The sequence below is a fragment of the Carassius carassius genome, chromosome 24 (genome assembly GCF_963082965.1).
Source record: "Carassius carassius chromosome 24, fCarCar2.1, whole genome shotgun sequence".
NCBI classification, from domain to species: Eukaryota; Metazoa; Chordata; class Actinopteri; order Cypriniformes; family Cyprinidae; genus Carassius; species Carassius carassius.
Window position 1 is genome coordinate 25,589,897 of NC_081778.1, and position 288,358 is coordinate 25,878,254.

A 288,358-nucleotide genomic window follows, 5' to 3' on the forward strand; every position below is an offset into this window, starting at 1 on the left:
GAGTGAAAAACAATGATAATTTCCAGTGCATCTCGACGACCAGCAGACCTTAGCAACTGCATAGCAACACCCTGACAGCCATCAAAGTCTCCAAACTTGAGTAACCGCTGAGCAACACAAACACAAAAAATTTGTGTTTGTGTTGAACTTGCAAGGCCAGCACATGAGGAATTAAAACTAAAATATAAACCAGAACTCTCCAAACCTGCTTTTATGAGTCTTTCTTGAACAGGCGCAACCACCGCAGTCTAGACTGTATGTAACATAACAGCTACACAGGCAGATGTGAATTCCTTTTACACGGAAAGGTAGTAAAATGAACAAGAAGATTGTTTGAGAGAGAGAAAGTGTGCAAAACCAAGAAATGGGAAGTCTGAAATCCTTTTTCCAACCAGAGAGCTAACCTCTGACCTTTAAATTTGAAGTCACAAAGCTGAGGAGAGACTAAATCTCCAGCTTAATTTAGGACGACAAATCTGCTTTAATTAGTGTCAGTTCCTAATGATCAGGTGACTCCTGCAGATGTCCTGGAGACTCAGTCTGCTAATTGAGTTTTTTTTTCCTGTTGGAAAACATCACTCTCAGTTGGGGCGGAGAGATAGTGACAAAATCAGGTTTGGCAGGCCGGGACCATTGAGAGTGTTATGTGCACACAGCTAAGTGAATACATGCTGGAGAGAACCTGAGGCCTGAAACAACCTCTGCATGCATAGATGGTTCTATGTGAGCAAGATTATAGATTTAAGATCAAATTTTGCACTTCCATAGAGTACTACAGTATATAAAATAATGGTATGTGATCCTAAATTTCTCAGTGCTAGATATAAAGTGCATTTACGCCCTGATTAATGTAATATCTTATAGTAACAAATATTTCTGAAAGCAAAAAGAGTAAGTGAAGATATGATTGGCTGATGCACTTCACTTTTGTGTGTATAAAAGCGCCTGCTACATGACTACCTATATACTAACTAACTGTAGTGAATCATACAGATTAATAACAGGACATTCTATGAAAAAGGTTTCATTGCTTAGTTAAAAAACATTTAATGTTGTGTAACAGAAGTTAGGAGTCACACTTACTTTTCATGTTGTTTATCTCATTACATTTTGAAAACTCAACCTAGTTAATAAGTTAATAACTGCTATGTGCTTTAATGTTGGAGGTGGGGATGTTGGAGTTGCTGGAGCTCAGAGCCAAATGAGGTAGAGACAATGATATGATGGTCCATGTGACATTATTGGCCTAATTGGGTCCAGATGTTCATGGCTTCCAGTACAACTAAAACACAGTCAGAGAACAGGGCCCCTCAGACGTCCCAACACTGCAATCCTAAAGGACAGAGTAAAAGCAGGGATGACAATGGCAACATTACCAATGTAGTTTGTATGGATTAAATTCATACTATATAGACGTATTTTTAACATTTATCAAAAAATGAATACTGATAAACTTGAATAAACTCTGGAAATGTTGTATTGTACTGTGTGTGAGACACATGGCCCTGATCTAACAGGCCAGTGTCCACAATGAGTCTGGGTTATTACATACCACAGAAGATGGAAGTGGTCAGCAGACTTTAGCCAATATTCAACATGTCAGTGGACTCGATTTAACATTACATGCATTAGTCAGCTTATTAGCAAGCTTGACAAACCCTGTGGACCATTACATCTTTGAAGAGATAATCCATAACATGCTGAATGCCGATGGAATGCCCTAACAGCACACATGTGCTCATACCAGCGCTCACACACACACACACACACACACACACACACACACACACACACACACACACACACACACACACACACACACACACACACACACACAGAGCGCAGCAGTGACCCATGTACAGTTAAAACACAAGGATGATGTAATGCCCCATCCTGCTCCACAGGAAAACAAACAGGGCTTTGAAAGAAGCTATAATTCACCCATTCTTTACCATCACCCATATGTCTCTGATTCACTATCCACCCACCGCTGACCTAACCTACATGGAAAATAGAAATTCCTCTCTCAGGAAGTCCTGGATCTCAGTGGTAACTACTGATCTCAGATCAGCAGAAAAATATTTGTTGTCTAAAGATATGTACAGTGCAATCTTTGCCAATATTTTGTGTGATTTATTTTTGTTAAAAGGGCAAAACTGGTCTTGACATCCTTTCAGTCTTTTCTGACTTGTTTGCAAGTAAATACCTATTAATCATAAAAACATGATTAATTTGCTAGAAAAGCAACACTGCACATTGCATTAAAACTTATTTTGCATCTTGATTATGATTGTCTTTTGTATTACTTGGCAGGAAGTTGTTTATACTTCAGACAAATAAATTTGTCAGTGCAGACAAATCTTATGCAGTACTTCTTAAGTAAATTGATCTTGTTTTAAAGAGATTCAAATTTTCTATTGCGTTTTTATGTTTTTCCTCTGATATTTTTATTTTTATTTCAGCTTTATTTCAAATAACCATTTTTAGTTTTTGACAGTAACAACACTGATAATGGGCCTGTCCCAATAACCACACATGCAGTCTTTGCACTTGACCACTTGTCTACTTAAATGATGCATTTCCTGTATTTGGTCAAATTGTTCGAGTAGGTGTGGACACCACAAGAGTGTGCAGAACTTTTGATTACTCGATGGGACACACATAGTGTGGTACAAATGCAATTAAAGTTTTACAGAGCTTTTCAATAAAAGAATTTCCTCGAAATCTTGTGGTTTTGGAGCACATGAGTTCCTGATTATGATCGTATGATGAGCTCAGCCTTGAATATCGCTTTGATTCTGTCTTTTAAGATGGTGTGGATATAGTGTGTCTTAACAGCGCTGAGCTTTGGCATTATTCATATGCAGAACTATATGCACAGTTACTTCCTGTCGCACGCACATGCTCTCAAGTGACCAAGACTGCAAGTGTGGTTACTGGGACAGGCCCAGAGTCTTGTTATTTCATATTTCAGTTGCAAGATCAGATATTAACTGTTGACTTAAAATGCTCTGATAACACGGCCAATCTTAAATAAAGCCTTAGCTAAGAAGTAGAGCATGTTGTCTGATGTAAATGGCAATTAACATCAGACTACATTCTGCCTTGGCTTTTACCCAAGATCTCACTGGGGTCACATCATACAGTTTTATGAGTAGCAAACGTAAGGAGCAAAAAAGAAAAAAAAAAAAAAAAAAAAAAAACCTCACACAGTGTGCACTTATTGTAGCTTCTCCAGCAGTCGGTGCAGTGCCCAGCTGAGCTGGCCTGGGATCTTCAGCACATTACACTGTTACTGTTTGAGGCTGTTGTCGGCACTGACGCCATGGCAACCTCTCTGCCGTGGAGTTCGTCATATCTTGAAAGGGGGGATGGAAACAAGAGGAAAAGAAAACTGTCTGTGTGATATTCCCACTAAAGCTCCTGGAAAACTTTGGTGTAAAATGACTGACAGAAGAGTGAAGAGGATATCAGCTTAGATCATAAGAGACAAAAAAATGAATGAGAAGTATTGTGAACTTATATAACTCTAAGATTACCTAAGATGTCACAAATTGAATTGCAAGCCTTTATATACACATTTTAAACGAACAAATAAACCGAACAAATAATAATTAAACAAATAGTATGCAATATTATAATTATAAAATAAGATTTATATTTGGGCTATATTTAAAAATGAAAATGAATAATTATTAGATATTTGGGGGGTAAATAAATAAATATATATATATATATTTTTTTTTTACTGATTTGAATGAAAGTGTCATTCCATTTTATATTGAATTATTATATTTTTATTACATATTCTTCAATTCACTTTCAAAATATGACACATATTACTTTTAAGTTAACTAAACCACAATATTTTCATCTGGGCTAAATAAATAAATAAGTAAACATAAAAACAAACAAGCAAATAAATAAATAAATATTATTAATTAAATATTTATTGAGCTACAACTTTTTGAAATGTGTTTTTCAAACTCAAAGGAGAAGATTACTGTTCAATGAAAGTGTCATTATATTATTATTATATATTCTTGCATTCATTTTTATTTATTTTTTCATTTATTTTTGTTTCAAGTTATGTAGGCTACATTTGGAACTACACGTGGGCGAATAAAGGACAGAATTATCTGTCCTTCAGAAGGACAGTCCTGCGCTTTCTAATGAGGGATGAGATCCTTCGTAACGGTTTCCATAGCTCTGAGGTAATCGATCTGGTGCTCAGGAATTGAGATGAAGCCTTGGCTTTTACTGCAAAGTCTGAGAAGACTGTTGTGTCATCTGTTGTCTTTGAGAGGAATGTGATTGTCAGTTTGCATTAGAGGGAGAGAGAGGCTGAGGTTGTTATAATAAAATGAAACTTGACACCATCCCATCTGTCTCAGTTAATAACAAAAACGCAGAGACCCTTGAATCTTGTCTCTCAGCATGAAACCGTATACAGAATTCCTAAAAGAATTTCCTCTCAGACCTTCTGTTTACAGTTGATAAAGCGCTAATCATGGGAGATTTTAATATTCACATTGATAATACAAATGATGCATTAGGACTTGCGTTTACTGACCCTTTTTTGCTTGACTCTTTTGGAGTCACCGGGCCCACTCATCGTTTTAATCATACACTAGATTCAATTATATCTCATGGAATCGATCTTACTGCTATAGATATTGTACCTCAAAATGATGATATTACAGACCGTTTCCTTGTATCGAGCATGCTGCATATCACTGATATTATTACTGCAATACTGCAATATCCAAAATACAGTTTTTGTTCTATGATTTCAGCTACAAAAACAGTCGATGATATCACTGACCAAGATTCTTGAATGGAAAGTTCAGATGAAAACCATTAAAAAAATAAAATAAAATACAAATTTGTTTGTAACATTAGAAATTCAATTTATTTATTGAAACTCAAACTTTTGAATATTATATAGATTTTGTTTTATTATATATTCTTGAATTAATTTTTATTATAGTGTTATATGCAATAGTTCTATTATTTATGTATTTATAGGGTTTCAATTTAATACAATTTATATGTATATATTTTAAACAAATAATACAAAATATCTTTAGAATTTATACAATAATATATATTTTAAAATGACTTAAATTATTAGTTTTTATTAGATTGTTATTAGTTTATTATTTTTCTAGAATGTATTGCATGATTTCTGTTAGAGTTAGGATAATAAAAAAATATTCAAAACATCTGCCATAAAGAGACATTGTTATTGGTCTGCAGGTAACAGCTCAACCAGCTGGATAAAGCTCAGGTCATCTAAAACTCTCCAGATGTGATGCTCGACTTTCAGAAGTATCCGTGACTTCCAGAAGCATTTGCTCAGATACTAAACAGTCTACGCTGTCAGCTCCCATCTGAGGCACATACACATTTATTTTATTAGACTAAATTGCAGGTGCAAGGTGCTGATGAATATGAAGTAGAAAAATGTGTACCCTCACCAAAATGAAGACTGCAGAGTCTTTTCACATTTTCTGTTCTGTTTGTGTGATAATTTATATAACAGTATTGTTAGCATAAGCCAGCACCCTTAAAGGTATAGTTCACCCAAAAATTTTAATTCCGTCATCATTTACTCATCCTCATATTGATGTGTTCTGAAGATGAACGAAAGTCTTATGGGTTTGGAATGAGTACATTTTCTTTTTAATTAACTGAAATATTTAATAAACATAAGGCAAGAAGGATGTGTAAAAGATGTTGCTTTGTAAGTGCAGCCACAGAAAACAACTACAGTTGCCATGACATAACTCCCTTCTGTCAGAGACAAAAGTTGTTACAAGATATAATACGTCAATAACCAGCTGCTACAAAACACAGTAACTCAACTCCAGAGGAATGCAGGATTGCTTCATGTCCCAGTTGAAATCCGGTTCTGATTTAAAGCAAAAGCATGTTTTGGCTGGAAACGAGCAGTGGGAATATGATTACAGCAAAACGTGTTTCTCTTGATCATTTCAGCCAAGAAGCCAGTGAAAGTCTTTTGATTTTTGAAAGTGTATGAGCAAATCCTTCAAACTAGTTGTGTCCTTTGACCCTGGAGCTGCTATTATTTGCAGTGTTTTCCCCATTATGTCTTGAGGAGGGGGAGACAGAGAGAAAGAAACAGGCTGAACACCTTTTGGCAGCAGTTGCAGCTTCATATTATGCAAGCTCTGAGTGTTTGGAGGCAGTGCAAGCACAGCATGAGACAACATATGAAACATTGAGAACAAGACAATAGAGGGGAAAAAGATGCAGTGGCAGTGAGGAAGGAACGGATGAGGGGTGTGGAACAGGGAAGGATGGGATGAAAAGAAAGAAGAGACAATGGAAAGTGTGTTAATGGCACAAGTCATGAGCAGTCATTCCATGGGAAAGGGGAAACTAGGTAGGTTACAGGGTTAAAAGTGCCTTTTAGGCAAAAGTGTCAGTCTTGGTAATGCAGCCAGACAGCAGTTTTCTAGTTTTGCAAGAACAGGCCCGAGCTGACAGAACAAGACAGCAATCTGATTACAGATATGTATATGAATGCAATAGAATTTTTGTTTAAATGTTATGACTAAAAAAATGCACTATATGTTGGTCTCTAAAGACCTTAACAATGGTATTTTTATTAAAAAAAAATCAAAGGTTAATTATCACTCCCAAAAGTGTAGCTTTTAGAACTAAATTTGACAGAAATACATTTACTACCATTTATATCTCCTAATAGATTGTCATAAAGAAAAATATTAGTATTAATATTACTATTGTTGTATTCAAATAATAATTTCAATGTTGTGTGAAAAATAATAATATAAAAATCAGACTTCATATAATTATTACAAAAATAATGTGCATTCAAACTAAAATAATTTTTAGCATATGTCAAGATAATCTTTGGTTGGTCTTTAAAGGTGACTTATTTGTTTAAATATAACTCATTGCTCTAAAAAAGCTTGTTAAAGTATAACTTTTAGAAATATATTTGATAAAAATCTCATAATTAATCTCATAATTTTGCATAAACGACAGTAGTAATACTAAAAATGGTTAATAAAAATACACAATATGAATGGCCTATAACTTTTTCTGATTAATAAAACGTATTGCTATTTATGATTACTAATGTTGTAAGCTAATGATCATTAGGATTCTGTTATGAAAAATTACCTCAAAATAATAATTCACTAATAAAACTGGACAAATATGCTATCATATATTTGATCTAAAATAAAATATAAAAAATATTATTTTACTGGAAGCAGCTGTGAGCACTACATGCAAAAGAACAGATTCATGTTTCAAACAGCTTAATGCATCTACAGCGAATTAAACAAGAAAACACAGCACGTGTCAGATGAGGCAGGAAATCGATCCAGCTCAGAAAAAAAAAAAAGATTAAAGCTGAAGTAGGTAACTTTTGTAAAAAATGTATTTGTGAAACCTGTCATTATGTCCTGACAGTAGAATATGAGACAGATAATCTGTGAAAAAATCAAACTCCTCTGGCTCCTCCCAGTGGTCCTATTGCCATTTGCAGAAATTAATCTGCTCCCGGTAAGAAACAACCAATCAGAGCTGCGGTCCGTAACTTTTTTTGTGTTCAAGATTTACAAATTGTATATAATAAGCGAGTACACAATGAATCCATTTTCCAAACCGTGTTTTTAGCCTGTCCTGAATCACTAGGGTACATCTATAATAAGTGTTTATATTCGGACTATTTTAGATTGCTTCGGGGGTACCGCGGCGGAGTAACCCGGTACCTTTGTGATTCTTCATAGACATAAACAGAGAGAAGTAGCTCCGGCTACAATGTTCTTCCGCAAGACGCAAGCAGTTCTGTTTATTAACCGCTAGAGCGTCAAAAGTTACGGATTGCAGCTTTAAATCCCAAAGTGTACATGCATGAGAGTCTCCACCCCCTTCTACTGAAGCTAGACATCAGATATGAAAATGAGTATGCAGTAGAGGAGGATGGCTAGGGGTGTGAGGTGTGGGGTGGGCCTGGTTGAGAGGTCAACACAAGACTGAAACAGTCACTTGTGTGTCTGAACAATCCCTCTGTCGATCAGTGTTGAAGGAATGGGCAGAGGACAGTCCCAAATGTTACAGGCCCTATAGAGAAGGGCAGAGTCCACCGAGCTCTTGTTTTTTCCAGTGGAGTGTCTGTGATCTGTCTGCTTCTTCTGTTCTGCAGAGCAAGACACTGTATGGCCACTGTACTGTTTTCAACTGCACAATGAACTCATACACATTTGGATTTCGCTGTGTACGTTTGTATATTTAAAGACCACGTCTTTTTCATAAAGAGTTACATAAAACCATGTTAAACATTTACCTTAATTTGTGTTTTCTAGTTGTATTTAGTATATATCAGTGGTTCCCAATCCTGCTCCTAGAGAATTCCCAACACTGCATGTTTTTGGTGTCTCTGTTATCTGATGCACACATCTGAGGTCTTGGAGCAGTGATTTTCAAATTGACTTTAATGAAAGTTAGTTTTGGACTGTAAGTCTGTATAAACACAACATTTAAATATTCTGAACACATGCCTAAAAATTCAATCATAGTCATGGTATAGAGCAGTCATCCTCAAATCTGGCTCGCGAGATCCACTTTTTCTGCAGAGTTCAGCTCAAACCCTAATCAAGCACACCTGAATTTGCTAATCAATGTCTTCAGGATCATTAGAAAATCACAGGTAGGTATGTTTGATTAGGGTTAGAGCTAAACTCTGCAGGAAAGTGGATCTCGCGAGCCAGATTTGATGATCACTGCTCTAAAACATGATTTAATTCTTAGGCATGCGTTTAGAATATTCAAATGTTGAAGTTCAAATGTTGTGTTTATACAGACTTACAGTCCCAAACTAACTTTCTCTTACAGTCGATTTACCCTTCAAGACTGCATATGTGAAACTATAACCAATCATATTTTTTATATTATCTATATATTCAAAAATATGTTGTGAAGAATACGTATCATTTAATTATAGATAGATAGATAAATAGATTCAAATTTACTTTGTCAGTATGCAGAGTACATATACAAATCTAATGAACTGCAGTAATTACTTTGTCATATTAAGAACCAGTCAGTAAATACTAATTTTAGAATCCCAAATTGTACATTACAGCTTCAATTTGAATTGGACCAGTGTTATTCATTCATTCGATTTATTTAATTATCATTGATATTATATTGCAGGTTTTGTTAATGTTTTGACATTTTTTATAAACATAAACAAACATTTATATATTTAAAAAATATATAGTTTTGAGTCAGTTGTAAACTCACTCAGTAATGGCTTCAAACGATTCACAGAGTGAGATCTTATTCAAACTGCTTATCCATGAGTGAGATTGGGGCTGTTTTATGAATCTGTCTCATCTGACTCAACTAGTTCAAAATTATTACTATAGTGTTATAACATCGATTGGCTCTTTCAACAAAAGACTCAAAAAGAAAAGTTCGACCAGAATCAAAAAGTGGCATGATTTTGTAGATTTTTTTTATTGAAAGCTTCATCAAAAGAAAACAAAAATAAACAGAAGTTTAAACCTAACATCCACTGGTCTACAGACACTCTCAGGATCACAGCTCGAGCACATGGGAGGCAAGAAAGTGAAGCAACAATTTAAGAAATCACTGTAGCATTGTAAATCTGTTCCGCTTTCATATTTCAACAACACCTGTACAAAAAAACAATTCCATAAATATTTCTCTATTTTATCTGCCAGTACGTTAGTCTCTAATTGAGGTTTTGCAGTTTGTGTTGAATTTGGTTGAACGTATGCTGTTTCCTGACAGTACAACGGACGAATGGACGAACATTCGTCATTCAATGACCTCAACTGTGACACCCAATCAGATGTACCTACAGAAAAAAAAAGCATGGCTTGGACCTCACATCCAATGAATGTGAGCAGAGTTTCTAGCCAGCGAAAACCTTCGTGGATGAAAGGTGTTTAGCTTACTAAATTACAGTTGGGATGAGAACTCCATCCTACAGTTAGCAGAACCTTCAGCTTAATCGGACACATTTATTCACTCTTTAATGAAAAGCATGAAGGCCGCAGAGTGTATAACGCGATGAAATCTTCACACACCTCTCATATGAGATACAAGCTTGAATTGTCTCTTCTTTCCCAAGGCCCTGACCACTTAAATACTGAATGCTTGTTAGCAGCGAGCACATGATAAAAATAACTCTCCAAAAAGACAGTGGATGACAGAGACAAAACAGTGACTTTTTCATTTTATAATTTGTTTTACTTTTTTTTTTAAACAGGTGAAAAATTAAAAGCTAGCTTGTCCTTATTACACAGTATCTTCCACAGTATCTCACTGCTATGGTCATCACCAGAGGATAAAGTACACCAACTTTGCTTTAATACTGTCCCCTAGTGGCTAATTGAGATCATTACTTAGCTGTATAGAGGTCATGAAAACAGGAAAAAGACCAAAGTGTCCATGATGACGTTCAAAAGGAATAAAGTGATCTTGATGTCTCTCGCCGGCCCTTTAAGACAGATAATTTATTCCCAGAGCACCTCGACAACTCTAGTTACCCGACTGTAAAACTAGGAGGAGTATTTATGAGCCGTGTGACCATGAAGGTAGCATAGACAGTCCATAATTCACCATGTGTATTAGAACTCTTTGCTGAGGCTTTAATTATAGTGCTTCCTATCTGACTGCATCAAAATAACATCAACTGCATGGTAAATAAAGGACAGCAGCCTGGTTTGTATATTAAAGGGATAGTCTGTCCAAAAATGTAAATTTACTCATGTTGTTCCAAACATGGCCTACTTTCTTCTACGCAATATAAAAGAGAACCTTTTAAAGAATATTGGCAACTAAAAAGTTTCAGGTCCCATTGACTGTTATTGTATCTTTTGTCCATACAGTGCAAGTAAATGGGAACCGAAATTGTTTGGTTTACATTGTTCTTCATTTTTGACAGATTTTTTATTTTTGGATGGACTATCCCTTTAATTTATGAAATGTTCCCTCTTTCTACTCTTCTGTTTGCTAGTGTCCCCCCTCTGGAATAGGCAGACCGAAAAAAGAAAGCTAATTTCAGATACGAAAGGTTAAAATGTCACATGCGTGATATATCTAACCTTAATTCCGAGCTGTCTTGATCAAGGCACCTGAGCAACCACCGAATCCCATAATGATGGGAACCTTAGGCTCTGTCCCAAATTGCGTAGTTGGTGTGTATCCGCCGTCTTGCAATGGTCAGTGTGCATCCATGTGACCATAATGTGTCACGATTTAAGATTTCAGGATAACTACGGATTACTAACTATTATTATGCCACCAAAATGTGGCCATGACCAGCAAGGGCTTTGGGACAGAGCCTTTGTTTTTCAAGTAAAGACCGCCATTTTCATGAGAGATTTCCTATGGCATCTGGTTGATTGAGGAAACCTTGCATATAATATGAGGCATTTCGATCAATGCGACTGCAAATACAGATGGGAGTGCTCAGAACAAAATGTTATGCTAATGCTGCTAATTGCAAATGTTTCTCAGTGCCCCTGAAGCAAAGCTTGTGTTTCATGACCTGTAACACATTCTCCTGTGTTTCCTCATGGTAAAATTGCTTTCGATGAGGTAGTGATCTGTACACAGAGTTTAAATACACACTAGTGAGTGCTGCGTTTCATTCCTGTTGAGCTGAAATTACGAAAACGGCCTTCTTTGTGGGAAAGCTCGAACTGAACGGATGTGCGACGTGTTTAATAGTGACCGACCATCAGTCGGCGACTGAGAAGGTGCAGCGATAGAGGTATAGTTCTTTCAGCCGGGCAGGCGGGACGGGAGATGATTGATGGTTGAGCCGCTCTCTGTCGCCCTCTGGTGGAGAGGTCACACTCATGAGCATCAGTGATGGTGGATTTCTGCCTCTCAACTGAACGACTGACATAGATTCTACAACAGTGGAAGGAAGTTTAAACCCTAAAGTATCAATTTGGCCGTCAAGGTCAAATGGATAACTCTGAAACCAAATGATTACACCAAAAAATCTCAAATAGAAAAAAAGAAATGAAAAAAATGTATCCACTCCACTGTCTTGAGGGGGGTTTCTTCATCTTTGGTATAAAATATGCCATCCACGGCTGCATTTGATCCACAGCTAAGAAAGACTAAAGAAATTGTCAACAATTTCCTATTACTATTGCTTTTTGCACACATTTGCTTTTTTTCGTTTTGATTTAATCCATAAGCTCTTATCTATTTAGATTTGCACTGCCATTTTTTTGGACTGTTTTAGTTTTCTTTTTTTCCGCAATGAAACAAGCAAAGCAGGCTAAAACCACCTTAAAGCTCATAAAAAATATTGCAGATAAAAACAATAATGCCATTAAAAATGATCTGCACTACACAATAAACTGCATTTCCCATGATGCAGTGGATTAACATTTTTTTCATCTGTTCCTAAAAAATGCAACTCTCTTTAATCATCATCATGACCACAATATTTTTTTTTTGTCTGTCCTCTCTTTTAAACAAAGTCACCACTGATAATTTAAAACGTCTCAAGGAGACCTCTCTCTTTCTTTCTATTCTTTATACAGGTAATCTCCTTTCTTTGACAGATCATTTTCACTGCATTCGTTAGTCTCAAACAGGAAAAAGTCTTAGACGTTTCTTGAAATTAAGGCAACAAAGATGAAAAAACATTTATATTCTCTAGAAAACTAAAATCTAACTCATAAAAAAAGAAAAGTAATAGTAGCTTAGAATCCGAGGAAGACTTCTTTCGCTCCATCTCTCATTGTTTTACAAGAACGTGCTTCCTCATCTAATAGAAAACCCCACTGTTTCTGAAAACCTACCTGCACATTCAAAAAAAAAAAGAATAGGAAAACTTGTACTTGTTTGAATTCGTTCACTTCATGAAGGTAAGGTTTTTCGGATAGCCGATTAACAGTAGGCTCGACCTCCCAGACTGCATTTCTCTTGTTTCTGGTCTGTTTGTGAGTTCTCCAAAGGTCCTCCGGTGTGGGCCAGGTGTTAAATAAATTGTTTGTTGTAGATGTTTTTATTTTAGATGCTTGTGCAAAAGTAGACACAAACGTGTGTTCCTGTCTCTTGCGCTCTGTTTTCAATGTTCCCTCATTGCAGTCCCCCAGTCTCAAGGCAACGCAGTCACCTTAACGCCCCCCTCCTCCTCTGGTTATCTGAACCAATGAGAAAGTCAGAGTTTGAAAAGCATACTGTATACAATTCACTGATGGATTATCACTTTTTCCTGATGGCCCAATAACAACATAATTTAATGAGCTAAATATAAGGCCATATCATGAATTCAGCTTGGCCACAGTTAACAGCTATACATTTAAGTTGTGAAAAAGTTACTATACATACTTATTCAAAAATTTTTGCATTTTTTCAATGTTGCAAAATACTGTTAGGAAGTTGCTAATACTGAAATATATTAGGAACCTCACGGCTGTGGCCTGATTGTTTTCTGGTGTTTTCACTTCATTTTTGAAACACCAGATTTTTCAAAAAACTGAAATTGGTTATTTTTGGCCTTTTTTTATTTATTGATTTTATTTATTATTTATTGCAGTGTTGTAAAATGTTGCAAAAACGTTGTGTGCTTGCCGAGTCATGCATATATATACAGTATATATATATATATATATATATATACTCACTTAGCGGGTTGAAAAGTGTAGGTGGGAGCGTGATCGCTGGTGTTGTCCACACCCAGAGGCTGTTGCTGACCGCTGGCATCTTGTGATGAGGGCGGAACGCTCTGAGGAGAAGCCTCCGTCACCACTCCCTGGAAGGATATGATGTCATAATTACAGGATGTCCCCTCGCAAGAAACAGAAGTACCTTTTAACCTACTCCAAAAAGAGGCATTATGGCTGTGTTTGGTACTCAGACCAGAATGAATTTAAAGTTCCACACTGAAATCAGGCCTTGTAAAGCTGAAATAAAAGGCACTAAGGAAGTTGTGGGCGGATTTTGGCCCGAGGTGACCGATCTTCAGGTTTTCAATTAGCAGTGCTCATCTAATCAGTTGGACCGGCGAATGGATTTGCAGTCGCCCGAAACTCACCTCTACAGAGACAGCTGAGGCAGGCATCGCAGTGTACTGGGGAATGTAGGTCCCCTGCATAGGAGCAGCAGCCGCAGTCATGTACTGCAACAAATAAATACAGAGAGACAGTTCATTCACACATACAAAACTATGCATGGTATGGACCTATTACATCAAAGGCACTAATACATCAAAAGCTATTTTAACAAGTGACCGCCAGAGAAATACAGAGCCCCTATAGGGACATGATAGAAAAAAATATGACATGGGAGAAAAAGATTTTATTTTTCCATGCATTTTCACATTTGCACAGAGAAACTATTTTGTGAGAAAACTTTTGTTGACTGATGATGGAAAGAATATGAGATGGAAGAAACAACTATATTTCAATGCTTTAAGAGGGAGGAGTGTAAAATTTATTTAATTGAATGCAAAGCATTGAAGTATAATTATTCCTCCAATGTCATATTTTTTACCCATCATCATGTCCCTGGCTTCATACAGAATGAAGAATCATGCTGAGATGAACACTAAATGATAACAAACATATTTTCAATCCTTCTATTAGTCGAATCCTTTTTGCTTTTTCCTTCAATTTAGGTGCTACTAGAAATGAATAATTTTATTTTTACTCATCACATTTCGAATGATTCACAATTTCATTTAGACCTTCAAAATATAAGGTACATATTTCACTGCTCATAATGATACAAATCTATCTTCTTATTAAACATTGATGTATATCTTTCTTGCCGAGTTGTATCTTCACTCAATGAAATCAATTTTGGTACATTTCCCATAAATTACCATGAAATAGTGTCAAAACCTACACTACTATACAATAGTGACTAAACCTTAAATGATGTTATTAATGAATAAATGCTTGAGTGCAAACAGGTTTAGTGATCAGTCTGTAAACTAGAGGCATTTTATTATTTATATTAGTGCTGTCAAATGATTAAGCACGATTAATCACATCCAAAATTAAAGTTTTTATTTACAAAATGTGTGTGTGTGTACAGAGTATATTCATTATGTATATATAAATACACAAAAATGTGTATATATATATATATATATATATATATATATATATATATATATATATATATATATATATATATATATATATATATATATATATATAAATTAAAAAAGATTAGATGTGTGTATATTCCACTAAAATTTATATTATATATAAATATTAATATTTTATATATATATATATAAAATTTTTTATTAAATATATACATGCATGTGTTTATTTATATAGACATACTATATTTATATATAGATTTGGCAGAGTTAAACATTTAACAATGTCAGGTAAAAGGTTTCAGGATATTGGTCAACTAAGTTCAAAAGCTAAGAATAAAGTTTTCCTTTTGTAAATACCTTTTGATTTTTAAAAACTTTATCTACTTTCTCTCAGGTATGTTTGGCTGGATACTTTTAATTGATTTCAATACTGACAAGAGTATTCATAACTTATTTCCCAGTACTTTTTACATCCCTGGGTAGAGTTGAACTTCCTTGTTATTTTTTTTTCATAATAGTTTGCCAAATTTTAATTAGCATTTAACTTTGTTCCTCAGCTCCTTCGCGATTCAGACCAGCAGAAGGTGAAGAGGCCTTACGATGAAGGCAGCGGACACACTCACAGTGCCAGTGGTGCCCATGGACAGGTGGTTCATCTGCTGGGTGAGGGGTCCCATCATGTTAGCTGGCTGCATGGAGATGGTGTGGTCCATGGCTGGCGTTATCACAGCACCCTACACACATGTACAAACACAAACACACATTATAACATGTCAAACTGCGTGAAGCATGGGAGAGGAAATGAGCTACCATCCAACAATTCAACTGGACGACTTCATTAGAGTCAATGGGCTGATCATGCATTCAAAACTCTCTCCTTCTTTCACTCATCCATTGGCCCGTACAGCCGCAGCTGGGCCCTATTATGAGGGCCAGACATGAGCTGTTCCACTTCAACAAGTGAAATAATGCGATCCAAATGCAAGCCATGCATAGTTCTGCAGACATGATGCATTGCTCACTTAACAGCAGAGCTGCTCCATACCACGGGTGTGTTTAGGTTTCAGGCATGCTGGGATGAGAGTGCTAACACATGTGAGGAACAGACTAAATAGAGAGAGACGTCTGCAATTTGCAACCGCTGACCTGAGCTATCATCTGATGCCGTCACATGACCGCTTTCACAGAACTAGGCCAGAGATGTAAGCACACGCTCGTTAGAAATGTAAGAAATGTTTCTTAAGCAGCAAATTGGTATTTTAAATGATTGGTAAAGGAGCATGTGATGCTGCAGACTGGAGTGATGTTGAACTGTGCAATCACAGGACCATATGAAAATACATTCAAATAGAAAACAGTTATTTCAAATTGTAATAATATTTCACAGTATTACTGCTTTTACGGTATTTTTGAACATATAGATGCAGCCTCGATGAACATAAGAGACTTATGAATGGAGTATACAGCAATAACTTTCACTACTTAAGCCAAGTGGACAGTTTAAGAATGTAAACCAGCAGCCAAATGTTTTTAAGTATGGTTTTAACAAACACTAAGGCTTTATTCTGGGACAGTATGTAACACCACCTTTTCACCATCGGTCAATAATATAATCAGGTTCCACCCTATATTATTCCCCATTCAATATACTGTTTAACCTGGAAACATGCCACATTGTGCAAGTAAAATGGGTTGCAAATGGCCAGTTACAGTTGCTTTTCAAACTTTCAAGCTATCTATGGTCATTATCTGATTTAGATTTTGTTCTATCAATACGTGAATAAAATTCATGATGTTCTATTTATTCTTTTCTAGGCAGAAGTATATACTGTATTTATGACTAAATGTCTGATTACTCTCTTAAAACACTTAAATCTTGAAATTCTATTCGTCTTCCAATTGGCACTTCAGTGTCTCACACCTCTATACAGCCCTTCTTCTCCCTCTGCGTCTCATCGTTGTCATGACAATCAGAATATGTCTTCAGATTTTTTTTCAGCTGGAGAAGAGCATCAGCTTTCAAGCATGTGACACTTGTGTTGTGACTCCTGACTAAGTGCATTTATTCTGACACTCAAAATCCAATTAAACATTGGAAATAAGTAGTTTAATGAAGTGACATTGATGCCACATAAATAAGTAATTTATAATAGGTTTCTGCATTATTTCCCAGCAAGAATATCCGACCAGCTTGTACAAAGGAGTTCACATGATCAGTGTCACAAATTGGCTTATTTGATTAGTGGCCAATCAAATAATCAATTTGTGACACTGATCATGTGATCGCCTTTGTACACTGGTCAGATATTCTTGCTTCTTACTGAAGAAAATATGCTCTTTGGATCATCATAAATCATGCTGGAGAACATGATCATTGGGTTTTATTCAAACACAAATGTACGATACGATGATATGCAAGTATTGCATGGGAACTCTGGATATTTTGTCCTTCCTAGCACAAAACGGCTCCAGGGAAAATGTACCAGTTTCTGAAGAGCTCTGAAAGAGATATTCTCTTTCTGTGCACCAACAGTAAAAAAAAAGCCTTCACACACACTCACAAACATGCGAGCTTCAGTCTTTCTCTCAGCTAGCACATCTTGGTGCTTGCATGCGCTTGAAGAATAAACTGTACAGGCACTTGGTGTCAGATGCGCTCTGTCTCTATTCATGCTTTCAGAGGTAAACCGTTGAGCCGCCACGCTCAGCTTTCAGACGCGAGAGCCTTGAGCTAACAGTTCCCCCGCCCCACAACAAGCTTTCATAATGAGCGAAGGAAAAAAGAAATCCATGCTGAATAATTCTCCACTCTAATTTACAGCCGTATCAGTGTGAGACTTAGACAGATGATTAAAGCCGCGCTTGTGCGTACGTGTGTGTTTTTCCTTCATTTCCCTGAGGGGAAGTATTCGGAAAGTGAGTGACATTCTGAGAGGGATTTCTGAGACAGCCAATGAGATTTCCCTCTTCAGACAACAGCCTGTAAACTCAATTCCAACCTCAGACCAAATACACATTCATCTAAGCTGATGGTTTCGAATTCTGGCAGCCAAAACGTTTGTGGCTGCCGTTTAAAGCCAGAGATTTCCGATGTAAACTAGATGAGCAGAAATCTCCCATGACATCAGAGGAAGGAGTGTTTTTTTATCCAAGACGTCTAAAATAGAGAAAGGAAAAGGAAGTCAATCTTTTTGTCTCTCCCAGGTACTGGTGCTTTATAAAAAGCAGGCTGCCAGGGAGGATGTTTGATATTAATCTTAAACAAAATGTGCCAAGGCATAACCACTAATTCCCACCATTTAAACACACTTAAGAAAAACATATACCATGCATTTTTGTCTTTCTCACGCACACACACAACACCCCGCCAATCCCAACAGAGCATTCTTGGGCTGTGATAAACTCAAATCTTTACTCAAACATGGGCTTCTTTGTTTCTGCAAATGGCCGTGACTAGTAGGGGCTTAGAGAAGCGTTTCATTTCTTTTCTCTCCTCTGGCATGGCGGTTCCACTTTAAGCGGCTTTGCTGTAATGCACTGTGGCCTTGATTCATTAATGTTCATTTCCAGGATGTGATTTGGTTAGGGTGGCTGGGGATTCTTCTCTGCGTTAAGATGGAAAGGAACAGGTACAGTTGAGTGATGGCCCTCTGGGTGGTGCATTGTGGGTAAGTGTGTGCTTGTTGGTTGGTGTCTGTGTGCCCTGCTGACAACATCTGTGAAGCTACCCTGCTGAAAAAACTAGCTTACACATTCAAGAATTTCAATATTGGTTAATTAGTTAATACTGGTTGACCCGCATGTTGTAAAGCTGATTGGTCAAGATACTGTTGATAATTTTGCAATACTGCAAAAATAGAAATAAATAGCAAAGAATCAGTATTTTTTTGTCATGTTATCCAGTACAACATAAAATAAATGCAGATAAAAAACAAACACAAATCAACCAACATCTCAGAATGTAAAATGCATTTGAAAACTAAATTACTGGCTGCAGAAGGAAGATTTTAGAGTTACAGTATTAAACCGAATGTTTTCACAAAAATAATATAATATAATATAATATAATATAATATAATATAATATAATATATATATATATATATATATATATATATATATATATATATATATATACACACACTATATTATCTAATAGCCGATAATAAAATGGGAAATTAACTTACTTTAGTATTTATTAATTTCCCTGAAGTCTGAGCAAAACTACATGAAGCAGGCTGAAAAGTGATCTGTTCTTGGCCATTTTGTTGCCAAGCTGAACTAATGAAACTCTTTTGTTACGTGACTTTGTTGAACTTCTTTTGAATTGCATACCAGTAAATTCCTCTTGTCATTCCAATTTAAATTCCAATTCTGCATCCTCGGGTTCATGGTCAATTCAATTCAAATTTACATTTGTGTTTTAAAAGGAGACCAATTCCTAATTTCAGAATTTTACTCAACCCTTATAAGGACACAAATGAGCCAACACACACACACACACACACGCACGCACACACGCACACACACAAACACACACACACACACGCACGCACACGCGCACACACACACACACACAGCAATCATCTGGCTAGGATAGTAATGCAGAACTCAGCTATATGGCCAAAATAATCAGCAGGTCACAACAGCAGGTGCACTTAAGAGACACTAAAACACATACACACACACACACACACACACACACACTGCACTGCGGAGTAGGAGCTCAGAGCACTTCCATTGTCTGCTGATCTGCTTAAACCCTCATCACCGGCTCCGATCGCTATGGTCACGTGTCTCCACGGTAAAAAGGTGCCAAATTCAGTGGTGTTCTCCAATAACAATGCTTCCCTTTCTCAGCCACTTTTAATTGCTTGCCTTCTCTCTTCACAGGACCCACAAAAAGAAAGAAAAGAACATGATTTCTCCCGCCTTTGTTTTCTTTCCAGGATTTTCTAATTAGGCAGAGATCAGCTCACAGACTCCCACTGCATCTCTCTCTCTCTCTCTCTCTATGGCAGCTGAGGTCTTTTTTGATGGGTTGCCAGATCATTAGATATGAGGGTTTGGTTACAAACACATTTACACAATCATGATCATCAAACCTCCCATCCGACTACACATGCACACATAGACATACACACACACACACTCACACTCACATAAGAAGTCGGAAATATTACTATCTAGTCAGACAGACATCTGCCTCCTTTTCTATAACCCTGTTTCACTTCTCGAATTGCTCAGGATCACATAAAGCCCTGCGTCTGCCTGGTGCGGATCTGGAAACAGCTGACTGAAGACTTTTTTCAGGCCCTGCCAAAGAAAAAGCCCTGATCCCAGACTACCTTTGGCCATTTTCACAGTGGAATGCAGACCTCTGGCTCACACTAAATCCAAGTTCAGGTGGGAGCCAAAGAGACGGTGGGCAGACCTCAGCCAAGGGGTTGCCTTCTTATACAAGAGTTAAGGGAAAGAACACAAGAGAGGTAGTTTGTACCTGTGTATTTGTGCAGTAAGACAGAGAACAAGAAAAAAAAATTGTCTCCAGGTTGACAAAGTTATGTTGATGGAGCTCAGACAAGGGACTATTTATCTGATCCAGAATGCAGACTGACTGGAGGAATAGATCCTTGAGTTGCTTGCCCTAAAAGGGCCAGTTCACCCAAAAATGACAATTCTGTCATCATTTGCTCATCCACATGTGTTTCCAAATCCCTATAAATTCTTTTCTGCCATAAAACAATGTGAGCGAACGAGCTACAAAGAGTACCATAACAGTTTCATAAAAGTGGTCAGAGGCTTTAAAAGAATATGCTAGGAGGTGTGTAGAAAAGTTTGAAGAAAAAATTATAATAATAACAGAAAAAAATATGTGCGTGTGTATATATGAAGATATAAAATAGAAAATATTTTCCATATGATATTTGTATTTTTAACAGTGTAAATGCTGAAAATATATAGATGCCTTTATATTTTAGGGATATAAAGGGGTCCCTCGAAAGGGGATCAGCATAATTGGGGTTTCTGTGGCATAAAAAAATTTGAAAACCCCTGGTTCATATTAATAATGCTCTATATCGTCTTCTGAAGTCATACAAGGTTCCTTTTATTTGAGGAAAAGACCAAATTGTAACGCGTTATTCACTTTAAGCACATCTTCAAACTAATTTGTCTCATGGACATCACTACATGAGGCAGAAAACAGACATTTTCAGTGAATAACAAATTAAAGTATGCCTGTTAGTGTAAAAAACACTTGCAAAATAGTGCATGAGTTGGGTGAAACACTTTTATTATGCTGTTTTGTCGTTTTGGATCCTGACATGCCCATCCTCATTCATTCTTACATACTGTATATTCTTACATTTCACCTTTTAGGTTCCACATACTATAAGCAAGAGACTTGATTTGAATTAAAATCAAGGCGAGTAAATGATCAAAAATGTTAAATATTTGGGTGAACTATATAAACACATACAGTATAAACACCCCTTTCACCACCCCCGCGCTTACTTGCTGGGCCACAAGAGGGCAATGGGGCTAAATATCCCCAGCATTTTTATTTTTTTATTATATATAGCTCACAGAACATCCTCTCTTTCACACAGATAAAGAAAATCACTCTCACCCTTTCCTCATTCCTCTCTATCTGTCAGTTTCCTCATGTCCCTAACACACGCATGCGCACCAGTGGTGGACAGTTACGAAGTAGCTTTACTTCGTTACTGTACTTAAGTAAATTTTTCAAGTATCTGTACTTTACTGGAGTAGTTTTATTTTGAGTAACTTTTACTTTTACTTCACTACATTCCAAAGCATAAAATCGTACTTTTAACTTCACTACATTTCATAAAACATATCGTTACTCCCTATAATATATCACGTGCTCCGACACGCAGAAGTGGTGTTTGATTCATCATGAACGAACTGAGTCTTTTCAAAATAATCTTAAATCGGATCGCAAATCGCACCAAACGATTCGTTTGCGAATTAGAATGATCCGATTGCAGCGTACTGTCTATGGATTGCAGCTGTTCTGGAGTCGACCACTCACTGATTCAAATGAACCGTTTAGTGCGAGTCTACAGAAGTAAGAACCGGGAGATCTTGTGAGCGCGCGTGCGTCTGATGTTGCTAAAAGTAAGTTACTAATGTCGAAATTTTGGATTAATTATTGTAACTGAAAATCATATTAAGGTCAAAATTGTCAGTTGTTTGGGAACTAAATCCGCTGTAAAGAGTGATCTATTTAAGCCCACTGATGCCCAATGCTCGAGTGCAAACGATGCAGACACATCAATTTTAGGAAGAAAAAACAACAACAAAATAAATAAAAAAACAAACATTAAAATTGCACAGATTAAATACAATAATTCATGCACGTTCAAATTCCCCGCTGCCGTAATGTTAACAGTTTTATTAAAATGCTACCATCCCTATGTGACGTCTGTTTTTATATTGTTTATCAACAGTAACGTTTGGTTTAACTAGACGAGTAGATAGACATAAATGTTTATTCATAACCGTACTGAAAATAAGTAAATATTGTTAGCTGATGCTAACTGTCTAGCTAGCAAGCTTGCTGGTGCTAAGTTGAGGTAATTTTTATAAATAATGTCCAAATATTTTTATTCAACCACCTATATATATATATAGATTACATCTGGGTAGAAAAGAAAGGATGTGATGTTCAGAACATGGTAACTACAGTAATTATCAAAGTGGTAAGAGATGCACCGTTTGGCCAGGGGTGTTTTTACACCACAGACAAGGTTTGAGCAGGAAAAAATCCAGGGGCGTAGCCATCTTTTCAGAAGTGAGGGGGACAGAAATTATATATATATAGGCTATATATGTAGGCTATATAACATTTCTTTAATCTATATAGCTTACCAATCAACAGTTTTTGAACAGTAATATGTTTTATGTTTTTAAAGAAATATCTTCTGCTCACCAAGCCTGCATTTATTTGATCCAAAGTACAGCAAAAAACAGTAATATTGTGAAATATTTGTATATTTAAAATAACTTTTTTTCCCTATTTGAATGTATTTTAAAATGTAATTTATTCCTGTGATCAAAGCTGTATTTTCAGCATCATTACTCCAGTCTTTAGTGTCTCATCCTTCAGAAATCATTCTAATATACTGATTTGCTGATTATCAATATTTAAAACATGAGTATTTTTTTTCAGTATTCTTTGATGAATATAAGGATCCAAAAATTAGCATTTATGTGAAATAAAAAGCTTTTGCAACATTGTACACTATATATCATTCAAAAGCTTACAGTCAATATAGTTTTTGTTTTTTGGAAAATAAATTATAGAAATGAGCACTTCTACTTAGCAAGGACTCTTTTGTGGGTTTGAGTCTCAGGCCGGCAACACCATGACTAAGGTTCTCTTGAGCAAGACACCGAACCCCCAACTGCTCCCCCCAACTGCTCCACAGCATAAATGATGCCCACTGCTCCGGGTGTTTGTTCTCGGTGTGTGTGTGTGTGTGTGTGTGCACTTTGGATGGGTTAAATACAGAGTGCGAATTCTGAGTATGGGTCACCATACTTGGCTGTATGTCACGTCACTTCACTTTAAATTGATCAAAAGTGATGATAAAGACATAATTTTCTATTTCAGATTATTCCAGATTTCTATTTCAAAATAAATGCTGTTCTTCTGAACTTTCTATTCACCAAAGAAACCTTATTTTTTATTATTTCTGAAGGATTGTCTGACTGGAGTTATGATGCTTAAAATTCAGCTTTGAAATTTCAACAAATTACATTTTGAAATATATCCAAATAAAAAACAGTTAATATAAATAGGTTAGTAAAAATATTTCAAAATTTTTCTGTTTTGCTGTACTTTGGATCAAATAAATGCAGACTTAGTGAACAGAAGAGACTTCTTTAAAAAATATTAACAAGCTTACTGTTCAAAAACTGTTGACTGGTAGTGGATACAAAAGGCAACTTAAATTTTTCTCAAATTTCTAACTTTTAATTGGCTTAGAAATCTATAACTGCTGGACAATAACAAATAATAATGATTTGTTTATATACTACAAAATATTTTTGTCAATTAGCACTGCATTGTTCATACTTTATTTATCACCTGCTGAAGATGACTTGAAAAACCATATATTGTTGCAATCGTATGTTTAAAGTCTTCGTGTTTCCAAAAGTTTCTGGCCATTTTTTTTTTCTGTGTAAAAACTGCTTTCATACAGCGATAGCTGGATGCTTTTGCCCATATTAGGAATTTCCTGATATGACTTTCTGCACGAGAAAATATGGAAATATAATTATATTTTCCTTTAAAATGTTCTTCCTAACTTCAGGCCTTATTATCATGTCATATATATAGTCCTAACTGTGATGTTCTGTAAAACAACAAACTTTAAAATACTTTGTTCTTACTGGTGAAAATCAGATGGTCATCTCTGTTTTCTATCAGGTACATCACAGTGTAAGCCTACAGTTAACATCACTCTCATCAGCGTAGTCCATATCAACAACAAAAATATATCTTGACTCCATATAGTGGTTATTTTGGAAAAAGTCCCAGGTATTTTGAGCAGTAGGATTATTAAAAATATGTGCGAATATAAAATTTAATTAAGTAGCCTATTTATAAAATTTCAGTACTTTTTTACTTAAGTACATAAAAAATCGAGTACTTTTGTACTTTCACTTGAGTAAAATTGAAAAAGGAGTACTTTTACTTTTACTGGAGTAATATTTTACTATATGTATCTGTACTTTTACTCAAGTACTTGATTTGTGTACTTCGTCCACCACTGATGCGCACGCACACACACACACACACACACACACACACACACACACACACACACACACACACACACACACACACACACACACACACACACACACACGCACACCAAAATAAATGAACACCTCCTCAGCAGCACTTACCGTAGGTTGCATAACGTACTGTTGGTGAGGCATCCACGATGTACTCTGGACCTGTAGAAGGAAACCAGCATTTCTTAATTTCACTCCTCACCCCCCTCCTACGCCTCCTCCTGCTGCCTCGAAGCCCTGATTCCCACAGAACAGCTAAGGCAGGAGCAAGTAATACAAGTGCGATAATTACACAGGGATCTGAATTCTACACACAGCGATATTGCCTCCTAATTACGGTACTGCGGCAGCAATTTCATCATCTAAGGCCGACTTTGACCCCGAAAAATCTCTCCTTTCATCTCGCTGCCAGAGTAATTCTCACAGCAACATTTACTACATTTAGGACAGGGTTACTATAATTAACTAAAACTATAAAAATAATAGTTGTTACCTGCAATAAAAATAAACATTTACTAAAAATAAAATACAACTTTTATTTCGGCTGGCAAGGCAACATTTCTCTCTCTCTCTCTGTTTTTTTTTTTATTTACTTGATGTACTAAAATAAATAAAACTAAAACTGATATAAAACATAATAACAACTAGAGACATTAAAATGACTAAATGCTAATAAAAATGTCAAACCACAACAAAATTACAAAAACCTAATAAAATAAAAAATAAAGAAATAAAATAAAACAAATGATAAAAATAATAATACAAAGATACAAAAAAATGCAACTAAAATAAGACTGATATGCTTGAGTATTATTTTTATACCACACACTAAAGGGACTAAAATAAATAAAACAAAAACTGTAATAAAAATGAATAAAAACTATATTAAAAAATGTAAAACATATATATAAAAAAAAAAAAACTGGTAAAATGCCAAACCCATACAACCAAGTAACTAAAATCAAAATAAAAACTGAAAATATATATCTATAAAAAAGACTAAAAATAATGCTAAATTAATTATGATATTTTTGAGCATTATTTTATACACAAAACAGATGTGAATAACTAATACTGAAATGAATACAAATGATAATAAAAATGAAAAACATGCACAACAAAATTACTAAAACTTTAACAAAAAAACACTAAAATAACACTGTAACCCTTTTTATTTTTATGCCACACGGACTGAGAATAACTGGCCACTTCCTGTCTGAGAGGATGGAAGTATGCATTTATTTTCGTGAATGTGTGTTTGAACGGTTGTAGGTGTCTAAATTTATATGCGGTGTCCTTTTATGTTGTTCTAGGAAGAAAAGCCTTTGGGATTTGTTCATCACTGTGATCCACCTCGTGCTTCTCTCTCTCTCTCTCTCTCTCTCTCTCTCTCTAAACACACTAAGTCCACTAAGATGTGTAAGCACACACCTTCTCTCTCTCTCGCCGACTGTTAAAAGATTCATGCTCTCACTCTGCTCTCCCTCTTTCTCTCCTTCTCTCTGTCCTTTCACTGGAGAGGAAAACAGTTGTCTCTTTTTCCATTCTCGAAGTTCCAGGGGAGACTAGGGGAGAAATAAAGGTAGCAGTGCATTGATTTCTTGTGCAGTGCTTGGCTTTGAACTCGTTTTGGTGGGTTCAGCACAGTTTGTAATTTAAAATTAATTTGCTGGCCAGCGAGGCACTTTAACACATGATATCACGAAATCTGATTAAGAGATAAACTTGGTAGCGTGCAGAATGTATCATAACAAACGTGCGGCTGGGAGTGTAAACTAAGACTTGGTTTGTATATGTGCACTTGTGATCGCATATGTGTGTGTAAGGCATGTTTGAGGACGAGAGGTACATGATCTAAAGGGCTTAGCAATTCTCTACGCTCAGCAATGTTTTGTTTAGTTTAGCCTAAGCCAAATCAATTAAGGATGCTCAAAATCACTGTTTGCTCACTCCGTGTGACTGCAGAGCTGGAGAACAGCTTTAATAAGCATTGCTAACGTGAGAGCAAACACAGAGAGAGGCAGAAAACATGCTATACCTCCACGTGCTCTCCTCATACAGTATGTACGTGACCCAGATTGCATTGTGTTTGTATAGAGTGGCTCCAAAACATTTAGACACTCAAATTTCTCTTAAAAATGCCTGAATGTCATTGCATTAGATATAAAATATCTGCAAAGAATTGGTGCTAAACCTCTTCTCAGAATGAATTACACTCTTCTTAGATATATTGTTATTATTTTTAACAAGAAAGTGTAAAATTTATTTAACACACCATTTTTTTTGTGAAATGTTTTGCTTGAAGAACTGTGCTATCGTTCTTTAGAACAAATGCATATTTTAAGTATGACATCTTAAGTGTCCAAATGTTTCTAAGGGCTAGTGTGTAGATGTAAATGTGTGAGTTTGTTTGCCTGCAGCGTGTGTTTGTTCTGACTGCTGTGTATATGCTGTGATCATACCTGATATGTGGAGACAGGAGAGGCTGCGATGAATGGAGTGATTGACGTTTGAGCGATCATGCGGTTTGTGGAGATGCTGTATGGTGAGGAGTAGAACCTGTAAGATACACGAAAACACTGTTAGTTCTGTTCGTATAAAACAAGAGTGTTACAACATTGAGAGCGGAAAATTACAGTAGCTACAGAGGGAAAAAAACAAACATGTAACAACAGCACATTTTCGTGAAATGTGCTACACAAACAATTTAAACTGAATATGAAGTTTGTACATGTCACATTAACAGTACACTTAATACTTTAAAGTTTATAAAAATATACCATAATTCAATCATTTCTTTTAAAATGTAATTTATTTCTGTGATGGCAAAGCTGAATTTCCTGCATCATTACTCCAGTCTTCAGTGTCACACGATCCTTCAGAAATCATTCTATGCTGATTTGCTGCTCATTAAACATTTCTTGTCATCATCATTGCTGAAAACATTTGTGCTGCTGAATATTTGTTGTGGAAAGCATGATTTTATTTTCCAGGATTTCTTGCTTCATAGAACAGCATTTATTTGAAATCGAAATCTTTTATATGTTTGTGTGTTTATCTTCACAGGCTCGTGTCACAACAGTTGATTTGTTGACTTCTCAGTGTTACCCGAGCAACAGCATTTTCCAATAGCTACAGTTCTCGGGCAGGACTTTATTTATCATTGTGTACCTACTGCGGACATGTTTCATCTGCAAGCTCTGTTGCTAGGCTTTATTGATCGGCCTGTCTGGCAGCTGAGAAATAGAGCATGGGGAGAGAAAAGCTGGCTGCCCCAGAGATCTCATGCTCCCTTATGTCCCAGTCACACAAGACGACCTGAGTGAGAGCATGTACAGGAAGAAGGAAACACGATCTTTGAAGCAGGGTTAAAACATTAGTGTGCAGTCCTTTTTTAGCCTTGCACTATGCTGTTATTTATGCCGGGCCAGCTATTAGCTTCAGCCTGTTGACACTGAGACAGCATACACCATTAAACAGTTAAGAAGACTATATGAACTCACTATATATATATATATATATATATATATATATATATATATATATATATATATATATATATATATATATATATATACTAATGTGATAGGAGTGATGGAAAGGAGAATGGAAACAAATAAAGCATCTGGCTCTTTTTCCCTTATTTCATTCCCTTTCCCACAGACAGCAAGTGCTGAGTCAGGGCTGCAAAAGGAGCCAGAGCTGGTAACTAAGGTACGATGATGACTGTTTCCCCAGAGTGCCGGATCAGAGACAGAGCCCTAGGCCTTCCGTTCACCGGAGCGGACAGATAGAAAGGGTCTTATTTACCCTAGTCCAGTACCCATCTTCCTGGCCTGAAACCAGCACCTGATGAAACACTTACACTCTTCGGTGCAACAATGGCACAATTTGATTATGGCAGACTGATTATGACAGTATTTGTGTGTGTATGTGTGTGACAGTGTGCAAGACAGCTCTGAAGAGTTCAGTATAACTCACTGCACCTCAGATGTTGTTAACCCTGCTGAATAGACCAGATTAAACCTGCATGAACCTGCTGGGTAGTCAAGGATGTCTTGGTGGCTAAACTAATTGACCCTTTAAAGCCATATGTCTCATTAACACAATCAGTAACTTCCTGAGAAAAAAAAAAAAGCCATTGTATATGATGTACCACATGTATTCTGCCCTCTGGTGGATAATTCATATACTTCAGGAAGTAGAAGGACTTTTTTTAAAGTTACAGTTCCCAAAATGTCCACCTTTTTTATTTATTTATTTATTTTTTTGCTGTGAAATGTTTGCTTATGCTAATAAATGAACAAAAATAAACCCTCAAGTCATTCCAAACCCGTAAGACCTCTGTTCATCTTCGGAACACAAATTAAGATATTTTTGATGAAATCAGAGAGCTATTTGACCCTCCATAGACAGCAACGCAACTGAAACGTGCGCATGAAGGTAATCAGCGTTGTTTACGATTCGGGCAATGCGTGTGTATGCATTGTAATACTCTCTAAAATGGTTGAAGACTTAACTTGGGGGAGGAAAATGGTTGAGTAAATTATGTTAATTTTTATTTTCTTTGCGCAAAAAAAGTATTCTCGTAGCATTGCAAGTTTAGCCACTGATGTCACGTGGACTGTTTTACCGATCTGGGGTACCGCGATACTGTTTTACCGATGTCTGTGGAGGGTCAGATAGCTCTCTGATTTCATCAAAAATATCTTAATTTGTGTTCTGAAGATGAACGAAGGTCTTACGTCTTTGGAACGACATAAGGGTGAGTAATTAATGACATAATTTTCATTTTGGGGTGAACTAACCCTTTAAATAAATTTCAAATTGAAATAATTTTACTAAGATATACTTGGAGTGGGAAGTGATATATTGTATGTATTTTTATATATGCATCTCTACACACTTCCAATAGAATTTAAGTTTTACATTAAAAGTGAAAAGTGAGATTTTTGACTACACTGACACTCACATTGACATTACAGATTTTGATGACAATGATGATCTTTTGAACTTTCAATTCAAACAATCGTGTATCCTAGAATTATTTAACTGTTTGTTGTGCACCAAATCAGCATATTAGATAAAGTATATCAAAATAGAAAACTGTTTTAAATGGTAATATTTTACAATATTACTGTATTTCAGAAAATAAAAATTATAACAAACTTTCTAAAACACTTAACCATCTCTCAAATAGACCACTGACACTATCTACAATCTCAATTAGTACAATCTAAAAAATAGTTTGGACATTGTGGTGAGATAAAAAAACGATATAAATACTGTTCAGTTTCTTGCACAGATGGATTGTTTTGTGTCTTTACACATCAGTGTATCGTCACGAGCCGCAGAGTATAATTTGGTTTTGTTTGTGTATGTTTTGACTCTCAAAGCCGTGATTTCCATTCACTTCCATTATATGACTGACAGACTGCAATGGTTTGAGTTAAAAATATTCATTTGTGTTCTACTGAAGAAACAAAGTCACCTACATCTTGGATGCCCTGGGGGTAAGCTGATAAACATCACATTTTCATTTTTGGGTGAACTATCCTTTAAACAAGCATTGAAAACTCAAAACAACAAATTAATCTCTCTTACCCATTCTGCATTGCAGTGGGATCATAGGTCAGCGCCATGCCACTCTGAAACAAGACAGACAGGACAAAGAGTGAAAAATTGTTCAGGTGAAGCAAGTATCCTATAAAGTCTGTTGAGTTATGCTGGCAATAGAACAGGGTCATCTAATAGGGGCCGGCCAAGTGCTCTTTATATCTTTAAAAGAACATGGCCAAGACTAGTAGCTGTGGATCTATTACCTCAGAATGCTGGGCTGTAATACCAGACAGGCTCGGATTCGATACTGCACAAAGTTATTTGGTATTTACAAGGCTGCAGAAAGCATAGCTCATGTTGACAGAGCCACACTAAGTGAATAAGGGGGGAATGCTGGCCGCTTAGACCCGTATTGGACTGGAGCAGATAAACAACGCTCATATACTGCAGGTTTCTCAAGTGCCAAGCTTTACTCAGTGGGGAAGAAAACCTGGAGACTGGTGGGAAAACCATTGACCTAACCTACATGTGACTGGACACTCTATCTAGTTAATGTGGACCCCTGAGGTTGCATATTGAAATACGCCTTCATGAGAGAGTGCAGCCAAAGTAATGCCGGCTGCCAGCTCCCCATAACGGGCGATCACGTTCTGGTCGGTAACTGGGCACGCTTCCCGAAACCGCCGCATCATGCCAGCAGCTGGGGCTGCCCAGAAAATGCCAGCTGTACACCCTGTCTACATTTTCCCACAAGCCAACCCAGACGGCGCGACATGCTTCGTGAGAATAAAGACCAGGAGAGGAGAGATTAAAGGACCTGAGTGAAAGACTGGGAACTCAAACATGGCCAGATGACTCCATCAATCAAATGTTTTCTCATGCCTCCTTTCTTCCATCCTACGTATGAAACAAAGGGTTTGTTTCCAACATACTCCCTTCTTCGAGGCTGGCTATTCTGGTAATGGGAATGCACGGGAAAAATAGGGCAGAAGTTGGCATGGAAATGGTAAGTACATAGGATCCGGTTGTGTGTCATTTGGAACTGAACTGAGGCTGAATTCCAATGGCTGCATTTGGATTGAATTTGAACAGATGCAAACAGGAAGTAGGAAGTAGAATGAAACATATATAAAATTAATATAAATGCAGTTTTTATTAAAAAGCCAAGTTATGAACTGTCTTATGAACAGATCAATAGTCAGATTGATAGATAGACCGATATTAGAAGGTCTTAAGGTCGCCAGTGCTCACCTCTCCTTCCCGAGGCCACGGTCGGCCATTTTGAGGGTACTTGTTCTGACTCTGCCTCTTCTTCTGTCCTCCGTCTGCAAACTTGCACAGCAGTGGCTCCGTCGGGGCTGTGGAGGAGAGGGAACAAACACAGAAGAATATAAAAGATCAGTCAGCTAGTCAGCAGGGCGTGAGAGGGAGGAGTGAACAGATATCTTCATAGGTCAACTTCAATACGATTGATGGAAAGGTCATGACCTCTGCAAAGAAAGTGGAATACATTTTGAACAGAGAGGGAAATGTTACACTATAGGTATCCCACCCACACCAAACCCACAAAGTGGTGGAGGAATATCCAATGACCTTTTGAAGTTCAACACTCCTCGACTATCTACCCTTGAATTCCTGCACCCCCCCCCCCACCCACTTTCCATTATGTCTTTGACACTCAGACCATCGACTCCACTTTTGGCACGGGCATGCTTTCAAATCCCCACCATCAAAACAACTTCCCTGGCAGGTCTTCAAAGCGCCTTGTTTAATATTTGCAAAATAATAAATGACCTGATTGATAACTCAAATTGGTGCTGACTGCGCCAGCCGATTTGTTTCAAAACATAATTCTTTTGTTTTTGGTGCTCACTGAAGTGTGTGTCTCGCTTACTATCTCTTACCACACAGAAAACACTTGGAAAGCAAAGCGAGAAGGCTCCTCTATGACCCCGAGGGGCCGGTTCATGCAAAAGGGGAGCGGAGAGTTCAAAATAGTTCTCTTCCAAAAGTGCAAAGCAGGATGGCAGGCACTGAAGCGAAACACTTCAATGTTCTCACTCAGTCATGACGGCAATATGAATTGCAGGGTGTGGAACACCTCTCTGAAGTCTCCGAACACACTTGAAGAGCAGGAAATTTTGCTCTCCAGTTGAACAAATTCCTGTATGCCACAGCTAAGCTAAACTTAATTTGGTTTCCTCGGCAACCAGAAAAACTCATTTAAAGCAAGCACACACTTCTTGGATGATGGGATCTGGCAGAGTGCGATGATAGATGCAGGAGGAGGAGTTTTTGCTTTGTGGAGTCCAGACAACTATTCTGAGTAATCCTGCCCTCCGGCGATATGACTCTACAGTCACCTCAGAAAGTATGTTAGTTTGGCAGAGAAAAATGAACACTTTCTCTTCTGCGTGCTCTCACCTGCACTGTGATATTTCAGCTGCTCTGTGGAACAATAGAAAGCTGTTGTATCACAGACCACAGAGGATGCTTTGTGCGTAAATAAGCACATATATTGCATAGAACCAGATAAACAAATACCAAACCAAGCAGCTGAAATGCATTAACAGCATTACATATTCTGTAGCCGGATAGAATAATTAATAGCTGTTGTTTGTTCTTATTTGTCTGTTGTTTAGAATGAGAAATCAAACAAGGGATCAGGTCTTCAAAACAAAGATTTGAGAATAAAATTGCCATTTCGAGACTGTAATTGTTCAGTAAAACACTAACGGGGTATGATGCCAAAGAGAAAAGATTAGATGAAAGAAGATGACAGAAACAAGAAAACAACAGATGAAAAGAGATCAGAAGAGAAGAGACATATACATATACACACACACACACACACACATATATATATATATATATATATATATATAGTAGTCAACATTTGAGGTGGATCAGAAAACTTATTCAAAGTTGTCCTAAGATAAGAACGGGTATTCTTTTAATTGTTTTAGGTCAACTTTGATGAAAAGTTTTGATCCACTTCAAATGTACACACTCACAGCCACTTTATCATGTACACCAGTTTAATTGCTTGGTAACACAGATTGCTAATCAGCCAATCACATTGCAGCTCAATGCCTTTAGGAATCTAGAAGTGGTGAAGATGACTTGCTGAATTTCAAACTGATCATCAGAATAGGGAAGAAAGGGGATTTAAGTGACTTTGAACATGGAATGGTTGTTGGTGCCAGAAAGGTCTGAGTATTTAAAAAACTGCTGATCTACTGGGATTTTCATGCACACCCATCTCTAGGGTTTACAGAGAATGGTTTGAAAAAGAGAAAATATCCAGTGAGTGGCAGTTGTGTGGACAAAAATGCCTTGTTGATATCAGAGGTCAAAGGAGAATGGGCAGACTCAAATAACCACTCGTTGCAACCAAAGTATGCAGAATACCATCTCTGAACGCACACCACGTCGACCAATTGAGCATTGTTTAAATGCCACAGCCTACCTGAGTATTGTTGCTTAACATGTCCATCCTTTCATGACTACAGTGTACCCATCTTCTGATGACTACTTCCAGCGGGATAATGCACCATGTCACAAATCTCAAATCGTCTCAGACTGGTTTCTTGAACATGACAATGAGTTCACTTTACTCAAATGGCCTCCACAGTCACCAGATCTCAATCCAATAGAGCAGCTTTGGGATGTGGTGGAACAGGAGATTCACATCATGGATGTGCTGCCAACAAATCTGTAGCAAATGCGTGATGCTATCATGTCAGTATGTGTGTGTGTGTGTGTGTGTGTGTGTGTGTGTGTTTGTGCAATTTCTTTAGAATACATTACATCTCTAACCAAATCAGAAATTGTTCATTGTTTAAAGAAGAGGAAAGATAAGACATGAAAAGAAGAGAAAAAAGAGATCAAAAGGAAAGAAAAGAGATTTGAATGAGATATTTAAGTATTTAAAAATAAGATACAAATGAAAAAAATAAATAAAATACCAATTAGAATGAAAAAAGAAAATGAAAAATGTGCGTGCGTTTTTCCAAAAACAAAATTTTGTACAATTTTAAAACAAGCTGATTTCCATATATACAAGCTGTTCTAATAAACAACAATTTTCTCTATATGAAATCTCTTGGCAAATCATAAATGATTCATAAAAGATTACATGAGAAACAAATTAAGGAGAAGATTAATGGAGAAGAGAAGAGAAGAGTTTTTGGCCCCTGTGATCTCATTGTGCTTTGAGCTGTAGTGAGGTGAGGTAAAAGTGTCTCTCCTCCACCTGCAGAGAAGGCAGGATCTACACCTGCAGCCTTGTCATCACCTTCCTATTATACACACACGCACACGCTGACCAGCACTGATAACAGCAGCACACCACAAGCAGCTCTATTGTGAAGGACGGACCAAAATCGAGGAAGCAGAAAAGATCACAGCTTTTGCAGCAGACTTGAAATGTTTCAGCAAGCAGCCCAACCCTGCCCTATCTCAAAAACAATGAGTCTGTATGTGTGTGTGTGTTTCAGCTGAGACAGTGGGAAACGGCCTGCATTACACCCCCTCACAGTTTAGATCGAACTCTAAAATAACAACAAGCGCCATCATAAAACAGCGAAGCCAAATAACGTTGGGAGTTTTTGTGCTGCTTTTGGAGTGTGGTGGAATATCCATGCTGATTTTATGAGCAGACTCTGCTTGGCATTAGCTCTGTTTGGTTTGCTAGTCAGGTTGCCCTGAACTCAAAGTCCTGAATCTCACTCATGTGAGGAAAGTTTTGAGCCTTTGTTAAGAATGGGAGATTTTTGATTCAGAACTGAAATTCATCCAGGGAATTCATACCGCACACACACAAAAACAAACTATTACTATTGCTTTGACTCTTAAAACTGTAATTAATACCATTTGTGCTATGAACATAAATGATACCTGAAATCCAATCATCATCATTTTTCATAGAATTTTCACCAGGTAAAACAGAAAAAAAGCAAAAAACCTTACACTGCTCTTCTGACTTGAGACAGTACATAATGGCCCAGAATACCTTAGCAACTTCCCAGCTACAAACTAACATCCACAACATGCTAAAACCACTGCGTAGCAACACAAAACCCACTCTAGCAAAAGTACAGCAACATCTTGGTAACACTAGCAAAAGATGCTAGTTCCTACTAAACTGACATTTTTCTTACTTTATTTTTCATGACTGTGGCATCTAATATCAAATTCTACACAGGTTTATTGTAGACACAGCTGTAGTATTTTGGTGGAAACTATGGTTACTGTGATACATTTTGGCAAGGGAGGTTCACAGGCCATGCTAGACGGCTTCAAACCTATAAACACAAACAGAAACATATGTACAAGAACACACACACACACACACACACACACTTCATCACACTTAATGAACTAAAGCATGACGCTATTCCACAAACCATCACAGGGCAAACCACTTACATGCAATCACTCAGACATCTGCAGTGCTGCACGCATGTCAATTCGCCAATATTTTAATCAGAGTCTCCTTGGAGCTCTACACACCATTGCAGAAAGTGGCCCAACATGATGATGTGTTTTAAATGTAACATGAACTATTTATATTAATTTATTGACTCATTTTTGCATTTTTTCTTTCTCATGGGGTATATATGAATTATTGTTAGGCCACTTTTCATTGCTTTAGGAGTTTTCCCAATAAAAACTAATTCTCGTTCTATTAAATCCTGTAGAGACAAACACAAAAATGAAAGCATAATTTAACAAAACATTATTTTTTTTGTATTGAAAGTGTGCTTGATTGTGTGTCCATAAGTGCTTCCATAACATTTACGCAAGCAGACAGCTCTAACCACATGTATTTCCAAGCTGTTTATTAACTCTGGGTCATGGCACTGCAGATATTCAGTTGTGGAGGGAATGTGAAAGGGGTGGGGGTGGGGGGTCCGTCAATAAGATAGACATGTGTTTCTAATCTATGGCTGTAGTCCTGTGTGCCAACTCCAGCTGGGCTCCCACAGACCTCCGGTTCTCATTGTGGGCGGCATGGATTCCTGGAGCCACACCCAAGTTTCCCACCCTCGGTGGCCCTCAAGTTCCCAGATTTCTCTGTTATTGCACTCATACCTGGCGTTCTTTCCTTCCCGATGACCTCAAACAAGCTGTAGGGCCCTATGACTTCCATTATATCACCCAAACCCCCAAACAAATGAGTGATGTACACGCGCGAGAGATCGCTTCCGGCGCTTTCCGCGCTTGCGCAGACTAAAGCCAGAGCGCGCGCCCACGTCACATCGGGAAGCACTCGCGAACTCAGATGAGTTGGACGTGGTTGTGTACAAGAGGTAAAAACGATATAAATACTGTTCGTTTTCTTACACAATCCGCTCGTTTCGTGTCTTAGGTCATCAATGTCTACTTACGATGGGGAATTGTTTAATTTTGACTCCTCTGTGCATGCTCTTTGAGGTGGTGACCATAGACATCCATTATGTGAGTCACAGACAAGAACGGTTGGACCTAAAAATATCAAAATGGGAAATACTGAGGAAACAGAGAAACCTACATCTTGGATGTCCTTGAGGTAAGCTAAAACATACCAAAATTTAATTTGAAAATGAACTATCCCTTTAACTGGAAGATTGGTTTGACACAGAAAGCCTTGAAAACAAATTGAGTACATGTGCATCACATGGAACTCGCTGTTCTAGAACACACAGAGTAGAAAGACAGAATGGTGTTTACCAAAAGGAAGAAAGCTGTTTGACCTGGAACCGTGTGCACTGAGTGGGTAGGAGGAGCATGTGACCCTGACAAAGATGGTGTCTACACATCGCCCACGCTCTAATAGCAGCCTACCGCACAGATTCATTACGCTGCCAGCTTGGCACAGTGGCTTTCAGGTCCAGGAACAATGATGTACTATGGTTTCACATTCAGCCACCGCTGTATGATACATATAGAGAGAAAACAGAGAAAAACACAGCCCAGAGTTGAGCGGTGCTGTGAGGTGAGCCCACACATGCTTGGTGAGACATGAGACTTGACTGAACGCAACAACAACACAACCCTGGTATTATACGTGTGTGGCGTTTGTTTGCCCATGAAGCCATGGGCACGGAGCCTTATCCTAGAGTTTTACACACAGACAGTCTTCTGCATTATACAATACAATGCTCCTACTTTAAGAAGCCTCCCAAATACGTCTTTTTAATTCCCCGAAGAAACCTTGTTCGCTGTGCAGAGACACACATTCATGGTAGAAGAAGGTTTGAGCATGAAAGAAATTCTGGCTCCTCATTGCCCACCCACCTACCAACGTTAACTCTAATAATGTTTCAAACAGACAAAACAGACATGCTGGAAATAAACAGTTGATTCAGGTTTAAGATTTAAACACATGCTACACTGTATAAAAGGTTTATAATTTTAAAGCTAATATAATGTAAAAATACTACAGTAAAAACGTGATTTGGTCAACTGTAGGGGAAAAGCTGAGATGCAACAAAACTGCTAGTTTTTTTTCAATATACACTATTATTCAAAACTTTGGGTTAATTTTTTTTTTTATCGTTTTTTTAAACACAAGCTTCTATTCTCACCAAAACTGTATGTATTGGGTCAAAAATACCGCAAAAACATTAATATTGAGTTTTTCTCCCTATGAAGGCAAAGCTGGATTTTCATTATACTCCAGTCTTTAGTGTCAAATGATCCTTCAGAAATCATTTTAATATGCTGAGTTTGTGCTCCGGAAACATTTCTTATTATCAATGTTTAAAATCGAAGTATTTTTGCGAAAACCATGATCCTAGATTCTAAGATGAACAGAAAGTTCAAAAGAAATGCATTTATTTAAGACAAGTATTTTGTAACATAAGAAATATCTTTAATATGTGTGTCCCATTACATAAAAAAATAGGATAGGATACTTGAGGAATAATGACGACCCACAGCATTTTCTAAGGTTACAAATATAATGCATGCATTTTTTATAACCCTCATTCTAATTCTATAGTAATGACAACAAATAAAACGTGAAAACAACCGCTTCCCAGTGTGATGCCCTGATCTTGGATCAGTGCTGGGAGAGTTTACTCTGAGCACTGGTTTGTTTATTTGGGATAAAGCGGGTAAATATCACTGGCCGGTTTGACATCTCCCCTCAGTGGACATAGAGAACATGAGGAAAGAGACAATTCAGGGAGAGAGACAGAAAGACAGACAGCGAAAGCGAGATGCACACTGAGTAGAATACAAACATTGCATAATCAGCTTATCCTCCCCACTTTGCCTTTTAATGGGCCTGTCTGACTTTGGTTTGGTGGATGCTGTTCTGCACAGCCCGTCCTGAGAGCAGGTCACCAGAGAAAGAGAGAGAGAGAGAGACAGACTATTGTCTCGGTTCTCTAATAAAACACTGAAGAATGCAAGGTCAGGAGCCAGTTCACTGCATGCTCGTTTAAAGGTTGTAGTTCATGTTTCATTTAGAAGGAATGTTCTTGCCGCATAAAAACAGAAAATAACATTAAGTTGTCTCTCTGTGAGGTGAATTCACTGAACAGTTGCACCACTTTTGTGTGCAGTATTTCAGCAAAAAATAAAACAAAATAAAATACTTACAATTCAGTTTAAGCATACAGTCTGCACCATGCATATTTAAATTAAATAATTGTCTTTTTTCCAGCACAAACACTTTCTATGCGAATGCATGCATTTATAAATTGCAATAAATAATGTTTTTAATGTTTTTTTCAATAAGTCTCTTATATTCATCAAGGCTGCATTTATTTGATCAAAAATACAGTAATATTACGAAATATCATAACAATTTAAATGAACTGTTTTCTGTTTGTATATATTTGAAAATGCAATTTATTCCTGTGATGGCAAAGCTGACTCTTCAGGAGCCCTTTTTCCGATCTTTAGTGTCACATGTTCCTTCAGAAATTATTTCAACTTTCCAAATTGGTTCTATAAAGAAACCTTTCATATTATCATCAGTGTTCAAAATAGCTCTGTTGCTTAGTATTTTTGTTGAAACTACATTTTCTTTCCAGAATTCTTTGATGAATAAACAGTTCAAAAGAACATCATTTATTAGAAATAGAAATCTTTTGCAACATAACAAATGTCTTATTGTCACTTTTTATTAATTATGCATCCTTACTGAAGAAGGCAAAAAAAAAAAAAAAAGGCTAAAAGAGACCTGACATGAAAACTCGTTTTCGAAAAAGAAAATTGTTTTCGAAAAACACGTTATCATTTTCGGGTTTATTTATATCAAGTTTTTCTGTGCTCACGCAAAACTGTCTCATGCGTATGTTAAATTGTTCTATAAACATCTCAAGGGTTTTTTAGACTTCCGACGCACTGTAAAATTAGACTGGTAATAGATTTATTCACAAAAGTAAGCACTATTTGCCAGCTGCAATTAACTATTAGCACTCGTGGAAAACAGGTGGTACACAGAACTTTGTTGAAAAAGATGCTTATTTAGCAGTAATTCATTGGCTGATATATACAAACAGCGCATGCAAAAAAAAAAAAAAAAAAAACTTTTTGGTGATTAAAAATGCAGAAAAATGCTTCCACCATTTCATGTGTTTCTGCCCATTTGTGTATGAAATCAAATCTGTCTGATTTGGATATGCATGATTCATCCCAGCAGCCCTAATGAACACTTGATAAAAAAGAAGAAGAAAAAAATACATGCAATATTGCTTCCTAATGGGCTCTCCGCTGAAATCACTGGCCCACCGTGGGGCTGACTGCTGTCCTCTCTCGGGTCAGAGGCAGACAGAGCTATTAGTGAACGCCCCAGATCAGATAGATTTCACTGAAAGATCACTTCTCCCGCTCATTAGAATTCTATCTTGCGTAAACCCGATTATCTGGGCCCAGCTTTGTTTGTGTCAGAACAGCACTAAATCAATCACAACACCGTTGAGGACGCACAAAGCATAAATCAAAATATAATGCGGTTTAGAAAATTTGGTTTGGGGAAATCTCCAGTTAGCCCTGGTGTGAAATGACAGAGACTCCACACACTTGCCACAGTTTGAAGACCCGCTGGGCATGTCACTTTATTTTACTGATGATATTAGCTTCAGATTTATTGATTTGTTAAGAACTGGGCATCTGATTTGGTTTGCACATTGGCACACAGCACTTTGACTGATGGTCAAGCTGTTCACATGTTGATACGATGCTTAAAAACCTAATTCAAACTGGAAGCATAGAAGCCAAATGCAGATAATCTGATGTTAATTTAACTGTCACTTTGTATTGTGGTGAAAGTCAATTGTTTATTCAGTCAGTGCCTAACTTGTATTAACCAAGACTTTCCATTTTTTTTTTTGACTAAACGTATGTGCATCTTTTCATGCAATTCTTATGCAATGCATGAAAATACAAACGTGAATAATCTTTGCGTTTGGTTTTTTTCATACAAGTGTAGAAAATATGAATACATTTTACTCTGTTAAGCCATAAGCAACACAACATGACCTTTATAGCAGCTCCAATGAAAATATTTTCACAACTCAACTACTAACACATATTCAAGCTGTTTTCCAAAACCCCTGATCCCTTTACCACACCTGCGCTTCCAGGTGCATACGCCGCGTGCATTTATCTAATGTCAGCCACATAACCATGATTGATTGTGTGTCGTGTTAGGGCTGCACGATTATGACAAAAATCATAATTGTCGATACTCCCTTGAAATTGTAATTGCGATGATTAATTACAATTATTACAATTTACACTGAATGATGTTTATATCATTGTTTGATGCACATGCATAGTGTTTTTATATATGAAAATAAAAAAGCTGAAAACACTCTAACTTAATTTTTTTTTTTTTTGCTTTTCTATAGTATTAAGCCTCACAAGTCAACTATACATCGGATTGGTTTCTTTTTTAAATTATAAAAAAGTAAAAATATGAATGATGTTATAATGTTATACTAAAACTAAAATTAAAATAATGGGAAAAACACTTAAGATAACGTAGAAAGAAAAAAAAACGCATATTAAGCACGAAGAATAACATAAGTGGACGATTAATTGCCACTTTGAACGATAACATAATTGTGGCATCCATGATTGTAATCATAATTTAGAAATGTGATTAATTGTGCAGCCCTAAGGTGTGGTTCAAAGGGCAAAACCGGGCATTTAGGCATAAACGTGTTTTATGATTTTGAAAAATTTTAACATTTTTGACACTGACCATGTGCATTCTTTTGTACAGATTCTTAGTTTCAGTAACATTATGCTGATAACGTAATTTGTAATAAAAAAAAGAAAAATAAAATAAAAATATTTTCACTAATATTCTTAAACTTTTAGTCCCATGCACTTTAAATACGGCTGCAGGATTATGAAATACATAAATAAAACTAATTTCTTTCTCTTGATAATGTAATGATGATTCAATTTTAATTTTGATTAATAGAATTTACATTTTATATTTAGACTAATCAAGGCTGTTCTTGAATGAATGTTTTAATGTTTTATACATCAATAAATCCAGACAATGTCTAAAGAGTCATCTTATCACTGGCCCTCTTAGCAGAATAATAATAGTAGTAAAAAAAAAACCCTGTTATCAGATTTTGAATAAATTATACACCGAAAGCGAGCAAAGTGTCAATAATAGAATGATCCCATCTTGTTATGATCAATAAAGCCGTCAATGCAAGTTTACACAGTATCATGAGACCTGCAGTTCAGCGCGAGCTCACTGAATATTAAAGTATGGCAGCCAATTTTTTACTCTATTAATTGTGCAGCTCATATATATGGAGAAACATGAATTATTTAATATGTCAGTTCATGTTTAGGACCCAGTGTTCTTTCCTCTCACTCAAAAACATGGCAAAGATTTAAACGCACATGCTGGCATGATGGGACACTGGAGGAATCCTGAGAGCCTGCAGCATTTCCTGTATCCGAGGTCATGGGCATCATGTTTACATGTTTACGAGCATTGTAAAGCCATCCATCTGACTTATTGTACAGCTCTGCAGAGCAGATCTCACCACAGAGAGTGTGTGCCCTCCACCACATTAACCACTGCCATTCTCTCTAAAGACTACAGCCAAATCTAAACACCTTTTATTCCTGCCTCCTGTGCGCTAAGGACACTTGTCACATCCCTGCAGAGAGAGAGAGAGAGAGAGAGAGAGAAAGAGAGAGAGAGAGATCATGCTTATTCAAAGGTTATGGGAAATGTGAGTTTTGAGGAAGTGAACAGCAAAGAACTGGAAATGCATCAGTTTTAGAAAATGACGTGTGTAGATGCTCTCAGAAATTTTGTACCGAAAAAAAAGAAAAGAAAATTGCACCACTCACCACTTGTGATGATTGGATTTTGCTATGCAGTTGCAAATAAATAATTTAAGTCTATGGGATTTTTACCTCCAATTTTATCGTCAAAATGATCTCAAAATATGGTGACAAAAATGTCCCTTGATGTTTTAGTCATTAATAAATTAAATATTCAAGAAACCCCATATAAAGGGAGAATTTTAGACTTTTATTATACTCTACATTAAATGGTTTGGAAAAACATTGTTCTGTACATTTTACAGTTAGTTACACTGTTGTTCAAATTTTTTATATTTCAAATAAATGCTGTTTTTTCTGAACTGTCTATTAATCAAAGAATCCTGAAAAAAAGGCAAACAATTTTCAGCATTGATAATAAAAATAAATGTTTCTGAAAGAACATGTGACACTGGAGACTGGAGTAATGGCTGCTGAAAATTCAGCTATGTTATCACAGGAATAAATTACATTAAATTGTCATGAGATTTCACGATATTACTTTTTTTTTATATATTTTATTTTTGATCAAACAAATGCAGCCTTGGTTAGCATAATAGATTTGTTTTAAAAATATAGCAAAATTCTTAACGACTCCAAACATTTTAATTTGTAATGTCTTTATTAATTATAAATAATTAAATAATTATTTACTTGAAATAAAAGTTAAATAAAAAGCAAAATATATAAGATTTGATCAAATTAATTAAAGAAATAATACAAAAAATGTCATATTTTATTTAAAACCTTAACTATTAGTACTTAGGTCAAAATAAAGTAATTGAAAATATCATTTTGTGATAGAGTGGTGAAATATTTTGAAAATTATCCAACACAAAGTATGAGCAACAATAAAAGCAATGCATGCCTTAGCAAGCGCCATTAAATAAAGAGAGTTAGAGAACAAATACAGTAAAAGGGAAGAAAGAAAGAAAGAAAGAAACAGACAGAAAGAGGCACACAAAGAATGTGAGAGAACGATATGCGCCAGCGCCCATTATGTTCCCCAGTAAGTCCAGGGAAAATAAACAATTTCATTAGCACGTCCTTTATAGAATTTCTCTCTTTCTCTCTCTCCCACACATAGTGTGTGAGCGCCTTGTCTGAAGCTCATACTATCCAAACATAAGACATCAGTAAGAAGCCAGCTCAGTGCTCATAAACACATCAGAATGTTCCAGATACCTCCTCGCCTCAGCTCCGGGCCGCCAAACCCTTACCTGAGACCCCTCCAGTATGACCTCACCAGTGGAACACAAACACTACAAGAACTGAACCCAAAAACAGTCCAAATATAACATGTCACTAGATCATCAGATTACTCGCAGATTTATCTTGGATATTTTACATTTCATTTTGATGGTGTGGTATGTAAACAGACAGAGGGCTTTGTAATAGATTAAAGAGATGTTCAAACAGTGAAACAATATAGTTGTCCAATGGTTTGGACCCTGCTAGTAGATGCTTTAACTACACCATCTGGATGCAAAAGAGCATCTTCAAAAAAAGAGAAAAGAAATTAATTTATTTTAAAATAAATCTATTTTAAAATATTTATTTATTCAGAATTTTCAACTAGGTTTCTCCCCTGATTTCTGGCCTCACCACTGACACGCATGCCCCATTGAACTGCAAGCAAACAAATTCTCAGAGAGAGTATCGCTCCGTGGCAGCTTGATTTCCCAGTCTCGAGTCGAGTGGAACCAAATTTGATGGGTCACCCCATTGTCGCACACACACACAAAGATACACTCAGCCTGGCCTCTCACACACTGACAGGGCCTATAATTTAGCCTCTCCTTCCATCAACACAGACAGTGGGGTGTAAGTACTCTCTCTCACAGTCTCACTGTCAGTGGGCTTGTAAGCACTTTAGTAGAGGCCTACATTTTCCCTCAGTCACACAGCTAACAAACACACACACACACACACAAACACAGCAATTTAACAAGTCAAGTCACTTTACTGATCAGCCCGTGGGAAAAAACATACACCAAAACATAACCCTGTCCAACAAGCTGTCTGTCTATCCCAGGATCTTAAATTTAAAGTTATTTTTTGGCATGACTGTTGGTGTATAAAATGAAAAAATAAATAAAATTATAATAATATATATATATATATATATATATATATATATGTATATATATATATATATATATATATATATATATATTATATATGCTATAGTCCTCATTTGTAAGTCACGCTAAATGAATAAATGTAAATTAAAAAAATTATAATAAAATATATTTTTAAAAATAAACTGAAATGTGTTTACATAAAATATTTTTTTTAAATAAATACATTAAAAATAATAACAACACATGAAATAAATAATATATGAAAATAAAATGATGGCAACACAAACACATTCCAAGCCCTTCACTAGCTAATAATCCTGAGTTGTGATGTCAAAGGCAGCAAACAGGAAACAAATAAGACCATATCATGGTTTCAAAAACCTTTTGAAACAAATACAGCAATGGTAAAACATTCACTATGCTATACTGAAATATTAGTGATTTACTGTACAAGTTGCTTCTATATTTATGTTGTCATAAATCACAGCTGCTTTTGAACAGCCATCAATGGAAAAAAAGTAAATGCTTTTTGGAGCATGATTGTGTAGTTTGGCATCTACCAGCAGGGGCTCACAGGGCGGAACCAACCTGCCAGACCTTGACTCCTCGCTACACATACCCATTGCCCTTTCAATTTGTTATTTTTCAGTTTCGTGTAGAGTACTACTTCTTTCTTGTGTCACAGTAAATAAGAAACTGTGCCTGCATCTAAATTTTACCTTTAATTACCATCAGCTAAATCATTCCAGAATGAATGCATATGTTTGTATATAGTGTTATGGCAGCATATCCATGCAGTGATCTCCAAACCCCACACCATTAAGACTTCCCCCGGGTCACTTTGCTCATGAATAGGGTGAGACGGAGAGAAGAAGGCCAAATTGCCTGAAACCCTCTCCAAGACCAGACAAAACCAACAGGCTTGACCTGGGCATGTAGAAAAGATCAGCAGAACGGAAAGAGCACTGGACGTCCCATGACAAGGAGCTCGTGCATGATGGAGGGGTCACGGCATTACACGATCGTCATCATTATCTACCCCAGCATCAGCACGTTGCCTAAGAGCCTGTGTAATTATGAGAGCATGCAGGCTTGATTTTTCATGTAAGTCGCTTTGGATAAAAGCGTCAGCTACATGAATAAATGTAAATGTCCCGTCGTGGCCTGTTAGAAAAGCCTGAGTAAGCTGGATCAGGAGAACATATGAGCAAACACACACCTACAGCAGATGGAGACTAGAGAGACGAGGAGAACGACAGAGCAAGTGATAGCAAGTGCTTCATGAAAGTCATACGGGTTTGAAACAACATAAGGGTGAGTAAATGAAGAAAGAGTTGTTGTGTTTTTTTTTAAGGTGAACTATCCCTTTAAGAGACAAACGAGGTTCTTTTTATCCTCCCTTAAATAAATTTTTTTTTTAATAAAATCTGTATAAGAAGAAGCATAGGTGGATGCAGGTGTGTAACGCTTTTCTGTTAAAGAATACTGCAGATTTGATTTATTTTATGTCTGATGTTTTAATAACGCTACACCTGTTTGAGAGAATCTTCAGCTCACATCAAGTTAAAGAGGAACCACTTGTGCAAAACATGCTCGTGTGATCCACTCACTAGATAGTACAGAGAGAGAGATATAAAGATGGAAAAGAGAAGGGGAGGGAAAGAAAATCGATGAGGTGAGCTTTAAACCTGGATATCAATACATGCATGGTTCCTTTTCAAGGCTGAATACATTATCAGAAGGCTGGCTATGGCTTTAGCAATATTCCTGACTTTAGAGTGCACAATATCACCTCATTCTCACTCTCTGCCTTTCATTTATCAGAAAAAGCCATTTCTTTTTCAGGTGAAGGGATGAAAAAAAAATCTGTCATTATTTATGCTCTCTTGTGTTGCTCTAAACCTGTATGACTTTCATGGAGAAAAAGAGATGGTTTAAAGAATGTTCACACTGCTTTTTTTCTCTACAGTCGATTGGGAGCAAAAGCATCATAAAAAGGGTCCACATGGCCTGTACACTATATTTTAAGTTGTCTAGAGCCATAGGATTGATTTACGTCAGGAAAATTGTTAGATTTAAGTCTTTTCTCTCCTTGGTGTGTTAGTATGAGTCATAGTGATACTTATTTTGCGACTGAGTCATTCTAAATATTTTTGAAGCATTGTTTGATTGTCTAAATGAGTCGTTCTTGAGTTCAACTCAAATTATTGAGTACAGCCTTCTGAATATCTGCTTTTGCATTTCAAGAAAGAAACAAAGTCTAGTTTCATTAGTATGAGCAATCGCAGAATATTCATTTCAGAGTAAAATGTTCCCTCAAGCATCAATCTAATTTGTTTGGTAACACTTTACAGTCCGTAAACTGTATTAGTTAACATGAACAAAACATGAACAATACTTCTACAACATTTATTGACCTTAGCTAATGTTAATTTCAACATTAGCAATAGATTATTAAAATCAAAAGTTGTATTAGTTAACATTAGTTAACGCACTGTGGACAAACATGAACAAACTCTGAATAACTGTATTTTCATTAACTAACGTACAAAGAGTAGTAAATACAGTAACAAATGTATTCCTCATTGTTAATTCATGTTAACTAATACCTTAACTGATGTTAACAAATGAAACAAAATGTTTACCATTTGTTTATTCATACTGATAGCAAAACTGCCACATCATTTTTTACTTTCAATATGCATACACTATTGTTTAAACGTTTGGGTTCAGTAAGATTTTTTCAAATTTCCTTTTGAAATAATTTTTTTTTTTAATTCCTAAAATACATGATGGGAAAAGTCACAGTTAAGGCATTTGTAATTTGACAAATATTTCCATACAAAATATTTCTATAAATCTTTTTTTAATAAATCCTGAAAACAGTATCACATTTTCCACCAAAATATTAAACAGCACAACTGTTTTCAACATTGATAATAAGTGAATCAACATTTTATTTCTGAAGGATCATGTGACACTTACTGTACGACAAGAGTTATGCTGAAAATTCAGCTTTACATTACATGCACACATTTGCATCTATTCAAATAGAAAACAGCTAGTTTAAATTGTAATAATATGTCACAATATTAATGCTTTGATCAAATAGATGCAGTCTTGGTGAGCCAAAAAAAGACTTCTTTCAAAAACAAATAAAAATCTTACTGACCCCAGTCTTTTGAATGGTAGACTATATTAATATACATTATTATTCAGACCAGTCAGATTTCAGTGTGGACGAGGCCAGGACAAAGCTACAGACAAAGAAACCAAGTGACCGAAAAATGCTCATAACTTGTTGACTCAGATTTACATGGAAGACATTTTTATCGGTTGTTGCTTTATCATGTCGCACCAGGTTAAGACACAGTGTAAAGGTAAAGACAAGACTGAGTTGGCTAGGAGTCTTTTAGTACTGAGAATAGAGAGAGAGAGAGAGGTGTATAGATGAAGTCATCCATCATCCCTCTGTCTTTGGGTTTGACACCGAGCTGCACGCTACACCCCACAAATCACACAGCAACTGCCAGAGTTGCAGGCTGCCCTCTCCAATCTCTTTCTTCCTATTCTCTCTCTCTGTCCTGTCAGTTGCTTTTACACCCCCCCCCCCCCCAAGCCCTCTGCCTATACCTATGCCTCTTTCAAACAGAAGACACACACACACACACACACACACACCTACTGCATCCAACAGGAATCGCAGATTCTCTCTCTCATCCACCCTAACCTCTCCAGCTGTTTCTATTGCCTTTGCTCACATTTTCTCTCTCTAAGGGAAACAAGAAAGCTCCGCAACAGCAGGGGAACAAACACCAAGCACATCACTGAGGAAAATACCCTGAGCTTTGCAAAACTACACCATCAAACAACATTGTTTACACATTTGGGTGTGTGCCTGTGATATAAAGTTTGTGTGGTTGTTAAAGGCGACAGAATTCACTTAACAAATGTCTCTGTTCTTTTTGAGCTATTGAGTGTTTGCTTATTTAAAGGAATAAACCTGAGTTCAATACAGGTTCAATCAGCATAATGTTGATGACCATGGAAAGTAATTTTGAATTATTTCCCATCGTTTTCTTTAAAAATTACCAAAATAATTTGCACCGCATTGGCCCTCCAGGGCAAGACTTCAATAACCGTGGTTTATGTCTTGTGACTATACTTTGAAACTTTGAAAGTATTTTAAAGGGGTCATATGATGCAATTTAAACTTTTCCTTACTATTTGGAGTGTTACAAGCTCTTGGTGCATAAAGAAGATCTGTAAAGTTGCAAAGATTAAAGTCTCAAATCCAAAGAGATATTCTTTATCAAAGTTAAGACTCTGCCATGCCCTCCTAAAACAGCTCGTTCAAACACGCCCCCACATGTCTACGTCACTTTGTTGAAATATTTGAGTAATGCTGCCCAAATGTTCACACAAAGAAAGAAGGCTGGTTTCAGTAACCGCAGTTAGTGTTGAAGCAGCCGTTTCAGGAAAATGCTGTGTGTATCTAGGTGAAAGCAAAAGCACTTTATTTGGCCTTCTGAAAGTAGATACATTTAGGAATCTTTAAGATTACTTATAACAGAACAGCAACGCATTTTATGGACGACTGTTTTATGAACCTAGGAGAGGAGGTAATTCTGACTTGCTACTACAATCTGGCGCTTCTAAATGTGCTACTGTTAAGTATGTTTTGTTATTAGTTTAAGTATTTGCTATTGAATGTTCAAATGCGGAGTTTTGCACGTTGTGTGTGTGTGTGTGTGTGTGTGTGTGTGTGTGTGTGTGTGAGAGAGAGACAGACAAGATCAAACACAGTGGAGTCAGCTGTCTTAACCGTCTGTGGCTTATGTACTGCAGACACATACAAGCTTCATCACTGTGTCTTTCACGCAACTCTGTTCCTCTTTCGGGCTTAAACTGATGGTAAAACTATAAGGACATTATTAACTGTCTTTACATTTATTTTGAAAGATGAAGCTCGCGATTAAGGAAAGGGGCATTACATTTCTAGAGAGTGCTTGCGGTGTTCGGCCAATCACAATGCACTGGGTCAGCTGGCCAATCAGAGAAGACTGTGCCTGTCGGAAGGAGGGACTTTGTAGAAAACTACACGTTTGAGAGAGGCGGGCCATAGAGGACATAATGTACAGTATTTGAAAAATAATGTGTTTTTTGTACATTAAAGCATGTCAACATATTCTGTAACTAACACCAAATACACAAAATAATGATCTTTAAAAAAGCATCATATGACCCCTTTAATGTTTACAGATTGGCCCTGTTCACTTTTGTCCTCCTAGGAAAAGGAGGGACAAGTGGAAATAAATATTTGTTGCAATCAGCATTATGTCACAAATGCTGTCAATTAAGACTGTAATCAGAATTTTCCTGCAAAGAAAAATCAGCAAAATCTAATAACACATTTGTGACCCTGGACCACAAAAGCAGTCATAAGGGTCAATTTCTTGATATATCCAGTACATCAATAACAATTAATTAATAAGTTTTCTTTTGATTTATGGTATGTTAGCATAGGACAATATTTGGCTGAGATACAACTATTTCAAAATCTGGAATCTAATTATAATGCATATTACTAATAAAAAATTTGGTTTTGATATATTTGGTAGGAAATGTACAAAATAATTTCATGGAACATGATCTTTAGTTAATATCCTAATGATGTTTTTGTGCATAAAAGAAAAATTGATCATTTTGACCCAAACACTTTTTTTTTGGCTATTGCAAAAAATATACCCCAGCGACTTAACACATTTGGCATTTGAAATTATTTTGGAATAAAGCCAAAACATAATGCCAACCAATAACATCACAGCCCAGTTTTTACAACCCAATTTAATGTGGCTAGATAAAATCAAGTCCCATCCTACATCACATCTCACTTATATACTGTATCGCTCTGATATACGTCAGGTAATGTAAGTTAAATGTGTTCTAAATGCTGTCTTCAGTATAAATGTTTGTCTCTAGTAGGCTATATGCAGTATATTCTGATGCCCTCTGTGCACTGTTTTCTTCAGGCACACCAGGCTTAAATTAAACCTTAATCAACCTATAAATCAGATCCTGTCATATGAAGCTGATGAGCAGAGTGACTCAAAGTGGGGGGACGTGTGCGTCCTCACACGAGAGCTTAGGATCCAACTGAGCTTATGGGTTTAGTATATATCTAAAGCTTGACATGTTGAGTTTTGATGAATTTAGATGAATCAAAAATCAGAACGTATTTAATATTCAAAAGGACAGTTAATAAAAAAAGAGATTTCTGTTATCATTTACTCACAAAAACATATGGGTTTGGAACAACATGAGGGAGCGTGAGGGATGACAGATTGTCATTTTTGGCTGAACTATTCCTTTAATATACAGCTATGGAGAGGGACTTCAGAACTTCAGAGCAATGAGATTTTAGTGTGGACAGAACTGTGAAAATAGACAACAAGTGGGCAACAAAATGTCTTGGTGATTGTCACTTTATCGTTTTGCACCGGCTTAGGACACAATATTGTTAGAACACACTGGGTTGTTAACACTTGCCTGGCACTCCTGGTGGGGTTTTAAGGAACTTTCCATTGAAATGTTGAATCACCACGTCACATTTCTCGGTGGACTCCATTCTGTGACAGAAAGAGAAGCGAAGTGAAACACACAGCATGAGGCAAATCAGAATTAAAGTCATAAAGTTTATAAAGACCGCAGTGAAATCCCATTGAAAACCGAACAGATTTAGCTTCTTAAAAATCTGCTTTATGGCGTTTCTTCAGCTATGGACATGTTTGGCCCTGTGGACTAGAAAATGAACTCTATTAAAACACACTTTCACTAATTGGTCTACTTACAATTTCCAACAGTGGATATACATTCATCACAGGAAATGTTCTGCCTTTTTCTTTCTTTCATTTTTTTTTTTCAGAATCAACAAATGCAATTTCCTCCACATTTAAAATAATGTATTTTAATTTGGTTTGATAACATTATGCAGTTGAAAGGAAATGGTTGACTCCATTATGAGGCTAATCTCACAGCAAACATTTTATGAATACTTAATACACAGATTAATAATATTTTCACACTTTTGAATAAACTGACAAATGTACAGCAACAACATGATTAGAAATTATGCAAAACAACAACGTTCTGCTCACAAGTGACATTTAACTTGATTTTTCTTTGTTTTCTCCATATTACATGTCTCATATTTCACATCAACCTGTTCTCCACTGACATGTCTAGTCTCTATGATAAACAAATACAATAACTTTTGACAAATTATAAAAAAAATTATGATGGACAACAAATAAATAAATAAACAAACAGAAATTACTTATGCTTATGTTTTTAAGCAATATAAAACATTGTTTTAAATCAAAAATTCATAATGTTATACTAATATTTTTTCTATTAGGACTGAAAGTCTGTGTCTAGGTTCAAAGGTACACCAATTAAAACTGAATACACTGAGACATAATCAAATTTTAAAAAAGTGCTCAAATTAACGATGAAGGCTTGACAAACTGTTCCCTGTTTGAATGTGATCTTCATATACCAAAAAATAGGTTGAAATCTCTTCGTTTTAACCTTCTGGATGTTAAAGTTCCTTGAATTATGAAAACATACTTATATGTTAATTTAGAGAATGAGAGGAGAGTGGTAGAGCGAGCGTACAGTAAGAGGGAAAATAAAGAACGGTAGGGGTATTCTGCCGTTCTGATTTAGTCTGTGCTCTCTGGAGTGCCTCCTCTCCTCTGTTCAGCCCCATTCAGATCTGCTCACCGAATCATGGCTGAACGGCTAATTGCCTGGCTGGCACACACACACACACACACACACACATCCTCTGCTGGGATCTCTTACATAGCCATTGACCCTGAAAACCAGCCAACCCACCCCACACGCGCCATACAAAGAAAGGGAGAAAAGCTGGAAAAGAAAGAAACTGAGGGATGCTTTTATATGTATCCTCTTGAACAAACTCTCTGGCTAGTCTTGCATGTGCCAAAGAGAGTGTCGGTTGTCAAGGTTACCTGGCAAAGCCGACCCCTCGGCTGACCCCGTTGGCATCTCGGAGTATCCGTGTGGAGATGACATGTCCAAAGGGCTTCAGCATGTTCTCCAGCTCTTGTTCATCCATTGAAACCGGGAGGTTAGAGATGTACAAGTTAGTGGGGTCCTGCTCCTGTTGCTGTGAAGAGAACACACGCAGTCAAACATTAGAAATGTCAATTGTCATGGAGTCACACATATTCAGACTTAAAATTATCTGTATAAACTCTGGTTGCAAAAGAGATGGGACGTGGCCTTCTGAGTGATATATAAATTGTCCAGGAACGCGCTAGACGCAACGAAACACAGTACAGTTGAGGATTCCTTGTTTACAAAGTGTCTCAGAAAAAAACAACCATCCTATGGGTGCTTTGGTCTGATCCTCCATGCTGTTTTTGGTGACATGAGAAACCCAGGATAGAGAGGAGACTGAAAGAGTGAGTTATTAAAGCTGAAAGCTGTGTAAATAGAGAACTACAAAATCCTGGAGGGCCTTAGATGGGTACATCTCTACCTGTCTCTCACTCACGCACTGGTGGAATCCATTTTTGTGTTGATGGCCTCTTCTAGAGACACTGAGGCTAGCTAATGGGGGTCTGAGAGGACAGCGCACACGAAACAGACACTGTATGCCTGTTGTTGAAGTGGTTTTGATGTGCGTGTGTGCAAAGACCAAAATGAGCAGCATTAAAGCACTTGCAAACTAAGAGAACATACTGTCTCTTTGAAGCCCAGGCTAAAATGTGCAGAAGAAAATCACACACTGTAAAGAAAAAATTTTATTTACATAAAATCTCAAATTAATTTGATAACATTCTATAGCGGAAATTACATTTAAAACATTTCTGGAATAAAACGGGCAACTCTTGCAAAGGCTTATTTCATAGCATTATATGTTTCCAGAAAACACACACACTTTTAGTATTTTTTTCAAATATTTTTTGGGGAACCAAATCCGCATATTAAAGTAGCATGATTTCTGAAGGATCATGTGACACTGAAGACTGGAGCAATGACTGCTGAAAATTCAGCTTTGACATCACAGCCAAAATTGCTTTTTGAAATAGATGAAAACAGAATTCTGTTCGACCCTGCAGGAGACCATCACTCTTTCATTAAGTGAAAGTGATTAAAAGAGCAACTGTAGTTTGCTTTATGATATCTCCTCACACACCAGATGTTCTCTACGCTCTCATTCACTGACTGAGATCCAAACGGGTTATTGAACACCCCACGCAGAGCATTTCAAGTGAGAAATCAAACGCTGTTTGTAAGGAGGACCGCTATGGTTTTAAACTAAACAATGTAAAAAATGCTAATAAGAGATAATAAAAACTTCTTAAAATATTTAATCATGGAAAGTGCAAACAAACAACAGCATATAAAGCACTATTCGGAAGGCAATTGTTTGTCAGGGTGACATCCATAAAAGAACAATTTGTATGGGTCCTCTGTGATAAAACTCATGCATCTGGATGATCATCGTTATAGAAGCACCAATGCAATCTCATTAACATTCACAGGTAGTTGTATGAAAGCGTACACTTATGTTTTTAACATTTCGATAGACTTGAGAGCAGTAACCTGTAATGCAAACACTCTGTTTGCGTATGATTTTTCTTCCTTTTTGAAGAAAAGGAAACAAACACTTCTAAATAGCAAAGATCAACCAATCCTGCAAAAGAAGAAAAATAAGCAACTGTTTTCAATAATAATAATAATAATACATGTTTTTTTGTTTGTTTGTTTTTTAGCAGCAAATCAGCATGAATGATTTCTGAAGGATCATGTGACACTGAAAACTGGAATAATGATGCTGAAAATTCAGCTTTGCCATCACAAAGACAAATTTAAAAGAAAACAGTTATTTGAAACAGTAATAGTATTTCACAATAATATTGTTTTTACTGTATTATAAATAAATAAATGCAGCCTTAAATTAGTCCTTGTTTAAAATGACAAAACTTCAGAAGCATAGCCTATAATTTTCTCCTGGGGGAAAAAAAATATTGACATTTCCATTTAGAATTGGCAATAAAATCACAGATTAAACCTGGTACATATTGAAATGACCTCATATCTCTATGTAAAACACTTACAGTCTAATTAAGTTTCAAAACTGAATGTAAGCTGAATCCTAAAACAAGTTTCATCTGGAAATACCTTCAGTGCCACCACTTTAAAAGGGGCTACCTGCTTCCCAGGGGGCCAAGGGTTAACGTTTCAAATTGGACTCTCATTCTCAGTCTGAAAAATCGATTTAATTGCATTAGAGAGCCAAAGCCTCAGATATACAGAAGAATAAGAGCTCAGTGAAAATATCTCATAAATGTGTCACTCTCGTCAAAGCTGAGAGTCGGGAAAGAGTGACAGGCGGCTGGATTACATCTGTGATGTGGATGGGAAAATATACGATATTTGGAATCTCAATATAAAGACAAAGGGCTGATTTTCTAAAGGACTGATGTGGTGAGATGTATGAATGATTTATGAATATGAAATGAAAACACTGGCCCTTCCTTCAGGCCCCCGAACAAGAATGAAAACAGAGCTGGGTGTGTGTGTGTGAATGTGATATATACATCCAAGGATCAGTATGCTTCCAAAATGATTCAGTGTGGAGGACAAGGCCGTGTTTTGTTCCTCGGGCTCTGTTTTGAAACCTTAGATGAGCATATGTATGTGGGTCTTCGTCATAACCTGAGGACACAATGTCTCCAATGTAAGCTCTAATGCCTTTCACCTTACAGAATATGAAAAGTGGTTTGGTCATGGTAAACAGAGCATCTGAACTGATCAAATATACTGTACACTTCAGAGTCTACCTTTGACCATTTACTATGAAAAATGGGCAAAAATAAATTAGATAAAAGGAAAAGAATAGCCTACTATATTCTAGTTACTTATACAGTCATGAGTAACTCATCAGTGGAGCTGAGTATATATGAGCAACTGTTCTCTCTCTCTCTCTCTCTCTCTCACACACACACACACACACACACACACACACTGATACTCACATGTCCACAGCTTCCTAAATGAATGGGTTTTGCATTGTCTGATATAATTAGATAAAGTTACACCACTTTGTGAAAAATATTTCTCAGTGTTACCATTTTTAGTTTATAAAACAGTATAAAGTCACAAATTAACTTTTTGAGCTAGGTTCAATTTATCTTTAAAAAAAGAGGCATTTAAAAGGAACATAAAAAACAACAGAATAGAAAAAATATTTACTTTATTTGAATAGAATTAAATGTAAATTTTAAATAAAGTTTAAATAAAAATAATTCTAATAGTACAGAAGAAAATAAAGTGTAGTTAAATTAAAAAATATTTAAAAAGTTACATAAATTCATATTCTTTAATAGTATGGATGAGAATACGTTAATAAAATTTACAGAATAAACTAAAACATTTAGAGAATAAATAAAATACAAGCATTCTAAATAAATAGTATTGTTATAGAAGACCATTTAAATAATAATCTAAATATCTTAATTAGAACTGAAATAGGTTAATTAATTGTATGTATTAATCACATGATTTATATATTTACAGATTATCAAAGATTAAAACAAAACAAAAATTGAAGAAAAAAATTACATAAAATGTTTGTTCCTGGCCTGCAGTGTTCAAAAAAAAAATAAAAAAAATAAAAAAGGTTTATTGTCACCACAGGGACTAAGTAAAAAGCAGTTTCCCTATGACACAGTGCAACAAACATCCAGAGTTTGTTCTTTCCTCGCTGCTGCCTTTCCCAGAACTGAGCGATGGGGATTTCAGCAAGCATCTGTGAATGTCATACCAATCCAGATCTCACCTAGACCTCTGTGTCTCCTGTCGGACAGCTCTGGCACTGCTCACAACATCACTAAACAGTCAGCACGCTTTCTTTTACTCTCTCTAACAGGAGCTCAGCAAAAAAAAGACCACGGTACATTCTCACAACTACTGTAAGAGGAACATGCTACTCTTGCTGATGGCTCTATAAATAGTTTTTAAATGCTTAATGAATGTAATGTAAATATTTAATAATATCTAAACCGTTTGGAGCCCAGGATTCTTGTTACAGACTTCATCTGCAGGAGAAGCCAAGTCAAGGGCAGAGCATTTCATGCAAACTAATGCATTTGCATGGACTGTCTGTCTATGGTACATCTGAGAATCTGCCATTGCAAGTTTGATACAGGTGTCCAGGTGCTATCGAAGCTCTACACACAATATTTCTATCGCAGCTGTACTCGCAATGGTTTACAATGCTGAAGCAGCACTTAAGAGTTTCAGCATTCCAGAGAGAGGACATATTAAACAGGGCTAGGAAGCTCACACACATTCCCACCGCCTGCATTACAACCAGAACTAACAGCCCAGCCAACGGGCTTGTGCTCAGCTGATTAGCCCACAGGGACAGAGTGCTCTAGTTGGAGCTCTGCCAGTGAAGGCCAAAGGGAGGGTTGGGAAAGAATAGAAGGCCTACAAGAACCATTAGGATGTTACAATGACGGCTGTTATAAAACGAATGATAAAATCGATAGCATCTTTCGATTAACACCGTGGGACCATATAAAGAGTCGTTTGTCACTAAACCAGCCGGGTGATCAATTTCCATCTTATTCCCTCTCTTGAAATGATGTCGTTGCATGATGCCTAAACATAGCCAGAAGGAGGTGCTGGAAACTGAGAACTGGGTCTTATTCAGAACAGATATTATATATATATATATATATATATATATATATATATATATATATATATATATATATATAATATCGATGCAACTGCATAGACTCTATATATGCAACTGCAAGTGGAAATAATGAGCTAAATGCATAAATTAAATTAAAATTTTTAATTTATATATATATATATATTATGATTTATATGTTGCAAAATGAAAGTCTTTGTTGAAACCTCAAAAACTTTAATGACCCCTATGCCGTTACTTTGGTGCTTTTGTGTGTTTGTGTGTTCCTTCTACTTCTTTCTCCACAACTGATTTCCCATCTCTTCACTACTTTCACTGTCAATAATAAATCGATCACAAAAAAACCTTAAACTCAACAGCATGATGTTTTGTTTCACAAATCATGACCTTAGGTTAAATGTATTGCTCAGGATGCAATAGTGATAGCACATCTTTCACTATTAGGCTGGACTACCCCATATACGCTATAGAAAAGCCACCTAAAAGCAATAGACACTCTATTCTCCGACAAATCCGAGTAATTTGCAGGCCTGAGTGACAGGCTTCTTTCACCATTGGGTGGCTAACAGGGCTGGTAAAAGATGATACCTCTCTAATGCTATAGATTGCCACTAAATTGATGCCTGCAGACTTAATTGAAGTTGCCATCAACAGCTGTTGCAATTTAGAGTTAATCACCACATCAGGGCTGCTGCTCATTTTAAGAGGATGGAGGGGGTAAAAATGGGCAGCGATAATTGCAACTGCAAGTGGAAATAATGAGTTTTTATCAGAAAAAGAGACAAGAGTGGATTTTAAGTGGGCACGTCCTTCAACATTTACAGATACGGATGAAAAAAAGCACGTGTTTGTGCCAGGCTGAAGGTGTAAAGGTGCTGAGACTGTCAGTGTCTTCGGTGCAAACGCAGCTGAATCCCAAAATGGAAAATGCAAGTCTCCTGTAGCAGCATGGTCGCTGCAGTGGGATATCACACTTTACAGCCTGGTTATTCTCGCTCTCCTGCTGTTTTTCAGGCAGGTTTTTTCCCCTTTATTCCCTCTCTCTCAAAGGTCTCTTCACAGTTAAATGAATGACCACCATAAAGATTAGCAGCCCATGAACTGAAAACATGTCTGTACAATCACCCACAATCATATATTATATAGTACCTGACACGCTCCATTCCAAAACCTCCCAACATGGACAGCTGCCTTATAGGGCAGCATTCTAAATGAAACAGAACCCTTATAAGTGAGTGATTTGGAACACTCTACATGCGCAGCTTCTGTTTGAAAATAGCACTTCACTTCATACTGCTGAATGCACAGAAAACTTAGCTCGATGCAGTAAGAGATATGATGCAATAATCTGAAAAGCATAATCAAATTAATAAATATATATATATATATTAGTATGGATACATTTCTGTATTAAATGAGTAAAAGTAATACATTTCTCTTGCTTTGTCTGCCATCTTGGAATTATTATTTTTTTTCTGGGCTTATTGCAATGCATTCTGTGATGTATTTCATCACATGCTGACTTAGAATTTGGTGAAAACAAAAAATTATTATTGTTAAACTAAAACTATTAAACACATTTGTTATTTGAAACAAAGTTGAAATAATATGAATATTATATAAAAATCTTCAACTAAACAAAAATTTGAATCAGAATTAGTGCAGATGTTGCCTTGACAACCACCTGAAATAAGTTAAAATAAAGTTCATACACTAGATGGGCTAGTGCACAGTACTTCGTTACAGACTCAGTAAAGATGCCTTTTAAGGCAGAATAATTAAGTTCCCTACCTACCAGAACAACCTTAGTGTCAGTAACGCGCCTACAATGCCCTAAAAAGCTTGCTAGTTTTATGAACAGAGCGGCAGTCTGTCTTTCACACACACTTGGTCTCAGGAGCTTGTGGCTCTCCTCCCCATGGCACCCATCCATCACTCTCATTTTCCAACAATGTTTACTCTGAGCCAAATGAATTTATGATGCATTACCTTGTTAAAGAGGCCTAACCAGAGGGGGCCACATTTGTTGTTTGTGTGACTCACCGTGTATTTGTGTGATGAATATGTGTATGTAATTTGGTATATAATGTTTATAAAAGATTAGGTGTGTTGTGCTCCATGCATTTTTGTGTGTTTAACCTGCTTCACAAAAATTGGTTAACAATTCAAAAAGGTTGTGTGTGTGCATCTTTAGCGATGCATTTAGTCTGGAGTAATCCATCACAAAGCCATAGCGGCCGATCCAGAGCAGTGCTGTCTGTCATGAGGTAGAGCAGTGAATTATGGGTAGCAACAAACACAGGCTGCCAGCAAAGCTTGAATCAATCTCAAAGAACTCAATCTTGAAAAAACAAAGCAAAACAAAAACTAAATGAGCAAAACAAAGAGAAGGAACAGTCAAACCGGCAAGATACAACATCAGATATTTTGTGCATTTGTAACAATACGGTTAGAGTCTGACTGGACGGCAATGTTAAACGTGCTGTTCCAAAAAAAAAAAAAATACTATATATATATATATATATATAGTGAGCTGCTTTTGTAAGCAGCATTTTAAGGCATCACAGGCGCACTCCTGATGTGAAAGACATTTCAAAACGTAAGCAACTTTTACTTGGCTTTTGTCCTGTCTCTTGTTTTTGCCAAAATCAGCATCTCAGGGATCCTTTGCAGGGAATGCAATCAGAATGCACTCCAGTGTGCAACAATATGGCTAATAAAACAGGAGAATTTGCCTAAAATATACTTGATAATAATAATAATAATAATAAAATATGTATATATATATATTATTCAACACAGAAAAGTATCTAAAAAATCTGACTATTTAAGTAAAAAAACAAAACAAATAAAATTATTTAAAACTGAGTCAATAACCAGCAACTCTTTGTTTACCAACATTCTTGAAAATATCTTCTTTTGTCTTCAACAGAAGCAAATAAATCCATACAGGTTTGGAACAACGTGAGGGTGAGTGAATGAAGACAACGGTTTCATTTTTGGGTAAACTATCCCTTTAATAATTGAAGTAATTTTAACAAGATTAATTACATTTCCATTATATACATTCACATGTAATATATTCATATATTAAATTGCCATCATATTTTTTTTTCACACATACACACTTTTTTTGCACACACAACATATTTAATTATTAAACAACTTAAAATTTATTAATAACAAACATGCTATTTAAATTTTTTTATATAACTTATTTTATCTAATGACATGATTAGTGTAAATGTACCATTTTATTATTTTATATAAAATCTATTATTATTCTTTCAGGATTTCTAATTAAATCATGTAGTTTCATGTCAGTTAGGATGCTGCTGCCTGTAGATGCAGTAGAGGCTCACTAGGTTTTGGGAAAGAGTTCAAGTCTGAAATCCCTGATATAAAATGGTAAGAAAGAACAGATTTGAATGTGGGGTGGTTATTTTATGAGCTACCCGCAAGAAGTGGTTCTATGTAATGCGCATATGACTATGTTTGACCCTATACTGAACCACAGTCATGGATGAGGCTCAGCATTAAAAATATGCCCTAAATGTTCCCATATAAATAAATAAAAAGAGTAGGTGAGATAGAGGGGAGAGTGAGAACAGGCAGAAATCATTCTGACAGCTCCGGGTGAGGGACTGCATCAGAAAGCGGCTTTAGCAATGGCATTCTGGGCGAACAGATGTGGGAACATTTAAAAAACGAGACCCTGGGAGGCCGTTTATTTGATGTATTACTGGGACACTGGCAAAAAAGCAATGCTTATACAGGAGAACTAAATGAAATTATTTCCTAAAGCGAATAATAGGTTCTTTTTTTTGGGCGGGGGGGGGATTATGCTATTGAGATTTTTCTAGTTTATTATTTTCTAACTGTGAAAGTGTGCAGCACCTCTATGGCTGAACCATGTGGGATTGTGTGTGTGTTTGTGTGTGAGACAAATGTCCCCACAAGGACAGTAAAACCTGAAAATCACCTACAGCAGCCAAGGGCCCCCATGATGACAGAAGCTTAATAAACATACCAAATAATGTCTTAATGAGAATCTAAAAATGCAGAAAGATACAGTACGGGGTGCAGGTAGATTCTATCCTGTAAAAAGTAGAATTATCTCTGAATAAAAATGTTCAATAACAATAGAAGACAGACCTTTGGGGAAGTCGTGCCCTAGTGGTTAGAGAGTTTGACTCCTAACCCTAAGGTTGTGGGTTCGAATCTCGAGCCGGCAATACCACGACTGAGGTGCCCTTGAGCAAGGCATCGAACCCCCAACTGCTCCCCAGGCGCCGCAGCATAAATGGCTGCCCACTGCTCCGGGTGTGTGTTCACAGTGTGTGTGTGTGTTCACTGCTCTGTGTGTGTGTGTGCACAGAGCACAAATTCTGAGTATGGGTCACCATACTTGTCTGAATGTCACGTCACTTTTTCACTTTCACAAAAGTCCCACTTTGTGCATGTGTGTTGTTGATGACTTATGTTTACATGAATTCATGAACCAAATGCAATGAAATCTAAATGTTGGTCACTGAGGATGATCATCTAGGGGGTGTAGATGTGAATGAGAGTGCCGTATTTTATTTGACACTAATGAAAGTGATGCTGTGAGGGATAAAAGTACAGTTTGCTGAATTTATCATAATCATTTAATAATCAAATAGACAGAAGATTCTTGAAATGAGGCTTTGACCATACCAACTTCCAACAGTTACGATAATGCAATTGTCATTGATATCAGACTGAGATATATTTAGATATTTATAATATCTACATTATATTAAACATTAATAATAATAATTAACAATTATTTAACTGATATTAATTATACTTAAATAAAATGATACTACTGAACTACTGTATGGTTTATTTTGTAGCTCACCCTCACTTCTCTCATGTGTGGTGCCGGGTTCCACTCTGATCTCATACTGTCTCATGTGGCTATGAAGTTACTACACATGACAACACAAGCCAATAATACGATATTGTTTCCCATCACAGCGTCCCAAAAAGCTGCCGAAAAGTGAAACTGTGTCTTTAATGGTTTTGTTATGGTTGTTGTGAGATCATATACGCTAGTGAACCTTTCACCACTGCTCTGACTCATAACTTCTACTACACATACTCACAGCCTCCAAAACACCCCCTTCCTTCTTGTCTCGGGGCTGTGATCAAGTCTAATGGAAGTCAGCTGGGGCTGGATGTAATTGGGCAGGAATGCAGACTAGGCCGCAAGGCGTCAGGACCTTTCCACACCACATCAGCTGGTGGGAGGAGTGGTAGAGGTGGCCTGGACCAGACCTGGATGAGGAGGGCGTCTGCCGGGAAACCGTGCTCTCTGCGGACCCTTCTTATCCGCTCCGTGACTGAAACAACATGAGAGAAGCATCTGGCCGGACACCCTGTTCCAAGCGTGCCTTGTGAATAACGTAAAGCCTTGGTGAAATGCAGTCATGTTATAGATAGTGTAACAGGGACTGAATTGCCTTTGGCACATCCAAAAAAGGTCAGCAGCCTCTGAAGAGCTATTCAGATCAGAGAACCATAAAAAGTGAGCAAGTATGAGAACAGTTCTCACATATTCAGAGAAAGCTACATTGTAAAAACACTATTTCAACTATAGTCTTGGCTGCTATAGTTGCCATGCTTGTATTGTTTTTATAGTAGCACAATATATTCCAATTAACTGACAACGGAACATATATGATTGATTTTGGCTGCAAAGAATTTAAATGCAACTGGTCTCAGTCTTAGAGAACTATAATTACACAGAGTTTGGCTCAAGTTAATTTCCCAGTTTTCTCCCAGTGATCGACAGAGTAACAGAGCACCAAATCCCTTGAGCTTGACACCTTTAGAGGCTTAGTAGTAAATGAGCAGCTGATTTTATCTGTAAATGTAATACAGCAGGAAGCAAAGACTCTTAGAGTGAAAGAGAATGGCTAAGCTAAACAGTAAAGTACAACTGAGGATGCGTTAGTATCGGATGCAATGTGATGTAAAGAACAGGCCGACGGGCATCTCTGTGCTATCACTTTGTTATAGATATTTTAAACTATATTGTATGCTAGGTAGTGCTGCAAAGATCATGGCTCCGCTCTTAAAAATATAGGTTTGAAAAGGTTTTTTTGCAGCAATTTCCATAAAAGAAACATTATGGTTGCCCAAAGAACCTTTAAGTGAACAGTTTTTGGAAAATTTAAAATATCAAAATTTCCATGAATGTTAAAACTTCATAGAGTCCAATAAAGAACCTTTATTTTTAAGAGTGTTGCTGCCGGTAACACTTTAGAATACTGTTTCTTACTTACTACATTACTAATAAGGAATTATTGAAGAACTAACAAGTGATTATTCATTAACACTTAACTCACTACTGTTAACTACTAAGAAAAATGTGTTAATTAATCAGTATGTAATATAATTTTATGATTGTGTTAAGTAACAGTTAGCCAATCAGTAACTAATATATTCTGTCATACCTCCTGAAGAACTACTATTAATTATCTACTAGTTAAGGTCCAAGAAAAATAACTATGAAATAACTACTTCTGAACAGTTATACGCAAAAAAACACTATAATAATCAGGCTGTGTCCCACAAATCAAGTACTTGAGTAAAAGTACAGATACCCCAATAATATATTACTCCAGTAAAATTATAAGTAGGTCTATTCATTTTCAAAATTACTTGAGTAAAAGGACAAGTACAAAGTACTACTACAGTAGCAACTTTGTTACAGCCAACTTATTAGCCTATAATGGAAATGAAATATGGATTTTGTTTGCTTCTAAATGTTTAACTTTTGATTATGAAATGTTTGTTAAATTAGTTAAAATGTGGGCAGTATACATGTTAAAATGGAATCAAATATGCTGTATTAAGAAATTTTCACATCTGAAATAAACAGATGAGAGTATTTTACAAAGTTTATGATTACTTTTATAGGTTGTTCTTAGTCAAAATTATGTAGTTTATTATTATTTACTAGGTTCACTTTAGAATTCTGTAAGTCCTGCAAAATTATCTGATAATTCTTTATTAATTACTAATGGGTTCCCTATGTTTTCACTTTAGAATACTGTTTCAGATTCTAAGTAATTCTTCAGGAATTATTTGATACTTCTTTATTAATTACTACTGGTTCTCTATGTTTTCACTTTAGAATACTGTTTCAGATTCTAAATAATTCTTGAGGAATTATCTAATAATTCAGCCTGATCTCACAATCAAAACGTACATATTTAGATGTAAATTACAACTGTCCAATACGTATATGCCTTTACGTATTTACAGTGTCGTTTATGTATTATCTGGACGTAATTACAGGTTCGATACGTAACTAAATTTACGTAAAAACAACCTCAAATACGTAAAGATAGAACGTTTTCTCTGACCATTCAGTTATCCATAGAAGCTCATGAAGCTGCTTTTCAATGCGTATCGGATTATTATTATTATTATTATTATTATTATTATTTTTTATATATTTTCCCTTTTTATAATTTTTTTTGATAAATGTAAGATCCCTAAACCCCACCTGAACCTAAACCTACCCATTTAATACAGAATGTTAAAAGAATAAAACATAATAAAACACAATTTTAGTAAAAATATAACATTAAAACGTTATTTTGAGCCACTAACGTAAATCCTACACCTACCCCTAAACCTACCCATAACCATTTCTTAAAACTACATAACATTACTGTTATAAATAAACAAATAACAGACAAACAAACGTAACATTAATCATTTATTCTTTGCGAAAATATCAAAAGTGGTACCAAAAGTAGTTCAAATGATAATGATTTCCAGTCGCAGTCCTCTCTGGAGGTAATAGTTTTTATAAGGTACAGAGCAGAATTTAATTTATTAATCCGTGAAATTATGAATCTTCTCTCCGTGAAGGCGCACTGGCGCAGTACTGATTTCAAATGTCTATCAACTGAAACACGGCATGTCGCAATCTGTGACGAATAAGGTGAGAACCAATGAGAGTTCGATATCAGTGCCGTAAACCATGTCGTAACGTTTCTCGAGGGTGGCACACTGGCGCTATTTTCAAATTCGAATCATATCATAACGAGCGCGGGCTTTGACTGTGATGGCCGCTTTTGCTGAGAATGAAGATGAAGATCGATTGATAAAGGGCTGAATTTGGATATGTTCCTTGCAAACATCTGGATTCTAAAGATATGGAGTACAGCAAACAAATAAAATGGATGTGATTTGTAATTTTATGCTGTGCTTTTGTGTATCTATGGTTGTAATGCCAGTCATTGGATAGGTGAAAATCGCACAGCAAAATATTACAAAATGGTTAAACAATTACATAAATTGTATCATTTTAAGGTTTCAAAGTGTAGTCTCGTTTAACATTATGTAATCCCCGAAACGAGTTTGCAGCATGCACAGAAATGTTATTTCCTATTAAGAAGATGAGTAAACTGCTTTCAATAAATTCACTAAAAACATGTATTGATATGACAAATACAACAGAATTAAATCATTAAAGCCACGATTTTAATATTAATACATGGGAATTCATGTACATTCACACTTAACGTTAGATTATTTAAATTTTTTTAGCTGCTAACACGCAAGTATTTTTACGTTTTACTGCTATAAATACGTCAAGGTTGTAAGTTTTTATGGGCATGAAAACGTAAGTAAATGTACGTGTGGTAGAGCCACATTTAACATAAAAATACACACGTATTCTAATGAGATCACGTTGCAGCTGAATAATTCTTTATTAATTATTAATGGATTCTCAACAATTTCACTTTAGGATAGGCCTAATGTTTCAGGTTCAAAATAAGTCCTTCAGAATTATTTAATCATTAATTATTAATTACTAATGGGTTCCCTATGTTTTCACTTTAGAATACTGTTTCAGATTCTAAGTAATTCTTGAGGAATTATCTAATAATTTTTTATTAATTACTAATGGGTTCCCAACATTTTCACTTTAGAATAGGCCTAATGTTTCAGGTTCAAAATAAGTCCTTCAGAATTATTTGATCATTAATTATTAATTACTAATGGGTTCCCTATGTTTTCACTTTAGAATACTGTTTCAGATTCTAAGTAATTCTTCAGGAATTATCTGATAATTCTTTATTAATTACTAATGGGTTCCCTATGTTTTCACTTTAGAATACTGTTTCAGATTCTAAGTAATTCTTCAGGAATTATCTGACAATTCTTTATTAATTACTAATGGGTTCCCAATATTTTCACTTTAGAATAGGCCTAATGTTTCAGGTTCAAAATAAGTCCTGCATAATTATTTTATAATTCTTTATTAATTACAAATTGGATACCTGTCTTTTCCTCAGGCTTTGCCTTACATACAAAAATCTAATTAATGATAATGTGGTATATGCTGAGGAGGCACACATACAGTACTGCATATAAAATATAAAAACTAAGGTAAGTTATCACAAGGCACTGGAGTCATGGTGGGGTTCCTATTGGAAGCTGATTTCTTACAAAACACACTCACAAAACAATTTACTACATAGGCAAAACCTCTATAAAATGTACTTGTCACAGTGTCTGGGTTGTGTTCCCTGGGTTCCCACTAGGTGTCCTCAGTTCCCACGGTGTTTATCATATTATCACTTCCTGTCTCCTTATTTGCTCACCTTCCTCCTTGTTTAGTTAATTGATTGTTCCCCACCTGTCTCCTGTTTCCCCATCATCCTTTTGTGTATTTATACCTGGTCTGTCTGAGTCTTAGTGACGGAGTCCTTGTTTAATGTTGAACATTAATTCATGTCTGTCAGTTCTTGCCCTTGCCTTGTCTTCGTTTGGTTTATGTTTGGATGGATGTTTTTGGTGACGACTCATGCCTGGACTGTGTATTCTCTTTGGATTACCCCTTATTAAAGACATACTCGCAATTGGTTCTCTCTCCTGTGTTTTCCGTAACACCGATCGTGACAGAAGGACTCCGTCACAGTAAGAACCAGCGGTATGTCTGCCTATGTCTCATCCCCAGCCATAGAGCGGGAGAGAGACGGTTTTGAGGGAACTCGCCTGGTGGTTTTACGGGGGACCAGGGGAGGTCGCCGAGGAGGGAGTGGTCGAGAGGAGACCCAGCATCACTCTCAACCATGGCCTCCCTTCGACCCGGGTCTCATGTGGGATGGATCAGAGCCACCATCTCACCATGGCGGACGGAGAGGGGAGAGGAAGCGCACGTCCGCCACGGTGGCGCCACTGCCTATGATTGCCGCGAGTCCAGTGCCACGGTGCAAGATGGCCGCCAGCTCAGCGCCAACGCCCAAGAAGGCCGCTCACTCATTCTTGGATTATTTCGCTACGCTGTCCAAGATTCTAGAGATTCCCAAGACGGTCAACGTCAGGGCTGCTGAGCCAGCGCCTCAGCACAAGATGGCCGCCAGCCCAGCGCCACAGCACAAGATGGCCGCCAGCCCAGCGCCACAGCACAAGATGGCTGCCAGCCCAGCACCACAGCACAAGATGGCTGCCAGCCCAGCACCACAGCACAAGATGGCTGCCAGCCCAGCGCCACAGCACAAGATGGCTGCCAGCCCAGCGCCACAGCACAAGATGGCTGCCAGCCCAGAGCCACAGCACAGGATGGCTGCCAGTCCAGAGCCACAGCACAAGATGGCTGCCAGTCCAGAGCCACAGCACAAGATGGCTGCCAGTCCAGAGCCACAGCACAAGATAGCTGCCAGTCCAGAGCCACAGCACAAGATGGCTGCCAGTCCAGAGCCACAGCACAAGATGGCCGCCAGCCCAGAGCCACAGCACAAGATGGCCGCCAGCCCAGAGCCACAGCACAAGATGGCCGCCAGCCCAGCGCCACAGTACAAGATGGCCGCCAGCTTGGAGCCACATCACAACATGGCCGACTCAACGCCTGAGTCTCCAGACAAGGTGTCACCGACTCGCCATCATAGAGGGCGGAGGAGGAGGAGACAGGCGTCTACCGTTCCTCAAAGCCCAGAGGACGTTCCCGAGGCGGTGCCCGATGCTGTTCCGGAGGCCGAGGCGGTGCCCGATGCTGTTTCCCGGAGGCCGAGGCGGTGCCCGATGCCGTTCCGGAGGCCGAGGCGGTGCCCGATGCCGTTCCGGAGGCCGATGCTGTTCCGGAGGCCGAGGCGGTGCCGATGCTGTTCCGGAGGCCGAGGCGGTGCCCGATGCCGTTCCGGAGGCCGATGCTGTTCCGGAGACTGAGGTGGTGCCCGATGCTGTTCCGGAGGCCGAGGCGGTGCCCGATGCTGTTCCGGAGGCCGATGCTGTTCCGGAGGCCGAGGCGGTGCCCGATGCTGTTCCGGAGGCCGAGGCGGTGCCCGATGCCGTTCCGGAGGCCGATGCTGTTCCGGAGGCCGAGGTGGTGCCCGATGCTGTTCCGGAGGCCGAGGCGGTGCCCGATGCCGTTCCGGAGGCCGAGGCGGTGCCCGATGCCGAAGCGGGGCCCGATGCCGTTCCGGAGACCGAGGCGGTGCCCGATGCCGTTCCGGAGACCGAGGCGGTGCCCGATGCTGTTCTGGAGGCCGAGGCGGTGCCCGATGCTGTTCCGGAGGCCGAGGCGGTGCCGGATGCCGAGGCGGTGCCGGATGCCGAGGCGGTGCCGGATGCCGAGGCGGTGCCGGATGCCGAGGCGGTGCCCGATGCCGAGGCGGTGCCCGATGCCGAAGCGGTGCCAGATGCCGAGGCGGTGCCCGATGCCGAAGCGGTGGCCGATGCTGTTCCAGAGGCTGAGGCGGTGCCCGTTCCCGATGCGGTGCCCGAGGCCACTCCCGATGCGGTGCCCGAGACCGGTCTAGAGTCAGGGCTAGTTCCAGTTGACCCTCCAGAGTCGAGTCAGATCCTCGTGGACCTTTCAGAGTCAGGTCAAGTCACTGGGTGGCCTTCTGCTCCGCCCTGTTGGACTCCGGCATCGACCACAGGGGCGTGGTGGTCATCTGCTCCGCCCTGGGGGGCTTCTGCTCTGACCACACGGACATGGTGGTTTTCTGCTCCGCCCTGGGGGGCGCTTGCCCTGACTACATGGTTGTGGTGGTCTTCCGCTCCGCCCTGGGGGACTATGGCGTCGACCACGAGGACGTGGTGGTCCTCTGCTCCGCCCTGGGGGGCTTCTGCTCTGACCACACGGACATGGTGGTCTTCTGCTCCGCCCTGGGGGGCGCTTGCCCTGACTACACGGTTGTGGTGGTCTTCCGCTCCGCCCTGGAGGGCTCTGGCCTTGACCACAGGGGTGTGGTGGTCTTCTGCTCCGCCCTGGGGGGCTTCATGTTGTTTTTTTCCTTTGGTTTTTGTGTTAATGTCTGTCCCTGTTCCTTTCTGTTAGTCTGGCCCTCCGTCCCTCCCCCTGAACCTCCTCCTGTCCTCCTCCCTCCTGGTCTTTCTGTGTTGTGTTTACATTCTAGTGCCTGTTCCCCATGTTTTTCTTTTCTGGCCCTCCGTCCCTCCCCCTGAGCCTCCACCTGTCCGCCTCCCTCCTGGTCTCTGTTTTGTGTCTGTCTTGGAGCGTCTGGGAGCCACTCCGTAGAAGGGGGGTACTGTCACAGTGTCTGGGTTGTGTTCCCTGGGTTCCCACTAGGTGTCCTCAGTTCCCACGGTGTTTATCATATTATCACTTCCTGTCTCCTTATTTGGTCACCTTCCTCCTTGTTTAGTTAATTGATTGTTCCCCACCTGTCTCCTGTTTCCCCATCATCCTTTTGTGTATTTATACCTGGTCTGTCTGAGTCTTAGTGACGGAGTCCTTGTTTAATGTTGAACATTAATTCATGTCTGTCAGTTCTTGCCCTTGCCTTGTCTTCGTTTGGTTTATGTTTGGATGGATGTTTTTGGTGACGACTCATGCCTGGACTGTGTATTCTCTTTGGATTACCCCTTATTAAAGACGTACTCGCAATTGGTTCTCTCTCCTGTGTTTTCCGTAACACCGATCGTGACAGTACTGCATTTATTAATATTGCATTTTCATACTACTACTACTATTGCGTTCATTAGTAGTTACTTTATAGTTATTTTTCTTGAACCTTAACTAGTAGATAATTAATAGTAGTTCTTCAGGAGGAATGACAGAATATATTAGTTACTGATTAGCTAACTGTTACTTAACATAATCATAAAATTATATTACATACTGATTAATTAACACATCTTTCTTAGTAGTTAACAGTAGTGAGTTAAGTGTTAATGAATAATCACTTGTTAGTTCTTCAATAATTCCTTATTAGTAATGTAGTAAGTAAGAAACAGTATTCTAAAGTGTTACAACTTTATTTTAAGGTGTCCTTGTTACAGTGTAATTATATATTTAAGTACTGAGTAAAATTACTTAACTACATGGGGTGGTGTTAGCACAGGGGATAAGACACATGCCTTTGATGTGAGAGACCTGGGTTCGAATCCACTGTGAGACACCAGGGTGTCCCTGAGCAAGACACTTAACCCCTAGTTGTTCCAGAGGCGTGCGACCTCTGACATATATAGCAATTGTAATTCACTTTGGATAAAAGCGTCAGATAAATGTACATGTACTTACTATATGGTTAGGATTAGGGTTTGACTTAGGGCCTCTTGCATGTAATTATGCATATTTAGTTGTTATTATAATAATAAGTACATGTAACATGTGTAACAAAGACACCATAAAATAAAGTGTTACCAAAATTAGATATGTTCTTATGTGCATGCTTATTTAATGTTAATGAAGAATAAAAAGGGGCTCATATAATACTTAACTTGACCTCCCAAGGTAAAGCACCTTCATTGATTGACCATTTGTAAAAAAAAAAAGGAAAGTTTTATATGTTGCCACATATTCCAGCAGGACGAAGGACAAAATGCCCCATCAACACCGAATAATTATAATAAAATAAAGTTTTGGAAAAACATCAATGCTTGAAAAAGAATTTTCTGTTTGTTCTTCATTTCTAAGCTCAAATGTACACAAATCCACTTAGAAGTTGCAGATTTACAGTTCTGCAGTTGAAAAGAAAGTTATTTTTCTTAAATCCCAGTTAAAGTTTGTAAATTGCCGCTAACTCGCCAACAGCGCTAGGGGCTTCCAGAGATAGAAAAGGGCCACTTGAGCGGCTAGCGCGACACATGGCCACAAACCAAGACTGTGGGCCCGGGACGTTAAATGATTCATGCTGTCTAAGTAAAAGAGGAAAGCTGTCTCTATCTCGGGGTCTCTGGCACTGCCAGCATCTGCAGGTAGCCTTGTTATGCTAATGTCTTGGGATTCTCTTTGAAGCCTCAATCATCTCCAAGATGGCTGATGAGAGAGCCTTTTATGCCCGTCCAGAGGGACTCATTAGCCGAGAGATGGGAGGGGGGTGGATGGCACCCAGAAAGGGAGGGAGGGAGGAAGCGAGTGAACGAGCAAGGACTCAGGAAGAGCAGTGGAGCTAGCTCCACACGGACAGATTGCTATCATACGACACACTGGCACGTTTACAAACTGAGTTGAAGATGTCTGTTCTCAGCAGCCGATGCTCTCGTGATGTGGGGCCAAGAATAAGATGAAATGAGATTCTCAGAGATCTCTCCCAAAAACAGCACCATTAGCACACGCTAGCGGACTAAATGTTGCCAGCCATTGACTGCATTGTTTGTTCTAGTATTCAATTAGGTCACTTCAGGTGAAGGATTTTTGTAGTCAAACTCAAAAACCCTTGGATCATGCTGGAGCATAGAGGATATATTTTCTTTCATTCGCAGGAAGCAAAGTTTTCTGATTGGTCTGCGATTCGGGATTTTGCGAGGGAGGATACTGGAGGAGAAAAAAAGAATGTGAAAGAGAAAGATCTGTGTGAAATCACCTCAATCTCTGCTGCTTTAATAAGAAGCCCAGAGCCAAAGGAACACAGCCTCAAGTTCCACTCCATCGCTACACTTAATAACTTCGGCCTCCACTGTGGACAGAGAAAAAAAAATCACTATCCTCCTTATTCCTGTCTCTTTCTGTCTCTCTCTCTCTTATATAACCACACACACATGAGCACACACTTGGTAACTCTGTGTCTTCCAGGGCGCCTGGATTTTTTCATTAAATAAATGTAATAACCAAAGAGTCTGGTGGATTATGACTGAAAAGCACTCTTGATGTGAGGGTGAGATATGAGGGTAAAAATTAATAATGAAAGTTTTTTTTGAGAAGGAAAGATTGAGGGAATAACATGAGAAAGTGCATGAGAGAGTGAGGTGTAGAGAAAAAGACAATCACAGTCAATGTACTTCCAGCTAATGGCGTCTCGAGTCTGCTATGACATCTCTAAAGGGTTTGAAGTTAGCCGTGAAAAACTAAATGAAAGAGGTTTGAAGCTTGCATCAGACTACAGACTATCCCATAAGACCTATTTATTCCAAAACTCTTGCATGTCTAACACACACACACACACACACACACACACACACACACACACACACACACACACACACACACACACACACACACCTATTTGTATTTATTTAAAATACATATAGATAGATTGAATGTATTTATTCAAAAACTCTTGCTTGGTCATGCACAAAAATTTATATAAAATCAAAATTGAATATAACATGCAATATTATATGGATGATATATATATATATATATATATATATATATAATTTATAAATATATGCACTTATTTGTATATATATATATATATATATATATATATATAATGTATAAATATATGCACTTATTTGTATTTAATAAAAATACATATAATTATACATTTAAATTAATTTAATTTGTCAAATTTGAAAGCCCTAAATTTTGTGATAAATAACTTTTATAATATTTAATATGAAAATAAATATAATTTTGGTTAATTAATGATACTCCAGTGTCTTCTTAACTATTATGTAACTTCACACTTTCTATATTAACTATCAACAACAACCTAAAAATCACACCTGAGGTAAATTTGCCACAAATTTAATTCTAAAACGTCATGTAGTATACAGGTCGAGTGCAGTGACTGGTGGGTAAATCTTCTTATCCACTTCCTAAGCTGTCTGCACTCTCCTTCAGACTGAACATTTCCGCCCCCTATGACCTGAAATCTCACTACAGATGGCAGGATACCCAGTGAAATCCAGATACAGCTATAGAGAAGAGTGAAGAGCAATGTGCTATGGGATAGCTCACACAAACATATATATATATATATATATATATATATATATACTTTCCGAATGTAAGCATCAAAACAATGCCCTACCGTATTCCAATGTATCAATGCAGTCAATACAACAAGTCAAGAATAACTTAAAGAGGTTGCCACTGTTAAGTAAACTGTGGACTAGCTTTGACTCTTGCTGCTGACTTGAATGGCGATGCTTCCCTTTGGTAATTGATGGCCTAAAATTGATTTTTAACCAGAAATGTGCACCTTGCTTTTCTGATGTTCACTGTTTTCTGTGTCATTTTCCTGTGTCACTTGAAATGTGTCTGTTTTGAATTGTGGTAATTGACACACGCTGTCTGTGGAGGTTTGGCCAGGACCGGTTCTATTAAATTTGGAATTAAATGTTCAGTGCCAATCGATTCTATTTCGAAAGTGAATCCCGCATAAATATCTGGATAACATTGCCTAAACATTGCAGGGTGTATGTGTCTGAAAAACGAAAGTTTCATACAAATTCTGAATGGATTATACCCAAGAAAGTGCACAAATCTGTGCTCCCTTTATCACTAAAAAGCATCACTAATCTTCGTTCATCACGATCTCACAAATTTCCGTTATAATCAATGAAGCTCTCTAAACTGCACAATGAATATCTTAATTACATCGCATCTGCACTTGGTCATGAGATGATTCGAGAGCGTGCAAAACTGCACTTAAACACTTTGGTGCTCGCCGCTTTCAGCAGTGAGTGAATTCTGACAAAAAGTGAATTCTGTAAAATAAAATACCTCCCTTTGAATTGAACTTTGAGCATCATAACATGCAGATGTTGTTTATGCTCCTACAGCAACATTACACACTAACTAAAGTAAAAAAAAGTGGAATAAAAAGCATTTCCACTGTAAATCATGCTCAAAGCTCACATGACATACACAAGCTCATATGGCCATATGGATAATGGCATCATCAAGATTGTTCATGCAATGTCAACTGTTGTTGGCTACATAAGAGCGGTCATTTGCCTAGAGGCAAATTCATAAAGTTCATGGCACTTGTGTGAGCTGTTACGCTAGCATATGCAGAACACATCCGGACTCTGAAAGCCTAGTGATCAGGGCAGGGAGAAGGGTTACTGACCATTGGAGACATTGTTCTGTAGTGTGTCCTGTGGGACGTGAGGGGTTTTCACAAACACAGGGGTGTCCTACCTCTTCTTTGTATTCACTACATGTTGCCTTTCATGGGTTCCTGTTAAAATGCCAAGGTCAAGGGTGTTAGGTGTGCATTTGTGTGTGTGTGTGTGTGTGTGTGTGTCGTGTCTCATTAATGACCAGAGAGGTTAAAGAAGAAGAGAATACCGGCCTCCACTTTAGTCTGATCAATTATACGTTGGGTGATGCTCCACAAAAAGATAACCTGTTGCCATGGTAATTTCTGTGTGCAAACCGGAAGGATTAACCTCAGCAGAGAGAAAGGGCTCTTACTCTCTCTGTGGCAAGGTGATCAAAGCAGGGGGGAAAGAGAGAGCGTGAGAGAGGAACAGTGAGAAAGAAAGAGAGAGGCCAGTGCAATGTCCTCTCCTTCCATCTAAACTCAACTCTTGCTTGTATGTGTTCTTCACATGTTTCTAGAAAATTCAATGCACATTTAATTGTTAGCTGTTCAGCTAACACTTCATAATAAGTAGTAATAATTGATGATGGACTGTTAATTTACTGAAAATGACTGCACCCTAAGGTGGTAATATGATCACAAAACTATGCCCGGTGTGCATTAATTTCCAATATTTCAACATTTCCTGACTTGAGGCAATATTTTTGTTTTTGATTTACTGAGTTAAACTGTAAAGGTGAGGTCACATTTAATGTTGTTTGGCAAATTTTCAAAGATAAAATCCAGTCTTTTCATTAAGAATCTATAGGAATTTTGTGTGAGAGCAAAAGATTTCCTCATGCAGATTTCGTAACAGGTTACTACTACTACTAATACTATTATAAAGCAGAGGAGAATGCAGACTGTAAATAGCACCAGCTCACAGTGCATTCAAACTATAATTAATTAATGCAGTAATAATTACATATATACAGTATATATAGAAATGAAACAAGAACAGTTAGGCCTAATTCTCATACAATCAATGATGGATTACTCTGTCAGAAATGAAAAGGTATTTACTGAGAACACTTGCTACATGTGTAGACATAGATTGCTATCTATGTATGTACAGGAATGTAGTATGTACCTGTCTCTTCTTGTACATGCACAATGTGTGTTTTTGTCCCTGTGTGTATTTTCCTGACTGTGTTTGCAGTTTCTCTCTCTCTGGTCTTGTCTGTGTTTCTCAGTAAGGCTGGTATGGGTTCAGCAGTACAAGGTTATTTAGAAGTTCTTTTGAGAGGTGAGGCTGAGCGAGTCAGTGGAAAGCTTACGGCGCCGCTGCAAAATGGACTGGGATCACCACAGAGCCCAATGAATTCAGCCTCATTACCATCCACCCCACACCCTGTTCAACACCCTGACCAAGGACAACGCATGCTAATACATCTCCCCTAACACATACAATAAAAACGCCCAACAAACTCAGGCAAGCACACACACATACACATGCAAACACCTCAACCGCCCCAGATATGCTCAAGTGCACACATTCATACTCATAAACTCACCCAGCATCCTTCAGTGTCACTTGAATATGACAATGTATGTAAATACATACACAAAAACACTTTACTATGAAGACTTGCCATGCTTTTCAAGGCGAGTCAAATTAGTCCCTTTTTACTTCATTAATAAATGGTCTTACTTTTATTGTGCATGATGCATTACTGCAGGTTAATCTGAAGAAAAATGTTTTCATAATCTTTCATTAAAATGTCAAAGCTTTCCCTGCCTCTGAAACAACATTTTTGCTGACGCAACCAAGGCTGCATGGGCAGGAAGAAATAATTTTATCCAGTAATATCAATGCATAGCCTTTCAAGTCCTGCCCTATTCTTTGATAAATATTGCAATGTACAAGTCTCACATTAGGGAAATTCACTGGGCTGCTGCTGAATAAAGAAAATTATAATCACTAGGTTAACCCAGTCCCTAAAGAACTTGTAGAATCTTTAGACAAACAAAATAAAATAAAATAAAAAAATTTGTCCTTAACATATGACTCATTTATTACATATAGTAGAACTGAAATGTAAGAATATGTGAGGTAGAATTCTCTTTCACAGCCTCTTACATTTTAGCTCTTCTGATATACTGTATATGGCTTTGACAATTCTCCTTGTTTTTTAATGTCATTTTTGGCCATCCATCTACTCTTTATGTATATTAACTTGCCACTGCAAACATAAAATTATTACTTAAAAAAAACCTTTATTATTATTATATTAAATATACATTTTTAAAAACATAAGCCCTAGTGTGTCCAAGAAATGTTGGATGCTTCCAGGGTCATGAGCCAGCATCTTAAGGATGAGTTTAGCTGGTCCTCTGTGGGCAGTTTCAGGTGTGTCAGGTTAAAGCTGGGGTGTGAGCGTTCATCTCCTTCAGCTTTGTATGAAGCACATTTATTCTGATCAGCCACTGGCAGCTGAAGCATATCCATTAACACACATTTATTCTAATGGATGCAGAGGAGCGGTTAGCCCCCATGCTAATGGGGGTGTGTGTGTGACAGCGCAGTGTGCCGAGAGGCCAGCGGGGATTAGTGTGTGTGTCAGCTCTGTCTCACTATCAAGGCCACCATCACAAGTTATAAATGTTAATGCATTCTTCCTCAGATTGACACAAATGGGCGCAGATGCACGCTCACGCATACACACACACATTGATCTTAGCTTAACAGGCCAGTTTTATCTCAGCAGCGGTGGGGTGGGGGGGATGAGAGAAGGAAAGCTGTGAGAGTGTGTGAATTCAATGATCCTCGGCTTGTCTTGAAAAACATGTAAAATGACTGAAAGACCGAAACAACCCCCACCATCTCCCACCCACCCAGTGCACAGTACACCACAAGACACCTTCGCTGGCAGACATGATGTCCGCATGCCTCCGCTCTGTCTCCAACTTCGCTTGCAGCTCAAGGACAAATGGAGGTCTGCTTTAAAGACCAAATCAAAAACTTGCCAAAAGCATTCTGTCTTTCAACCCAAAATAGCGTTGAGGGTAGCGTTGAGAGTGATCACAGAGGTGTCACGGGACCTCACAAACACAGAAGTGGGAATCTTTCAGTTTCCTTTTTTCACTTCAACAGCATAGGGGTGCAAGAGATTATTAAGATATTAATACTTTTTATTCAGCAATGATGCATTAAATTGATCAAAAGTGACAATAAAGATTGTTAAGATATATATATATATATATATATATTGTCTTATACATATACTGCCTTGGTGAGCTACAGTACATTTTACTAACCCCAAACTGAACGGTAGTACATATATAACATTTTTTTAATTAATTATGAACATTTTAATCATTGATATGACAACTAGTACATACAAAAAAAGAAAAAAAATATCTACTTAGTAGCTTTTGGAACTGACCAATAGAGATTTACCAATAATTTAATGTAAATTCTGTAAATTATGTGTGGACATTTTTGTGGAGAAAGCATTTAAAAAGCATACCTCCAAGAGACAGCGGAAGAGTCACCAGGGGTCTGATAGCACCCACTCCAGCACTGACCACTGAACCACAACATGTTGCAGCAAAACCTAATCACAAAACCTAACAGCAACTGCCGAGTCTCAGGGGAACGCCGGCCCTGTTACCACAGAGAGGCTGTAAGAAATTACAGATGAACAGAGCAGAATCTTTATTTATAGCCACTAAACCAAGACTGATTTAATACCATGACTTTCCCCACAATGTCAACACAGAAGGGACAATACAGAGACAATTGCTCTGGAAGAGAGGTTGAAACAAGAGCTAATGTGGCTCAGAGGAATGTTTCATGCCTTAAAGGGTTAGTTCACCCAAAAATGAAAATATATCTATAATCACTCACTCACTGTAATCATGCTGTTCCAAATTTAAGGACAGTCTCAAGTCACTGCTTGCTTATATTATATGGAAGTGAATGAAATAAAATGAAAGTGAATGGTAACTAAGGGTGGTCTCAGTTGGCCTTATTCCTATAAGGATTGAACTATCCACCTTCCAGATCCCAGGACTGAGTGGATGACACCACCCTTTCACATTGATTTGAGCATGCTGATCACTTTTTTCTTCTTCCTCTCTCCCTCGGTGTCAGTTTGTCCAGTTCAGCCCTCACTCTTTGATCAACAGCTCTAGCTTCTTCCCGTAAATCCTCCCACCGTCAACCAATCAGCACAGCCGGGCCTTAGGCCTCCACAAAACACCTCTTCCTCAACACTCCACAGATGATCCCAATCAAATGAAAGAGAAGAACACTCCTATGGCCGATCTGTGGAGTTACACTAATCTGTCCGCTTTCAGTCAGGGACTCTGTGTTTGATGACTAAACACAAGCGGACGCTTGTTGCCATTTCACTCTTGATGAAAGCCTGTTATTACCAGAGTCATTATAGAGCCGGTGGTGTTGAAGCGTCTCTGCTTTCATCTTCACTCGCCATGGCTTCTTCATCTTGATTGGGATAAAGGGTAGACTATTGAGCTCTGGAGAAATGAACCTCCTTTTCTTTATCACAATTACACACACACACACATACTTGAAAACAAATAGACACTTGCAATCTTGCAAGAGATGTTTTCTCTAAATTTTGACAAGAGTGCTCTGATATTTCTCAATTATTGTAGGACTGATAGAGTGGGTTCTTTTTTTTTTGGATAAGCTACACATACACAAACCTACCTAAACACACATTGTGTACCACCACCTGGAGGCTTATCTGTCATGACCTCGGATTTAGTGGCAATAGAAAATGATAAAGGATAGGACAGGCACTCTGAGAGGCAGTGAGGGATCACACTGATGCTGCTGAACCATGTCACCAGCGGCGACACACACACACTGGCGAGTGATCAAATAGGCAGTGCTAAAAAATGTTGACACTTACATCTCTTACTGTGAAGACTGAGGGTGAAAATGGCACGGAGAGAAGAGATTACATGGAAAAAAAACGAGAGAGTGACGGCCTGTATCTTATCTTGAACGTAGGGCTATTGGTCTCAAGCAGCTATTTTTCACAATACATTTAAAGCTTAACCCAGGCATTAGATTTTATGCTCAACTGACAATAAAAATGATTTATAAAATAATTGAAAATAAAATAATTTTGAGTTGCCCTTTAATAAACAATAATTTTTGTTTAAGCCAAATCAATTTTACATGTGTGTTGTCATGACATATTAATGGCTAAAACCTTAAAACGGCTATAAAAATGATGATAAACTGCTTTGCAGCTCAAATAATTGGCAATGCTTTACAATAAGGCCCCATTAGTTAACATTAACAATGAGTAATGTATTTTGTTACAGTATTTATTAATCTTTGTTAATGTTAGTTATTGTGATTTTAGTAATGTATTTGTATTTGTAATTGTAAAAATTAACATTAACTAAGATTCATATATGCTTTAGAAATATTTTTCATTGTTAATGTTAACTAATTTTGTTAAAGTTAACAAATGGAACCTTATTGTAAAGTGCAAGTGCTTTTATAAAATGATAAGCTTTACATTTCTGGTTTTAATTCCTACAAAAATCCATTCCATTCTAAGTGGCTCACCATAACCTTAAGTTTTGCTCTTTTGTGATAATCAACATTATGCCACAAATGGTGCTGATTTAGCTTAACTTCAAACATACTGAACATAGAATTTTTCTTTACGTGACACTAGTGTAATAGAATCACTTACTCACCTTGTCTGTATAAAAGTTATTTTCAACTTTGTCATGACAATCTCATTTGGTAAAGCTCGTAAACCCGATAACTTTTACACATTGTCTGCACAAGGATACCCAGAAGGCAAGTGACATAACTTCCTTGTTTACAGCAAGCGGTTTGCCAGACTGTTGTCTCGAAACAGCAGAAGAGCATAAACATCTCCTTCCTGTTGTCTGCATACGTTCCAAATATCTGATGTTGAAATCCAGCCAGAAACAGTATAAACAAAAATCTGTCTGCTACATCTTCACCTGAGACCAGCTGTATTACAACACCACTAACTTATTTTTTTTTTTCGTAAAATGTTAAAGAAATAAAATGTTAAATCATATTATTTTTAAGGAATGTAACAATCTTTCATATTTAAAAGCCAGGTCAAACCACCACATCATTTTAGAAAATAATATATAGCAAGGCCAATGTGGCCATTATTCACAGATGACGGGTATAAAAAGATCTGTGCCTTGCTTGATCTGAACAGTTTATTCTAGTAAGGCATGGGAAAGTGCTTAACTGCTACAGCTCATTTAACACACTGCCTAAACTTAATTAAAAAGCAACAAAAAAAAAGAGAGATATTCTAATGGGGAATTTAGTCATAATACAAGACGCAAACAAATAATGTCTCATAATGGAACAAATCAGATGGCCATAACATTATAGTCTCATTTTCACATACAAGGGTATTTAAGAGCCTTAATGTGCTGAATTTATTTGTTAATACAATGAGACTTACTCCAGTAGGGCCATTTCACTACAGACATAATGACCATCACAGGGCCGAACGATCTAATGTTTGCTCTGTCATAAACACACTGACTCTCAACAAATATACACTGAGCTCATGTGAACCAAAGACTGTAATATTGCCCAACAAAGCCTATCACACCTTAAGACCTGCCAAGACCGTGAAACAGTGAGTTCTCTATACTGTCCAAGAGCACCATTTGCCCTGTGGTAATGTCTACAACTAGTGTGTGTAAAGGAACCAATATATAACAAGCCCTTTGTGTATCATGCATATGTTTGTGTGATAATTTGTGTTTTTGGTCAATCAATCATGAAAGAATCTTCATCTTAATGATTAGTTTAAAAATGATAAGTTGTTCCCCCTCATGTCATTCCAAACCTGTATGACTTTCTTTTTCACATGGAACACAAAAGAAGATATAAGGCCAAGTGTTGTTGCACCATTCAGAACTGAAAATTTAAGATATTTTGGATGAAAACTGCGAGGCTTGTGACTGTCCCATAGAGTGCCAAGTAAATTACACTGTCAAGGTCCAGAAAAGTATGAAAGACGTCATCGGAATAGTCCATCTGCCATCAGTATTTCAACCGTAACGTTATGAAGCGACGAGAATACTGTTTGTAAGCGAAGAAAACAAAAATAACGTCAAAATAACATTCCTTTGTCTACAGTCTCCTCTGTCTCTCCACATCACTCAAACTGCCTATGCTCTTCCGTGTCAGCCGCACCACAAGAATGGGCTGTTTCTAAGGGCATTTATGCTTTGATTTGAAAGAAAACAGCGAATCCTTGTGGCGCGGCTGACACAGAAGAGCGTAGGCAGTTTGAGTGATGTGGAGCTAGACAGTTTAACTTACTTGGCAGTTAATGGGACAGTCACAAGCCTCCCAGTTTTCAGCCATAATATCTTAAATTGTGTTCTGAAGACGAATGAAGCTTTTATGGGTTTGGAACGAGATTAGAGTAAGTAATTAATGAAGAGAGTAAGTAAGTAATTAATGACAAAATTTTCATTTTGGGGTGGAGTATCCCTTTAAATCGTTATGCTGTTTTTCTGAGAGTTTCTTTCAGCTATTAGCATGTTGTAATTAGCATGGAGTGCAGTATATCTGTAGGATAGTACAATGGACTGGAGGCAGCACAGTTCTGTGTATTACATTATCAAACTGTTTTTGATGGATCAGTTGTACTTACAGTTCTATGATGCATCACAAATGGTTCTCCAGCGTTCTGTCAGTCCGTAACTATAGTTAACTGGCGAGCGCTTCAGTGAGCTCATATCTGCCTGACATTACAACAGCAGCTGCAGTTTAAGTCTCTGTGATGAGGTCGTCTTTACTTGACATCTGGGTCCAAGACAGCTGTGTTTTGGCACATATAGAGCCCATTCTGACGTAGCTGCCCATACCGAGCCCATGACGGCTGGGTCAGTGCCACGTTGGTGTATGTTCTCGGCCGAGATTTTTCAGAGCATATACTCTCAGACTTCATAATTCCCACTATCCATCAATCATTTACTCATATCAAAATGATCAGCAATGTCTGCGCCTCAGGTTTGTAAACCCCTGTGTTATTTTTGCATTTATGAGAGCTGGATCAAATGTAAAGAGAGGCATTAATCTCTCAGTACTGGCCTTCTTGCAGCTGGCCTGCTCATCCAGCGGGAGATTTTTATGAATTATATAACTTTGATTTATTGCATGTCAAGAAATCAGGTCTATTGTTTGTATGTTTTAAATCCTTTTACAGCTCAATAACAGGTCAATATAAGTTCCTCTTGTGGTGTACATCCCAAAGGGCGAACATTGCAGGCAGCAAGATTTTTTTGAGAGGTGGAGTAAGAGGAAGTGAGGATCATTCATTTGTCTTTGTTTAGAGTGAGCTGCTCTTTGGAGCCAATCGATTTTGATTCTAGGCTAAGATTCTGCTCGAGCGCTGGCATAGACTGAGGAAAAGCTTGCACGCACCAACAAGGGTAAGAAACTTGTGACGCACACACAGATGCTGACCGTCTTTCTGAGTTAGCTCATCAAAGCAGACATTTACATGAGATGTCCAGTGCTCTCACTGTCTGAGCAACAGACAGGCCCAGTCTGGTTATGTGACATAGTTAAATCTTCCAGACTACTCAGGAACTCCCTTCTCTTGCATTCTCTTTTACTCAGTCGGTTTCTTTCTCTAACTCTGTCTTTTCAGCCCAAGGAACATGCTGTTCTGCCAGTAGCAGCTGTATGCACAACTCAATCCCATACGGAATGATAACCACTCATGGTCCTCCAACGCCTTTGCCTTCCTTTAGTCCCTTCAAACAAAATCCAAAAAATCAGGGTGTGTTTTAGAAGACACGTGCAATGATGATGAAAAGTGCACCAATCACAAGGTCATTTTGACACTGTATCATGTAGTGTGCCAAAATAAAAACATATCTCCACTTTATAGTTTAAAAGTCTTGTCTATTAAATATAAATCAGTCTTATTTACAGCATATTCTCTATACAAATTAAAATATAAATAACAATAAATAATAAAAGATTAACATTCATGTTAATATGCAATTTAAATATTAATTAAGAATAAAATATATGATAGAACTAAAAATAATTTGAAAACTGAACAAAGATACTTTGACTTTGGTGCAAAATATATAAATAATTTAAATAACTTTTTATATGAAAAAGGGAAAAACGTTATGCTTAAAAATGTAAATGTGTTACACATCATATATATTACATATTACATATGTCATATATTATATCATAAATATTTTTATAAAAAACAGATAACTATAATTTAAAATAAACTTTTTATAAAAAATTAATAAGGATTACATTTGTAATGCTTCATAATATACAGTATATAACAAATAAAGTATATTACATATTATGTTACATCATAAACATCATAAATATATTTATTAACATGAAACTTATACATATATTAAACAAATTAATATTTCAAATACAAATTTTAATGATTTTGTATATTGCCTAAATGCACTTTGACTATGCCATTAAAAATTTAACTAAGCCACCAAAAAAATATGAAAACAAAAAAAAAAAACAAAGTCAGTCTCAAAAGAACTTTTGCAATCCTTTTCAAACTAAGGGAAAACATATCTGTGTGACACATTTATGATAATTCTCACATCCCAAGCAGCGCTTGAGAATCGACTATTAAGCAGATGGAGTAATTATAAGAGTGTTGAAGGAAGTGGAAGATTGATTTGCTGTGGAAATGACAGTCAGATCGAGTTCCCATGAGAACGACACGTCTCCGTAATGGACGAGAACATCAGCGGCCATATCAGCTGTTAGTACAACTCACTGCACGAGATGGCGGAGATATGTAGACAGATCTCAGGCACTAGTGAGGAATAACAACAGCACTGGAGTGAAACGGGGCTGCATGTGTATGACAAGGGCATCCGGATGTGTCTGTCTGTTTGCTTTCCACTCACTCTCTCTCTCTCAAGTCCTTTCATTTGTGATGGTGTTTCAAGTGCTAATATTTGTGATGGTGTTTCTAGTACAAAATGCTGGAGGGATGTGTTTCTTGTTTGATCAGTGGTATGGATGGAGCACAGCCGTCTGAGTTCTGGCGAATGATTTGAAGCATGTGTACTACACCTTTCCTCTGGTCTTTGTGTGCCCTAGAGAATAGAGCTTGCATGCACATGCATCTTGAAAATGCACATTAGCATCATTATAAACAACAACAACTGCAACTCCTTGAGCGCTCAGCTTTCTTTTCACTTTCTGTCTGTAGCCCAGCCCTCCAGCTCCTGAGCGCTCCCACTAAAAGCCCCTTTCCTTCCTCACACAGCTGCTAATGCACGGATAATGAGATTGGTGAGAGGCTGATAGAGGCTCAGAGATACTAACATTCTGACTACATCACCCATAATTCAATTGGGCCAGCTTGGCCGTCTTCCTTTTGTTTGCGTGCAGACATTTTTTAAGGCCACACCACTCCCACATCCTCCTTCTCATTTCTGGCTGTATTTGGACTGGACTACTACCATACATGGATGTCATGCAGCTGTTTTTTTTTTTTTAAGGGGAACCAGTCTCAGTTCTGGCCAAATTTGTGTTTTAAATGAAAAGAAAAACATTTTAAAAACTTACAGCATTGTATTCTTCACTTGTCTTGAAAATCTGAGAAAGCGATCATTATGGTTTGATAAAAAAAAAGGTTACAAATAAAAACTAATGAAACGGAGAGTTTCTATGAAACAAAGAGTCGAAATCCCAGATAACCTGTTATAAGTGAGTAAAGCTTTGAACTACATAACCCCAAGAACAAGACATTGGCAACAGGCCTTCATAGCTCAATTTCATTTTGGACTCTACTGGCATGCCTGATTATTTTTTTTTTTATTCTTCTTTTTCTCAATGCAGTATCTGCAAAAGGAAGGTGCATTATGTTATACAAATCATCTGTGAGTGGAAAGGAGTGAGAAGCCACCATTTTATATTACCAGAATGCGCCTGGTGCTTATTGCTTCCCGAGCCCATTTCATTGTGTCGCAATAGATCTCGTTTTATGCTTTCGCTGTCCTGTGTTCTGCTTTGTCCATTACTTTCCCGGGCGAGACAACTACACAAAAACAAGGCATCTGTTTTCAATCACTGTGGGCCCACACCAAAACCGAACGGCAACAACACAACACACACCACACACACAAATACGGTGAGCCCATGGAGAGGGAAACACAATTCACAGAACATTTAGGGAATGGGAATTTGATGTCAATAGTGGAAGACAAAGAGCAATCACATCTTTCCTTTCTCTTTCTTTCCCCACTCTTTCCAGCTCCAAAACGAGAAAAATAATCTTGAGGCAATGGTGGTTGGATTTTTTTTAACACGACATGGTGTTGGATTTCAGTGGTTTGCCTTTATTATACATAAAGTATGTACACTTTGGGAGACAAGGAACATTATATTTCTCTTCTCGTCAGTTTTTGCCCTGGCTGAGTGACTTGAACTTAGAGCAATTAGGAACAGTTAGGAAGTTCTGTGCTATGCTTTGTTAAGCAACTACAAAAGGTATTTCGCTTGTATAAAGACTTCTTCTTTGTCTTTGGCTTAGCGTTCTACATCCCCTGAGAATGGTAAATGCTAACAAATAAAAAAAGTGTTCCCATAGCAAACTACATAGACAGTAATGACTTAGAATTGGAGCAATTTTATGGTGGATGGACAAAGTTGATTTTGATTCAATATCTGGACCACTACCCACTGCCATTATAAAGCTTGGAAGAGCCAGGGTATTTTCTAATATAACTCAGATTGCATTCGTCTGAAAGAATAAAGTCATACACACCTTGAATATCTTAAGGGATGAGTAAATCATGAGGTAATTTAAATTTTTGTGTGAACTCTCCCTTCAAGTAGTTATGAAAAAATAAATGCATTAAAATTATTAATGCAATCAACGCCTCTGCCCACATACCTACTTACATTTCATAATGTGAATGTGTTCCATTTGAAGCGGTGCTGTGCAGAACAATTAGTGTATGACATCAAAGCACCGCGAGAGACAGGGCCGCCTGCTCTAGCAATTTCTATTTTTATTTTCCATACTTTTAATATAATGCTGCTGTGCTTAAATTCACTTCATTTTAATGTTTGTGTTTTTATTTCATAATTTATCAGTTATTAAAAAAATCATGATGAAAATGATGATGATGATTATTATTATTATCATTAAGACAGAACAAACTATTAACCCCCAAAATACCTAACCTGGCATCATGGCGGTATTTTTTTTTCCTGGGTAAGCACCACTTTTTTTCTTTTTCTTTTTCAAAAAAGAATAAAAATCTAGTTTAAAATAGTCGCTGGGTTAAAAAGAAAACTTTGGAAAAAGCTGGATTCAGGCAATTCAGCTAAACTAGTGGGATCCAAGGTTTTCTAACACTCAGGTTAGACATGAATTTGTTTCTCTCTCTCTCTCTCTCTGTGTGTGTGTGTGTGTGTGTGTGCGTGTGTGTGTGGAAGACCTGCCAGTCACCCAGCAGTAGGAATCTTTGCGACAGGTGCAGCTCAGACTCCCACAGCGTAATTCATGTCTGGGCTTAAGGTGTGATGGGGACTGGCAAACAAGCACACACACACACACACACACACACACACACACACACACACACACACACATACACTCTAATTACCAACATGACCTTGGTTAGGTTATTACGAGTACTTTCTACTGCAGGGAACGCTTTTCCGTCCAACTTTTCAGAACGAATGAAAAGGATGGAAAGGCCCTCTTCTATAAGAAGCAATTATTCACCCTCATTTAGTGCTACCCGAATGCCGTGACATGCGCAAAATTGAGAACGGAGAAGAATGAGAGCATTTTCCACACTTCCCCTTGAATGTTACCCTGAGGGAATTTTTGTACCTCCTGCTATACAGCTATATTAAAAATAAAACCATTTTTAAACACGAGAATATGGTTCAAGAAACCAATGCTACTAAGTCATGAAGGTAATACAATTACAGTTCGCAAAGACATGTAAATACACACTTGTGCACACAATGCAAATCTCAATGCAGACGTAAAAGGAAAAGACCTTCACTTGCGCACACACTCACAACCTCACAATATTATCTGAGTGTTCACACACACTTATTCAGACGGCCGGGGGAAAGAATTCATAATGGAAGCCAAAGGTGTAGCAAAACCTGTAATATTACCACTTTGCTGCTGCTCATAAAAAGCCAAGGACCAACTGGACACACACACACACACACACACACACACACACACACTAACACACACGTTCAGACAGACTAGTTTAATCCAACATTTACATAATGTAATGCTAATGAGAACATTTAAACATGTCTGGCCATCTAAAGCTGTTAAATTACAGAAAGATGAGCATGGTATCAATAAAATATTACTAACATTACATTTCAAAATGCTAATGGCTAACGTTTTCAAGTATTGATATGACTCAAGAGTGAATTTTCGTTTTCATTTTTATAGCCTCATCACAGAACACCTCAAGTCTAGTCTTGAATTTACATATTCAAAGCTTTGACGCTGGCCCTCCGGATAACGGCTGAAACAGCACTCCTATGTTCTTTCCCTTCCACGGCGGTCAATTCCATCACAACAAGGTACAAATCTGCTTTCCAGAACCTTCACTATCTACATTTTTCTATGGAAAAAAGAGCTGCCAAACATGATCCACTGGGTCCATTACAATCTTTAAAAATGGCAAAAAATTGACTAGGTCATTTCCTTAAACTAATTTAACCCATCCAATTGCACACACACTGCAGTGAGTAGTGAACAAACACACACACACACACACACACACACACACACACACACCGTGAACACTCACCCGAAGCAGTGGGAAGCCAATGCTAATCTTTTTGTTCTCCCTTTCCTTTGTATGATAAATTAATAATCAAGTCCCTTATTGCTTTTATAAAAGTATCTGTTAAATGCTAAAATGTAAATGTGGACATTCTGGAATGTACAGATTGTTTTGGAGCAGCTTTGGCAAAAACTGATGGTATGGCAGCAAACAGTAAACACAAAAACGCCCTTTTCAAACAGGACTTTTTTATTTCCATAAGAAAAGTCAGGTAAGTTTGTATTCCATAGAGAAGCCTTTTGTGATTTTAATCCTGTCCTATTTGAGTAAATCTGTGTTTTCCTCTCTCTCTCTCTCTCTCTCTCTCTCTCACACACACACACACACACACACACACACACACACACACACACACACACACACACACACACACACAAAATAAAAAGGAAATTACCTGCAATTTTTAGGCTAAATCCTCTAGGAGAAATCTAATCCCATCCAGACAGGAATGTCTGTGATTATGGTACAGTATATTATTTTCACAATGATTATTTATTTTCACAATGAACACATTTGAATTTCTTGTTGGATCTTCATTACGGATTTTTGCTAACTTTCTCACTCAAATTGGTGTTTCAAGAACTGCTGTCAACCCATCTGATGTAAATAAGAAAATGTAATCAACAAGCAAAGTCAGATCACCAGAACTTGTCAGAACGGGCACAGCAGTTGCATGAATAACATTTTCTTGTTCATTATATAAACTTAATTAAATGGGTTTTTATGATGTGATCCCAATTCTGGATCATGAAACCTAAAATCTGAATATGAAATCACAGACATTCTCTGTTTTAAGAGAATTTAATCCTTTCCAAATTGTGCTATACACATACAAAAATAACAAAAACAACACAGATTTCTGGTATCCAGGTGCAATCTGTCTAAATGACAAAGTAGGCTGCACAATGTCTTTGATCTTTTCTTTGAATTTATTTTCTTTCATTTATCTATCACGGAAAGAAGAAATTTCAGAAAACAATACGACACACCAATAGCATTCAAACAAAGAGCCCTCAAACTAAGACTCTGAGAACATTTGACATTTTACATGATGATTCTATTATATTCGCCAACGTAGAAAGATTCTGGCAAAAATGAGTTTACACATGGTGGAAACTCAAAACCAAAGTCCTCTCTTTGGAAACACACACACACACATGAATGCACACACAAACAAGCATCGCCAGCAGGCATGTGGATACACAAAGAGTGTGTGGAGATGTTCAGATGTGAAGGACATGTCTGCAGGCAACTAATTCACACACGCACACATTTTCTCTACTTCTCCCTTGTTCCGATTATACAGTTAACGTATGTGTGACAGTTGACATAAATACCGCCTCATAAATAATTAATCTCCTCACAATTACAGTATTCCATACTAGCACCTCATTAAAGCATCATGATTATAACGCATTCCTGCCAAACAAATTCCCTGCTTGATGCAAACTAGTTTTGTTTGTATAAACCTGAGAATAAAAGACTTACTTTTCAGGAAAGACTTTATTATCTGGTAACATTAAAGTGGTAACATGTTGTTTGCTAATTAAGATAAAATCTGAAAAAATAAGATTGTCAGAGCAGGAACAGGACAACAAACAAGAGCACAAAGGTCTGGAAGTTTGAAAACCATCCACATAATAAGGTTAAGAAATCCAAAATAAATTATTTCTTAAAACCCACAATAACTCGACAGCAAACGTTCACTGAACTGAGTTCTGACATTACACCCACACACACATATTTATACTGTATATGGAGCCTGTTTCTTACATTAGCATATACAATTTCAATTCACATCACTCTATGGCATTCATGTGTATGTTTCTGTCCAATAAATATTTCAACATTACTCTGAGGTACATTTCATCGTGAAATATTACATTTGCAATTCTCTCTGAATATCTAAAGGTGAACATGAACCCTAGATGGATTTGTTTGCATCTTTGCATCTTGTATTCTCATAACTATGTCCTTTCATATCCTCTACAACAAACGGTTCATATTTTGACCCACAATCTAAACTGAATGTCTACCATGTAGACATTCTTCACAATAAGCAGCAACCACCACAGAAGAAGCTTGATACACTGGTGAAATAAGTTTAAGAGGTTAGCCTTGTAACTCACAGGCACTGTTGAAGTCAGAGAATTCTTAATGAAAATGGGTTTAATAGGGCAGAGGGAAACTCTTCGATTGCACTCCTGTTTAATTTAATGAGCCTTAAGTCAGGCAATTTAGTTATTTTAATTGCCTTTCTCTCTTTGTTAAAAAGATGTATGTGGCTGTCATAGCGTAAATTCTTCTAAATAACAGTTTATGTTTCTTCCACCCAGGAAGGACTCTGTTCTCTGTTCCTCTTGAATTCCACTAAAAACATCACAGAACAATGAAAATGTTATTTGAAATATCTTTGGATGATTCAATTACACAGCTATTTCAGGAACATAGTAACTAAGTATTTTTAGATATGTTTGACTGGACTTAACTCATTGATGTCAATAGTTTGGCACTAGCATACTTTTTTTGTATTTTAACAACGAAACACTCTCAAAAGCACATAAATACAATACTATTTGGCATCGGTAAAACATTTTTTTTTATGTTTATAAAAGAAGTCATTTATACTCACAAAAGCTGCATTTATTTGTTATTATTATAATATATTATTATATTATTTACAAAAATCCAGAAAAACGTAATTATTATTTCAGTTTCAAATGTTTTCTATTTTAATATATTGTTTAATGTAATTTATTCCTGTGATGTCAATTTTAATCAGCTATTACTCCAGTCTTCGGTGTCACATAAATCCTTCAGAAATCATTCTAATATCATTCTAATATGCTGATTCGGTGCTCAAGAATCATTTCTTACTGTTATCAATGTTGAAAATGTTGCTTATTTTTTTTTTCTTTATTCATTTTATTGTGGTGTTTTTTTCTCTCCGATGAATAGAATTCCAAAAGAACAGAATTCATTTGAAATAAAAATCATATAATTTTATGTGTCTCTTCTGAGAAATAAGACACATTTCTTTCTTTCTTTCTTTCTTTCTTTCTAAATAAATAAATAAATAAATAAATAAATAAATAAATAAATAAATCTTACCGTCATACACCACACGTCTGAATGGTAGTGTAAATTAAATACCTAAAATACAATATTGGGTAAAATATTCAGTTTCTAATTAGGAAAACAGAGGGTTCAATGCAATTTAAGCTCAGTCAACATAAATGTGTTGAACCAACTTAGAATTTTGCCTTTATTACAAAAACTAAGGTCAAATTAATTTTCTGTGGTGATCAACATTATGCAACAAAGGCTGTCAATTGAGCTTCATTAAAATGGTCAATTCTATAACCCGGACCACAGAAAACATGCAAGGATGAGTGAAATAACAGTCTTTCTCTCTCTCACTCCCCGCCTCCCTCTCCTCCTCTCTGTAAGATGACCTGTCTGTTTCATACGAGGCCTGCTGAGTTGCAGAGAGCTCTGACAGGCATGCATTTAAATGGGATTTCAAATACACAAACCATCTGCATCCTGACAGCCTGCAAGCTTATGAATATTAGAGGATAGATGCCTTAAACAACTGTGTGAATGCACACACTGGACATCGAGCTACATGAGTCCATTTCTATCACTTCCAGATAATCATACATATTTACCCTCCACAGATGTTTACCACTACAGCCGCCATCATCAACATCTTCCCTATAATCACTGCCACCAGCAGGAAGACCATAATTAGAAATAGCAGCAACATTCCCAGTATCCTCATTCATTTCTGAAATAAACAAACAAACAAAAAAAGCCTAGGTTACCTTTGCCATCTGTGCCTGCACGCCACTGGCCTTCAGGGATGCTACAGCTTTCTGTGCCGCCGCCGGACTGTCGAAATCCACAAAGCCATATCCTACACACACATGTACAGAGTGAGATAAAGGTTATTTATACACATTATAACACACATATCTTAGTGTTTTTTGCCAAAAACTGAAGAATTCTTTATCGGACATTAATCAGACATTATCAGACACATTTATCAGATTTAAAATTCAAGGGTCAAAACAAGACCGCTCCGTTGTTTGTCTTATCATGCTGATCATGGCGACACCCGAGTCTGCATGTTTGAGCACAGCCGCTTGTGTCTTCGTGTGGGTTTGTGTGTGCGCCTGGGGAGACAGGAAACGGCCATTTTGTTCAAGGCTCATGCTTGTCAACTATTTCCTCAGGAACAGGACAGAGAAGGATTCAGCCTGACCTCACCCCTGCTGGGAAATCCAGCTTAAAATTCAGCCAAGAATGAACATTCTGTTATTATTTACCATGTTTCATTCCAGTGGAACTCTTTCCTGGAATACAAAAAGAGCATTTTTGACAGAAAATTCAAGCTCTATATTTCAAGTCTTCAAAGTCATACGACAGCTTGGTGTGATAAACATCAAAAACTGCGCATTAATATAGAAAGGTTATTAAACGGTTTTAATGCACACCAGTATTCAGACAGACCATGTGTTTTTTATTTATTTATTTATTTGTATTAATGTAGAATGTGTGGAAGTATGTATGGAACTCTGTGCGTGGTACTTCATTATTTAAAAAAAAAAAAAAAAAAAAAAAAAAAAAAAATATATATATATATATATATATATATATATATATATATATATATATATATATATATATATATATATATATATATATATATATATATATGTATATTCATAATCTAAGACAAAAATATATTATAAACTAGAATGATGGATAATTCTGCAGCAAAAATTCGGCAGAGATATTGATGCATTGTGTATTATATCTGTGCATAATTGTGCATAAAATTTTTGTTCCACAGAAGTTATACACAGTTATATTATTTTTGAAAATATTGTTTATAAGTTTTTTTATTTTTTTGTGCTAATCCTTTTGGCAGGTTCCAGAGATTTCAGTTTTGTTTTGATTGAAACAAAGAGAAAACATGACCTTAAAATAAAAATTGTACGGCTGTCAAAAGATTTATAAATGAATTATACGTTTTTAAATTAATAAATTATTATTAAGCTAAAAATACTTTGTGGTTAATATATAAAATGTTTGTTTGTATGTATATGGGGCCTGGTCAACCAGTTAAGAGGCAGTTTAGACTAGTTAGAAAGCAGTTACTATGTTTCGAAACACAGATACTATTCCAGCAGGATCCATTTCACCAACCAGCTCTTTAACCAAACAATTCTTTGGCAGCAAGCAAGAGAGAAGATCCATGACTTCCTTTACAGCGTATCGTAATAAAAACTGCAGTGGCGTAAGCAGGGCTGGACTGGGACACAATTTCAGGCTGGGAAATCTCACACTCATCCAGGCCACCCTAAACACCCACAACAAATTCCAAAAACCACAGACAAAATTCACCATACTTGGCTGAATGTCACGTCACACAAACCTATTATTTATTTGGCCATCTCATAAAAAGTTCTAAATCTTTAGTCTGGGGCCATGGAAAAAAATTAAAGACTGCACCTTCGCTTCCCATTGCCTCTTCTTCATTTTCCCCAATATCTCTGTCTACTGTGTCCTAGTTGAAAACAACCACCTCTTTGCAATATTTGTTAGCACAGAATATTGTCATTTATCTTAAAATGACTTAAATACCCTAGATTTAACAAACCTATATTTCATACAAATATATTAAAACACATTTTCTAAAGTGCCTTAAAAAATAATAATACTGAACACACTACATTGCATTATTAGGCTGTAACTCATGTTATTTGTGTTGCTGACTGCTTTAGCTCCCTCCCTACTTATAATTTATTAATGCAACTTTAAAAAAAATAATGATGTCCTTTAGCACAGTATTCTGACTGATGATAATTGTGGGGTGCTCCTAACAAGTGCTATCAGTTTAATAGCAACTCAACTAGGTTAATAAAGACAAAACTACAGAAGCGTAGGCTATTTACAGATGAAACTGTCCTGCACTTGAAGTCCTGAACAGTTTAGTAATTAAGTTAAATTTCACTGCTGCTTCTGGCCGCTTCCTCTCCTTCCTCGAGTCCCGCGCATTGATTACTCTGTTTGAAACCGTTTGATGAGAGTGTGGAACAGGCGAAATGATTATACGGCAGCGGGCCAAATCAACTGCAGGTGCTCCAAACGGCCAATCCGTGCCTGGGTGGAAGTTCTTAAAGACCCTTGGTACATCTGAGGCACATTTGAGGCAGTGTGTCTTAATTTTGCAGAGGCATTCTCACCATAAACCTCTCTAAACTCTAAACACACACACTTCTCAAAGCCTGACTGACATTAGAAACCACAGATGGCAGAATGCAGAGTTTTGGAGAGGCCACGAATAGTTAAAGCTAACAGCTCTATATGCCAGACATATGTGTTCATTTACACACCACACAATATAGAACATCCACTTGTAAGCCTCCTTGTAAAGATGGAAGTGAGAAAAAGAGGGACAAAGATCTCTACAGTGGAGAAATAAGCCGTCCAGATGTTCCAAAGACTGCAGAAATGTCATAAGCCTAAGAAAACAGAGCATGTGTGTGAAAAAGGATTTCTAGTAGACTGTTCTTGATCCAGAGAGAGGAACACTTCTAGTTTGAGAGATCGCTGCGAGCATTCCTGAGGTCACTGACCAAAAGAGCTAAACAGCAGACATCAGGAAGTGGGCTGAGAAAGAGGTTTCAAGTTAAAGAATGCAGGGATCAATTCCTGTTAACAATGTGACACCCAGAACCGGAACAGGCCTGATAAGGAGCTCCACAAAGAGTTAAAAAGGATAAAAAGCGCATGTTTGTGTGTAGACATCAAGCATATGAGGTTTTGGCTGGAAGTGTTTTGGAAGCTTCACGTAATTAAATCCATAAATACAAATACGCCTCAAATGGGTGCGCATATTCTCTCCATTTCTTTTCTCTCTCTCCATCTTTTTTCTTGGATGTCAAAACTGTGGGAAAAAAGGGTGTGTGTATTATCTCCTTCCTCTGCACATAATTCCAATTAAAAAAGGAAAGCGAGGTAGTGATGGAGAGAGCTTGTTGGTGTGCACGTGTGTTGTACGACACAAATATTTACGTTCATTCCGTTTAATGAGAGGTTCATGATTGAGTCAAGGAGAAAATCAAACACACCCTCTACGTTGCCCACAACCCCCACCACTGTCACCCTCTCCATCTGTCATTGCGGACAAGGGGAAAAAACAGCTGTCTGAAACTGAAAATATGTCTTTATTTTGCACAAACAAGTTTGCAATTACCGAGTCTAGCTACCTAATGCAAAACACACAAAGTAAACATGCATTTAACCATGTGTGTTTAACAAACGGCCAACAATCCATGTAAGGATTTCCAAAAGTAAGTGTGATTATAAACACTGCAGAGCTTGATAACTTACAACTGATCTTCAGAAGTAAATGGACTGAACAAACTTGATTGTAAACAAGCCTTCATGGCTTATTCTATCATACAAATTAATCTACAGCAGACAGGCCTGTAATTTTGATCAGTCGACATATCTTGAAATTAATAGTGCATATCCTGTGTAAAAATGGATACATGGAAGCAAGCAGGACAAACATATTTAGATTCAGTGAAGCCATGAATGAAGTGATTCCATCTTTTTGTCCGTTTCCTGTCTGATATCTTTGGCTCCCATAAGTCCTGGCTGGAAGCCCATCAGGGTGGAGAAGCCTGGCAGAGTAGGAGGGCTGTTAACTTCAGGAGGTGGAAGTCCTCTAAAGCCTGGAGTGATTTCCTCTGCTTCCCAAAAACACCCTCTCTCCACCTTTCTCATGTGGGCATTGATACTCATTTTTGGACATATTAGATGTGCCTTCAGAGAGAAAGCATTACAAAGAGAAAGACACACACATGCATACACACAAAAAACTTGCGGGACCCAGTTTGGCAGATTGTGTAGGAAGCTAGGCTGTTTATTTACAGCATTGGCTGATTGTTTCCTGAAAATAGGCTGTCTGCTAAATCATCAATTTCAGCCGGACGCTTCCCTCACCCCATGGCTATTTTTAAACCACCACGACTAGGTCCGGACTTTTCAAATCAACACAGGAGGAACCCTGTGCTTTTCCTCACCACGGCTAACCCTGCTCCGGTTGTAAAGACTTCACCCACAATCACGCTAACACATTTCCGCCTCTAAAGATCATCCAGACAATATCCAGACAAATCGGAGTCTTTCAAAAGCTCTCATTTTAGGAGGATTATTGATTATTTTAAGTGAGACTGTGAATGCTCTGTGAGCTTGTTTTTAATGCAAGCTGATATTGACTGCGGTACTCACCTTTGCACTGGTTGGTGTTTTTGTCCAGGATTGCCTTTGTTGACACTATTTTTCCATACCTACAAAGGACAAAGAGAACAACAGGGTCAGCTCAAATGAAAGCCAACTAGATGAAGTACATTTCTAACTATTGCATGAAACTTTTTGGTCTGCTAACAGTGTCTAATCTTTTTTTTTTTTTTAGTTTTCATCACAATAAAATTTTTACCATTTCTCAAAATACGTATTGTTTCATTACATTATGTGGTGGAAATGAACATGATTGAAACAATATTTTTAACACTTTGCTAATTTCACAAATAACATTTTAGGCATCCTAATTTTTTTTTACACTTTTTGCATAATTTGACAATAAGACAGTAGAAGTATTCAGTATTCATTTAAACACAAAATTCATTCATTTACACATTCACACACACACACACACACACACACACACACACACATATATATATATATATATATGTTTAAAGCAGTAAAACTGTAAAAATGTGTAAAATTTTCATATTTTAAAGGTGCAAAAAATGGAAGTAATGACAAATATTTTATTCAGTATTTTGAGGTACATTCAAGTAAGAATAAAAAAAAAACCTAAAAATTTACTGTCAAAAATGACATGTTAAATCCTAAAATGACACGTTTTAATGTGACCTTCATATGAGAAAAAGAAAGAAGTTAAAATGAGTTTAATAAAAGTCAACCCCTGGGACATACAAGTGCCCGAACTTGAAGAAAAACCCAAGTGCAATCTTTGCCCCAAACTTTGTTAATTAAAAAGTTTGAACCTAACTCACAGAGTATGTTTAATAAAGAAATAGTTTAGCTTCATTAAAACCTTGATGAAAGGATGTTTATCGATACATCAATACCTTCCTTAACAGGACACAGTAAACGGGGGGTAGTGGGGGGTGGGGGTTTGAGTGCAGGATATGAGTCTCATACACTAGTGATTTAATTAAATGCTGGAAGCATCACAGAGCCCCAATCTGCACCACAAAATCCCCTGACCTCTTTTCACTTTTTCAAAATAAATAGTACTCCTGTATTCTTGCAATAATCATTCTCTTTTTTCTCTCTCTACCCCACAAAACCCCTATTCACATAGCAAAATCAGTCTTGTTACAGTATCACAAAAGTGTCTGCACAGCAGATTAATCTCTTTCCTCTCTGCAGTCCCTCTTTTGCCTTATTCTTCCCCTATCGCCTTCCTTCAATCCACGATGGAGGTAATAAAGTTACTTATTGCTTCCGTCTCCGACTGAAGACCGGGAAGACTGATATAAGCGTGGCACTCCTGATCTGACTTTTAATTAATATTTAATGTGGCTCCCACCTCCAGGTAAGAGTGGGAGACTATATTACCCACCTTTATAATGATGGAGGGGTTTAATAAGGAAAAGATCAATGTCACTGTGAGAAGTGGCATCCCATCGAGGCATTGTACAGCTGATGTCTGGAAAATGGCAGCTAATTCATTTCATATCCCTTATAAGCCTGCAAACGGCAAAGCTTACAGAAGAAATATAAATATCATAAGCTGCTATAGAGTGCTGTGAGGTTCACTTTTTTCAACCGTTGTACAAGATTTCATGTGAATTTATCAACAAAGTCTTCTGCGATTCACACCATCACTGTGGCGAGTGGGGCGGGGCCGGGAGCCATGGGAAAGGAGCGAGGCCGGTGGAATGATTGGAAATGAGCGACACCTGTGCCACTCACCGGTCTCGAGTCCCACGCAGGAGATCCGGAAGGATAAAAAAAGAGTAGCAACGACAGTGAAGGATGAGAGAGGACCAGGCCTGGATTTTATTTTGTGTTTGTGTAATATAGATAACATTAGAAATACAATAGCGAATGTAGATTCTACAGCGTCTAACACTCCAGTTTCATCCATCTCACCCAAAGATAAACTGCAGTGCTTTACAACTATAGGACAGGAAGAGCTAAATAAACTTATCACTGTATCAAAACCAACAACATGTTTATTACATCCTGTACCCACTAAATTACTGAAAGAGTTGTTACCTGTAGCCGAAGAACCACTTATCAATATTAATAACTCATCGTTCTCTTTAGGTCACATCCCAAAACCATTTAAGCTGGTGGTTATTAAGCCTCCTATTAAGAAACCAAAACTTGATCCTAGTAAGTGGTAAATTATAGGCCTATTTCAAATCTTCCATTTATGTCTAAAATTTTTGAAAAAGTTGTGTCTGCTCAATTGAGCTCCTTCCTGCAAAAAAATGATCTGTATGAAGAATTTTAGTCAGGTTTCAGGCCCCACTATAGCACAAAAACTGCACTTGTTAAAATTACAAATTACCTGCTTCTTGCGTCAGATAAAGGCTGCATTTCATTGCTAGTTTTACTTTATCTTAGTGCTGCGTTAGACACCATACTCATCACAACATACTCATAGATAGATTACAAAACTATACAGGTATTCAAGGGCAGGCTCTAAGATGGTTTAGATCCTACCTGTCCGATCGCTACCATTTTGTTTATTTTAAATGGGGAGTCATCTCATTTATCAACCAGTAAAATATGGAGTGCCACAAGGATCCGTCCTAGGTCCCCTTCTATTTTCAATATACATGTTGCCCCTTGGTAATTTTATTAGAAAATACGGGATTAGTTTCCACTGTTATGCTGATGATACTCAGCTATATATCTCAATGAGACCAGATGAAACTTCTAAATTATCTAAGCTAACAGAGTGTGTTAAAAATGTAAAAGATTGGATGACCAATAATTTTCTCCTATTAAATTTGGATAAGACAGAGATATTAATTATTGGACCAAAAAACAGTACACAGAATCTTGTAGATTACAATTTGCAACTAGGTGGATGTACTGTTATTTTCTTTACAGTCAAAAATCTGGGTGTTATATTAGACAGCAACTTGTCTTTTGAAAACCATATTTCCCATGTTACAAAAACTGCATTCTTCTATCTTAGAAACATTGCCAAGCTACGAAACATGTTACCTGTTTCTGATGCAGAAAAGCTAGTTCATGCATTCATGACCTCTAGACTGGACTATTGTAACGCAATTCTAGGTGGTTGTCCTGCATCTTCAATAAACAAGCTACAGGTAGTCCAAAATGCAGCAGCTAGAGTCCTTACCAGGTCAAGAAAATATGATCATATTACCCCAATTTTACAGTCTCTGCACTGGCTACCTATTAAGTTCCGTATCAGTTACAAATGATCATTACCTATACGGCCCTAAATGGTTTAGCTCCTGCATACCTTATACCACGTTACAATCCATCACGCTCCCTAAGGTCACAAAACGCTGGACTTTTGGTAGTTCCTAGGATAGCAAAGTCCACTAAAGGAGGTAGAGCTTTTTCACATTTGGCTGCCAATCTCTAGAATAGCCTTCCTGATAATGTTTGGGGTTCAGACACACTCTCTCTGTTTAAATCTAGATTAAAAACGCATCTCTTTCACCAAGCATTCGAATAATGCATCTCTTAAATTGTGACTGCAGTTGCATCTGATCAAATTCTTATTCTTTAGCTTGGGTTAAACAAATTAATTTTACTTTGTTGGAACAGCAGCTATGCTAATGATGTCTCTATTTGTTTCTCTGTTTTGCCACGGAATTTACATCCCGTGGTAACTAGGATATAAACAAGCTCCAGTCTGGATCCAGAACACCTGAGAAGATGATGCTGACCCCTCAGAGGACCTCAGATGATGCTAACCCTGAATCAACAAACAGAACTTCAAATATTAAGTTGTTTCTAAGATGGAAGAATGCAGTTTTTGTAACATGGGAAATATGGTAACAAATATAAAAAATATTGCTACAAGTGTGACTGCATCATATAATAATTGCTGTTAATAATGTTCATCGTCTGGCTGACTACGTCTTGTATTAATCTTTCAAAAAAATCCTGTCATATGCCCACAAACTGACAGTCACCACTTATAAGCTTCTACTAAATATTGTAGAAACGTAATTTTCTGTAAAGCTGTTTTGTAATGATTTGTATCATAAAAAGCGCTATACAAATAAACTTGAAAAAAAAAGTGTTTTTTGTTTGTGAGCGGCAGGGGTCCATGAGGGGCTGTTGTGATGTTTTGTGTTTATTTTATTATTAAAGTTTCATTGGAATGTTCGCCGGTTCCCCCCTCCTTCTTCCCGTGATTATGAAGTTTTATTGTGTTACAATCACATAGCGAGTAAACGTGGGCGGACGTTTTTTGCGAAAAAGGATAATCACAACTCTGGGATTGCAGAGACTCATTATAGAAACAATACTGGTTTTGATTTTAAAAAAAAAACATTACGCCATCAATATGGATTGTCAGTAAACAAAGTAGAAGACTGGGGGATGAGAGCAACCACATAAGTGGAGAGTGGAAGACATGAATATGAGGAGGTCTGTTGGAGAAAGCATGTAGTGGACCAAAGTGAAGGAAACACATGAGAACCATTTGACTCAAATGCTTGACTTACTGCCATTTCATCTTGCAAAACAAGTGGCTGGACAAATACAGGCGTCTCAGATGAGTGGGTGGGTGGAGGTGGAGGGAGGAATGTAGTCAACATAACTGGCAACGTTTCCACAAGCCAGTGCCACGCCGCGGTCATCCACACGGATGTCAAACTAACCCAAAACTCATGAACAGAAAGGTTTCCTCACAAACACAGGCATAGATTAATTCTCTTGCAGCTAAACAGGGGGTGCTCGGAGCAAAATGTCCCTCTAATCATGTGCCTGTCTTGTTTTGTTTGTTTAGATGCTGATAAATGAAGCATTGCGAACTACCGAGGTGGGGTAATATTTAATAGACAGAGTCTGTGGTTATGATTTATATGTTACAAAATGAAAGTCTTTGTTGAAACCTCAAAAAATGTAATGACCCCTATGCCGTTACTTTCTGGTTAATGTAATACTCTTTAGGATCATTTGTCAGGATGATATGGCTAACTTTATAACCAAAGGTGAAGGAGCTCACTGTGAGAACATCTGGCAAAGCGTCCTGATCACGCTCACAATATAACAATGAACATCAGGGTAGTTTTAAGTTGATGGAGAGCAGTAATGCCAGAATATGACATTATTCTACCCAGGTTAAAGGTTTATTTTGGAATTTTGGCCTCTCTTTCGCCGGCTGTGGTTAAAAAACAAAACTGTCAAAATCACTTAATTTATAGAGAATTGGGGTAAGGCAGGAACATAGTTTTGAACACTGATTGAACTTGCTCAACAATGTACATTTTTAACTATAACTGGATTTAAAATTAGGGTGAGTAAATTATGAAAGAAGTCTTATTTTTTTGGGTGAACCATTCCTTTAATGTGGTCTTAATGTTATTAGCACCCAAGTTTTGTGATACACTAACTTTACTAATTAGCATTCCGTGCATTTCATTACAGTGTGCACGTGTCAAATTCATGCAAATCTCAAGAGTTACAAGTAACACTAATGAAGGGTTGAACCCTTTTTATTGAATAGAAGCAGGAGTATTTTTATGGATTGTATATAAAAAGAACTGTTTCTACTGATGCTAATTTTTGATTAAGAACAAGATTCAAGATTGTGTTTACTAGTTGAAAACGTACAGAACCTCAAGCATGGAGTTCCCCTCATGGATGGCGGAGTGCCAAGAATACGACCTTAAATAACATCAAGCCAGAGGAGCCAAATGGTTTACAATGAGAGAAGTTGCATGTTACAATATTAGTAAACCATTTACTCATTATTAGTAAACCATTTGATTTATGATGATTATCATATACAGCAAAATATTATAAACACAAGAACAAAAATAGCATATTAAATTGTCACAGCTTTTCCAAACACAACAGAGCTGCAAATGAAAAATCACTTAAATCTAATTCAAATTAATTTGACTTAATCAGTTTAATCACTTGGCCACATCAGCCATGACTACAGATAGCAGTGCATGACAAGGAACTTGGTTGTTTGGTTTCCATTTTCAATAGTTTGAAATTGTTTGGCCTGCCCATGGTGAAATTTTGGCCCATGGTGAAAATCCAAAATCTTGCTCTAAACACATAAAAAATGAAGTGAAGTGACATACAGCCAAGTATGGTAACCCATACTCAGAATTCGTGCTCTGTATTTAACCCATCCAAAGTGCACACACACAGCAGTGAACACACACACACCCGGAGCAGTGGGCAGCCATTTATTCTGCGGCACCCGGGGAGCAGTTGGTGGTCCTGTGCCTTGCTTAAGGTCACCTCAGTCATGGTATTGCCAGCCCGAGACTCAAACCCACAACCTTAAAGTTAGGAATCAAACTCTCTAACCATTAGGCCACGACTTCCCCACGGCTTGTGTATTAAAGAAATATCTGTTTACTGGTTTAATTGTGTGTATTTATTTAGCAGAGCACATCATTACAAAAAAAAAGTTGTCTTCAAAATCAAAATGTTTTAAATAGCAAATGCGGGGCCCTGGTGTAGGTTGTACAAGAGGGCCCTATTTGAAATTTTTTAATTTCTATGTTCGTTCTATTTATTTATTTGAGCTATTTACTCAATTATTATTATTTTTTTTTCAAGTTTGTAGGTGTCCAGGTACAGGAACCAAATAATCAAATGTAAAATAGTACGGCATAGTCTTCATTGTAAAAATGAATAGAGTCAAACCGAAATTTATTCAGACTCCTTCAACATTTGTCACATTAACACAGTTTATTTGCTATAGTTTAGAAAATGGTAATAAAATATGACAAGAACTCAGAGTTAAACTGTGTCAGGACAAATTCATCTTGATTGTGTCTAACTTTGATAGAAAGGTATGTTATGGATTACGATCAACCAAAAATTCACTGTATGTCAATATTTACACAACTATCAATACTTTGTTGAACAATTATCAAGCAATGCTTAGTTTTTCTCAGTCTGTGGTGTAAAAAGGTTGCATGAGCAATTAAAGAAAAAAACACTTAAGCAAAACATGGTCAGTTCAAAGTGTCTGAATAATTTTTGGGTATAATATGTCACAGTTTACATTATTTTGCTATACTCACTAACATAAATTAACTATAGTATCCTGCACCCACTATTAAAAAAATATATATCAAAATGTATATCTGGTGACTGAATAATTTTTGGTTTGACTGTGGATTAATTCTAAAGTATTTCAGTCAAGACCAGAGAGTGACTTTCATTTTCTTGGATTAACATTAAGCACACCGACAGCATGGTCACTTTAAGAGACAAAGCATCCAATGTAATGATACATATCCAATTTTTTTCTCCACTGATTACTTTCACTTTAGACATAACAAACAGTTTTTATGAGGATACTCTCCAAGATGGGTATTTTGACATAATTTTGTATGCATTTGCGGTACAAGAGCAAATTTAGTGTTAAAGCGCTTTGAGACGTGTCTCTCTGCGTGCACCCTGTGCACACAGAACACAGCGTGCGGCTGCTGAATTAGGCTCTTTCACATCTTTTTCTGTTTGCATGTTTAAACTGTGATTTGTATTTGTTCATTCAGGTGCAGAAGGATAAAAAATGTTGCTCTGCTGCAAATAATAAGCTTTCGTGATGATGCGCAGCAGTGGCCCATCAACTATCCTGAGCGTCTATTTGGGCTAGCCTCAGCCAGTCAGTTGAGATCGCCGGGGTATACGTCATCACCTTTCATACAAATATACATTTCTTATTGTTATTACAGTTGTTGTGCTGTTTATTTTTTTTCAATTATAAAACATCTATTTAATCTTAAACATCTAATAACTCTTTTATAAACTGATTTACTTGAGCCTTTATAAGGGTCAATAAAATGGAAATGTCAGAGTAGATTTATGGAGATATGTTAAATACATTTATGCACCTCAATCCTTGGTGAAGAAAGTCACAGCTATTAATATCACCTAAAGGCAGGCCAGACAGACAGAACCAAAGTAAGAAAGAAAGGAGGCAACAATGCCCTTACAATAACAGATACTTAGAAAGCTTTAATTAGACTGCTGACACTACATTCACCAAAACCTCCAGTCAAATACCACAGTTCAGCCAGTACATGGGATCACAGCGTTCTAACTCTGGTCATCTGAATGAAGAAACCTTTCTCTTCACACTGACCAGAGCAGATCAGGTTCAAAAGAATGCTTTAGTTAAGCCACAAGCACACAAAATCAAATAAACATGAACATAAAAAAAACTGTAAACACCACATGAGGTTAACCAAAATGCCTAAAACGACTTTCAGTAAAGATTAATATATTTTCGATCAACACACGCACTTTTGAAAGATTGCGACACGGCTCGACGTGCTGTGACAGCCCAAGCTGGGAGCAGATCCCAACTGATTTGATCACCGCCAAGACAACCTGTCCTGTGTACGAGGCTTTCAGCAGCAGTGTGTGAAGTGCTAATGACAGTTCTCAAAGGGCCGTCACACCGCTCTGATCTGTGTTTTTATTTTCCCCTGAGCGCCAGCAGCCACGGATGCCGGACCGTTTGATGTCTCGTGCCGAGAGATGTGAACCAGCATTCTTTCAACTTCTATCTAGGTGGGTGTGTAGGATCTATTAATTGGTTACCAATGCAGCTGTCTCGTCTGACATGCCGCTCGACACTTCTGTGCCATGAGTTACAAGCATCTGATGTTTGATTGTACTGTATGCTCGCTTGCACCGCTGGTTTTTAGTAAAGAGGCCCAGTTACTTTCCAAAAGGAGGATTTTATTTCCTAAAATGCAATGGCCTTGATTTACTGAATGTTTGCATATGAAGCCTCGTCCAAACTTGATAGAAATTACAAAGGTTGTATAAGCTGAGATATGACTCAACATACAAGCAAAAACTCATGAAAAACGTTCATAATACAGTATTTCTGCTCACCGCAGAATGTGAAATTTATAGGATAACACGGCAGCTGTGGTTGCTGAAACTTTTCCATAAGAAATACAGTAGAAACAGGAATTCATTTTTTTTTAAAGTACAGTATATTTAATTAACTGATTTAAAGTTTTATATATACAAAAACAAAAACAGGATGAACATAATTATATAGACAGTTATATAAGTATAGTAATAATTATATAGAAACATAATTCTATAAATAATAGTGGGAATGTCAGTTGATGGTTTTTCATTTTAAATGTATTTTAAATGTAATTAACTGTAAAATGTTCTGGCAAACTTATTACAGATTTCATCATATTAAGGGAAATTAATCTTAACCAATTAACAGTGTTTCTAACCATTAAATTTACAAACATTTTTTAGAACATATGATTATATCACATACCATATATCACATACAAATAAATGACATATGATTAAGTGTTTATAATGAATATTTAGGGGGAAAATGCAGTGGCAGTAAAATTTCTACATTTTGCCTAAATTGTCTAAAATATAAAATAATAATAATAACAATTAAAATAAAATAAATGAAATTTGTGCAGAGCTGTTGGAGTCACATCAATATCTGTCATCCCCTGAAAAACAGATTCAGTCAGATTTGAACACAAGTCACCTCGCACAGCAAACCAAAAATGTAGTGTTAGACTAACACTTAAACAAGGGAATTTTCTCTTTCTCTTACCGAGGCCACAACAGGTATCCTATTCAGCGAAAGCCAATAGAGAGCAACATGACTAACAGTTATCAAGGCAAAATACTTTCTTTAAATACAGGTGTGACCTATTTATTTGCAAATGTGGATGTACATATTTAAAGGGATTGTTCACCCAAAAATCAAAATTAGCCTAGGATTTACATAGGCCTATGTCCTACATCATCCAGCTGGATCCAGCTTTATTTATTATTTATAGTAAATCTAGGTCTGTGTGTCCAAAACGCAACAGGAGCTGTGCTAACAGGACAAGGCTTGCGTTACTTTTTTTTATCCTTGGTACTAAGGATTGGCAAGCGAGTGTGTCTGTGGTTTGAACTGTTGAGAAGAATTTGAAAAGATGACTGACACCTTCTTGCTGCCTCAGAAGTCAGGGAGGCACTAGACAGTGCTGATGTCAATAAAACAGTCGAATCCAGCCTAAAAGACCTTTATCCCAAGTGTTTAGGCTGTTTTTGACTAAACTTCCTCTTCCTCTCCCACCTCACACATATTGACAAGAGCTGTGATACTGAGGGAGACAGAAAGACTTCAAGATGACTCTTGATGGCTAGCAGATTTTTGGCCCTCGTACGCTCTTCTGAACATAACCAGGGCAGCTGAGCTTCAAGAGGAGTCGGCCACTCATCTGACCTCAGGTTAGATGTGAATGCTGGAGACATGTTGCTGCTTTCATGTTTTAAAAATAACAGCAGTGAGAAATAACCACAGAAAGTATCATAAGGGAAAAGTCACTTTAGAGACTTTACCCTGCACCTATTTAAAAAAATAATAATCATAAAACCATTGAAGTGGAACAAACTGCAGTACATTTTTTCTTCATGAAACAAATTTAACATTGGCCGTCAAGTGATGACTAAACACAACACTAATATTTACAAAAGTAAACAAAAAAAAAAAACTCCTTAAATTCAAACATTTATATTAATAATGTATCATGTGAAACTCACAATTAGAGTAATCTCAGGTTTTCTGAAGCCATTTGATATGTGCTGAGTGAAGAACAGACTATGAATATAATACATCCTATAGATTTAAATAGTTGTTTTGGTGATACTGGATAAAAGTCACTGGAGAGACGTTTACTTTTAAGAGTGTACCGAATACACATTTGATTCTGGCACACTCCCTGAACGGTTTTTGAACCAAACCAGCGACCTGAATAATACTCGAGTTAAAGAATATGAATTATGAATCAGTCTTCAAATCATTAGAAATTCTAGCCTGATTTTCTCCTTGTGATTAGACGTTTCTACAGTGGTGAGAAGGAGACATAAATCATAAGTGCAGAAAAAGAAGACGACAAATGTACTGTAAGAAAGCAACACTTTGAAATAAAAACCATGACCTGTTACTAGCCTTGTCACTGGCTCAGAAATGGTTTGCATGCTCTGGATGCCTGAGTTATTCGAGCCCAAGGGGGGTTCTGCCGACTGAAAATGAGATCCTACCCCAGAGGCCCCCCTAGATATGGCAGGCCAGTACACAAGGGCAATTCCTCCACTGCCTCAGTTAGTCAATCAGGCTGATAGACAGAGAGCAAGGAAGGGGGTGCATTCTGGGCAGCAAGCCTTGGCTGCTTTTCAGTGATAAATATATATAAGATATTTTATATATACTATATAGGCGAGGAATATGGTATAAAACCAGGAAAATGAAAACTGCTTAATGCCAAGATACCACTGGAAGCAATATAATAACTTTCTGATCTTACTCACAAAGGAAAGAAAAACACAAATGAGATCAATTTTATATCTCAGTTGTTTCTCCTAGACAGCAATGAGATTAAATGGAAAGCAAATGAAATCTCCTGCTCCCTAGATTTTGCTCTTAAAAAAAGCGATCTTCATAATCTTGCATCTGTTTCTTCTAGGGTTTCAAATTTAGAATGAAATGTCAAAAGTTTTCAACATGACCCAAAACATTTCTTGTCAAATAAAAGACGAGATAAAACAAAATTAAATAAAAAATAGAAAAGCTGTGCTAACCACATTCATTTTATACTGTATACTGTATGTCAGTTGTTTCATTTGTTTGTAGTTTTATTTCTCCTCAAGTTTTGTTTTTGCATTTTTCTCTACTGATCTAGGAAAATCTGTGGAAAATGAACTTAAAAATTACAATAAGAGTGCTACTAATCTAAACAAAATATTACTAAGAAAAAGATAATGTACAGAACATTTTTGTGTGCACAGGTTTCATATGCAATAAAACTTTTTAATTGTGCACATATATAGTAAGATACAAATTGGCTAAAAACATACAGAACTTTGTTGTAATGAAATTCCTAATTCATCCCATAAAACCTTGCTCCAAGTGTGAGCAGAATTGAGTTGTATTGAATTCACTTTCTCTCTGTAGCATTAGATTATAATCAGAGACATAATGAGGGGCTCTGAAATGCAATTATTTTAAATGGTATTATAAAATGCTGTGTCCTGAGGGTTAATACTCCATGATATCGAATCATGGAAAGGAAAAGTAATAAACTGTCTCACAGACATGACTCTCTGCCCTCTGATTTCCACCAACACACACACACACACAAGATGCATAATGAAAGCACATAAACATGATGATGACATGTTCACCTAAGGCCTTCATTAATAATTCATGATTCATATTCAGGCTTTTTATGAAACCGCCACGGTACGTTTTCAGCGTTTTTTTTTTTTTTTTTGTCTCAGTAAATGCAACACTCTTTCAATCTGACCTTTTTACCTCTTCTAATGCAAAATAACTGAGACATTACAATCTGGATGTTTGTTTCAAAGTCACGATTCGGCAAACATTCTGCATCTGCAACTTGACACCATGCCATTCCTCAATTATAAGATAATCTAATTAAAAAACTATGAGCACAGCAAGCAGAAATCTAAGGGCTCATTTTCATGGCTGAGGTTTGAGAATCTGCTGAGACGACACTTTCTCCTTCAGAGTCTAACCCCATTGTACCTTGAGCCTCAAAACCCTGCCAATCTTCTGCGGGGAATCACACAAGAAGATCTCCGAAATGTCAGCCTGACAGAAGTACTTTTCACTGCCCTTCCTGCCAATGCAGCAGAGCCACTGGAGGATGCAAAAGGGTCACTAACTGTGTGTGCATGTGCACAAAAAGTGTGCGTACGCATGCACGCAGCTGTAAGATTTAGATTGCAACACTAGGGTGCCAGACATGCATGCATGCCATCTAAATCACTGTGGAGTTATGTAAAAAAAAAAATGCAAGAAGTGTTTGTGGACAGTCTTTTTTCTGCTGAGCCCCAAGGCAACCCCTTTGACCTTTCCAAAATGTTTCTGCCCATTTGGCACAGCAGCCACAGCTAATAAAACTTTTATAATCATGATTATTTTTTCAGTCCCACTCCAGGCCTTGGGCTAACTGGACCATGGTAGCCCAAGACCCTGAGAGAGACTGAAAGATGTGATGGGAGTCTGAGTTTTGACGTGTTAACATTTTGAGTGGCATGTATTTCAAATTTTTTTTAATGAAAATAATGCTTATTTTTCTGCCTCTTCCCTCTCTCTCTCTCTCGCTCTCTCTCTCTCTCTCAAAAAACAAACAAAAAAAAAAAACAATCAGAATGAATTCTGGGCACTAGCTGCAGCCCGGTAATTGCACTCTTCTGTGTAGGGTCCACAAGACAAAGCAGTCCTTGGTTTAAACGTTGCTTAGAAACCGCTGACCCCAGATCCATGTTCTCATGGTCAAATTTGCATGGGTGTAATTAGGAAATTCTTAAATATTCACAGAAGGTCGTGGTGCTGGAGTAAATGTCTTAAGGCAGAAAGCCCCCACACAAGATTTACATCTACATGAGTCATCAGAGAAGAAGAATATATAAGCTGCCCCCTGGTTCTTGTACAGCATTTTATAATGACCTCCCTACATTCTAATGATGCTTACTTGCCATCACCATTTATGGGGCTATATTCTTCTCCACAACCACACAGTGTTTATATATATATATATATATATATATATATATATATATATATATATATATATATATATATATATATATATATATATATATATATTCCTGTGACCTCCTGTGCTTGGATTTACATGATTGCATGAGTCCTTGCATTGGGTACCTGTGTCTTTGCAACTATAAATAGGTAGCCTATAGAGCGGCTGCTGATATAGGTGTATAGAACAACACACCTGTTAAGACAGAGAGAAAGAGGAAAGCAGGCAGTGACAGATAGGGGACATCTGGGAAAAGATACTTACGGTTGGCAGAGTTTGATGAGGTCCTGGTCAGTGGTGCCAGGTGGAAGGCCCCGAATGTACAGGTTGGTTTTACTGAGCTGCTCCGCTGCACTATGGCTGCTGCTATTGGTGCTGGGGCTGGGCGGAGCCATGGGAGGAGGGGGCGGGGCATATGACTGCTGCAAGACAAAGGTATTTGTTGTTATTAAAAATGTATATGATTTATATTAGATTACTGTAATATTCACTTTTGAATAGCAAGATCTCATGACTTAGAAAGAAGATAAAAATTAATCTCTAATGTGCATCTCTAGCCACTGTGAGCTTAAACATGCCTTTAGGTGAAGAATTTATGAGCCTTATTGAGAGTCGACACTATATTTACTATAAAACAAGGCTGTCAGGGAGAGATCTACAGTCCATTCAACAATTTCTAACACCTTATGAACAATGCATTTGTCTTGTAATTTGTTTTGCAACCACACATATGCATTTAGTAATACTAATATAACGGAGAGTTCTAGTCCTGGCCTCTGAATGGTGAGTTATACTCAGCATCACAAAAAATTAATAAATGTTTTTTTTTTGGTCGTTATTTAGTTAAGAGAAATTACCCTGTCAAGCTCTGGCAAACTCTGCTCTCTTCTTGAATATGCAAAGCTCATGACTGTTTGTATTAGGATCGATATATGTTTATGTGAAGACTGATACTATCCATACCAAGAGTATTGAAATGTAAATTTTTAATCCACCCATCACTACTGAAGTCTGGCCTCGTGCTGATTGATTGGTCCATTTAATGCGCTGTGCACCTGGAGCATCGACGCCTCCAGTTTGGATGTTGGAATATTTTAGATGCTTTGCCAGCTAAATCTTCATCAGCCGGTTCTTTACAATTTTACTTATATCCCTCACAGTTTGTTTTAATTTGCATCAGTTTAAATCAGGCACGGCATTTCCATATGGCCACACCCTAGCCTGTAGCCTCCACCGCCATACTGAGTTTTTTCAATGCCATACCCTATCGTTTCCCCAACCCCAGAACACGATATTAACAGAGTGACCTTCCCCCAGAGCCTCAGGGTGGTGCAACCTGTGCGGGGCAAACGGACAGCACTCGAGGTCGAGGTCCCCAGGCAATCTCTGCAATGCCCTGAGGTGTCCTAAAACACAGCCACTGGTTAAAATATGATATCTTCCCTGAAGAAGATTTGGTGAGGATTTTAAACCGCATAAACACTGTGCGTTCAGTATTTTCTGATAGACATGGCAGTCAGATATAGAAACACCACTGTGACAGTTAGAATGCGGTATGAGAGCTATTATTTATGTGTTTGCATGCGCGGTTTCCTAGTGATGTCTATGTAATGGACTGTGTGTGTGTGTGTGTATGTGTGTGTGTGTCTGGTCTGCACTTTCTCTGTTTTTGCAATAATCATTGGCTGTCAGTTGTGCTGTATACTGGCAAGTCTCCCCTGGCATTAATCTATTACCTGCACTTCCCCACAGCCTGGAGTTTCCTCCAGACAAACGTTCAGACAGACAGACAGACAGACAGACAAACAGACAGACAGACGGGCCTATCGAGGCTAGAATAGATTCTGCCTTATATAATTCACACACCCTGCCTCAGGCTACAGTTATGAATGAACCCATTGAATACTCAGGAATAGGCCTACAACACACAGACAGGGAATAGAAGATGACGAATTGCCATAAAAACACACTGTGTGCATGTGCTTTGAGGGAAATATAAACCTCATGTTCCAACTAAAAAAGTTGGGGGATATATATGATTATGAGAAGGTTGAGCATAAGCACACTGAATGAACAATTACATACATATATCATTGTTGTTAGTAAGTAACTAAAAGTACTTCTTATTCAAAAGCCACTACTTACTCAATTCTTCTCCCGCGAGTTACCATCTACCACCATTATAGAGAGTACCGCAATGTGTGCGCATGTTTTCCTCTAAACAAGGCGCAGTGCATATGTGTTCTATGTCAGCAGCATCACGCGTATGCGTTGTGTTAATCTCCATAATGGCAGTAGATGGTAACTCACCGGAGAAAAATGGTTAAATAAAGATGTTTTCTTTGCGCACAAAAAGTATTCTCGTAGCTTTGTAAAATTATGGTTGAACCACAGATGTCACATGGACCATTTTAACGATGTTCTTACTACCTTTCTGGGCCTTGAATGTGGAAGTTACCTTCCTGTATATGGAGGGTCAGAAAGCTCTCAGATCTCATCAAAAATATCTTAATTTGTGTTCCAGAGATGAACAAAGATCTTACAGGTTTGGAATAACATGAGGGTGAGTGATTAAAGACATAATTTTTGGGTGAACTATCCCTTTAAAAGGCTTTGTGTATGTGTAGGATAGGCCTGGAAAGTCATTCTAGTTAATCGGTTCATTGTAAACCTTCCCCCCACTCTTCCCCCATATATGTTGTGGAAAGTCTAAATCGTTCTAGTGAATCGGTTCATCTTGAACAGCCCACTTTTTTATGTAGTTCATTCGAGAATCCGTTATAGTAAGCAGATTTTTTTCTATACAGTCTCTATGTATCGATAGAAGTCCTATTATTTTTAATTAATTGATTCGTTTGGACTGTTTATGTAAATTAACCTATTCAAATAATGATTCACTGATTTGAGTAAGAGTACAGTAATCCTTAAAAAAATTATGTGTATTCTAGTGTTTAATTAGTTTGTTGCAATTCATAAGAACAAGAATTGTTAAAAAGAATGCTGTGACGCAACATGATTATTTTTTAAAAATATGTAATAAGTGTTGTATAGCATTACTTTTTAACCTAATGTTCCCCAGCACTTATGCACACAAAGCTCTGTCCTAAAAGCTGTCTTACTTTGCCAGAACCCAACATGATATCTGGATATAATAAATACACCTGATTCCTGAAACTATATACACCATATGCATTTCTGACGCACACACACACGCATGGTTTGTCTGCACAAAATCTTCCTGTGTGAATGGAAGCTTATCAGACCCACCCGGCCCGGTTCTCCTCAGCAGATCGGGGGCCTGGCCTCTGCAGCATGACTCCAGGATGGAGACAGACCGTGCGCAAGAGAGCAAAAGCTTGGCTGATCAAAGTGCTCGCCACAGACACCTCTTTCAGCCAATTTGTGCAGCTGTCAGGGGCAGGGTGATAGCGTGTCAGGGTTTGTAGTGTGTCAGGAGTCATGATGGGGGAAGCCTTTGAAACGTCAAAGGCGTTCACTTCGCCATCAGACAGACTGGGATTAGAGGGAAAGAAAGAGATGATGTTGCTTTTAAAACAGACTCCAGCAGCAATCACACATACACATATTTTAGGCGTCTCTATAGCCACACATGCTCACAAATCCATTTCAGTCCTTAAGGGAGGAGACCCTGGGACACCAATTGTCTGATGACAGATTTGCTATTATGCTACACATATGCTGTCTGAAACAAATTAGCACATGTAACGTTTACTTTTGAGATATGTCATCAGGTGACAACTGTTTGTCTTGGGGTTTTGCTTTGGTAAGAAGTATTTTTACAGTATAATTTGTTGTTATGGCCAAGTGATGTGTGTGTGTATGTGTATATATATATATATATATATATATATATATATATATATATATATATACAGTACAGACCAAAAGTTTGGACACACCTTCCCATTCAAAGAGCTTTCTTTATTTTCATGACTATGAAAATTGTAGAGTCACACTGAAGGCATCAAGGGCTATTTGACCAAAAGGAGAGTGATGGGGTGCTGCGCCAGATGACCTGGCCTCCACAGTCACCGGACCTGAACCCAATTGAGATGGTTTAGGGGAAAGCTGGACCGCAGACAGAAGGCAAAAGGGCCAACAAGTGCTAAGCATCTCTCTGGGAACTCCTTCAAGACTGTTGGAAGACCATTTCAGGTGACTACCTCTTGAAGCTAAAGACTTAACACTTTTTTGTTATGTATATAATTCCATATATAATTCCACATGTGTTAATTCATAGTTTTGATGCCTTCAGTGTGAATCTACAAATTTTATAGTCATGAAAATAAAGAAAACTCTTTGAATGAGAAGGTGTGTCCAAACTTTTGGTCTGTAGTGTATACATATACATATATACACACACACATATCAGCCTACCTATAGCTAGTAATTAGTGGATGCTGTTTATAGTGGTGGAAATTATGATTCTTTCAAAAGATTTGTTCATTTTCAGTTCGTTCACCAAAATGATTCGTTCAGAATCGTTCACTGATTCGTTCAGTGATCATTTCTTCGTATTACACAAAATATGCCAGCAGGTGGCAAAAAAGAGTGTATTATGTGTCATGTCTCAAATCAACGAACGTATTCACTTGTTACAAAAACTGATCTGGCTTTATTAAAATGTGTGCATAATCACATTCAATATATAAAGTCTAATTAAGTTGTTCAGATGAACAAAGCACAAGGTTTTCTTGCCTAATTAGCATTTTAATTGTTTGGTCAGACAGTTTATATATTATATTCACATTCATAAATCGTTGATTAAACGTGGAGTTCTGTATGCTAAATATCAAACCAAGTGTATGTGCACAGTACCTATAACTGCGCTTTGCATTTTAAGAGATTGACATGCTAAATGGCAGACTAACCTAGTTTACTCTCATTCGTTTCGTTCACGAACGAGATAAGCTATGTACCAGTTCATTTCATTCACGAACAACATGTATCCGTTCATTCATCTCGTTCACGAATGACATGTGTGCCAGTTCAGTCATTTCATTCACGAACGAGATGTACTAAATCATTCAACTCGTTCACGACCGACATGTGTACCAGTCAGTCTTTCATTCACGAACAATTAGATCTCTAGATCTCGTTCAGACTCATATGAAACTAGTTCAGTAAAGGGCGTATTCGCTCACTACATTCAACAAATCACATGCTCTGTCATATCTCATACTAGAAGGCTATTGGCTCGAGGTTGAGTAATTCTTTGACAGTATGAAATGGTTGTTACCCGGTTCACTGAGCTGCGCATGCGCAGCTTATAGCACCGCGCTGCTGTGGAGGGAGGAACTTCAGTGAACGAGAAATATGAGTGAACGAGAAAGGATTGCGTGAACGAGAACGATTCGTTCAGCTAAAAGATTCGTTCAAAAAGAACGATTCGTTCACGAACGACACATCACTAGCTGTTTAGCTTTGGTGCTCATTCAGTCTGCATGAGTTTGAGTCTCGCTTGCATCATGTGTTCTATTACTCTCCCATCATTTCTAGCCATCTCTATTCTGAAGCTTTCAATCAAAAGTGGCAAAAAGGCAGAAGCCTTCCAGAGAAAAGGAAATCAGTTATTGTCTGCTAATTAAACAATTCCTGCCTTTCTTCTTTTTGTCTTTTGCTCTCTCTCAACCCTGCCTTCTATCAGTCTTATGACTGTAATCTGTCCATTCAGCCCCCCTCTTCTTTCACCGACTGGCTTCTGTAAACCATCTCCTCCTCTCCCCCGCCCCCTCTTCTACTATGGATAAATCCCTCCCTCCCTCCTGCTTCCCCTCCTTCCCTCTAAATCCCAGGGTTGGCCGGTGCGTAGTCAGGCTCTGCTCTTTATTAAAGGGTGAGTGATGTGCACACACACATTATCTCCTTGCTGCACGTCCAGATAGCCTTCATTTCCCTAAAGGGTACTCCAGTCGCCAAACAATTAGTACTTCCTGGAGAGCCCTCGAAAATGGGTTTCGAATGGTTGCCTCCTCTCTCCTCCAACCACTCTTCCTCCCTCTGTCCGTCCTCTCTCTCTCTCTCTCTCTCATTACTTCTCCTCTGCTGTTGTTCGCAGAGAGAGACTGACCTCTATCAGGTCAGCTTTCTTGCGCTGCCTGCTGAGTATGTGGAGTTAACCCCTGCCTCCATCACTGTGATTATGCTTGGGCTGTGGAAATGTACATGTGTGCAAACACTTCATGTGCATGCATTTAAAATATTCCTTGTTTTCACATATTGATGCATTACTGCATGTGATATGGGTCAATGACTTATAAAGAGTGATTGCTTCATCCATGGTAAAGTATTATTAATATATTTTTTGAATAATCTAGTTTAAAACTGAAGTTTTTAGAAATGTGCTTCTTGTATTCATATTGGTTTCACATGGTTTGACAGCAAAAACATCAAATAAAAGAGAGGAAGAAATAAAGAAAGAAATTGACTTTATGAAAGTTCTAAATGTTGTGGTGTTATCATAATGTAAAAAGATATTTTATTTTCCTCCAAGGAATTTTTTTAGGGCTCAATTATAGGCCTGTACATTTTGGGGGGAGCCACATCACATGACTGACTTATTTCTACAATATGAACTCACTTGGTTTTATCATAAAAACATCTTATCTAAATTATTTTTAGACTTCACAAACACAACCATGACTTTGATTTGTTTTTGTTTAAATATTAATAAACAGTGAAGCAGTTTTGCTAGAATATTGTTTTGTTTTGTTTTTCAAAACAAGCAAAAGAAAAATGTGCTAAACTTCTAAAATGTTATCATTTTAATGAGGCTTTTTTCCCCCTTCATAATGACATTAGTTGTATCACCCTGACATTTCTGGCTTTTTGTAAAATATATCAAAGTAAATTATAAAATGTAAATGCATTTTTAATGTATTTTTTTTAAAACATTAATGGATTGAACAATGGAAAGAGCATGATGTCATTGACCAATATGCCATGATTTTTGCCACTATTTTCCACAGATGTGAAAGAAAGGTCACATAGCTTTTCCATAACAATCTGGATTGTTCCGCAGACAGCATTCACAGTAAACACACATGCACTTGGCCTCGCTCTTGACGGTAGTGATCGATAGTACACGCCATGACCCTGCCATCACAGGGACCAGAGCAGGACACGGCGAGCATTGCTCTCCTTCCCTCAACTCAACCCCCAGGGCCCCTTGGGGCGAGGGAAAGAATGTCGGCTATTTAGGGAGAGGGTTTGAGATCCCCTGCATCCGGACAGCGGAGGCCTGAAGAAGCCCTAAAGATTACACTAAACACTCTGCCTTGCACACACACTCAGCGTACGTAAACACATGACTCTATCTGACCCATAAATATATTACCACATGCATTAGCCCATTAGGCTCTCAAGAAGATCTATATGTTAGAGTTACTGCAGCAAAGGTAGGAGGGAGACTTCTTGTGAAAAGAAAGAGGGAGTGAGCAAGCTTTAAGCCTTCTGTGCAAGTGGGCATTGAGTGCTCTCTGTCATTAAAGCTCAAAGTCGATAACATGCACCATTATAACCTCTTTGAATTGCAGAATTTGGTATGAAATAAATGGATGGTCTTCTTCTACAGCTTTCTTTTGTGCTGGAGACATAGAAAGCGATCATTTTTGATGAAATTATAAAAGTTTGCCTTCGCAGGCATGACATTGAGCCTGTCATTGGCTTGTGACTCAAACAAAGGACACTTGAAGGAAGTGAGCATGTCAATAATCAGTGTCATACATCATGAAAGTGTCATGTCAGTATCATCCATCATAGGCCTTTTCCCAGAAACAATGCCTCCTTTTACTGTCTAATTATCCTGTAAATATTGAATCTTATCAAATCTTTTTTTCTGAAATAACACTGTTTAAGAGTAAATTCAGGGAGAGGCAACATCACTTTCCCCTCTCTTTTAGTCTCATTAGATCCTAAATCATGGCATGAATGTATAGGAGTACCTGCAAGAAAGAGGCTAAAAGTCATGTGATGAGGCAATGCCTCTTTAGTACTATTGGCTGTGAATGGGATAAATCCCTCCTGTTATGTTCGCAACTGCTCCATTAATTGGCCTGAATGGGTCAAACTGGTCGAAATAGAAGGACTAATTGACCCTTCACTCCACAACTGTTGGCCATTTTCTCAGACAAGCTTTTGCTCTTTTTTTCATGTATGTTTATGGAGAGGCTATGTGTTTGGATAACATTTTTATGGGCACTATCCAAATCTACAACACCACATTGTCACTGGGTCTCTTATAATAGTTACACAAGGTACCCAGAGATGTTTTTTTTTTTTTTTTTTTAATCTTTAATTAATCTTTAGAAGTGCTTGGATTTGGCCATCATTCCCAAATGAGTTTATAACATCAGCAAGACCAACTAAATTTGCTCTCAAGTAAATTAATGTTTCTTCTATGCAGTTTTTAATCAGGTTACAGCGTAATTTAAAAAGATTCTTTAGAGATCAAAGGCAGATAAAATACTTTTGCTTTGCCATAATTCTGTATGCCCCATGTAAGAATAATATCAAATGAGAACATTTACTGAATCTCGAGTTAAATCCTTTTGGAAATAATTTTGTAAAGTTTGTCTGAGTTAGCAATAGTAACCAAGGGGAGCAGAGAAAGGGTCAGTGTTGATATGGCCATATTTGGTCACAGCCAGAATGTTTAGAAAAAAAAAGAAACAAAGAAATTCTGCAAGTGTGATGGTTTTAGCAAGCACTCCATTTGGTTAAATTAAAGTTGAACTTTGCTATTTCCTATACCAGTTTGAGTCATCTGAAAAGTTGAAATGCTGTGGCTCTCTGGTGCTTTTTAGAATTTTGTTCTGTTTGTTTTCGCATCACCTGACACAACAACAAATCAACCAATAGCATGTGTTTGGGGGCGGGATTAGCCATTTAATGGCAGACATATTGAGTGTTAGGGAAACCTGTTTGAAAACATGCATTATTTTTGAAGATAAGCTATTTAAAATGAATAATGATGTTCACTTCCCTCCCAGATACTTTTTTACTCACATCTTTCATGTTTGATCCTTTGAGAAACTACAAAGCGGAATGGACCACACACAGACTACATACAGGTACCAGAGCACCGGTCTTTACCTTTTATAATTCTTTCTGTCAGCAGGAATGTAAGGACAAATAAGCTGACTTTAATTTAGAAGAAACACGCTGCTCCAGACACCTAACCACACTCCAGCTTGTTAACGTCAGGCCCACGCACCATTAATGTCATGAACGAGTTACACAAACATTCGGCCAGAGAGCACTAACAACACCAGCCTCACCAGCCTCTTTCACGACAGCACAGCAAGCAAAGGTTCACACTCAGTTTGCAATCAAACTTATCCGCCTACGCAACATATGACAATCTGCGCCTCATCCCGCACAGAATCAGCTCACATCTGTGGCTCCGCTGTGATGACACTAAAGGATTATTCACCACAATTGTTCGACCTCTCGAGTATTTGCAACGCATGACTAACCACCATCACCACCTCCTTGTTATGCAGATACATGCTAATTTCTCCTCAATGTATTCAAAATGGACCCCACCTCTTTCTTCACTGAGGTCAAGTTTTATTTAAGTTGGCATATACAGTATTGAAAAAGCGAATGCAGAGGGGCTTAGGTTTTAATTGTCCTTTTTTGTGTCTTGTTTTTTCCCAGAGAGGTGAAAAACTTCAAATAAAGTTTGCATGGATTTAATCGCAACTGGAATTGAGACCAAATTCTGAGTTAATTTGTATACTACATTAGCAGATGTCTCTCTATTTAAATACTTCTTCCTTCATGACCTGCAAAATCCCCGGCCCCTCAGGGGCAAGCACATCACATTCAAATACGAGGAAACAATCAGAGTGTGCTTATTTGCATATGAACGGGAGATGGAAGCCTGCAAATCCGCGGCAGCCCATTTTAATCTGAGAATGACTTCCTCTTGTATTGTTACGAGAAACAGTCTGATAGCATTCTCTCCTCTCGTCTTCCAATCTTCCTGCTGAAATTAACATCCGAATTTGTTGCTCGCTTCAGACCAGACCGCTCGGAGAGCCGTGCAGGCAGTAGCAGTCCACCAACCTCTGTTGCCCTAGCAACAAAGTGGAGGACATGGTGAGGTCCTATCAATCAATTAGAAATGTCTCTGTTCACTAGAAGCATTGAGCCACTGGGTCATGATTTCTCCACAGTCTGTCAAATTAATTACGGCCCTTGCCAGAGCGGTATCGCTGTTCAAAAATGTTATTTTTAAAGTCTGTCACCTCAGTCAGCAGGTTATTTTTTTGCAGTGTATTTTTGTAGACCAATATTCTACATAGCCTATTTACCAATACAATTAAACTCCCGTTAAGAAACAATGCATTAGTGTTCAAATTAAAACTTGAGGAAAATTTGAGGAAGTAAGTTAGTCTGTACACAATTAATTTAGCTCGAGAAGAGCTCACTTCCTTTGCCTTCGTTAAAATTCCTTCGTCAGGTTTGTTTTTGCAGCAGGGCTTCCAAGGACTCCGGACTCGACCCATTCCTGTCTCCAAACTCCTCTTTTTTTTACATTCCCAGAATCTGTCTGAGGACCAGGCACTGTTAATTAACATCACATGACAGCTGGGTGGGTTTGGGGGTCACATCCATGTAACAGTGATTTAATGGAGGGAAGCTAAATGAAATAATTTCTTTATTCAGCACTGAGAGTGGCGTGCACATGGTGAAGTATCAGACTAAAGGTTCTGCTCCTGGAAATTTCCACTGGATGGGATTCATTCATCAAAGCAAACAAATATTTTGGATTTCTTGGTCTTTCTCTACAGTTGCTGTACCAGAGCGTGCGTGCACACACACACACAAACACACACACACACACACACACACACACACACATAGATAATAAAGAGTCTTACATGCCGCATGTCCTTGCGCCTCCCTCCACATTGAGTCATCAGCTCTGAACTCCATTAATCACACATCATCAAATGTTATCACATCATGTTAGTAAGTGTGTGTATGTGTGTTTGCGTCTTTGTGTGGTCTCCAAATTCCATCTATATGTTGAGGCCCCCATATAGCCTTGAATTTCCATGCTCTTTCAGACGTAAATACATAAATAAATGATAAAAAAAGCACAGATCCATGTCTCAATGTCACGCTCTCTGGGTGTTACAGAAACCTCAGCTAAGCTCAATACTGACATTGAGATGGAGAGAGATAGCTAGTCTGTGGACAGAGTATTATATTTCCTCAAATGGTCACTGAATACGAGTGACATTGAAGCAGCCATTAATCAATTTTCATACCTAGTCCTTTATCAGTCCACTAAACGCTGGAGCCTGATTTGATCGATAACAGAGGAAGAGGGGAACAAAACAGATGCTGGCCGTGCAGATGATGATCAAGACATACTCTGTGCTAGTAATGATTTAAAAGCCATATCAAATTACCATGAAACCTTTTTTCCCCTTCCTTATATTGAAGGGGATGAGAGATCCTTTATGCTAGACGGTATACAACCATTTTCTGTTGAAATTCGATGCACCAAATATGGACAGTGTGTCATTTTTCTCAATGCCAAAATTCCAGCTTAAAATGCAAAGAAAAAATAAGCAATTACTTTTAATTGCTTATAGTGCAATATTTGCATGTTACAGTAAATATATATGTACATTTAATGCATTAATATGTATTTAATTTAATTTAAATATGTATTTAAATTAAATGTAAAAATACATTTTTATTAAATATACACATTCATATTTTATATACATTTAATTAAAAAGAAAATCTATTTTTAAAAATTAAATGTATATAAATATGAATATTTATTAACAAATGCTACTTGTAAAAGAAATTCCTAATACATGGCTTTCAAACATCCATCATTTCAAAAAGATGTTTTTTGCACAGTTGGTGTAGTTACAGCATTTACCAGCAGAGGCTTACATGGTCAGGCTAACCAGCCAAATCTTGACCCCACTGGTTTGAGCATCCCGACCAGCCTGACACTCGTTGGGATGACCATTGGCAGTGTTTTGAAAACAGTCATTATTTTTGCTATATTTGTAATTACATTTGATGATTTCAGATTTGAAAGATGGCTACATTATAGTCCAGCATCATAGATGTGTGCATGTCCTGCAGCTGTGTGACACATGTAGTGTTGTGTGGGCGTGTGGGCGCTGTTTGGTGGAGCTGACGGGAGATCCACAAGGGTGCTTCTGTGTCAGAGCACACACTCAAGAATGTGGCTGTGGTCCATGCGTAGGACATGAGCAAGCTAAGATGATCTGTTAGCCCATGTGTAGTCCACACATTGAACACATGTACAACGGATGCATAATATAAAGTGAACAGGATGTCACGTTAGAATATATAATTTAGGCTTTTATTAGATTGCAGAATAAAAATTATTAGCTGCACCTCCACCTTCCTGTCTTTATCTAATATGTTGTCTTAACTCAAGATAACCTGATTTATATGGCACCCTACATACTTGTTGTGTGTCTAAGAGATTTTATAAACAATGCATACTTAGAGTCTTAAAGCTATAGTGCATCCAAAAATGACATTCTGTAAGCTTATTTTTTTATAATTCCAAACTCTTTCATTCTTTCTTGCTTGCTCGTTCTCCTTCTCTAAAATAGAAAAAAATGCATCATAAAATTGGTCTGTATGATTTCTGAAGTACATTTTAAGTCTTCTGTATATGTCAAGTACAGTATCTTACGTTAATTCTCTGTGACATGCTGATTTCATTTTTCTCTGAAAGTCCGCTCAAGCATTTTGTGTTATTTTGCTTTAAATCTTTAAATTAATCAGTTGATACGGTTCGCAGAATTCTTCTGAATGATTCAATTGATTCTCTAATGCCCCGATTCAGTGAATTTGTTGCAACAGTTAAGAGCATACTGGAGAATATCCCTTGAGATCATGACTTAATTTTCATCATACAAAACTATCATATCCCTTTAAGGCTTGTAATATAGTGCAGAGGTTGTATGGACCACCTTTATGATATGTTCTATGTATCGTCTTTGAAGTTTCACAGCTCCAATTTACCTTCATTCTATTGGAAATCATAGCCAGGAAAATTATTTTGTGTTCCACAGAAGAAAGAAAGCCATGCAAGTTTGAGTAAATAATGACAGAATTTTTTTTTTTTTTAACTTTTCCTTGACCGCTTGTGTTTTTTCAATCTATGAACACAGTCTGAGGTGGGATGGACAGTATTCTCTCTGTCTTTTAATTCCATGTTGTTTGTCCACCCACTCAATCTAATTATCTGTTGAGATATTTGTGTGTGCCGGACATAGTGTGATCATTCATTACAAATAATCAGGGTTGAGTCTCGGTGTAATGTCAGTGTGGCCTGTCTGCTTTAAACGCTTGATGGAAAAGTGTGAGAGTGAAGGGAATAGAATGACACACAAAAAAGAAAAATCAAATTATTTGTGCATAATAACAATCGTGCGGTATACGCAGGCAATTGCCAGCACATACTAACCTGGCCCTCGCTGTCTCTCCTACTGTCTAAGTGCCAATTGTGGTACAGGCGTCTTGAGCTAGGCGTCTTTCTGCTAGACCCATTAGAAGTTGTGCCGTGCATGATAGTGCTGTTTAGTCGAACATTGCACCATAAGAGCTCGAGTGCACCAGCTCGCAGTACACACATACACACACACACTTACGTGCGTGCGTGCGCTGATCAGGTTACCAAAGTAGATGGCATGCTGTTCTCTTGCAACATCATTAAAGCAAGGGTGGGGATTTTCCTACAGCTCTGCGTGTCTAGCACAATGCAGTCGTATCACTGTCCTCTTCTGGAATGCAGCGGTGTTACCTAAGAAAGGCCTGTGTGCATCGAGAAGGCAAGATGGAGATAGGGAGGGATGCATAAATGATTCGGAATGGTGACCGAGTGAAAGAAAGAGGGATAAAGGACCCAAAAAGAACATGAGGGGGGTAGAGAGAGAGTACATCAGAGGCAGGCCCCTGTGAAGTACCTCTTGTTATTAATAATTGATTCTTTCAAAAGACTGTGCAGATTAATTGGTGGTAAGGGGTGATCCTGGCACACACACACCTCTGGGAGTCTCTCTGCAGCTGGTTTCCAGTAACGCAGTCTCAACATGAGGTCGAGAGAGCGGCGCTCCACTCAAGAGAGAGAGAGAGAGAATGAATTTGAAATTTAAACCTACCTAGAATAACTTGAGCTGTGTCTGCAGTCTGCAAGGAATTCACTCCAAAGCACTGGTAAGTATACACCTTTGCATGTCAGACAGTTCTCATACTGTTGTACCTGAACCAGAGGCCACAACCCGCACCATTTGCTTTGATGACTGCATTTAATTTTATAAACCATAAAATCTGGATTAGTTCATAGAACCACACAGCAAAATTTTATTCTTAATACACTTTTTTCAGTTAAAATATCTTAAAAATACTTTAAATAAAATGAATATACTTGATAGGCAACGCTGCATAAGATATAAAGGGCCCTATCATACACCTGGCGCAATGCGACGCAAGGCGCAGCGCAAGTGTGTTTGCTAGTTTCAGTCCGACGCCACATGCATTTGCACCCATAGGCGTGCTGGTCTAAAAAAGAGGTGTGTTCAGGCGCATTGCTGGCGCATTGCTGTTTTAAGGAGCTGAAAATAGACTGCGCCATAGACCAACTCAAACCTGGTATAAAGTCTAAAGTCAATGGCACAATATTTTTTTGTTATTTAAAGAGCGCGTTGGTAGAAATTGCGCCTCTGGGTGGGTTCACAGTGTGCCTTGACTTTGCTTATTACACACAGGGATGCGCATCACACAAATATACCAAATATTAAAAAAAAAAAGATTACAGTTTAAAAGAATATTATTGTGTAGGCCACATAAATATAAAAATGTAATCATGGACAGTCATTGTGTGTATTAGAATTAGGCTACCTATTTGCAATTCAGCCTAATATTACTCATAATAATGAATGAAATTCTACTTCACCCAACGCCTTCTTCATCTCGGGAAGCTTAGGTGGATTCCTGCTTGTCCCTTAGATGATCACACGAGCAGATCGGTTTCTTCGCTTGAGAAGCGTTCAGCTTTTTCACCAACAAATTCCGCAATGTAAATAGCGATCCGCCATGGCGCGAGTGCATCTCGCTCTTAAAGTTAATGGGAGAAGACATTGATTGGTTTCTTGAACGTTACGCCCCTTACTTATTAATAGAATAGGGACAACCCATTCCAAAAATGCACCTTGGTGAACAGACCATTTTTCGGTCGTTAAAATAGCAAAAGTGGATTTGGACACACCCTGAGTGCACGTGTGCCGTGTGCTTTACACTTTAGGTTTTGATCATTAAAATAGGGCCCAAAGTCTTGCTTTCCAAGAGTGTATCTTCAAATTATACATCTTTAGTGTATTTTGTCTTACTTCACTGAGTGGGGTTTAAATTATAAACAAGAACAAACAAAAAAAAATAATTCAATACACCAAGACAAATAGTGATATAAAAAAATTATATAGACTGCTGGTGTTTTTTTATTTTTTTTATTTTTATAGGATTTTGGGGCCTAACAGAACTAACTAATGAACTAATCACAGCATGAAGATTCTTCAAGCATTCTTCACATTTGGACAACAATAGCACAGGTTTTGGAACAAAATGGGTTTTCATTTTTAGGTGACCTGTTTCTTTAAAACTGGAATTTTTTATGCGATAATTATTCTCATTCAAATTTGATACAAAAAGCTGTAGCCCCACAAAATCTGAAATCTGTTCAGTACAGTGTGCCGTCCATGATCTGACCTTCTCCACGTATTAGATTAATTCCTAAGTCAATGTTCAACACAAACCAGTGCTACAGTGGAAACAGTGAGGTATTACTATTTACAACAGACACCCACAGTATACTCAAAAAGGAACACACTCTTGACAAAGTCCAGAACCAATTTGACCAGATAACATCTGTGGGGACCAGAGGAAGCTTTTCCTTTTGTGCAAAAACCAGATCTGCCGCCTGTGAGAACTCTCTGCTTTGAAGATTCTCTGTCCTATTACACTAAAACCCGCTCTGGAGCCTAGATTTGCCTCAAGTAACACAGTTTCTTTTCTATAATAAACAGAAGCACCGCGTCCTCCATTAGGACCTTTAATAAAATTATCTGGAAAAAAAAAACGATTCTTTGGCATAGTTGAAATAAAACTGACTTGCTTGAAAAGCTAAAAGGCAGTTGAAAAAAAAAGATTGGCAGTTTGTGCTACGAGATGACAGAATATCAAGCCGGTATGACAAAGAATCAAGTCAAACAGCGCATCAGTGCGGTTTGAAAAGTTTAAAACCTAACTGAAAGCTGTATGAAATCTGAAGTGTGGGCCAGAACAGACCTAACTGCTGTAATTTGTGTGCGAACAGCAACTTTGGTGGCTATGAAAGGACATAATCAATATTGAAGATACAGACATGGAAATACTCTCTCTCTCTCTCTCTGTGTGTGTGTGTGTGTGTGTGTGTTTGCTTATCTTTTCATCTCTGCTCTAGCTCTCATGTGCCTTTGTGTTGTCGGCCATGATAATCTGTAGATCTGGATTTGCCCACCCTGCTGAATTATGCAAACCCAGCTCAGTTCAAGTTTGAGGAGTTTAGGGGACAAACTGTGCTAGCAGTGGGAGATAGACAGCTTGTGGCCTTCCTTTTAAAGTAAAGAGTAGAGCTTATGTTATATCCCTCTGTTTTATTCTTTCTTTGATAAATCTGTCACTGTCTACCTGTCTGTCTGCCTATATATTTTTCTTCTCTGTCTTTATGTCTGTTTGTCTATAACATGGTTTTCTTGACGAATACCATGGATTGTATACTGTGATATTCTTTGAAGTTTAATGCAGTAGTACACTTTTAGAAAAATGGTACAAAAGCTGTCACTGGGTGGTATATACACTTTAGGTACTAATATGTACCTAAAAATATGGACTCTTTAGGTACAAAGGTGTGCCTTTTGAAAATGGTATTTCTGGTATGTTATACAGGCAATCCTGGCAACAGCTGGGATACTGTGTTTTAAAGGAAAAGTTCACCTTTAAGTGAAATCTGTCATTTATTCAACATTAAATTCGTCATGAAGACATACGGTACAGTAGCTTGATGTAATGAATACACCAAATTTGAGCCATTATTGAAGCCAGTATGATGTTAACCATTGGAGCCGGATCATTGAGTTGGTGAGTTGAACTTGACAACCAGATCAGTCCGTTTCACACACAAATCATTCAGACCAGGTTAGTGAACTGGCTCAACTGATTTGAATCCAGAAAGAACCCAGTCAAACGAATGATTCTTGATCTTTTTTTTTTTAAATCTGAATGACTTGATCAGTTTCACCATGTCTTTGTGAATCTTTTTTTATTTTTTTTTTATTTGAATCAATTTGCCTATTTGCAATTTACCTATATTTCAGTATTACCCTCACACAAAGGTGTCATATAGATTGTATTTATTGATGCTTATTATCAGTATCAAACTTGGCAGCTCATGTACTCGTTCACTTTGACCCAGGCAGGATATTTAGAAATTCAACTTTTCAGTTCCACTACAGAAAGAAAGTCGTTCAGGTTTAGAATGACACAAAGGTGAATAAATGTCAGAATTAAAAATTTTTAGTGAACTATCACTTTAAATTTTGATATTGTACATATGTCTCCATTATCAGACCTGTTCATTCCTGTTCTGTGTAATGCCAAGGTTGAGCTGCAGTCACTGGTCTTCTGTGAATTCCTCCAGCAGACCATCTGCAGTGCACGATGGTTTGAGAGTGTTGTTCATCTGGGAGGAGAGGCCAGTAAGTGAGCAGGCCATTAAGCTCTGTGTGTGTGTGTGTGTGTGTGTGTGTGTGTGTGTGTGTGTGTGTGTGTGTGTGTGTGTGTGTGTGTGTGTGTGAGTGTGTGTGTGTGTGTGTGTGCGTGAGAGAGAGAGAGAGAGAGAGATATGAGATACTGCTCTTAGACAGTGATAGGCTCATTAGTAGGCCTAGGATGTACTGCATTCAAGTGTGTGTGTGTGTGTGTGTGTGTGTGTGTGTGTGTGTGTGTGTGTGTGTGTGTTTTCATGCACATTTGCAGTCTAATTAGCATTGGAGAGTTAAAGTGACTGTGAACCAAGACTTTCTCCGACCTCTCATTGTGGCCTGCCTGCCGGCGTCCGCAAGTTCAAATCAAACCCCACAAACACACAGTCATTCAAAGAGACACACAAACACCAACACACCCAGTCATAGAGAGAAAGACATCCCTTCATGAATGTCAATACACTCTCTAAATGGCTTGTACGGGTATCCTTGTTTTCTTTAAACAAATGTTGGTCATTAAGGCCTGAGTGAGATGATTAGTGTGAAGTTGGTGTGTGGTGCAAAGATACACACGTCCTCTTATGGAATGTGTCCGCACTGCCATTAGAACGCCGTCCCTGACATGCCCCGTGTCCTCTCTCCTCTTCCACCTATTTGTCAAACCATCCCTCTGTTTCTTGCAAAAATAATGACACCCCAATCAGAGACTGTGACTATTGTGTGTCTAACCATTTTTTTTTTTAGAAGAGCAAGATGGTTTTTTGACAGAAAAGGAAGCTGATGGAAGTCAGCCAGACTGTAGCGGAATACAGATGCGAGTGTCGGAAAGTCTAAAAGACATTTTAAAGTTTAACATCCTCCCCCAAAAGGCCCTTCTGCTTTCTGGTTTACGCAGTGTGAGATGGAAGCGCTTTTGCTTCTATAAAAGACTTGTTTATTTTGTGCCTTGCACCACTTTAGCCAGCTAAATGCATCTCATCCTGACGACCAGCATTGGGAAATACAATCTCGGTGCAGAGGGAAAAGTCTGGGCCAGCATTTCAAATAAAGGCATTCTAGCACAAAAGGACAGGAAGGGTAAAACCCTGGGACACTGGGTAGTGTAGACCTTTCGGGGCCCACTGTTTTCGAAAGAGAATTATGAAGAGATACACATGCACAGATAAAGCGATTCACACGCACACTTTAGTTGAGGGTGAGACCTGGCTGCAGCCGAGCGGTGCACAAAGGAGCTTAATCATTCATAAAACAGGAGAGGCTAATCAAATATGCAACACATGAATGCAGCGAACAGCAAAGTGCTCTGGTGCTGCCTAAACTTTTAAAAAGACACATCGAATCACCCACACATAACTATTATGTGTGTGTGTGTGTGTAGGCCGATTAGTTTGCTAGGGCTGAAAGGATGAGGTCACATTGTTTGTATCATCTCTAGGGCGGATCCTGACAGGACTGCATCCTCTACTTCCTGTCTTCTCCACTTCTTTATGCATTTGTCTTGTTCGATCTTTGGCCTTCTTTTCGTGCCTTTTTGCTACTTTACTAAAAGGGACAGTGAGAGAGGAGATAGGAAATGACAAGGAGAAAAGGGAGGGCAGTACAGGAAGTAACAATCACAAATGAGATTTCTAATAACATCTCCATTGTTTTCCTGGCAATGCAATTAAATAGACATCAAAAGGAGACTTCCTTCTCAGATGTTTCTCTTGAGAAAAGACTGCAATCTTTTAGCGCTCTCCTCTGGAGTTTTAGAAGAGATCTCAAATATGTTTCAAACTGGACTCAAGGATTAATAATTCTGCAATCAAATGTCAGAGATTAGTTTAGGGTCTTTAAATTGTCCTGAAATTGTTTTATAATTTTATTCAGGAAGTATTTCAGGCAACAAAGCAATGGTGTACTTAACTACAGTTTACTTATTTAAAATTGTTTGCTACTTTTGAGGTGGTATATTGCTAAGGTTAGGACAGGTTTTGTGGTATGGTTAGGTTTAAATGTGGGCTAAGGGTTCTTCTTCTTTCTACAGAAGTTAATTACAGCTGTAATTGCATGCAGGTATTTTTTTAAATATAAGTACAATGTAAAAACATGTACACAAAAAGTGCATTGTCTCAAATGATCAATTAAAATGTTAGTAGGCCTACATATTAGTTAAATACACCTAATGTAAAATGGGACGATACTAATAATAATAAAATAAAATTTTACCAACCACAAATCATTGGTGTAGCACTATGCTCTCTAGATTTTTTTCTCTTACAGAATTTTAGGAGAAATATCCTAAAGTTGAAACTTCAATGACAGATATCTGAGAAATTTCCTAAATCTTGAAAAAGCAATAATATTTTCCTTTAGGACAGTATCAGGACATAATATAAGACTCAAACTTCAGTTGCCCAGAGCTTGTGCATTAACCCCTAAGCCATAGCTCTGACCTCTCTGCCCTCCTGTCTCTCATTATAGTTCTCACAGAAGTTTGAGGGAGCATTAGAAGTTGCAATCAAGGGTGTTGTTGTGTGACAGATAGTTCAGCTAATAAGTCCAGGCTTGGTTTCTCCACCACCTAGCACCTCTAGCATACATGCACTCAAGTGAACTGAACCATCAAAAACAGAGGCTCCTGCCTTCAATTAAGCTTACCATGACTAACAAGCACAGCTGTTCACCGAACCCACCACAGACCAGCTGAGGATATATTAATCACGTACCAACAATTGGATAAATAAGCAAATAGGGTAATCATCACCAGTTTTACGAGAGACTTCACCTCAGGTGGACATTTGGATTTTTGAATTTAAATAGTTTGTGAATTAAATTGCATTCAGAATTGAATTGAGATTGTGTTTCAAATTCCATTTCAGACAAATAGGATGCAGAATTGCAATTTGATATTAAAATAAAAAAAATTTTTAAAAATTTTTAATGATATAAAAAAAAATTAACTGACATTTAAACAAAGCCTTGTCTAAAACTCAAAGGTTTTACACATTTTATAAGTATTAGACAGCTATCCATAATTAAATTTTTGCAGTGTATACATTTCTAAAAATCCTTGAAACAATACTGCTTAAAATATATTACAACATAGTTAAAATGTATGTTTTCATATAATGAATTTTTAATTCAAGTGTATTTTGTCTCAATGAATTGTCAGATTTTTTTTTTACGTGTTTAAATATTTAATGTTTCATGTTTAATATTTACATTTATACAGTTTCAATGATTCTAAAATATTTTTTTTACTTGAAAACAAGTCAATTAATTATAACATATTCATTAAGTTCAGCATATAAATTAAGGAGAAATAAGATCAAATGTGAAAAAAAAGGATTTTTGTATTGTATATGCTACTTTTAAGCACTTCATTTCCCAAAATGCAAATAATTGTTTGTTTCTCTGAATTGAGATTTAATGAATTCCACTTCCTGTAATTCTACTTCAACTTCCTGTAAGGTATGGCCAATTTAATTCAAATTCACCCTCTTAATTTGAAAAAGCACAGATTCATAAATTCAGAATTTTGCACAACCCCAGTATACATTAAAGCTTTGATTCACCTTGGCATTCAGTAGTAAGCCTATGATCTCAGTGGTCACATTTAGCATGATGGGAAGTCTGGAAAAAGGTACGTCACATGTTTGAGTGTCATTACTAGCTCTGTATTTAGCCTTGAGCCTAGGGATATGTTTGGACAAGTCTTTGAGTGTCTGCTGCACAAATTATCCTGATAAAGGCACATGGGGCGAGCAAATTAATTCAACCGAAACCCAACAAAAGCACTGTTTACATAAACTAATCCCAGGCAGCGTGCTAGCCGCCATGCCAACCCTGAGCAGTCTTCGTGGGCTGGGGAAACCTTTATTGAATTATCACCCGCTCCCTGGGCACTTCCGAGACCCCAAAGTGTCTTTATCCAACTGGGGAAGTGAAGGGAGGAACGGGTCCTTTCAGATGGCATCTTTACTGTCTTTAGTGGTTTTAAATTGAGGCTAAAACAAATGGCCTTTCCCAGAGCAGTCTTTAATGTACGTTTCTGGGACCTAATTTTCAGCCAGACTGTGGAGAATTGGATACAGTTATGGTGGGTTAGAATCGCTGTAGGTGTATCTTATTATAGGAAGCTCTTTTGACACTCAAACGGTGTGTGTGTAGTCCTCGCGTGCACTTTTCATGACACGGAAAAAGTTGGTGTGATGAGGGCGTGAGGGTGGGGTCCATGTAATGAGAAGCACATTCTCAAGGATTTATGAGACTTCATGACGCCTACTCTGTCCTTGGTTGCTTTCAGGAGGGAATGTTTTTCAATGAGTCTCTAGATGAAAACACATGGGGGGGGGGGGCCAGAAAAGATGACAGGAGCGGCTAAACAGCACTACACTGTGAAGGAAGGGCAGGTTGCCACCAACATCCCTCATCTTTTTCTCGAAATCAAGTGGTTATTGTTTGTGACTGCACAAGCTGTTTCTCTCCGCTCTCTGTGTGAATTCATAGCAAAAGCAGCTTTCTTAACCGCAAATTACAATTCGAAGCTCAACCACCAGTTTTATATACATGCACATGCATGCACGACCACTGGTGATGACATCATACGTCATCCTTTACATCCAGATGATTGATCCGTTCCAAAATCCCAAATCAAACACATCCCTGCTCCCCAAGAAAACACAATCTCCTTCCAGAATCCACACCATATTACAGATGAACACTCAAGCCTTTAACTACAATCTTGTTTTTCTTTTATCTCAAAGATACAACGAGGCAAATCCCAGAAGCGACAGCACCAATGAGGAACTGGATCGGACGCCGACGTTAAAACACTGAAGAGTCCCCGTGTTGCCGCAGCCTTCCACAGCTTGGGCTCGTTCCTCCTCGCCCTTTTATCCCTGAACACAGGCTTTACCGAGCACTTACACCAGTGGCCTAAAAGCAAGCTGTGTGTAAAAAAGAAATAACAGGGCCCTTAAAAGGGGAGAATCCATCAGGCTTGGGTTGTTACAAAGTGGTCCTCTATTAAAAATGCAGCAGGGCCATTACCTCAGGACCGGTGCCTTACTCCTCTGGCTTTCTCAAGCCCACAGAAACCAACTAGCTGACTCAGATCGCCCCATTACAGCCTGGACCACACATGAGTGCAAGTCATGGATGAATACTGGAAGTGCTTGCAGTTAGTTTCAGATAACGGTGAAAGTGACACACATGCAAAAGACTTTTTATGACAGTATTGCACCTCGTAGTGTAGTTTATGAATCTATCTCTATCCCACTATAAAAAATATTTTGTTCTAGTTACTTAAAGGGATACTCCATCCAAAAATGAAAATTCTGCCTCATGTCATTTTAAACCTGCATGATGTTATTTTAAGGAACACAGAATAATATATATTGAAAATTCTCAATGAACGTCAATGGGGACCAGTGTGGTTCTGAACACAACTGACTTTCATTGTATGCTATTGTACAGCTGAAGCCTTTTCGAAATCTTCTTTTGTGAGAATGAGTAAATGATGACATTTTTTTTATCCCTTTAAAATGTGCCAACAGTTCTTGAACATTGCCGTAACTTAATTTCATTACTTTCTATTCACTTGAATCTTACATAAAGTGGAAGTTATGTTAATCCTTTTGTGTTAGAACTACATTAATAATTTCTGCATTAAATGAAACGAGTCTCTTATTTATTTTTCTTTCTCCCATATGTTAGTCCCTACATTTTGTAAAATGCATTTAGCATGTGAACATGCCCTATGCTGGCTTCTTTTTAACAATCTTTTTTTTTTTCGTTAATTTTTTTTTTCAGGTGAAATAAAATTAATGTGATCTCATTGAATTAAGTTTCATTTGCCCAGTTGTTATACTTGCAGCTGTTAGACAGCAATTTTAGACTTCAGTTAGGTTCTCAAAATCTAAATAATTTTTTTAAATCCTTATCCACTGATCAAAACTGACTAGAAAGGTAATGGAAAAGGGGAATTAATTGGCTGAAAGAGTCCTACATAAAACATGATAACTCCATTAATGTGTCTGGAGCTATGAATGAAAAGTGTTTTTCCTTATAGTTTGGCGCGCTACTACAGAATGAAAATGAATTGCGTTCTTTTGTTTGTACATTGATGTCTCTCACCAGACCAAATTTTACTGCTATAACTATAATTTGTATCAGAGCTATTGTTCAAGTACTCAACTCAAAAGCATGTGGGTGACAAAGAAAGTTTATTTTTGTACATTCTCATATTGCTTTTGTGTGACTAGATGCGCATGAGAGTTATTACTCTCTGATGCAAGATGTGAAAATCTAGAAAATATTGAACTACTACTACAAACAGCTCTTTTGTGCACTTTATATTCTTTTCTTTTCATGTTCGTGACTAATGCAGAGCATTTCACCACTGAAACGAGGACAATCTTGGGCATAAAATTCTATCCACCTATGAGGGTATGCCTGCCAAGTATGTTCCTCTTTTCAGAGTGAACCCCACCCCTCTGAACAGATGGCTGGAGAGAATGCCCAGGACACAGTAGGAGAGGGAGAGAGAAAGAGAGGAAAAGGGAGGGAAGATGAGAGAAAGACAGGGAGAAAAAAAGAAAAACCTTGCTGGACTAAAAATATTAATATAGTGAATATTAGACCACATATGATCTAGTTTAACATGCTTTCCAACAAAATTAGGTCATGTGACACTATTTTTGTTATCAAAACTTACTGACATTCAACATTAAATAGAAACCTCAGAGTGAAAAGACTTTCACAACCTCATAAAATGCAGATTATCTAAATAGATAGATAGGACAGACTGTAAGAGTTTCTTCAAACATGAAAAGATTTGTGTAAGGCCCTATGATTTCATTGATGTGGAAAATGTGGACGGAATTGGGGAATCCAGTCATAAAAATAGAATTTACCATATAATGTGGAACGTCAGAATTTGGCAAAATTTGGATGAATAAATCAAATAATAATACTGTAGATTTTATTAAAACTTTATTTACTTCAGCCCGTTGAGTCCCAATGAATTGCATTATATTGAGAATGGAAATGGTATGGAACGGTTTCCTCAAAAACCTTAATTTCTTTGTGACTGAAGAAAGAAAGACATGAACATTTTGGAGGTTGGGGTGGGGGGTTAATTGGACAATATTATTGTTAAAAAATGTATTTTTAAAATGTTATGAAATACATTTTTTAGACATAGATTAAGATTATTAAAATTTCATTGAACCATTAAAACAGAATCCAGAAAAAAAAAAAAAAAAGAAAGGTTGGGGGAAACAAAAAGGTTGGGGAAATTTTTTTAACTGAATTTATAGGGCCCTATTTGTGGCTCAGATACACACTCCGATGATAACAGAAAAATTACATACTGAAAAGAATAATTTAGCACTCTAGGCAGATCTGACATCCCCAACTTGATGGTTACAGGCAGACACTTACAGCAAGAATTTTACAGTGCAGGCTTTTCCGAAGGAAGTGTTTACATGTATAATTCACACACGCATACAAAGCCTGCACTCTTGTAAGTTCATGTTTCTGCGAATGTCATTATGGATCACTTCCAACAGGAACTCTGAAGAGAAACTCAAATAGCAAAAAAAAATGCATTAGAGTAAAAACAACCCAGATATTAGATTTTTTTGAAACAGTATTATAGCCTAACAACAATAATGTTATTACAAGTAATGTTATTGTGCTCTCACAGGGAAACGCTGACCAGGGCAAGTTGGGCTTTATCTTCCAGCGATATCTGATGGACTGAATTAACCACACTTTTTAAAATAACAACCAGACAATTATTCAAAATTATAAGCATATTTTTGGTTTAATTTACTTGATTTGTTGCAGTCTGTAATTTGTGTGTGAAACTGAGTGTGCTTCTGGATTTTAATCTATCCTTACACCTGTTTAATGACAGTATTGGTAATGAATACAGAAAATCTAATTGCTGTTGATACCTGAAAATTGCTTGTCCATTAACAAGTTTAATTATTCAGATGAAGGTTGTTTGGAGGAGGGGAGATGAGAGCATTTTCACCAGTGTGGTAAAAATAAAATAGGTGCCGCTAGAGGAAAATGAAGCATCAGTCTGGTAATTATCCACAAGCGGAGTAAATATCACAACGTAATAATCCTAAATGACATTGAGAGCAGCAGAAATATAATGAGCCACATATATGCACCATTCCCATAATGCAGCAGGAATGTTGATGACAAGCCGCGTGTCACCTCACTGCAGGGCAGTTAGCGTGCACTCCCACTGAGAGGAGAGGTTTAAACGGCCGACTGGATGTTATTTGTGCTGTACATAAAGCTGACCCCACAGAGTGTAACCGAACACCACACACACATTTGCTCGCATACGCAATCTCATGGCTCAGGATTTGAGTGCTCGCTCTGGTTCTCTTCCCCTTTCCCTTCTTTTGAAACATCAGTGCACACACACCATAAAGCTCTGACTTCTAGCCACTGATTGAATGGAAGCCGGGGCCCCACTGGCCTCTGTTGACATAATACTAGGAGGGAATTACTTCCCTTAAAATTTATTTTATATCCCACTGGTGTATGACTGCTGTCAAGGATTCCTGGGCTCACACACTCACATTTATACATCCACCAATATTCAGTTAAAACCTGCAAGGGGAAAGGGAAGGGGTGGTGTAATATTAGTAGAGTAGATATCAGCATGAGGGGAATACAGCTACATTGTGACATTGTGAATCCATTGACTTGGGATGTGTGCCATTTGGGATTAAATTGAGTTGACAATGTTTTTATTATTATTACTATTATTATTATTATTCCAATGCAATTCTTGTATTTGAATTAGGGTAGGGATGAAGAATTGCAATTCGAATTTGACTGTAAGGAAGTAGAATAAAAATTAATTGAATAATTTTTTTAACTGGAAAAGCAAAATTTGTCTAGACAAGGTTTGTAGGCCTTAACAGAAAAGACAAAGTTAGACAGACAGACAGACATATCAGGAAGAAAAGTATACATTTAATTACCATTTTCAGTCTGCTCACTTTGTATATTAAATAAATTTTGCTGTAATGACTGATTGCCTAATTTCATGTTCAGTGATATATATTACCCACATTATAGAACAATGGATGAATTTCCAACCACATTTCATTTTCTTTTGAACCTCCTGCAATGAAAGTAAGTAATTTACATGTCATTGATACCAGGGTCTTTATAATAATTTAACCAAAGATTTTAGTATTAACTGCTTACTGCCGCATCATAACTTCCCCTGCTTAACATTTGCCTCTCATTGAGCACAGAGCGTTATTAGGGCAGAGAGGGAGAGAGAGTGAGGGCAGTGATTGTGTGTCAGTCACCCCTCTTCCCCTTCATGATTGATTTCCCCCAGAGGAATGCCTCCACTCAGAGTGCACGCTAGAATCAAGATTAATAACAAACCATTTACATCCTCAATCACGCACACACACACACACACACACACACACGCAATCGCACTCACACTGACCCGTGCTCGCATGAGGTCCCCATCCTTCACAGACGAGACCCTGTAATATCTGAAATCTGAAACGCCATCCCTGTGCCAAAAAACCTCCTCCGTCTCCTTTAATAATCTACAAATCAATAATTATTCCCAGACTGGCCCATTTGACCATTACCCATGATGCTCCAGTTTTCGTCATAGTGCTCCACTTCAATGAGGACCACCAACATACTTTGCACATTTCTGAACCTTTTGAATATGCATGCATCTTTGACAGGCCCTATTTAACAAGATGAGTTATTGTTGTGAGGACTTTTGGTTGCGACGAATGAGAAGGACAAAGACATGATGCTCTGGACATGCCCACACATCCCTTGGAGACACTCTGAGAAACTCATTAGACAGCGGAAGTGGGTAAGATCCAATTTGACGTGACCTTGAAGGCAGCTACAAGGAGTGGGGACTGTGTGTCTGTGTATGTGTATTGCTAGTGTCATGTATAGACTAGCGATGAAGGTCGTCAATCAAGTTATTTCTACAAGCTCCTCTGATATTTATGGTACCCGGGAAGTGACATGTGCGATTCACTTAGTATGTCGTCCCCTCAACATAGCATCTCAAGGCCACGACATAAGGATGTCATTACCTCGACAAAATGATCTCGACATATTATCACATTCCGGCGAGTTATTATGTCATGGCCAAGAGATATTAATTTGTGGAAATGTAATATTAACTAGTGGAAACATAATATTATGTTGTGGCCCGAAGATCATTTTGTTGAGGTAACAACATCCTTATGGCGTGGCCTCAAGATGCTATGTTCAGCGGACTACATCCATTTCTCGTGACTATGACTTTTTATGTTGAGGTAACAACATATTTTTCTCATGGCCACAAGTTTAATGCGTAAACAAACCTGTGTGACTATAGCAACCTGGAATTATCAGAGATGGATAAAATAATTTTATTAACATTAAACATTTAATTTAATATTTGTAGATATCCTTATTAGTATTAGTATTATTATTACATTAACTTATTAGAGCTATATTTTTAAATTTATTGTTATATATGCTTATTTCTTCTTTCAATTTGTGTATCGCTTTACCAGTTAACGTTTTGTATAATTATGCTAGTATTTGCGAGCCTACCATATATTTATCAAATAAACTCCTGACAATTATGCCAATAAAGTTATGACTTTATGACTATATTACTGCCCATGTGTGATGATAAATGAGCGTGTTGTGTTTCATATACAAATTAAACTACGTGAATGATAAATTCCTCAACCAAACACTATAGCATTAATAATTATGGTCTATTAATAAGCCGAAATAAAATGAAATATACGTTACATTTTAACTGCATTCCAGCTAAAATTCCAGTCAGCATAATCAAAGCTTTATTGGCATATCGAGCATTTACAATAGGCTATTATTTACAAAAGTATTACGTATGTTAAGTTAAGAGATCGAAATGAAGGGAAAAATGAATATAAATGAGTATTAAAACCTAACAAATAATAATAGGCTAATAATAATAATAATAATAATATACAAATATTACAGGAAAAAGACAATCAGAAAATGGACTTACAAGACTGTAGGATGGATAAAAAAGTTTTCTTGTAGGCCTATTTTATATTATGCACTTTATGCAACATTTATTCATGATAAACTTCTTTTAAATGCTGACTATCGCAAGTAATAAAGTCCGGTAGCCAAGGCCTATGGTAAATATAATAATTTAATCATTTCTATAATAATTAATATAATAATTTCTTTATTCAAAATAAAATATTAATGAATCCATCTCTGATCATCCCAGGTTGCTATGGTCACGCAGGTTTGTTTACGCATTTTACTCGTGGCCTCAAGAAAAATATGTTGTTTCCTTAACATAAGAAGTCGTGGTCACGAAATGGATGTCATTCCCCAACGTAGCATCCCGAGGCCATGACATAAGGTTGTCGTTACCTCGACAAAATGATCTTGTAGCCACGACATATCACATTCCCAAAAGTTATTATATCATGGCCACAACAAAACTAAGTGAACCGAACATGGCATCTCCTGTGCACCGTAGATATTGGCCAAGCGCTTACTAAATTCTGGTAGTGTAACACTGGTAAGAAGGAGGGAAAGAGAGAGGTCGTAAACACTTGCTAATGGAGAGTGACTTGGCCACTGCTGTTTATCATGTGTCTTTTGGGAACGCTTGCATATTTGGCTAATGTTGAGCAAGCAACTCCTCCAAAAGAATTTCCATAATTTTTCTTCCCTCACATTCATCTTTTGCACTTTGTAATTTACCCACCCCAAGTTGATCAGGAAAATGAATCTTCACAACCTTTGTTCTGACAGCCATTGTTTTTGATCTGATCCAAAAATATCCCTCTCTCCACTTTCATTCACTCAAACATGTTAAACAATTGCCGGCCTATTATGGGGTGCGCCACATAAAAACATTCATAAATCACACAGGGAGGCTGAGATCACCAGTGCCCCCGATAGCATCTCAGCACTATCGATCAGCCCATGGTAATCAATTCTCCACATCCGGGTGGTGTATAGGCTTAGAGAGATGGATGCAATCATTCAAGTCCCTATACCACAGACTACACAGCTGGGAGGACAGAATCTTGGGATCATGAGTTTGCGTGCGATAGTGTATGCATGCGTTCTTGATAAACAGGCACTCTTGCACCTCCAGAGAGCAGCCCATGTCAAATATCGGTCATGTGGTTTGTGTGTCAGAAATCTGTCAGAACTGTGCAAATCCAAGTAAGCGTGTGAGGCAGACAATCAGTACATCACAACACCAGATAACCAAGGTACCTTACCTTAGTCTGAAGGTAGTGAGGGTAATAGTAAGTGTACTGGGGGTACATTGGTTGCTGTTCCAAGCGTTTGCCCATGTAGCTGGAATCCTTCTGACTGTGGCTGGATACAGAGACTCGCGTGTGGGATCCAACAACTCAAAAAGCCTCCGCTCGTGATTCCGCAGCTAGAGGCAAGATCCGTGTAAGGGATGGACCAGAGGAATGATGGAGAGAGAGAATGAGATGATATGGCACACGGGCAAGTGTATGTGTGCCGTGCCTCTCCGCTTCACACTGTCTTCAGGAGCAGGGGAGGAGGAGGTGATGAAAGGAGAGTAGAGGTACGAGGATGGGATAGCAGCGAAGGTGTAAGAGAAGAAAGAAGCAGCAGCTGCACAGGAGAGAGGAGAGAAGGAAGGAAGGAGCTGAGGGAAGAGGAGGGAGCACTTTGGCAATCACTTCTCTGGAAAACCGGCTTCTAGTCTCCTGCTCATGCCCTGACTTTGACTCTCTCTCTTTCAATCTATCTTGCTCCTTCTTCTCTCTCTCTCTATCTCTCTCTCTCTCTCTCTGACTGTCGGTGTAGCTATTGTTGCCAGAGGAGCTTGTCAGATATCCCAGTCGCACACTTTGTTCCCGTCTGGCGGATGCACAAAGCGGCAATGTAGACAGTCGTCAGATTTGGATCTCTGCACAAACAGCTGATGAGACTCAAACCCTCTGCAGGAAGGACCAGACGTCAGTGGTGAGGTTACGAGGCTCACAGGAAACGGCACAAACTCCAGGCAGACTGCAGTATCCGAAAAGTCCTGGTGCAGCAACGATGTTTTTCCTCTGTGATGTTCTTTCCTTTATTACCCGCCTCCCTCGCCTGCCTGCTTTGTTGCGCGCGAGAGTGTGTGTGCGAGAGTGAGTGTGAGTGTGTGTGGCTGTGTGAGAGTGTGTGAGTGTGTGTGTGCGTTGCCGGCTGCTCCACACTGTGAGGAAGATTGAAGGGATCAGCTCGGGCAGCACCGTGTTTCTCCTCCTCCTCAGCCTGGTGGGTGGGGCTAAGGGCTGGCTGCACCACTCCCAGCCAGGGGAGTGTCTTAAGCAGCCTATCTCTGTCCTCATGGGAGAGCTTCTGCCCACTGCATGGCTTCAATAGAAGCTGAAGGGGACAACTTACTCCTACTCTTACACTCTGGGGGAGAAGACTGAGGACAACTCAGCAAGGAGCCGAGGCCCCCTACTGGTCAACTGAAGACTGTACCCCAGCTGATCTCCTTTTTTTCTGAAGATTTTCTCTTCTCTTTTTATCCTGTGAGTGTATTTTTTTACTTCACTTTCTTTAATAAATAAAACATGAATGACTGTAAGATGTTTTTTGCTCATGCCCGACACATGCTGGTAGCTTTGCATTGGCTGATACACTGACATACTGACATACTGACACACTGACATGCATACTACGTAAGTGCAGTGCAGAAATGGCTATGAATTCGATTATTCCATAAGGCTAAAGCACTGTGGCTTATTCAAAATTCATTAATTAATTAATTAATTCATGAAAGTAAAATGCTGTGCTGGGAAAGAGTACGGTTTCATAACAGATGCTTTTATCCCCCATAACCTCTGCAACAATATGTGACCCTGGACCACAAAACCAGTCATAAGGGTAAATTTCTTAAAATTTAGAATTATACAGCAGCTGAAAGATGAATAAATAAGCTTTGCATTGATGTATGGCTTGTTTGGATAGGACAATATTTGGCCTATTTGAAAATCTGGAATCTGAGGGTACAAAAAAAAAATCTAAATACTGCGAAAATCACCTTTAAAGTTGTACAAACTTAGCCATGCATATTACTAATCAAAAATTATGTTTTGATATATTTACAGTAGGAAATTTACAAAATAACTTCATGAACCATGATCTTTTCTTAATACCTAATCAATTTTGGCATTTGTTGCAGTGGCCAATTATTTGCAGCAGAAAAATTGGACTAAAAAAGAAAACAAATGAAAAATCTCTCCTTAACTATTCCTTTACCATCTTTCTTTGTTCGAGTTTGCTCTTTGATTATTTTGACATTGTTGTGGTATTTTTTTCCCAGGATTTCCAGTGCTTTTTGAAATTAAGTTTAAATGAAGGCTGTTAGAGAGAGACAGTTTCAGGGTGTGACAAATTAGCACTAAAAGTAAAAGCAGGCTTTAAGTGTTTGCAGACTGACAGCAGTAATGAGAGCTATGGCAATTTTTTTTTGCCCAAAGACTGCAGTAAAGTGAAAGGAATGTGAAGCCTAATAAACAAAAAGCGATTGGAAAAGACAACAACACATTTTCATTAGGACAGGCTTTCATAGATGTCTGCAGTGCAGGAGGACAGAGAGATTAGGAGAGAGAGGTGTACAAATCTAGCTCTCTCATCACTATGATTGGAATGCTGAGGCACAGAGGGAGGAAGGGAGAGAGAGAGAGAAAGAGAGAGAGAGAGAGAGAGAGAAAGAGAGAGAGAGAGAGATGAGAAGCCCATGGAAGGGGTTCAAATAATTCACTGCAAACCAAGTGCATGGCTACTAAAAGTCAGCAGTTAACAGCAATGGAAACACCAATGGAGCTGCTTTTCAAGAGATGACGATGGAAACAACACTATTATAGGGGTAATTGCATACCGTATAATTTTCGTAATTCGTAATTTTCATTTTTTTGTGCCAGAGCATTCATAGGTGAGTTATGACAACTTTCACACTGAATCTGATCCTTAAATCTATTTGTGTATTATTTTTGTATTTATTTATTGATCTCCCTATAAGGCTTGCTTACAAACAACATGGAGGTTTGATGAAGTCCAATATATATATATATTTATCTCTCACATCCTTCAATAACACCTTTATTTAAGTCTGCATTATATTTTATGCAGGATCACAAAACAACCTACGACGAAATGTGATCCACAAACTGTTAGATCAGACTAAAAGGTCCGAAAATCAGAGCAAGCTGTTTTTTGCAGCTTAGTTTTCTGTGATCATTTTGGACTAGGGAGATTTGAGTTACAGTGTGTTTTTTTAATAGTACATCAAACTCTTTTATCTCAAAGGATCAAGACACATTAGATTCGGTATGATGATACATTCATTGCTTGATACTATATGACAGAATGTTTTTGTCTTTGAAAATATAAAAAGTAAATATATTTCTTTAAAATAATGTATATATATTTTTATATTTACAAAACAATTCAGATACGAACATGTACTGTATATTATATATTATATAATGGCAAAGATCCAATCAAAGATTAGGATCACAGTATTTGATCTTGAGATGCATATTAATTCCATATTGCTCCACGTAGTTATGTGTATTGCTTTGAAGAGTAGCCAGATGTTTTTTGAAGTGCAAAGGAGAATAAGTAGCCTTTTTATTTCCTTACTTTGCCTAATGTTTGGGGCTTTTCTGAAGTGATTGTGCAGGGTTAGCATGAGTACACACTCACAGAAAGAGGCCGGTGTCATGACGCTGTAATTGTTCTTGCTACGGTCTTCAAAGAACTCTGCAAATGGAGCTGGACACGCTCCCTGCAACTCGGGGTAACATTCTCAAAAAGCCAAAGAAGACAAAAAAATCTTGTCTGGACTGCTGCACAGCTGGGAAAATAAAGTCGGCTGTTCTCATTTGTGGGACGACAGAAAAAACATGGGATAATTGTGTCCCTTGGATGGAAGGAGGGATGTAATAATGTAGTGTCAATCGAACCCCTGTTTAATACATATAAAGAGAAACAGACCTCTACTGTTTGCTTAAAGTGTTAAGTTTTGGTTTATTATTCAATATTGAACACCAGAGTCTGTGTCATAGAGAATATCACTACATCAAGAACATATTAAGGTAGACATTATTTTTCAGTAGATGGAAATACTTAAATCTACCACTAATGTGCTATTCCATCACACCAGTCTCTAGTTAACAAATGCAATATTAAAGTCTAATGCTTATACAAATGAAACAGCATGATAATTTAGATGATAAAATAATCAATAGATTGGAGGCTCTTTTTTTAAGCAACCACAATAGCAACATTCTGGCAACCAGCCACAAAACTCTAGCATTGCAGTGCCATGTTTTGCACAGACAAGCCCCACTCATATTCTTCAAACAAAATGAAAATGTAGTTTTGCATGTACCATCCACAACTCAGCACGGCAACAATCCTGGTACCTGGGGGTTTATCCCAACTGGCTCCAGCCCAGCCAAGCTGTTGTCTGAGTGGTACTAGCAAACACCTTTCTCGTCCAGTGACAATCGGGCTAGATAAGTAACAGCAGAGGCTTACCTGAGATAGAAGCTGCATTGCCATCAATCATGAAGAGGGGGAGGGAGAGTGAAAAAAAGAGTGTTAGAGACAAAGCGTATGAGAAAACGAATGAGAAACAGAAAGAAATAGAGCACATCCAACATGCATGCATAATAAATTTGCGATCAGACCTCACAGACACAATTTATTACAGCAATCTTTGACTATACTAATATTAATGTCTTATCTATAGCTCATTGTTTGCAAACAATGGAATTCAAACTATCTTTAATTGGGAATTTATATCCTCTCTGATCATGGAGCGCATTTGGGGTGAATCGTAGTACCAGGCACGTAGAAGGAGTGCATTCCTGTAATCTACCATTGGCCTACTACATTTGGGACAGGTTCTTTCCATGCCGTTTCCATTTAAAAAAACGAGTTGACCTTGCATGGCAAATCACATCTCCAGAAATGCAGTTTGATTGATAGTGATTGTGTGTGAGAGACATGGTAAGAAAGAAAGCATTTTACATTACCAATGTTCTCTTGTAAACTCTTGTTTACATTTTAGGCTGAAACGATGGCAGATTGCAGAAGATCTGTGATTGCATGGAATACAAGCGGTAAATACTTTGTGATGTCTACTATTTTTTTTTTATTCAACTACAAATACTTTACATTAACATGTTACGCTCTCAGAAAATAAGTACAAAACATTTATCACTTGGGCCGTTCTCAGAAAATAAGTACAAAACATTTATCACTTGGGCCGTACTCTTTAAAAAGTTACAGTTTTGTACCTTATTTAACCCTGAAGTGAACATACTGGTACCTTGAAGGTTTACATAATGTATCTGGGGAAGTCATGGCCTAGTGGTTAGAGAGTTTGACTCCTAATCCTAAGATTGTGGGTTCGAGTCCTGGGCTGGCAATACTACGACATAGGTGCCCTTAAGCAAGGCATTGAACCCCCAACTGCTCCCTGGGCGCCGCAGCATAGATGGCTGCCCACTGCTCCTGGTGTGTTTTCACAGTGTGTGTGTGTTCACTGCTGTGTGTGTGCACTTTGGATGGGTTAAATGCAGAGCACAAATACTGAGTATGGGTCACCATACTTGGCTGAATGTCACATCACATCTGTACATAATAGTATCTAAACAGAATACATAAGTACTGCCTTAGTTAAAATGCATGGACCCCCCCCCCCTTTTAAGTGTACTGTATCATGGTCATGTAACCTCACTACTTCCTCATTACTTCTGTTCATGTCAGTAGTGTCAATTTACGATCTAAGATCTTATTTACTTGTTTTGCATTTTAAATTCAGGATATGAGATTAAACATTTTAATCTTCTATGATTAATGTGTCTGTTTAACATGTAAATAAATAAATAATCACATTCAGTGCAACATCTATTTTTTAGCTTCCTAAAGCCATACTACTATTCACCTAATACTAAAATGTACTATTATTCACTTGTGAGTGACGCCTCCTGGCGTTCCCCGACAGACTTACCTGTCAATTGTAATCATCGATAAGGGAGTGATCCAGAATGGGGGGGGGGGGTGTTGGGGTGTGAGGGGGTGTGACCGGGACTGGTGGTTTAATCTTTGACACATGGAAAGCGGGATGGATTTTCCTGTACGCAGAAGTTTGAGTCGGACTGCCACCGGACTAATGATCTTGGTGAAAGGAAACGGGCCGATGAATTTGGGAGCAAGTTTATTAGAAACGGAGTGGAGAGGAATGTTCTTTGTTGAAAGCCACACTTTTTGACCAATGACGTATACGGGAGGCTTCGACCGGTGGCGATCGGCCTTAGCCTTGGTGCGCGCCCCCACTTGGAGAAGAGTCTCACGGGCTCTAGTCCAAGTGTGGTGACACCTCTGGACGAAGGCGTGAGTGGAGGGGTAATAAAATCTAGCGCAGTGTGGGACCAGGGTCTCGAAGGGATCGACAGTGGTTGGAGTAACCCATCCGGGGGTCAATTGGAAGTCTTGCCAGTGGCACAAACCGAGCAAGCCAAAACAAAACTGCGGATGTCGCGAGCCATTAATGGCCACCAGAATCGTTGCTTCACCAAAAAACTGGTGCGATTTACTCCTGGATGACACGCTATACTGGAACAATGACCCCACTGAATGACGTCAGACCGATACTCCTCTGGCACAAACAACCGGTTCGGTGGGCAATTGGGCGTAGGCGTTACCCCTTCTAAGGCCTTCATGACCTTCGATTCGACCTCCCATTAAGAGTGAAGACCACTAATGTCTTGGGTAAAATATACTCGGGAGTAGACGGTCGTTCGGAATGGTCAAAAATACGAGATAAAGAATCCGGTTTGATGTTTTTGGAACCCGGGCGGTACGAAAGAGAAAAAGTCAAAATGTCCGAAAAAAAGTGCCCACCGAACCAGCCTAGAGTTGAGTCTTTTAGTGGTTCTAATATATTCTAGGTTCTTGTGATCGGTCCAAACGATTAAAGGTACCCCTGACCCTTCTAACCAGTGACGCCATTCCTCCAGTGCTAACTTGACCGCCAACAATTCTCTGTTACCAATGTCATAGTTACGTTCGGCAGGTGACAAACGATGAGACAAAAACGCGCAAGGATGCATCTTTTCGTCTGTGGAAGAACGTTGGGAAAGAACTGCTCCTACCCCCACTTCTGACGTGTCGACCTCCACCACGAACTGACGTGATGGATCAGGGGCAACGAGGATGGGAGCCGAAAAGAAGCGGCTCTTAAGTTTGGCGAATACAGGTTCTGCTGTATCAAACCACCTGAACGCTGTTCTGGGGGAGGTCAAGGCAGTCAGAGGCCCGGCTAGTTGGCTGAAGTTGCGAATAAAACGCTGATAAAAATTGGCAAATCCCAGAAACCTCAATGGGACCTTACGGGAATCTGGACTTGGCCTTGTCAGGATCCATACGCATTTCTCCGCCTTGACAAAAAGCCCATTCTCTAGCAACCTCTGAAGCACTCGTCTGACGTGCTGAACGTGTTCCTGGAGAGAAGACGAAAAGATCAATATGTCATCCAGGTAGACATATATGAATTGGTCAACCATATCTCACAGCACGTCATTGACGAGTGCCTGGAAGACTGCTGGGGAGTTGGACAGCCCGAAAGGCATAACCAAGTATTCAAAGTGCCCCCTAGGGGTATTAAACACGGTCTTCACCCTTCCTTATGCGAACCAAATGATAAGCGTTACGTAAATCCAATTTTGTGAAGATGGATGCTCCCTGTAATCGCTCGAAGGCTGAAGACATCAACGTTAAAGGATAAGTATTCTTTACCGTGATGTTGTTCAACCCTCGGTAATCAATGCACGGTCACAGAGACCCATCCTTCTTCCCCAGAAAAAAAGAACCCCGCCCCCACTGGAGATGAGGAAGGTCTAATGATTTGGATGCTAGAGAATCAGAAATATATTTCTCCACACCCCCCCCTTTCTGGAACAGAAAGTGAATATAACTTGCCCTTAGGCAGAAACTCACCTGGCACTAAGTCTATGGCACAGTCATAGGGACGACGTGGAGGAAGAGAAGCAGCACAAGACTTACTGAACACTTCTCTCAGGTCCTGGTACTCCCCGGGCACGTTAGACAAATTCACTGCCTCCTCCTGTAAAACAGACACAGGTACATTCGAACATGCAGACACTAGACATGACTCATGACACGTATTACTCCACATAGATACAGAATAACTGTAAATAACTGTAAATGAGCCAGAGTTAGCTCAACAGGCTAATTTTCATCTGTTGTCCCTGGCCAGTTATTATAAAGGCAACCTAAAAATCAGCATATAAAAAAAACAAACATAAAATGACTTTTAACAGTCCACAAGTAATAACAACATAGAAAAGTAATAATAAAACAGATACAACACACCCCAATAAGTATATATAGGCTAAAACATAGTGAGAAATTTCAAAGTCTGACACAAGACAATCTGCTATCAAGCAACAATTCTCAGTAGACAGTCAGTAGTCTAATGTACACATATCTGATTATCAATTAGCCAGTTCTTAAGCTGACCAGTAAAAGAACGATAAGTGTCTGTTTCTCTTATCATCCTTGGCAATAAATTCCACTTTTTAGTTGCTGTTACAGAGAACGCTGACTGACTAAAGGCACTTTTTCGACTGGGAATGATACAGTCCCCTCTTGTGATACCTCTTGTAACATGAGTGCCTGCTCTCTGCATAACAAATCTCTTCAGTGGAGGTGGGGCCGTACTATGCAATATCTTATAGACTAGACAAAGATTACTGTACGTGATCAAGTTTTCCCAGCTCAGAAGTCTATGGGTATTTAAAATTTGACAAGTGTGAAAATTATTAGGTTTCTGAACTAAAACTTTAAGAGTTTGTTTATAAAGACTTTCAAGTGACCTCATTGTATACTTGTTAGCTTGTGCCCAGCTTGTCAAACAATATGTAAAATATGGGTAATCATGGCATTCATATATATCATAGCAGTTTCAAAGGTGAATGAATCCCTAACAAATCTAAAATTACTTAAATTAAATCTAACTTGTTTGCACATACGTTTAACATGAATTCTAAAACAGAGATTCGAATCAATCCAAACACCCAGATACTTGTATTCAGTCACAACTTGCAAATTTTGACCTGATATCATTATGTCAGGGTCTGGAACACTACATGGTAGCTTTGAAAAGAACATGCTAACCATTTTACCAACATTTAACGTTAGACATGATCCGTCAAACCATGTTGTGATATAATTCATTGCACTGGTTATTTTTAAAGCAGCTTGCTGTTTTGTGCTGCTATGTACATAAATAACAGCATCATCAGCATATAATAAAATTTCTACATCGGGAAAAACCAAAGGCAAATCATTAACATAAAGACTGAACAACAGTGGCCCAAGTATAGATCCTTGCGGAACACCAGTATTATTTGTATAAGAAGTGGATTTGTGATTTTGCAGCTTTACATAATTTGTTCTTTCCTTTAGATATGAATCAAACCACCTAATGGTATCATTGGAAAAATTAAAAGAAGCTAACTTATTAATAAGTATTCCATGATTTACAGTATCGAAGGCCTTTTTAAGGTCCAAGAAAATTGCTCCCACAATACCACCCTTATCCATCATGGATTTAATATTTTCCAAAAGGAAAAGTGTAGCAGTCTCTGTTGAATGGTGAGCTCTAAAACCAAATTGCATAGGATGCAGGCTAAAGTCACTGTTGTTCAAATAAAAAACTATTTTCTCCGAAACCCGAAACACTTCTCCATCACCTTAGATACAACAGGCAAAATACTGATAGGTCTATAGTTACTAATAATCTGGGGATCTCCTGCTTTAAAAATTGGTGACACAATAGCAGTTCCCTTTCATAGGTCACTTCGATGCTGCGGTGATGTCACCACGTATGGGAACACCTTCGGTGTGACGAATGTCTGAAGCCCTATACCATCCCGCCAATCCTATTGGCCAAATAGCGCGTGGCACCGCCCAGCATGCGTAGGCATATATATACCTGGTGCCGCGCGCCATTTACCTCAGATTTCATTCCTTCAGTACGAAGCAAATCTTCTGTGCCCTATTGTCTCGCGTTCTCAGCGATCGTCTACGAGCAGTATACTCCTCTCCGCGGACGCGATGAGCTTCAAAAAGTGCAAGGACCCGTGTACCAGGTACATCGTTCAGGGGGACACTCATGACAGGTGCGTAGTTTGCCTAGGCTTACACCACGCACAGGAGGCGCTTAGCGGCCTTTCTTCATGCCCCCATTGCGATGGCCTGCGACTCAGGGTGCTTCGCTCTAGGGTAGATGTGTTCTCCGATGTTGCTGTGTCTAACCCCCGCCACACCACTTCTGCGACTGCCGAGGCACCGCACGAGGTGATAGCTTGGGGTGACACGTGTGACATGGAGTTCGAGGACAGTTCAGCGATGGAAAATTACTCTCCACATCGCTCGCTCTCCCCTACCCTAATACACAGGAAAACTTTTGAACCTGTCGTCTTTTCCTTTGCCGCGGATTTCGCCACCATTTCGGGCATGGCGAGTCATGGCTATACAGCGATACCGCCGGTGGATGAAACTCTCGCCGAGCATCTTGCGCCTAATTCGGCCGCGGCGTGGAAGTCCCGCCCCCTCCTCCCCTCGAAGGCGTGTCGAGTCACGTCTAGTTTAGTGGGAAAATCCTATATGGCCGCTGGCCAAGGCTGCTTCGCTTCATTCTATGGCGGTCCTTCAGGCCTACCAAGCGGAGCTGTTAAAAGGATTGGACGAGGGGGACGGCATTACACCTGAGGCGGTCAAGGAACTACGGCGAGCAACTGATTTGGCGCTTCGTGCTACCAAACATACTGCTCGAGCAGTGGGCCGTTCCATGGCTGGATTAATTACGGTTGAGCGCCACCTCTGGCTTAATCTCACCGATATAAAGGAAAAGGATAAATCTTTCCTCATGGATGCCCCTGTGTCTAAGGACGGTTTATTTGGAGAGGCTGTCACTTCAGTGGTGGAGAAGTTCAGAGCAGCGTAACAGCAATCAGCCGCTTTCTGCCAGCTGATTCTCCGCAGACCCAGAGAGGTTGAACGCCGTCAGGCGCCCGCGCGTTCTCGCTCAACCTCCTCTCACCGCCAGCGAGTGCCCTCTCGGGAAGAGCCTTCACCTATGGCACCCCCTCGTAAGGACTGGGGCCCTAGGGTTGTTCCACCGGCTCAACAACGCCAGCGAAAAAGGTTGAACCTGAGTTCGACGGCCAATGCCTCTCGTTCTCGGGCACCTAACAGCAGCTCCTGATTTTTTCGCTGCCTGCCAGGGACTGTGCCCTCCGCTAGAGAGCGCTGTTGGACCGCTTTCGCGCATCCAACACTCTCATTGCAGTCCCCACGCTCAAACCCTGACTGTTTCGCCGCAAACAGCGCCTCGAACAGCATTGGAGCGAACTGTAACACCAATCGCTTCCTCAGACACTATGCACGGAGTGTGGACAGCGGCACAACACAGCTGGCACATAAACAAATTGGAATTACTGGCGGTTTTTCTGGCTCTCCAGTATTTTTCGAGTCTACTGACCGGCCGTCATGTGCTTCTCAGAACGGACAACACTGCGGTCGTGGCTTATCTGAACCATCAGGGAGGATTACGTTCTCGCCCCCTGTGCAGGCTGGCGAGGCGTATTCTTCTTTGGTCTCACGACAGATTTCTGTCGATCCGGGCTGTTCACATCCCCGGACGACTGAACTTCGGAGTGGATTTACTATCCAGACAGGCTCTGGAACAAGGGGAATGGAGATTACACCCCCAAACGGTGAATCACCTATGGCATATTTTCGGGGAAGCGAAAGTGGATTTATTCGCGTCGAGCACGACTACGCATTGCCCGCTATGGTTCTCCCTATGCCCTCCATCACCCCTGGGTCTGGATGCGCTAGCTCACAGCTGGCCCAGGACCAGTTTGTATGCGTTTCCTCCGATTCGGCTGGTCCCAGCGGTATTATGCAGAATACGGCGGGACAGAGTGGGACAGCTGCTGCTGGTGGCTCCGCGATGGCACACACAGCCGTGGTTTGCGGATCTCATCAATCTATTAGCGGCCTCTCCGGTGGAGATTCCCCTCAGACGGGATTTATTATCGCAAGCACAGGGACGGATCTGGCATCCGAGGCCAGATCTGTGGAACCTGTGGGCGTGGCCTCTGAGCGGAGTGAGTTGATATGTCCCGGTCTTTCTGCTGAAACTACCGAGACTATACTGTAACTCTAACTCTAGAGCAGTTTCTACGAGACGCTTATATGCTTTCAAGTGGAAACTGTTTATGACATGGTGTGAAACTCATGATGTGGATCCAGTTTACTGCCCTGTGGCTTCAGTACTGGAGTTTCTTCAAGACCGTTTTTCGGAGGGATTGACACCAGCCTCCCTGAAGGTTTATGTGGCAGCTATCTCAGCTCACCATGAGCATATAGGTGGTGTTTCAGTGGGTCGTCATCCACTGGTTTCTCGCTTTATACAGGGTGCGCGACGGTTGAGACCTTTCCGCCCTGTGCGAGTTCCTTCATGGGATTTATCCATTGTGTTACTGGGTTTGTCAGGGCATCCGTTTGAGCCCCTGGAAACTGTATCGGATAAGCTCCTGACTCTGAAGACACTTCTTCTCATGGCTTTATCCTCCCTCAAGAGAGTTGGGGATTTACAGGCTCTCTCTGTCTCACCCACGTGCATGGAGTTTGCACCAGGCTCTGTGAAAGTGTTGTTGCGACCTAGGCCTAATTATGTTCCTAAGGTCGCGTCTAATCCTTTTCATTTTCAGCAGGTGGTCCTGGAGGCTTTTTCTCCTGCTGCGACTGGAGATCTAAGTCTTTGCCCTGTGAGGGCGTTGAAGACTTATGTGGATCGCACTGCCCCATGGCGTGAGTCTGACCAGCTGTTTGTCTGTTTTGGACATAAGAATAAGGGCCATGCAGTTACGAAACAGCGCATGTCCCATTGGCTGGTGGAGGCTATTTCCTTGGCCTATGAGGCGCACGGGCTCGCTTCGCCCTTAGGAGTAAAAGGTCATTCCACAAGAGCAGTGGCTTCTTCTCAAGCCTTTCTCAGTGGATCTTCTTTGAATGATATCTGTGCTGCGGCAGGCTGGTCCTCACCGAGCACTTTTATCAGGTCTTACAGTCTGGATGTGAGGATGGCCCCTGGCTCCCGGGTTCTCTCCGCTTGAGCAGATGCTTCCTTGGATCCAAGCTATCAGGTACGTCAGGCGTGATGGTATAGCATTCCCATACGTGGTGACGTCACCGCAGCATCGAAGTGACCTATGAAAGGGAACATCTCGGTTACGTATGTAACCTTGGTTCCCTGAATAGGGAACGAGATGCTGCGGTTCTGGCCGTGCCATACCTTGATAGCTTTCTTCTCTTCTTCGTCATGAAATCTGAGGTAAATGGCGCGCGGCACCAGGTATATATATGCGTACGCATGCCGGGCGGTGCCACGCGCTATTTGGCCAATAGGATTGGCGGGTTGGTATAAGGCTTCAGACATTCGTCACACCGAAGGTGTTCCCATACGTGGTGACGTCACCGCAGCATCTCGTTCCCTATTCAGGGAACCAAGGTTACATACGTAACCGAGATGTTTTCCATGTATTTGGAAAAATCCCTTGAGATATTGAAAGGTTTATGATATTTGTAATAGATGGAGCTAAGCATTCCTTTAACGACTTGAGCATTATAGAGTCCATTCTATAACAGTCCTTAGCTTTGATTAGATTAGATTCAACTTTATTGTCACTGCACATGTAAGGTACAAGGCAACGAAATGCAGTTAGCATCTAACCAGAAGTGCAATAAGCAGTAAGTACAGAATATACAAGGTCTATAATATGTACAATAACTATACAGATAAGTATTATGGACATAATTTACAGATTTTAAATACTATAAGCATGATATACAGATAGGTGTACTATGAACATACTATACAGATGGATTATGTAAAAGTGTATGTACACTATAGGCAGAACTATGAACATATGAACATAATTTACACTAGTGCAATGGGCAGTACAGTGCATAGAAAATATTTCAGTGTGCAAAATGGATTATTCAGTGTTTCTAGTTGAACAGACAGTAGTGCAAGTAATAAAAAGTTTACTGTTTTTTGCTTGTTGTAAATAAATAAATAAATCAGTCAGATGCAGTGGTGAAGAGGGGGAGGAGTCTCGGTGTGTTGTGTGGGGTGGTGTCAGAGGGCAGAGTTCAGCAAGGAGACAGCTGTAGGGAAAAAGCTGTTCCTGAATCTTGTGGTCCTTGTCCGGAGGCTCCTGAAGCGCTTCCTGGAGGGCAGGAGGTTAAACAGTCTATGGTCAGGGTGAGAGGACTCCTTAAGAATGCTGCGAGCTTGACGTAGACAGCGTTTCCTCTGGATGTCCTCAATAGCAGGAAGTGGTGTCCCTGTGATGCGCTGGGCAGTTTTCACTACCCTCTGCTGTGCTTTGCGGTCAGCCACTGAGCAGTTTCCATACCAGACTGTGATGCAACTGGTCAGGATGCTCTCGATCGCACACCGGTAGAAGTTTACCAGGATGGCTGAAGACAGCTGGTTCTTCTTCAGTGTCCTGAGGAAGAAGAGGCGCTGGTGAGCCTTCTTGACCAGGCTGGAAGTGTGTGTAGTCCAGGACAGTTCCCCCGAGATGGTGGTTCCCAGGAACTTGAAGCTGGAGACACGTTCAACAACCATACCGTTAATGTGGATGGGGTCATGCGTGCCTCCTTTTTTCTTCCTGAAGTCCACAATGAGCTCCTTTGTCTTAGTGGTGTTAAGGAGCAGGTTGTTGTCAGCGCACCATGTGGCCAGGTGCTGTACCTCCTCCCTGTAGGCAGTTTCATCGCTGTTACTGATGAGGCCAATCACCGTGGTGTCGTCTGCAAACTTAATGATGGAGTTGGATCCATGCACAGGTTTGCAGTTGTGGGTGTAGAGGGAGTAAAGGAATGGGCTCAGCACGCAGCCCTGTGGTACGCCGGTGTTGAGTGTGATGGTGTTGGAGTGGTTGTGGCCTGACCTAACATGCTGAGGTCTGTTGGTCAGAAAGTCCCTAATCCAGTTGCAGAGGGAGGTGTTAATGTCCAGGTCTCCAAGTTTTTTGGTCAGCTTGGAGGGAATGATGGTGTTAAATGCTGAACTGAAGTCAACAAACAACATCCGTACATATGTGTTGTTATTGTCCAGGTGTGTGAGTGCAGAGTGCAGCACTGTGCATACTGCATCCTCTGTGCTCCTATTTCTGCGGTAGGCAAATTGGTGTGGGTCCAGTGTGGGTGGGAGGCAGTCTTTAGCTTAGCTCTTAGACCTCCGTGCTTCCCCCGCCTTTGTTTACGATCTCTACGCCGCCTGCGAGCACTTCCGCCCGGCTGGGTAGAGTGCTTAGCCTCGGGTGTTTTGACGATCTCAGTGATGAGTCGAAGATTGGTGATAAAACTGTTGGAAAAGTCCTCACCGATATCCAAAAGCTCCTGTCGGGTGTAGGACGTTAAAGCAAAACTGTTCAGTACGAACAGACCCGAGATGAGCAGGAATAATACTGCAAAATTGCAAAAACTGGAGAGACGCTGAGCCTCGCGATGTGTACGCACCGCCATCTTGGTTGTCCAAGATTTGGTAGTCTTAACTGTTTTAATTATCCTTAATACCTCCTGCTCGGAGATGTTACTTAAACAGAATTGGGGTTTAAAAGTTTGGAGCTGACAGTCCACTAAAATATTATCCTTTGTTTCAGTGAAACTTTGAGTAATCTCATGTACAGAGTCTACAAAGTATCTTTTAAAAGCTTCAGCAATTTCAGAGGGATCCTCCTTTTTTCTTCCTGAAGTCCACAATGAGCTCCTTTGTCTTAGTGGTGTTAAGGAGCAGGTTGTTGTAAGCGCACCATGTGGCCAGGTGCTGTACCTCCTCTCTGTAGGCAGTTTCATCTTTGTTACTGATGAGGCCAATCACCGTGGTGTCATCTGCAAACTTAATGATGGAGTTGGATCCATGCACAGGCTTGCAGTCGTGGGTGTAGAGGGAGTAAAGGAATGGGCTCAGCAAACAGCCCTGTGGTACGCCGGTGTTGTGTGTGATGGTGGTGGAGTGGTTGTGGCCTGACCTAACATGCTGAGGTCTGTTGGTCAGAAAGTCCCTAATCCAGTTGCAGTGGGAGGTGTTAATGTCCAGGTCTCCAAGTTTTGTGGTCAGCTTGGAGGGAATGACGGTGTTAAATGCTGAACTGAAGTCAACAAACAACATCTGTACATATGTGTTGTTATTGTCCAGGTGTGTGAGTGCAGAGTGCAGCACTGTGCATACTGCATCCTCTGTGCTCCTATTTCTGCGGTAGGCAAATTGGTGTGGGTCCAGTGTGGGTGGCAGGCAGTTTTTGAGGTGTGCTAGGACCAGCCGCTTAAAGCACTTCATGATGATGTGTGAGAGTGCTACGGGGCGATAGTCATTCAGGCACATTGGGGAGGAGTTTTTTGGTACTGGCACAATGGATGTGGACTTAAAACATGTTGGCACAGTTGCTTAGGTGAGGGACAGGTTGAAAATGTCTGTGAAGACCCCTGCAAGCTGCTCAGCACATGCCCTATGCACACGTCCAGGAATGCCATCCGGGCCAGCAGCCTTGCGTGCATTGATCCGGCTCAATGCAGTGTGGACATCTGTGGAGGTGAGTTTGAGAGGTTGGTTGTCTGCTGAGGGTGAGATTTTGGTGGCCATCTCCTTGCTGTCGCTGTTGAAGCGAGCATAAAAGTCATTTAGCTCGTTCAGGAAGGAGACGTCCGTGACCGTTGGAGCGGAGTTGCTTGACTTGTAGTCACTGATGACCTGGATGCCCTGCCACATGCGTCGGGGGTCAGAGTTAGAAAAAATTTCCTCTACCTTCAGCTTGTAGCAGTACTTGGCCTTTTTGATGCCCCTTTTCAGGTTAGCCCTGGATTTACTGTAGGCCTGAGCGTCATCTGACCTGAAGGCAGTGTTGCGGGCTTCCAGCAGAAGTCGCACCTCCTTGTTCATCCATGGCTTCTGATTAGGGTATGTTGTTATCTGTTTTTCTGTTGTAACACTGTCAATGTTGGTGTTGATGTGATCCAGTACAGAGGAGGTGTAGATATCAATGTCCGTGTGAGAGCCACAGGCAGCCTGAGAAGCAAACATACTCCAGTCAGTGTGTTGAAACCTGTCCTGAAGTAAAGAGTCTGCTCCAGTTGGCCACACTTTGATGGTCCTCACTGATGGTTTCACACGGTTGATGAGGGGTGAATACTTAGGGGTGAGAAACAAAGAAAGGTGATCAGACTGTCCGAGGTGGGGGAGGGGGGTCGCGTTGTAAGCTCCATCAATGTTTGTGTTTGTGATCCAAAGTTTTTTCTCCTCTAGTGTGGCAGGAAACATGCTGGTGGAATTTGGGGAGCACTGTCTTTAATTTGCAGTGATTAAAATCACCCGCGACAATAAAAGCAGCCTCCGGGTGAGCAGTCTGTTGTTTACTAATGGCTGCATGAAGTTCGTTCAAAGCAAGATTGGCATTACCATCTGGTGGAATATAGACTGCGGTTATTATGGTGGAAGTGAACTCCCGCGGCAGATAAAAAGGTCTACATTTAACCATGAGAAACTCTAGGTTAGCTGAGCAGTGTCTCCCAACAATGACAGTGTTCGTACACCAAGCTTTGTTGACATAAATGCACAATCCACCACCTCTTGTCTTACCGGAGTCATCTGCCGTTCTATCTGCCCGGAGCGTGTAGCGCCCGGCTAGCATTATTAGCATTATTGGGTACGTCGCTGTGTAGCCATGTTTCTGTGAAAACCATGACATTGCAGTCCAAAAGTCTCCTACTGATTCCAACTCCTACTGTTGGTGATGCGAAGTCGTAACTCATCCATTTTGTTCACCAGTGACCGCACATTAGCAAGGAAAATGCTGGGTAAAGAGAGCCGGAGCGGTGTTAGCTTTAGCTTAGCTCTTAGACCTCCGCTCTTCCCCCGCCTTTGTTTACGATCTCGACGCCGCCTGCGAGCACTTCCGCCCGGCCCAGTAGAGTGCTTAGGCTCGGTGCTTAGCCTCGGGTGTTCTGACGATCTCAGGGATGAGTCGAAGATTGGTGATAAAACTGTTGGAAAAGTCCTCACCGATATCCAAAAGCTCCTGTCGGGTGTAGGATGTTAAAGCAAAACTGTTCAGTATGAACAGACCCGAGATGAGCAGGAATAATACTGCAAAATTGCAAAAACTGGAGAGACGCTGAGTCTCGCGATGTGTACGCACCGCCATCTTGGTTGTCCAAGATTTGGTAGTCTTAACTGTTTTAATTATCCTTAATACCTCCTGCTCAGAGATGTTACTTAAACAGAATTGGGGTTTAAAAGTTTGGAGCTGACAGTCCACTAAAATATTATCCTTTGTTTCAGTGAAACTTTGAGTAATCTCACGTACAGAGTCTATGAATCTCACGTACAGTGTCTATGAATTGGCAATTTAAACTTCAGAAAATCTTTTAGTACACGATCTCGGTCCTTCATCAATTTCAGTAAGTCTGTACTCAACCATGGTAGACAGTTCTTTTTACTCTTTTTCGTACCTTGGGATGTTTTTGTGAATTTTTGTGCTATACTCTGAATTGTGTTTATAAATCTCTCACTATCTTCCTCTACATTCCTCCCAACTATAATTTCATTCCAATTTGTTTTATTTATAGTCATTTGGAAATTCTCAAGTTCGCTTTTAGGAATTCTAGAATGCTGAGAATGATATTTATTTGTCCGAAATCTATTATTTGTAAGCTTTCTTGAAAATAAAATTAGATTATGGTCAGTTAATACCGTAATGAAGTTATATGTTTTCTCAACTCTTTCTGGCCTGTTTGTGAAAAGTAAATCAATTTGCGTCTGTGAGGATGCAGTTATTCTAGTAGGACCTTTAATTAGTTGTGTAAAATCCATATTATCTGTAATTCTTTTTAAAGAATTCCTGTTTCTCTTGTCATCCCAATTTATATAAAAATCACCTAAGAGTAAGACTTCTTGTTTTGAATTACATTCTTTGAGTAGCCTTTTAAATTCATCATAGAAGGTATTGGTAGAAGAAGGTGGACGATAGAGTAAAAACATAACAAAAGACATTTGAGAAGAGAGAGTAATAGTTAATCCAATATATTCCAGATTTACATTAGATAGTTGAATCTGGGTGCGGTGAATATTATTCTTCAGATAAAGCATAACTCCACCACCTCTTCCCTTAACTCTATCTCGTCTAAATACATTATATCCGGGTATATTCAAAGCTGCCGATAGTGAGTTCTTATTTAACCATGTTTCTGAAAGACAGAGAAAGTCTAAATTGGAGTCACATAATAAATGTTTAACTTGTTCAATTTTAGACATTACACTACGGATATTTAGATGCCCTCCTAATATTCCCCTGGGTTTCTTTTGGGGATCCCAGATGACTCTAGAATGATTTATTGTTTTAAAAAGTTTAAAACTGCGATGTTTTTTAAAAACAGGGTTAACAGGAGTAGGTCCATGAATGTCTTTATAGTTACTACCGGTGTGTTTGTTTCCTTGATGGATTCGTTCTCCACGGGCTGCAAGTTCTCCGTTTAGAGTTTAATGAACAGTCATTTCTTTCAATTTGTGTGTTAGAGTACTTACATTTTGCCGAATTCAACATTTTTGGAAGCAAAGATCTAGTAGGCCTACTTGGATGGGACGCCACTGACCAAAGTGCGCCTGGCGCTGCAGGTAAACCAGCACTTCTAGGGCAGATATCCCGATCCCCATTGCGTTCACCAGCAGACACCCATTGCTCTCATCATTCACTGTAGCCATCGTGCACCATTGTTTATCCTCGTCTGTAGCAGCAGTTTCCATTTGTTCCCGACTCTCTCCCTCCGCCGCAGCCACCGCGCGCTCCCAACCCCCACCACCCACCGCACGGCAACACATGAGACATCCACCGGGCTGGGCGTTGACTCCCTAGCGTGTAGACAGCAATCGAGGGAAGGGACACTGTGTTTCCATCCACAGGCCCACCAGCGAGATCTCCGTACTCCCCAACTTGTTGAACCCGGACATCAAATGCAGTTGCTAGCCCAGGCTGATTTACACTAGGCCACATCGCTCCGTCCACAATGCTTGAAATTGGACCGGGGCACTGATGAACATCGCCAGAGAGGAGCAAACAGATTGTGATGATAAAATGGTTGCTTGTGTGGTATTTGGCTTGGTAAGGTTTTTGAGTCTTATGTTGACCTAAGTAGATGAATGCATTAATCACAGCATTTTTCCCGTAAAGCCTAATACCTTGATTGTAGTTTCGAACGATAGATGTAGAGAAATCGCGCTTGTCACAGATATAATTTATCTGAAGAGGCGGACCTGTGTCTAAGAACGTTAAAATAAAACTATAAACTAAAAATGCAACCAGCATACCTGACGTGCCTGTTCTACCTGTTCGGCCTGCCGCCATCATACAAGTGACTGTCTTTGAGTTAGTCATTCCCACATCCATAATGAGGTCAGATCGTTCTGTTACGTAAGACAGAAACAGGATGTAAATGCAATAACGCTCTTTATTAGTACTCAGCACAATGGTCAGAAACACTGAACAAAGACGGCTGTCTGCACAGCAGAACAGACGGGCGGACATAACGCAGGGTGGAAACTGTGACGCAGGGACCTCGGTGGACAACTGGTGAAGGTACTCAGTCCAGTGATGATCCCTTGTGAATGGTACTCTGGTCCAGTGCAGTAAACCCTCGTGACGGTGCTCGGTGATTCAGTGCAGAGCATAGAATCCAGGAATGAACACGACGACGACACGGGGAATTCAATCCAACGATCTGACACATGAACAGGTACAGGAAACACACCGGGAAGCACAACGATCTGACAACATGAGACACTGGTTACTGAACTTATAAAGGGAACAAACAATTGAATCCAGCTGGCGCTACTGATCACCACAGACACACATAACAGCACACTAGACGAGAGAGAGACAGTGAATTCATGAACCGTGACAGTTTATGCATGGTTAGTGAAAATCTATAGTTTTGAAGTCTTTGTTCACAAGACTTTTGAGAACTTTGCTTCAAAATTATGTGAAAATCATCTTGTTTACTCAATCACAGAAAACAATATATTGATTTATTAAGACACTTTTTGTTTCGAAAGGGCCTATGTGAGGAGGCATGAATGATCATGAATATTATTTAATTCACACCTGAGAAGACCCACATTATGAGCTGCATAATGAGCGTTTTAGCCAGGCATGTGACTGAGAGGGAGTAACAAGAAAGAATGTGAGGACTGAGTCAACATGACCCACAACTATATAAAAAAAAGCACTCTTTAGTAAAGACCAGAAATATTTCAACTTCCTCCCAAAGAAGTACTCAAATGGGTAAAAAAAAAAGATACAGTATGTTTTGAAATATTGGTCTCAAAACCAACCCACCCATCTCCAAGAAAACGTCCTAGAGTGTTTTATCACTCATGAGCGCCTTGTTAAGTCCTGGGGAAGTTGAGGTTCATTTTACACAGCTCTGTTCCCCGCGCTTCGACTCGAAGCCATAAAGTTTAATAGAGTTCCTCTAATCTCACACTGGGCGACCCACAGCACAGCGGCACACTTATTAGATCCTCTGCTGGCAAAGAGCGACCAAAGATTCACACCAGGCATGCAATACAGCAAGAAGTGCAATCTTCTGCTCTTCAAATGACTGATTTCATTCTATGTTTCTTTAAGTGTGTCATTTGAGTAATTGGTGGTACTACAGCGAGCTGGCCAAAGGAGGGGGGGGGGTATATTTGTATATTTGTGTGAATATTTTTGTGTGTAAGTGAGGAATGATGAGGATGGATTTCAGACGCTACAGAAGAATGGTTAATGTTAGAACAAAATGAGAAAGAGCTGGGTGGAGAGGGGGGAAAAAACAAGCAAAAAATAAATAAATTTAAACCGATATACTTTATTAATTCACCCTCAAGTTGTTCCCAAATTTCATTTTAAGAACAGAAGAAGTTGACATTTAAAAAAAAAAAGTCTGATATTTTGGTGAACTATCCCTTTAAAACATATTCTTGGTCTTATGGTGCATGTTATTCCAAAGAAATATGTAGCACATTTGTCTTTGTAATTTCCCGCCCTACATTTTTATCTCGTTGAAAATCCTGTTTCGCTCTGAAATACATCATATTGCCCAAGTAAAATGGGCTGCAAATGCCGTTTCTTGTCGGATGGATATTAAACTAGTTCCTGTTTTTTCTTTTGCCGTTTACACTGACAAACAAGTGATGGAGAGGCTTTTTCTCAGAAAATGACACCAAGCAGAGATTACGGCTGACAAGTTTGCATTTATACGTCGACACTCACTGTCGCAGAGCTGGAGAAACGTCACTAGAAATACCAGTTAATTTTCAATCTCTACAAAAGTGGCAATGGATAAATTATAATTTCATTAATAGAGCCGAGATGTAGCACTTTGTTCCATGTTGCATTCATTAAGCTAAAAGCTAACCAAGCTGTACTGAACTGTGTCCATAATTGGAGAGTCATGGTGGCGGCGTATGAACATTCAACAGATTGGCTTCATTAACAAACCACAGATTAATGAAAGTCGCTGCCTTTTCCAGAAAAATAACCAAAAAAAAAGAGCAAAACAATTTGGCTTTCTGTCTGGAATTCCATCATGAATGAAATTATTGGCAAGAAAAGATGTGTTTCATGGGTCTCCCTCTCTCTGTCTGGTGGAGGTATCTCTAATGGAGGTAGTTGAGACTGGTCTAGCGTGAGTGACGCATGAAACACCGGTGGAAGGTAATTAATTTCTGTAAACGATTGCCATGTCTGTCAGCTTTTATAAACGAGCGTTTTTGTGTTATGGACGATTTAACCAACCCCATTGAGGGGAGCTGACAGAGACGAGTGGAACAGAGACAGAGAGAGAAAGAGGGAGAAAAATTAATGCAAAGCGATGACCATGTGAATAGACCCGTGCTTGCAGTTTGAAATGAGCTCCCATCTCATGATATGGCCACCGTTCAGCTGTCACACAAGCATTATAAATCATCCTGTGAATCTCACATACCCCAGTGTTACAAGCCGAGTGTGGAAAGTGACATTTGTGAGTTTCTTTTGGGACTTTATATAGCAGACAAGTGGAATGTGAGCCCCAGTCTGCCCTTGAATGTTTGTCCAATGCACAGACGTACAGGAAACATATCATATAAATGATTAACTTCCCCCAAAGCACATTGGGACAGTCAAGAAATAATTTTGTGCATATGTAATGCATATATTGAATTTCAGGCTTTTGTGATTCTGTTTAACCAGTTACTCTGTGGGTGACACCACTGGGAAGCTACTTTGAAACTGAAGCTTGTCAAATTCATACTAGACTTTTGAAAATATTGTAAACTACGCTACTTGAGAAAAAAAATGGGATGGGGTTAATAATTATTTATTTGAATAAAATTGCATAGATTTTTAATATCAGATTTTTCTCAACCATAGTATGAAAAAAAATCTGAATTCCCTATTACTTGCATTTAGTGTTTTTTTCTCCTATTGTCCATGAAAATAGACTTGGACAGTGGTAACTGAGAATAGACTTTTGGATAGTTTCGACCTGTTTTGGTCACAACAGACTAGCTGACAACCACTAGTGAAGAACAAAACTAAGCTGTTGTTACACTATTGAAAAATGTAGTTTATTTAATAGTTACGCTACTTTGAGCACTGGTGGCTAAGCTGTTATGTTTGACACAAAAAGCTTTTGTAAAGATGTGTGCAATATATAAAAATGTGTGTTGAAAATGTGTGCGTGTGCCCTGGAATTAATGTTCTCTCCTCTGAGCTCTACATCCACTAGGTCATAGTAATCTCCTCTAATGTCATACCTCATGTTGGGCCCATGCAGAAATAATTACAAAATGGAGATGCAATTTTCATACTGCGATACTAAGAAAATTGGCACATAAGGCCTCGGAAATTAAAACAAGATAGACCTTGTCCCATATGGCACCCTAAACCTTCTTGGACTTCCACTGAGTCCACACTTTTGCATCGTAATGCCACTTTGACTGTCGGGTAGAAGTCTGCTGCAGAGCTCGACCCAGTGCAGGCTCAGCAGAAGTGCGGATCAAGGGCAAATAATGGCCACAAAGGGAGAGCTCGTGAGCACCCTTCTGAATGCTAAAATGACAAATGGGACACCTTGTGCTCTCGTGGACTTAACGCGTGGGACACGCGCATGCCGCGGCCATTGTAAGTCCGAAAGACCACAAGTGCACATGAAGTGTTCCATTTGGGACAGGGCCAGTGACTGCAGATTCCAATGAGGACTCATTGCCTTTTTCATTGCCAGATCCCAAATTGTATTTCTCTAACAAATATGGTTTTTGGTTGTTGAAGCTTAACTTGAAAGCCATCCACCTGGCCTGTCGAACAGCAGGCGGAGAGACACAGAGATAATTTTCAAATGCCATCACCACTGAATGAGACATGTTACTCACTATGTCACCATGAACCCTAGAGGTCCAAAGCATTTTTCCCAGCTTTCTCACCCTTGCTGGAGAGGGAGCTTTGATAAAGGGCTCACACATCAACTGGTTTTTAGCGGGAATGTCAAATGCAGACTTCAGGTCCTGTCTCTAGTTGTTCAGACAGCTTGGGTAATCAGGTCCATGAAATGTGTTTTCACTGCTGATTACAGAGCAGCGGAGTGCAGATGGTCTGCATGATACTTGAAAAGACCCCCCCCCCCCAATACGGATACAGTAACACTGCTTTCTACCAGTGTGGAAAATGCAACCTCATTTAGAACATATAGAGCTTAAATCACTCCATTATTTATATGTATTAAACAGATAAAGGGTTGTGGGAGGATGGAAGGAGGATAAAAAAAACAACTTTTTCTTTCCAAAAATAGACATCTGAATGAAAATGGCTGAGTGCCATTATACAACTATATACTGTTCAGTCTAGCTTAGAGAGCTAATGGATTCTCTCTTTATGTATTTATTGCTATATTTATTTATTTTATTATTATTGTTTATTTATTTATTTTTTTGGTCGCTGCATTAACAATTAAGTAAGTGCACACATGCTTTAATCATTGAGATTCTTATTTCTATTATTAACTACATATTAAAATTTTCTGCTACTGATTATTATTTTATTGCATGTAATATTAAAATATATAAATAATTTGTTTTATGTAATATTTTAATGTTTTATATATATATATATATATATATATATATATATATATATATATATATATACTTTATTTTGAAAAAGTGATTAATAAGCATATCATATACTTAATTTACATTTAATTTTTTTATTTTTTGTAATCAATTGGCAGCTCTAGTAAACATACAATTGTTAGAATGTAACTGGCAATCTTTTATCAATTGGATGTCCCAATGCTGTGTTTCTTGCACAGTTGTTCTATCAGGTGTTATATTAGGAAGATGGTCGTTTAGAGGATTGTCTCCTTGGAAGCAGCTGTGAAAAGCTCTTTGCCATGATGGTTTCTGTTTTTCCACTTGGTGAGTTTAATGACAGGAGAGACTCAAGAGTGCAGCAGATCAGGGAACGAGGGAAAGGGCTGCTCCCGTAAAGGGTGCCATGAACTTAAACATCCTTGTCCTGCAATAACTTCAAATTGTCTGGTTTACATAATCCACAGCTCCTTCTCAAGCACTCTCTGTTCTCTGACTCAGCATGGTTGTGGAGAAATATAAAATAGCACCCGTCCTAAAAGCAATCTTATTGTCAATTTACATGTAAATAATATTGCTGATCCTGTAAAGGGCACGTCAACATTGTTTTATGGATTCAAATAACTAATTCAGCATGTACCCGACGTACATTTGTAAGTTAGCAGCTTGCTTTTCAGAATATGTAATGGTGTTTCTTTTTTGGGATCTTTCAGAATACATTTTCCAGTTAGAGAAGAAAGGTTTAAGATTATCATCAGCACCACCTACCCATGATGCTTTGTTTTGTGGGAATTTGACAGCTCCCCTAGGGACTTTCATGCCATATTAATGGTAAGAAATATGGTGACTTCCACTGTAATTACAAAAGCACTGCAGGCAGATATGGTGTGTCGTAATTCACCCACTTCCCTTCATGTTTGCACTGCAGGACAGAGAATGTCACTATCTATTTCATCAATGTCTCAATCCTTATCTTTCTCATTAAACATGTGCCACACATTGCGACTAGGCCAGTCCACTGATGAAAACTGAACTGGGAATGAAACTTATGTTCACATGTAAGCAATTACTCTCTGTTAAAGGGACAATTTGATGGTAAAGTTTTACAATAAACACACTATAAAAAGAATCCTGTTCAAATTATAACTCTCTGGCAAGCTGTGGTTGCCAGAAATTCACTGTAATAAAAGAACATACACTGGGTTTAATGTTTTTGAAAGTAGTGGCTTATGCTCAACAAGGTTGCATTTATCTGATCAAAAATACAGTACAAACAGTAAAATTTAAAGTAACTGTTTTTCAATTTACTTTATTTTATTTTTATTTTTTTTATTATTATTATTATTATTATTATTATTACTAATATTATTATTATTATTATTTAAGAGGCAATATATTCCCATGATGGCATAGTTGAATTTTCAGCAGCCATTAATCCTGTCTTCAATGTCACATAATCATTCAAATAAGCTGTTTTCCAAATTGATGAAAATACAAAATGTTTCTTCATCACATTACAGTAATCCCAGGAATAAATTAAATTAAAAATACATTCAAATAGAAAACAGTTATTTTGCATTGAACAAATATTTCACAATATTACTGTTTTACTGTTTTTTTTATCAAATAAATGCTGCCTTGGTGAGCATGAAAAATCTTAGTTATTCTGGACTTTTGACAAACAGTGTATATATTTACTATATATTGCTACATTGTAAATACTAACATTTAGATTTTTTTTTTTGCTGCATTTTTTTAAGGTGGTTTGCATCATTACTAAAACATTAAATTATTAAACATTAAATATTTTACTTCAAAACAAAACATTCAACAAGACAATAATGTTTTAACTATAAATACTACATTTTACTTCCAAAAAGCATACTTTTTTTTATAAATTTCATGTAAATTTCATGTATGTATTATCATTTATACACAAATATATATTATCATGTTAAATGATTTACAATATATGGTAAACTAATTTAAAGTTAGACAGTTAACATGTTTTTACTGTAATACATTCTTACCTTTTGTTTCATGTAAAGATTATTGAATCTTTTTCCAGTGAGAGCTTTGGGAATTGAAGCGTCAGTCTGAGTGGTTACTGGCTGATTTCCTGTGTTGTCTGACAATTCAAGTCCACAGAATAGGCTCTGGGTTTGAGGGAAAACAACAGTTCCAAAAAGTGATAGAACAAAGTTACAGGTTGAGATGGAGATGGATAAAAAATACTTATTCAGCACAAGTTTCATTTTACCTTACAATATGTAACATCCTCTTCCCACACGCTCTCTCTTTCCAATTGTTCCTCTCCAATCTACGATCTGTATCTGTATATAAATACAAATAATCTGTATATATAGATCAGTATCCTAACTTTCCAAATTGTTTGGGTGAAGGAATAGCTCAGATAAAAATGAAAATTTTGTCATCATCTCTGTCATTTAAATCTCTTGCTGCATTAAACTGCAACTCAGAGATGTTGAACGGAGTTGGTTCTCCTGTCCCGTAACTGTGTGCACTGCACCATTATGCAGTGATTAAGGGAAGAATTTCTAATGACTAATGTCTTAAATTTCTGTTTCTTGTATGAAGAATACATTTCAGAAGAACTGCATTGTATGAATCGCTCCATGTTATAATTATTATTATTTTTTCAGCTTTGCTGCTCGACAGATCCTGATATCTCAGAAGTGTTTGAAATGACATAGGCGTCAGTAAATGATGACAAAATTTTCATTTTTGGTTGAACTATTCCTAACTTATCCATTTCTGCTTTAGCATAACAGTTGTCCTTTTGATGAAAACACTAGCAGCACTGAAGTACACAATCAGAGCTGCTTCCAGCTTCATTTCCATCTCAAAACACTGGTGTGACCAAACCTCGGGGAAGAAAATCAGCACTGATGACTTTCATGTTCCAAGCCCGAGGATTCTCATTTCCCTCTGGATCTGTGATGAGAAGCAGGCAGAAATGTGTAAAGAAGGTTAGGCAAGTGTTTTTTTTTTCTTTAGATATTCACTGATCTGTTTACATCTCTATGCTGTGCCCCAAATCTGTTCAAATCTTCCCAGCAGGTCTCATTAGCTCTGAAGTGACAGGGAAAAAATGTCTCACAGCTCTTGAGTTTAAAATGTGGTGTATGATTAAATAATTATTAATTATATTGGCATAATTTCCAGGCGAATTATTATCATATCATTTATTTTGCTTATACATTTTATGACTCTTGTTTTGTGCCCTTGCAAAAAGGTAACTTTTGTGAGCTTTGTAAATGCCAAAACCAGCCAGCTTACATCAGCTCCAAAAGACTCATAAAATGTCAAACCTGGATTAAAACAGTGTTTCTGATATAAAACACCATAGCAATCCTACATAACTAAAATAACAACTTTTAAGAACTTTTAAGTAAAGAAGTAAGACCAGACTTTTGAAGTTGGTCCAACATTTTTTGTATCGTGAATTCGTCCCTGTAAATCTACAAAACGATTCTTATATTAATAATAACATTATATTATTATTGTTGCTTTTGTATTTATATGTGCATATTTTTCTCTCATTTAATGTGAAAATCTTAAACCAGCCTACACTGGTTTTGTTGGTCAGGCCAGTCTATTGCACGCTTTCAGGCTGGAAAACCAGCTAAACATTAGGTTGGCCAGCTTGAGAGGCCAATTTAAACTACCTATGCTGTTTAAAACAACATTTAAGGATAAATGATGGCAGTATTACTAGTTCAGTTTTGAAAGTGAGCTGGTATTTTAGGAGCATTGGGATCTTAATTAAGCATAATTTTCAACAGCCTCCATATCGCCAAACACTTCTGATGCTTTAAAATGCTGCCTACGTAAGCAGCTCACTAAGTTTTAGAACAAAGCAAATTGCTTGCCATGCTGTAGGTAATGAGGCACTCTTTATGCAGAGTACTTCCCAGTTGCTAAAAAAACAAAGTCAACAAAGCATATTTCTGAAGTGACTCAGAGTGTCTCATATCTAATTTGTATGTTTATCCTTAGTCAGTCTTATAATTTGCAGCCCTCATCAATGCAGTTCCAAGGTAGGATTCATCGTATCTTATTTTGTGAGCCATCCAACAGTATCTTCAACTTTTTACAGCGAGGCTGAAAAATAACCCTGACGCACACACTTTAAAACTCAGCATCTAAACTTAGGACTAAAGGATGTAAAACCCACAAAGAGCAAAGACATGTGTGGAAGTATTTTTATTCCTAGGGAAAAATTAGGTAAGAAGATTTTTAACAGCACAAGTGTTATTAAACTCTCCTAGCTCACAACCATCCTGAAGGCATAAAAGCCGGTTTGGGAGAAATCTGAAAAGAGTGATGAATGAATGGAAAGATGTACTGACAGGAGAAGGATGAAGACATAAAAGGAAGTAGAGAGAGATTTAGGTGCCCGTCAGGAATGTCAAGCACAATGAATGTCATTGGATCCGCTGCTGTCCCTCAGAGGGGCTCTACAATTGCTCTATCATGGCACAGGAACCTTAGTCGCCATTTACATGCTAGTTTAGCTCTGCCAATTCAATCATGCCATGATGAACATGATGTCAGCATCCATTACACAAGAGACGGTTGAAAATCGGACAGAGTTAAGCAGGGTCCTGGGGTCTGCATCACAATTCCGGCTGATACGCTAAGTCTGTGGCTCATCTAGTCTGGTTGTTCACACAGGAAGGAGTGGATAAATCAAAATTCAAAGGAAGCGGGCTGGGGGAGGATGCTGGCAGCCAGACTGTAGAGGGGCCCAAAAAAGTCCTGCTGTCAGGCAGCTCATTCATCAAACGCAGAGAGGGTGGCCTCACCCGGAGGCCCAGCCAGCCTGTCCTCCTCTCTAATGTTGGGGAACACTTTGGCCTGGTCTCATTTTAGCTAGAGAAGGTGTTAATTAAACTAGCCAGATCGGTCTGAATGCGAGAGGTGAGCATACAAGCCGTGAATCTTGCTGGGCTTCTCTCAAAGCCCCTGCTGTGTGTTGGATGTGTGATCCTGGCACTGTGCAATCCTTTCAGCCTAAAGTTTTTTGATGGTCCATGCCTGCCACCTCAGCCATGCTGATCTTGGGCAGTTTAATCGGTTTACTGTGGTATTAGAGACTTGTTAGTGACTCATAGCTTCACTAAGTGCTTTAACTTTTGTTACACCCTTTATAGTGTGTTACAGAAATAGTTCACCCAAAAATGAAAATTCTGACATCATTCATTCACTCTCATTAAACAAATCATAAATGAGTGGTTCTTGAGTAACAAAATATAGGCCATACTTCTATTTCTTACAATATAATGTACAATCATATGGACTACTCTCTTTTATTTAACTGTAAAATCAGACATCAAACACTTTTATGTATTTATGTTAAAACCCAGTTTTAAAGCATGCTGGGTAATGGGCAGTGGTTTCAGTCGCCATTTATTGTAATTGCATGGGAAAATAAGTACATTAAACAAAAAGCATATTTTACCTCTTGTAGAAGATATGAAATAAAATGAGGGTAAGTTACATAATTTTAATTTCTGGATGATTTTATGTTCAGCTGAAGTGCCAATAAGATAATTGGTGTAAGAGTCAGATCATTTCTCATTATGAATGACATCATATTTTTGAGGGGCATGCAAACAATGGGCCATTCAAGGGTAAAAGGTCTGTTTGGAATTTTTTTATTTTTTTTTTCACTTTTTGGAGCCCGGGTATCCCTTAGATGCAAAAGAAATAAGACCAAAGAAACAGCAACAGCATTTTAGCAACCAATTGATATGGAGAAAAGTATCCTAATCGCTGTTACTCTATTAACTACGTGTGAAGCGAGACAGGACAAAGCTGAAAGCAACATATTTGTTTCCTAATCTAAACAATGCTTGTAAATGGAGGTAATGTTCTCTTCTATACTGCGATAGAAATTGATAACATATGAGATCACCATTAAAGTGTAACTAAACCCCTGCTCAGAGCCTGACTCCACCCACTGACAATATTTGAAAAATGCTGGAAAGTGGGCAGATCACAGCGGAGATAGAGGGGACGAACCTAGGGCGGGGCTGAGCGAGAGCGGCGTGATCCTGAGACTCGCAGTGACGGATTGATTGACAGCTGCTGTCAGAGACGCTAAAATGGAGAGTGACTGTAATGACGCAAGTATCTTTGCAACAGAGCGATCATTTGAAGTAGAGGACTTTTCTCCCCCACCTTCACCTGAAGTGGAGGATTTTGAGGTGTCTGTTCATATCAATTCGAGCCGCTGGCTCAAACTGCGGTCTTACCTCCCGCACCACGTCGCTTTTCAGCCGAGCTGTGTGGAGAAGCCCATTTCCACCTCCATTGCGTTGGAGAAGCAATCCCGTGTAAAATGCAGTTTGCACAACCCAGCTCTAGGTGGGAACTTGCGGTCTTCCAGGCCAAATGCATGCAACCACTGGCGCTTAATTTTAAAGTCTGCTGGTAAACTATGCAGTCCAGCAGTGCTGACGCAACCAGCAACACACCTCCGTACCATCCTGACCACTGTACTAAATACAGATAAATCTACGCTAACTTGAAGATCTAAATAACTGTATAATTGCTATGCTAAATAGATGCTATATTAGTCTATCCTGGTCATTACCAATACTCGCAATTCCAGCTCCTGACTCACTACAGTGATTTTGATGGTTTTATATTGCCAAGGGCATGGTAGCTCGTACCAAGGGGCGTGGTGAGCTGGAAACTGCTTACCTCACCTGCCACCGCTTACGTCACTTGCCACCGCAACATCCAATAGGAAAAATCAACTGCAGTAGCCACCGTTCAACCTGAAGAGGGCAGCACTCACACGTTTTTACACCATATATTGTAGAATTAAAACACTTTATACTCAAATGTCAAAAAAGTTACTCGAATCAATGAACAGCACTAATAAAGCCCCATTCTTATAGATCATTAACTAAAAAAAGTTGGTTTAGGGTTTAGTTACTCTGAGCCTGATGCAATCATGAGTAACACAGACAGCCCGTGTCTTGTTGTCCACCATATTTAGTACCGAATACACAGATCAAGATCCTAATGCAGATATGCCGCTACTGCATGCCTTTGTTGAAGTTTTATGATAAATTTTAACCGACAGCTCCACTGCAGGGATAAATAATGTAGCCGCATTTCGGGACATCATTAAGAGTAATGTTTCACTTTCAGTCCCCTAAAATCCCTTTCACACATTTAAATAATAAACGGTTTTGTGGATTAATCTGAAAGTTTAACCTGAAGTCAAATTTGAGCTGCTTCCACTGCGCTCGGATTAAAACTGGAGACCTGTCGCAGGATGAACTCGCGTCGAGCCCATTTTTCACTCGGTTTCAGGTTCTCCTGTTCCTCCTCACCGCGAACGGGGGAGATTTAAGCGCCGTGCAAAAATAAAACACATGATGAATTAGAGGACCACTGTCCTTGTGTGACAGATTAAACTGCAGCGAGGTGCACATGTGTGAGAGCGTGTCCTCCGTCTGCCGCGTCTCTCCTCCCGCTCTGCCCTGGCTCTGCTAACACCGGCACGAAGCTGACAGATCACCTGTCTGCCGGTGAGCTGGAGGGGTCTCTTCCTGACCGAAACAAGGTCGTTCAGTCACTCGGTGAGTTTGGACGGCATTAGTCGGCACTTTCCCGCCACTCTCCATTCTCCCTGACTAATTTGCGCTTTATAAATGGAACATTTCAGAACACATTGAGACATAAACATGATCATTACTTTGAAATATGAGAAGTCAAATGGAGAGGCCCACATGCTCTATCCACTGTCAGTGAGTCTGCAGTGTTGTATTCAAAGACGAGTTGAACATACTGCCAGAGGAGTAGAGCCTCATATTAAGTGATTCATTTTACTGAATCAGTTCGTTCGAGCGGTTCAAAAAACGATTCACTAATTTATTGAGTCCTTGCAAGGCACTGAAATGTTCATCATCTTTTTTTTTCCAATGTCAACCAGTATTCTCATATTTAAAATATATTTTGATCCTATCAAATATTTTACATTTATTTAGCATGAAAATGAATGTGTATCATGAACTTTAAAATAAAAAAGTGAAAAAAAGAACTATAGCAACACATCTGAAAACTTTAATGCTGAAAAAATGGGACGTTTATTATAATATGTGAAAAGTTTATTTATGCAGTGTAATAATAAAATCTCCATAATCATCGGGAAGAAGGAGGCGGGAACCGGCGGACAATCAAAATGAAACTTTAATTACAAAATAAACACAAAACAGCGCATCAGCCCCTCATGGAGGACTGATGTGCACAAAATAAAAAACAAAACATAAAATAAAGCCCAGGCCTGGTCCTCTCTCGTCCTTCACTGTCGTCGCTCAAGTTTTATATCCTTCCATCTCCTCTGTGGGACTGGAGACCGGTGGTGGGTCGCAGGTGTCGCTGATTTCCCAATCACTCCACCGGCCTTGCTCGTGTTCCCACATCCCTCGGCCCCGCCCCACTCATCACATGCAGTATCATAAGTTTATACATTAACTGGTAGCCTAATGTTTATCAATTATAATTGTATGCATTTTATCAGTTAGGTAGGCCTATGATAATATTTATAACTTATAAATATCATAATGTAATTTTGATTATAACATTATATTCCTTATAATATGTGGAAACTTTATGAAGAGAATAAATACATTTATTATATAAGGTTATATTTTAACTGATAATATTTATAATTACATTTACATTTAGTCATTTAGCAGATGCTTTTATCCAAAGCGACTTACAAATGAGGACAATTGAAGCAATCAAAATCAACAAAAGAGCAATGATATTCAAGTGCTATAACAAGTCACAGTTAGCTTAACGCAGTACACATAGCAAGGGCTTTTAAAAAATATAATAAATAAAAAGAAAACAGATAGAATACAAAAATAATAGAAAGCTACTTGTGTGTTCACTGCTGTGTGTGTGCACTTTGGATGGGTTAAATGCAGAGCACGAATTCTGAGAATGGGTCACCATACTTGGCTGTATGTCACATCACTTTCACTTGCAGAACACAAGCTTCTAGAAGCCACGTAAGTCTGAAGTAATGAATTTAGGTAAATGGGTGCAGAGCAAGTGGTGGTTTTGTAGGCAAACATCAATGCCTTGAATTTTATGTGAGCAGCTATTAGTAGCCAGTGCAAATTGATAAACAGAGGTGTGACGTGCATTCTTTTCGGCTCATTAAAAATTAATCTTGCTGCCACGTTCTGGATTAATTGTAAAGGTTTGATAGAACTGTCTGATAGACCTACCAAGAGAGCATTGCAATAGTCCAGCCTGGACAGAACAAGAGCTTGAACAAGGAGTTGTGCAGCATGTTCCGTGGTCTGAGAAAGTCAGCTGATCATCAATCATAACTCCAAGGATTCTAGCTGTTTTTGAAGGAGTTATGGTTGATGTGCTTAACTGGATGATGAAATTGTGATGAAACAATGGGTTTGCTGGAACCACAAGCAGTTCTGTCTTGGCAAGGTTTAGTTGAAGGTGATGGTGATGGTCCTTCATGATTAATAATTCATAATTAATGAATTATAATTACTTTATAATTAAAAGCACCTGCAAAGTCCATATATGTAAATGTATTGTAGATCATGATAGCTTGTAGCTTTGCAGGCGTCAGTTTTAAAATAACTTCCTCAGCACTGTGTCATGCTTCATAGTAACAGATGCGGTTCCATGACCTGCAGGGTTTTTAGCAGACACAGGCACTGCCAGAAGAGTCAACAGGGCTTCCGCAGGCGAAGGCAACTCCTCTTCCCCTTCTTCCTGTTGGGCTGGCCAATATTTGGGCCTAGATTATTCTCTGTTAATACTGGCATGAGCCTCAAATAAATCAAGTATTGCTTTACTACTGAATGTCGGTAAAGCCACTGGGTGAAGTTATTTACAGAGCCATCCACAGTGGTTTTTGTATCAAGCCAGACAGGAAGTTTTATCTGTAAAGGGAAGGGAGATGCACTTTTACGCCTCAGAGGGCAGTACGTTTCCACAAAATGTTTTGGGAGTTAGTTGTTAATGTCAGACATTATTATAGAGAGCTACAATTAACTCGGACCAAACAAAGCGGTCTCATATTCCAGTTGTTGGCATTATGTTTTAAAGAACAAAACTTGTCACTTGTCCGTTTAGGCACTGCATTTCTTAAAATTGTAAATCTTGTACATGGTCTTTCTTAACGTTCAGATTTATGTGATGTATTCTACATTGTTGTTGTAAATTCTGCTGATTTATAACCAAGATAATGTTATCTAGCTGGCTAACATATATGTTTGAGGTTTTATAAAATTACTGAATCTTCAGTAAGAATGTATTGAAAACTAGGTGAATTGAAAACTCCCAAAACCAGTCAGTAATATTTTGCATCATATTACATCATTGTACAATAAAAAACAATGTATTTTAATGATTCTATGTCGCAAACTTATATTTTACATACTTTTGAAAATCCAGCATTTAGCTGATCTTGATAAGCGCCCGTTATCACAGTTGTATACACGGCGGCTTTCTTCTTTCGTGAGGGGTTTGGCGCCACGGTATCTTTGTTTCCAGGCGGAATGTAAAAGGACACAACACACACGTCTCGCGGAAATCATGTGGAATTCAACCAATCCAATGACGACTTCGACACTCCTGAAGTGTTTCCAATTTTGAGTCTCATATGCATCAGACATTTACCCAACAGTCCGTGGGTGTGATGTGTGAGGCTGAAACTGAGTGGACCCCGGCAGGCAGCTCCTTTTTCAAGTATATAGGTACGAAGAAAGCTGTTTCTTGTGGTTTATTTGTACACCTGATTGTTGACTTGTTGAAGGTCAAGGGTGGATGTAGTATATCTGGGAATGCTTTACTTTTGTAAACCTAAAGAATGTAATAAATCAAAGGTTGAGAAGTTAGTTTGGTATCCAATTCAGTACATGCTATGAAAGTACAGGAATATAGACGGCTGAATGGAATGAAAAGCATTCCTTGTAGTAAATGAAGAGTCGTGCAAAGAGCACATATTGATTTATTGATGCTGAGGAAAACTGCTGTCATGTACATGCACTCACAGGGGACTAATGGAGGATGGTTATCTGGAATGCTGGCTGAAAGATGAAGGATGTGATGTCAGGCTGTATGTGATCCAGGAACTGAGGCTTTACAAAGGTCACAATCCCACCCTGCCCTAAAGTACATAAAATGCCTCCAGGGGCATTGTCTGCGGTATTGGCCTGGTTAAAATTACAATTTTGTAATTGTGGGAAGTTTTCATTTATCCTTTCATCTTCTTCAATTGTTTCTCTCTCCCTCCCTCACTTTCTCTGTCTCTGTAGTTTGGTCAGTATTGCAGTGACTCTAAATTCCTCATGGTGAATCATCTTTTACTCCGTGTCTTTCTGAATATTGTCTTCCCGAAAATTCCCTGCTGCTCAGAGCCTTTTTGGCTCCCAATGAATGTGCAATGCAGAATTAGAGGGTTCCTAAAATCTTGTCCTGGAGGGCCAATGAGCTGCAGAGTTGTGCTCCAACCTTTTTCAAACTCACCTACCTGTGATTTTCAAATGATCCTGAAGATATTGATTAGCACACTCAGGTGTGTTTGATTAGGGTTAGAGCTAAACTCTGCAGGAAAGTGGATCTAGCGGGCCAGATTTGAGGATCCTGCTATAGGGCATTGGTGGTTTCTTAACAGCTCAAGTCCACAAAGTCCACTTTTAAGTCTTTATGACAGTTTAATTCTTGAATATGACTTGGTTCCCTTGAGGATTTTAAGCATAGTGCAAATATATGGGCTGAGTTACCTGCTGAAGTAATGTTACTAGTAGAGACCCGGGTTCGAATCCACTGTGAGACACCAATGTGTCCCTGAGCAAGACACTTAACCCCTAGTTGCTCCAGAGGCGTGCGACCTCTGACATTTATAGCAATTGTAAGTCGCTTTGGATAAAAGTGTCAGCTAAATGAACAAATGTAAATGTAATGTAAATGTAATAATGCTAGTGATGCCTAACAAACTTAAGTAGTTTGAGCATTCAGGTTACTGCTGATAAAATGATTCAGAAACTCGATTATCATTAAACTGCAATATGTCTTGTTATTGTTACATGCTGTGCAGGCCATTTAACAAAGTGTGACATAGCACAAAGAAAGACACTATACTGGTACATCCATCTCTGCCAGTTTCTCTACAGCGACACTATCCTTGAGGATGTATTTTACTGGCAAAGTCTTTATTCTTCTAACATTGTGTTGCCCTTCACAGTTTATATCCTTCTGTTCTTTTTTTCTTCGGCTTTGATATATCTAAAAGCAAAGCATCGAGTTCTTCAAGGCCTGACCAAACTGATACAAATAGTAAGTAAATCCATATAACTCTTTGTCCTTTCTCTATAATACATTGATCAATTTGAAAAGCTCTAGATTGTGTCTTTCAAATTCAGACATTTCAATACCCCTTTAAAGACTCTCCTACTCACATACTTTTCTGCCTTGTCATTATTAGGAAAATTCACAGTCACATGGTAAGAGTGATGGCCAAAACACACTAGCAGTGAATCATAAGCGTTCTAGGACAACAGTGGCTCCAATCTGCTTTTTGCGTCAAATGTGATTCAACACACATTTCACATTCTATTTTATTATTTTTTGCCCAGATGCCCAGAACATTCCAGACTTTCCCGAAAGTCCCATTCACTTGTTTGGAATGGACAAGCACTATAAACTACAGACATGACTATAAACTAAAGATGTGAATTAAATTACAATATACCTTGTGTTATTTTATTCTTATAGTAAATTACAAAAAATAATTAAAACTACCGCAAGAGTGTCCCTAATACAGCTGCTGAGATCCTCTCTTCTGACAACAGTAATAAATTAGTTCATTTTGGGTTAAATTCATCACCATGACATGAACCCAAAAGAGAGTGCTTGAGGAGGAGAGATGAGAGTGTGAAGGAAAGCTGAAGACATTTGACTCATGCCTTTGTATCAGCCAGCTGGATCAGAAGTAATGTCAGAGCCAAACTTATACGCCGGATAGCAGGTTATTAAGGATGTGACAACAGGAAGTCATTATAAACAAGGCCCAAGAATCATTGAAGATCATTTTGCCTGAACATCATGGCCAACATGTTGCTTGTGTTTCTTGAAGTATGCTAGCTTATTTTTCTGCAGGGTGTGCAACAGCCAAAGAGTGTTCATGTCTGAGCATAGACGTCAGGGCTGGACATGACACAGTCAGACACGGTTCACATTTTCCACTTCTTATGCTGTCTCTTATTAACAAGTGAAATGTGTAGAGCTGGTCTTACCGCCAGTGTGTGTAAATGTGTGACCAATCAAAACTCCTTCATGGAAATATGGGAATGTTAAAATTAACAAAACTGTTAATTTGGCTCTACCACTGCCAAATGCTGAAACCACAGGTGCATTTTTCAGAGAAGAGTGAAATATTTCCACATCTAATTATCCACATTTTTGTACATTTCAAACAGAGACCTGATTTAAATACACATATAGTAAGAAAATCAAAATAACAACAACAATGAACAAATAGATTGTGTACAAAGAATTTTCATAGTGCGATTTAGATGTTATTAATATTATTTTAAAATTGATATGTTTAACTTTTTGAATAATGAATCCTGAAGCAGTACATTGACAATAAGAAATGTTTCTTGAGCACCAGATTTAATATTAGAATAAATAAAATCACAAGAAATTATTGCTGTTTTATTTAACGTATTGTATATATTTTATAATTTTTTTTGTATTATATATATGTGTATCTGTGTTTGTGATTTTGATCAAATGAAATCAGCATTTGTTAAGAAGCTTCTTAAATGAATAAATAAATTAACCCTAAACTATATTTTAGGATTCATCACTTGTTGGCCTTTAAATGCAATGTCACATATATACATTTTCTGGAGCAAATATGATAAAGCACACTCTTTATTTTGTTTCTAACCTGTATTTTTTTTCTCTTAGCTGTATATTACAATATTGGTATAACATGTATAACTGTCAGCTGAGAAACGTACCTTTAATAGCCTGAAGATGTAGTAATGGCATTTACCAAACAAGGTCATGCTAACCAGCTAAACCCTGATTCCTTGGTTGTAGAATTAAATCGTATGCACTTTTTTAGATGTGGAAGCTTTCTGAAACATCCCAAGTGTTAAGGCAACCCCATCAACCTTGCCCAGGCCCTCTTAGCAAAAGGAGATAAAAAAGTGACTTGATTCTTCTCCTCCCCCAGCAACTTCTCTACGTTAATTGCAATCAAGGTTTCAAAGTATGGCTCTACTCACACTATTGTATTTATGTGCACAGAACCAGAGAGATTTGTAAGAGAATGAACTTCACAATTATATTCGATGTCTAAGTGATTTTGAAAAGGCTGCTGCCTGGTCTGCAATTTTTCTCAATTAGATGGCTAAGACACCTCTCTCTTCTAGACCAGAGACCTTCTATGAGCTGACAATCAACAGGGAACATTTTCAGTCTTTTTTGTCTTGTTTTCCACTTCTGACATATTTCAGTTTAACACAGCTTTGGCATATGAAACAATAGCACTGTCAAAAACATAAAGAGAGTTTATTTATCGTTTAGTGTGTTTTGAAAGAATGTCGTAGGCTTTTTCATCAGAGCTTTCGCCCACTTTTAGATTGACAATAAACACAAAACAACAGTATGTTATCTTCTCCATGAAGTCCTTGATATGGAGTGCTTAAATACTGAAGTCCTTTATCGGAGTAGAGGAAGGGCGAAGCATCCATTTTTTTATCTGCTGGTTCTCCAGATGCTCACAAAGAGATAAATTGTGCTCTGAATGCACTTATATTTGCACACACTTTTGGACCAAAGTGATTTTCAATAAAGTGGATTGTGTAACAGGCAATTATCAAAGTATATGGCCAAGGAATTCCAGAGAACTGGCCTTTTAAAACAATTTTAAAATGAGTGGTACACGGCAACTAGATTTGAATAAAGAAAGTGAGCACTAAACCATGACACTTTTGTTTTTATAGCCTATAAAAATAGCTAACATCCCATTGAGTTCATTTCAACTTGGTAGAGAAATTGACATAAATATATATAGATTAAGATATAGATATAATAGATATAAAAAACATGTATATAAAACAATATAATATATAAATGATCCAGTGCACTCATTCAGTCTCAAAATGCACCTCAGTAACGTGTTTACAATCACTGGCTCAACAGCTAGAACTCCAGAAAGTTCCAATTTACAACCCGAATTCCGGAAAAGTTGGGACGTTTTTTAAATTTTAATAAAATGAAACCTAAAAGACTTTCAAATCACATGAGCCAATATTTTATTCACAATAGAACATAGATAACATAGCAAATGTTTAAACTGAGAAAGTTTACAATTTTATGCACAAAATGAGCTCATTTCAATTTTGATATCTGCTACAGGTCTCAAAATAGTTGGGACGGGGCTTGTTTACCATGGTGTAGCATCTCCTTTTCTTTTCAAAACAGTTTGAAGACGTCTGGGCATTGAGGCTATGAGTTGCTGGAGTTCTTGCCTTATATAGATTTCCAGCTGCTGAAGAGTTCGTGGTCGTCTTTGACGTATATTTCGTTTAATGATGCGCCAAATGTTCTCTATAGGTGAAAGATCTGGACTGCAGGCAGGCCAGGTTAGCACCCGGACTCTTCTACGACGAAGCCATGCTGTTGTTATAGCTGCAGTATGTGGTTTTGCATTGTCCTGCTGAAATAAACAAGGCCTTCCCTGAAATAGACGTTGTTTGGAGGGAAGCATATGTTGCTCTAAAACCTTTATATACCTTTCAGCATTCACAGAGCCTTCCAAAACATGCAAGCTGCCCATACCGTATGCACTTATGCACCCCCATACCATCAGAGATGCTGGCTTTTGAACTGAACGCTGATAACATGCTGGAAGGTCTCCCTCCTCTTTAGCCCGGAGGACACGGCGTCCGTGATTTCCAACAAGAATGTCAAATTTGGACTCGTCTGACCATAAAACACTATTCCACTTTGAAATAGTCCATTTTAAATGAGCCTTGGCCCACAGGACACGACGGCGCTTCTGGACCATGTTCACATATGGCTTCCTTTTTGCATGATAGAGCTTTAGTTGGCATCTGCTGATGGCACGGCGGATTGTGTTTACCGACAGTGGTTTCTGAAATTATTCCTGGGCCCATTTAGTAATGTCATTGACACAATCATGCCGATGAGTGATGCAGTGTCGTCTGAGAGCCCGAAGACCACGGGCATCCAATAAAGGTCTCCGGCCTTGTCCCTTACATACAGAGATTTCTCCAGTTTCTCTGAATCTTTTGATGATGTTATGCACTGTAGATGATGAGGTTTGCAAAGCCTTTGCAATTTAACGTTGAGGAACATTGTTTTTAAAGTTTTCCACAATTTTTTTACGCAGTCTTTCACAGATTGGAGAGCCTCTGCCCATCTTTACTTCTGAGAGACTCTGCTTCTCTAAGACAAAGCTTTTATAGCTAATCATGTTACAGACCTGATATCAATTAACTTAATTAATCACTAGATGTTCTCCCAGCTGAATCTTTGCAAACTTTTTTAACAATTTGTTGCCCCCGTGCCAACTTTTTTGAGACCTGTAGCAGATATTAAATTTTAAATGAGCTAATTAAGTGGATAAAAGTGTAAAATTTCTCAGTTTAAACATTTGCTACGTTATCTATGTTCTATTGTGAATAAAATATTGGCTCATGTGATTTGAAATTCCTTTATTTTTCATTTTATTAAAATTTAAAAAACGTCCCAACTTTTCCGGAATTCGGGTTGTACTTATTATTCTATGCCTTAAAACTATGACACTCTTTTTGTGAAGAAAATACTTTTGAGAGTGTAGCAGAAGAGTATGCAAGCTTTGGGACATACTACCACACTTAGTCGCGTAGTTAGTGTATTCTGTTGCTGTAAACCAGCCTGTCAATCATCAAAAAAAGTAGAATGTGGACCTGCAAGTTGTGGGTCTTTCATGCGAAGAACCCTGTTGTTGTTGTTTTGTATAATGATGCATTTAACAGTTAATGGCCAAACATGTACTTGTCACAGGTCGGAGCGGACCACAGATGTCGTGAGTCACGCCCCTCCCTAGTTTCCACCTCGAGGAGGTCCCAAGAACACCCCAATGACCAGACACACGAGAGACGGTAAGTAAGTATTAAAACAGCTTTATTAAATTACTAAAAAAAGGTATAGGGAAGGGAGGGGGAGGGAGGCTAAAATCCAACTCTCCAACTCACTCGCCGTATCGGCTGGAATAAACTCTTGTGACAGACTCTCAGAAAATAGGGTGACTTGTGATTCAGTGTCAACGAGACAACGTACCTTGATGCCACCCACTTGGACCTCCACCACAGGGCTATGCCCAATCATCTTGTCCTTCGAGCCAGCTTCTATAGATGGGTCATCCAATTGGGTCCCGACCACACGACACACTGTGGCCGGTCGACCTAAAAACCCCCCACGAGCCTCTTCGGGGACCACACTGTCGACTGTAGTGGCCAGGTTCTCCGCAACGGTTACAAATCGGTCGCCCTTGTTCATCCCACTCAAATCGAGGGCGGGTAGGCCGGCTAGGTCGCCTTCCTGGGTCTCGGCCACCATCTGAATACACACGGTCTCGGGGGGCAGGCCTTACCTCTTGCCTCGAAGTGCCGAGTCGCAATTCCTCCAAAAGGGTCTTAGATAACTCCATCATTTGTTCACGGACATCTTTGAGGAGTTCCAACTTCAGGGCCTGTTTCCAATCTGCTGCTTCTGGAACAGCCGTTGCAGTGCCACTTACGGCCGCACACACAGGGGGGTCTTTTACTTCGGCCTGATCGATCTCCAGAGCCACCGCCTCCTTCTTCAGGTCCTCGAATGTAAGCTCAGGATCTCTTCGGAACTGCACTCGCAGGCTCTGTCGTACTGGGCCTTCCCTCAATCCCAGCAGAAATTGGTCTCTCAACAAGGTCTCTCCGTCCCCGAGACCATGATCTTGACGTCCTTGTAGCCTCGTAACTGCTCTCGCAGTCGCAGTGCAAAAGCTCTGATAGGTTGTCGGGGGCCTTGTTTACAGTTAAAGAACTGTGCTCTAAGGACAGCTACTGGGGTGGTATCGCCATTTTGTTCCGTCAAGAACTGGAAGACGGTTTGAGCGGTGGCTCGGACGGTTTCTGGGGCGGCCTGGACTTCCCGCCATGCTTCCCCCTCTAGAGAATTAAGAACAAATTGCAGCTGCTGTGCCGCACTCAACCCTTGAATCCCGGCCAAATATTCGATCTGAGCTTTCCATTCGGCTAATCGTACTTCAGACTCAGTTCCGCCGTACTTCTGGATCCAGGGGTTCCCCATAAACACTGGCATGACTCGGGGTAGGGCCTCTGGTAACTCGTTGTCAGCCATTGGGGAACCTTGGTCGCTCAACCCGAGGTGAAATCCTGCCGACTATGCCAAAATCTGTCACAGGTCGGAGCGGACCACAGATGTCGTGAGTCACGCCCCTCCCTAGTTTCCACCTCGAGGAGGTCCCAAGAACACCCCAATGACCAGACACACGAGAGACGGAAAGTAAGTACTAAAACAGCTTTATTAAATTACTAAAAAAGGTATAGGGAAGGGAGGGGGAGGGAGGCTAAAATCCAACTCTCCAATTGGGGGAGTATCAGTCTCGAGTCTCTTAGACTCCGTCACGGGAGATCTCGGTAAGTCCTTCAACTCCTCTTTCCTTCTGGCTATGTGACGTCAATCAGCTTATTCACAAGTGCCCCTTTGTTCTAGCTTGCAGGACAGCTGCCCAGGGCCCTCTCCTTTTCCTTGACGTATCAGATACAAGTGGTAAGTATTTAGAGTTTGAATGCACGATGGGTACCTGCTGCTTCTCGTGGCGAACTCCGAGGCGGCCCAGTGGGTTGGACTCCCGGTCGTCCAGATGCTGCTGGAGCTGCACAATGGCTGTCGGGACCCGACTGAAACTGTGCTGGTAAGTGTACGGGAGGTGTTCGCGGTTTCTGTATCCTGAGGAACGGGTCGACGTGCAGGTAGGCACTTCAAAGGGACCTGCTAGATCTGCACAAGAACATACAAGTAAGTATGACAGGACTGGACATGGACGGTGGACAGAGGGGCCACTGGCTCTTCGCTCGGGGCACAGGTAAGTCTGTAGGAAAGACAACTGAGGCTTCACTTGGGCATACCGGCGAACGTACAACACAATATGCTGGCTTTAGCTTTGGGCATAGGGTAAGTACATCAAAGGCAGCTGGAACTTCACTCTGGGCATACAGGCGAATGTACAACACAATATGCTGGCTTTAGCTTTGGGCATAAGGTAAGTACATCAACGGTAGCTGGGACTTCACTCTGGGCATACAGGCGAATGTACAACACAATATGCTGGCTTTAGCTTTGGGCATAAGGTAAGTACATCAATGTAACTAGGACTTCACTGGGGCATACAGGCGAGTGTACAACACAATATGCTGGCTTTAGCTTTGGGCATATGGTAAGTACATCAAAGGTAACTGGGACTTCACTCTGGGCATTCAGGCGAATGTACAACACAATATGCTGGCTTTAGCTTTGGGCATAAGGTAAGTACATCAATGTAACTAGGACTTCACTGGGGCATACAGGCGAATGTACAACACAATATGCTGGCTTTAGCTTTGGGCAATAGCTTACGGTGAATATACAGGGAAGCAGAAAGGGATGTTACTCACACCTTTTGGGGAAATAGACGTCAGGCGTTCCTTTTCTGAGGTTTACCAACTGCTGATAGAGATGCGGGTCGAAAGCTGCTGCTGCGTTGGGCCGAACACGGCCTCCGCTGATGTCACACACACCGGTAAGTTGTTTCACCCAGGGTGTGCTACACTGGGTAGGTCGGACGCTTCCCTCTCCTTTCTGCCAACCAACAGGGTGAGTCTTCTAGACAGGGGCGAACCTTTGAAGAACTCCACAGCAGGTAATAATACACGCACAGCTGATTTCCTCCTCCAGCAGCCAACTCCTCACCATTAATACTTCCCACTATATCCACACTGTTCTTACTTGAATTTGTTTCCCACCTCCGTTACGTGGGGTAGAAGGGTCAGGATGTCACGGAGTGACTTTGTAAGGGCGGAACTAAAGGGACGGAGATTGGTTCCGCCCGGACCATAATCCTCAAACACCGGTCACTTCCGGGAACTCCGGGGAAGGAAATCAGGGTTTCATTGAACGCAGGTGGATAGATGAACGGAGCAATCGTGGATTGGGCAGTGGGAAGAGGAGGAGGAGTATAAAGAGGGCCTCAGAAACTGCAGAGGGGCAAGTTGCTTTATTCCAGCCGATACGGCAAGTGAGTTGGAGTGTTTGGGCGAGGGCAGCGGAAAGAAGGCGGAGGAATATTGTTGGCTGGGCGAAGACGGAGACAAGGGTTTGGCAGAAACAGAAATCGGGTTGAGTATATTGGGATGTCTATCTAACTGTGAAATGCTCTATGGACATGTTTAACGAATTCTGAGTGGTTGAGAACAGGAAGACTCACCGGAAATATCGCTGAAGGAGGCCCTTGTTGGACAGGTCACGTGGCAGCAGAAGAAATATCCAGGAGCTGGAAAGAAGAGGGAAAAGAGACCTCGTGTTAGTAACAGTGTGAGTACTCCAAACCATCATACAGCAGCATAATTATCTGGAGTGAACTATCTGTGAGCCTTTTTGTGAGTTTTTGGCATAGTAAGTGAGCGGCCCCACCGTGGAGGAGGATTGTGGGTGAGCCGGGACCAGGAGCGAGAGAAGACGTTGGGGTGTTGTGGCGGCGACGTTTAAATCTGAATATTCTTTGCATCAATGTTCTCACGATTTCCAGGACGAGTCTTTGGTCAGACGGGGGGGTTTGACCCTAAATTCACCAAGAGTGTGTGGAGTGCAGTGGGTGAGCCTTTGTCCTTTGCTGTGAGTGTATACACTTGAAAATTGCAGTGTTGCGCTGTATTTGTGTCGTCAAAAACCACCTTTCAGGTCCGACGAAATCCTGTGGAGGAAGTGAGTACTGAGGCGGGTGAAGAAAACAACATCTCTAATTAGATGCCGTCAATGACATCCTGACCCTTCTACCCCACGTAACGGAGGTGGTAAACAAATTCAAGTAAGAACAGTGTGGATATAGTGGGAAGTATTAATGGTGAGGAGTTGGCTGCTGGAGGAGGAAATCAGCTGTGCGTGTATTATTACCTGCTGTGGAGTTCTTCAAAGGTTCGTCCCTGTCTAGAAGACTCACCCTGTTGGTTGGCAGAAAGGAGAGGGAAGCGTCCGACCTACCCAGTGTAGCACACCCTGGGTGAAACAACTTACCGGTGTGTGTGACATCAGCGGAGGCCGTGTTCGGCCCAACACAGCAGCAGCTTTCGACCCGCATCTCTATCAGCAGTTGGTAAACCTCAGAAAAGGAACGCCTGACGTCTATTTCCCTAAAAGGTGTGAGTAACATCCCTTTCTGCTTCCCTGTATATTCACCGTAAGCTATTGCCCAAAGCTAAAGCCAGCATATTGTGTTGTACATTCGCCTGAATGCCCAGAGTGAAGTCCCAGTTACCTTTGATGTACTTACCTTTTGCCCAAAGCTAAAGCCAGCATATTGTGTTGTACATTCGCCTGAATGCCCAGAGTGAAGTCCCAGTTACCTTTGATGTACTTACCTTATGCCCAAAGCTAAAGCCAGCATATTGTGTTGTACACTCGCCTGTATGCCCCAGTGAAGTCCTAGTTACATTGATGTACTTACCTTATGCCCAAAGCTAAAGCCAGCATATTGTGTTGTACATTCGCCTGAATGCCCAGAGTGAAGTCCCAGTTACCTTTGATGTACTTACCTTATGCCCAAAGCTAAAGCCAGCATATTGTGTTGTACACTCGCCTGTATGCCCCAGTGAAGTCCTAGTTACATTGATGTACTTACCTTATGCCCAAAGCTAAAGCCAGCATATTGTGTTGTACATTCGCCTGAATGCCCAGAGTGAAGTCCCAGTTACCTTTGATGTACTTACCTTATGCCCAAAGCTAAAGCCAGCATATTGTGTTGTACACTCGCCTGTATGCCCCAGTGAAGTCCTAGTTACATTGATGTACTTACCTTATGCCCAAAGCTAAAGCCAGCATATTGTGTTGTACATTCGCCTGTATGCCCAGAGTGAAGTCCCAGCTACCGTTGATGTACTTACCTTATGCCCAAAGCTAAAGCCAGCATATTGTGTTGTACATTCGCCTGTATGCCCAGAGTGAAGTTCCAGCTGCCTTTGATGTACTTACCCTATGCCCAAAGCTAAAGCCAGCATATTGTGTTGTACGTTCGCCGGTATGCCCAAGTGAAGCCTCAGTTGTCTTTCCTACAGACTTACCTGTGCCCCGAGCGAAGAGCCAGTGGCCCCTCTGTCCACCGTCCATGTCCAGTCCTGTCATACTTACTTGTATGTTCTTGTGCAGATCTAGCAGGTCCCTTTGAAGTGCCTACCTGCACGTCGACCCGTTCCTCAGGATACAGAAACCGCGAACACCTCCCGTACACTTACCAGCACAGTTTCAGTCGGGTCCCGACAGCCATTGTGCAGCTCCACCAGCATCTGGACGACCGGGAGTCCAACCCACTGGGCCGCCTCGGAGTTCGCCAACTCTAAATACTTACCACTTGTATCTGATACGTCCAGGAAAAGGAGAGGGCCCTGGGCAGCTGTCCTGCAAGCTAGAACAAAGGGGCACTTGTGAATAAGCTGATTGTCGTCACATAGCCAGAAGGAAAGAGGAGTTGAAGGACTTACAGAGATCTCCCGTGACGGAGTCTAAGAGACTCGAGACTGATACTCCCCCAATTGGAGAGTTGGATTTTAGCCTCCCTCCCCCTCCCTTCCCTATACCTTTTTTAGTAATTTAATAAAGCTGTTTTAATACTTACTTACCGTCTCTCGTGTGTCTGGTCATTGGGGTGTTCTTGGGACCTCCTCGAGGTGGAAACTAGGGAGGGGCGTGACTCACGACATCTGTGGTCCGCTCCGACCTGTGACATACTGTCTCGCTATTGTGCTGTTCACATCTTTATATAAGTTCACAGTGTTGTTGCAGATGAAGCGTAACACAGATAACGTTAAATATTTTTTCTTCATCAGGTCAGACTGATAATTACAGTAGTAACTTAAACCCCAGTTTGTTTGTGGATGCATGCTTCAAAATCTAGTAAATTATCCAGAGACATAGTCATTATGCTATGATTATGTGATACAGCATATTCTAAGCTCCTGTAACCTACTATTTTGGATGAATAGTATGAATACTAGGAAGCAGGGATTTATTACTGGAGTAATGTAGGAGATAATGAATGAAGGGATTTTGGATACAGCCTGGCACTACTCTCATGTGGTTTGTAACATACAGTATACTCCCACTCTCTTGCAACACTCTCAACAGGCACCATATTGAGGAGGACTTTAGTATTAATTCAGTTTTCTTTGGATTGCTTTGTATGCTGTTGAAATTAAATGTTTCTTTCTTAGTTGAAGTTTTAATATACAGGTGGGATTCAACACATTTGGAATCAATATTGAACATCTAACTGTACATTATTTCTTACAGATAATATGTTTTAACGTGCACCTGTATCCTATAGGGAAAGCGCTGTGTCCACTGGGTTTCTTAATTTTCTCTTTCCATTTGTGTAACAACTCTTTCATAATAAATATTGGTGCAATGACATGACGGCAAGCTGGGAAGATACTTAATGACATAAGTTATGTGAAAATGTAAATTGGATTCCATGCCCAAGAGCAGCGGTAATTAATTTCATTGAAGATGGTGGAGCTCTAGAACTTATTGGCCCCTGTACATTCTTTTTCATAAGAGGCAGAGAACAGAGAATAATGTAATGCTGCAGCTGAATGAATAAGTTCGAATTTCCCAACGGTGGAGGTTGATGTTTCAGAAAATGCCCCCCTAATTAATGCACAGTCGTCAAGAGCACAAAATTAAATTCTCATTAAGGTTGATTTTCTCACACTTATACATCTAATAACCAGAAAGCCAGAGAAAAGCATAAGAGAGAGAGTTTCACAACAGTGAAAAGTCAGGCCAGAGGGAAGAGAAGCACGAGAAAAAGTAAAGAGGTTAAAAAAAGAGCAGAGGGGTGGAATACAAAACATACTTTGCAAATGCGAAGCAGGTGTCTCCCCTAAGTGTCACACAATGAGCGATCAGGAGTAAGTTAATTACATTGACTCTCCATCTCTCCTCCTCACCTCTGTTTCGTTCCATCGTGCAACAGACTCTTCATGAGAAAGGAAGGGGGGTGAGCAGCTGTCACATTTTTCTCTTCAGACGGGATCTAACGCAACTTTGAAAAGGCGTTGAGCAGCCAGTGATTCTGAAGCGAAGAGCAGGAAAGATTAAGTCACCATCGCCGCAGATGTCACAATCAAATCCTGAATAATACACAATCTCTGCCACAATCTCTCGCATCATAGACCGGCTTCCTGCAACACTTAACTTTTCAGCTCCAGCAGCTCTCAGCAATTTTGTTCCATATGTGTCTGTGTGGCAGAATGTGTGTGTGTGTGTGTGTGTGTGTGTGTGTGTGTGTGTGTGTGTGTGTGTGTGTGTGTGTGTGTGTGTGTGTGTGTGTGTGTGTGTGTGTGTGTGTGTGTAAGTGTGAAAAAGACCCCTGCAGCTGGTCCTCAGAATCCAAACTAATTTGTCCCAATCACAGCTTTGGTCTTGGGAGTCCCCTTCCATTTATCTCTTTACTTTCTCTCCGATCATACTGTCACTTGAAAGATAACACCCCTCTGAAAAAATGCTTCACCACAATTCCTGTCTGATTTGCCACCATGTGGTCTACATCTTGCCCACATCTGTCTTTGAAGTCTTAATTACAGACCACAGCACTCTCAAGTAAAAAATATAATAAATAAGTAAAAAATTTTACAATTTAAAACGCTTTTCTACTGTAGTAACAGTTGTAAAACACACACACACACTGTGTGTAATTTTTTGTATATGTATAGGTCCAGCTGTATGAATTTAGCCTCTATGTTAAAGGTACAATTTGTAAGATATTTGCAGTAAAATATCCAAAACCCCTAGGCTAGTGTTATATATTTTGACCAGCTGATTACTAACACTATCTCTAATGTTTTCAACTACTTGTAAATTATGAGAAAATTCCAATTCTAAACAGTGACACGGGGCAGTGCAGTCGTCTGTCAATGACGTTAGTTACCCTTTGTTACCGCTTTTACTGACGTAGAAACCACATGACAACAGTGTCGTGGACAAATGCGGAAGTAGTGTCTAGCGTCCAGCAAACCACTAGCTTGCTTCAAGCAGTTCCTTATTTACTTCTTCTTGCACGTTTTATGGTGGATTGTGTTACTTATTTATGGAACATAATTACTGTTTACCATCTGCCGCTGGTTCTGTCGACAAGGACAGCTCCCGTAAACGTAAGCATATGGGCCAACCAAACGAACCAAGAAGAGTTTGGGACAAGAGGAGAGAAAGAGCAAGGATCAATATCGGTGTGGCATTTTCTAGATGGAGAGAGCTTCGCAACAAACTTCAACTAGAAAGAGATGCCGATCTCACTTGTGTTTTACTCGACATGTGAGTTGTTTTGATTCGTATCTTTACAGAAAACGTATGCTATTATAACAATCAACAAGATTAGTATTATGGGGCATACAGGCCAAACCTGAGGGATCGCATCTCTAGACCCGTGCGAGGACGCGTCTGATCCATAGTCTGATCGCGTCTTTGCATTGACTTTGTATGTAATCTACTCGCACAAATCGTTGAACTCACGTTTGAAAATTACGACGTCAAGCACAACATTTATAAAACTTTACCTCATCCGTTAAATCCATGATTTATCTTTCCATCTGATTGATGGCCGTCAGCGGTTGGGTAGAAGACAACAAATCCCATCATCCCACGCTCCTTCTTAGTGTCATCAAACCACACGATTGTTATTGTTTTAGTAGTGCACCCTCTCTTGGCAGGTCCTACAACCTGTACCTTTAAGTATGCGTTTGACCAACTAGCAAATAAATGTAATGTAACTGAATTTAAACAAAATATGGCCAGTCTAAAAGAAAAAAACATTGGATAGACTAGTCTAAACCTTTTATGCAACCATAATGTAGTTTAAAATGTCTTGGTGGATTTTGTTTATTATAAACATCTTTTCACTTCACAAGACATTCATTGAAGGACTGGAGTTGTGTGGATTGCTTGTGGATTATTGTGATGTTTTCATCAGCAGTTTGGACTCTCATTCTGATGGCACCCATTCACTTCAGAGGATCCATTGGTGAGTGATGTAAAGCTAAATTTCTTCAAATCTGTTTAGATGAAGAAACAAGCTGGATGGCCTGGGGGTGAGTAAATTTTCAGCAAATTTTCATTTTAGGGTAAACCATTCCTATACCATTTTAACACACACCCTCAGAATTACCTTAGAAGAATCAATGAATATGTTAATTTATTGAGTGTATTTCTGGCCACTAATTAAGAAAATTTGTTGATGACTTACGAAACATTTTAAAATGCCTAAAGAGGCCAGAATCCTTTAAAATCTATTATATGAATCAGCCATGCATTTCAGGGGTTATGAGTTGAGTTATGAGTTGGGTTATGAGAATGTGGAGTGTCATTCAGCATGATGTGATGTATTATAAAGAGACAGTCTTTATAGCCAACTACTGTTAACATGACAATTAATATGAAAACTGCCAATTGGTGGGAGGGTTCAGAAGAGTTGTGTGAATTAGTTGTGGATATTGTGATGTTTTAACAGCTGTTTGAAGTCTAATTCTGACTGCATTGTCTACATCTTAGAGTAAATTTAAAATTCTGGGTGAAATTTATTTTAATATCATTTAGGTATATACAGAAGTTCGGCAGGTGACCTTATGAGTCCATCTTCTTTAAAATGCACATTGCATTCTAAGATTACCTTGGTAAAAGTTGATTTTACATTTGAAAAATAGCCAATAATTATTAGCATTTTTATTTTCTGCAGATATCCACTTGATGATGGTCATATAGGCTACAGCTGAGATTTAATCAGAGCATCACCACATTATTGTACAGATATTCATTAAACATTTCTCCTCAACAGATAACAACACATGTCTAGAGTTATGTTGTATGGATGCTGCCAGAAAACGGCACACTATGGGCAGACACAGACCAGCCTTGGCTTCAGGCTCCAGCCCAAAATCTACCTCCTCTCGGCAGCCAACAGCTATCGTTTCCCTCATTAGTCTTCATTAAAGCATACCAGGGCCCTCAGCTCAATCACAAACCTGAAGGTACTGCGAAGACAAGTCCCTGAGACAATTAGATAACACACCACGTCATTGTAGTCTGAGAGGCTCAGGATAGGGAAGAGCTCTGTTAAAGATTTTGAAGATGTTTATAATAAGCCATTCAGTGTTTCAGCACTGATTTTCAAACTGCTTTGGAGAAAATCCCAGCCACTCTGCATGTTTTGCTTAATTTACCTCATTACTTCTCGTAGCTGATTAGTGAGTCCTTGATTAATGAACTTACTGAAGGGTGCTGATGCTTTCTTGGTAATTTATGGAAAAACATGTGGGATAGCTGGACTCTCTTCGATCACAACATTTACATGTTGCACTACTTTGTTGTCATGGCGACTCTGCAGTAAGCTTATGATAAGCATAATGCATCGCATGTATGAAGGGTAATTGCAGGCATTTTATGAACACTGCCTATGAACCTACAAAGAGTTTGCTCAAGATGAATAATGAAGCATTGTCTTCACACCTTTAGGGTCTAGACATGGTAGAAAGATAATTTGAAGGTTTTCCCATGCATATGTTAAACAGACAAACAGACAGGAATTTCTTTGATCCATAAATATATAAATAATAAGCAAGGATGTATTGAATTGTCAGTATAAACATTTATATAGACATTATAATGTTACAAATAATTTTTTTAAACAAAATCTTGGGAAGAATTTATCACAGTTACTACAAAAATATTAAGCAGCACATCTGTTTGCAACATTTATATAAATAACAAATGATTTTGAGCATCAGATCAACACATTAGAATGATTTCTGAAGCAATGGCTGCTGAAAATTCAGCTTTGGTATCACAGGAATTAATTACATTTTAGAATGTATTAAAATAGAAAAATGTTAAATGTTAAAATTGTAATAACAGTTCACAATATTACTGTTTTTACTGTATTTTTGAACAAATAAGTGCAGCCTTAGTAAGCATAAGAGATGTAAAACTTGAAAAAGACAGGGGAAATCTAAGGACCAGGTGAGACTGTACAACTATAAACACCACACACTGTCAGTCTGTTATAATGGTTTGGTATATGGATGGGAAACTCCACTTTCAGGCTTCATTCGATGCCAAGAGTCGGGTGAGACTGATGCGTGTTAACATTCTGATGACAAGGAAAATCAAACAATACTCCAGCAGCCATCTGGGACAAGGCTCTGGTGCTGAAAACATTTAATGCACTGTATGTCAGCTTTTGCTCTCCGTCTGAGGCTCTTGGGCAGTGTGTGGGATGCAGAGAACCCCTCAAGTTCAGTAACGTGAGCTGGAGATGGACGAGACTAAACAAGCAAAGCTGTGACATGTGATACATTCTTGAGATTAGCTTTAGGTTTGGCCCCATGTTGTATCTCTCCATGGGACCGCATCAGATGACCGAGGAAAATACATTTCAAGAAGCAGCTTGCCTAAATCCACTGTCTGTAGTGAATCACAATCCGTGCTCACTATTTCCTGCTGTATGATGTGCGTCAGCCCGGCATTTTGATGAGACACTGAAGCGATTATTCACCATGCTCAGTTTTAGACAGGAAGAACTGACTTGGGACAGTAAACTACCACATAGCATTGCCCTAGCAACCAATCAGAATACCTAGCAACCACCTATAGCAATGCCCTAGTAACTAACCACAATACCTATCAACCACTTAAAAATGACCCAAACACCCAGACAGACTAGCAATCCCTTAGAAACCACCTAGAAATGCCCTATCAACCACCTAGCAACAACCCAGAATACCAAACAACCCTGCTTTTAGTTACAAAGCATCACTGCTATGTAAAATTATCTTACAGTATGCACATTATAGGAGAAACCAGAGGTTAAGCATCAAGAGCATATTGATGATCATTCCTTGATCAAACTTCTTGAGGATTTAAACCTCTGAAATTCAGGTACCAACCATTATTATCTCATATTTCGCTGCATTGGCATGTTTTACACTAAATGTGATTCTAATTTAGCTGTTATCCGAGCACTTAGTGCAGCAACTGATCCCAGTTCAGCGTGACGGTGTGGGTGTGTGTGTGTGTGTCTGTATGGTTGGTTGCAGTAGCACATTGTGGCCTGACTAAACAGCAGACTGGTTATGCAGCTGATTTCAGATGAGAGAATCAGGTGTGGGCAGCTGCACGAAGCCTGAGCACCGGTGCCTAATGACGACTCTTTTAATGAGCACTGATACATGATGAAAACGGCCATATGGTCAGACGGTCTGCCGAAGTCAAGCGCACAATTTTTTTTTAGCATTTAGCAGAGATAAAGAAGTGATTGTGCGGCATAGGTTTGAGAGAATGTGACCTTCATCCACCCTGCAGAGATTCTGCATTTTAGCTGTACAGTTCAGGAAGTGTTCTTATGAACCGCCACCACCTTTCCTTTACATTACCTACAAATTAGTGTGTGGTATGCAGCCTAATCAGCTTTCACTTCTTTCAGCATTTCACTGCACCACTGGATCATTTCCTGGGGAAAGCCCAGTCAGTGTGAAATCTAGGAGATAATAAATGGCTGACAATCCCATGAGGCATTAGTATGGTATGGCAATGCATGGATAAAAATTCAGAACATGAATGTGAGATTATATTATGAATCTAAAATGCATGATATTACTGCCTCAGTGCTTCAGAACTTAGAACAGTCAAATATTTGGCCACACATATTCAATCTTTATTCTATATTTATCTTACCATTTTACATATTTTATAATAATATTGAAGTTATCAAAATGATCCTATAACACAAATGTAAGGATTGGAAAGTATGCAATGACAAAAACATGTTAAATAGCTCATAACAATCTTAGATTTTACCCTCTTCTTTTAGATTACAGCAGTGCTTAGCTTACATGGGGCATTTAAAATTTTGAAGTTTTGTGGATTTTAGTTCATACTTATTAGCTCTGAAGCCATCTATATGATAATGTTCTCCTAAAAATGTTCTCATTGTGCATGTTTAACACTATTCTGATTCATGATAAGCACTGATCACTACAAGTTATATATAATAGTAGAGGAGGTTTCCAAAAATCAATAAATAAATAAGATATTCATCATTACAGGGCCTACAGCAGTTAAATAGTACTTAAATTTAAAAAACAACACTGGACTGCTTGTATCCATTTGCAGAGTGAATATTTTTCTCACAGACTTTTTTTTTACATTGATACACCAGTAGGAGGCGACAAGTGACTGTCTAAGAAAATATTAATTCATCCGATTTGTTCAAATGCACTGATTCATTCAGAAACAAAAGTTACTGTGATTGAATTGTTCACTCAATTGATTTATTCAAATCATTAATCGCTGATTAATTCAGAATCAAAACCAGTGACGAAACCATTACATTTCTCACAGCAATTTTCCCTTTTTAAAAAACGGCGCAATAATGGAAGTCCTGGAATCCAGTCTCTTCTGTGGAATTAAATTTTGACTTTTTATCTCACAATTTATTTTTTTTCGCTCAGAATTCTGTAAGAAGAAAGAAAGAAAAAAATAAATAAAAGATGTCAGAATCTTAGAATTCAGAATTTATATCTCAAAATTCTGACTTTTTCATCAGAATTCTAAGTTTGCATCTCTTAATTCTAAAATAAAATTAAAAATCTCATAAATCTGTCTTTCTGTCTTGCAATTCTGAATTGAGAGATATAAAGTCACAATTACCTTTTTAAATTTTTCATAAGAACATGTTTCTCAGCCTGTTTTATTTCCATTCTCACTGAGAGCTCAGTTAAATACCGTACAGATCATTTTTTCCGTTAACTAAATAGCATTTCAATCGGATCTTTGCTATCCTCCATCATCACTCCATGTCCTTCTCAAATATCCCAGTAATCCTGTTTAGTCAGGCTGTGTGCGTTTCTGTGAAGTGTGTGTGCGCGTTCAGAGATAGAAAGGGGTAAAGAGAGCGAGTGAGAGTGTGCGAGCAAAAGAGAAAGTCATTCAGCTGTATCAGAGTAGCTGGGGCCATATGCTGTTCCTTCTCCAGTTTCCCAGCATGCCTGCTCAAGCCCTCACCGCTTCAGGGAGAGACACTCACTTAGGGGATGTGAACGGAGTCACATTGTCCTCTTGCACCAGATGTTATCACATTCGCTAATTGGTTCAGCAAAAACAAAGCAAGAGGATGGAATGCCCCGGCCCACAGGAGCAGTACACAGCCTTCAGCCCAGAGCACCAATAACGATCACACAGACCACTGACAGCCCTCTGCAGCAATTAGCAGTCAAGACATACGACTTCCTCCGGCTCTGCCTGTTCCGACACAACATGTCAGTTTTTTATTATTTGCGGTGAAAGTGTAATACAAAAAAAGCATGAATGGTCTTCAAGCAAGCCTTTGATTTCCTCAAGCGGCTGGCAACGCCGATACAACTGGCTGAGCCGAGCTTGGTTTTCAACATGGTGGATTTCCCCACTGTCCTCAGGTTTCTTGTTATTGTAACAATTAAGGTGTTTTCACAGCCATCCTGTGCAGACACAACTGCAAGAGCCATTAGCTGATTTTACAGTTCAAAAACAGAAAGACAGAGGGAGGGAAATAAAAAACATCCTTGTTTCTTATCATGTCTATCTATACTATTATTTTAAATTAATACCTCTGTTCAGCAAGGACACATAAAATCAATAAGATTTGACAATAAAAACATACATAATACAAAAGGTTATTTTGTTTCAAATAAATGGTGTTCTTTTGAACTTTATATTCATCTAAAAATCCATATATATATATGAAAAGAAGCAGTACTCTGTACGTCCTACATCACTCTTGGTGCTGTTCCACAGCATGTGAACTTAGCATAACCAGAAGTTATTGAGCAAACTGCTTTGCATATAAACATGCTCATCTGTCTTCATACAGCAGACATAAGAAGTGCATATGTGTTCAATTTATTTTCATTTAAGATTATGTTTGTGAGGCACAATATGACTCTGTATCATCCTGAATCCTGGATATTTCTCACAAAACATTTTTGTCTGCATCCATTTTATTTGTCACAATTTCTACCCTTTCTACTCAAGTTTCACAGTTTTCTACATCTGTAATTAAATTTGAAGTGGTTGAAACTCATAATAAACTCTCATCACTGCAGGTTGTAATTTTAAGGCATCTGGGTTCAAAGCAGCAAATGTACATTTTCAATTGTATTGCATTGAAATGTTTTAGCAGAAGAAATGTATATCATTCATGAATTTAGGAAACAATGGCTTTATGTACAATGAATGCAGAAACTTCTTCTATAGTGCCCGTATTTCATAAGACCTAATACAACTGGGAAAGAGTAACAATTATTTTCTCTCATCTAAACAGTGTTGGAATAACTGCAGGTCAATAATATGCATACATTCTGTTTGGTGCTATAATTAAATTATCTAAAAAAATAAACTTTTTAAGTATTAAAATTTTAAGGGTTTGGTGTTCACCCTTTTCTTTGTGCTATAGGAACTCAACTGCGTCTGTCTGCACAGAAAAGTTGTATTCTGTCAATCTCCTGTCATTCTATGATAGATTGCCCTTTGCGAATGAAAATACAGTCATGCATGATAAGTAAGGTTGATATCTGGCTATGTGACTGAAATCCATACCTTATGAATGGCTATATTTAAATTCTATTAGGCAAACCACAGGGTTTATCCCCTACCGTTGGATACACCGTTCTGCAAGCAAAATGCTTCTGTTTTTTAGGTAATTATAATTAGAGTAGAGGATAAATATATAGCACTGTTGTAATATATCACATTGAGATGAGTGGGAAATGCTAACAGATTCACTTTCCCTGCATGATTTATACCTGTGGCAGTCAAACACATTTATAACCCAGACTTTATGACAGACAAACGGCATCCTAAAATGTCATGTGTATCAGCAGCTGTTAGTCAACATTACTTGGCAAATATGAGTGGCAATCAACCAATCAAAAGAGAGCAATGACTAAGTGTGTGTTTACAGTTGTAGTTCGTTCTTTTGGTTATTTTGGTCCAGACTAGGTCACATATCCAAAACAAAAGGCATAAGAATACAGCCAAAACCTGATTGGACAGCTTTTATGACATATATTTTGTGAACTTACCGAACATCCACAACTGCTGTTTTCAACAAATGCGCCCATTGTGTGACATTTTTGCCATTTGAAAACTCACAAATTGCATATAAAAGATATAAAGGAGTCAAAACAGTAGCAGGAATGCCTCTGTTGCACATAAAGGGATCTGCTGTAATGAGACGGTGGCTTCATGCCTGTACTGAACTGTAACTCTATGACGAGAAGAACCTGATATGCTTGAACATTCTGTCACTTTTGGGGTCGAATCTTTTGACATGTCCAGTTTTTGGTTTGTTTAGATGTCACTCCTGAGTCCTGACCCCTCACACACACAATCACTCCTGACTCCTCACACACACACAGTCACTCCTGACCCCTCACACACACACACAATCACTCCTGACTCCTCACACACACAATCACTCCTGACTCCTCACACACACACAGTCACTCCTGACCCCTCACACACACACAGTCACTCCTGACCCCTCACACACACACACAATCACTCCTGACTCCTCACACACACAATCACTCCTGACTCCTCACACACACACAATCACTCCTGACTCCTCACACACACACAATTGGACCATATTGTAAATGTATTTGAGGTTGTGTTCACACTTATCATATTTGGTTCAATTAAATCAAGCACTGGTGCGATTTCCCCTGTCTGGTTCATTTGAGTAAGTTTAAATGCTTCCATCCAAGCTATGAAGTGCAACAAACAAGTGGACTGGGACCCCTGAAAAAGCTTTTAAATTAAGTCTGGCACAGACATGAATGCAATACGGACCAAACGAACCAAAAACAGTGCATAATGTCACAAGTTGCAACCCTAAATGGACACAATGCTGAACCATATCTCATTGCAGCAGATCTCCATGCGTGCAGCGAAGGAATTCCTGCTGTTATTTTGACTCCTTTATACATTATATACGCTTTACGATGTTAAAAGGTGCATTTAGCCCAGCACATAGCATTTATTTTATTTTTTGGATGTTTGTAAAGTTCTCCTATAATATATATCATAAAAGTTGTCCAATCGGGTTATTACTTTATCTTTACGCCTTTCATTTAGGTTTGATGTATTATTATTTTTCTTTTGGTCCAGACATAAAGAACCAAGAGAACTGAGTCCTGCAGGAGGTCTTGGTCTGTTTGTCACACCAAGTTTGCATGGAAGCGTTCACACTTATACAAATGAACTGCAGTAACAGAGAAATCGCTCTGGTTTGTTTAAATTGCACTAAAACTACAAACTGTGAAAGCCCTAATTCAGGGGAAAACACTGAATCTGAAGGAAAGAAGAGAGGGAAATGAACACCAGGTGCATTGCAAACCCACAGTAAATGGACTGTGCAGACAGGTACAAGAATGAAGGAGAGAATGTCTAGAGAGTGACAGACAGCTGAGTAAACACAGAGTTTCGCGGTACCTGCTCTCTTTAGTTAACATTTCCATGATATGTCTGTATGTCTGGGTAAAACCAGACGATGATGAGACTAGTTGCAAGAATGTACCATCAAAAGTGAATTCATTTCAAATTTGTCAATACACAGCTTATGTGTTAATATCTATTTCTACAATGAGCTGCTGCTGCTTTAAAGCATGTTTTGACTTCAGCTCTAGGTCTAGTACAGTACATCTACCATGGTTTATCTGACATGCATGCTTGACGAAGAAAATTAAAAGTGCATATGGTTGAAAAGAAAAAAAAAACACGATGAAACAGCTGAGAGTAAAACCATGTTCGCGCTTCAAAGGTTGTGCAGAACGATGTAATAACACTGCCTCCTGCTGGTAGAATGTGGGAATAATTACCTAACTCGACACTTAGGTCTTTTTTATTATTATTATTATTATTTTTTTAAGTGTCAGGTTAATTTGTAGATATTACAGTAAATAAGCTATATGTAAATTTGGTAAATCAATTAAAAACATCGAAATAATACCTGGAGAAAGTCATGTTAGAATTATATTTGACGGGTGCATGGTCACCTGGATATAAGTGATTCTACCATCTTTGTTCTTGGGGTTCCAGTTTAGCATAAAACATGTTTTATGTCAATTCCTTTTTGCTGTAAATGCCAAGTGACTCACTCTAGAGCCACAGGAAAATTACATCTTGATGACACTAATTGACTAATAGCACCACTAGAATAAAGAAGAGGAAGAACAAGAAATTTTTTTTTCAGCAAGTTGAGTTTTAAGATTTTTTGGGTTTTGTAATTACAAAACTAATGAGAGCTGAAATTAAGCTTGCAATAAAATATGACCCTGTTTACTTGTAGTGGAATTGTCAATATAATATGCTCACCAAGGCTGCATTCATCAATAACAGTAATATAATGAAAAATTATTACAATTACTTATTAAAATTTGCAATTTTCTATCTTAAAACGAACGTCTTTATTTTTATTTAATCAACTTTACATTGTTTTAACAAAATCACATTTGCTTTATATCTTGTTGAACATCTTATTTCACTCCTGTTTGCAGTGTCACATTATGGAAGAAAACATCAATCCACATTGACTTTAAATAGGCCTAGAAACAGAAATGATCAGAGGTAAAAAGTTACAAAAAAAAAATAAAAGGCAGATTATATTTCTCTCAAAATGCATCTTAACCTGTCAACCATGTTGTTTGTAAAGGCTTAGCCATTTAATTTAATAAAAATACACAGGCTGATTTCAGATTCATAAAGCCATGTGTGATGGTGACCAGTGGCAATGGCAAACATCTCAGCGGGATCTATGGAATGAAAGAGGAAGTTGGAAGTAGGGCAGAACATGATTGAAAAAGCTGAATATTTTCCCTTCATGAAGCTCCCTCTCTCTCTTTCTCTCTCTCCATAGATTCATGAGTTGCAGTTGTTGCCACCCCCAAACTTCCTCCATTTTAATCAACAGGATCTATTTACAAAGCCGATGCCTCATGAATAATTCTACAACCTCTTCAGGACAAAACATCGACTTCCTCAATGCTGGAGTTGATATTTTGGTCATGAATCATTTAGAAACGCATGAGATCTGTTGTTTGTTGCCAGTACTTAACTTCGTATTTTCCCAGTTATTATTAAAGGCATTTATATTTTCCATTCACATCACGATCATCTTCTATGTCCCACATTCGCCAGTCTCTCTATTTCTCTCTCTCTTTTTTTTTTTTTGCAATCATTTGCAATTCCTACATACCACAGCAGACTGTAATTGCATACAGTTATGCTCTGGCATATTATTTATCATATGGAGCTGCAGAACAAGAGATACCATAATAGCTTTGGCCAGCTGACAACCTCGAATACAATGGCTGCAAATTGCTGATTGTCACATGAATTATTTTCACATTCAAAACATAAATGGGGGAGGGTGTACAAAGAGAGTAAATTTGATGTCTTGGGTCATTATTATTTTTGTAATTTGTAATAATGAATCTCTGGATTGTTGGGAGTGCAAATGAGCTCTTAATTTAGAGACTAAACATGAACATGCATTTTAATTACATCATTTGCATACATTAAGGCAGTAAATGTGGCATCCTGACATATTGGAGTGCTCAGGATTAATTGCTCGGATGACCTGCTAAACAGAGCAGTTTAACAATGTGTTTTCACTCACTTATCCTTTCTGCCTCTCTTGATTAGTAACCTTTAACCAGTCGGGAGTGCCGTCTGAGTTATTCTGTAGGGAGGCTTTGCTTAAAATCTGCTGCGGTGGCTGCTTGAATACAGTGTAATAGTATTCCTTAGACATAGGCAGTAAATAAAGAATATTATTAATTTCTCAACTAATTAAATTCAAAAAGGAATTGAATACAAGCAGTGGTTCTCAACCCAGGGGTCACGACGCCCAAGAGTCACTAAAGATTTATGAGGGGTGGTTGTCAAGTTTATTAACAGTTTGAGTTACAAGTAGGGATTAAATGGTCACCACTTTCATGATAAACTGATCGAAGATTTGTTTAAATAGAGGTATCCTGAAAAAAAGAAAAAGAAAAAATGTGTTTTAACACATGCCTGTCATTAAGTGGATTTGTTTTATTTATTTATTTATAGCCTATATATTTTCTTTCTTTCAGCATACATTCAAGAATAGATGCATTTTGTATTGTGTTTTTTAGAGTGTTTCTCTATACCATTGTTCGATTTTGCTTTCTCACTCTTTTTGCTCGCTGGTTGTAAAACTGATTTGAAACAATAATATAACAATTTGATTAGGATTTAACGGTTGTATCCAATCATTTATTTTCCAGAACAACAGCTTGTCTTAATATCATGCTTAATGTTTTTAGCGCTTTATACATCAAGATATGTAACAGCTGAAATGATGTGACGCTCGTGCTCGTGATGATGTAGCTATATAGCACCGACTTCACGTTTTGAAGATGGCAGCCGCCTTAAACGCACCGACACCTGAGATGGGTACAACGAATCTGACCGATGATGAACAGGACAAAAAAAAATGTATTTTCTGTAAAATCGTGAAGGGAGAAATAGGAACTGAGCTTCTGCATGACGTGAGTTTGCTGTCAGTGTTTTATTTATGATTTCATAAACTCATGCAAATGCGCGAATTGTGATGAGGCTAAAGATCACAATACAACAATACATGATTAATGAAATCCCTTTTTCTTTTTTTCCATTGCAAAATGTCGTCAATCCGTCATCAAATGTCATTTTATCGAAGCAAAATTTTGTTGCGATAAAAAAAGTAATGGAATATTTGCTCGGCCAACGTCATAATGAAGAATGTAAGAAATAAAGGGTTATGTATTTTAACATTATCATATTTTTGTTTTGTTTAGGAACAATAACATAATAAGTCACATTAATCATTTCACAGTTTGCTATGTATTTAATCACATTTTAAAACATCATTTGCCATGCTGGATGGCACTAAATAAATAAAAAACTAAAGAACTAAATAAAATTTATTAAATTTAGCACAGTGTAAAAGCACAAGTTTAACATTAATTGCAATGGATGTATATCAAGGGTTGTTATTTTTATTATTATTATATTTGATATTAATTGGAAAAAAATATGTTTTTCAGGATGAAACCATGTCCTGTTTCAGAGATATACACCCCGGAGCTCCTCATCACTATCTGGTTGTACCAAGAAAACATTTACATTTACATTTAATCATTTAGCAGACGCTTTTATCCAAAGCGACTTACAAATGAGAACAATAGAAGCAGTCAGGTCAACAAGAGAACAACAACAGTGTACAAGTGCCATGACAAGTCTCAGTTAGTCTAGTATAGAACGCATAGGTAGGTTTTTATTTTTATTTTTTTTTATAAAAACACAAGAAAAGGAAAAGTGCTAGTGTTAGTTGGTTAAGTGCAGGCGAAAAAGATGAGTCTTTAGCTGTTTCTTGAAAATGAGTAAAGACTCAGCTGTACGAATTGAGATTGGGAGGTCATTCCACCAGCTGTGCACAGTCCAAAACATGTGGGCAATTGTAAATCTCTCTGCAAAGAGCATGTACCATTAGGTAAACACGCTGTGAGTTATTCGAGACCGGCGTAAATGCTTAGCTATATCTGACAGTAGCTGCTCTGGAGCTTTTCTACAATAACAATCTGAAATGATGAGTCAGATTTAACACGTACAAATAGCCAGACGTCCCAGCCTAGTTACACATAGCATGCTTTACAAAGCAGTCATTTGTCCAAATTCTATTTTTGTGGTTTTTAGTCGAGAAGTTGGTGGAAACCGGGAAAGAGATACTTCAGAAAAACAATGTGACTGATTTAAATGATGTTAGGTAATGGAAAACATCTGCCACTTCTATGAAAACCAGGTCTTTATTTATTGAACATATAAAACAACATGAATTATGTTTTGATGTGTCGCATGTCGATTGACTTTCCGAGGTTTGGGTTCCATTGGCCTCCATTCTGTTCTGTCACACATTTGCATCTCCATGTTCTGGCACCTGTCAGTCAGATGGGCTTCATGTCCCGCGTGGTCTACCGGTTAAACTCGTATTGGTTCATTACGGTAAGCAATCAAAAGAAACCATCCACAATACAATCCTCTATTTATATAGTTTAGTTCAAATTACATCCACTAAAACTAATAATCACATTCCCTTGGAGCAGGTTATTGACACAAAGACAAACAAGATGTTTTCTGAGCGTAGCAAGATGTCGCTGTTTCTTGCAATCTGTTGAATGATTCCCTTTGTCATGTAACTGGAAAAAGCAAATTGTATAAAATCTTAAACAAGCTACAGTGGCAGGAGAATGAATAGCTTTTTGTTTTTGACCGCTCAAATGGATCTTTGTGGAGAAATGCTGCAGTCTAACCAATTCTACTACTATATCATATTTTCTTTTCATTTTATATCATAGGATTTATTTTTCAATTGCTTTAGGGGAAAAAGCATGCCGAATAGTAATGCAAAATATTGATACATTTGACAGAATCATTAAACTAAGGTCATATCTATAGCTGAATGATTTTGGCATCCGAATATTGCAGTGTTTTTGTTATGTATCTGTATTGCAATGATGATGCAAGAACAGTTCTGTTTTTCTTCCTTCATATGATACGAAGTGAAAAGATTTAACTCGGTTTATGCCATGACATAGATTGTACTATAATGTGTCAGATGTATTTCATTATTAAGTGATGTAAGGTTATGATATGCATTAAGCATGCAAAGAAAATAAATAATAACCTGCATATGTTTTGTCTGCTTTTTAATAGTTTTTGTGCTTCAAAAACAAATCACACCATCATTATAAATATATTTTTATATTATATATTTTTTTTATAAATTCGAAGCAACTCCATACAGAAAAGTGTACCTGTACTGTCATTATGCGAGAAGCTGACTTAATTCCAAATATTGAAATATCTTTTTGATAGGTTTCAATAGTAAAAAACATGCTTAAAGGAATTCTTCACCCAAAAAAATGTTACGTTTACTCACCCTCAGACTATTAGCATTACATCACTTGCTCACCAGTGGAACCTCAGCAGTGAATGGGTGCCGTCAGAATGAGAGTCTGAAAAGCTGATAAAAAACATTACAATGATCCACGAGTAATCAACATGTCTCCAGTCTATCAATGAAAAGCTCATTCCGACGGCACCCATTCACTGCAAAGGATTCATTAGTGCTATGCTACATTTGCTACATAATGCTACATTTCTCTAAATCTGTTCCAGTGAAGATTTTAGCAAATTAAAATTTTTAGGTGAAATATTTGAAGAGTTCAGATGCAAAAGCCTCTAAGTGCCATCTGAAATTTTCATCTAAAATTAGGATTTTTATCAGGCTCCTATATTTATGTTCAGTTTTTTCACTTTAATAGCCTGGAAAAGGACCTGCACATTGCCATTAAAGTAAAATGACTCAACCCAAGCATAGGAGCTTGATAAAAATCCTAATTTTAGATGAAAATTTCAGATTGCACTTAGAGGCTTTTGCATCTGAACTCTTCATTTATTTAAAGCAATCTAAGCTGGTCTCTCAACTTGACCAGCTGAAGAGTGCGCAAAACAGTAAATAGACCAGTCTGGGAGACATTTTAAGGCTGGTTTAAGATGTTTTTTTCCAGGAGAACCTTGTGAAAAATGAGCATTATTGCTCATATAGCAGCCCCCAACCGCAAAATTTACTTAACCAATGGTATGAGATGGGCGGGGCTAGCAATTTGATTGTACTGACTTCTACCCATGTGCAAGTAAACTGGATGTCTAGAAAGCAATGTTGGACAGACAGGCAGGCAGGCATATGGTGTCCATTACTGCTGTAAATCACTCTAACAAGGTGATGATCACTCCATCATCTCTCCCCTGCCACAACATTTCTCCTTCAAAGTGCACCAGCCCTTGCTTGCGTGCTCGCAGCAGAACTCCCACTAGTTTATTAGAAATGGTGACGTATCTTTCAAACAGCGTCCCGAACCGCACAGCCGGCCTGCCATCGTCTCCGCTCTCTCTGCTCTCCAATATGACCCGGCAGAGCTCTGTGACCTCTCTGCTGATGTGAGAGTGAGCGTCTTTTCCTCTCTGCTCTGTTTTGGACCCCTCTAAAGGCCTGCCGTAGCCCTCCTGTCCTCGTTGGATCTGTGGGGGAATCACCCTGCTGTTGCTGAAAGGATTGTGTTTCTGATACTCGCAGTGGTCGTTGGACCATTTCTGCCAGTTTTTTGTCAGACCTTTGACTGATACAGTACAGGTCTCTGCAGGTGCGTCGTCTGTCTCCATGGTGACCTTTGGCTCACAAGACGCCTCAAGTTTTCAGCATGCTTCACTGTTGGCACAACACAGGCTGCGAGTGAGAAGATTGCATGTCGTACAGCCTTTAAATAACTTAAAGCTTCATGAAGTCTACAAGACTGACCCGATGTAATCAATACTAAACCGGACAGCTAAACTATATCATATAGATATTTTAATACATAAAAATTAAATAATGATATCAACATTTTATTTTATTTATTTATTATTATTTTATTTTTTCAGAAAGAACTACATACAGTAAGTGTATTAATTAATTTAAATTCTAGGACAAATATTCCAGGACATAGTAGATAATTATTGTTAACTAAATCTAAAACAACTAAATCTTTTTTTTAAAAATTGGAATAAAATAAAATATAAATATTAAATGAAAAACTAAACGAGTTTTGCAAACTAACTGAAATAAGTTTAAGATGAAGCACATACGACAATTCCATATATGAAACTATATACAGAACATAGTATAAGATTATAGTAAAGACAATCTGACAGCTTAGTTTAACAATGTAATTAACTTTACAAAGGTTTATTTGACATCAAAATGTATGCATCACACGTTAGGTGTACTGTAATAAAACCTTACCGATCTTGTTTGTCTTCTTGAGGATGGTTGTCATGCTGTGGAAGTGGATACGTTACAAGTTGAGCAGCAGATTATTTTCTGACCTCTGGTGAGAGTGATTGACGTGTAAACCAACCAATTAGAACAAGAGAAACATGTGACTGTAAGCGATGATGAACCAATGATAGGGAAGATTTTGTCCTCTTAAGAATTTAATGAGTGTAGATAAGATTAAAAGATATCATCAGGTGGCACTAAATCTTTTCCATTTTCAAAAACAACTGTATGCATAAAGTCATAAGAAGAAAAAATCACTCGACTTTCAAAAACATACAATTGTTTTGACCACAACAACGATTTACTTAATTTTACTCATGACTTGCAGTAGTTAAGCGTTGAAAGTACAAAAGTCTAATCCGTTTACAAGACTTTTGCTTAGGCAATTTACAGTACATCCGGAGATGCCACAGGGGAACTGTTGTTACGAGCACAATTTACTCATCGGATGATGTTGAATGTAGCACAAAAACATGGCTCTCCACTGTGGTCGGGCGTGCAGACAATATTTACTTCATCTTGCACATGATAATGTCGATTTTAGATTACCGGTACAAACTGTAAACTTTCAGTTCACTCAGACCTTCGTTTGAGAATGCTAGAATTAATCTGTCAGAGTGTATTTTGGATTAGAGAGCAGTTCAATTTACTATTGTAGAGTAAATTATTTAAATTAGTAGATATTCATATATCACTCTTTGAATTATTGTTTACAGGAAATAAAAGCGTTACTGTCTTTAAGGGACCGTCCATTTGATACATCAGAAACATTCAACGAAAAGGTTATCCCAAATAGTTTTTCACATGGCATAAGTTAATTGTTATGTTATTTATTTTCTAACAACTCTAACTCTTTCCGCATAAGTCTCCCTTTTGGCAACTAAATGGCTTATCAGAAGATGATATACGGAGTGTTATGTCCAGAACGGTTTGTGGAAAGTAGGTTTGTAGTATTTTTTTACACTTACATTGCATGTATAATGAATGCTAAGGATGACAAACGTACAACTACTAATCTAATTGCATTTACATGGCGACATTTATTTACTGAAATCATGAAACCCTTTGACCAATCAAGACTCTGCCTAAGTTAATATATTGAAAATAGTCAATGATTGGCTTAAGACCATTGTGTGAATATTGCATAGGTGAAAACATGGGTGTCTTCATTATTACTTAAAAACTAAGTTTACAAGGTTTTTATTCAAATTAATTAACATGAACTAACAATGATCAATATTTCTTTATAATTTTTTTTTTAATCTTGATGTTAATTTCAGCGTTTACTTATACATTGTTAATACCAAAAGTAGTTAACATTAGATAACACGCTATGAATTGATATGAACATATAGCGAACAGTTGTTTTTTTAACAAAGATTAATGAATGAATTAACAAATGAAAGATCTGATTGTAAAGTCTTGATTAAAAAAAACTGTAATAATTATTGAATTGCTGTATTTATATCAAGTTTAATATGGACTTCAAGGTCTGCTTTTGAACTTTGGGGCCATGGAACAACAACAGATGAGCTTAGGATGTCGTTGTTGGAGTATCCAGCAGAAAACATGGTTTGTTCACATTCCCCTTCCTAATAAAGTACAATTTGATTTATAGAGAGTATTTCTGATCAAACTGTATCTTGTATTAATTCTTCACAGGCTCCATATCTACAAAAAAATTCTACTTATAAGATCAATGTCTACACTTTCAACAAAACTTTAGTGTTTAAGGACAGAATCGAAAAGATTGATGTAAGCATACAGTTCATAATTGGAGTTAATTTAGCAACAGCTTTAATTGCGATTTTGAATATCTTGTCATGGACTGTGAAAATCATGTGTGTATATATAAAGTGCATTTTTGCCACAGGCTCTAGACTTCTTGCCGTTTAAAGGGACAGTCAATCTAAAGGATCCGGAACATATTTTCTGTTTGCTGGAGGATTATGGCTCTGATCCTTATGACATCCCAGAGGAGCCTTTCCATATGTATTTTGGCAGATGGGTGAGATGCTTATAACGAATCAGAACATTTCTTACATCGTCTTTACAAGGCTTCATTTATGACTATTGTATGGATTTGTAAAATGCTTGATTTGTGACTTAGAAAGTAAACCTGAATGACGTCCTTGTAATATAAGGTAACATACTGTATCAACTATTACATTTTAAATGGTTGGTTTTCTCTTCAGATTGCAGATGGACAGAGAGAATTAATTCGCTCTTACAGTGTGAAGAAGAGACATTTCATCGGGAACACTAGTATGGACGCTGGCCTCTCCTTCTTTATGGCCAATCATGCCAAAGTAAAGGCTGATGATTTGGTTTATGATCCTTTTGTTGGAACAGGTGAGGAAATGTCTGTGTGCAAAGAAGTCTTTAATAAATAGACATAAGTTCAGACATTAACATCTGATTGGATAAGCCACATTTGAGGCTGTTTAAAAAAAGCCCCACATATACACTACTATTACTAAGTTTGGAGTCGATAATATATTAAAAGGTTGTTTTTGTTTTTTTAAGTCCCTTCTGCTCACCAAGGCTGCAATTATTTGTTCAAAATACAGTAATATTGTGAATATTATTCAAAATTAAAATACCTCTTTTCATTATTTAGTTTATTAGCAGACATTACTCCAGTCTTCAGTGTCACTTAATTCTTCAGAATTCATTTTAATATGATTATTAGGTGCTCAATTATTATTAATGCTGAAAACAGTTGTGCTGCTTAATATTTAGTGCATTTTCAGATTTATTTATTTATTTATTTATTTTTGATGAATAGAACATTTTGAAACTGTCATTTTTAACAGTATTAGGTTTTATCAATTTACTTATATTTGTGTTAATGTTTTAATTATTTGAACATTATATTGGTGGCTCTTCGACAACTATTAAAAAGTCAGTTTTAATATAAAAAGTCATTCAGCAAAGTCAATGTATAAGTTTCTCATCCAACTGTCTATGATGTCAGATAAATTTATTCTGCAAATGAATTCATTTAGTCTTGCAAAATGAGTCAGTTTGGCATGTTGTTAATCAGAACAGTTTAGATGCTTAATTTTGGGCCAAACTGAAGCAGGTGTTTGTGTTTCTTTCTCATTCTGAGTGAAATCACATCTGACAGCTTGTCTGGGTGATTGAAGATATGTATATGTATATGCATCATCTTCTGTTTCTTATTTGTGTCAAACACGAACCAGGAGTAGATCTCTATCTCATTTTTTGTTTGGTGATGGCTCACAGAAATTCTCACTTTTCAATCTCAGTTGGCCCACTTTTCCTCTTTCTTTTGACTTTGAAAAGTCCCACTTTCAAGTGTCATCAGTCAAATGAAGGATTGCTGGCTTTCGAAACAGCATGGTGCTGCATTTCTCACTCTTTCCCAAAGCGAGGCTTATTGTGAGTTTGTAGCGTGCCATGATGTTGCCAGGGCTTTATCATAAGTGTGTTGTCACCACATGCACAGAGATCTGCAGGCCAGATGTGCGTATTTAGTTGAACTCTCTCTGGTTGCCTGGAAATCCTTATAGGCCATACTTTTAAAGTGTCAAGCAGATATAAAGATCTACAGTCAGATATATTCCAGAGATTACTTGTATTATTTTCTTTAATTTTGTGATGAGCGTTCTCTTACTCTGTTTTGTTTCTCAGGTAGTCTTCTGGTAGCGTGTTCGCGCTTTGGGGCTTATGTATGTGGGACAGACATTGATTATAACACTATTCATGGAGTAGGTATGGTTTTTTTTGTGTGTTTTTTTAAGCATTTAAGTAATTTTCTCTTTCACTTCTTCAGTTTTTAACACAATGAAGGTTTAGTCATACTTTTGTAGTAGGTGCCCACCTGTGAGCATTTAAAACTGTTGCAGGAAAAGCCAGCAGGAAGAATCAGAAATGGAGAGGACCGGATGAGAACATCCGAGCAAACCTGCGGCAGTATGGGACTGAGAGTCTGTATGTGGACGTCATGGTGTCTGATGCTTCCAAAACTGTTTGGAGAAAAAATGCACAGTTCGATGCCATTGTTACAGACCGTATGTTGCTAGAAACTTAAGGTCTTTGAAGGTAAAGGGTGTGTGATTGGTTTTTTAAAAAAAAATGCTATAGTATACCTGATTGGACCAGCTAAAAAGCAGCTACCATGTTCCAAAACACTGGATTTTCAGTTGCATGGGAATTGTTCAGTTACATTAAGTGGGGCATAAATTACACACTTCACCTTTAAAGCCACCTTTTTTATTGTTGTTTGTCAGTATTAACTGATGTTTTATAGCTTCAAGTGTTTTTCTTTTCCCTTGTGCAGCTCCATATGGTATTCGTGAATCCACAAGGAGAACGGGATCTCATAAAGATATCATCAAACCTACTGAGGACTTGTAAGCCTATCACTTTTATCCACCTGCATTTTTAATGGGTCCACTTGAAACACTCCTTAGATATGAGCCAGTCATCCTTTGCCTCACCTCTAACACAACAAATGGTACAAGACTATACAGTTACACTAGCATCCAAAGGCTTTTTCAAATGAAGTCTCTCATGCTCACCAAGCCTGCATTTTTTGATCAATACTACAGTAAAAAGAGTAGTGTTGAGAAATAATTTGAGAGGACACATTAATTTGACACATCAAAAGTGACAGTAAAGACATTTATAATGTAACATAAGATGTATATTTCAAATAAATGCTTGTTCTATTCATAAAGGAAACATTGGGGGGAAAATTGTATCAGTTTAAAAAAATATATTGAGTAGCACAAATGTTTTCAGTATCGATAATTACAATTATATTTCTTTCTTGAGCACCAAATTAGCATATCAGGGGAGCAAAATACCAAATTTTAAATTGATATGTTCATAAGATTTTGATTAATGTGTGATTGGTGAATAAGACAAATTTCTCTTGATTTCTTAATTTCTTCTCCATTGGAGGGCAAGTAAACTCCCTTCGGAATTTCTGAGTTGATTATATTTTCTTGTTTCATATCCCATTGCAGCTCTGGAGAGAGTCACGTCCCTGTTTCAATGGCTTACCACCTGAGTGATATCTTTGCCGACCTCTTGAATTTTGCAGCCCTCCACTTGGTTTTAGGTGGACGTCTTGTCTATTGGCTTCCAATCTACAGACCTGAGTAAGTGCGTCTAATCAGACTGCCACAGTTTTGATAAGTAAACTGAAATATAGCACCCCCCCCCCCCCCACTTTTTATAATTACACTGCGTTGGCAGAGATGGTGTTGTGGCTTTATATATGATTTATGAATTCAAGTTTATTTGTATAGCACTTATAACACAATACAAATCGTTACAAAGCAACTTTACAGAAAATTATGTTTCTACAATATTTAGTATAGTAGCTTATAAGTGGTGACTGTCAGTTTGTGCACGTATGAAAGGATTTTTAGAAAAATTAATACAAGACATAGTCAGCCAGACGATGAATATTATTAATAATTAATAATTTTTATATGATGCAGTCACACTTGTAGCAATATTTGTTAGTTCTGTTTGTTGATTCAGGGTTAGCATCATCTGGGGTCCTCTGAGGATCAGCATCATCTTCTCAGGTGTTCTGGATCCAGACTGGAGCTTGTGTTAATCTTAGTTACCACGTGATGTAAATCCCTGGTATGGTAATCCCGTGGCAAAACATAGAAACAAATAAAGACATCATTAGCATAGCTGCTGTTCCAACAAAGTAAAATTAATTAGTTTAACCCAAGCTAATGAATAAGAATGCGCATTTGATCAGATGCAACTGCAGTCACAATTTAAGAGATGCATTATTCGAATGCTCGGCGAAAGAGATGCGTTTTTAATCTAGATTTAAACAGAGAGAGCGTGTCTGAACCCCGAACATTATCAGGAAGGCTATTCCAGAGTTTGGGAGCCAAATGTGAAAAAGCTCTACCTCCTTTAGTGGACTTTGCTATCCTAGGAACTACCAAAAGTCCAGCTTTTTGTGACCTTAGGGAGCGTGATGGATTGTAACGTGAATGGCAGTGGTATGTTTTTGTCTGTCATTAGAACGGCCGCACCTGAGGCAGTATGTCCATCATATCACGTTTCCATCAACTTACAGGTTATAGAGTTTATTATATCTATATTAAAGCTCAGATTTCTTGTTGTTTAATACATTTGGCCAAAATGTCATGATATAAGAGATGAACTGCTATGCGTAGGATATTTAAAACATACAAAAGTATATTGGCTACTACTAGACCACAAATGCTAATTCTTCTCCGCTCTTCAAACATACAAAAACATTAGCCTTTATGGAAATACAGGTGCATCTCAAAAATTAGAATATCATGGAAAAATCCTTTGTTTTTTTGTCATTTAATTAAAAAAAGCTAAATTGCATTTTGCACACAAACTGAAATATTTCAAGAGTTTATTTTTCTTTTTTTCTTCTGATGGATATGACATACATATTACGGAAAAAAAATCAGTATCTCAAAAAAATTTAAGTCTGTGGTACTGCTGAGGCATTATTGAAGCCCAGGTTGCTTTAATAGTGGCCTTCAGCTCCTCTGTATTGTTTGTCAGATATTACTTCTCTTCCTCTTCACAATACCCCATAGATTCTCTGTGAGGTTCAGGTCAGGTGAGTTGCCTGGCCAATCAATTACAGTAATATCATGGTCAGCAAACTACCTGGAAGTGGTTTTGGCACTGTAGGCAGGTGCTAAAGTCCTGCTACAAAATAAAATCAGCATCTTCATAAAGCTGTCATCGGATGGAAGCATAAACTGCTCCAAAATCTCCTGGTAGATGGCTGCATTGACTTTGGACTTGATAAAACCCAATGTACCAACACCAGCAAACGTCACGCACCCCAAATCAAGTCAAGTCAAGTCTGCTTTATTGTCAATTCTTCCACATGTACAGTACATACATATAGAGAATCGAAACTACGTTACTCTAAGACCCCCAGTGCATACAGATAATACTAACAGTGGAGCCTAAAAATCTAGATCAAATATAAAATATAAGATACAGCTATGTAATAAGGCAAAAAAATACATATGTAAAATGTATACAATGTAAAAAATTCATAGTTCAGTGGTGCCTTGGGCAGAAGAGGGACGGGGGGGCAAGTTCGGGAGCGAGTTCAGCTTCTTGACAGCCTGATGGATGAAGCTGTCCTTCAGTCTGCTGGTCCTGGCCTGGAGACTCCGCAGTCTCCTCCCTGATGGCAGCAGACTGAAGAAGCTGTGTGACGGGTGAGTTGAATCACCTTTACGAGTGAGATGGGTTCCGTAAATGTCCTGGAAAGAGGGGAGAGAGACACCAATGATCTTCTCAGCTGCTCTCATTATGCGTTGTTGAGTCTTTCGGCTGGACGCGTTGCAAGCACCATACCACACAGTGAAGCAGCTCAACAGGATGCTCTCGATGGTGCCTCTGTAGAAGGTGTACATGATGGGGTACCAGGGGTCTGGCTCTCCTCAGTTTCCGGAGGAAATAGAGACACTGTTCATCACTGACTTCAGAAACTTCACACTGGACTTCAAGCAGCTTGGATTCTCTGCCTCTCCAGTCTTCCTCCAGACCCCAGACCTTGATTTCCAAATGAAAGGCTAAATTTACTTTCATCTGAAAAGAGGACTGTGGACCACTGATCAGCAGTCCAGTTCTTTTTCTCCTTACCCCAGGTGAAATGCTTCTGAAGTTTTTTTCTGGTTCAGGAGTGGCTTGGTTCTAGGAATTTGACAGCTTTAAGCCCTTTCTTGAAGACGTCTGAGTGTGGTGACTCTTGATGTGCTGACTCCAGCTTCAGTCCACTCCTTGTGAAACTCTCCCAAGTTCTTGAATCAACTTTTCCTGACAATCTTTCCAAGGCTGTGGTCATCCCTGTGGCTTGTGCACCGTTTCCTACCACACTTTTTCCTTCCAGTCAACTCTCTGTGAACAGCCAGCCCTTTCAGCAATGACCTTCTGTGGCGTACCATCCCTGTGGAGGGTGTTGATGATTGTCTTTTGGACAACTGGATAGTAGTCTTTAGTCTTTCCCATAATTGTGGTTGCATGATCTAAACTAGCCCAAGAGATACCCAGTATTTATACTCAAAATTAATCAAACCAATCAAGCTCAAAATGGAATATTCAAGTTTTTTGAGATACTGAATTTTTAATTTTCCTAAGCTGTAAGTCTTAACCATCAGAATTAAAAAAAAAAAAAAAATAACTCTTTAAATATTTCATTTTATGTGCAATTAATCTACAATATAAGAAAGTTAGCTTTTTTAATTAAATTACAAAAAATAAAGAAAATGCTGTACTTATTCAAACATCAGTTATTTATTTACCCTTGTATTGTAAACAAGCAGAGATCCATATCCAGATGCAGCACATCAATTTAAATGGAGGTGGGGTGGAGTAGTTACGAGGGTTCACTGATAATTTGGAGTTATGAGGTTTGGTCACAAGCTCTTTTGAATGCTTTTCATTGGTTAAATATTTCTAAAACCCACAAACGGACTTAAGGATGACCAATAGCACTGTTTTAAAACATTAATAATGAAATATAATAGAGATAGGAAGTTATGTTCATTTTTCACAGCACAACTGAAAACCTGTCACAGCACACTAATGTGCTTTGGCATATTGGTTGGGAAACACACCTTTAGCGCATGTGTACTGAATCAGTCACTAGGGGGCTATCTTGTACCTTCCTATGTCAATAGATAGGAGCTCCAAGCATATCAGTATCTCAAGCCCCGTGTTGAGGTGGTAGATGTTAAAACCTGCTCAGGCTTGTTGACCTGCGGTCAGCCTAGCAGAGGAGCAGGTGTGAAGCCGTGGGTTATTTCCCACTGACCACAAACAGCAGCGTCCACAGATCATGCTACCCTGTGATTATAGGGCCCGGGAAGAGCTGTGACTCAAAGGAGGGGCCCACCGCTTGATCTGCACCTTTACCTCACCTTCATCTCACTTATAGGGAGATTTTCCATCATATAGTTATGGGATTCACTCCCTCAAGATTGCTGATGCCAACAATAATGAATTTCGCTTGCATTGTCTATTTAATACAATGAAGTGCTTTCTATGTAGACCTGTGCAGATGCAGTCACATATCACAGTTCTTTTTCTCATTATTTTTGTGTTCATTAATATAATATCCTACAGATTAATTAATGCAATCAATATCCAGCTTTATTTCACAATATTAACAAAATAAATGTGCGAGAGTGGAAGTGAAAGCACTTGACCTGTAACGTACACTACTTTCAACTTTTATTAAGCAAGTATAATATGAAATTAATTGATCAAGCGTGACAGTGAAGACATAACTATAAAAAGATTTCTATTTCAAATAAATGCTGATGTTGAATGTTCTATTCATCAAGAATTCTGAATTAAAAAAGTGTATCATGGTTTCCACAAAATATTAAGTTTTCAACATTGATAAACTTTTTTGAGCAGCAAATCAACATATTAGAATGATTTCTAATGTGACACTGAAGACTGGAGAAATGATGCAGTATATATTAAAATAGCAAACATTTGTTTTAAATGTGTAATATTATTTTATAATAGTACTGTTTTTACTGTGTTTTTGATTCAGTAAATGCAGCCTTGGTGAGCAGAAGAGCCTTCTTGCAAAAACATACTATATATATATCTCATATATCTCACTACATGCAGCAGAGAACCAAACTACACAGAACTGAACTCCAGTATATCCGGCCGACGAGTCAGAAGTGTATCTGGTGAATGTATTGGGGTCTGCAGACAGGAGGGATTTAACTAAGAAACCATTAAATTTATCAGTGACATCACCACAAGGAGGCGCTGGCATCAGGAGCTTTATGACCGAATCTTGGTATAGCAACACTTGTGTTTATAAACTTTGGTGTCAAAGGAGCAGATGACTGCTGCTGGAATCTGGGGCTTTGACGCTGATTACCCTTGTAACAGTTGGAAGTGGAAACAGCCCTCCGTGTCCAATTCATCCACTTCATCTTGAGGGAAAAAAAGTTCATAATCATGCCCCAGACCAAATTAAAACACATCCTCCATAGTAAACAGCAATATTTCCTGATTTCTGGTGACGCAACTGGTCACTTGTTACAAGCAAAACTAAATGAGGTATGACAGAGAAACATGTCCTTGCATAATGACCATGGTGATCTAGACATTAACATGACGGTGAAAAGTAAGTCCTTTGATTCAGTAGGCAAATCTTTGACCTTTATATTAATTGATTTGTTACCACTGCGTATTTTTGCAAATAGAAGAATAATCTGACTTGTGGGACATGGACGTCATGAAGTGAAGGCAGAGATGAGTGTGAGCCACGTGGGATGTTAGTCAGTCATTAGTACCCCATAATGCACTAGTCTGTTCTGACTCAATTTCCTATATTCAGAAATGTGATTCTGTCATGTGATTTCTGTGGATGGGGCTCTTCATAGGCCTCTTTCCTGGAAAGCTGACATTTGTTAGACATTTCTCTAAGGTGACAGGAGTAGCTCCGTGTAAACAGTGTGATTGAGAATATGTATGGTTCATGTGCCTCCTTGTTTTGCTTTGTCAGGTCCGTTGAAAAGATGGCACATAATTTATGATTTGTTTGAAACGCAGCTAACTGGCTTTGTGTGGATGAGGTTCAGCTAGAGCTAGCAGCCCTCAAACCGATTTTCTCATTGATTTCAAACGCTAGCCATATTTATGTAATCATCTGAAAAAGGAAGGGAGATGATGCGTGCGAACGCGTCTGTCAGCACGTGAATGTTAGCAACCCACCAGCTCAACTCCCTGCTGAGTTAATGTCCCTACTTACTGTCTTCAGTGCCTCTGGGAGCAACGAATAGTTCCGATGTTCTCAGTGGTTCTGGTTAGAAAGGCACTTATGGTTGTGGCAGGGCTTCAGATTACGATTTTAAATGCAAAAAAGCAACAACAATCTAGTTACTATCAGTGCAATATGTGTTTTCAGAAGTTATTTTGTTAAATCTGTCCTCAGAGCATGATGTATCAAAAATTAATGCAACAACAAACAGCAAAAGTTGTGTAGTCCAGTTCGAAGAGAAAGGACTTTTATGAGCCGATTATTTTTAATCGAGTCAGCCAGAAGAATTCAGGACACTTGCTGTGTCCCAATCTGCATGAAATCCATTCTAAATAGTATATTTGAAATTAGAATGAGCTTGTCCTAAATCTTGTCAAAGTTAGTATCCTAAATGTATGGTCTACTAATGATTGTCTACTATTTCTAGGTGGTAATTTAAAGTGCCGGTCCATGTACACTCTAATGGCTAATATTGCCCACAAACCATTGCAGTTTTAAGGAGGGTTTGGTTCATAATTATAAACACAAATAAAGATGGGATGCAGGAGTGCTTTAAATTTGCTTGTGAGTTAGCAGTTTGAATCCGTTTTTCTTTGTATCATCTCTGAAGTGAACCAGGAAGTATTGTGATGCATACTTTATTTTTGAGACACTATTGTTGTGGTTTATCATATGAGGTCTATTTTATAAGGTAAAAAAAACACACAAAAATTTTTTTTAATTATTTCAGAAATAGAAAAAAAAACTATTCTTTGTTGATTAAAAATAATTTAAATGTTCTTAATATTCAGCTAATATTATAGCTTCATGTTGGTTTTATTAACTTGTTCAAGTGTGAAAAGTAACATTTAGTGAGAGGTTTTGTCTGTAACCCAACAAATGTGGTCAAACATTTCCTGCTTATTTCCTGCCTATTGTATTTGTATTGCATCTTTTCCATAGTGGACACAAAGATATAGTAATTGCTACAGCAAGACATCAGATGGTTTCCTTAACAATCGACTACATTCATGCATCGCCTCTGTTGTTGTTTTGGTGACCCTCTTGTTGCCTGGGGAATAATTGGCAGACATTCTACGAAAAATGTCTGTTTAATCTATCACACTTTTTCCATTGCTGTGCAGTGCTTGTGACACACACAAGTGAGCAGTGGCAAAATTTCAGCAACAACAGCTGATAGTTGTGACATCCCCTACCACTATCAAGGTGTTTGTTCGGTGAGCGTGCAGCTGGCTGATCTTAAACTGTACTGTGGTCTGCAGGTACTGTGAGGAGATGGTGCCTCTGCACCCCTGTTTGACTCTCATCAGCAACTGTGAACAAACTCTGTCCAGCCACACGTCACGAAGACTCATCACCATGGAGAAGACCAAGGAGCCTGAGGTAGGCTATGTGAGAGTTTTTTGGGTTGAGACCCCTTGGTCTAACGATGAGATTGTTAAATGCAAACTGTCCTGAATCATTTTTATAGTCTTTTATTGCACCAATCTGAAAATAATCCTGCCATCTGGCTGTGATTGACTCTGTTTTTATGCCGCTTTAATGACTTAATCACACATTGTATGGAAAACAATCCATCTTTGGATTTGACAACCACTTCACTTTAAAACCCCAAATTGTTCCCATAAAAGCTTCCCTGAAACACACTCACGAATATTTATCCAGATTGGCGTGCATCTCCTCTGACTTATGCTCCAAACCTGGAATATGTACTGCATGTTACCTACAGATGTCATGTCCTTGTCTTCCTAAAACTTGCTTCAAACCCCAAAGATGACAAATGACTATCAAATCAGTCTCTTCTGTAAAAAAAAAATAATAATAAGTGCTCCTTTCCCAAAGCTCAAGTAGCTCTGATGTGATCTTGGCATTATGGAGATCTCTGCAAAACTTCTACTCATCTCCAGCAGTAGCAAAAAAAACATCTTAACAGATTATTGTTTATGGATGTTTATCCTAATGTCCTTGATTGGCTCTGTTAGACTGTTCTACAATGCTCTTCACATGAATTATAATATTAGGTTTAGAGTACTGTTGCTTTTGTTTGAAAACAGAAGGAACATGTCTTGTTGCAGTATGGGATAAATATTACCCAGTGTAGCTTATTTATAGAACAGAAAGCAGGACATTTAGGAGCTTCGCAGATCTAGCATTAGTCCAGAACTGTCTAACATTTCAGAATCAAGATGAGGCCCTGTTTCTGCCTTCTCTCATTTTCTTTCTCTCTCTCTCTCTCTCTCTCTCTCTGTGCGCATGTGCGAGCGTTTGCGGTGCAGCGTGTGAGAGGAGCGCGTGGAGTGTGAGGTGTATGAATGATCTTTAAATATTTCCATTTTTTCCATACTTTATGGTTGTTTTTTTCTCACCGTAGTTTAAGATTAATTGTGAAGAGGTAAGAATTTGGTTTTATTTTTGGTTGCATCCATTTGTGGATGTTAAACATGGCCTCGCCTTCTAATGAGGGAACACCGGGTTTCTCTATTGGAAACGGTTGCAAATGTTTTCCAGATCAAATTTGCACGGTGGAGGATTTCTTATTGCTATGGGAAAGGTTGTTGTCCATGATAAGATTGTTTCGGCGTCTAGGATGAACAAGGCCATTGTTGTGTTTTTAGAGGAAGAAAAATTTGTGAATGTGCTAGTAGAGAGAGTGGAATCGAAATGTCGGACACGTTTGTGCAGGTGACACCTCTGTGTTCACCTGCGACGCGTGTCATAATCTCGAATGCGCCCCCATTCATTAAAAACGAAGTGATTATAAAAGAACTAAGTCGTTTTGGCAAATTTGCAAGTACAATTAGAGCTGTTCCTCTTGGCTGTAAGAACGACGCACTGAAGCACGTAACGTCTTTTCGGAGACAGGTTTTCATGTTTCTGCAAGCACCGACAAAGTTTTTGGAAGTGTCCTTCCGTATACAACACGGCGAAAGCTCTTATATGATTTTTGCAACTACAGAAAGTATGAGATGCTTTGATTGTGGGGACGTAGGCCACAAAAAATTGTTTTGTCCTCACAGAGACAAAAACGAGGAGAAAAGTGCAGAGACTGAAAACAATGAAACGAGAATGCAGTCAGATCGCGGTAAAACTGACAAGGCCAAAAAAAGACCAGGTCAGTTATGAGTGTTCAGAAAAGTGTAGGTTGTGATGTCATATCAAAACAAAAAAGATTTCGTTTGAAGAAACTGGCTACAGTAGTTCGTAAAAGTTTAAAAGGAAAGAGAAAAAATAAATAGGTTCACATGGTGATGGGTGCTGCTCTTTTTTTTTTTTCCTCTGTCTTTTTTCTTTCTTGTTTCTCTTTCCCTCCTCTATCATGCAAATCATAAAAGTTAGTTCTTTAAACATTAATGGAGCAAGGAATAGAGAAAAACAAGGTTTATTAACTGAGTTTCTTAAGCTTAAAGAATCGCATGTAACCTTCTTACAAGAAACTCATAGTGATGAGAGTAATGAGGCAGATTGGGGATTGTGTTGGGAGGGCAGTTACTCTCTAAGCCATGGAACTAATTTAAGTGCTGGGGTAGCCATACTTTTTTCACCTTACCTCAATGTAGATATACTGTCAAATGTAGAATTAGAAAAAGGTCGCCTTCTTGTTGTAAAAACAAAAATTGATGAATATAATTTTATATTTGTTAATATTTACGCTCCAAACAGAAGGGCAGATAGAATAATTCTATTTAAACGACTGAATGAATATTTGAGAAATGTAAACGCTGATGATTTTCTAATAGTAGGTTGTGACTGGAATAGCACAGTTGATTTTATATTAGATAGTATATAATACTGAACCAGATTTTGAATCGCCTGCTTTGTTAAAAAAGGTTATCTTTCAAAACAATTTGTTGGATGTGTGGAGAGAGAGGAATTCAAATGTAAAAAAATATACTTGGGTAAAAATTTCACAAGGAAGAATAAGTGCAGCTAGATTAGATCGATTCTATGTTTGTAAGAGAACTAATAACAGGATTTTGGCTGCGAACATTGTACCATGTGTTTTTTCAGATCATCATTTTGTTTCTTGTAATTTAACTTTGTCACAGACTCAAAAGTGCAAAAGTCCTTACTGGAAATTGAATGTACGTTTATTACAGGAGAAAGATTTTATTGAGAGATTTAAATGTTTTTGGGTTTCTCAGAAAGGTGAATATGAAAATTTATAAAATTTATAAGTGGTGGGAATTGGGAAAACACAAATTAGAATTTTTTGTCAGCAGTTTTCTTCTTTCTCTACAACACAGATTAAGAGAAAAATCAACGATTTAGAGAAGGAAATAGTGCAGATTACATTGAATTTGCTGCTGCAACCAGATGCTGTAATGACTAAGAATTTACGTGAGAGAAAGAGTGCTCTTACCTCTCTTCTACAGGTGCAAGCTAAGGGGGCACTAATAAGGTCACGTTTTTTGTCAGTACGTGATATGGATGCACCAACTACATATTTTTTTTAATCTTGAAAAAGTCTCAAAAAAGCAGAATATAATGCATTGTCTTACATTCCCTGATGGGTCTAAAATGTCTGACCCAAAGAAGATGAGGAAAATTGCTGTGGACTTTTATTCAGAACTTTTTAGAGCTGGAATCTGTGATCCACAAAGTACATCGGACTAGATTGAACAACTTCCTACTCTTAATGAAAAACAGCGAGAAAGGTCGGACAGTGTTTTTTCCTTTCAAGAACTGACTGAAGCAGTAACAACAGGTGAAACCTGGTCCTGCACCAGGTATTGATGGTCTGCAGGGGGAATTTTATAAAATCATGTGGGGAATCATAGGTAGAGACTTCTATGAGGTGGTACAGGAATGTTATGAGGAACAATGCCTTCCCAGGAGCTGTCAGAGGGCTGTTCTTGTTCTTATTCCCAAAAAAAGGAGACCTAAGTCTCATGAAGAACTGGAGACCCGTTTCCATCCTCACTACTGATTATAAAATTCTAGCAAAAGTCTTGGTCAATAGATTAAAGTGTGTTTTGGGTAATATCATTTATAAGGATCAATCATATTGTATTCCAGATAGAACAATTTATGATAATATTTTTCTAGTGAGAGATTTACTGGATTATTGTAAAATAAATGGTACCAGCTTAGGTCTTCTATCATTAGATCAAGAGAAGACGTTTGATCGTGTAGACCATGAATATTTATTCAGAACACTAAAAGCTTTTGGTTGTGGTGATGGTTTTTTATCCTGGATTAGGATTTTGTATACAAATGCTTCATGTTTAGTGAAAATTGGAGGAGATTTAAATCCACCAATTCAAATGCAAAGGGGAATCAGACAGGGATGTCCTTTGTCTGGTCAGTTGTATGCATTAGCAGTTGAACCTTTGTTGTGTTTATTTAGGAGAAATGTGTCTGGTATATGTATAGGAAATAATATTCATAATGAAATTAAGCTGACCGCATATGCAGATGATATTACTGTATTTGTCCAGAATCAAAAAGATGTAAATACAATCAGTAAGTGTCTATGTTTGTATGAAAAGGCATCATCCGCAAAGTTAAACTGGAGTAAAACTGAAGCTTTGTGGTGTCTTGAACATTCAATAGAAGATTTACCAGTTATTCCTGAAAATGTAAAATGGGGAAAAATGGGTTTCAAATTTTTAGGGATTTATTTGGGAAATGAAGAGTTAAAAAAAAAGAATTGGGAGAATGTAAAGGATAAAGTATGTGCTAAGTTGTCTAAATGGAACTGGTTGCTGCCTCAGCTATCGTATAGGGGAAGAGTGCTGGTTTAGTGGCATCCTCCTTGTGGCACAGGTTAAGTGTTCTGAAACCACCAATGGATTTTTTTTGTGGATATTCAGAGAGTTCTTGTTAATTTTTTCTGGACTGGAAAGCACTGGGTGAAAGAGGCAGTCTTGTATCTATCAGTTCATAAAGGAGGACAAGGCCTATTTGAATTAAAATCCAGGTATGCGGCTTTTCGGCTTAAGACTGTCCAAAAGCTTCTTTATTATCAAGATCAGAACTGGAGGGAAGTGGCATGTGCCCTCTTGAGGAGGGTGGGTCGTCTGGGTCTTGACAGACATCTGTTTTTAATGAACTTGAAGAATATGGACCTTAACGGACTCGCATCTTTTTATGCTTCAGCTTTACAGGTGTGGCAGATTTTTTCTGTTGAAAGAGTCGATGTCTGGAATTTGGAGGAACCTTTCATTTTTAATGGACTTTTTTCTACTGAACTACTGAATTGCAGGCACTCTTCGTAATTATCTGATTAAAGTTGGCATTTGTAAAATTGGACACTTAAAGATTAATAACCAGTGGATTACAGCAGAAGAATTGCATCTTCAAATAGAAATTCGGTCTCTTCAAGTTCTTCAAAGATTGCTGGAGGAAATAAAGAATCTCTTCTGTCTTCGGATATTACATTTGAAGAACTTTGATGGATTATTTTCTGAAATACGTGTATCTGTTTAAGTGGGAGATTGGGAAGAGACTGAAGGGAGTCTGTTGACTTTAAGAACACCTGAACTTGGAAATTTCAAAAGTCTTTCTAAGAAAGCCCTATACATGATTTGTGTCAAAGCTCTTGACAAAGTGATCGAGTCAAAGTGGATCGGAGTGGCTGAGCAAGGATCTTTCCAAAAAGGTAGTTGGAGATCCCTGTACAAGAAGCCCATTGAGAAAAGATTGGGTGATTTTAAGTGGCGGATTGTACATTGGGCAATAGCTACAAACAGATACAAAGCACATCTGGATTCTTTGCATAGTGTAGAGTGTAATTTTTGTGGGGAATCTGAAACAGTTAATCATCTTTTTGTTGAATGTTCAAGATTAAATGAACATTTTGGGTGCTAAAAGATGTTTGTCAAAGGTTGGGGTTCTTGTTTACTAATGGGTTATTTATATTTGGGCCAAAATATAGTGCTACAAATAAACAAAAAGTTGTGTTACTGAATTTTATTTTTGGTAAAGCTAAGATGGCAATTTGGTTAACCAGGAAAAACAAGACTCTCAATTTAAGTGGAGTAGATCCAGTGCATATGTTAAAAGGTTTTATAAAAGGACGATTGATGCTGAAGTTTGCTTATTATGAAATGATCAATGATATTGAGACCTTTTTTTTTGATGCGGGAACCGAAGGTGTGTTGTGTAAGCCCTGTGGAGGGCAAGATTATGAGTTAAGTTTTGGAATGTTATAAAGGAGAAGGTTGTTGTATTATAATTTTTTTTTTTTCTCCTCCTCAGGATTTTTAAGGTTTTTTGAAAAATGTTTTAAGATGTTGGTTTATATAATATTTTCTTTTTTTGGACTATGTTCTGGAAAATTCTATGTAAAATAAATCAGATTTTAAAGGTCTGTTTCTCTCTCTCTATCTCTCTCTCTCTGTTGTTTCTCTTTACATTTCACATTTTGGCACATAGAATATGTGTGTCCTCATGTCCCCTGCTGAAGTGCCTACACCAAAGATCTGGTTTTCTTCATTGGCTAAATCTTACAAAGAAATGTCCGGGTCACAAACCAAAATTACTGAATTATTTTTAGCATAAAAATATACTTTTGCACTGTAACCTAATTTTTCTGACAGTTATTTACATTATTTTAATGACTAGAAGTTAATGCTGTCTAGACTATATATATAACCACATATATATATTTTTTTTATTTTATTTTTTTTATTTAATGAATTTATTGGATTAATATTTAAATCTAATTTAAAATAATTAGTTAAGTGATGTTTGAATTGTTCTAAATATGTCTGTGTGTATATTATATTTAATATCTTTAATATTATTATATTTAATATTTTTATATATTATTAGTATAGTATAATATATTTAGTATATAATATTTGTATACTATTTTAATATATATATATATATATATATATATATAATTTTTTTTTTTTTTTTTTTTTTTTTGACGACTGGAATGTTCAAAATATGAGCATTTATTTGAAATCTTTTTGTGAAAATATAGAAGTCCTTACCAACACATTTAATCAATTTAATGAATCCTTACTGAATAAATTAAGGATAAATTTCTTAAAAATATTACTGACCCCAGACTTGTGGTAGTATATGTATTTGCATTAGTCACAAGAGATTTTTTTTCATACAGTATACAGTGGGCTACTGAGAATTGAGAGGGTTGAGGATAAATGTTTATAAATGAAATCATGAAAATAATGCAGAAGAGTTACAAAATAGCTGTAATTTTCTTCATGCACAGATATAGGTCCTTTTTTTATGTTGTTTTGATTTTGGAGTGAAATATGACTTGAACTTTTCATGAGATTCACTGTGCTTTCCATCTTCATTTGTTCATCCTGTCATTCTAATTGACATTAGAGCCCACTTAAGCCGTCACAGACACTAGGGTCTGTTCCTGAGGCTTGTGTGGTCTGTGTTGCGTAAGTTGCGTTGTAAACTAAGGGCCCGGCCGGCGCATGTGACCTGAATGGAGTTCTTGCTGACTGACCCCCAGTTTCCACCAGATGCGTAACGGCTGCGTTACGGCTCTGGCACGGCGGCGGAGTCAATAGGTTTCCATTAAAGTCAATGAGTGTATTTCCACTGAATGCGTTACAGCTGCGTTCCGACTCCGGCGATCCGCAGCCCTCCGGAGCAGATACGCAGAGCTTCTATTTTTGCCGGATGCCGGAGCGCTCCGCAGCACTACAGGGCAGAGTACGCAGGACAGGAAGTCGAGTGACAAAACAGAACAGCCAGAAACAAAATAAAAGATCCGTTTAATTTTCAAAATAAAATACACCGCGCTCATATTTCCCTACACTACACCTTGAAAACGTCATAATGGGCGGAGACAGGTTTGTTGAAGTTTTAACCCCGTTGACACGATGGATGAAGAAATGAAAAGAGAAAAGAAAAGAGTTCTATCCTATACTCCTTCGGATGGAAAACTGTTCCTGGTTTGGTAGTTCTGTTTATAGAAATTACATAATGCGCGATCACACCAGAATTCGCGAGATTACATGGGGCATCGTGACGTCAGCTGTCAGTCATGACCGCAGCCGTTCCGCAACAAATACGGACCTGGTGGGTATTGACGGACGACGGAACACGGAGCTGTCACGCAGCGGAGCCGTAACGCAGCCGTTACGCATCTGGTGGAAATTGGGGGTGACAGAAGGGAGTGTGTTGTAGAAGGTGCCGGTGATGGTTTGCAGGCCCAGAGCTGGAGTCATCGCTTTCAGCTCACAGTCTTTCTGCCACCTCGTTAGCCTACGGAGCAGTGTGCTTCCCTCCTGCCCTCCTCCAGCAGGTCCTGCTTAAGATCCTGGCCTCCACCCTGAGCAGGAAAATCTGAGGAACTTAACACTCTGCTGTCTGTCATTAGGCACTTGACTGTGAGCGTGTGAAGGGAAGACATGAAAGTGTGCTGGACTCAGCCAAACGTTTAAACCTGATTCGGCCATTTTGCTTAAGTGTGCCTTTGTTTTTTTGTGTATTTATTTTTATTTTTATTTTTTTAATAAGTACATTTAAACTGATAAAAATATAAAAGAACACTGTCTGCTACTTGTTTTGCATTACATGTTATTTCAAAACACTACCGGTCAAAAGTTTGGAATAATTAAGATGTGCATGAAAGAAATCTGTTATACACACTAAAAGTGCATTTATTTAATCAAAAATACAATATTGAGAACTATTACATAATTAATATACATTAAAATCAGAATTTTTCCTGTGATGGCAAAGCTGAATGTTCAGTAGCCATTACTCCAGTCTTCAGTGCCACATGAAATCATTCTGAAATGCTGATTTGATGCTCAGTAATTATCAGTTATTTCCAGTTTCTGCTTAATATTTTTGTGGAAATGGTAATGCATGTTTTTTTTCAGCATTCTTCGATAAAGAAGTTCAATATACAGCATTTATTAGGAAAATAAATCTTTTGTAATTACAAATGTCTTTACTGTCACTTTTGATCAATTTAATGCATCTTTGCGGAATAAAATCAGCATATTAGAATGATTTCTCAAGGATCATGTGACACTGAAGACTGGAAAATTCACTTTTGCCACCGCCAGTGGCGGACTGGGACAGTAAATCAGGCCGGGAATTTGACTCCACCCCAGGCCACCTCTGTTGCTGCAGTCAACATCACCCAATTCATGTGTCCACCAGACTGCTAAACTCTTTGGCTCTTTCAGTTGTTTGAATTGGGTTATACTTAAAAAATAAATCAAAATCCTTAGACTGTGGACGGGCAAAATAATCAAATGAAGTATCAAGAAGTATCAAGCCATTCACTGTCTCTATCATCTTTCCTTTAATCCCCCTCTCTCTCACTCTGCACATTGAGTTTCTCTGCAATAAAAAATAAGCACTTTCAATAATCTATATTAATTATGCAGCCATCAATTGTATGTCCCAATGATCACAGTCCTACTACTGATGAACTTATAAATCATAAAAGCACATATTTTTCTACAACCCGAATTCCGGAAAAGTTGGGACGTTTTTTAAATTTTAATAAAATTAAAACTAAAAGACTTTCAAATCACATGAGCCAATATTTTATTCACAATAGAACATAGATAACATAGCAAATGTTTAAACTGAGAAAGTTAAAAATTGTATGCACAAAATGAGCTCATTTCAATTTTGATTTCTGCTACAGGTCTCAAAATAGTTGGGACGGGGCATGTTTACCATGGTGTAGCATCTCCTTTTCTTTTCAAAACAGTTTGAAGACGTCTGGGCATTGAGGCTATGAGTTGCTGGAGTTCTTGCCTTATATAGATTTCCAGCTGCTGAAGAGTTCGTGGTCGTCTTTGACGTATTTTTCGTTTAATGATGCGCCAAATGTTCTCTATAGGTGAAAGATCTGGACTGCAGGCAGGCCAGGTTAGCACCCGGACTCTTCTACGACGAAGCCATGCTGTTGTTATAGCTGCAGTATGTGGTTTTGCATTGTCCTGCTGAAATAAACAAGGCCTTCCCTGAAATAGACGTTGTTTGGAGGGAAGCATATGTTGCTCTAAAACCTTTATATACCTCTCAGCATTCACAGAGCCTTCCAAAACATGCAAGCTGCCCATACCGTATGCACTTATGCACCCCCATACCATCAGAGATGCTGGCTTTTGTACTGAATGCTGATAACATGCTGGAAGGTCTCCCTCCTCTTTAGCCCAGAGGACACGGCGCCCGTGATTTCCAACAAGAATGTCAAATTTGGACTCGTCTGACCATAAAACACTATTGCACTTTGAAATAGTCCATTTTAAATGAGCCTTTGCCCACAGGACACGACGGCGCTTCTGGACCATGTTCACATATGGCTTCCTTTTTGCATGATAGAGCTTTAGTTGGCATCTGCTGATGGCACGGCGGATTGTGTTTACCGACAGTGGTTTCTGAAAGTATTCCTGGGCTCATTTAGTAATGTCATTGACACAATCATGCCGATGAGTGATGCAGTGTCGTCTGAGAGCCCGAAGACCACGGGCATCCAATAAAGGTCTCCGGCCTTGTCCCTTACGCACAGAGATTTCTCCAGTTTCTCTGAATCTTTTGATGATGTTATGCACTGTAGATGATGATATTTGCAAAGCCTTTGCAATTTGACGTTGAGGAACATTGTTTTTAAAGTTTTCCAAATTTTTTTTACGCAGTCTATCACAGATTGGAGAGCCTCTGCCCATCTTTACTTCTGAGAGACTCTGCTTCTCTAAGACAAAGCTTTATAGCTAATCATGTTACAGACCTGATATCAATTAACTTAATTAATCACTAGATGTTCTCCCAGCTGAATCTTTTCAAAACTGCTTGCTTTTTTAGCCATTTGTTGCCCCCGTGCCAACTTTTTTGAGACCTGTAGCAGGCATTAAATTTTAAATGAGCTAATTAAGTGGATAAAAGTGTAAAATTTCTCAGTTTAAACATTTGCTACATTATGTTCTATTGTGAATAAAATATTGGCTCATGTGATTTGAAATTCCTTTAGTTTTCATTTTATTAAAATTTAAAAAACGTCCCAACTTTTCCGGAATTCGGGTTGTAAGAGTATAGCCAGCATGTTTAGTTTTGCTTATAACTTAAACTTTACCTGAAGGTTCCTGCTCTGAATCAAAAGCTGAACTGTCTTGTTCAAAGCAGGAGCACTTGCAGCAGTAGTGCTACTGTTGCTTCCTTCGTCACCTTCAAAATAAATAACCATTGTACACTAGGCTACATACTGTAGGCTAGAAATGGAAAATCAATTTCTGGTCAATTTTGGCACAAAAAAAATACTGTTTTTTAAATAGATTTTATCTATTGTAAGTCGCTTTGAATGAAAGCGTCCGTCTGCCAAATGATTATGTAAATATTAGGGTGGAACACAATCAACTTTTTCACAGTTCGGTTTGTTTCACGGTTTTAGAGTCACTGTCTCGGTACCGTTGTTTATGTTTATGGAAAAACTATACTTTCAAAAAATATATATATTATCATATTATTAAGAATATTCTAACTACAAGCAACAGCACAAATAAATAAAACAGAGTAAAGATACAAATAAAATAAACTGACTTTCAGGGTTTTTTAGGTAGGTCTTGCATTAGTTTTTAGGTACAGAAATTAAATAAAGTAATCAAATGTAAAACAGCATTGCATTTTGGACTATAAATTTAAAATTATTCTTTATTAAAGTTACAAAAGCTTTTTAATCAAGAGCAGTGAGTGATTTCTTTGTTGTTGCTGTTCGATTTATATAAAGACTGTCACTTTAAAAGAATGCACTGATACAGTGTTCGTATTAGTATTGAATAAGAGTCAATGATTTGCCCAGAGTAATGTCTGGGAATCCAGAATGCGCATCCATCAACAGAAACATATATTAACTGAACCCTGTTTGTTTTACGTGTTATTTATTGTAAACCATATTACAGATGCTTTGTCAGAATATAAGTTTAACAGCGGTCTCAGCGCGTTTTTTTCAGTGAACCGTCCCATCCCTAGTAAATATAAATGTAATTCTGACCGACCTGCTCTCTTACTGGAGAACATGGCTGGGATTTTGCTGCAACTTGCTGCATCTGTGGCCAGGGCTTTTCTCCTTTTTATACGTTCCGTCTCTGCTCCTCCTTTGCGCTTACGGCTCCATTTTTTGCACGATTTTCTAAGATAAAGCCATTCTCTGGATATAGCCAATTAGGAAGTGCTTCTCTGATGTTTGGTCATGTGGTGGTGTCATTTTCACTCCACAATCGCCTGATTCGTAGATTCATAAAACCGTCAATTAATTCACAGTTACATACCAGCCTATTGCACGTCAGTCTGATCGACTGCACAGCGGCAGCCGGCAGGCCAGAATGACCGTCAGGCCACCGGGAAATGTCCCGGTGCTCCCGATGGCCAGTCCACCCCTGGCCACCGCAGGAATAGATTAAAATTATAACAAAATACTACGGATTTTAATGTGTTTTGTCTAAATAAATGCATCCATGTTGGGTATAATTGTTTTATTTTTTATTATTAATTATACCAAACCTTTGACTGGTAATGCATGACTTTATTCCAGAAAATAGACAATAAGAAAATAACCAGCTCTACATGATTATATAGTAGGCTGCTGCTAGTAAAAACCAATCCAGTCTAGAACCAGTTTGCATTTTGATACTGACTTGTTCATAACATCTAAACAGAAAAATACTGATAAAATCCAACTCCCTATCGTTGAAAAATTGCTTAAATCTTGCACTTCTGATTTTTTTATTTAAACTGTTTGATATGGTTTCTTGCAGGATTCAGACGGACTAGCGCACCTTGCTGACCCTCGCTTCACCCTGTACCAGGGTCACAACTCTTTCAGAGAGAAATACTTCTGTGGTCTCACCAAGAAGAATGGAAAGGACAGCAAAGCCTCCCCAGGAAATAAAGATTAAAACATGAAAAGAATGGTTTCAGTTCTATTTTTATTTAGATATTCATTTATTTAATATTCTTTTTATAGCATCATTGTATTTTAAATGTTTTTTTTTCAATAAAAACCCTTTTATCATTCGTCTCTACTTCTTTTTATCTTTCTCCTCTCTAAAGCGATGCCTACAGATGCAATTGAATTTATTGCAGCATTAGCAATATGGGTTCAAGATATAGGATTAATGTAATACTTGTTTCTCTGCGTGCTTGCAAAGAAGAAAGATGAAGGGGTGTAATGTAATGTGCCTACTGGACATTTGCTGTAGAAAAAGATGGAGCGCTGGGCCTGCCATCTAAACTCCCTTAAGTGTTTATACAAGGTCAGGTACACATCTGAATAATGAATCGGTCTTAGACTTAAACTCACCTCAAAGAGAGCCGTCTAGTTCAACATAAATAAAATCTCCTATGAAAATAAGAGGGTGATCTTTTTAGAGGGATTTGGGCAGATATTTGGCATGTGATGTCATAAATTTGTAGATGCATGCATTTCTAGTAGGACAGACCTCATTTTGCATTATTAAATCCTGTGGTGAATCCAAAACATTGTAAAACTTACTTTTTATGTTTTCTTGCACAATTCCTGTTCCTGATTTTACTTTCCCTTTCCCATTCAGGCAAAGTTTAGAGTAAACAGAAATTAAATGCATCCTTATTCATCTCCCGCAAGCAGATCCTTTCATCCCTCAACTCTCCCCTGTAGAGGATTGATGAAGTGAAAAGCCACAGAACTGTCTGTGCAGCATTTAACTGTTCCAGGCTGAAACCCATTCTCATTACAAGATGAGCTCACATTTATTTCTTTTTACATGAAAGGGAAATTAATGAAACATTTACTGCAAAATGTTCTGCACCATCTAACAAATCAATTAGTGGATACGTTGTGTTAAAGGGATAGTTTAAAAAAAAAAAACGAGCATTCTGCCGTCATTTACTCACCCTCAAGGTAATCAAAACCTCTATGAATTTCCATCTTCTTTTAAACACAAAAGAAGATATTTTGAAGAATGTTGGTAACCAAACAGTTGACTGTAGCAATTGACTTCCATAGTATTTGTTTCTGTACCATGGGTTATCGACAACTGTTTGGTTGCCAACATTCTTAACATATTTTCAACATATAATTTATAAAACATTTTTTGAGTGAAATTCCCTTCAATTTCAGATGAGATTCTAAAATATGCACCAGCATTCATAGTTGAATGATATTGGCATTCCATTTATTTATGTTAAAGAAATATATAGACCTTTAAATTAGCTTTCCTCTCTATTCCAGGCTAGAAAAAAATGAAAAATTGGCAGCAGAAAGTTGCTTCCAGGATGTGAGCCATTACCTCCACTGGTGCTCTTAAGAGAAGGAAAAACAGCCTGAAACAAGAAATCCAAGGCATTGGCATGGGGTATAAAACAAAAATAACAACTCTTGTTTATTTGGTTGTGTTTTGTAATCTTAAACCCCTATTTTAAGCCTTTTTTTCCCCTCTTGGATTCTTTGTTTCATAAAACAATAAATCAATTGTTTCATAAATCAATGTTGAAGAAGTTTTGCTAATAGATATTTTTGTAGAAACTTTGATCATTTTAAATAAAAGTCTTTACTGTCACTTTTGATATATATATATATATATATATATATATATATATATATATATATATATATATATATATATATATATATATATCAAAAGTGACAGTAAAGACAGTAAAGATATATATATATATATTGTTATTGCCTAATATAAGCATTGAAAATCTTATTGACCCCAAACTTTGAATGGTTTGGATATTTAGAAGTTTGTTTGTTTGTTTTAAAGAAGTATTTCTGAAAACATGCCATTGTTATTTTTAGATACAATTTGGGGGAACATCACAAATGTGACTATTCAGATTGTATAGAATTTGTATATAGATTTCATAATTAAATGTTTGAAACACAAAAAGGGCACATGGGATAAATAATGATTGCAATGAGTGCTTTAATGTTATTTATCCTGGTGTGATTGTTCTGCCAGGGCTAGATGTTTTCAGTTACGATTACTTAAACTTTTCTAAATTGACTCTAATTCCCAACATTTCCCTTTTGTTTTCAAATGAGCTGGGCGGTTTAAATGGGGTGCTCACGAACCGCCAATAAAACTAATAACCAGCAAAAACAATAACCACATGCGCTCTCACCAACAAAGTCTTAAGAGAAGCTTTGAGACAGTTTTATTAGGTTCACATGGCAGCAAAACAAATATGCTGCTCTTTCACACCGACACACACCAAAAACTGTATAGGAAAAAGAGTAACAAACACCAAATTACAATCAACAATTACTCATAGATAGCTTTTAGCAATATTGTGTGTTTAGATGGTTTACATGTGCTTATATCATTTATTATCAACCCTCTTTTTTTGGGTTTGTGTGGTGTCTAAATCAACCTACATAATAAAAAGTAAATTACATTGTTGTGTGCTTATTTTATGTCATTTGTGTTGTTTCAGATTCCTTTTGATGATCTACTCGAGTTAAAAGCTCCACCTCACCTCCGTCACCCATTCATCTTCTCCATCTTACATAAACAAACCCTACAGAGAAACAGATGAGCAGTCTAACCTTGCTGTGTTTCATTAATTTCTCTGTGGAATTCAGCCATTTTGTGGCTCCCGAATGTTTACTGACAAACTGGAGTGTTAGGAGTTTGTTATTCTGCCTTTATGATTCTGTACGTTCTCAGCTGTGTCTTGTTAAGCTGTGTTGGATTCTCAACCTCTCAGACTAAACAACAGTTTTAGGTTTTTTTTTTTTTTTTAAGATTGGACCATAATATATTTGACAGATAAGCAACCCAGGGGTCCTGCCAATACAGCAAGGCCTCTAAGACATTTGTGGCATTGCTCATGAATATTAATTTGGTTATGGTGTGATATTATAATAGGCCTATTCATATTTTGCAGCCAGATGTACAGTAGTAGTCATGAAATCAATCAGCAAGTGCTAACCATCCAAACATTGACCAATTGAGTCCAAAAGTGGTTGTTTTGACTTTTAAAGCTTAGAGGAGCCTCTATGAGTGATAGCAGTGGTCGATGACTCTTAAACTTTTCATTTATTTCCATAAATATATGACCCAAAAAAATTGCTACTGCTTCAGTGTGGGCTGTTCTGTTTTAACCGCAAGGAAGGGTCTACTCATTCCAGCCGTTTAAATTATTATCTCACTTCCTCCCACTGGACATTCCACTACTGTGCCGACCTTTTCTCACTTCAGTGGAGTGGCTGGGATACAATAAACCCACTTTGATTATGACTTACTTCATCTTGAGAAAACCCAGACGAGTCTAGAACGCACGCCATGGTTTGAAAAAGAGGAAATTGAGAGTCAGTGACCGGCCTGTCACCGAATCTCATCCTTTATCACATCCATTTCCTCCTGACCTACAACTTACATAAGTCTTGCATTCTAATTTTTCAACCCGTCGGTCAAACTGATATTTTTAGCACTAGAGTTTCAGATGTATGCCACAAACCTCCCTTTTACCCCATTCTGAGGCGAAGTTGATAATTTGACAAACACTTGAAACATGTGTCACTCACTTTTAGTAATCAAGTCCAAAGTCGACTATTAAAGGGGAGTGTGTTGGGGGGTTAGTGGAAGAAAATTGCTTAATGATGGGCGAAAAAGTGCTGAAAAATAATATGACTCAAGTAAGAGTAAGTAATTTGCAGAAAAACTACTGAAGTTACTGTTACAAAGTACCTTAGTATTATTTTTCTATTTTTACCCAAAATGGGGTGGTGTGAGCATTATGGGCAATTAAACATTCTCATGTAATGTCTGTTTCACAAGTGAAATTCCAGGAAATCCCTAAGGGACAAATGCATCAGATATCACTACAGCTGAATAACATGCAGATTTTGATTTTGGAACATGAAGATAGTCAATACACTTTTGCGATGATATATCTGTTTTAGTGAATTGTTTGCCTTCTGGAAAGTATGTTCATTTACTGTACATGTACTCAAGTAGGGGCTTCTTTTGCTTTAATTACTGCCTCAATTCAGCGTGGCATGGAGGTGATCAGTTTGTGGCACTGCTGAGGTGGTCTGGAAGCCCAGGTTTCTTTGACAGTGGCCTTCAGCTCATCTGCATTGTTTGGTCTCTTGTTTGCCCGATAGATTCTCTAAGGGGTTCAGGTCTGGTGAGTTTGCTGACCAGTCAAGCACAGCAACACCATGACATTTAACCAACTTTTGGTGCTTTTGGCAGTGTGGGCAGGTGCCAACTCCTGCTGGAAAATGAAATCAGCATCTTCAAAAAGCTGGTCAGGAGGACTTTTTCCTGAACCTGCAGAATAGCTTACAATGGCTGTTTCTATAAAGTGGGGCAAATCCAACTTTAACAAGGACAGTTTGGCATTTTGGTTTAATAGCCTGTAAGTACATGTTTTAAATTAAAAGAATTTGCCAATGAGGATTGGAACGTGAGTTTAAAGCAGGGTAGAGTAGTGCTTTTTGATTGACGTTTCTTCAATCACAAATGCAGACATGGTTTTATGTATACGTGGTGCGTTACGCAATGCAATGTGTAAAAACATAGTATAAGTCATTATAAGTAATTATGACCCCACAGGATGCAACAAATGCCTCATTTGTAATGGGTTTTATTGATTTTGGATTACATAAAAAAGTATGAGGGGCATAACATTTCCAGTCACACTCTTGAGGTTTTCAGCCAATCACAACGCACTGGATAGCTGGCCAATCAGCATAAACTTCGCATTTCAGAACGATGAGCTTTGTAAAACACATTTCAGAAAGGCGGGGAGTAGAGGAGCTACAATCATGTACATTATGTGAAAAATAATGTGTTTGTTTAAACCTTAAACTGCATAAACACAGTGAATTACACCAAGTACACAACATAATGTTCTTTATAGCAACGTCATATGACCCATTTAAATAATCACCAAATATATGATTATTTACTGGGGGGAAAAAAGTGTACAGTCAGGATAACAATATATTAAAAGAATTTTGGGGGGTTTGAATTTCTGTGATATGTTTAAGTGCACACAGGGAGGATGTGATTGCAGCATGAGGCTGTGTAATTGGGGCTATTAAGCCGCCGACACCAGGTTATCATGCATGTTTTGAACCGTGGAATGTACTGTACATGAGGGTCTACGTTAACCAAGGCCAGGAAATACGCAAGTGAATTCTTGATTTCTCCCCCACGATTCCTCAAAGACCATCACCCCTATTGAGGCAGACAAATCTGTGCAGGTAAACATGAGCCCTGGAGGCTCACCTTGGCTGAGGCGGCGTCTCATCTGTCTTTGGCCCACAGGTGAAGAAGCTAAACTGGCCTTATAGCCCAGAGCAGGCTTCTGAAAACCGCAGTCAGGAAAGACCCTGTCCTCTGTAAACCCTGAAAGTACACTATTATTTAAACCCTTACTAAGATAGACATTCTGTTATCTAGATCAACTAACTTTGGGAAACTTTTAATTAAAATCTGACTTTACTTGGACCAACTGTTGTATACTGTTTAATATAAATGTGATCAATAGACAGGCAACAGATAGATAGATTATGGTTAGTATCCCTTTTCGTTTTTTATATCTCATATATTTCTCATATTTATATATCATAAATATGATACAAAATATATTATTATAATTATTTATATAGATTACTGTTTACATTTTTGGGTCAGAATTTTTTTGTGAAGAGATTTATTTATTTATTTATTTTTGGGAATAAGAATGAGCTTAATTTACAAATATAATCTTATTTAAAATGTATTAAAATTATTTTTTTTACATTATATTTATTACCATTATTTTATTTATATTTATCACTTACAGAATAAGTGTGTATAGTTTTAGAAAGTTTCTTTACAGGCTATGCTATATAAAGGGGTTGTAAAATGTAAAATGTCTTTCTTTTCTATGACATTTAGGGATGAAGTGCATTAAAACTCTTAGGGCAAAGCAGAATATACAGGTGAGAAACATTACATTTTATTTGCTTACTATGAGACTTGCTGTGTTAAAACTCTTGAATAATTTTAATAATTTCATGTAACAAATCTCCTAAACCTTTTTAAATCATACATTATGTTTTCCGGAAAAGGGCTCTGAAAATTTGTAAACACGATTTTGTATCCCAGATAAAAACTAATCACATAGAAGCTTATGACATTAAATAATATATTGTGATCTTAACATTGGTATTGTGTCTGAGGTTGAGAATAAGATGGATGTATATAGCCTGAATTTTAAAATATTCTTTGTAAATCATATTTATTTGGAGTTTACCATACTTCTTTTGGTGAATGCACTTGGAAAGGTTGACAGTTGTGCATTTTATTTGTTTATATATTTATTTATTTTTGCAGCTGCAAATGAACCACAGAATGGTACAGCTTGGTCACCGAAGCTCAAGAATCTAATTGCTCAGTGAGACAAAATTACACTCAGATCGGTTTCACTCATGGGGGCTTTTTGATTTGGAAATGATTAGTGGTTTTTGCATGTGGGTTGATGCCAGATATGGAACTGGTTGCACGAATAAATGTATGATAGCATTCAGTTTATTTATGATGCAATAAATAGCACAGCATGTTCTATATTGAGGTGGTTTGTGAATGCAGTTACAGGTTTCCATGTTTGTTACCAATAATTCTAGACCCTGATGTTTGTAGGCCTGAGATCAAAGGTTTATTTAGATTATGGTCCATGTGTCATATTCACAGGAAAATAGACTTATATACACAAAATGGGCTTCAGAAGTCTGAGACTACAGTGAAAATTTATGCCAGGCATTCAAAGGTAGGCTTAAACATGTCAGAAGTCATATTTTTATTGTCTTTAGGAAAACAATAGAAAAATAAAACAGGAACATTTAAAAAAAAAATGAAAAAAGAATGCAATAAAGCATAGAATGTGGCCTAACTTGGCAAGGTGTATGTTTCTTGGTTGCTAACACCATCAACATCGTAGGCTTTTCCATTCTGTTTCTTTTTGAAAGTTATTAAACCTCTTCATTATTGAATTTGGCTTCCTGTAATTCACTTTCTTTCTTCATCTGTGGAGGATGGTCCAAAAGGTCAAATTTTCCACTTTCTAAACAATTATTTTATAGGTTAGTCCTAAATTATCAGGGGTGCGTTCTCCGATAACGTTGTCTCTTAGCGCGCTACGAATACTCAAAAGGTACACCTTAACTACAGGTATACCTTTGCTACGTGTGTTCTCCGAACTATACCTTAGGATGTTGCTTAAAGTAAACCTTCTTAAGTTCGACCTTAGCAGTTGCTGTCCATGGTGGAGGCGCTGAATAGGTTGATATCGACGCCTCGATGATCGATTGTGCGCTCTTTCCTTCACAGCGGTATAGGTAAAGTATTGAGAAAACAATGTTCTTTATAAAGAAGCGTTTTAGAAATAGTACAAACTGCATTTATCGGGGCTTATTGAAATGCGTACATGCAGAAATAAATATGAGTATGTGTTTATAATTTAGCAAGTGTACAATCCCAAACCCTCACGGCCATAAGTGTGTTAATGTTCTCCACAACGTATGCTGATTATCCACCAGCCGTATCACATTATTGGCGTAAATCGCTCATTTGTGTAATTGGATGATTTCCTCAATAAAAGCGCAAACATGAGAGACATACCGACATTCACTATGTCGGGGAAAAAAGTCCGCAAAAAGAGATCGCCCAGCCACACTGAAGTCTTACTCAGCCCATATCCATCCCCAACAACCTCCAGAAAACTCCCAACAGCATAAAAACGAAGAGCCGCCAGCAGCTGAATTTCGGGGCTGAGGGGGTAGCTCCGTCGAGTTTGTCTTGACAAATCTGGGCCAACAAGATGCAAGAGCTGCAGAATTTGCTCCCGTGGCAGGCAAATTTTTTTTACAATGGTCTCTTCTGACATGGTAGTCAGTGGACTAAAATGTTCTCTTATAAAGTAGTTGACATACACTAACTGGCTCCGCGGACGCCGCCGTCTTTGATTTAAAACAAGTAGGCCTACTCGTTGTCTCGCTGCCATAGCTATAAAGTTTGTGTAAACTCATCTTTCTTTATATAGACTCCTAAGCCTTTTCTGTCAAATGGTTCGCCAGCTGATGTGCCTTAGGATAGTAATTAAAAAAGCTAACAACCATTAGTGTATGGAAACTTTATTAATGAAAACACTTCCATACACTGGGTGTAGGCTATAACAACTTAAGTATTTTATGTGTATAATTTTAAAGTAAAGTAAAAATGTAATTTTAATTCTAAATCAGATTTTATATTAAAAGTTCATATAAAATTTTCTATGTGTAATTAAACTGCGATGTAAAAAATCTTTTTGCGTAGTGGTGGCCACTAGCGGTATGAACCGTAAGCAGCGATAAGGTATAGCTAAGAGCGCTCCAGACCAACCTTACGAACGCATGACTTACAGAAGGTATACTTAACTAAGAAGGTTTCGGAAACCACGTATTAACGATAAGGTACTTCTTAAGGTACAACTTAAGAACGACGTAGCGTTAAGGTAGTTTCGGAGAACGCACCCCAGGTCTTAAATGCTTTCAAAATTCCACCTTGTAGGATTAAGGAAGGAACTGTTCACCCAAAACTGGTGCTATATGGCAATTTATAAATGAATGTGCATTTTCATCCAGTCTATCTGCTGCTTTCAGAACATTAAATATAACATCTATAAACATTTATGACTTTGACTAATCCCTTTTCTTAAATAAATGGTTTAAAGGCTGAAATGAGAGGTCTATCATTTTATAAAACAATTATTTTGTCAAAATGTATATTATTTGAACGGTAAAATTTTTTAAAATTGTCCTTTTGACAGAGATTTTGTAGAAAGGCCTGAGTATTAGTTGATATATAATATAATATAATATAATATAATATAATATAATATAATATAATAATATAGCATTTTGAGTGTTGTTGTTTTTTGGCATGTGGGTAAACAAAGAGAGAATACACTGAAAAAAAAATTTTGTAGAAAAATGTTCACTCATATTGCTAGTAAATTTCACAAATAATTACTAAGAACAGCAAGTAAAACCTTATATTAAATGTGAAATTTTAAAGTAGAAATAGGCCTACTGAAAAAGCATTTTCTTGTGAAGCGTACTCCAATAAACTTTGTTCACAACTTCATAAAATAATGATTTTTACATTGAATTCTTTGATTTTTATATTTCTTCAGATATTTTTAAGTGAAACAAGCCCCTAGAAAATCATTAATTGGAGCAGTAAAACCTTCAGCTGTACACGTGAATCATAGTAGTTCACTCTTTCAACAGTTTCCTTGGCTTATGAAGAAAGAAGAAATTCACCAAGTGAATAAAGGCAAATTATTTTTATCAGCACCTCTGACGATTCTGGAGTTAAACATCAGTGCGCAATGTAATTTTTTAAGTCTCAGTTAGCTCAAGGTTTTTGAAAGCTAAAGAATGAAAGAGCCCTTGCCTGATTTAGAGAGTGTTGATCTGCCTTTATGACACACTTAGCACCTCATCACACTTCCCCAGATGCAGCTGTAAAGATCTAGAGCTTTGCCCGCCACACTTGGAACAGTTCTGATATTTACCCAACCGGTTACAGCCTGCAGTTCCTCACATCAGACTACCTGTATAATGCAGTGATAGGAGCTTCACTTTTAAAGTTAACATGTTGCATTATTTCATTACTTCTAATTAAAGTAACTACATTATATTGTTTGTTTGTATGCACAGTAATATGTTCATTTATTCACTTGAGTGCAGAGGCATTTCTAGCTCTTCATCAGCAATTGGGCATAGTCCCCCCATCAAAAATTGTGCCTATATGTTGATATGATATACAGTAAATGGATGCAAATCTGGTTTACCTGCCACACGGAGTTGTTTACAAGCTGCACACAGAAAAAAAATGGAGCTGTTATGTGGTTGACAAACAAAATAAATATGCAGTCTTTATGTTTTCTGTTTTGTGAAATATCCGGTTTCTATTTCAGTGTGAATGAATAACCATCCGAATGATTCAGACTGAATCGAGAACATTTTCTCTGTGGGTGTTTTATTCTATAAAATTAACTGATTCATTAAAGTCATTCATTTGAGTCATTCATGCTTTTGATTCACTTAAAAGAATCAGTTCATATTTAGAACGAGTGTTTTTAAATTTAGTTTTCTCACTGAAAAATGCATGTAAAAGTACCATTAACGGGTTCTGGAATTTGTTCCCATCGCCTTTTTTGTTGTTAGAAAGTATTGTTAAAAAAATAAAACAAATAAATAATATGTGACTTAAGAGTCACTTGTTCAGGAATCTGACTACACTGGTTACGCAGCATGCTTCTGATTCAGGTAAAAGAAGTTGAGTCATTTCTTCTGAAATCAGAGTACATTGGCCATGTGTAGATTCACTAGCAAGTTGAATAATTTTGTACAGAAATTCAGAGAGAGTGTTTTAATTTGGTATTCTCACAGAAGAATGCATATACAAGAACCATTAACAGAACTGAATATTCCCAACCCTAGTAAGTACACTCTTTAGAAAAGAAAAATAATAATAAAATGTATATATATATATATATATATATATATATATATATAAATTTTTTTAACAAAGTTGCTGTTTCCAAAAGTTATCAGCAATATTTAATTTCCAAAGAACAACAGTATGGCTGATATGGACAGGAAAATATGATTACCCTGTAATAAGAAACAGGTGCTGTGTCTGGTTACTGAATACCCTTCGCTTGATGCTGTTAACAAGACTGAAATAGGAACGAATTAATTAACCTTGAATGCAGCCAAATTGCAAAAACCCAGAACTACGTAATGCTGGAACACATGACTAAATCTGCAAGCAATGCACTGTACAGTATGATTGGGCATGTTGAAATCCCTGTACATCATGCATTATACTGAATATTCTTAAAAACGTAAGCCCCCAAACAGTATTTACGACGAATGAATTCCACTCACCTAACTGGGGCTCCAAAGTATCAAAATACACAAAACTATGTACAGTTGCTTTAAAAAGCAGCAGTGTGCAATGTAAACACCATACATTTCAAAATTTCAAATTTCAAAATATTATTATTATTATTATTAGAAATTAACACTTTTTGTTTTAGTAAATTAAATTGATCAGCACAAGAATTACATACAAATATTTATACAAAAAAATTATATTTACAAATTAAATTAAAAATATATATTGCAATAGACTTAGTATAGTATATATATATGGTGCTCTTATGCTAAATTATAAACTTGCGCCATGTTTGTCATAAAGATGCATTACTGCTTTGAATGAGCTACACTTCTCTGCACTTGTATCCAGCATCTGTATCCATTTGTCACGGTCAAATTAAATGATCCCATCATATCCTTATAAATGCCAGTCACTCAGCTCAGGGGTGAGCCCTTTTGAAGAGCCCCATTGTTTGATTTGACAGAGTACAGTTAAGAGCTCTTCCTTTAAGTTGCAGCTGTTGGCCCGAGCAGAAGGGAGTGAGACCACGGACTGCAAGTATGTGGAGGTAAAAATGACAGGCTTTTTAAACCTCCTCTTTGATGTTCTGCCCCCCTCTGGGAGCTAAAAGGGTAATGTGAGATGTCAGGGAGCACAATGACTCTCACCTGCACCCTTTGAAGATCCAAGCATGCCTAGGACATCTCCATCAGAGGATCCACAGACGTTTACGGGTCCTTTTTCTTTCTTTCTTGTTTTGAGTGCACTAGTCAAACTACTTCCCAAGTCTTTGTGGCTGTGTGTTTCTCAGCACTCTGGTTACATCAGCTCTTGTTCAGTATGAGAGCGGTGTCAACCTGCTCCGTGGCCCTATCAGCAACAATCGCTCTGCCTCTGTATGTCAGTGAACCTTGAGAGTGACCTCCTGCACTGACCAATTCTCCAGTCAGATTCTCTTTCCAAGACGCTTTTTCATGACTTACCCAAAACTCTGACCTTTTTTCTATAAAATACTGTTGCTTCTCATGACTTGCTGTAAGGTATAGACTTGCAGCTGTTGCAAATGATACAAGCTCAGGTTTACTCTTCTTCCTAGGCTGACCAAGGCACTTTTATCTGACAAAAAAAAAAAAAAAAGTTCTAATTAAACCTGAGGTGTGTAATTTCTGCACTACTATCATTATAATTTAGAGCAGTGGTTCTCAAAAGATCATACACTGTAATGTAAGTAAATAAAAAAATAAATTAATAAATAAAATGAAAGTTGAGAATTTTCAGAGCCCTGAAATTCAATTAAATGTATTTAATTGAATATATTACTTGGTATTTCTTTGTAATTAATTGCCAAATGTGCTAGCAATTTTGGTGTGAAAATTGTTTCTATGCCATTTCTTTCACAGTAGGTTTGATATGGCCACAAAGATCTGGGAAAAACAATAAATAAATATCCAGGTAAAAACTGTAAGTCCTACTACTTAGGAAAAACTATCATGATTTGTTTACTTGAGATAAATTTAACTGAATAAAAAAATTAAGTGAATAATATAAGTGCCATATCCATATTTTCTTATTCTTATTTGGCCTGTATGTTCAATTTATAAAAGTATTTTAATAAATAATTGTTTTCTGATGAGGCCATCATCTCTCACCCTGACATGGCCACAGGAGGGAGTCGGAGGGTCAAGAACATTTTCCAGCATTGTTATTTTAAACAGTTCTGTCTCTGAATATTGCTGTACCAATGGATACTCTTGTTGTAGGATGCTGTAAAGCCGGACCACAGGAGCCAGTGTGAATCAAAGCAACTATAGCCAATGGCAACGGTTCATGTGCAGACAGGTGAAAAAGATACTTCTGTAGGTCAGCAAAAGGGTCATCAAGCAGAAGACAGATAAGTGACTCTGCATGAGGTAATACCACATCAACCACACACACCTATTTGGCTTGGCAAAGGGAGCTCTTTGTTAGTGCAGAGAAGTGCTGATGGCTTCTGTCCCCCGCTGGTAGGGTCACCGGGGCCCTTTTCTGAAACAAAATAGGCCGTGCACCTGCCAGAGAGCCAACATCATCAAATGTTGATCTATATTTATACTACCAGTTTGGTACCAAGGTTTGGACACACTGAATTAATTTGTTTTATATGATTTTAAAACTTTTGACCTTTTTATAAATGCTTAAAATTTTATTTGTAGACATTGTGCCTATGTATTTCTATGCAAATTTAGAATTTGACATTGTTTGAAAAATTTCTATCTATCTATCTCTCTCTCTATCTACCTTTCTATTTTATTTTAAATAAAATTGTAATAAATATTTTAATACATTGTAAAATAACATTTTGTTTTAATTTAAGTATAATTTGCGAGTGTATTTTCTATTCTTTTTTTTTACATTTAATTACATTTTTAACTTAATTTTAACATTTTATGAGTCCTTGTAAACTTCCAGCTTTTATTTATTACTTAATTATTTTTTATAAAAGGTGGAGAAAAAAAATGGGCATGTGCATGTCTGGTAGTGTATATGCCAATATAACATTTTATTCTCCCCTTCGCAGTCATTCTCAGAGTCCTTTTCTATTTCCATCTGAAATTAATGACCACATTAATCGGGTCCCTCTGTTACTCATCACCCATAATTCCCTGCTGTGACCTCTATGACCCTCACCTCCTCTTGTGTCTGTCCTCTTCATCCTCTTTTCCAGCAGCATTCACCTCTGAATGACTCAAGGCTCTGGCAGGGCAACAAACCCTGTCTATCTTTCCAGGACAAACTTGAACCAACACCAGCCTAATCTCTGGGATCACCTTTCAACCATGGGGACACAAGTGTGGATCAGAGGGACAGAGCTCCAGGAATCACCTCTTTTAACTTGGGTACAGAACCACACCGTGCCATACGTGCCATACATGAAACATTAGTACAGAAGCATTTGAGTGAAGTGAAGTGACATTCAGCCAAGTATGGTGACCCATACTCAGAATTTGTGCTCTGCATTTAACCCATCCGAAGTGCACACACACAGAGCAGTGAACACACACACACACACACACACACACACACGGAGCAGTGGGCAGCCATTTATGCTGCGGCGCCCGGGGAGCAGTTGGGGTTCGATGCCTTGCTCAAGGGCACCTAAGTCGTGGTATTGAAGGTGGAGAGAGAACTGTACATGCACTCCCCCCACCCACAATTCCTGCCGGCCCGGGACTCGAACTAACAACCTTTCGATTGGGAGTCCGACTCTCTAACCATTAGGCCACGACTTAATCACGACTGATTAACCTTTTGCTATAGGTAAGATAGAAAAAGGTTCTGATGATGTTCTAATTCAGCCTATGTGTTTAACAAAATCTGCTCAAATTGTGTTTTCTTCCTTGGTATTTTAAAGAATTTTGTCCTCCATATCTGACAAGGGCTCATCCAGATATAGCACTCACACCAGAGCAGAGTGGTGTCAGAATCAGTAGCTCTCTAACCATGAAAAACTACTTGCATCTGCTTAATTTCACTTCCCCTGTGGCAAGTCAGAGAATGAATTACCAAGAGGGAGGATTTATTAACAATGCAGATTTAAACCCATGGGTGATTGCTCTGTTTTGCATCCACTGGGTTGTGAGAAGCATATGTAAGAAGAACATGCAAGGCATCCAGACGCTGCAACTTCTGGTGTCTGTTGGTCGGTAAAGATAAGATCTAGCACAATGGAAACATGTCAGATGAGGAAATACCCTAAGACACCAGTAAAAGAGAGAGCGTGGGGGGACTCCAGGCATGAGAGGCATCTTAGCTCTGTACACTCATATGTTCACAGGCTGAGGTCAGTGAACCTGAGAGTAAAACAAACCGTTAAGCTAACAGAGGGCACCATGCATCACTGCACATGCATTCTTGTCAGTGGGAGATCTCATGGCTTTTAAAGCCAGACTGGTGGATGCAGTTTTTATTTTTTAGATCTTTTACAGCATGGTTTATTAAACTTATATTATTGTGTTATAATAATAATAATAATAATAATAATAATAATAAAAACCAGCATCGATGATTTGGAAAAAGAATCACCCCCTTGTGTCAGTATTTTGTTGTTTAAAACTTTGGCTTTAATTAAAAGCTTTAATCTGTTGGGATTTATCTCTGCTAACTTTGCACATCTACACTTGCTCACTCCTTTTTGCAGAATTGCTCAAGTTCAGTTAAATTTGATGGTGACTGTTTGTAGACTTCAGTCTTCAAGTCACTCCAAAGATTTTAAGTCTGGGTCCCTGCTGCAGAGAAACACCCCATAACAGGATCTCACCACCTCCGTGCTTTAATGTAGGAATGCTGTTATTTGGATTGTGAGCTGTACTGGATTCCCGCCAGACATATCATTTGTTGTTGAGGCCAAATAATTTAATTTTAGTCTCATCTGTCTCAGAATCTTAAAGGTCTGTTTTGGCTAAGCTCAGTTGTGACCTTTCTTGAGGAGTGGCTTTTTCCTTGCAGCCCTCCCATACAAGCCACATCTGTGGAGAACTTGTGATATTGCTGTCACATGCACACCATGACCATTCTTTGTTATAAATTCCTGCAACTGCTTATGAGTTGCTGTAGGCCTCTATTATTATTTATTTCTCCTTTTTTTATAGTGTGGTTTACCAAAATCAAGAGTGCAAAGGTTTGCACATTAGCCTGTGTGTTTGCAAACATATAGTCTCACAACAATATATTAAAAATGGCGAGATGTGATTATTACTCACAAAAGAGTAATTGTATAGGTAAGACATTTATTTATTTATTTATTTATTTATTTATTTATTTATTTATTATTAACAGCATGGTTTAGGTCAAGCATAGTGCAAAGATTTGCACATTAGCCTGGTTGGAAAGTATGATTTGTGTTAACAAACATAGTCTCGCAACCAAATAAAAATTTTTTTGAGATGCAATTAGTCGCAAAGAGTACTTAAATAGGTAAGACAATTATTTTATATATTTATTTATCACAGCATGGTTTTACCAAAGTCAAACAAAATGCAAAGATTTATACATTAGCCTTATTAGTTAGACAGTATGTGTGTTTGCCAACAGTCTCACATCAATATTTAAAAAATCCTCAAGATGCAATTACTCACAAAGAGTACTTTGTAATAGAGTCCTAGAAATACCTAGGAAAAATAACTAAAATGGCTATGTGTTTGTCAGCACACCCTCCATGCCCCATCACCCTGTTGCATTGGGGTTAATTGGATTCAGACAGGGCTTGTTGATGGGAGGGAAGAGTGTGGCTGTATTGTTATCTGAGGGTCTCGGTGTAGCATCAGTCTGATAACATAAGCGCTGCACTCCCTGAGCACTGCCCCCTCAGCACAGTAAGATGCATTCTTACACAAGACTCCAGAGAATGTCACAACCAATCAGATTCACACACTCACCACACAAGCATTCTTAAAGTGACATGACATTCAGCCAAGTATGGTGACCCATACTCGGAATTCGTGCTCTGCATTTAACCCTTCCAAACACACACCTGGAGCAGTGGGCAGCCATTTATGCTGCAGCGCCAGGGGAGCAGTTGGGGTTTCAATGCCTTGCTCAAGGGCACCTAAGTCGTGGTATTGAGAGCACTGTACATGCACTCCCCCCACCTACAATTCCTGCCGGCCCGAGACTCGAACTCACAACCTTTCGATTGCAAGTCCAACTCTCTAACCATTAGGCCACGACTTCCCCACTTGCTTGGTTGTTGTACCTTTTGATACTTTTAATTCATTGTGAAAACGATATACCGAATAGTGTCTTATGCTGACCAAGGCTCTAATATTATTGTTATTATTACATATTACATATATTATTACAATAACTTTTTAGTTATTAAATACTTTTTAGTATATTTCAAAATGTTTTATTTCTGTGAATTTTCAGCCTCATCACTCCAGTGTTCAATGTTACAAGATTCTTCAGAAATCATTATTATATGCTGAATTGCTGCACAAGTAAAATTGTATTATTATTATTATTATCAATGTTGAAAACAGTAGTGTAAATTTATATTTTTATGAGACCCGTGAAAGTTTTTTTTTTTTTTTTAGGATTCTTGATGATGATGAATAGAGAACTCAAAAACATTTCTCCATATATATATATATATATATATATATATATATATATACAGTATATATGTATTCCTGTTTTCTAGCTTGCTGCTAATAAAAATTTGCATGTGTTCAGGGAGGACCATAGAAGGGAGAACAGCGAGAAAATGTGTATTTGTGGATGTTTGTGGGTGTTCATTGCACAGGGGTGGTAACTCAAGTTTGGACAGTTTTATATAGTTGAGTACATGTCACACCCAGGGGCTGGCTATGCTTTAACTAAGCCACACCCCTTCTCAACTTCCACCTCGAGGAGGTCCCCAAACCCGACCCAATGGCCAAGCAACACGAGAACAAGTAAGTGATAAAACAATCTTTATTTAAATATTTAAAAATAGCTTAGGGAATAGGGAAAGGGCAATTAAAACTAAACTCTGACTCGGCCCTCCAGATGGGCTATGGCCGGGAAGAGGTCAGGGAGCAAGGGGGCCACGGGGATCCGGGGCGTGGGGCTCGGGCCCCGGCCTGAGTCTTAGGTATTCGTAGCGCCCTCCTTCTTCCTCCTCTTCGCTGAATACAGCTCACGGTAAGTACTGGTTCACTCAGTTCGTTCTCGAGGTGCCCACTCTCTTTCTCTTCCTCCACAGGCAACAGCTCTTCGCTGATTACAGCTCACAGTAAGTACTGATTCACCCAGTTCGTTCCTTGGGTGCTCACGCTCTTTCTCTTTCTCCACAGGCAACGGCTGGGACACACAGGCACAGTTAGTTCAGCTTGGTTTTGCTCTCACCTCTTCGCTGATTACAGCTCACAGTAAGTACTGGTTCACACAGTTCGTTCCTTGGGTGCTCACTCGCTTTCTCTTTCTCCACAGGCAGCGGCTGGGACACACAGGCACAGTTAGTTCAGCTTGGTTTTGCTCTCACCTCTTCGCTGATTACAGCTCACAGTAAGTACTGGTTCACACAGTTCGTTCCTTGGGTGCTCACTCGCTTTCTCTTTCTCCACAGGCAGCGGCGTAAGTACAGGTTCCCTCAGTCTCTCCTCGTGTTACCCACTCTCTCTCCTTTTCTCTCCACAGGTATCAACTTGGGCACAATAGCACAGTTAGTTTGCTTTGAATGGCTCTCACCTCTGGGCTGGACACAGCGTACTGTAAGTACAGGGTTCGCTCTATTCCTCCTCGTGTTATTCACTCTCTCTCTCCTTTCCTCTCCACAGGTATCAACTTGGGCACAATAGCACAGTTAGTTTGCTTTGAATGGCTCTCACCTCTGGGCTGGACACAGCGTACTGTAAGTACAGGGTTCGCTCTATTCCTCCTCGTGTTATTCACTCTCTCTCCTTTTCTCTCCACAGGTATCAACTTGGGCACAATAGCACAGTTAGTTTGCTTTGAATGGCTCTCACCTCTGGGCTGGACACAGCGTACTGTAAGTACAGGGTTCGCTCTATTCCTCCTCGTGTTATTCCCTCTCTCTCCTTTTCTCTCCACAGATATCAACTTGGGCACAATAGCACCGTTAGTTTGCTTTGAATGGCTCTCACCTCTGGGCTGAAACAGCGCACTGTAAGTACAGGTTTCCTCTGTTTCTCCTTGTGTTACTCACTCTCTTTCCTTTCCTCTCCACAGGTATCAACTTAGACACAAAACACAGTTACTCTGCTTTGGATGGCTTTCACCTCTGGGCTGGACACAGCGTACCGTGCTATCTCCGGAGATCTGAAGCACGCTCACAACATATACTGTACTGAACTAGGCCAGGACCAGCAATCTCCTTGTCCTCCCACGCCGAAGTGCGTGAAGGCGGGGGTTTATCTGACAGGACACACGGCAATACACAGCAGCCCACAGCAATATACAACACCACGTCAAAATTATAGGTTTTCACAGCACGAAGACTCACCCACCACACTCAGTGTACGGAAAGGACACCCGTCTTCCTTCACTTCGCTTGGTTCGGATCTGGCGATGGAATATGCGGCCTAGCTAGTGATGTCGTCGTTGCGACTACTTCAATAAGTATTCCTTCGGCTCTCCCACCACACTATATTAGGGGTAGGGCCACCCTCCTCCTCCTGGAGAGATCTACACAACGCCAGGTCAATATACAGGGCACTTTCGACTGGCTCTTAGTACTCACATCAATGCCACTTCCAATCCCCTTTTTCACGTCGTCTCAGTTCGCCGTATAATCTGTTCACTTCTCAACCTTTAAGGTTCGCGATGTCTTCACAATCATACAATTCCAGCCTGAGGGAGAGAGAGAGTTAGACAGCTACCAGCAGCGTACCAAGACGGGCACAACCCAGTGCTTCACACACACCAAAGAGAGCTTCCTAGACTGTGAAATAACTTGGCCTTAAGTACTGCCTTGTCCAGCGTATCCTCCAATCACCAACCGCTGTCCCTAACTAGGCACAGGTGCATCGAATTCCCTGATTTTCCTTCTTACGGCGCTACCGGAAGTTCCGGTGTTCTGTTTTTCCGGTCCGGGCGGAAACACTTCCGGGCGGAACCAAACTTCCCGAATTTTGGTTCCGCCCCTAAAGATCGTCACCTTGTAACATCCTCCCCCGCCAATCCGTTCTAGTCCCTAGAACGTCCTCGGGCTGTCCACTCCCCATAGCGGGCAGGGGGTCGGCCTCGGTTCTCTCGCTGGGATCGTCTCACTGGTGAATCGGGCTCAGCTTGTTCAGGGGCTGCTTCTGGTTCTCTCGGGGCGATCGGGGGTGGTGCCACCACGGGTCTCCCTGGTACCACAGCCCAACCTTCAATCCAGGGGGCCGCTGGTACAGGTTCCGTGGGGACTTCTTCCACGGCTTCAGGGTAGTTAGGGCATGGGCGAATCATGTTCCGGTGCACCACACGGTCGGGGCCTGACTTCCCTTCTGGCCGGATGGTATAGACCGGCTGCCCCGGCCTCTGCTGCCGGCAGACTACATAAGGGGTGGCCTCCCAACGGTCACTCAGTTTCCCCTTCCCCTGCCGCCGATTATCTCTCACCAACACCCTCTCTCCTGGCAGTAGAGGGGCTTCTCTAGCAGTCCGATCATACAACCGCTTACTTTTCTCTCCTGCCGTCTGTATCCTTTTCGACACCTGCTCGTAGGCGAAATGCAAGCGCTGGTGATGGCGCCCCACCCACTCCGTTACACTTGCTTCCTCTTGGTCGGCTATCACTCCTAGGACCAGGTCAGTAGGCATTCGTATGTGTCTGCCAAACATCAGGTAAGTGGGAGCGTAACCCGTAGTACTATGTATACTGTTGTTATAGGCCTGTAGGAGGTTTGGCAAGGCACTCACCCAATCGTCCTGCCGTTGTTGGTCCAAGGTCCCCAGCAGCCCCAATAGGGTCTGATTGAATCTCTCACAGCCGCCGTTCCCCTGAGGATGATACGAAGTGGTGTGAGTTTTCGTGCAACCGTACAACTGGCATAGTTCTCTAATTACCCTGGACTCAAAGTTGGCTCCTTGATCGGAGTGCAGAAACTCCGGGCATCCGAACGTCTGGAAGACGGCCCGCCATAAAACTGTAGCGGTGGTGGTTGCAGTCTGGTCGAGGGTGGGGATAGCCCAAGCGTACTTTGTGAACAAATCCGTTATTACCAAGATGTTCTGGTAGCGATCTCGTGGTCGGCCCAGTGTCAAGAAGTCCATAGCCATGATATGAAGGGGGGCCTTCGCATGGATGGGTACCATTGGCGCTCGGACCTCCCGTCTGGACTTAAACAATATGCATCTCGGGCAAGCTTGAATTAGGGCGTGCACCGATGCCTCTAGCCCGGGCCAAAAGAAGAATCTCCTAAGCAGGGACACGGTCCTCTCCTGTCCCTGATGCCCCAACTGGTTGTGGTACGCCGAAACTAAAGCCGTTACCTCATCTGCGGGTACCACGATCTGGCGTACTTCTTCGCCCAACTTCGGGTCACTGACCCTTCTGCACAAAACGCCATCTCTCAGCTCCAGCCTGTCCCATTGCCCCAGCAGCCTCCTCCCAGTATCCGTCTGGGCTAACCTCTCCGCTGGCGTCAGCCGTCGGCCCTGTTCCAGCCATTCTCTTACCAGCCGCACATCTTGATCCCTGGCCTGTCTCTCCCTCCACCGACGGGGATCCCATCCCCAGTTCTCAGGCACGGCCTCTTGTCTGCTGCCTGGTGCCTCTACTGCTCCTACCATATAGCCCTCCTCCGGGCTGGCCCCTCCGGGGCTTTCCGCTTCGGGCAGCCTTGAGAGGACGTCCGCGTTCATGTGTTCACGCCCTGGTCGGTACTGTAGTTGATAGTCAAAGTTGGCCAGTTGGGCCACCCACCGCTGCTCCACGGCTCCCAGCTTCGCCGTCTGTAAGTGTACTAATGGGTTATTGTCTGTAATGATCGTCACCTTGGCACCCCAGAGGTAGTCTTTAAATTTCTCACTTAGGGCCCACTTCAACGCCAGCAGCTCCAATTTGAAAGAACTATAGTTCGCATCGTTCCTCTCGGCTGGGTGGAGGCTCCGGCTGGCGTACGCGATGACCCTCTCAACTCCGTCCTGCCGTTGAGCCAACACCGCTCCCAGCCCGAGATTGCTGGCATCTGTATACAAAAGGAATGGTTTTGTGAAATCTGCGTATGCCAAGATAGGGGCCTGTAGCAGCTCCTGCTTCAATGTCTGGAACGCCGACTCACAATTTGCATCCCAGTCTACGTTGGGCGACCCCCGGCCCCGGTTACGACCTGTGCCAACCAGCAACTGATTAAGGGGTTTAGCAATTTTTGAAAAGTCCTTTATGAAACGCCTATAGTATCCCACAAATCCTAAAAAGGATCGCACTTGCCTCACTGTCCTCGGGGCCTTCCAGTCCTTCACGGCCGATACCTTTCCAGGATCTACGGACACTCCAGCCGCACTGACCACGTGGCCCAGAAAGTTGACTTCTCTCCGTAGTAAGTGACACTTATTGGGCTGTAGTTTCAATCCGTACTTCTCCATGGCCCGAAAGACTTCCTCGAGGTGCCTCAGGTGTGAATCAAAATCTGGGGAGTAGACAATCACATCATCCAGGTAAACTAATACTGACTCCATTAACTGACCTCCCAAGCACCGCTGCATCAGCCGCTGGAAGGTGGCCGGAGCGTTACAGAGCCCGAAAGGCATCCGGTCCCATTCAAATAGTCCAAACGGGGTTGTAAAGGCAGTCTTCTCCCGGTCTGCTTCGGCCACCTGCACCTGCCAGTAGCCACTGGCCAAATCTAGGGTAGAGTACCATGCCGACTGCGTGAGGCTGGCAAGCGAATCTTCGATCCGTGGCAAAGGGAAAGCGTCTTTCTTAGTCACGAGGTTCAGCTTACGGTAGTCCACGCAGAATCTCCAAGCCCCCGTCTTCTTTTGCACCAGCACTATGGGGGCCGCCCACGGGCTGCTGCTTTCCCTAACAACTCCTTGCTTCAGCATGCCTTGCAGGAGTGTACGTACCTCGGTATACAAAGTGGGCGGAATTGGGCGATACCTCTCCCGGCTGGGCCCTGCATCCCCGGTAGGTATATGATGTTGTACCACCTGGGTGCATCCGTAGTCTTCATCGTGGGTGGCGAACACATGCTGCCATCTCCGAAGGAGGGCCTGTAACTTCTGTGTCTGTGCCTGCTCTAAATCCTCCCCTTGTAACGACTCACCCGCCAGGTGGCTCGGCACACTCCTCTCCATACCACCCCATGGGGTGTCTACTTGTGTCAGGGCCACCTCGATGACAGTGGGGCACACCTGACGAAAACTAATATCCCTCTCTTCCCTTACTTGGTGGGATGTAACCGTTGTCAGACGGACTAATCGTTGGTGCCGATGTAGTTGCACCGCGTATGGATGTACATTCCGTATCCTCACGGGGACTCTCCCCCGCCGGACCGTCGATAGTCCTCGTGCCACTTCCACTTGTGGACAATCCACATGGGGCTCCACCAGCACCCACTCTTCTGGGCCCGCTCTTCGGGGCGGTACTCGCGCCCACACAACAGCCTCACTTTTTGCGGGGACAGACAAAGCAAAACGACACATCACTCTTCCTACCTCTTCCTGTTCCCTGCGGACTTGGCTCATTTGCACCCTTCGACAGTCAACTACCACACACTCCCACTTGGGCCTCTCTGCAGGTGGTATCTTCGATACGGGCCTAGCCCGAAATAGCTCTTCCCAGCAATCAGCGAGGACATTCATGCCCAACAGGGCTCGATGTGCACCCAGACAATGGTCTTGCACGATAATCACACCTTTCTGGGGGACCATCACTCCGTGAACCTCTAGGTCCGTCAATCGGTAGCCAATATATGGGATGTCGAGGCCGTTTGCGCCCTTCAGAGTAAGCCAGGGGGCCTCCGCCCCTGGTGCCCCTTGTTTCCCAAACACTTCTTCGGATAAACTCTCAGCAAACAACGTCACTTGGGAGCCTGTGTCTACCAGGCATTGAATCTCCTTGCCGCACACTCTCACCTTCGCCACGGGGCTACGCCCAATCATCTGGCTCCTAGAGCCATATCCTCTTCCAGGGTCTTCTCGAGGGGTCCCGGCCACACGACCCACAGTGGCCGGCCGACCTAAAAACCCCCTTCTGACGCCCTGCGGGGCCCACACTGGCGGCTATAGTGACCTGGTTTGCCACAGCGGTTGCAGATGGGTCGCCCTTGCTCGTCCCATTCGAAACGGGGCCGGTTAAAGTGGTTCGGGCGCCTGAACGGCTCTCGGCCTCCCTCTGAGTACACTCGGTCTCGGGGCGCCGGCCGTGGTTCCTCCCGCGCCCGTCCTTGGCGCAATTCTCCTACGAGGGCTTTAGACAGTTCAGACATCTGATCGCGGACATCTTTCAAAAGTTCAGCCTTCAGTGCTTGCTTCCAGTCAGGGCCTCCGGGTTGTGCTGGTGCTACTTCACTGACAACCGCACACACTGGGGAACCACTCACCTCAGTCTCATCACCTTCCAGGGCCAGTGCCTCTTTCTTCAGATCTTCGAACGTAAGACCCGGGTCCCTTCGAAACTGGATACGTAGGCTCTGTCTCACCGGACCCTCCTTCAACCCCAGAAGAAACTGGTCCCGCAATAGAGTCTCTCCATCTCCCAACCCGTGGTCCCGACGGGTCTGTAGTCGGGCGAATTGCTCTCGCAACCTCAGGGCGAAAGCTCTAATCGGTTGGCGGGGGCCCTGCTTACAATTGAAGAACTGGGAGCGAAGGACAGCTACGGGGGTGTGGTCACCATACTGTTCAGTGAGGAACTGGAACACGGTTTGGGCGTTGGCTCTAACGGCTTCGGGGGCGGCATGCACCTCTCGCCGCGCTTCTCCATCCAGGGAGTTTAACACAAATTGAAGCCGCTGGGCTGCACTAAGGCCCTGTAGGTCGGCCAAGTACTCTAGTTGAGCCTTCCATTCAGACAATCGTACCTCGGATTCTGTCCCCCCATATTTTTGAATCCAGGGGCTCCCCATAAAAACGGGCATGGCACGGGGTTGGGCTGAAAGCCCCGCGTTGTCGGTCATTGGACGACCTTGGTTACTCAACTCGAGGTGGAAATCCTGCCGACTACGCCAAATCTGTCACACCCAGGGGCTGGCTATGCTTTAACTAAGCCACACCCCTTCTCAACTTCCACCTCGAGGAGGTCCCCAAACCCGACCCAATGGCCAAGCAACACGAGAACAAGTAAGTGATAAAACAATCTTTATTTAAATATTTAAAAATAGCTTAGGGAATAGGGAAAGGGCAATTAAAACTAAACTCTGACTCGGCCCTCCAGATGGGCTATGGCCGGGAAGAGGTCAGGGAGCAAGGGGGCCACGGGGATCCGGGGCGTGGGGCTCGGGCCCCGGCCTGAGTCTTAGGTATTCGTAGCGCCCTCCTTCTTCCTCCTCTTCGCTGAATACAGCTCACGGTAAGTACTGGTTCACTCAGTTCGTTCTCGAGGTGCCCACTCTCTTTCTCTTCCTCCACAGGCAACAGCTCTTCGCTGATTACAGCTCACAGTAAGTACTGATTCACCCAGTTCGTTCCTTGGGTGCTCACGCTCTTTCTCTTTCTCCACAGGCAACGGCTGGGACACACAGGCACAGTTAGTTCAGCTTGGTTTTGCTCTCACCTCTTCGCTGATTACAGCTCACAGTAAGTACTGGTTCACACAGTTCGTTCCTTGGGTGCTCACTCGCTTTCTCTTTCTCCACAGGCAGCGGCTGGGACACACAGGCACAGTTAGTTCAGCTTGGTTTTGCTCTCACCTCTTCGCTGATTACAGCTCACAGTAAGTACTGGTTCACACAGTTCGTTCCTTGGGTGCTCACTCGCTTTCTCTTTCTCCACAGGCAGCGGCGTAAGTACAGGTTCCCTCAGTCTCTCCTCGTGTTACCCACTCTCTCTCCTTTTCTCTCCACAGGTATCAACTTGGGCACAATAGCACAGTTAGTTTGCTTTGAATGGCTCTCACCTCTGGGCTGGACACAGCGTACTGTAAGTACAGGGTTCGCTCTATTCCTCCTCGTGTTATTCACTCTCTCTCTCCTTTCCTCTCCACAGGTATCAACTTGGGCACAATAGCACAGTTAGTTTGCTTTGAATGGCTCTCACCTCTGGGCTGGACACAGCGTACTGTAAGTACAGGGTTCGCTCTATTCCTCCTCGTGTTATTCACTCTCTCTCCTTTTCTCTCCACAGGTATCAACTTGGGCACAATAGCACAGTTAGTTTGCTTTGAATGGCTCTCACCTCTGGGCTGGACACAGCGTACTGTAAGTACAGGGTTCGCTCTATTCCTCCTCGTGTTATTCCCTCTCTCTCCTTTTCTCTCCACAGATATCAACTTGGGCACAATAGCACCGTTAGTTTGCTTTGAATGGCTCTCACCTCTGGGCTGAAACAGCGCACTGTAAGTACAGGTTTCCTCTGTTTCTCCTTGTGTTACTCACTCTCTTTCCTTTCCTCTCCACAGGTATCAACTTAGACACAAAACACAGTTACTCTGCTTTGGATGGCTTTCACCTCTGGGCTGGACACAGCGTACCGTGCTATCTCCGGAGATCTGAAGCACGCTCACAACATATACTGTACTGAACTAGGCCAGGACCAGCAATCTCCTTGTCCTCCCACGCCGAAGTGCGTGAAGGCGGGGGTTTATCTGACAGGACACACGGCAATACACAGCAGCCCACAGCAATATACAACACCACGTCAAAATTATAGGTTTTCACAGCACGAAGACTCACCCACCACACTCAGTGTACGGAAAGGACACCCGTCTTCCTTCACTTCGCTTGGTTCGGATCTGGCGATGGAATATGCGGCCTAGCTAGTGATGTCGTCGTTGCGACTACTTCAATAAGTATTCCTTCGGCTCTCCCACCACACTATATTAGGGGTAGGGCCACCCTCCTCCTCCTGGAGAGATCTACACAACGCCAGGTCAATATACAGGGCACTTTCGACTGGCTCTTAGTACTCACATCAATGCCACTTCCAATCCCCTTTTTCACGTCGTCTCAGTTCGCCGTATAATCTGTTCACTTCTCAACCTTTAAGGTTCGCGATGTCTTCACAATCATACAATTCCAGCCTGAGGGAGAGAGAGAGTTAGACAGCTACCAGCAGCGTACCAAGACGGGCACAACCCAGTGCTTCACACACACCAAAGAGAGCTTCCTAGACTGTGAAATAACTTGGCCTTAAGTACTGCCTTGTCCAGCGTATCCTCCAATCACCAACCGCTGTCCCTAACTAGGCACAGGTGCATCGAATTCCCTGATTTTCCTTCTTACGGCGCTACCGGAAGTTCCGGTGTTCTGTTTTTCCGGTCCGGGCGGAAACACTTCCGGGCGGAACCAAACTTCCCGAATTTTGGTTCCGCCCCTAAAGATCGTCACCTTGTAACATACACTCTGAAAAGGTGGTGTAAATCAATTTTATTTGCTGTTTGCTCTGATCACACCACTCTTGACCTTTGACCTTCTTGGCTTGACAGATATTGTGCTGCTTTAGGTTTGCTTGAGCAGTTAGGCCTGTTCATGTTTTCCTTTTCTTAATGCATATACTTTCTCTGTGCAAAAGATTTAAGAGTGGTAAATGCATTTCCCTAGTCAGAATTAAAGGAGTATTTCAACCAAAGATGCACTTTTTCTGTGCTTCCAGGAATAGAGAAAATAATACATGATTGTAATGAGGGTGAGTAAATGAGGACAGACTATGCACAAGAAATTTATTATTTACTGTATTTTAGTGTTTCTAAAGTGGTTGAGTCCTGTCACCATATGATGAAACGCTGCAGTCATGCAGTGCTGGAAGACAGTCATGGGAGCTTGTGATGTTCTGATAAGACAGTAAGCTAGTTGGAATATCCGCTGTATCTCTGACACCTAGGAATGTCATCAGATAACAAACCATATGAAGTGAGACAGGATTGTAAGTCACTCCAAAGATCCACAGCCAGGAGGGAGAGACAAAGAATGAGTGAGAGAGGATGGATTAATGGTCAGTAGAAGCATAGATGTGGACATTTGGGGGGGAGTCGGGGGAGACACTACTTTTCTGTAGCACGTCTGGCTTGAATTCCCAGGAAGCACAATATTGATGTTTAAGGGTGATTTTACAATAAGGGGATTTTTTTGTCCCTGAAGATGATTTGAAAGGAAAGGAAAGGAAAGGAAAGGAAAGGAAAGGAAAGGAAAGGAAAGAACATGATGTGTGGCCAAGTATGGTGACTTAAAGAGAAAATACAAAAAAAAATGTGGAAACTGATGCACAAGTTTTAAAAATGAGAAATGTCTGGTGATATGCAATAGCATCCATTTCAGTGAAAAAGCTTTGTATGTTAGATATTGTGGAGTTTATATGCATATTCAGAGTAGTAATATTGATCTTTTTATGAGTGATTCAGCAATCAGGAGAATGGTTTGTCCTTGAAGATGATTTTAAAGGGGATTTTTTTATGTATTTTTATTATATAGAATTTCAATTATTTAACAATTGATGTTTAAAATAAAGATATAATATTATATTTAACATTTATAATATATGATATTTGTAATTTAAATAAATATTTATATTTAAAAAAAGTGTTGCAGGAGAGTTCTGCAATTTATACCAAAATCCATTTGAAGCTATTCAACAATTAGATCTTCATTCCAGAATATGAAATTAATGTTTATGTCTGTTTAGTTTAATAAATATTACATTTTCCAAGATTTTAAATAGGCAAAAGAGCCCTTAATGAAGAATCACCAATTACACCAAATGCACTGACCCTGTGCATGTTTACCAACATTTTTTGACAACTGCTGCTTCATTCCCATAACAAATGGTCCATTTTCCAGTAGTCTCTTTGTTTTTCTTCAGTTAGAATCCATTTTCATGCCCTGTTTAATCCATAATTTTGTTGATATTCGTCACGGTAAATGCAGGGCATTCCAGTGTCCCCTGTTCACACGGTTTCATTCAGGCCTGCCGTCATGCTACGTACCACAGTGGACATAAACATAAAGTGGGAATGCAAACACCCCCCCCCCCCTCCACTCTCTTTACTATTTCTGCTTTGGCATACACTAACTCTCAAATTCTCACTTTCACAAGGGATTGCTCATGTGAACTCCTTGGATCAGAGGCATTACAATGCTGGTTAAATAAGCACAAAGATGTAGGAAACAGACATTGACAAGGCAATCAAAGTGTGCCTGAATGCAGAAACTGACAAATCAGAACTAAATATCCCTCAAAGCTAAATTTTCAGCAGCTCTTATTTTTTCCTTAAATCTTCCTGACCCTAAACTTTTGAACAGTATAAACTCTCACCGGCTTTATTAGGTATACCTGTTCAATTGCATGGTAACTGTGCTGTGGTGAAGATGACTTGCTAAAATTGCTTGCTTGCTGAAGTTCAAACCGAGCTTCAGAATGTGGTAGAAAAGGGATTTTAGGGACTTTGAACGTGGAATGGTTGTTGTTGGCAGACGGGGTGGTCTGAATATTTCCAAAACTACTGATCTGCTGGGATTTTCACGCACAACCATCTCTAGGGTTTACAGAGAATGGTCCGAAAAAGAAAAAAATACCCAGTGAGCGGCAGTTGCGTGGAAAAAAATGCTTTGTTGATGTCAGAGGTCAGAGGAGAATGGGCAGACAGACTGGGCAGACCAAGGTATGCAGAATATACCATCTCTGAATGCACAACACGTCAAACCCTGAAGCAGACGGGCTACAGCAGCAGAAGGCCACACCGGGTGCTGCTCCTGTCAGCTAAGAACAGGAAACGGAGGCTACAATTCGCACAGGCTCACTAAAATTGGACAGTAAAAGATTGGCAAAAATGTTGCCTGGTCTGATGAGTCTCGATTCCTGCTCCGACATTCAAATGGTGGAGTCAGAATTTTGCGTAAAGAACGTGAAAGCATGGATCCATCCTGCCTTGTCTCAACGGTTCGGGCTGGTGGTGATGGTGTAATGGTGTAGGGGATATTTTCTTGGCACACTTTGGGCCCCTACCTGAGTATTGTTGCTGACCATGTCCATCCCTTTATGACTACAGTGTACCCATCTTCTGATGACTACTTCCAGCAGGATAATGCACCATGTCACAAAGCTCAAATCATCTCAGACTGGTTTCTTGGACATTGAGAATGAGTTCACTTTACTCCTCCACAGTCACCAGATCTCAATCCAATAGAGCAGCTTTGGGATGTGGTGGAACAGGAGATTCACATCATGCATATGCAGTTGACAAATCTGCAGCAACTTCGTGATGCTATCATGTCAATATGGACCAAAATATCTGAGGAATGTTTCCAACACCTTGTTGAATCTATGTTACAAAGAATTAAGGCAGTGAAGACAAAAGGTGGTCCAACCGGGTACTAGCAAGGTGGACCTAATAAAGTGGCCCGTGAGGGAGTATATTTAACATCATGTGTGTTGCAGAACTCGTGATATTTTCGAAGCAAATGATGATTCTGAGGAAATGGAATTATGCCCAGCTCCTTCCCACCACTGAACGTGACTTTATATCCAAAATCGTTGCTTTGAAATTTTACTCTCAGAAATCCTGTGTTCATGGATCCATGACTTACTGATCATATGTGCAAAAACGAATCTGGAAATCTGTTCATGGACCTCCTGTGGAGAAAACTGCCATAAACGCAGTTCCTGTCCAAGAAACACATGCAGCACATGATCTAATATGGCCAGGAATCAAAGACTCCCATGATGCTGCAGGAAATGCATTAGCCAACACTAAGATTTTCCATTGTAGCAACTTCAGAGTTATCTCCACCAGAGCTACATATAGACGTGCCAACATGTGATTTTCTTTAATCATATGGAATGAGTTTCAGTTGCCTACCATGTGGTCATGGTTATTAATCCCATCATCTTCCATGAAAAAGCTGGATGATGTTCCTTTCATACAGGACAAGCAGACACGTAAGTTATCTCTATATTTAGAATAGAGCTAATTTAATACGTTAGTAGATTTTATACCTCAGAATGAAGAAAGTCCATCTTTAAGATAAAAAGTCACATTTACCTTTTTCAATTGTTTTTTTTTTTCATAAATAAAGGCTTCCATTGTATACTGATGAAATGTAACAGATTTGGATAAAAGTGTCTACAAAATGAATAAATATTAAATATTTACAATTAAATATTCGTTTACATTTTTACATTTCTATTTAAATGTTAAACGTATTAGGCATAGTGAGGACATATTGCAATGCTTACTTTGCACCTGTTCACAAATCCATATGTGAAGCATATTTACCAAGGTGTTATGACATTCAGCAGGAGCTGAGAAAACCCTTAACACATTTCTCCTGCAAATGTGTGTGACGTACTGCAGCACATATGCACCTGTTTTAAGTTAGAAATCAATGCTGGAGGTCCCAACTCTGTTTTTTCCAAATAAATGTATTTTTGGAGCCTTTACATTGAGATAGTTGGTTGATTGTGGATTATTAGTTATTTCAGCCAAATCAGATTTAACACCTTTCTTTGAATTATTATTTTTTTTTATAAACTCAAATACCTCCCAGGTTTCCTAAAATTTGATGCATTGATCTTTAAAAATGTTAAATTGTCTGGTTCTGTTCAAAAGCATCAATTTTAATGGAAAAGCTTTGAATGGTAGATATTAGGGCTTTTATATGTATATTTAGAGTAGTATCTGTACAGAATCTTATGTTATCTTATGGTAATATCTGTTGACCACCTGTTTCAAAAAATTGTTCTTTATCAAAGTCTTGCAACAAAGTATTAAAGGCTCTCTGAAGATTTATATTCGATTTGCTCCGGTTTAAATTATCCCTTCTGTAGCCATTGTGGAAAAACTTCAAACACTGGATTAGTAGGACTTTTTTGAGCACCTGGTTACTATATTCATCAGCTATGATAAAACATTTTCATGACCTCCATTACTTTTTCTGTTGACCTTCTGTGTTTGCTTTATGTAGAAACCTAACAGCGCAACACAAATTAGCCCTCTTAGGTAGCACTTCATTGTCATCGAGTTCCTATCACTGACTGAGGAGGTAATGAATTGAATGCACATTGGGAAAATGTTTGGACAAGTTAAGTTCACTTGTCCTAATATACGACCCCTTCTAATACCTCTTGATCCACCTGTCCTCATTGCTTGATTTAGCAAAACAGTGATATCCACATAATATTATAAATCTGTGGGTTCTTAAGTGGTCTGGACTCAATGCAGAACACATCTAAAACTGGAGTATTTCACCGGTGACAGTCTGTATTTGTGTAGCATTATGTCTGTCAGCCATTGAAACATGTGTCTGGTTCATACTCTTACCTTACAAAGGTTCCAGTGTGGAGGAGGAAACTGAATGAGAACTCATCTCCATAACTGCACAGCTTTCTGTGAATAAGACTCAGCTTCACAAGATGAATGAAGGAAATGGAATGGTTGACCTGGTAGAACAAGGTTTGGAAATGGTGGTGTTAGTATCTTTGTTTGAAGATGAATTTGATAAAGCTTTCTTTTCATTAGCTGCCATGGCAGCACTCTCGAGTAAATGATGTATGAAGCTTTGGCGGAGACTTCAAGATTCCATCAAAACAGGAAGTGGAAAAACATGTTGTGGAATCCTGATGAGATGATTAATTCTAAAGAGAATTGTTGGTTGCATAATTATTTATAATAATGATTTAAAAAAAAACTAAAAATATTCCACAATGTTTCTCTTATGTTTATATGTGTGGTATATTTTCCTCTGTGTGAAACAATATTTTTGAGGTTGGCGTGTTTCTAGCCAGTGTGAACCAATGCCAATAGTCAAATGTACATACTGATAATGGTGTTTCAAGCACTTGGGAATGTAATTCTCATATTAAATATGGCACATATTTAGATATCTGTGATTTTGGATCTTGTTCTGTGTGAAATTACTTATGCACTTATCCATATAATTACAAGATCCTTGCAGCTAAAACATGTCCTATTGTGTATTCGGTTCATAAAATGTCTTGATCCAAAAGATTCCAGCAATCTGTGAATGAAATCCACGAAATACCAGAACAAGAACTGCCACTAATCATTCCTTTGAAGTGTGACTCATTTCCTTTTTATTCTGTAGAAAACTCCCACACTTACAAATTGTTGTTTTAGTGGCATTCTGAGGTTAGAGCAAAATTTAAAAATAAATATACATGCAATAAACACTTACAAAATATGTTTTCAATTACAGCAACTACATTGTTTCTTAACAGCTTGGTTGTTTTTGCATCACAATTTATCAGTAAAGAAAGATCTTAAGCACAGATTAAAAAAAAAAAAATTCAGGTATGTGAATGTCTCCAAAACATGTTTTTGCTTAATTAAAGGTAAGTAATGTCATGGTCATGATTTCATAAAAAACTCTAGTGAGGATGGAGAACAATGAGTGGGTCAAGCTGATACATTTTATAGTGAGTAACAATAAAGCCGGGAGCTTTATTTTAAACTCAGCCAAATCCCAAAGCTCAGAGCAATTAATAGAAACCATAAAACATGTGCCATTAAAGTGGACTTAAGGTTCTGGCAATGGTTCAGCTCCATCTCATATATTAATTTATTTTTAATTCAGCAAATGCTTTGCAGCTGTTTTACATTCTTTAAGCTCGGGACACACACACACACAAAACAGAAGGAAAGACTGATCTGCATTTGAACGTCTTGTTGAATGTTTATTTAATTCTACTTTATTGTATTGTGTTTTATATTGTTCATTTCTTGGTATGAATTGTTGATATTATTTTTAGTACCATTACAAGCATTTCAAGCTATAGCAATACTGTATATCAAACAATAGTGATTTGCAATTATTTTACCACTCTTGACAAATTAAATATCCAAAATAGCTACGGAAGAAATTAAACGTTGTATAGCCTATCTTTAACAAAAAGAACAAGAGTTATTTGTTAAATTTACACTTTTGTAACATCTTTAAGCCAAAACAGAACCAAATTAATCAAATAAAAAGTGTTTAACAAATATGTATAATGTAAAACCCTGAATTGCTTAATAAACTTTCAAAGAATTGTAAAAATTCTTAACTTCCAAGTGATTCAAGCCAAATCAACGAAAAATCGTATCGATAAATACGCACAAACCACGTGCTGGGGAGAGGAACCATTTAGCGCTTTATACGTCATCATCAGGAGCCGGAAGTGAAACGCGCGTTATTTTGAATACAAAGCAAAACAAACAGTCGCGAGCTTTATTTTCAATCTTCAAAACCGTAAACTAACACCTTCAAGCAACCAAAACATGTCAAAGAAAGCACCGAGAGCAGCCCTGAAGCTCCAAATGAAGAAGAACACTAATATACGGATAGGAAAAAACGCAGACTTGATGGTGAGTTAATGAAAATTAACCACAACAGTTTTCCCCAAACGCTCGTATCATATTTACACGAAATTATGAGATGAATACTTTTAGATGAGTGATATAATAATTTAGCTGTCACATGGCATGTGTACTGTTATTCAGTTGTTGTGTACTCAGAATATTGAGTACATTTTATGCCCTTATGAAGCACAGACATGCTCTGATCAGTAGGTTTTAAGACACATCCATAGGTTGGCATTAGGCAGGAAATTGTTTTTTGTTGTCTTGTGAACTTTAAAATATAAAAAAAAACATGCATATAACATTACATATTAAAATGGACGCATCTCAACCAATGTGAGAGGTTAGAATTGGAAAAGAAAAATGCAAGAACGTGTTTTTTCATTCACTTGAAGTGTTTTTTTTTTTTGTTGTTGTTGTTGTTGTTGTTGTTGTTTTTTTAAGAAAATATTTTTCCTTTTTAACACATTCTGTTATTTTGAAGGAGCAAGATCTGATTTTTAGTTAATTAATCAGTACATTTTTGTAGCACAATGTAGATACAAAATGTTTTTGATTATTATTGTTATATGCGATTAATAGAACCCTATGTGAACATTATAATGCAATATGGCCAGGCTGCATATTTTCTGGTCTTCCCTCAGTACTTGAAGCCTATATGTAGTGCATTATAAAAGTATTTTTAAAGCATTAATTATGCCTGGTAAGGCACTTTATATTGCATTGTTTGATCTCATTAATAGTTTTAACCACAGTCAAGGGCGTAACTTTGGGTCTACCATTGGGGGGGTTAAACTCGCGGCATATTTATTTATTTATTAATTTATTGTATTATTTTCTTGTGTAAAAGGTAACATGCTAATTTGCATAATTTAATTATGCAATCCCCCCCAAAACGGGTGACTGTATTGGAGCAAACAGCAGTTACAATTCAGTGACATTGGTTCTACACAGTCCCTGGCACCCTCTGGCTTTACCTCATAGGACACTGGCAAACGAACATCTAGCCAGCCAACTCCAGTCAACAAAACAAATCATCAGCTAACTCAGTGTTTCTCAAACTTTTCTGCCATTCCCCACTTCAGAGGTAGGAAAGGGTTTCGAGCCCCACCTGTCCCCAATCACCCCAACAAAATGTTAATAAACTAGGCTTTAAGTTTAACTGTTAAAATGTATTTTATTAACATCACATTTTAAAAACTTAACATCAAATAACAGCATTAAAAATTTTCAAATAAAGAAAATGAAAGTGCAATTATATTATCACTTTGCATGAAATAAGACTCAAAATTAGATTAAAAAATAATAATAATTGTGTTTGCATTTAGCCTCTGATAACATCAATACAAGTGTGGACTAACATTAACCTAGTTGTGCTTTGATTCATTTTGACACTTTGCAAAATCCATGCAAAAAGAACAACAAAAAAACAAACAAACAAAAATAAAAATAATCTCAAATTGAACCAGAGGTGGTAAATTCCTAATAATGTACGTATTTTTTTAGGTATTTTAATAAGATAGATACCTAAAATACGTTGTGCATACAGCTCAAGTAATGCGATCGTTATAAAGGTGTTTGAACAACAAAACACATCCACTTGCACATATTTGACAATCGGAATATCAGATATATCCTGCTATAGCTAACACATTTGTGAAATTTTGAATAAAAAAGGAAATAAAAGCAGATCATCAGTCATTCAGCACTATTGTGGCTACGGTGTGACAAGCAATGAATGGCGCGTCTCCATGGGAACCATAAAGCGATACTACGATCAATAACGGTAGCCTTGAAATACTTTTAAACTTACGTGTGAAGAGGTTAAGTAACGTCAAGGCTTACATTTAAATGTGTCTTTGTTTTGAGTGTATGGTCAATAAATAAAGGAATTAAAAAGATGGGCACAAAACCTGTTTGTCATGTTTCTATTCCCCACACTTTGAGAAACGCTGAGCTAACTTAACAGCTAACTTAAGGGTACCTCCGTTTGGTCAGGATTTTTCGTTTTTCTTTTTTTTTTCTTTTTTCTTTTTTTTTGGCTGGTGTCGACAAACAATGAAAAATCGTTGTCTGGCTGCCTTTCAGTGTCCTTTTCATCTTTCCGTCAGCTTTCTCCAACCATTCATCCCATCGACTGCGCAAAATAGTGAACAAACTTGGTACTGAAAGCGGGTTGGGTAATACCAGAGACTTTGGTAATACCTAATCGGTGCGGTGGGCGGGGGGTACATTACAGATTATTTAAAATATGATAATATCTTTCTTGCTGGCAAATGAAATTAATAAAGAAAATGAACAAAAGTATTCATTCTGAATATTTCATATCTATTTTAATCTGAATGATGTGATGATATTGGGGGGGTTATATTAGCTGGATCTGATTTTGGGGGGGGGTCATGACCCCCGTAACCCCCGTGCAAATTACGCGCATGACCACAGTTATAATACTTCTATCTATTTTTTTGCTACACCTTTAGAAGGTACAAAACATTAAACATGACAAGCAACCGATTTCACATGTAACAAGGAGTCTGCAAATAATATAATGCATTTTAATTTTGGTTACAATTATTTATGAAAAGATTTAGTACCAGTAGTAGGCTTTTCAAATGGAAGTGAATTTAAATGTTTAATGTAATGTTGCCTGATGCATTTTACTGCTTGTTTGCATTATTATACAAAAATCAAGAAGCACTGTTGTCTCCCACCAGCCATTCTACATAAGTTATTTATAACCTGTTTCTAAAGCTGTTTGTCTTTTTAAAAATATTTTTTAATTATTGTTATTATTATGAGGAACTGAACTGGGACATGCCTGCAGCTATATTCAAACTCACATTGTCTCCATTAGAACCATATGTCCGAGCATTTTCCATAACTGTGAGACCACAGGCCTATGACGGTAATGATTTGTTTGCTACCAGTGCAAAGTTCTTGCCCATCTTGTCACTTAGGAAAATACCTAATTCTAGGATCAGGAAACCACAAATGGGCAGACAAACCAATAAAGGCCACCACGTTGTGACTTTTTTGAAGTCGATTTTATTTTAAGGAACTTGGTCCCTTAGCGTGGCAGATGTGTTTACATTTGTTTAACATTTTATATCCAAGCTACACTGATGAAACCACTTTGTTTTATGCATCATCACATGAAGTGGCCACTGTAAATGTTGTTACATGCATTAGATGTATGGCAGTGTCGCATGCTGCCTCTTTGATTGCTTGATACTGACCACTTCATAGCTTAAGATGATTAAAAGGAACTCCAGTTTTTAAAAGGGAAGTCCAGTGGTTTAAATTGATTGAGGTTTGCCTTTCGGCAGGCTTGCCTAGTGTTTTCCATGGGAATAAGGGAATTGCTTATCCGTTGTTTTAAGTTGAGGGGCACTGTACATAGTTGGTTATGCTGCATGTATGTGTGTAGGATGTTCGTGCGCTAACAGGGTCCTAATTAAAGGTCCATTGCAGCTGGTCTTCCTTTATGGAGACTGGAGGTGGGGATGTAAAAGCCGCCTGAAAGGTGCTCTGCTTTACAGGGGTCTAATCCAGCCATTAAATTAAAAGGAAAATGCAGGAAAAAATGAAAGAAAGCTCCTTTTTTTCTTTTTCTTTTTTACCGTCCTATGAATATGTACCGGTTTGGTCTGGTTTCCTGTGGTTTTAATGACAAAATTCCTAATAAGGCCCTTCACACTTTTGCCTTATGCATCATATCATGAATGAGTCTGCTTGTAATTGCTCAAGCTATGATTGTGTTCTAGTGGTCGCTGTTGTTCTTAAGCTCAGCTGCGCGTGGATTGTGAGCTGTGTGTGTGTGGATTGGGCAAGGCTTAAAGGGCGGAACGAAAGTCTCAAAATTCAAATAAATCAAATAGAATCGACTCAGAAGAGACGTGGATGAATGCACGCGTGTCGCCTGATCCACAAATGCACATTTTAATCCCTACATACACAAATTATGATAATTTTTAATATAAACTATAACATTTGTATTCACAAATATGTTTCCATTTGAACAAAATGCTGCACATTAATGTAATTCTTAACTCTGCGGACATCAGTTGAAAAGCATTTGTTTCAGTGTAATGACGCACAATCGCTAATTTTTCAAATTGTGAACATGTTAGTGAATTGCACTGGGCCTTGTTCGTCAGTAGTTGTGTGTGTGAGACGTGATATGCTGAAAACTGTGAAAATGAAGTCTCAAAATCCAAATGAACCGAACAAGATCGACTCGAACTAGACGTCAATTAATGCACGCGTGTCACCCGATCCACATATGCATGGATTCCTTTTTGCATGAGCAATTTATGATATATTAATGCAGAACATAACATTTTTATTCGCAAACATGTCTGTATATGTACAAATCGCTGCACAATCATTTAATCCCGAATCAAATTGAAAGACATTTGTTTGTGGTTCGTTAAGATACATGTATAAAATTTATGCAGTACATGGATAATTTTGCATGCATCTACTAATCATTTTGAGTCTAATTTCATCCCAGAGACAATTAATCGAATGTGATAGTCATTAGGGATGTGCACGGATAGTCGAACATTCGAATATTCGTTCTGCTCTAATTATTCGATAAATAAAAATGATATTCGAAAAATAAAAATGATATTCGAATTTCGCAACAACAAAAAAAAAGGTCCCCAATAAAACCTAATTTGGTCACTTTCTGTGATTCTCCACGGCATATTTGAAGGTGTATGCAAGCAAAAAATAATTAATGAATGATTAAGGGGCCATTCACATATCGCGCCTAATAAGGCGTGGAAAAGGCTATGCGCGCCGCTTCCTCCTTCTTTCCAAAGCGCTCGGGCAGAAGCGCTCCTGAGCGACGCGTTCTCTCCATGAAGACGGAAATTTCAGCAAAGGATAAATGGATTTGCAGCACAAAAAAAATCGCTTTCAGTAGCTCTGCTACTAAATTTATTTCAAAATTGCAATCCATATACAGCTATGATCAGCTGTTCCTTCATCTTGGCTGAGCTTTCAACGTTGTTACAGGAAAGGATGAAGCTGAATGTTTAGTTCTTGTCACATGACCTGCGGTGCGCTTGTAGCATTCTGAAAGGTTAGATGTTTTTAACTCGATGCTGTGCGGACGCGCCTGGAAAAAACGGGACCGCGTCGCACCGCGTGCGCATCGCGACCGCGTCGCTTCCATTATGAGCGCGCATACCGCGCGCCTACATTGGAAATAACGAACTTGAGCATGCAAAAGACGCGATATGAACGCCTCCTAAAAGAACTGCGGTCTTCTACAGTACTTCAGATATGCCGCGGAGAATCACAGAAAGTGATCCAAGAACATTGTTGCAGCATCTCTCAAGCAACGAATAAACACCGCTAACTTGGAGAATGCAGTGAAAACTCCTCTTCTCGCGTCTGCCCTAGACCCTCGGCACAAACATCTCAGGTTTCTCGATGAAAACATGAGAGAAGTAAGAAAAAAAACTTTTTTGAACATTATCGGATCATTTCCCTTGATGCGAGTGGTGCGGATGCAGCCGCCGTCACCAACGATGAAGAAGATGCAATGCCCACTCGTCGGAAAAGGCTGAGCCAGTTCTCCAGCGATGATTACAGAGAGTCCAGCCGAGACGAGTGGGAACAGTTCTTGCTGGAGCCATGTATTCCACCAGATGAGGATTCCATTCAGTGGTAAACGAAAACACGAAGCGCTTCACAAAACTGATTCGCTTAGCACACCGTTATTTGTGAGTCCCGCCAACGTCTGTATCGTCAGAGCGCGTTTTCTCCGCGGCTGGCCTTATTGTTAACAGACTAAGGAGCCGACTTTCCCCCAATCATGTTTACATGCCCGTATTTCTTAACAAGAACATTTGAAACAATAGAAAAAAAGCAAAAAAGATTTGCTGACAGTTTAAAAGTTAAGTGTAAGCTACATTCTGTACAATAGCCTAATTGCTGCAGGCTGCTTTACGTTTTTTATTTGTTCACTTTTTTTTTTTTTTTTTTGCTTTTAATCTGTACTTTTGTTTGTTTGCACGCATTGTTAAAGGTTTTCAGCTACAAAACACGATGTGTAATGTTTAAGCTTATTGTAAGCTTGTTCAAAATGACGAAAACAAATGTTGCTGAAAAATAACATCTGACTCATTAAACTTAATTTAAATAAACGAATATTCGAATATTCGTTTTTTTGTGAGCTCAAATATTCGAATGTGATATTTGTGGAAAATGCCCATCCCTAATAGTCATGCGTATCTTGTCAGTAAAGTCGGTTCTGTGATTTGTAGTAAATCTCCAGGATGTGCTTTCATATGGAGCAGCATTAACTACACTGTTCACTGACAAGCAGACGATTTAATCGCGCAATTATGAAATCTTAGAAATCGTTCTATATTAAGACAAACTCCGATAAACCATATATTGATGTAGTCGTGTGGTTGAATTAATGAAAGCAGTTAAATCTTCTGTTTATTCAGCAACCTATAGGCATTTCCTGGGTCTCTTCTGTGAGGTGTATTTGGAGTTTCAGCCCTCTGGGCTTCGGATGGAGATTTACTGCTGATCACAGAACCGGTGTGCTTCACTGAAAAGTAGCATGACAATCGCCTTTATCGCCTTTGCGATTTAATTTTGATTAATCATGCAGCCCTAGTTAGAATTGATTTATGTTGCTTGCTAATCTTCTTTCTTGCATTCATTTGCATACTAAATTGTGTTTGACAATTTTTACCTATTAGGGATGCACAATCAGTGCCTTATTGTTATTGCCCGATATTATAATTCTTTTTTTTATTTGTCAATATTGGATTATATTGTGCGTGCTCATTCTTTAGCAATATTTTTTTTTACATTTATCTTATATTACATTGGCATCTAATGATCACTTTATAATTTTTAGCAAATCTCAAAATAAAGATAATTTTTTCTTTTTTTTTTATCAAGTAAATTATAATGCTGTGATGGCCAAAATTTAATTAATGCCTGTAAAATTTAAAATGATTGATTTGAGATATTATGTAGACAATTTTTTTAGTTTAGTCGGTACAATTTGGTTGGCTGGTTATTCCCTAGGAATTAAACCTGCGTTACTAGTGCCATGTTCTACATTTTTTGAGCTACAGGAAGGCATAGAGGCCAATAAACATTAGTGGCTGTTAGTTTTCTGATGTTTAATGGTGCACTGTGAACTAGCCTTGAAACTTACACTTTCTTGAATCTGAAATAATTTTATTTTTCTGCCGTCTTAGCAAAGGGATTTCCTTCAGGAAATGTAAATCCAGATTCATATTGTTACACTTTCTGATACAAGACCAAGGTGACATTTGGACTGATCACAGGACAGTGTAAGTCTGCACTGTACACTGAAGCAGAAGATGCAGACTCTCTTTAATGTTGATGCTGCTGAGACCGGATTTCTCCGTACTCCTCCTCTGATGGCCTCTGCTGTAATCAGTTAAGGCCGGTTGTTATGTTTTGGCAAAGCCTCTGGCACAGGGGAAGCCTACATGGGCTTCTCAATTTCCTTCTCGAATAACACTCTCAAGACCAGCTGTTGGAGAAGTATTCAGACGCCCTAGAGATGACCCACAATTATGAAAATGAGGTATAAATAGATTTAAATTACATCCGAATGGCGTTGTGTAGATGCACAAGAAGCGCTGCCTTTTTTTTCAACTGAAATCATTAGGAAAACTAGCTGGATATGGTTCAGTGGATGTGGTCAATTGTTTTATTTGTTTATACACATTTTTGAGATTGAGAGAAAGTGCAGGAGATAATATACAGAGCTTTCTTCATAAAGCAGTGCAAACCACAGTGGTGAATGTGCAGGAAATTTTGTCATTAAGAATTTGGGTCCCACTTTATATTGTGTCCCTAATACCTGTGCACTTACATAGTAATTAAATGTATGTAGTATGTAACCACAGTGAAAGTACACATTGGTACATAGTATCTACAGCTGTTATACATAAATGTAACAACCCTCAGGATGTTTTGTGTAAGTACAAATGTGTAACAGGACATAGTTAACTACATTTTGTAACAACAATATGTATAAGAGTAATTGATACTATTTGATCCAGGGGGTGGAGATGGGTAGGTTTAGGGGTGAAGTAGGATCCAGGGGATGGAGATGGGTAGATTTAGGGGTGAAGTAGGATCCAGGGGGTGGAGATGGGTAGGTTTAGGGATATGTAAAGTGGGAGGAGTTGGATTTTGAGTTGGAGTTGGTGCACCACTGTAATACCAGTGTACTTACATGGTAACTCCTCAGGAACTGTCCACTTAATATAAAGTGTAACATTTGGGACACCAACCACAATTTCTATGTAAAGCCTAACTTACTGGCCACTGCTGTGTAACATCAGAGTAATTACATGATAAATCTAATATAAAGTTTAACACTTTCGTTACACATTTGTACTTTCATTACCAAAAAGTGTTGTTACCAATGTCCTGTTACACATTTCAGTGGGTTGTTACATATGTGTAGTTACACAAACATTAGACCTGTAGATACTATGTACCAATGTGTACTTACACTGTGGTTACATACTATGTACAGTACACATCTAGGTACTATGTAAGTATACAGGTATTAAGGACACTTAATATAAAGTGGGGCCAGAATTTGTTAAGAACGCAACGCTCCTTCCCCAGTCCACTCATTCAGTTTATGAAACTAAGTTGTAAAAACAGGCCAGCAAACATCAATATGATGTTATAAGTCTTTGATTTTAGAAGTCTTAAAGGTACAACATCAAAAGGAGCATGTTGTCAGACTGTCAGTTAGAGAATCAATAACATTTGGCAGATACTGGATGTTTATTGTTGATGTTAACATGTGTAATTGCCTGTTTTAATATTTAGATTGTTATTTAGATCCCTTTGTAGGGATAGCAATAGATAATAGATTGGTAAATAGGACACATAACAAGTTGTGATATCTAAATTCATATTAATATAGAAACTATTTAATTTTTCCTCCTTTTTTTATTATTAATTAGTAAAAATGTATAATATCAGCCATTTATCAGTTAGTGATCGTAAAACAAATATAGCTATTAGTTTATCAGAAGATATGATGTTGTCATGAAAAAATAAAATGCTACAGTTTAGAACAATATGAGCCCTTGACAGTGAAATGTACTGAATGATACAGTACGTAGACTTGAGAGAAAGTAATGACAGATTGTGATGCACACTCAAAAGCATCTCATTATGCATGTAGTGAATATTCATACACATGGTTATGGCTTTGTGATTCAGAACCACTTAAACTGTTTAAATGATGATGGAAATATACTCAGACAAGAGAATGACTTCATATTGTGCATTATAAGCTACACCGGGAAGACACTTCTGTATACTGAACTAGCTTTCTCTGTGTTTATTTCTTTGGTTTTGCTTAAAGGTGAAGGCCCAGCTCAATGCATGCTCAAGATTCCCCTTGCTGTCAGTAGTATGTTTTAAACAATGTAGTCATGTTAGCACATGTTCCAGCACAAGTGGTGGTTATTTTAAATATGCAAACTTAATTTGAGCTCAAAGCTGATCTGAAATCCATCCTCAAGTGCAGAGCTCTGTTCAGTATCTTGTGACAAAATGGGCAAAGACAGATGAGGTGCTGAAAATGAAACAATTTCCTGGTCTAATCTGACAAGGTTGCACAATGATCCATGTCTTTGGGGAGGGCTGGGAGATTTGTCTTTCTCTGACCCCCCATCCCCCCCACCACCCTCTCCTGGATCTGCCTAGGAGTTCCTGTAACATAATCCTCCTTTACAGCAGCACTTATCTGTTGATCCATGCACAGGTATGGGGTTATAACTCTGCATGCTACACTTAGCAGAACAACAGAGTATGATTTTCACTTGAGTCGCTCAAAACTGATAGTCCTTTTGACTCCAAGTGTTTCTCCCTTTGTGCACTGTTACTAAGAGCCTCTTAAAAATGATTACATGGTTGTCCAACACTTAAGCATTGTGTTTTTATTTAGCTCTGGCTTACTTTTGTAGGGTTTTTGGTTAAAGGAACCTGATATGTTTTCTGCCTTTGTGTGTTATCTTGAGTAATAAACCAAAGTAATTTGTGCAATAATTTCTGCAAACATTATTTAATACACTTCTTTAATTAATGATTTATTAGCAATTAATAGTTGTTCTCAGTGTATTCCATTCACATGCTCTAGATTGCTCCAAGGGTATGGTCTCTGTCGGCTAAATAAGAAATTGGTTTTTCTCTTGTGTCCACAGGCCCAGCTCAACCTCCTGGTTGTCCTGCATCGTCTAGCGGAAGAGTCCAGGGTGAAGGCCTTTGAGGAGAAATCAGCAACCATCAAAGTTCACCATGTCAGAGCTGTTGCGAAGGTATCCAACACCACCTAATAATGAAGCTAATTAAAAGAGGCCTCTAAACTGCATTAGCTCAATGTAGCTATGTAGAAATTGAAACTTTCCATTAATATTGAGTAGCTGAAAATATTGACATTTTTATTTTTGCTCTGCAAAAATCGATATTATATATTCATATAGTAGATTTATTTGATTTTATTTAATAAATGATTTTATTATATTAAATAATACAGTCATTATATGAATTTTATTAAATTATATTAATTATTTTGATGAAGTATTTATTGTCATTTTTGTTTGTTTTTAAATATAAGGCATGACTGTTAAAATTGTCTTTAAATGTGCACACTGTATATCTTTATTTTTCCCTAAATCAAGTTAACATGATCCTATGGTCAAAATATGCTGCTTTCCTTTTGTTCTTGAATCTTTGTTCTGTATGGCCTCTCATGTACACATTTAGTTGTTTATTATTTTATAAGGATAGAAAGTGACTTGTTTTTATCTCTGGTCTATGTAGTGTTGAACTATCAGCCAAAATGTACTTCCAACGTCCCTCCTTTATACTTCAGTTGATTTATTTTAGCCTAAGGTCCAACAATGTGTTGAGGCAGTGATGTTCTCTAACAAGCACAGTGGGTACCTGAGATTGGCTGGGTTAGGTTTCCAATGGATATTAATATAATCAGGCTGCATTGTTAGCAGATGTCACCCATGTCCTCTCTATTGATCTTCTCAACAGTATGTGTTACAGCAATCAATTTGTTCATTAGTGAACTGCCAAGAGCTACATAAGGCATCTTATCTCCAGGTTCAGCTTGTTAGCTGTGTAGCCTGTTTTAGAGTGAGACTGGATGAGTTCATATCAGTACTCATAAATGGAAAGAAATTGGCAGCTGTGTGCACCCTGTGCTGATTATGATAGATTCCAGTATGACTTGAAATACCATGCTGGAGTGCATGGAATTTTGTTTTAAACAAATCAGAATAAAACAGTACAAAAACACACTCCCAGTCACCCGATCATGTCCAGGTAAAAAAAAAAAAAATACTTATTTTTTTCCATAAAGAATGGAGGCCTAATTTTAGGACCATTTGTATTTTTTCCACTGACATATTGTTTTCTTGACAGATTTGAATGGTTCAATCCAAATTTTTAAAGAAAAAAAGAAATAAATACAATTATTGACCCAGACATGTGCTTGACAGGCTTTGTCAGGTCTGAGTGAATGAATCATTAATGAAGTCCATGCTTTGACAGAGTTGCAGTGTTGATTGCTGTTAGATTAAGTTTAGATAAAGTGTTTTACTGTAGATTAGGCCCAGCTAAATCTCCTGTAATTTTTATTTATTTATTCATCTGTTTTGAGGCTCATGACCTGAAAAAGTAATTAAGGCACCAAACGTACTGAAGCCGGAATCCGGCTACATCATCTTACAACCACCTCTTTGATGGATATTTTCTCCAGTGCTATAGATTTGAATGGGGCACCACATCAAATGAGTCACAATAACACTGAACAGAGATCCGGACAGTTTTCATGCTAGTCATCGTTCTGCGTTTATTTTCACGAGGGCGGGCAGCTTATTTGATTAAGATGTAATTGTGTGCAGAGTGCTCCTTGTACAGATGCACTTAAGCAGCAGGGGCATGAAATATGCTCTGCTTGTTCCAAATCAAGAGCGAAGTCCTGATGGCTTGTCACAACTAAACATGTTAGGAATTACATGCTTTCCAGAGTTCAGGGGCAGACCGGTTCAGCATGGCTGCCTCTGAACTCAGGTGTTTAATGTAAAGCTCTGCCATGGTAAGTGGGAATTTGAGAGGGGGAGAAAAACAGGAGAATAACTGAGAAACTGGGTGTTTTTAAATGATATAGGCTATTAGTAGTTTCTGTTAATTTGTGGTCAGCAACCTTTTGTACATAAAGTGCATTTTTAGTTTTACTATAAATCACAATTTCACTAAAAAAACATGTATTAATAGATTATTTTATATATGGATAATATAAATGGATACTATTGTATATTAAAAAGTATTATTTTTAAATGATATGATATTTTAATATTATATATATATATATATATATATATATATATATATATATATACTGTATATATATATATTGTATATATGCATATAAGAAGCATAACTATTATAAATTGACATTGTATAAAAATGAAATGAACACACTGTGACAATTGCTTGGATGCCAGTGATTATCCCTTGGCGTGTCAATGGTGCTGACCCCTGATCTTAATAGCCTAATTGTATTTCTTCCCTTTGTTGTTACAGAAACTGTTAAAGAGCACACGTGGATGACGGGAGCTCCCCATCACACCCCTTTATTTGTTCAGCATTCACCCTGTGACCTACAATTTACTTAAAGACTTCAGAATGTGTGAGCTATGGACTGTCTAAGATTAACATTTTACTTTTATTCTTTACTTAGAACTAATATGTCTACAATGGAATTTACGTTGCCTTGTCTCGGCGTTGTGCCCATTATTAGGCTGTGATCCATGATCAATTTCTCTTGCTTCTAGTTTAGTGTAAATCATGTATGATGGACAGTATCTAGCTAAGATATCTAAAGCGACACATGTGTCCCTCATCTTTTTAGATTGTATTATGTCTTAATACCTGTTAATAAACAGTTTGTACCACTTGTAACTTGGGTAACACATGGTTGAGTTACCATGCAGTGTTTCTTTCCTCACTCTGTAAAGCAAAAAGATATTTGGCTCTCAGCCGTCATCGACAACATTGGGACCATTATCTTTGACTTGCTTATAAAAGCAGGTTCACTCAGATGATATTTCACTTTCCTGTGCTGACTCAGTATCAGTATTGTAATAATGATTTTTATTTACAATTGAATTACTAATATCTGACTGACCTATAAGAAATACACAAAATCTGTCAACCTTAAAATCATCTTTTTTACAAACAAGTAAATCAGTGCAAAAATAAAATTAATATACATTTTCATTACAAGCACTAAAACAATTAATTTGTGAAATTCACCCACTTGAAGGTTTTTAATAAAATCTGAACTTTCACTTGCAATGCAATTCCTTCCTACCTTTGGATAGTGCCTGACTGTGTTTCTGACATACTACTTTTGTTGAGCATACATTTAAAATAAAAAGCAATAATATTTGTGAAATATTAACATGAATATGTTTTAAAATGTAATTTATTCCTGTGATGGCAAAACTGAAATGTCAGCAGCCATTACTCCAATCTTCAGTGTCACATGATGCAGTAAAGAAAAAAATATCTTATTGACCCCAGAGTATTGAATGGTAATGTATGGAGTGTCACTAACTGATCACCTCGGGTGTCAGTCAGTTCTGTGCTTGCATCTGCTCCATGCTTCCTGCTCATTTTGTGTGGGATCAAAGGGCCTGACCCCATGACCACAGGAAAGTAAATGTTTGGGTCTCACTTTTCGGGTGTATACCACCGATGATCACATGACCTGGCTGGGAGTCACCCTCCTCTAATCCTTCCGTCAGAATTAATTGGACTGCCAGGGATTGAGAAGGGCAGTGTTTGTACTTTCTGTCTGCATTTGAGTTTTGAGAAGAGTTACCTGTTGATAACAGTCTAGAATGTTCTCCAGACCTCTAAATCCAACTTTATCTTCATCTTTCATGTACGACATATTCATCATCTTCATCCTCATCCATCTTCATCATCACAATGGGAATGGTGCTGTTTATTATTCAACGTTTTCATCATGGCCTTTCTTGATGCTGCTGCTTGGAAAGTAGACGTATCTTTTACAGGAGCAGACTGTGGGAACAGCAATTATCTTTTACCTTGTCATGCAAGACCAGAAGAGGGCAACAGTGAGAAACCATGCAATACTAAAAGCATTTTTTCCCCTGTCTGGATGATTTTGAAGAATGGATGCAACAAATGCAAATACATATTTGTCCTTTAAAAACATTTAGAAACAGTCCATAGAGATCCATACATCCAGAACAGCCATAAAGTTTTTTTACTCCAATAAATGTACATGTTGTTTGTTATATAAATAACCTCCTACTGTTAAACTGGAATAAAGATCCAGTTTAAATAATTGTTAATGTCAAAAATATGTTCTTGATAACACTAAAATATGTCTGTTTATGGGCTGCAGGGTTTGTACAGGTGCTGGAAATCCTTGAAAATGCTTGAATTTGAAAGTGTTTTCAAGGTTTGAAAAAGTGCTTGAAACTGCATGAATTCTAATCGCATTGCTTTCATAATAATTCATGATTGAATAGTTTGCTTTTTAGGTAGAATAAGTTGGAAAGGGATTAATTGGTTTTGCCTTTATTGTAAAATGAAAAATATCCGATTGAGATAAGGCTTTCTGCATTACCATCAGTAACGACTCAAATGTATATCTTCGTAAAGGCAACTGCTTTCAAACATTTGTGTGCATACTATGTTTTTTATTTATAAGGGCAAAGGTTTGTGTTTACTGCCTGTATTTGCAATCTTTTGAAAGTATTGGGTAATCAGAAATCTGGCAGGGTACATCAATGATTGTCTTTAAAGTGAGGTGGAAATAGACAAGTTCTAAGAGAGATTTGCAGATTCCCTGTTGAACTTCACACTATTGATGTGTCTTTGCAAACACCTCAGGGTTTTGTGACTCATGCAGGGTTGAGCTAATGGAACTGCTCCTGCCATTGCAGTGGGGTCTCTTGGGAAGATGGTCCTTCTGCTTTCCATGCCCAAACCAGCTTCAGGAGCCAAACGCTCCCTATATGTCTCTCTGAAGTAGTATAACGGTGATGCCAAGTTGACCCTCTGTGGCTTTGCAGTTTGTTTTTAGGGATTCCTCATCCCCACCTGCTTGTGTTACTCAGTGGTGTGCACTGACCTTGGCGTTAAAAGCCCAGCTGGGACATGATTTAACAGGGCTCCGGGCCCTCTGATCTCATGCAGGATGTACATGTGCCGGGTGGGTGCCAGGCAGAGGTTAGTCTTTTACTTAAGCGTGGCTTGCAAAGTACTTCGCTTTTATTATTGAGTTGGAAACACACATTCACTCGCCAAAACATGTGGCTCGATGCATTGGAAAGACGTTCACTATGGTAAAATACATGTGATGTTTCTCTGCCATGGAACATTGATCATTTGGGGTTTTTAAGGCAGTGCTCATTTCTCAAAACACTTTTTTAAAACTCAATGTGGCTTACAACATATATTGCAGGTTTTCCAGTCTTTTATGTATTTAATTATTTTGCTCTCGCATCATCAATGGCCTCCATCCCTTACGAGATTGGCTGTTATTGTTTTAATTTAGTTTTTATGTCTGTTTTATAGTCACTTTTTCTTTTTTCAGTTTAGTTTATTTTTTGACCGTTTCTACTCCTATTGCAGTTGTAGTTTAATTGTAGTATTTTCAGTGTTTTCTTGTTCGATTGTTTGTTTGTTTATTTTTTACTTAAGTAGTTTTAATATTGTTATTTTTAAGTAAACAAAACTGGTTATTTCTGTGTGGTGGCATTTGCAGGTAGATTGTAAAGGTTTCAAATTTTAAAACATCTATCTAAAACTAAAATTCATGTTCATTATATATTGTATTTTACTTAGTATTGAAGTCACAAAAATCTAAAGTTTCCCATTATTTTTATTAATATATTTTTTGATACTTATTCACCCTCAAATAAGTCCAGTTTTGCATATTGATGAGTCTGCTACAAAAATGGTCCCAACATTAAGTATTTTTCTGTTTTACTTAGTTATTTAAAATAAAGCATATTTGTTTATTTATTTTTGTCCTGCCAACATTTTTACTAGCCCCACCAAAAACTTTTATATATTAGGATTTTTTTATATTTGTTAGAAAACATTGCACATCCAGGGCACGAAGCTCCCGTTCCACCACGTTTATGCCCATTTTGAAAATTTGCATCCAGTCCCATGCATTTTTATATAATTTCTTAAAATTAAAATGTGGATGAAAACCTGGCTATTAAGACCAAGTCTTTGTGAAATGGTCTGTCTAGAACAGGGATCCTCAAATCTGGCCCATGAGATCCACTTCCCTGCAGAGTTTAGCTCTAACCCTAATCAAACACACCTGAGCATACAATCAATGTATTCAGGATCATTAGAAAATCACAGGTAGGTGAATTTGATCAGGGTTGTAGCTAAACTCTGCAGTGCTTTGGCCCTCTAGGGCAAGATTTGAGGAACACTGATCTAGAGCACAGATGCAGAATGGCCCTTGATTTTAAAAAATAAATAAAAGTTTCATTTCACTTTAAGAGGCATGTATGTGTTAGATGAATGGGAATCAATCACAGCTAAAGCTCTAGATCCTTCTGGCCTGTAGCCTAATCTTTAGATGGGTAATGGGATTTCCCTTATAACTGTCTTCACCCTGGGCTGAAACCAAAACTATATCAGCAACAGATTCTATTTCCAACATCTTTTTTTTTCTTGATTCATCCTCTTTTCCTGTGTTTTACGCAAAATGCCAGTTTCAACGTAACTACAGTGCATAAACAAGTCAGTATCGCAGGTTCTCCTTGGTCCCTAAACCTGCTGTTTTAATTCCTAGATGGTTGATTCCAGTACAAAACAATTTAGTATGCCAGAGCAGAGTAACAAAAGTTCACTCTGGTTTTACCCCAGGCAGAGAGGAGGTAATGTAAGCAGAGCTGGTAAATTCTTTAAACCTCATTCTCTAATAGCAGGGCTTTTAATATTAAAATGATCTTCAGAGGGAATTAGAACCAGCACTTTGCGCTCTTTGCGGATGATCTAATTTAGCCCTACGTACCTCATTACTGCAATCACTAAAATTGATAAATCAAGTCATTTTGTCATTGCAAATCAAGAATTATTTAATATCAACATGCATTATGATTCGCAAAGCATTTTTATTTTTTTGGGGTACCCATGCATAATCTGCAGCCATAATACTGGGATTTTGTGGATGCCAGGGTGTTGCTCTTTGGTTGTTAAGGTGTTCTGAGAGCCTTTGAACATTTTGCTATGTGGTTGTTAGGGTGGTCTTTGTGGTTGCTCTCTGGCCAAAGTATCTGTGTACTTCGCAAAGTATTTTGGGTTCGGTCTAAATAATCATAGTGTTATTGTGTCATATGGTGTTGTAAGAAATTCCAGATGCTGCATCATAAAAAGCCAAACATCTGCTCACTGGCACATAGTGACAGATCTGCAGTAGATTGGTGTAATGCACGAATTGACTTTTGCACACACACACACAAAAACACACATTTAGTCGTTGTTTCGAGCTCATTCCCACACTCTTCCCCTGTCACATGATTCCTGCTGCTTCATTGCTTTGAAACATCTGTTGACAAGTGAGGAGTGTATTGAACGACTGAAATATTCTAATACGCCAGACATTTGACTTCAAACAACATATTGAGAGAAGACCCTCTAGAAGTTTTCACATGGATCAACCAAATCTGTTTAGATGATTAGCTATATATAATTAAACAAATGCACATTAAAGGGGTCATATGATGCTGCTAAAAAGAACATTATTTTGTGTATTTGGTGTAATGAAATGTGTTTATGCTGTTTAAGGTAAAAAAAACAACATTTTTTATTTTCCACATACTGTACATTATTGTTTCTCCTCTATGCCCCGCCTTCTGAAACGTGTCGATTTTCACAAGGCTCATCGCTCTGAAAAGTGAGGTGTGCTGTGATTGGCCGAATGCCTCAAGCATGAGTCGGAAATGTTACGCCTCTTAACATATTGTGAAGCCTTGTCCGGCCGAAGTGACCAGTCAAAAATATGAAACCCATTATAAATGTGATATAAACATGATTTCTAATTGTGTTTTCTTTTGGAAGTCAAAAACATAGTAGTTCTGCTTTCTCAATGGAACAACGTCACACACCGCGGCCTTGAGTGAGCAGAGGCCAGAGGCCTAGAGTGAGTCGCAGTCTAGAGTGAGCCGTGGCCGGCTTGAATGAGGAGAGGCGGGCGGCTTGAGAATGGTGCGGCAGGCGGATTCTACGAAGGAGTGTACCTTTGTCTTGCAGCAACCACTTGTGACGACCCCGGGCTGGATGCCGCTTCATCCATGGTGGAAACCGATTCGGCGATCCAAAGTGCAAAGTTGATGCATTTCATCAGCTCTAGGCTTGACGAAGCGGATATCGTCCTCTTTTGGAAGGCCAAACATAACATTTTCGCTTTCACAGTGAAACACACAGCGTCTATAAGACATTGCGACGGCAGCGACAACAATACTAAAGCAAGAATAAAAGGTACGCCTTCTTTCTTTGCGTGAACATCTGGGCGGCGTTATGCAAATCTTCCCACATACTGATGTAGATATGTGGGGGCGTATTAGAATGAGCCGTTTCAGGGGGGCGTGGACGAGTCTCAACTTTAATGAAGAATATCTCTTTGGATTTGAAACTTTAGTCTTTGCAACTTTACAGATCTCCTTTATTCACCAAGAGCTTGTAACACTCCAAAGAGAAAGGAAATTTTGAAATCGTATCATATGACCCCTTTAAACCATGTTTCTTAGGTGTTATACTTAGTTACACATTTGATGGGAAATGTAGAACCACTAACAACTGATTCATGTTTTAACAACTAACCCCAATTAAGCTAATTGTTTTTACAGGTCAAATGCATTGCGTGAGAAGATGTGAGAAGTTATGCATGGTAAATTAACTCCAATGTTTATATGTTATACCTCATTTAAGTGTTGTCCTTATCTCAACAAGGTTCCTCTGTTTGCAGTGCAACACCTGTGTCTCGTCCACTTTTTGAACGTGCTCCAGCATAAAATGGTTCTCTTTATCTTGGTACATAGTCAAGGACATTGTGAAAGTGAGATGGCAGCGTAGTTGATGTTTTTAAACTCAAACCACTTTCTCTGTTAAAAGTGTGCAGGAGGGAATCATATGAAGAAGCGATTCCAAGAGAAACGGACCTGTCGCTGATATAAGCCAATCAAAACCAAAGGTCACCATTATATAATCCTCCCAGCTGCTTGAAGACAATCACATAATAATTCCAGGTAATGTTTTCTAACGGGAGTCATTTTTGTTTGGCACAAAAGCCAGCAGGTTCGTGTTTGAGCAGATGGGGGAGAATTGGCCACGTTTCCCAAGGCATGAAATCTACTCTGCCATGGAACCCGCCCCATGTTTATCTTTGAGCTTTATTGGATGTTGATATTGGCCCAGTGAGAGAACCTCTTGTTTAAGGCTATTTTTAAGGGGTGAGCAGAAGGGGGTAGTTCTTGGACTTAGGTTGCTGCATACCATTGTGCCGTTCTGTACAGAGGTAAACCTGTTAATCCTCCATGAAAAATACCATGGACTAGTTTCAATCACCACACATACAGTACTGGACACTACTGCCCTACAGCAGCTCTGTACCACACCATCTTCTGGTCAGTAGATCTTTATCAATTATTTATTTATTTATTTGTTTAATCCAGATGCATTTGTGTTTCTTCAAAGCACCTTTAAAGATCATCCAGAGCCCAGAGTCTAATGAAACTGGCAGAAGATATGAAGCAAAGCTTATCCTTTGTCCTCTATAGTGTTATGGGTGTCCCATCAGCTCTTCACAACATTTAAGTAACCATAGAAACCAATCCAAGAAACACTTTTTTTCTTTTTTAGGGCTAAATATTATTTTTGATGTGCTCACAGGCCAGTGACTGGATGACATCACATGATGTGTGTAAAACACTGGATGAGGGTACTGCGCACCTGAGGGGAGTTTATGGATGACTCATGGGAAAACAAACCCCAGGTCCATTGCCCCTGTCTGAGACTAGTGGGCTCTGATACACTAATTGTTTAGCGCATGGCTGACCTGCTAATCTGGGGTTCTTATCTGGAATAGCATAGTGTGTCAAGTTGTTGTTCATTTATATATTTAGATGTTTCTTAAAAAGCCATTCTGAATGTTTTGAAACGATGGAAAATTCAATTGAGTTATTTCGCAAAGTATCAGATGCTCTATCTCCTAAACATTGCTTTGTTACGCTTTTTTTGGTTATATGCATTTTCCAGAATTGAGAAATATTTCAAAGCAATATCTCTGCATCAAGGAAACATTCTGAAGTTCTTGGCTGCGCTTCACTGGTAATGATGACAAATCACTATTCCCTAGTTTACTATGCAATTAGGCTGTTATTTTGAATAAAATAGGCCAACATCACAATCGAACCGGTTTCACTTCTTTTGTAAGTTTTTAAATAGCAATTACTTAAGCTGGCTGTTGCTGATAAAATAAAATAATTTTTGACAGATGTATAGTAATGTACCAAAGACCTTTCAAGGTCACCGTTTTTTTTTTTTTTAAGATGTTTTTTTACAAGGAGTGCTGGAATATATAAATACCTACATATTTATTATATATATATATATATATATATATATATATATATATATATATATATATATATATACATATATATATATACATATATACTATTGAATAATTAGATACAGAGTTCCTTTTTTTTGTAACCAATTTATGTTGGATGTTTGATTTAATATAATAATCTCTGACATTACAAAATGGTTATTAATATAATAAAGATAATATCCTTTCTTGTACAGTGCTAGAGACAAAAAGATCAGTTCAACTCTCCAGTATTTCTATTAAATAATTGTATAAAGCATCAGATGCAAAGTACCCAAGCAATCTGTTCTCTTTTTGTCATTTTTCCCCCCTTTTTATTTTCCTGCAGTTATCAGCAGCAATTCCTTAAGTTGGATGTTTTGTTGAGAAACGTAGTAATCCTTGACAGATATTGCAATGTGCGTATTTAAGTGAAATTGTTCATACAATGCATTGATTAGATTTCAGCATGTTAAGTGAGAGTTTGTGAAGTTTGAGCAACAGAAGTTTCCATTGTGCTGTACAATCCCTTGAGCTCTCTGAGTTACACACTGGCCAGAACCTGTTCAGCTATGCCTCCGTGTTAGCATGTCTGCCAAGCAAAACATAGAGGTGTATTTGGTTTCAGAAGAGCAGAAAAAAGCACCAAGTTAAGAAATGTGGCATTGGCTTGGTCTTGGTTTTGCTTAGTCTGCAGAATAACATGCTTTGTTGAAGAGACATGGTCTTTACAACATGCCCAGTTTCAAATAGCCCTTTGCTCGCCTAACTCTGGCCAGTGTGCTTCTGATTGGAGCGCTAATGACTGCTTTATTCGTCTCTTGTTTTAAATAAGAAATCTATTGGCTGTGTCAGCAAGTAGTTTCCTAATGGCATTGATTTACTATT

General features: G+C 38.6%; 5 protein-coding genes across 9 annotated transcripts; 3 read left to right on the plus strand and 2 right to left on the minus strand.

Moving 5' to 3' along the window:
* Nucleotides 1-10,976: 10,976 nt before the first annotated feature.
* LOC132103286 (RNA-binding motif, single-stranded-interacting protein 3) lies at nt 10,977-141,807 on the minus strand. The gene is made up of 14 exons (XM_059508260.1): nt 140,808-141,807; nt 110,927-111,084; nt 97,101-97,159; nt 92,618-92,709; nt 52,928-53,085; nt 51,441-51,520; nt 31,756-31,862; nt 30,550-30,593; nt 27,408-27,504; nt 25,057-25,107; nt 15,739-15,849; nt 14,096-14,179; nt 13,686-13,813; nt 10,977-13,202 (listed from the first exon to the last, which is right to left on the minus strand). The coding sequence occupies exons 1-14, from the start codon at nt 140,880-140,882 to the stop codon at nt 13,199-13,201; spliced, it is 1,248 nt and encodes a 415-aa protein (XP_059364243.1). The 5' UTR covers nt 140,883-141,807; the 3' UTR covers nt 10,977-13,198.
* A 61,863-nt stretch (nt 141,808-203,670) lies between these two features.
* On the plus strand, nt 203,671-205,467 carry LOC132103524 (adenosine 5'-monophosphoramidase HINT3-like). The gene is made up of 6 exons (XM_059508641.1): nt 203,671-203,802; nt 204,340-204,412; nt 204,741-204,785; nt 204,989-205,058; nt 205,168-205,294; nt 205,396-205,467. The coding sequence occupies exons 1-6, from the start codon at nt 203,671-203,673 to the stop codon at nt 205,465-205,467; spliced, it is 519 nt and encodes a 172-aa protein (XP_059364624.1).
* Nucleotides 205,468-206,987: 1,520 nt separating this feature from the next.
* LOC132103288 (actin-binding Rho-activating protein-like) lies at nt 206,988-208,419 on the minus strand. 2 transcript variants are annotated; one of them, XM_059508266.1, is made up of 3 exons: nt 208,134-208,419; nt 207,466-207,560; nt 206,988-207,373 (listed from the first exon to the last, which is right to left on the minus strand). In XM_059508266.1, the coding sequence occupies exons 1-3, from the start codon at nt 208,165-208,167 to the stop codon at nt 207,062-207,064; spliced, it is 441 nt and encodes a 146-aa protein (XP_059364249.1). In that variant the 5' UTR covers nt 208,168-208,419; the 3' UTR covers nt 206,988-207,061. The 2 variants fall into 2 exon arrangements, with proteins under 2 accessions (XP_059364249.1, XP_059364248.1); XM_059508265.1 differs by having other exon boundaries at nt 206,988-207,560; nt 208,134-208,352.
* Nucleotides 208,420-208,516: 97 nt separating this feature from the next.
* LOC132103287 (tRNA (guanine(10)-N2)-methyltransferase homolog) lies at nt 208,517-232,941 on the plus strand. 4 transcript variants are annotated; one of them, XM_059508261.1, is made up of 13 exons: nt 208,517-208,720; nt 208,886-208,951; nt 209,035-209,108; nt 209,660-209,741; nt 209,832-209,924; nt 210,043-210,177; nt 210,365-210,521; nt 211,827-211,907; nt 212,042-212,206; nt 212,476-212,548; nt 213,167-213,301; nt 220,233-220,353; nt 232,683-232,941. In XM_059508261.1, the coding sequence occupies exons 1-13, from the start codon at nt 208,643-208,645 to the stop codon at nt 232,821-232,823; spliced, it is 1,401 nt and encodes a 466-aa protein (XP_059364244.1). In that variant the 5' UTR covers nt 208,517-208,642; the 3' UTR covers nt 232,824-232,941. The 4 variants fall into 4 exon arrangements, with proteins under 4 accessions (XP_059364244.1, XP_059364245.1, XP_059364246.1 ...); XM_059508263.1 differs by having other exon boundaries at nt 208,648-208,720; nt 209,698-209,741; XM_059508262.1 differs by lacking the exon at nt 213,167-213,301.
* Nucleotides 232,942-266,538: 33,597 nt separating this feature from the next.
* On the plus strand, nt 266,539-279,774 carry LOC132103692 (centromere protein W-like). The gene is made up of 3 exons (XM_059508789.1): nt 266,539-266,760; nt 277,002-277,115; nt 279,397-279,774. The coding sequence occupies exons 1-3, from the start codon at nt 266,674-266,676 to the stop codon at nt 279,421-279,423; spliced, it is 228 nt and encodes a 75-aa protein (XP_059364772.1). The 5' UTR covers nt 266,539-266,673; the 3' UTR covers nt 279,424-279,774.
* Nucleotides 279,775-288,358: the final 8,584 nt, after the last annotated feature.

Excerpts from the sequence above, each read along its gene's own strand:
- LOC132103286 (XM_059508260.1), bottom strand. The coding sequence starts at position 140,882 with ATGGGCAAACGCTTGGAACAGCAACCAATGTACCCCCAGTACACTTAC. Across the intron at positions 111,085-140,807 it reads CTCACTACCTTCAGACTAAG|CAGTCATATGCCCCGCCCCC; the intron begins GTAAGGTACCTT and ends TTTGTCTTGCAG. Across the intron at positions 13,814-14,095 it reads CCTCAGCTGTCTCTGTAGAG|GGAGTGGTGACGGAGGCTTC; the intron begins GTGAGTTTCGGG and ends ATATCCTTCCAG.
- LOC132103524 (XM_059508641.1), top strand. The coding sequence starts at position 203,671 with ATGGCAGCCGCCTTAAACGCACCGACACCTGAGATGGGTACAACGAAT. Across the intron at positions 203,803-204,339 it reads GAACTGAGCTTCTGCATGAC|GATGAAACCATGTCCTGTTT; the intron begins GTGAGTTTGCTG and ends TATGTTTTTCAG. Across the intron at positions 204,413-204,740 it reads TCTGGTTGTACCAAGAAAAC|ATGTGGGCAATTGTAAATCT; the intron begins ATTTACATTTAC and ends ACAGTCCAAAAC.
- LOC132103288 (XM_059508265.1), bottom strand. The coding sequence starts at position 207,514 with ATGGAGACAGACGACGCACCTGCAGAGACCTGTACTGTATCAGTCAAA.
- LOC132103287 (XM_059508261.1), top strand. The coding sequence starts at position 208,643 with ATGGCTCTCCACTGTGGTCGGGCGTGCAGACAATATTTACTTCATCTT. Across the intron at positions 211,908-212,041 it reads TAACACTATTCATGGAGTAG|GAAAAGCCAGCAGGAAGAAT; the intron begins GTATGGTTTTTT and ends AAACTGTTGCAG. Across the intron at positions 212,549-213,166 it reads ATCAAACCTACTGAGGACTT|CTCTGGAGAGAGTCACGTCC; the intron begins GTAAGCCTATCA and ends ATCCCATTGCAG.
- LOC132103692 (XM_059508789.1), top strand. The coding sequence starts at position 266,674 with ATGTCAAAGAAAGCACCGAGAGCAGCCCTGAAGCTCCAAATGAAGAAG. Across the intron at positions 266,761-277,001 it reads GAAAAAACGCAGACTTGATG|GCCCAGCTCAACCTCCTGGT; the intron begins GTGAGTTAATGA and ends TTGTGTCCACAG. Across the intron at positions 277,116-279,396 it reads ATGTCAGAGCTGTTGCGAAG|AAACTGTTAAAGAGCACACG; the intron begins GTATCCAACACC and ends TTGTTGTTACAG.